This window comes from Piliocolobus tephrosceles, chromosome 1 (assembly GCF_002776525.5).
Source record: "Piliocolobus tephrosceles isolate RC106 chromosome 1, ASM277652v3, whole genome shotgun sequence".
Lineage (NCBI taxonomy): Eukaryota > Metazoa > Chordata > Mammalia > Primates > Cercopithecidae > Piliocolobus > Piliocolobus tephrosceles.
In genome coordinates, this window is record NC_045434.1 from 11,647,834 (window position 1) to 11,936,191 (window position 288,358).

Below are 288,358 nucleotides of genomic sequence, written 5' to 3' on the forward strand. Positions count from 1 at the left end.
GCCAAACAGGACTAAAAAACATTCATGGATGTGTCCACTTCCTTGTCACTCACCAATTTATTTTGGTTGGGGGGTAATATATCCACTGATTGATATTTGATCCCTAACTTTATTCAAGATTTATTTATTTATTTGAGACAGAGTTTCGCCATTGCTGCCCAGGCTGAAGTGCAATGGCACGGTCTTGGCTCACTGCAACCTTCTGCCTCAGCCTTCCGAGTAGCTGGGACAACAGGCATGCACCACCACGCCTGGCTAATTTTGTATTTTTAGTAGAGACGGAATTTCTCCATGTTGGTCAGGCTGGTCTCGAACTCCTGACTTCAGGTAATCCACCTGCCTCGGCCTCCCAAAGTGTTGGGATTACAGGCGTGAGCCACCGCGCCTGGCGTCAAGATTTAATTTGAAGGCCCACTGGAGAGAAATGGGATCCTGCAGACAGGAAGCAGTTCTGGCTCTCCTGGGGACCAAGCTATCACCTCTATTTGCTGTACTTCAGCATTCCCAATGGTTTTAAACTGGATGTTAGTACTTGCTCATAGCAATGTAAGGAAATATCTGATGGTGACTAGAAGGCTTTATATGAGCCACTGAAATATCTCTTGGAGCGAATTGCTACCTTTTCTGAAAAGAGCTGCATTATCTTAAAAATAACCAAGCACTTTAACACTAAAATGTTTTCCCCTGGAATCCTTCAAACTTTCTTGATAAACTCATCTCAACAGAATTTTTAAAAATTTTAAAAACCAACAATCTATCACATCAGGTTAAAATATTTGTAATTAATGAAATTAATTAAAAATTAATTATATATACACCATATACCAACTTGATTTTATGTATTTTTTTATTGAAAATATGAACAAAATAAATACCTCTTCTTTTCTACTACTAAGACGTCACGTGATTAAAGGTAAGCATTGAAATTCTTTCAGATAATCTGGAAGGAAATGTCCCTTTTCTCTTTGCCGAGTTTCTCTCTGGGAAATGAAGAAACAAGGTTGTGAGAGTTCAAAGTTCCTTCCTCACCTGCTGCCAAGTTCACACTCAGCAGGTTGCCATATGTATTATATTTACCTTATGGATGGCAGAGATTGTCTGTGACCAACAGCATTTATGACTCTGTCTAGTTCTTGTTTCTTCCATTTCATAGAATATACACTCTGACGGTTCTCAAAAACCATTTATTCCAAGATACTTTCCTAGGCGAGAGTTTAGGGACTGCTTGTTTTGTGAGTCTCCAAAAGGCTATAATAATACTTAAAAGCAAGGGATGAGGCAAAAGCCATCTTTGAAAATTACATTTGAAGAATGCAGTGTAAATGGAATTAGATATTCCAAGTGTTAAAAAAAAAAATGGGACGGGCTGAGTTTAGGGGTTACTTCATTTAAATCCTCACTTTTCACTCAGACTAGTCAAAATAGCACCCATTTCAGGCTAGACTTGTTGCCAAGCTAATCTTTTTAAAAGTACAATAACACACACTTGTAAAAATTTGAAACAGTGCAGAAAGAATGAGAAATAGCCAAACCATGAGTTCCCTCACCTCTGATCCCCTAATCCCCTTCCGTGGAGGTAACCACTTAAAAATTTCTGTGTATCCTCTTGGACTTTTTAAGAGATGAGGTCTCAGCATAGGCTGGAGTGCAGCGATGCAATCATAGCTCACTGCAGCCTCAAACTCCTGGCCTCAATCGATGCTCCCACCTCGGCCTCCTGAGTAGCTGGGTTTACAGGCATGTGACACTCTGCCCAGCTCTTCTTGATGTTTTAATGCATATACTAGCATATATTTCCTTAAACAGAAACACGCACACACCAAATCAGAGTATACTTTCAGTTCTACAATTTGACAATACACGTAGTTAATTTATAGCAAGTATGCCATGAATTGAGGGGTTTGTTTTGTTTTTGCAGGGCTGCCAATATGCTGTCTTCATGGGATGGTAAAGAAAATATCACTTGGGCCCCATCTAATATGAAATCCTGAGGTGGGTAGAGAGAAGGTGCTAGGGCTTTGATAGTGCGGTTTCTTTCTGAAAGAAAAACCATCATAGTGCACCCGCCCCCAACTCATTTAACAAGGCTTAATGGAGTGAACAGTTTCATGGCAGGCACTGAATTAGGCTCTGGGTATTCTGAGCTCAGGAAGAGGCAGGGCCCCTGCCCTCATGAGGCTTTACAGTCTGCTCTCCATCCAACTCCTGTCCCTAGAGGATCTGCTCAACTCATTCAAGACATCTACTGGGCACCTATCATAAAGCAAGCACTATTCTAGACACCATACAAAGACGAGTAAGGTTCCAAACCTGCCTTTAGGAAACGTTAAGTCTAACAGGGAACTGGGTTATGTGTCAGCAAGGACTGTATAATATGTGCATGGTGGTGTTACAGAGGCAAGAAGAGGGGTCACTTAGCTTTGGGGTGGTGGCAGGGAGGGGTTGGGAAGCTTTCCTGAATTGGGTAGAACTGGGGTGGGTTTATTCCAGACAGAGGGGCCAATGTGAACAGACACCTCCTTCAGGGTACAGCAGGGGTCTAGGGCTTCCAAGGCATAAGGCAGGGTCAGACATGGAAGGCTTTGCATGCCTCTAAGGGGCTGGGATATACCCTAGGTGACGGGGAGATGGTTATTCAGGCAGCAGGAGGATTGAGGCGGGGGTGTAAAGAATCAGAGAGCCCACTCTTCCAGCCCCAGGAGGTGGGAACCAACTCGGCAGCCTGTGTTGCAGACGAATTCAGAGGAGAAATGATGAGAACCTAAACCAGGGCAGGCGTAGAGATGAACTTAAGACCTATCTAGTGTGTAAAACCACCAGGGCTTGAGAACCAACTAGATGTGAAGGTTGCGAAAAAGAGAAGTGTTATGGTCTGACGTATCCCCCAAATCATGTTGAAATGGAATCCCCAGGATGACGGTATTTGGAGATGGCATCTTTGGGAGGTAATTAGGTCATGAAGGTGGAGCCCTCATGAATGGGATTAGTGCCCTTATAAGAGAAGGCAGAGAGCAAGCTTACCCTCCACCCACTGTGAGAACATGAGAAGCTGGCCGCTGCATCCCAGAAGAGGGCCCTCACCAGAACCCGGCCATGATGGCACCATGATCTTGGACTTCCAGCTTCCTGAACTGTAAGAAATAAATGTCTGTTCTTTATAAGCCACCCAGTTTGCGGTATTCTGTTACAGCTGCAGGAGCTAAGACTGGAGGGGTCAGGGGCAACTCCCAGGTTGATGGTGTTATTGACTGGCAGAAGAAATTCAGTCTCCCTGGAAGTTGGGTTAAAATAATTGTTTTTAAAGATTTCTGCAATATCTGCAACCCTCTGTACTTGTGCTTTACCCTCAGCATATAATCCCTTTTCTGTCTGAAACACTCTCAATCCTACCTTTTCCTCCAATCTTATTTAACTGAGCCAAAAAATCTTCCACACCTCCCATTGCCTTCAACTTAGCAAAGGCGGCTGAGTCTGCCAACAGTCCCCACGATCCGGACGTTGCTCTTGAAGGACTCAGTGTGAGAAGGGCCCTCAGCAATCCCATTCCCAGAGCTCTTCGCAGCACTGGGTTCTGCAGACATGCTTTGAAACACTCTTCCTTGCTTTCTTGGCATTGCACTCTCCCTCCTGGCTTCCTCCAACCCACAGCTGCTCCCTGTTGGCTCCCCTCCTCCTCCTCCAGATTCTTTTTTCCTCATATGCTCCACAGGTGATCCCACCGCACTGCAGCCTGACCTTCATCTCCACGATGATGTCTCTCAATTCTCACTCCAGATATTTTTTATAAATTCCAAAGTCTAGTATCCAACTGCCCATATTCAGTGTAGTCCCATTAAATCTTTCCAAAACTCATCCTTTCTCCCATCCCCTGGCGCCTGTCTTAGCAAATGGTCCTGCCATCCACTCATTCCCCAAAGCCTGATACCTGGGCACTGCTGGCAGCCACATGGATGCAGCACTCTCCCGCCCCTCACCTTTCCAGCTGCTGTTTACCCTAAGATGCTCTTCCTTTCCTTAAAAACTGTATTTGACAGCCGGGCGCAGTGGCTCAAGCCTGTAATCCCAGCACTTTGGGAGGCCGAGACAGGCGGATCACGAGGTCAGGAGATAGAGACCAACCTGACTAACACGGTGAAACCCTGTCTCTACTAAAAAAAAAAATACAAAAAGCTAGCCGGGCGTGGTGGCGGGCACCTGTAGTCCCAGCTACTTGGGAGGCTGAGGCCGGAGAGTGGCGTGGACCCGGGAGGCGGAGCTTGTGGTGAGCTGAGATTCGGCCACTGCACTCCAGCCTGGGCGACAGAGTGAGACTCCGTCTCAAAAAAAAAAACTGTATTTGACATGTACAAACATTAACCACAAAACCACCATACCAAATTTTAGCTTATCATTCCACTTTGCCTTTATATTTAATATTAAGAACATATTTAATACATACAAAACTCTTATCTGTTATAAAGCATAATATATTAATAGTATATAGTAAACACTCATAAGTCTACCAGGAGGAACCAGAACAGCCGCATAACCTGACATCTACCTATGTGCTCCTGTCCCTTCCACTTCCTCCTTCTGTGGGTAATTACCACGCTCAATTTTGGTTTATCATTGTTACCTTCTTTTTTAATGGCATAGTTTTATTGTATATGTATGCTTAGACTACATATTCTTTGGTTTTGCTTGTTTGTGAGCTCAATAAAAATAGTACACCACATGTGGTCTCTTTGAACTTGCTACTTTTCCTCAATATTTTCTGAGATTCATTCTTATTGTTAGCTATAGCTGTAGTTCACTCATTTCCACTACTGAATAATATCCTGTAGGATGAATATATATATATATATATATATATATATATAATTATTCACCTATTTTCCTGCAGACAGACATACATTTCACTTTCTCCAGTTATGAACTATTATAAATACGTTACATGAACATTCTTACCCATTCCTCCTAGGGGCCACATACAAGAGTTTGCTGGACGTACAGGTGGGAGTTGGAAGCAAGATCATAAGGTCTGCAAGTGTTCAAGTCTGTGAGGGAAAATTGTTTTTTAAAGCAGTGGTGCCTGTTTACACATCCACAATGTTGTACAAGTCCCTACAGATCTAACACCTGGTATTGTCAGACCCAACTTTTGCAAATCTTACGGATATAAAATGGAATCTCATTGTGGTCCTAATTCGTATTTCCCTGACCACCAATGCTACAGAACATCTATTTATTTAAAAGCCCTATTTATTTCCTCTTGTGTAGTCTTCTCTATTTTTCTATTTTTTTTTTAAACAGAAATTCTCTATATTTGTGATTATGAATCCCGTGTCAGTTATTTGTATTATAAATGTCTTCTCAAGTTGTGGCTCACATTCTCACTTCAAGTGTTTGCTTAATGTAAGTCTTTAGTTTTAACAGAATTCACTTAACCACCTTGTCATTTGTGATTACTACTTTATGTCTCAAGAGATTCTTTCCTGCCCTAAGGCTTTTTTCATCCAAACACTGACAATTTTTGCTTTCTGTATTAAAGCCCTTAACATATTTGGAACTTATCATTGGGTAAGGTGAGATAAATTAAAATTTCTTTTTTTCCCACATGAATAGCCATTGTTCTGGGACTACTTAGGGAATGATCCTTCCTATCCCCACTGACCTGCCATGTCACCAGGTCATTTTGCAAAGGTCAACATATGCCTAGGCAAGTTTCTAGGCCCTTATTTTGTTCCCCTGCTCATAATGCCTACCTCTGCACCATATGACACTGTCTTGACAATAAAACTTGGTATCACATAGGGTGCATCTCCTCAATCTTTCCTTCATATTTAGAAGCATTTGGTAATTTTAAGTCCTTTGCTAATCCATATAAATTTAAACACCTGCTTGTTTCATTCAATAAAATCTCTGCTGGAATTTCCAATGGAAATGGTATTAAATCCATAGATCAATTTGGGGAGATCTGATACTTTTGCAATCTTTAATATTCCTATTCATGAACAAAGACAGTTTTTCATTTGTTCCTTCCTTGCTTCGTCTTCATCCTTCAAATCTCAAATCAGGACTCCAACGCTACCTTCTCCTGAATATTTCCACCACCATCTTCAAGTAGGATGAGTGTGTATTTTGCATGCAAATTTTTGAGATAACTGCAATCATCCAAGAAAAAGATGACATGGGTGAGTTTGAGGCTTGTTGCTTGAGTGATGGCATCATTCTTCATTATTGAATACATTGAGAATTGGAGGGGAATAAGATGGTAAGAAATGAGTGATGTTATGCTGCCCACCTGTCCAACTATGCACAGGGTATCAGAGCCCAGCTGAGAACCTGCTCAATCCTGAAAACAATTAGAAGATGTTAACAATCCTTAACAGTAACTTTCTCTCCTCATTTCCTTTTTGTTTCCTCAGGGGCACGGAAATATGAAATTATGGGAGGATGAAAATGCCCAGAGAGCATGGCTGCCTGACCACACTGGGGCAAAGAGCTTCAGTGTTTCTGACAAGCAAGCAGTGAGAGCATGCCTTTTGCCAAAGGCAGTTCTGCAACCATTTAATCCAGCCTTTAGAAAATAGGTCTTCCGAAAAGAACAGAGCTACACCTTCCCCGTCAGAATCCACTGTTATAACCACTTAGATTAAAATGCCCCATTTCTCACAGTATCGTTTTGTTACAGGGTCACACTTCTCTATTCAACTCAGTTTCAGGCTTTTCTTCTAAGAGGAAAAAAAGAGGACTAAGTGGCCTCCTAGATTCCACTCTAAAAATAGAAAAAAGCAAGTTGACTTGCTTTGAAATGCAGAAGACCTGTCTTCAGTCTGTCCCCATCTCAGAGGGACCAGGGAAACTACAGGAGCCCTGTTCACTGCTCTTCCAGGCACTGTGGGAAGACCCTGCTCCTCTACAAGGTTCCACTAAATAGTCTTCGAAAACCAGAAGTAGGGAAGTGTCAGTCAGATGTACACAGGATTTTTGTTGTTGTTATTTTTAAGGCACTCCAGGTTGTGTTTCCTTGAGGATCATCAAGAACAAAAAAAGGCCAAAAAAAAAAAAAAAAAAAAAAGTTAGTCTGTATCATATCCCAAGATGGGTCCAAGCCATTTCTCAACCTCAGCCACAGACAGGTTCTTCCTCAATGCATAATCCTCAACCTGCAAAAGATGAGAAGCATTTTATTAAACCAACGTGATAAGACTTTTGGAATAGAAGTTTCCACAAGATTTGCCAAAAAACATTAAGTACCTTCCATTTCTTGTCTTAATAGCAATCTACAGAGTTAAATGTAGATAGACATTTATCTGCCAAGTTGCCTTATTCTCTGGGCAGAAACACAACATGTAGTAAACATCTGATGCTTAGAAGCTGTGTGTGTGTGTGTGTGTGTGTGTGTGTGTGTGGTTTGCATGTAGAAGTGAGGGCTACAATAGAGGTATTTTGCTGAAATCAAATTAAGACATTAACTGGAGTAAATTTCTTCATCCTTTCCCCTCACTTTATTCTCATTCACATTTAAAATGAAAGAGGTTCTAGAATTTCATTTGAACTAGGGAAGCCACATATAATGAAACAGCTAGCTTACCTGATCCTTGGAAATCTTCCCCACAGCAAAATATTTGGACTTCAAATTGGAGAAGTAGAGGCCTGAGACTGCTGAAGCAGGTGCCATTGCTAATGATTCTGTTAACCTAATGCCTAGAGAGAGCAACACGGGGAAAATGCTTATTGACTTAGTGTCTAGCACAGGGCCTGCAGCTGGCAGGCACTCAATGAACTCTTGTGGAACAAGTGAACCAAAGTGAACTCATGCCTTCTAGGTAAACACATGACACAGCATGAAAGCTGCGATAAGTCTAGCAAATTCCTGCCAGGTGAAGAAACAAATTCGGGACATACAGATCTCCTCTAACCCAGAGGGACAGGCCTAGGAACGACTCTATACTCCTACCTCCGGCCATCCCAGATCAGTTACAGGCACCCTGATTTGCTCCTAAGCCTAGACCTTCTCAGGCAGGAACTCTACCCTTGGAGATGAGAACACCAGCTGAAGGGCTCTCTACCGGCTCTGTGCGGCCACTGGTACTAGGGATGACTGACAGCGCCAGTGAACAAGGAGCCCACAACATTGTGAGAAAGAAGAGACAGTTTTCCTTGGGATCTGAGAGCTCTAACAGACCCTCAAGGATATCTATTCGAAGCCACTCGTTTTATGGACAAGGAAATAGAGCAACATGAAGGATGAGTGCTTTGCCAGGGTTGCCCAGCTAGCTTATGGCAGAAACAGGACTCAAACCCAGATCTCATGACTCCTAGAGTCAGTGTTGTTCCTGCTGAAGCAGATGCAGCACTGCTCATGGTTTCTCACTGAAATCTGGATGCCTTTATCAGCTTTGATGGCACGCTTTCTATTAATTCTGCTGAAAATTGTAAGCTTAGCCTGGGCCATCTCAACTACATCAACTCTGCAGTAATGACAGAACCAGCACATCAATGTGACAATGTGCAGCCACAGAACCACAAGCAATTCAGCTCTAGGCACAGGACGCTGAGGCTGTGTGTCGGCGTCTGGGCCTTTGTCTCAGAAGGGCACGTGCCAGCTTCTCGTTTCCAGCTATTAGAATCAATCCACAGGCAAAACATAACAGAGAATTATGATTACAGATGAGTATAAATGTTAGTATCAGGGTAAAAGTAAAGAGAAGAGAGGGCTGAAGGGAAGGCTGGGCGCTCCGCAAGACCAGCGCCCAGGGACACTATCCATAAGCAATGGGACTAGAGCGTGAAGCACGTGAGGTTACTGAGGGACAAAGGTCGGTCTCTAAGGGAAGGATTAAAGACATGACCATGCCTGTGACAGGAAACTGGTGCAGGAGAGACACGGGATGGTATATGTAAGCTAAATTCCCATCTGTTGTAGGCCAAGAGGAAATAATTCAAATTGAAATTTCTAAAACTGATGATGTAAGAATACTAATCAGTAATACTGAAATAAAATGCCAGAATAAATAGCTACAAGTGAAAAAGAACAGCATAAGGGACAATGTGATGAGAAGCCCTTCCATTTTAAAAACATGTTTAACCCTCAGTGCCATTATGTTGATAAGACTCTATCTACTGAAGAAGGACGACAGGAACCTGCGGCCTTCTGGCTCATACCCGTAGACTGCTCGATGTCCGCGAGTCTCCACATGGTGAGCTTCTCGGTGTGGTCGGGCTGGCTGGGGTAGCCGGGAGCCGGGCGGATGCCCTCGTACCGCAGCCTGCGCAGGTCTGCGACGTCCAGCTGCTCACTGCCACAGTAGGCCCACAGTTCTCGGCGGACTCTTTCATGGAGCTCTTCTGCAAAGGCCTTGGGACCCAGGGCACCAGGTGTGCTTAGGCAGTGGTGGGGGCTCACGGCACCAGTGCAGCCTCCACCCACTGAATCACAGCCATGAGGACAGCCTCCCTCATCTGGACCACAGCCAGCGGAAATTGGCAAGAGGGAACAGGCTGGATTCTCTATTGGTTTGTACTTTCATTAGCTGCTCTGCAGTTCAATTTTGGCCTCAACCTGAGCTCTGAAGGACCACCCTTAATGACCCGAGGATTTTCTACCTTAAAACTTAACAATTTCCCTAAAGGTCAATCCAAAGCTCCACTGGCCAGAAAGAGCAGCTGGGACCATACAGCTGCTAGTTCCTCCACTGTTCACTGCAGGAGAAGGGAGAGGCTCTCCCCAGGGCCAAAGCTACCCCCATTCCATGCATAGGAAGATGCCCAAGAATCTATAGATGACACCAGCATTACAATGAGGTGCTCTGAAATAAAAATTTGTTTTTAATTTTTTGGGGTACTGAGGAAAATGTCACATCAAAACAGGCAAAGAGAGATAACAGAGATAAGGCAGAAGTAGAGGCTCTAAGAGCAACAGCCAATTATGGCACCATTCAAGGTTTTTCTTTGCCCCAAAGATAACGTACACAAGCAATCTGGGGATACATAATATTAAAATATGTGTAATGTTAAAGTCAGCGGCATCCAACTCAAGAAAAAAAAAAAAGACACTGGTTCTAAGGGCTGATCAGTTTTCAGGCACCCACCCCAGGCTCCCTACCCCACCTGGCCTCTGTCCTCAGCCCCTTGGCACGATGCCCGTGCCTTACCTCTGCCAGCCGGTCCCCCAGCGCCTTGACCATGATGCTGCTGTAGTCGTCACCGTCATCCTCATAGGCCTTGCTCAGTTCTTCCACCCCAAAGCAGGCAACGGCAAACAGGCCCAGGTAGTCACGGATGCCAGAATGCAGAGGAGCAATGAAGTCCGAAAGGCAGTAGTATGGCTCCGTGCTGGCAGAGTCCTTCTCGGCCTTAAAACCAAGCAGTGTGCAGGGGCCCCATTAGCAGGAACGTGGCACCAGCATACCATGAGGAGCAATCAGGCAGCTTCAAATGAGAACAAGCTTCACAACACACAGATGGCAGCCTGTATTGTGCACTGTTATATCCCCAGTACTTGGAATGGTGTCTGACACATAGTATTCAATAAATATTTGTAAGATAAACAAATGAAATGAGATTTTAAAAAATGTATGACATGACGTAACATAAACAGTCAAGACAGCAGCTCATTCGCTCATTCCCGCACGGACCATTTACCGAATGCCTTCAGGCACTGTGCTGACGTCACGGTTTTTGGTTTTTTTTTTAAGTTTGTCCCCAAGTGTTTTCAATTAAGTCCAGCAACATGTTTGAAAGAGATCCAATAAATAGAAGCGCCTCTACTCTGCATCAACTGAAGCAGTTCAAACAACACACTGCTGGGGTCAGCAATGCCCAGGCCACGTGCTGGCTGACATGTGGGGTGGAGTCGGGGGTCATTCAGGAGCCGGCTGAGGACACCAGGGCCGGCCGGGCACCAAACCAAGAATTCAGCGGATTTGCTTCTGGATTCTTTCCACAGCCCTGGGGCCTATCCTCCCCCATTTTTCACCCCTCAGCTGATAAGCAACTCTTCCCTGCAACTAAGGTAACAAATAAGGTATTATACATATTTTAAAAATCAATAAATATTTGCTGAGAAGGTAAACAGCTTATAACTAATACTCATTCAGTGGTTATTCTATGCCTGTTCTTGGCACTTTATATGAATTACTATTTAACCCCTTCAGCCACCTTGTGACATAAGTGATACCATCAGCTCCATTTTACAGACCAGAAATCAGGGGCACAGGAAGCTTGATCAACTGGCCCAAGGCCAGACAGTGGGAGGGCCAGGGGGCTGGTACCACAACCCATGCTCCTGCATATATGGTACTGCTTAGGACTGAGCAATTAATGAGTGGCCAACCAGACACTTCACAGCTCGCTGCCCACCGTGGAAGCAAGTGCAGCTTCACTGACACAGGGCAGGAAATTGTTAAGTGCAGGCGAGGAGGTGTTTGGTAATGGCACACAGGAATGTCGCAGAGCTTAGGGAAAGCTGTGCATGGGGAAGCCGTTTTCCATGTACACTTGGCCCATCAATTATTCTTTGCTAACAAAGGCCAGAGGGGGACCCAACGCTTCCCTGCACCACAGGAGAGACAGATCACAGAGCCCCATGGTACCTTAGAAGAGACAGCAATCAGAGCCTACTCAGAAGAGCAGACTCCCAGAGTAACAAGGCACTGCCGCCAGAATGTTCCAGAGTGCACTGGAGGAAAGCCCCTCCTGAGAAATCACTACCTGGGTAGGTAATGTATGTGCCTGGCCCAGTTCCCCTCTCCAAAGGCTATTAAAAAGGTGAACTCTGAGAATTCATTCTATTAAATGCCCTAATATGTCACAGACTGCCTGGACATGAATGGTACTGGAAGTAAAAAGAGATCACAGAGGACACAGGACTTGAAAGATGAAAGACTGGGCTGGAGCAGAGGTTTCTGAACACAGTTATGTCTGTAAAAGAAAAGCCACAGATTCCCTCGTAAGGAGGGGCTGGAACTTAACATTAGAACCCCCATACCTTGTATTCTGTGGTGTCTGAGCCTGGATGCACACAGTAAGGATTTACTGAGCCTGAGTGCACATGGTAAGGACGTAGCTGTCCTTGTTTAACTCTTCATGGTACTGTTTAAGGCCCCAAATTTAAGAATCCTTTCAGCTCTTGTTATGGTCAAAATATCGATGATTATGAATTATATTGTGGTTGGGATTAAAATGCGCCACTATCTTTTTTGTTTGCTTGTTTTTTAGAGACAGGGTCTTGCTCTGTTGCCCAGGTTGGAGTACAGTGGCATGATCACTGGGCTCAAGTGATCCTCTCACCTCATCCTCCCGAGTAGCTGGCTGAAGGAATACAGGCATGCACTCCCCAATGCATGGCTCATTTTTAAATCTGTTTTGTAGAGGCAGGGTCTTGCCGTCTTGCCCAGGCTGGTCTCACACTTCTGGGCTCAAGCAATCCTCCCACCTCAGCCTCTCAAAGTGCTGGGATTACAGGTGTGAGCCACTGTGTCCAGCCAACACTGTTATTTCTGAATGACTGAAAATGGCAGTAAAACAGAAAGAATAACTTACTGCAAATTATTAAATTTGTTAATGACTGGTGAATTCTGGCTCCAATTCTTGATTAAGACACTCTTTTTCACAGCAGCTAAAGGGACATGCATATGATATCTGCCTTTTCAAAGGTGGTGGGGATGAGAGAGAAGTTGCTGGAAGAGTCTGTTCTCACCACTCAAAGAAAAGAAGTCAGCACAGTCAAAGAACAAGTGAGTGTTCTCTTTCTTCAGAGGCTAAGAAGACTGAGATCCTGACGTGTGACCACCTGAGACAGCAGCAATGGTCCTCGTCTATCCATGGAACACGACGTGAAATGCCTCACTCCTGCTGAGGGGCCCTGCCTCTGACACCCATGGTGGTGCCTTCGCTCCTCCATCCTTACAGATGGCTGGGGCTTGGGCATGTGACTGGTCATCTGGGAGCAGGTAAAGCAGACTCTCATTCATGCAAAGCTATTTTGTTTAGTGCTTAAACTCACAAGTGAAAGCAGCGTCCTGGCTGTCAGTACACCACCCATACCTGTTGCCTTAACCCATAGAAGGTGGCTATGGGCTCTGCAGCCTGGGGCACGGCACTCTCTGTGTACAGGTGAATGTCGTCTTGGATACTCTGTGCTGGCCAGAACCCAACCACACCCCGGGCTTGGAGTTTCTTTTGATTAATCAGTGTGTTCAGCATATTTTGGGCATCATCGTAGACCTTTTTGGCCTCTTCACCTATTAGAAAAACATAATTAGAATTCACTTAAAGATGCCGAAAATAACCATCAAACAATGCTTCTTTTAAAAGCCATTACCCCTCCTCAGACACCTTCCCTCTTCAGGCTTCTCCATTTTCCTCAAATGCTTTCTGGTGTTTGCCATTGACCCAGCTCAAAGTTGAACAGCCAGGGTTTTGTGGTTCCTGCTAAGTGCAGCTCCCACAGTCTGCTTCTCCCAGTTCAAGCCACTTAAGTTTTCCATCGGACAAAAAGCAGAGAACCAAAGCTGTGGCTCCCCAAAGCATTCTGTCAGAGGGGACGAGAAAAATTCCTCACTCACTGACGTTCCTCATGCATGTACAACTCCACTGACTTCTCAGTGACCTCTGGGAGACATGACCCGTGCCTCATATTCTGTGGTGCTTTTAATCCCAACCACAATATAATTCATAACAATTGATATTTTGAACATAACAACATCTGAAGGGATTCTTATATTTGGGGGCTTAAACAGTGCCATGAAGAGTTAAAAAAGGACAGCTACATCCTTACCATATGCACTCAGGCTCAGTAAATTGTTACTGTATGCATCCAGGCTCAGACACCACAGAATACAAGGCACAGTGCATACAAGGCACAGGCCATGTCCCCTAGAGGTCACTGTGAAGTCAGTGGAATTGTATATGAACAGGGAACGTCAGTGGGGGTGAAGTATGGCCCAAACCCTCACACGTGCCTTCAGTGCTCCACCTGGCTGGCCTGCTCCCGGACCTGCAGTGCGAGCGAGGCTCCCAGGACACCCTCTCGGTTTCTGTGTCTGTGAGACTGGGTCATCCTGCCCATAATGAGAAGCCTGCCCTACGGTCCCTGGACAGCTCACCTGTGATAATTCAGGGGCAGCACACTGAGAAGCCCCTTGCCCACCATCACGTTCCTGGCTACCTGAGAGCTCCTGAGTCTCAGCATCCTAACACGTACACCCAGGCCCACCCCCCATGGGAAACTTGGCAGTAATTTGGTTTCTAGGCTCCTCTCAGCCCTAATCCCATGCTTCTGTGAGCCTACCCCTCCCTGTTGCTCTGATCTGGCTACTACCTGATCCTTTGAATGGCTTTGCATTTGGATTCTGTGTCTCTGTTGGTGGATTTTGGGGTGAGGCTAGAAGTGAGAAGTGGGGGGTAGTAATTTATCACCTCACCTACTTCTCTAGTTTACACCCCAAATTCCCATTCCCTCCCCAATGCTCCAAGCACAATGGGCTCCCAACAATTCCCCAAACAGGCACATGTGCCTATGCCTTCTCACACTGTCTCCTCTGTCTCCTCTACCTGGAATGTCCTTTTCTTCAACACCGTATCACATCCACAGTTCCAGCCATGGCAACTCCCACCGAATCCTCAAAAACAGTTCAAACACCACCTCGTCCAGGAAGCCTGCCCTGACCACCCAGTCTGATCTCTGTCTCCTCTTGTGTCCATAGGAGCCCAGGCAGGGCCCATTACTATTGGCTGTGCCAGCTAGTCGGGTGCTAGACGGCAGGGATTTTGTTGTCTTCCATTTATCCCTAGTGCCCAACAAGTAACTGACGTCAATAAACATGTATTAAAAGAATAAAGTAGATACCAAATTTAGCTGATATAATAAGGACCAATCTAGCAGTTTGAAAACATTAAAAAGTTGGGCAGGTGAGCAATATGAAAGCAACTGTAATCTGCACAATCCAAATCCGCTGCTCCTCACCAATTCCGGTCTTCAAAGTCACAATCCTACATCTTGAATATCAGAGGCAGAAAGGAAGGATATACTGCACTAACCTACTGTTTTGTCGTTAAATATCTTGGGAAAGCCTCGATTCGGGTACTTGCCCCGGAGCTGCCAGACATCAAAGAAAGGCTTCCAGTCAATGTAGTCCACCAGCTTCTGCAGGTCATAGTCTTCAAAGACCTGGGTCCCAATAAACGTGGGCTTCACTACAGGAGAGAAGTATGGTTGTCAATGCTGATGCTGGCACCCTGCCTGATGGAGGCCTCCCTGCCAGCTCCTCACTGCTCTGCCAACTCCCACGCTCTGCCTCCCTCCTGTCACCCGTAGGAGTTGTTTTACAAAGAGGGGAACTTTAAATTATCGTGGAGAAGGAGTAATTCTGCACTGAGTCTTAAATAAAACTATTCTTCACATGCAGCTGACTACACCACCCTTGGAAACTGTTCCCTCAATCCTTCCATCCCCACCCCCCGTCCAAGAAGGAAAGACAAGACGGGTTAATCCTCACTTATACAAATGAAGACAAGGTGAACGTGAAGAACACTCCAGAAAGACATGGAGAGTAAGCCACTTATATAAAGTTTCAAAACCGGAAACAATTATATAGATTGCCTGATACATATGCCCGGTCAAAATATAGGCAAATGAAGTCCCAAATTCAGGACTGCTGTGCTTTCTGCAGGGGAGGAAGAGACACATGTGGGACTTCCAATACATATTCTTCAATACATAATCGTCCACTCTGCCGAGCACGTGTGTAGCACAGATGTATGAGCAAGGAAAAGCTCACTTATTACCTCGGAAATATGGATTCAATTAATATAACCTCTGTTCACTCTGTATTGTTTCATTTTTAAAAAATCAGATGGTAGGTTATGTCTTAAGCTGGCTAGTAGGTAAACATGGATGTCAATATGTTGTTCTTCATACCTCCTGGTGAGTCTAAAACATACCATAATTTAAATAATGGTGAAGACTTCAGAGACAGATGGTGCTGCTGGGCTTTCTGGGGCAGGTAGGGCAGCACTGCTACCTGCCCTCCAGCCCATAGTGTGGTCTGCAGCTCGGACTCCGGTCTGACATGGCAGGATCAGGCTGGAATCTCAGGTGTTGGCCCCACTGCCATTATCTGAGCCTTCCTGTCTCTCTACTTTCTGATTTGTAACATGGATCGGAGAACTTCCTACTCTACCCATCGCGGGGGCTCTGGGAGAACACAGAAGCTTCTATTTTTCTCTCATTTGACTTCTTAATTCTGCCTGGAAATCTCTACCCTTTCATACTTGTTCACAGTAGCCTTTTCCCATTTGTTCCCCATCATCCTTCTACTACACAGGACAATCCCTTCTTTGGAAATATCCTATTATGCTGGTTTGTTGGCAACAAAGTCTTTATGGTCCCCTTAGTAGAGAAACTAAAAGGAATCTACAGATAGACCCTTGATTCAAGCGTTCTCTCACGTGGGAAGGCAGAGCGAATGTGCTGCTGCAGAGCCACTGATGGACTCTCTCTTGACCAAGCTTGTCTTCCAGAGTTTAAGAAATGTTTGCGGTTTTACCATCAGGGCCTTAAAAGAAGACCCTCTTTTATCTCCTATCAACTTTCTGCAACTACCCTAAGACTGGCTGTCCTCAGATATATTTCAGAAGTCCAGGCCTCAAGGCCCCATGGCCCTCGGGCAGCAGGACGGGCCCTGCAGTAGCCCCATGCCAGAGGTTACAGCGGCCACTAAAAAAGCATCCCAACTGCTGCCAGGTGCTATGGCCTTGGGAGCGTATTTCCAGCAAAATATGTTTTGAATGTTTGACTTGATCCAAACAGACTTGCCATTGTGTTATCATTCCAATTTCACAGGGAAAGATACAGAGCAAATAATCGGAGCCTGAACTATATATAGCAATTTATAGTTTTTCAAAGGTTTTCACAGAGTACTTTACCCTCACAACATTTCCAAAAAGTAACTCCTTTTTTCACACGGTAGAAATTGTCAAACGTGAAAGCAAGCTGCTCAAGGTCATTCCGTGAGTCAGAGTCAGGAGCCACATGGGGATGAGAACCCTGGCCTCCCGGCTCCCAATATGGCATTCTTTCCACCAAACCACACTGAACTCAGCAGGGATGAAATTAGAACCAAGCACACCTACATTTCCAATTTAATCCGCTCAACTCTGCCAAGCATGTGTAGAACACAGATGTCGTGAGCAATGAAAGCTGATTTGAGGCATTACCTTGGAAATATGGATTCAATTAATATAACCCCTGCTCACTCTGTCTTGGTTTTGCATTTGTGTCTCACGCCTCTCTGTGCCTGTCAAAACATCTTACATGTTTTATTCCCTTGTGAACACCTATATGAGGCAAGAAAGGTGGCTAGATATTGAAAAAAGGAAGAAACCAAATAAAAGAAATAAAAAGAGAGGGAAACATCCAGAGAGAGGACAAGAGACAAAGCAAGAAACAGAGGATCCTGCTTTGCTGCAGTGTTTTAAAGATGTGTGAATGCAAAGGCGCTTCCCATTTTAGACACTTTACATCTGCCCTTGTGCCTGTGAAAGACCCAGGCCACCTCAGGTGACAGTACCACCAGGCAGGTTTCCACAGAACTTCCTTCAAAGAGACAGAGACCAACTCAAGCACAGCATAGAGGAAAGAGCATGGCTTTAGAACACAGACCAGAGCCAGGCGCGGTGGCTCAAGCCTGTAATCCCAGCACTTTGGGAGGCCGAGACGGGCAGATCACTAGGTCAGGAGATCGAGACCATCCTGGCAAACACGGTGAAACCCCGTCTCTACTAAAAAATACAAAAAAACTAGCCGGGCGAGGTGGCGGGCGCCTATAGTCCCAGCTACTCAGGAGGCTGAGGCAGGAGAATGGCGTAAACCTGGGAGGCAGAACTTGCAGTGAGCTGATTGATATCTGGCCACTGCACTCCAGCCTGGGCGACAGAGCGAGACTCTGTCTCAAAAAAAAAAAAAAGAAAAAGAAAAAAGAAGAGAAGACAAACCAGAGACAGATTCCTAGTAACCTTTCAAGTTTCCACCCAAATCTCAGTTTCTTCAAATTAAAACGTGGATAATTCCCATGTCCATTACAGAGTTGTCTGAAGGACTCAGAGAGCTGCTATGAGTCCATCTCAGGATGGTGTCTGGCACACAACACCTGCTCCATAAATGGCACCTATTCTCTTTCTTTCCGTTCTTCAGTCACTCATCAGCACTAGATACAGTTGAGAGTTGTTAGCTGCTGGTTTGATTTTGTAGCCAAGTAAATGCATATATCTCCTCAGCACATTGTCAGTTACCACACCCAGTCTTTCTCCAGTCCACAGCCAAACAGACCTGGGTGAGGTTCAGACAGCCAATCCATTTGGAAACCACTTTTTCTGGCTTGACTTAAGGGTAAGTATCTCCTCTCCTGTTAAAAAACAAAGAAAAATTAGTTAGAGACTGTTAGCTTTTCTACAGCTATTATGAAAACATGTCCAAGAAGGTCAGTATGTAAGCTTTGCAAAAAAGGCAAAAGCTCTTGTTCATGAGAATCCTTACCCTAAAAAGCTCTTCCTTTTCTATCCAGTTGGTTTCACATTGGCACCAGAATAACAGAGAGTAAAGATTCAATAAGCATCCATTAACTATTGATATGTAAATATGAGCCTGGCTCTGCGGCCTGAACCTGAGGTACTAGGGAGGTGTCCTACCTGTACTTTTAGAACACCTGAGGCCAGCTGTTAACTGGCTTCCATGGCCCACCCTGAGGACCAGAAGGTAGAATTAAAGAAACTGTCCACTGTGAGCAAACCTAAGGAGAGAAAAAAGCCAACCACAGCATCTTGGCCTAGCCAGCACCTCAGAAGCAAAACAGCATGTTTTCTTCACACTGTTGATCTCATTTCACTTGCCTAGCAACTCCCAAAATGCTCCCACCAAAGCCCATAAGGCAAATAACCAGAAATAAATATTTCAGTGACTTCTAAAGCATAATTATGCCTGTTCTCCATGGACTCCCTGAAGCTTATCAAGAGAGGGACAGTTCTTGAAACATCATTCTGTACAGTCAGTGTTGGGCAGTCAGGCAAAGAGGCTTATACTAGTCCTGCCTCATGTCTCCATTTTCTTCCATTAGCTCCTCAAGAATGGGGATCTGTGGGAGTCATTTCAGTAAACTGTTTCAGCGCCTGTTTCCCTGCTGAGTACGAACTCATGTTTTATTCATTACCAAAGCTCTGGTATCTAGCACAGCAGCCCCTAACACCTACTGGGTACCCAATAAATGTTTGGCTGAATAAATAAAATTCATTTTAATATAACCAAAAATTATTTGGGAACTCAGACACTGAAGACCTCTGATTTGAACTAGAAGACAGAAATTCTCTAAAATGATGCCAAGCCTTTTATTCTCCTCAAAACCATTTTAAGAAGTCACATTAAAAACTAGGATCATAAAAACTAGTCACATTAAACACAAGCGAAGATCTGTTTCTACTACTTACCTTGAGAGACTCATAATGGTCCTGTCTAATATCTTCATATTCTTCCATGATTTCCTCAAAGTATTCATCCTTTAGATTTTCATCTAACAGCTGAGAACACTGAAAATGTAAGATAACCATAGATGAGCAAAAGATGATAAAACTGGTGCAGTAATGGCCAACTCTGATAACACCTCCTTCAGGAAGGCTTCCTTAACTTCATTTCTTCTCCCTTCACTAACTGTGCTAACTCCTGCCTGGTATGCAGGAAAGGGTAAACTCAGTGGCCTTGGGATGTTCAAACCCTGCACAAGCCAAAGAAAGGACTGGCCCTTGACTGGTTTCTGGGAGACAAACTCTAAACCCTTGGGATAGCCTGTCTGATAAGAGAGTCACTGCGTGCCTGGCACCCTGGGCCACGTCAGATCATTTATGCTAACAGTCTGATTTGTGGTGAGGAACCGTAGCTCATGCTTATGTTTGACCTCTGCAGGGATTGAAGACTGAGCAATTAAGGCTACGCACATGGGCATTCTGGGCCTATGTGACTAAACCCCAACAAAAACGCGGGACATGAAGGTTCAGGTAAGCTTCTGGGTTGGCAAGGCTCCTTACATGTTGTCACACATCATTAGTGGAAGCAATAAGCACCATCCGGATTACTCTATGGGGAGACGACTCCTGCAAGTCTGTACCTGGTCTCTCCTGCATTCCATCCTATGTGCCTTTTGCCTTTCCTGATTTTACCTATATCCTTTCACAATAATAAACCATGGTCATAGCAGTGTTTCTGGGTTCTTTGTGTCCTTCTAGTGAAACTTTTAACCTGAAAGTGGTCTTGGGAACCCTCTGGGTTAAGTAACCCCCAACCCAATGTTTCAAAAATATTCTATTCATCTACTACTGCACTTTCCAAAGCCTTTTAGTATCAATTTATATATCCACTTCCCTTACGAGAAAGCCCTATGAGAGCTGCAATCACACATTCACTACCTTCATGCCCTTGGTGCCTAGCCCAGTGCCTGGAGGTGCATTCTCACTAAATGTTTGCTGAAGGAATGAGGTTAATCTTCATAGTCCACTGTGACTTTCTGCTAAAATTGGAAAGGAAACCAATCATCTGAGAAAATGTGAGTTTACTCATTAAATTGTAAAACCAGGATTGGCTAAATATCATTTGTGACTATGATTATCAAGCTGATAGAAGAATAGCTACCATCAAAGCACAAAATAAAATTACGTAGAAAGAAGAAATGGCAACTACTGATCACATCAGTTGAAAAATAAACATAGCACTACCCCATCCCTGCATTCTCCAGCATGATTATCTAATACACAAAAAGGCAAGAAATCTTCATCTGAACTTAAGGAAGTTAGACTGAATGATGGCTAAAGTGCCTATCAGCTTTAAAAGTCTATAACTTTACGTGGGTTTTCTAAGTATCTCTAATAACAATTCAATCACCTATGAGTTAGTATAAAACAAAATCACCTCATTCAGGAATACAATCAGAAAAGGCCATTGTGGCAGGCCAAAAATAGGTTCCCAAATAGTGTTCACACCACATAGTACTTCCCAGCCTTACATTGAACTCACCTCAATGGAGTCCTCGTTTAGGAAACCCAGCACAGCCCAATGAAACAAGAAGGGAACGCCTACTCTGAACTCCCTGAAGTATATGTAACCAATGTCTTAAAACCCTCTTGCATTTTGCTAGATTATACACTCTGAGAGAGCAAAACCAGATGTCCCTGACATCCAGAGAAATCTACGACCCCCTAATGCTGGTGCTACCAGGTAGACAGAACATACCACTGCAGTTTGCTGGCACCTTGCACAGCCCCATGGAGCCCACTGCTCCCAGAGCCACAGTGGCAGGCCCCTTCTGGCCTGGTCTGACTTACTTGATGGAAACAAGTTCATGGTCAATATGTGGGCTAACCTACATGATCCTTCCACCAAAAAATCAAATCCATCATGTGTTTTCATGCCAACCACTGGGACATATTGCAGTTTATATTTTCCTTCATTTTTAAAAATTGTATTTCATGGCAACAGCCACACGATAAGAGCAAATAAATTGAAAACATATTTTATAATTTAAAAAGAATAAAATATTGCACCTCATTTTTTATTAAAGAAGAAAAAAGAAAGCAAGGGGCAATCCTCAGGTCTAAATCTCCAACCATTAAGTATTTGCCACATCTTTTTGGAATCTTCCAAATACATGAGACAGCTGCTTAAATGTGATCCTGTTCCATGTTCATTTCAGTTAGATCAATGAGCCCACAACCAACTGAAACAAATTATACCACTGGCTCCTGAAGTGTCACTAGCAGTTACCCACATGATTTGTCATCTGACTTACGTTTGAGTAATTTCAAAACGTGGTCGTTTCTTTGTACATGGGAGGAGCTAACCACTGCTGGCTGCGTGGCTGGACCAAACTGTAAAGAGCACAAACACCCACTCCTCATTCCCTGCCTGGCTTTCAGCAAGGCCCCCACTGCTCTAGCTCTTCAAGATGGTGAAGGAGGGCGGGTGCAGTGGCTCATGCCTGTAATCCCAGCACTCTGGGAGGCCAAGGCAGGAGGATCACTTGAGGTCAGGAGTTCAAGACCAGCCTGGTTAACATGGTGAAACCCCGTCTCTACTAAAAATATAAAAAAATTAGCCAGGAGTGGTGGCGCACACCTGTAATCCCAGCAACTCGCAAGGCTGAGACAGAAGAATTGCTTGACTCTGGGAGGCGTAGGTTGCAGTGAGCCGAGATCGCGCCACTGCATTCTAGCCTGAGCAACAGAGCAACACTCCATCTCACAAAAAAAAAAAAAAAAAAAAAAAAAAAAAAGGTGAGGGAGCTTATCCTCCAAACATGGCGTCAAAGGGCTGATTCTTTCCCCTGCCTGTAGAGGAAAAGTTAGCAATGTGCAACTAAATGGATCCAAAAGTCTTGCCTCTGAATGGAAACTATTCAAGGCTATGCATCAGTGTTTGAAAATGATGACAAGTGTTAAAAAGAGGCCCGTGGACCTGACATAAGCTCCTATGGAGCACAATCCAAGAATAAGAAACAAACATTGTTTTAAAATGGAGTTGTAGAAATATAGCTTATTTGCATATTTGTCTACATCAATGGCAAATAAAAAATTGCAATTTTATGATCCCAGACTGAGTTACTTTTATCCTTTTTAATAAAGGCGAATTGTTAAGTATTAATGGGAAACAAGTTTAATTTAACATAGAGAAAGATAACCTGCATTCAAATCCCACACCTGCCACTTGGCAGATGTGTGGTCTCAGTAGAGTTCCTAATCTCTTTATTCTTCTGTCTCTTGATCTCTAAAATGGGGACAATAAAAATATCCACCTCGTGAGGTTAGCCTGAGGATTAAACAAAATCCATGTAAAGCACTTAGCTCAGTACCTGGCACACTACACGTTTTCAATAATGTTAGTGATTATTATATAACTTTCATGTAAATAAATTCACAGATCTGAAATAATTTCCTTGGAAGATAGCTCAGGAAATGTGGTCACCCTGGTCCAGGTCGCGTGGCATCACTGGAAGTCTCGCAGATCACCAGGCCACCTCAGTAACCTTCCTCGCCTGTAAAATGTGAAGGCTAGACTAGATTTGTGGTTCTCAAACTGTGCTCTTTTGATGAACACTAAGAGCGGGATGTGATGTACTTGGAAATTCTGCCACATTGAATTTCCAGGTAAGATATCACTTAACAGACAAATATTCTGTGGCTGAAATCGATTTGGAAACCACTGGACCACAAGGTCTCTTGGGTGCCCCCCCGTGGTTATAGCCCATTATTCAGTGAAAACAATGAAATCTGTAACAAGATAGAATATTAGGCTTCACCGAAAAAGAAAAGCAGGACGTAGGCTAATTGTTTATGATGTTCACTGAGAAGCAGAAACCACTGTTCTGAGTTTTAAATATCTAGAAGATGTTTTTCTATCTTTGGGTAGGGTCAACGAGGACACTTTCAAGTTTATTTTCCTATCTGGAAAAATGTCATTTAAAAATCCAACATTCCTTTTAGATAGTCAAGTAAGTATCTATTCATGTTTGTGAGTGGGTGAAATCTTTGGCTGGCTGGTGTCCAGGTCAAAGGTGTCTTGGTGCCAGGCCATCTACCTGTCTGCTGCTCAGTTCTGTAACTGTCTTTGAAAGTACAGGACATGGTCACCTGGACCTCCTTCCAGCAAGGCAGTCACTGCAGAGGCACACCATAAGCCTCAGGCTGCTCTTTGACCTTTATTTAGTAGAACTGAATAAAAATGAATAGATCTTAAGTTATACCCTTACTTGCAATGCACTCTTTCCAACACAACTGGAACAAAATGTAAGGTCACCCACTTACCACCACGACACTCTTGGATGCATCCAGGACGTGGATTACAGGCGCACTGTATCTTGGAGCTATTTTAACCGCTGTGTGGGTTCTAAAAAGAAGGGTCAGAAAGAAAATATATCCATCAGCACTGACAGTTCCTATACAACTCTTGTTCAGAGCCATTAGAGATAATGTATTTCTACAGTGCTTTCCAGAGAAACACTTCAAGGTGCTTACCTACAAATACTGAACTTCAAATTTCTCTTGTAAAACATGAATGACTTTTTCCCTACCCTAAGATGGGAAACCTAGCCCAGGCTCTGCAGAAGTCTGTGGCAAAAATGAGAAAGACCTTGTCTTCAGCTCCATTAACAAGGGACTGAGCCCGTGCATGACCTGATGCTCATTAGCAGCCTGTGTGACTTAAGGGAGGTAACCAGGCCCAGGAAATCACACTGCTGTCATCAAGGACAGGTTGAGTTCCCTCCTCCAAATGAGCTGGGATAGCAGCCAGGGCCCCTAAGGAACCAGGAACCAGGCAGAAGACACAGGACGTGGCTGTCTAGCAGCTGCTCCCCTGTTCATAGGAGACGTCAACACTCCTCGGCCCCAATCCCACCTTGTACTTGCAGAATGGAACCCCAAACCCGAAATTCTACACAGAATAATTCAGAGAGGCAAAAGCAAGAAAAATACTGTATTTTATTTTATTTTGTATTTATTTATTTTTTTTTTTTGAGACAGAGTCTCATTCTGTTGCCCAGGCTGGAGTGCAGGGGCACAATCTTGGCTCATTGCAAGCTCCGCCTCCCAGGTTCACACCATTCTCCTGCCTCAGCCTCCCGAGTAGCTGGGACTACAGGTGCCTGCCACCACACCTGGATAATTTTTTTCTATTTTTTTAGTAGAGACGGGGTTTCATTGTGCTAGCCAGGGTGGTCTCGATCGCCTGACCTCGTGATCCACCTGCCTCAGCTTCCCAAAGTGCTGGGATTACAGGCATAAGCCACTGCACCTGGCCAATATTTTACTTTTAATATTTAAGATTATTTCTGCCCCAAATCCCTATTACCAAACTTGAAAATGTTGGTATTAGGAAGAAACGCCCTTTCATTCTTAAAATTGCCTAATTAACGGAAGTGCAAAACAAACTGCCCTGTGATGAGTGGATGTTTACAGCAACAGGATAGGCTACAGATCTGCTACTTCTTGATAGAACATAACGAATTAAAGTGGAAACTGAAAACGTGTACAGCCTCCCTTACAGTGGTTAATCCAGAACCCCTGGAGAGGGAGGAAAAGTGTATTCTGGCCACATCCCACCTTCAGAAGGGCGGCCATCAGCAGTCCCCACGAGATGGGCAGTGCTTGCCGCCTTTTCTCCCCCTCCTCCTCCCCAGAAGTAGCACTACACTTCCTCAAGTGCTTTCATATTCTTTCCCCTCAACAAAAATGTATGTTTGGAATAGTATCTAGAATATGCTACTATATGAGAAAGAAACAAAGTAGCAGAACACTATGTTTAATGCAATTGTATTTTTAAAAAACAACACCCTCAAGCTTTTCCAAACAACCAACCAATCCTATATCTAAGTTTCTATATATTTAGAAAAAACACAGGGAGATACACATCGAAGTGTCCACACTGGTTATGGGGGCAGAGGTGAGGCTGAAAGTGGGAAGAGAGAGACTCACTTGTACTTTACATTCCTCTGAATTGTTTGACAAGGTCTAGTAAATGTGGATTATTGAGGTAATTTTTAAAAACCATGGGACGGTTATAGGTGTAATACATGCATGAGTGTGTTTTTAACAGGCTTCTCAAGGAAAGCTCTAAAAACTCATAAGACAGACAAAAACAGTAACACTTCATCTGTTCCATCTTCCTAACAGTATCTCCACTCGTAAACAGGAAGCAAAGGACCACAAAGCCTCAGGCTATGAGAATGGAGCTGGAAGATGGGCATTCATGCATAAGCCAGTGAGTCAAGAGCCATCTTTCGGACCGGGAAGGCTGGGGTACGGAGTGGCAGGGGGGCCAGACCATGGACCTGGGGCAGATGAAGGAACTCCATGGCCTTCTGAGCCCCTCCTGTTTTATGCCTAGTGTATGCTCAGGGACCAAAGATCCCAAATCTATTTAACTCTTTCAATCTCTCCAAATATCGATTCATCCACTAGACTAAGCTTGTCCAACATGCAGCCCAGGAAAGCTTTGAATGAGGCCCAACACAAATTCGTAAACTTTCTTAAAACATTATGAGATTTTTTGCAGTTTTTTTTTTTTTTTTTAGTTCATTAGTTATCGTTAGTGTTAGCGTATTTTATGTGTGGCCTGAAACAATTCTTCTTCCAATGTGGCGCGGGGAAACCAAAAGACTGGACACTCCTGCACTAGACAGCCTTAACCTTCATTTCGAGTGTCCTGGGGGTACAGTTTCAGTTCTACTCATGCTACTGCAAGTCACTGATGTCTGGAAAAGCCATAGGGTCATTTCCCCTCAGCAACGTTTCCATGAAAACGTGGAAGTCCTGAGCTAATGAGCTATGCTAAGTCCTCCACTGGTTTGTAGGAAATAACAAGGGCTCCTAGATGGGTTTCTGAGACATTTCAACTCCTGAATGCTTTCCGGCAAAGGTGGCTTTCCTAGGAGATGATTTACTTATTTGGATGCAAAAGGCATTAACCATATATGAAGAGACTGATAAATCAGACTTTGTAAAAATTAAGAACTTCTGTTATCCAAAGACAGCACTAAGACAGCAAAAGGCAAGCCAGATTAAAAAAAATCTATTTGCAACATACGTATTTCTGATAAAGGGCTTGTAACTACTATAAATTAAAGAATGTGTACAAACCAGTAAGAATAAAGCAGAATACCCAATTTTTAAAAATACTTAAAAAGCATATCCAAATGGTCAATATACAAATGAAAAGGTGTTCAACATCATTACTCAGCAGAGAAATGCAAACAAAACCCATAGCAAGGTATTACCATACCCATGACGAGGGTAACACTGAAAAGGATGTGGAATAACTGAAACTTTCACAATTGCTGGTGGGAGTGTAAACGGCTACAATTACTCTGGAGAACTATGTGGCAATAGCTAATGAAGATGATCATAGGCATATCCTATGATCTGGCATTTCTGCTTCTAGGCAGAAATACACATACATGTGCACCAAAATTGATAAGCATAAGTGTTCATAGTAGCATTGTTTGTGACAGCCCCAAAGTGGAAAACCCCAAATGTCCACCAATAGTAGCAAGAGTAAATAAGTCACAGCACATTATACAATGGAATACTACGTTGAAAAAAAACAACAACAAAACAAACAACTATTGTAACAAGGCTGGGACCTCAGAGACTCAGAGACACGATGTGGGGCAAAAGAAGCCGGACACAGGAGGACACATACAATATGACTCCACTTATATAAAAGCTGAAATGCAGGCAAAACCAACCTATGGTGACAGAAGGAAGAACAGTGGTTACTTTTGCTGGAAAGGATGACTGGGTGGAGGAACGTGGTGAGGTTCCTAGGGTGCCATTAGTGTTCTATTTCTTGATCTGGAGGTGGTTACATGGGTGGGTTCCCTTTTGTAAAAACTTGTCAAGTTGTACGTCTATATGATTTGTGTACTTTTCTGCATAACTGCTAAACTTCTGTAAAAGCACTTACTTAAATTAGAGAGCCTGATAAAGCAAGACTTCAGATCGCAGACCTTTTCCGCTGTCACTAGTAAGAATGGAGTCAGAACTGGGAAATTCTACACTGAAGGGCTTGGAGGTTGCATGGGACTCTGTTTTCCAAAGGCTGTTCCAGCACCGCAGTGTAGAAGGGAATGGTTCCCGGGAAGCAGTGCTACCTACTGGCTCTTATTTTCCAAGTAATTTCCCAGAAACTGCAACAGGCATGGAAGAGAAGAGAACCAGAAGAGGCAGGGCTCACAGAGAAACAAAGCACTGGAGAGTCGAAAGAAACCTTAGGCGGCCAGCGGTCCCAGCTTTCTACCTTCAGGCCAAACACATTTACAGTTTCCCAGACAATGAGAATAGATATTTCGCAGTAACTGAAGAGATGTTGGTGACTTCCTATCTCATTAATTCTAATTTGATCTATCAGGTTATAACTGTTAAGAATCATTAACAAGCTAATTTTGCCAATAATGTATCTTGAGAGGCTAGTCACGTTGCTTCTCAAAGTTTTTTTTCTTTAATCTGGTAGCTTTTACATGGTAAACAATAGAATGGACTATTTGGTAAAGTTCCAATTTGCACAAGAAGCAAATTTCTGAGTATAGTGTCCCACCATATAAAAAGATTCTTTTTTTGAAGCCAGCATCATATTTACATAACACATAACATATTTTAATTATATTCCTTTAAATACTTACGTATTCTACTTTACAGTTGATTAAAGTCTTTCATTCTGACAACAGTCCTTAGGTCCTCTTACCATTCTCTTCACTAAGCTTGTCGTCAATTACCCAAGCCCATGCTCATCAAAACCCATTATTAATGGGTGGCCATATCCCTTGAGACCAAGTCTGCCACATTTCCTGGTACATAAGTCCTTTGTGGAAAAACAAACCCTGTTTTCTAACGTTAGCAATGACAGTAAAACTATCGAATCCTTCAAGTATGAAGAACAGCTAATGGATAAAAGACACATCATACTATTCCGACTGATGAAGATGACTCATTCAAATTGTAAATTGTAAATGGTATGATGGTTAATTTCACGTATAAACTTGGCTAGGCCATGGTATACACTTTTTGGTTAACCACAACCTAAATGTTACTGTGAAAGTATTTTTTTTAGATGTGATTAACATTTATCAGTAAACTTACAGTAAAGCACATTATCCTCCACTTATGTAGGTGGGCCTCATCCAGTCAACTGAAGGCCTTTAAGAGACAAGACTAAGGTCCCTTGTTCACTCCCCAGCCCTGCAAGGAAGAAGAAATTCCACCTCCAGACTGTCTTTAGACTCAAAAAATCAACTTACCTGTGTCTCCAACCTGCAGATTTCAGACTTGCCGGCCTCCACAATCACAGGAGTTAATTCTTTAAAATAAATCTCTTTCTCTCTATATATATAAACATATCCTATTGATTCTGTTCCTCTGAACAACCCTATACAAATTGGTTGAATGTACAGTTGTTTCTAGTGCTAAAGTAACTCTGGCATACCTATAACCAGACCTTTATTATATTTCTGCATCAGAAAAATTAGAAACTAGATGTTATGGGACCATTGAGTTCAATGCTCCAGTATAATAATGCTCCCTGAGAAAGTGAACTGTATGTGGCATAAAAGGTCTAGTACCCACAGTTAACATAGCACTTACTACATATCACTATGATCATGATCCCAGGAAAAATCTGGTAAACTGAATAATTATCATGTGAACAAATTTGAACTTTCTCATCTTTACATGTTATACCTCTTTATGTTGTTAACCCAAAGGTTCCCAAAAAGCTCCCCTTTCAACTCCCCAAAGTGACCACTTAGTTCATTCTTGCTAGATGGGCTTTCTGTCTCCAAACTACTACAAGGTTAGAGTTCCTTCAAAGGAACCTATAATTATTCAATCAGACACCTGCTTCAAGACAGTGTGGGCAAAAGTTCAAGTAATGATTTTGTACCAAAAAACACAGCTTCTCCACTCAGTTTAATTTCACAAGAAGAGTTCACTATAATTCTCAGGAACTGAATCAGAAGTGAGAGCGTTAAGAAAAAGATTATTGCAAGCCAAAGAAATCCAAGAAAAAGCAAAGAATAGAAATCACAAAAAAGTTTTCTATAGCATGCTCTGAAAGTATTCTGGCTTTCACCCAAGTGAACACCAGAAAATTTTTGTGTTTATGTAACAAAAAGTCAATGTACTAAACATAAGAGAAAATCCAAAAACACAGGTTTTAAACACCGGCATTTAAGAGAATTTGAAGTGAGGACAAAGCTCATTAATATAACTTACCTTGAAGTGGTGGCTCCTCCAATCAACAATGGAATCTTTATAGCTAATCTCTCCATTTCCTTGGCAACAAAAATCATTTCATCCAGGGAAGGAGTGATGAGTCCTGACAGGCCAATTATATCTATTTAAAAAAAAAAAAAAAAAAAAAAAGGACAAAAAGGACAGTGAGGAGGATGACAGAAAAAGGAAAAGGATGAAGATGCACTTTAAAAACTTTGTAATGAAGACCAAAAGACCTAACACGAATTCCCAATTCCTTTTTTTTTTTTTTTTTGAGATGGAGTCTCATTCTGTTGCCCAGGTTGGAGTGTAGTGGTGTGATCTCGGCTCACTGCAACCTTTGCCTCCTGGGTTCAAGTGATTCTGCTGCCTCAGCCTCCTGAGTAGCTGGGATTACAGGTGCCCATCACCAACCTTGGCTAATTTTTGTATTTTTAGTAGAGACGGGGTTTCACCATGTTGGCCAGGCTGGTCTCAAACTTAGACCTCAAGTGATCTGCCAGCCTCAGCCTCCAAAATGCTAGGATTACAGGTGTGAGCCACCATGCCTGTCACCAGTTTCTAATTCTAACACATCTTTTCTGACTGGGGAATTTCAATTTACTATTTGCTTTTGGTAGTAAATAAGATTTATAACTTAAGGTTGCAATACTTGCCATAGTTTTAGGAAGTCATGCAATAGAAGGTATATTTAGCTCATGATTTCCCAGACTTGAATATATCACAGTGTGAGAAGAAATATAAAAATGACTACACACAGGAAAAAAACCTAACACAACTGTCCTCTTATAAGAAGTCTGTCCCCATTCCCCATCCCCAGCACTTGGTTCCATAGTTACTCACTCTCTTCTCTCAACCCCAAAGCAACCTTGTGCAGGAGCTGGCACTTGATTGTCTGCATGTCCCACAGATCCCTCACAGGCATCACTATTCACTGACAGACAACTAGGGAAATGACAGGTACCTGGGGATACGACATTTAGAGAAATGCCCAAAGTACAGTTGCACAGTACCTGCTTTGTGGTCAAGAGCAGCTTTCAGTATCTTATCACATGGAGTCATGACTCCTAAATCAATAACTCTGAGGCACAGAAATGAGATATGAGAAAATTAATGAGAGTCCATTAGAGACAAAACTGAAACAAACATTTTTATTTCAACCATTAAATACTGCTCTAATGCCTAGAATCAACTGCAAATGCTCACTAAATATGAAGGATTACCACCACTACTACCATTTATTCAGTACTTTTACCACCACTACTACCATTTATTCAGTACTTACTACATATATGCCAGGCACTATGCTAAGCTTGCTTTTAAACAATTTTACTGACTCATCATTCACAGACCATACAATTCACCCATTTCAAGTGTGTAATTCAATGGTTTCTGGTATGTTATTTTTTTTAATTGTGGTAAAACATATATAATATATACTTCTCCATTTTAATCATTTTTCAATGTACAATCCAGTAGCATGAATTTCAGTTACAATGTTGGGCAACCATCACCACTATTGATGTCCAAATCTATTTTATCACCCAAAGCAGAAACATTATAACCATTTAGCAATACCTACCCCTTCTTCTCTGGCACCCTCTCTACTCCATCCCCTGGTAACCTCTACTCTACTTTCTTTCTCTATGAATTTGCCTAATCTAGGAATTTCACGTAAGTAGAATAATACAGTATTCATCCTTTTCAGTTTGGCTAACTTTACTTAGCACAATGCCTTCAAAGTCCAACCATGTTTTGAGGCATGTCAGAAGTTCAGTCTTTTTTAAGGCCGAAAAATATTCCACTGTATGGAGATACCACGTTTGGCTTATCCATTCATCTGCTGAAAGACACTGTGCTAAGCTTTTTGCATAAGCAATCTCTTTTGTTGCTGCTGTTTTTGAGATAGGGTCTCACTCTGTCACCTAGGCTGGAATGCAGCAGTGTGATTATGGCTCACTGCAGCCTCAACCTCCTGCCTCAGCCTTCAGAGTAGCTGGGACCACAGGCATGCCCCACTAAACCCAGTTAATTTTTAAAGTTTTTGTAGATAGGGTTTCCCTATGTTGCCCAGACTGGTCTCAAACTCCTGGGCTCAAGCGATCCTCCCACATCGGCTTCCCAAAGTGCTAGGATTACAGGTTTGAGCCACAGTGCCCAGCCTGCATAAACGATCTCATTTAACCCTCACAGTAACTCTATAATGAAAGCACTACTATGGGTCTCATTTTAATGAGAAGGGGCCCAGAGAAATTAAGCAATCTGTCTAGTCACACAACTAATTAGAGGCAGAGTTGGGATCTGAATCAGTATCTCACTCCAAAATCCATTATCTTATCCATTTAGGCCAATAAAAAGGGCTAGGGAAGCTCCTCAATAAATATCTGTTGAACACGGAAGCCAATGGGGACGATCATGAAAAAGAGGTCAGGTCCTGCACATGAACAGCTGTAAGGGAACTCTGATTACTCAAGGCAAGAAAAAGAGGGAGAATGATTCAGGGTGCAGGTCACCGAGGGCAAGAGGGCAAGACTCAAAGGAAAGGCTGACTCTCGATGGGCACACAGGAGAGACAGAACAGGCCCTGGGGCAGAGGAAGCCTGGAGCACACTCTCAGAGAATAGAACAGGGCCAGACAAATTTCAGTTCACGAAGGAGACAGCTTCCTGGAACTCAGAGGAAACAGGAACGTCTGCCCCGGAAAATGTTCTAGGAATTACTTCTATTTTAGATTTACAGAGTACCCTTAATGTCATTTTGATAATTTAATCTTCTTCTATTTGTTAAAAGATACTGAAAAACTCATGGCATGCATTTTTACTCATTTCATTACATCAACAATTCTTAAAATTAAATAGGCAAAAACGTTTAAATAACAAGAACAAAAAAGAAGGCTTAAGACCTACGACGTGACATACTGGCTGGTAACAATGGGTGCTGAACGCTGGGGCAGGAAGGGGACTGGCTTCTTACTATATGCCCTTTCATACCACTGGTTTTTTAGCTTGTACTCCTATTACTTTTTTAAAAAGAGTTTAAAAAAAAAAAAAAAAAAAAAACTATGGCATATGGAATCTTCAATAAAAAGTAAGACATCTTCAAATCAATGATAAGTATATTCAGCTTTGTTGGCACTAACCCGATAGCAAATGCACGCTGGAGGTGTTAATGATGTATAACCACTGCAGGTTACAGCAGGAGGAGATGGTACCACACACTCTTTTTTTCTTTTTAACATATTGAAGAAAGTCTAGTACCTGGATCTTTTGTTAAACAATGACTAAGCATAGACTGTCACATACAAAACTAGGAAAAATAGCATATTGCTTTTAAATCAAGACAAAAAGGCATACATTTCAAAGCTGATTTTTTTTAACATTGTATGCTTTAAAATTCAACTAAAACTCATCAGTATGATGGCAAGAATCATCTTGCTCTCACTACTTTTTCTTGTTTCAGAGTGTTTCTCTCAGAACATCTTATATGCATGCTTGCCATGTTTAAGGAAGAGCAAGGAGACTGTTGTGGCTGGAACAGAAATGGAGAAGGAGAGAGTGGTCGGTGAGGAGTTCAGAGGAGGAGGAAAAGGCCAGAGCCTGCGTAGACTTTGCATCAGAATCACCAAGTGAGGCTTTTCAAAACCAAACAACCTGAAGCTTGGACTCCATTTTCCAGAGAGTGTGATTTAACTGGCCAGGGGTGGGGTCCAGGCAGCTTCCAGATTGTACCCACTACACAAGGGCCTTGCAGACCACTACAAGGGCTCTGAGTTTTACTGAGTGAGGAGAGAATTCACTGGAAGGTCTGAACAGTGGCGTAAGAAATCTGACTTGGATTTAACAGATTTACTTTGGACTGAAACAAGTCCAGGGTAGAGAAGCAGAGAGACTGATTAGGCTGCAATCCAGACAAGAAGCAGTATAGGTAGTGAGAAGCGGTCAGATCCTGGAAACACTGTGAGAGGAGAACTGATGGGTTACATGTGGGTCATCCGACGAGAGGATGACACAAGAGTTTCGGTTTGAGCAGCAAGAAAAATGAAGTTGCTATTTCTTGAAATAGGGGAGAGTTGGGGAGTTGGGGAGGTGTTCACAAAATGGTGGCAATTAGTTCTTCTTTCAAAATATTAAATTTAAGATTTCTTTAGATATCCAAATGCAGCTGTCAGGGAGTCAACTGGATATGTAAGTCTAAAGTTTGGGGGAGAGATCCACAGTGGAGATACAATTTGGGACTTGTCAGTACATCAGATGATACTGAAGTCGCAAAACGAATGCGACGACTTCAGCCCACCCCCCGCCTTCTTACTCCAGGTATGCTCCTGTACCAGCAGCACCAGCCCTACCTGAGAGCTTGTCGGAAATGCAGAACCTCCAGTGCAGACCTACCCTAATCAGAATCTGACTTTTAACACAATTCCCAGGTGACAAGAAGGCACATTACAGTTTGAGAAACACAAACCTAGATAGTGAAGACAGGGAAGAGGTCCAAGTGTTGAGCCCCAGGACATTTCTGTGTTTAAAGACCACTCCCAGAAGGAGAAATCAGCAGGAGAGAACCATAACCACTGATCAGTGAGGTAAGATGACAACTGAGAACACTGAGCCAGGGGGCCTGGGAGACAAGTTCAATTTCCAGCTTATTAGCCTGCCTTCAAAGTCGTCTTGCTGGGGAAATGGTCGAAGGTACTACTGATTAAGGAGCAATTCCCACTTTTTCCACACATAGAAAATGACACTTATGGTACTGGGATGCACAAAGGAAGTTGCTCATAGCCCTGGGCAATCAATCTAGGACGGAGGCCCAGCTCCACTCTCGAGCAGGAAAGAAAATGGGTTTCCAGGCACATCTGAGTTGAGAAACTGTTGGCAAGCTCTGAATTAGAATATGGTGCGGCAAGCACTACAATGAAAGCATTTACAGTGTCTTATGTATGGAAGGCCCAAAATGGGTGACACCTAGAAGCATCCTAGGGGGAAGTCTGAAATGAATTTTGAAAAATTAAGTGGGTATTAGCTGAAGGAAACAGGGAAGTCTAGGCAGAGACCAGCACTATAAGAGCCCAGAGTCCTGAACCAGCTAGGAATCCCAGGGTATGTGAAGTCAGAGAAAAGGGCACAGCTCTTGTGTCATCCTCTCGTCAGATCCAGCCCTGCCCTCTGTGCCTGCTACCATTCTTCCCACCATCCCTCCCTATTCCCTCTCACCTCTACCACAACCTCCTGTTTTACCCCTACACATAACCCCATCTTCCTCGACTCTCCCTCAGTTTTCCTTTGTCATTTTGAGCCACACCCTATGTCTGTCAGCCTCTCCCTATACACATTCTTGTATTTCGCCACATGGGAAGCTAAACAGAATAAAAATGAATGTTACGGAAGATGTTGATTTTACAGTATTTGTTTTAAAGTGCTTAGAACAGAAGTTGGGTATGGAGGCTAATGCCTGTAATGCCAGTGCTTTAAGAGGCCAAGGCAGGAGGACCACTTGAGGCCAGGGGTTTGAGTCCAGCCTGGGCAACTTTAGCGAGACCTTGTCTCCACAAAAACACTTGTTTTAAGTGCTTAGAATAGAGCTATGAGAGCAAACATTTAATTCGGCTACAAATACAGGAAAAAAAAAAAAAGTTGCTCTGAATGTTTTAGCAAAGTCATCTCATACTATTTAAGAATACATAGAATTTCAAAAATAAATACTGTAATACTATGAGACAAAAAGTCCTTTTCGTCTCCAGAAGAAATTTAAAAAGGAAAATAAAACTGCATCGGCATCCTTTTAAGGTACCTGATACCTACTGTCATTTTACCCTTTATTTCTCAGTTAACTAAGGTGGCAGCCTATCTGCTGCTCCTGCAATTCACACATGCCACCACAAGATGGCATGTGTTTCCATCCAGTCTACAGTCCCCAGCCATGGTTTTCCAACTTGTACTTAAGCAGTGCCAGTGGGGTCTGTTGCCATTTCTATTACTTTTTAAAAAAATAAACAAAACAAATTGTTGATCTCCCCTTCAAAAAATGGATCCAAAGCCTCTAAATAATTATCAGCATGTGCAGTGCTCAGGAGAGACTGGATTATTATATCCTTGACTTAGGTACAGTCATGTTCCTCACTCAGCTGAACATTCCAACATTATACAGTTTGGAATTATTTTCATGCTCAGTCACATACTGCTTTTTTACTTACACTAGACAGTTATATTAATAAACACTGGTTATTAGACCCATGTTTAAAAATATTAGATGTATAACTTTAAAATGTATCTTGAAATAGCGTATTTTTCTTACATAATTAATGTGCATTATCTGTAATAGAAAATGTCCTCTTTGCCTTTTCCTAGTTATTATTATGGAGTATATGTAAAATTAACCTCAATGGAATTAATCAAAAATGTTTCCAAATATTCTACATTATTTCTTGAGGGGAATTTAGAATACAGACATAACTCAGAGATGCTATAGGTTCAACTCGAAACCATTACAATAAAGTATCTCAATAAAGTGACTCGCATGAATTTTCTGGTTTCTCAATGCATATAAAATTTATGTTCACACTATATGTACTCTATTATGTGTGCGATAGTATTATGTCTAAAAGAACAATGTATATATACCTTAATTTAAAAATACTTATGGCTAAAAAAAATGCCAATGATCATCTGGGTCTTAAGTGAGTTGTAACCTTTTTGCTGGCAAAGGGTCTTGATGTTCGTGGCTGCTGACTGATTAGAGTGGTGGTTGCAGAAGTTTGGGGCGCCTGTGGCAATTTCTCAAAATAAGACAACAGTGAAGTCTTTTGCCACACCAACTGAATCTGACTTTCACAAAAGGTTTCTCTGTAGCACGTGATGCTGTTTGATAGCATTTTACTCACAGAACTTCCTTCAAAATTGTAGGCCAATCATCTCAAACCTTGCCATTGCTTTATCATCTAAGTTTATGTGCTATTTATTCTAAATCCTCTGTTGTTATTTCAACACTGTTCATAGCCATCTCAAGAAACTACTTTCTTTGCTCAGCCTTGGTCAGCCATAAGAAGCAATTCCTCATCGGCTGAAGCTGTATTATGAGATTGTAGCAATTCATTCCCATCTTCAGGCTCCACTTTTAATTCCGGTTTACTCTTGCTATTTCTACCACATCTGCAGTTACTTCCTCCACTGAAGTCTTGAATCCCTCAAAGTCATCTATGAGAGCTGGAATCAACTTCTTCCAAGCTCCTGTTAATGTTGATATTTTGACCTCCTCCCATGAATGACAAATGTTCTTAATGGCATCTAGAATGGTGAATCCTTTATGGAAGGTTTTTTGATTTACTTTGCCCAGATCCATCACTATCTATGGCAGCTACAGCCTTACAAAATGTAAGTCTTGAAAGTCAAAATTCCTCCTTGATCCACAGGCTGCAGAATGGATGTTGTGTTAGCAGGCATGAAAACAATATTCATCTCCTTGTATATCTCTATCAGAATTCTTGTGACCAGGTGCACTGTCAATGAGGAGTAATATTTTGAAAGGAATCTTTTTTACTGAGCAGTAGGTCTTAACGGTAGGCTTAAAATATTCAGTAAACCTATGCTGAAAACAGATGTGCTCTCATGCAGGCTTTGTTACTCCATTTATAGAGCACAGACAGAGTAGATTTAACGTAATTCTTAAAGCCCTAGAATTTTCAGAATGGCAAATGAGCATTGGCTTCAACTGATAGTCACTAACTGTGTTAGCCCCTCCACAAGAGAGTCAGCCTGTCCTTTGAAGTTCTGAAGCCAGGCATTCACTTCCCCCCTCTAGCTATGAAAGTCCTAGATGGCATCTACTTCCAACAGAAGGCTATCTCATCTACATTGAAAACCTACTGGTTAGCGCAGCCACCTTTCTCGGTGATGTCAGCTAGATCTGGAAAACTCGCTGCAGCTTCTCCATCAGCACTTGCACTTCACCTTGTACCATTATATTAGGAGACGTCTTCTTTCCTTAAACCTCATGAACCAACCTCTGCTAGCTTCAAACTTTTCTTCTGCAGCTTCTTCACCTCTCTCAGCCTCCACAAAATTGGAGACGGTTGGAGCTCTCTTCAATCTGTTATTGCTCCAACAACTGCTCTGGGTGAGACTCTGGCTTAAGGGAATATTGTGGCTGGTTTAATCTCCAACCAGACCACTCAAACTTTCCTCATACCAGCAATGAGGCTGTTTTGCTTTCCTATTAGTTGTGTATTCACTGGAGGGACATTTTAAATTTCCTTTAAGAACTTTTCTTTTGCATTAACTGGGCTATTTGGTGCAAGTGGCCTAGCTTTCAGCCTATTTCAGTTTTTGACATGCCTTCCTCACTAAACTTAATCGTGTCTAACTTTTGATTTAAAGTCGAGGTGTGTGACTCTTCTTTTCACTTAAACACTTAGAGGACTTCAAGGCCATTACAGAGTTATTAACTGGCCTAATTTCAATATTGTTGTGTCTCGGGGACTATGGAGGCCCAAGGAAAGGGGGAGAGATGGGGAATGGCTGGTTAGTGGAGCAGTCAAAACATATACATTGATGGATTAAGTTTGCCATCTTCCATGGGTGTGGTTCATGGTACCCCAAAACAATTAAAACAGTAACATTGATCACTGATCACAGATCCTAACGGATACGATAATAAGGTTTGGAATATTGTGAGAATTAGGAAAATGTGACACAGAGACGTGAAATGAGCACATGCTATTGGAAAAATGCCATCAAGACACATATTCTATGCAGGATTGCCACAAAACTCAAATTTTTACAAAACGCTGTATCTGCAAAGCTCAATAAAGTGAGGCACAATAAAACAAGGTATGCCTGTGTTAATATTAGACATTATACTTGTTTATAACTCAAGTCAAAAAAAAATATTGTAAAGTAAGGTGACATATTACAAAGTCTCAGCTTTTGGAACCAAAAGCCCTGAATGTGGCTTGACACTTGCTAGCCATGGGACTATGATGAAACCTCTCAAGTTCTCTAAGCCGAAGTTTTCTCATCTAGAAAAGGAGAAATACAGTAACAGGCAGGGTAGTAGGATCAAAACCATGAAAAGAAAGGATGAAAGAAAAGAAAGGAAAGGAACCAAAATAACAACAACAAAAAGATGACAAAGAAAACAAAATCAGTGATATAAAAGAACTGTATAAATTGGGACGTGGTTAAAAAAAAAAAAAAGGTAGGTAATAGTAGATTCTTGGTGAATACATCCTTAGTTCTATTCAAATCCTCAAATTTGCAATTCTATTGCATCATATCTTCCCCATTTAAAAAATACATTTTCTCTCTAAACACAACTGTCACTTTTAACTCTCTTTCTTTTATCCTCACAAAGAAAAAACACTGTTATCATTTTGTGAGGTTCACTGCAACAATGATAAAACACCAGGAAAGAGAAGGATTAGATACAGGATAGTTTGCTAGACTCACTCTGTAGGCTGGGTAATTCCTTCAAGCATACTGGCCTGGTACTGAAAGTAAAAGCGCACATTACTCCATAGACAATCTCCAGGGACACTTGTCTACTAGCTGACACCATAAAATTAAACTCACCAATGGAAGAGTCTATGTGTTATCACACACAAGCCAAAGGGGTGTTTAGACATGAAGTTTGCACATTCTCTTGTTTTTGTAAAATGAAAGTAACGTTTCATCAGAAGGTGTTTCTCCAGTTAGACTTATTAGCAAAGATAAGCAAACCCTCAATGCCAACATATAGCAACTGGGTTTGTTGCAGTAAAAGCCTCAGGCTTAATAAGCATCTTCACAACTGCTGACATTCAGTTCCAGCAGCACCCTGGAGAAATGCCACAATGTTCCCTGGCTTCTAAAATGTCTTTACTGGAGAAATCAACATTGCTAGTATAATACTCTCAGCTAAGTATTCATTGATCAAAATAAATAATGATAAAGCACATGACAATGATATCTCAAGAATCACTTTTAGGAAGTTTACCTACAAATCACTTTCTTCAGTGGCTCCTGTCCCATTATTAAGGCTGAACATGTATCTGGCTATTAAGGCTGAGAAACAGTAAACTTTTTCAAGGAGAAAAGTCAACTAAATCATTTTGGTGTCTCTAGCATAATGCCTGGTATGTTGAAGATGATCTATAAACATTTATTAACTGAAGTGAAATTTTAACTGATTGTGATGAATGCAAACAGGAACCAACAACCTCAGGTTTGCAAAGGTAAGCCAACAGCAGAAATGCTTTGTAGACTTTAGGAAGCGAACACCTTATCCAGATATTTATTACATAGGTAAAATTTCATTACAACTATCTCTCTTCAATAAAGTTATCTCTTTAAAAAATAATAAGTACATGGATAGAAATGGTATTCCTCGTTTCTAGGACTAGGAGAGAATGCTAAGTCTTTAGACAGTAAGTGAGCAGGTAAATAGAAGTGCTTGTGAAGACAGTCAGAGGTGGAAAAATGCCTTCCTGACACTGCTCCTCTGTCTCCAGCCTTCCTGAAAGGTTCTTCGCTGTATTTAATTAGCCTTGAAGGCAGAGATGGACACAAATGTTGACAGCAGGGAGAGAGCTTAGCAGGTAATTGTTACTTGACAGTGAAGAAGAGAACTGAGGAGTACAGGGACAGCTCCAGTCAAGTTTCTTCTCTATCTAGAGAAAACAGCACATTGGAAAGAAGTCCATGACTCAAAAGGACTGTTGGCTGGACACGGATATGAGAAAGCATTATTTCCATTAGGCTTTTCATTACAAAGAATAGTTCAAATCTAAGCGAAACATATACTTACTACAAGTCATCAGCTCTCACATGGAAATGACTTTGTTATGAATATTAATTATAATGAGATATATCAGAAAGGGGTTTTACTTGTATACAACATTCCAAAATCTAGCTTAATCATCACCAAGAACACAGGGTCCTGGCCCCTAAGCAAAGCCAACTGAGACTTGTACAGAGAAGGCCTTCCTGTAAAACTCCATTTAGCCAAGGTCTCATAAGATCGTGGTTCTAAAATCTGACTTTACTGAAACGAAAAAGAGGATATGATGAACACCACTGGCCACGGGAAGGAGCCTGACATTCCGGCCATCAGCGCCTCTGTCCCAACATCCAACCCCTGGAATCCTCTGGGTGGTTTCCACCCCACTTGAATAGCTTTTACTATTCTTTATGTCCTTATTGAACTCGGTTAATTATTAACTTATTTCATCTGAAATGCTGTGTTCGCTGAAGAAAAGTAAAAAACACAGTAAACAAAAAGAAATAAAAAATAACCTCTAACATCCACTGCCATGCCCTACTCTTCCCATCCATTAAAGAATTATTCTGTTTAAAAGCTTTCATTTTTAAATGGTAAAGGGGTTGAAAGAGGTGAGGTCCTAACTTACCGGAAATTATTGCAGCCAAGGACTACTCCAACTATGTTCTTGCCTATGTCGTGCACGTCGCCTTTAACAGTGGCCAGCACGATGGTGCCCTGGTAAGGGTCCTGGAAAGGAAGCCAAGCAGTTCAGCAAGGCAGGGTTGCTCAGGGCAGAGCACCTAGTTCTCCAGAGCAAGGCAGGGGCCAGCGCAGAAAGCAACTCAATACAACCAAGAACACCTCAAAGACAGACCTGGAAACCAAAGCTCAAGCAGTTCAAAGGAGGCCCACCTAACGGGCTACCCCAAGGGGCTTCAACCAAGATCAGGAGTCCCATCCTTTCAAAGAACAGCTGATGTTCACACACAAAACAGCCCCACAGCTGAAGACCACACCCTTAACTCTGGGTCGGGGGTTGGGGGGGAACCTATTTGACCAATGTTTACTGTTAGCAATTAAGGGAGAGGCAGGGGAGAGGGAAACAGGTTAACTGTATGTGTGTGTCCCATCCGAATCTGAAAAACCACAAAAGCCCAGGCAGAGGGCACATGAGTACCTTTCCTCAGCACTGCTGTTCTATGCACAGTCAGCATCCCCCACCACTCCCCCAAGTAAGAAAAAAAGCAAAACAAGAAGGTTTTTTATCAACTCTGTTTGTCTGAGCTACGCACAAACATAGATCAATTTAAAAATTCAGAATCCTAGGGGCCAAAGCTGCCCGAGCTTCACAAGGACCTAACAAGGTCAAAAAGCTTAATGATTTACTCTAGTGGTGCAGCCAACAAGAATTAAGTTGAATCCAGAAGTGGTGCCAAGGACATCACCAGCAGAGAGAGACTATTCAGTTAAGAGTTTTCTAAAAACAAGCATGACTCAGTTGCCTCAAGGGCAGCGACAGACCTTTGTAGTGAGTAGTGCCCGGCAGAGTACTCGGCACATCACAGGAGCTTTGTAAACGATCGGTTAATGAAGGAATACAGGAATGAAATGGCTTTGTCTTGAAAACATGGGTTTTGACTGAAAAATTGTATCTATATTAAAAATGTGATAAAGCTACATTCAAAAGAAAGTCCCAGAGTACTCTGATATTTGGTTAAAAAAGGGACAGATGTGGGATCATTTCTCTATTTTATCCTCAATAACGAACACAGCCAAGCCTGACTGCTTAGGCCCCTACCACCACCTCAGGTCTTCCAGGTCAACTCACTGAAGGCCCATAGGCCTGAACAAAACGACTTGCCTCTTCTTCTATTGTGCCGTTAAGCACTCTGGTTTCTTCTCTTTCTTTTTCCATGAAAGGGATAAGATGGCCAACAGCCTTCTTCATAACCCGGGCTGACTTTATAACCTGAGGAAAAAAGCATAGGATCAGGCATCTTTCCCAAACCACAGGAACAACTGCTGATGGCCACTTGTGAAATCTGGGCACACATTAAGAATGCATGCTTTGACTTCAGGACAGCCACACTGGAGTCTTTTGACAGTAGGCAGAATAAAGGATAAGCTCCCTGGAGGGAAAGCCAGTGAATAATAAGGTACAGCAGAAGGAAAACAAGACTAGAAATCAAATGTTGCGATTTCTGTCTTCTGAACTTTTGCTTGTTCCTTTTTCCTCTGTCTAGGAGGCCCTCTATCTTTTATCCAAGAGTTCTATGTATCCTTCAGGACCAAAGCTTCTCCACCATGAGCCCATTCCCAGCCTACTCTTCTCAATCCCCAGCTTTACAACTCACTTAAAATCCAGCCTTACATTTAGGCAAGATGAGGGCCTTTTAGTTTCTCAATTGCTGCAGTCACTAACCTACATGCTCAACAAGTATGTGTTAACTGATGTGGTTAGTAGCTGCTGTAAATCAGAATAAGAGTTCTGGTTTTACTTTAAACAAACCACCTAATGTACCGTTATTTAAAACAGAAACATTTGTCTCAAAATATGCATCCTTACAGATGAATAAATAGTGCCTGGTCAAATCAAGTCTTAATGTTAGTAACTCTACATTTATCTTGGGTTTTATTTTACTTTTGGAGGGGAGAGATAGGCATTGGGGGTAAGAGGTGATACAAAAATTAGAACGTAAGGCCGAGTGCGGTGGCTCATGCCTGTAATTCCAGCACTTTGGGAGGCTAAGGCGGGTGGATCATGAGGTCAGGAGTTCAAGACCAGCCTGGCCAAGATGGTGAAATCCTGTCTCTACTAAAAAAAATACAAAAAAAATTAGCTGGGCATGGTGGCATGCACCTGTAATCCCAGCTACTCTGGAGGCCGAGGCAGAGAACTGCTTAAACCTGGAGGGGCGGAGGTTGCAGTGAGCTGAGATTGTGCCACTGCACTCCAGCCTGGGTGACAGAGGGAGACTCCGTCTCAAAAAAAAAAAAAAATTAGAACATAAGGATTATGATAGATTATGATGCTACGAATTTTTGGATGATTTCTAATATCCATACCACTCCAAAGATGGATTTTTCCAGATATGACTCCTAAACACATTTAGAGAAGGAATGACTAGCCAACGCCACTGAACTCTTGTCCAAATTAAAACCTGAGAAATACATCCCAAATCAGCATGTATTAAATAACAAAGAAAAGATTCAATTGTGAAAATTTCTCCCCATCTTTTGCCAACCTGAGGTAGAAACATTTTTCCAGCTCCAAAAAGATCACCAACAATTTTCATTCCATTCATCAGGGGTCCTTCAATTATATTGAGAGGTCGGGGATATCTTTCTTGGTTTAACCTGGCTTCCTCAGTATCCTCAATAATATGTTTTTCAATGCCCTAAAAAAAGACAAAAAAAAAAAAAAGAAAGAAAAAAAAGATCACCTAAAAAACTGCATTACCTCCACAGAGCCATCATGAAAATGCTCAAGAGCACAGGTTCCAGAATCAAGAGTGCATGAGTTCAATCGGGCTTCCTATCACTAATTTAGGCAATTCAATAAGCCTCAGTTTCCTCAATTAGAGTAATACAATAGTATCTCATATGTTTATTTTGAGGATTGAGATAAAGTGGTTAGCTGGCTTTACTGATACAAAGTAAATACCTCATACACTTCCAAAACAGAATGCTGTATGCAGTAAATACATACAATTTTATATGCCGATTAAAAAAATGCTTTAAAATGTATCTCAGTAAAATAAGCTAATAGAGAAGGACTAATAAGTTCAAATGCATCATAAAATACATTTTGTATCTTAGTGTTTTACCAGATTATACATTAATAAATACCTGTGGAGAAATCAGTAAGTTTTCTCACTGTAATGTTGTAGGGCTGGGGAGAAACGACACTGGATGGAGCCCTTAAATGAAGTTCAAATCCATCCACTGACTTATCCACCCTTCAATGACAAGCCCCACTCCTCCAAGGTCCCCAGTTCAATGATCCTTGGATTGGCCGACTAGCTCCACAAATTGAAATATGTGAATCTCAAAAGGTGCAAGAGTTAACTAGGTTAAACTCCAGAGCCAAAGAGGAAAAAAAAAAAAAAAAAAAGAACTCTGAGATTCTCCAGACTCACACATGAGGAAACTGAAGCCAAGAGATTACTGATCTTGCCTAAAGCCTAAAATTCCAACAATGAAACTGACTTGCTGACCAACTGACAGCAACTTGGTCCAGGACAGGATTCGCAGCCTCAGCACTACTGACACCTGGGAGGGAATATTCTTTGTTGTTTGGGGCTGTCCTGGGCACTGTAGGATGTTTAGCAGCATCCCTGGCCATAGGATGCCAATAATACCTTCCACGCACAGTTATGACAATCAAAAATGTCTCTGAACACTGTCAAATGTGCTATGGTGGGGGGATTGGGGGACAGCAAGGGGGACCTCCCCAGGTTGAGAATCAGTGGTCTAGAGCATCTCCTTCTCCAGCTACTGTCAGCACCACACTGCCTGCAACAGCACCAGTCAGTCACGATGAGGCTCCAGCCCTCCAGTTCAGGCTCCTGTAACTCACCTTCACAAGTGCATACTCAAGACGTTCTTCGACAGGGCCATTTCTCCACTCATCAGTCTGAATGACTTTCTTCCCTCCTGTGCCTTGAGTCTGAATTGAAATTGAAACCAAGAAATGGATACAACTCGTCACTAAGAAAACTGTTTGATGGCAAAAAATAAATAAAAAATAAAAAATAAAAATCTGTATCTTATTCTTCTTTTACTATTCCAGCCCCTAGTAGATTCTCCAGCATAAAATAAGATCTCAATGAATGTTTGAGGGAAGGAGAGGGAAAAATGAGAAATCTTTTAGGGTTTGAACAGTTAGTGTAGAGACAGAGGAAAGTTCCATTCTTTCCTTTCCCTCTTTTCTAAAAATAACAACTCAAGACAAAATATTTCCAGGACAGTAAGAGAAGCTATACTCCAAACCCGATGAGCCTTCAAAGCTCTCAACAAGGATCACCAGTACCCACAAACAGATGCAGGGAGGCCATAATGAAGCTAAGTCAGACATCAAAGGTGGGCACACTAGGAGGTATGACACAGACTATGCTCTCAAGGACTCTGCCATTGTTATGGTTTGAAGGTGTCCCCCAAAAGTTGTGTTGGAAACCTAATCCCCCTGCCCCCATGAATAGATTAACGAATTAATGACGGATGGATTAATGTTGCTACCATGGAAGCAGGTTTGCTATCTCTCTGGCTCTCTTGCTCTTGCCCTCTTCACATGAGATGCCTTCTGCCATGTTACGACACAGCAAGAAGGCCCTCACCAGGGGCCAAGGCCATGCTCTTGGACTTCCCGGCTGCTAATTAAACTTCTTTATAAATTACCCAGTTTTTGGTATTCCGTTAGAGCAAACTCATGACTAAGACAGCCATATCATAAGAGAGGTAGAAAATATGTAAAGAAAGAAAGACAGTATATGTCAAGGGCTGAATGAGTACATAATATAGACTAGGTACGTATGAATTTTGAGGAAGGAATGGTTATCGTAAGCTATGGTGGCAAAGAAAGGTTTCAAAGAAGCTGAATGATGAGAGAGGACAGATTCAGCAAAGGAACAAAAGCGCAATGATCATGGCACACATGATAAATTGCATTACTTTATTGTTTTCTCCACCTCAACTGGTGGTACCAGCTGCCAAACTGGAAACCTAAGTATCACCCTTGAATTTCCATTCACTACTCAAGTTCAATCAATCACCTCATCCTAATGATTATACCTCAATATTTTTCTCTCTACCCTGCCTCCATTTTCACAGCCCAAGAACTAAGTGGTCTCCACAGTCCAGAATCATTCTGGTCTCTGATTCATCTTCTACACTGTAGCCAAAAAGATGCTTCTAAAATGCAAATCTGATCCAGCTGCTCCCTGTGAAAAAAAATCTCTGTGTAAGTTTCCTATTGCTTTCATGACATGGTACTGACTCCTTACCATGCCATCCAGTGCCCTGATGAGATGGTGTGGCTGTGACCCCACCCAAATCTCATCTTGACTTGTAGCTCCCACAACTCCCACATGTCGTGGGAAGGAAGCAGTGGGAGGTAACTCAATCCTGGGGACAGGTCCTTCCTGTGCTGTTCTTGTGACAGTGAATAAGTCTCACAAGATCTAATGGTTTTATAAAGGGGAGTTTCCCTGCACAAGTTCTCTCTCTTATGTGCTGTCATGTGAGACGTGCCTTTCGCCTTCCACTATGACTGTGAGGCCTCCCCAGCCACGTGTAACTGTGAGTCCATTAAACCTCAGTTTCTTCATAAATTACTCAGTCTCAGGTATGTCTTTATCAGCAGCATAAGAATGGACTAAGACACCTGACCTTGCTTTCTCCTACAGCTTCCTCTTCTGCCATTCCCAACAACCTTCAGCCATCCATAACACTTCTGTTCCTTATGCTCTCCATCATCTCTTCACCTCCAGGCCTTCACATTTGTTCATCTGACATACATTTATGCAGTACCTTTGACAATGCCAGACTCTGGCTAGATGCAAATATCTCTCCCCTGGCAGGGACCACGAGCACTGTACTCTACTCCCAAACCTTGGCCTGGCTACCTCCTTTATTTCTCTCAAGTCTCACCTGACCTATCACATCCCCTGGGAAGCTTTCCCTGACCACCTCTAGTTTGAGGTCAGAATCTCCCTCAGGCTTCTCCTAGTATCCTGCACTTCCCCTCTCACAGCACTTGCTGCACTGGGTGACAATCGCCTCTATACATTTTCACATGTGTCACTGAGCTGTAGGCTCTAAGACGGTAGGGGTACATCTCTCTTACTAGTGAGATCCTCTAAGTCCAATCAAATGAATGGCTCAAAGAGACACTTCCGTAAATATTAGCTGGATGAATTAATGCTACACAAAGACTGATTGTGCTGGAGTAATGTTTGTCCAGGGTGGTAGAGGCCAAGCCACGGAGGGCCAAAAATCCATGCTGTGGAGTTTAAATTTAACCTTCCAGGCAATTGCATGGGAAGAAAGGGGAGACATTATTCAAAGTTCTAAAGCTGCAGATTAACACTCAAAGTCACATGTTTAAGGGAATCACAAAATGGGGAGAATATTTGAATAGTCCCTGATGAAGGCCTGGACTCAGTAGTGGTAACAGGAGGAAAGGAAAGGACAAATATAAAGGTATTAATAGACAATAACTAAGAAGGAGAGGAGGGAGAAATGCAAATCAAAACCACAATGAGATACCATCTCATGCCAGTCAGAATGGCAATCATTAAAAAGTCAGGAAACAACAGATCCTGGAGAGGATGTGGAGAAATAGGAATGCTTTTACACTGCTGGTGGGAGTGTAAATTAGTTCAACCATTGTGGAAGATGGTGTGGTGATTCCTCAAGGATCTAGAACCAGAAATACCATTCGACCCAGTAATCTCCATTACTGGGTATATACCCAAAGGATTATAAATCATTCTACTATAAAGACACATGCACATGTATGTTTTTTGTGGCACTGTTCACAATAGCAAAGACTTGAAACCAACCCAAATGCCCATCAATGACAGACTGGATAAAGAAAATGTGGCACATATATACCATGGAATACTGTGCAGCCATAAAAAAGGGTGAGTTCATGTCCTCTGCAGGGACATGGATGAAGCTGGAAACCATCATACTCAACAAACTAACACAGGAACAGAAAACCAAACACCGCATGTTCTCACTCATAAGTGTGAACTGAACAATGAGAACACATGGACACAGGGAGGGGAACACCACACACCAGAGCCTGTAGGGGACTTGGGAGGCTAGGGAAGGGATAGCATTAGGAGAAATACCTAATGTAGATGATAGGTTGCTGGGTGCAGCAAACCACCATAGCATGTGTATACCTATGTAACAAACCTGCATGTTCTGCACATGTATCCCAGAACTTAAAGTATAATTTAAAAAAAAAAAAGAAGAATAAGAAGAAAGAGAGGAAGAAGGAATTGGGGAGAACTCCAAGATTTAGGGCCAAAGAGGTAACTGGAATAATAACAACACAAGGACTCTCATATGTTGAAAAACCTGAACGAGATAGTAATCAAAAAAGAAAAAGTCCCTCTAAAGTTCCCAGTTCCATCACTTGATACCTGTAAACACCATTTGTTCTATTAGCCACACAATCAGACAATTCCTACCTGGCGGATGGAGTTTTGCTGTGTAAAAACAGGGCAGTGTATTCCAAACACTCTTGAAAAAAGGATCTGGTGTGTGCACAGAAAAATATCACAATGTGCCAGACTTAGGGGGTGGGAAGGGGGCAAAAAATATGTGATTATGGACAGAGGCAAAAGAGGATACAAAGAGCAGTGAAGAATTCACTGAAGTGTTGGAGGTTGTGATGTCAAAAGACTATCCCACCGGATAGCTGTGTTCCAAACCTGATGAATTTGATTCAGGAAAGCAACACTTAAAATGAAACAGTACAGTTAAAAGCAGTTATTTCAGAAATACACAATGGCGGGCCGAGGCCCATCTTACTTTTCATGTAGTTATTCAATAGGGAGTTCTTCATGATATACATCCAAGGTGCTACACAGTTTCCACACACTAAGGAAGACCAGACCCAGGCACACTGTGGAAGCTTAGTAGATAGAAAGCCACAAAGCAAATTGACCAAGCAATTGTCATGTCCATCTGGCTACTCCTTGTATCTGTACGTGTACAAAGCTAATGAGAAAAACTACTTCTTCCCACTCCAGAGTTGCTTCTGCCTCACAGGGTCCTCATGGTTGTGTAGGTTATAAAAGGAAGTAAACTGCTGCAGAGAAAGCCAAAGAAGAATGTGAGCTCAAATGATGAAGGGAGGGATCAAGGCCAAATCAAAGAACAGAAAATTTTCCCAGAAAGTATCAAGAATATTCTCAAGCTCCAGGGTCATTCCACATCCATCCTATCCAGAGCAACAATCCTTCCACTCCATAGGAGGCCTGGCCTCCATTAGGGTACCATTTAATAAAGATCCTCCACGTAAATTACATGGCATCTGGAAATTTTTATTATCAAAAATAATTTACTTACCACAGATGAGTCTGAACTCAATCAGGAAAATTATTTTTCAGAAAAATCCCATTCCTCCCCAAATGTGAGATTAGAGAGCCTTGGAAGATCAGAGGCAGTACTCTTCCCACCAGTTTCAATAATATATCAGACAGGAATCTGGGTGCAGACTTCCTTATTTGCAATAACCGAAAGAGATCATTCTCTTATAAAAGAGAAAAAATCCCTTGACTCTTATTTGCCTCATAATATTCCTGCTCTTCATGCTCCATTTGCACTCAGCGCATCCTAAGGAATTGCTACAGAGCTCGCGACTCCCAGGAGTTATTAGAGGATACCTGTTTTGGTTATTAATTCTCTTAATGGCAATGGAAGTCACCTTGAAGGTAGACAGCCTCCCTGACAGAGAGGTCAGTGGCTTATGAGAAGCCCTCATGGTTACATTAAGAATGAGGAAATTCTTCTATGATGAATTGTTAAGCTCTTGCAATTGCTATTAAGATTTCCCTCACTTTGACAGTGCCTCCAGGGGCAAAACCTCTTGGCAGCTCAGCATGACATACAGAAATGAAAGCTTATAAACAATTGCTAAAAGAGTACAGACCAAAAGAATGTCTAGCACAAAATACAATGCTAAAAAAACCTGAAATGGGAATGGTCTTACAAATAAGGAGCCCCTTTCTTAAGTGAGAGGGCTGCCTCCTCTGGAAAGATCAGGGACAAGATAAAAACATATCATTTCATGGGTTAATTAAGAACTGTCTAGTATGACTTCATGATAATAGAGGCTATCACGCCCCTTTGGCCTTCAACAGAACTCTCTGACAGTTATTAATGAAGGGCCCCCTACGAGGTAGAAGATGGACCATGACTCAAAACTGAATAGTGTTTAACGCCCATGTCTCAGTGTTCAAAGAATAAGACAGGACTAAGCACTCTGTCTATGTGAACAAAAACGGTTAATAGGATAAAAAATTAAAATCTATGGAATGTTTCTTAAGTAATGTGCTGAGAAGTAGAACTTGATTGCATCTGCCACAACCAAATGAGACATTCTGTCCTGGGTCCACATGAAAAACCAGAAATGTTTTTAAGGAACTGAGAGGAGGGTCATGTGAGCTTTTGACACAGTGTCTGAACTCCTTTCAGCTTTGTTGAGCCTAAGGCTTCCATAAGCAATTTCAGAAATCTAAGTCTTACTACCAATAAGGCCGATAAAACAAGGATGTGGTTACTCTCAGAGTGTCATATCCTTCTTCCAGAGCATTTTATTACTCTTCTGTGGAAGAGGAAAAGTTGGCTGTTCTATCAGAGCTAAATTCAGATTCTAACATGGAAAATATTAACAAAGTTGGCAAGAGACACAAAAGCATCCTACCACTTTCTCAACATGCTTTGTCGGAAAAATGTCTTCCTTTGCCATCATTCTCTTAAACAGATTAAAATGCAAGTTCTTTTGAGGTAAAGATCTCAACTTTCCTTAAACTGAATTCTAGGAAGCAGCATCTATGATAGATACTTCATGTGCCTAGGACTGCGCCCAACATGTGAGAAACAAGCTGGTGTTTGAATTAGCTATAATTATACTCATTTTTTACAGATCAAATGTGCACAGACTTCAAGCCTTGAACTGCAGAACTTTGCCACAGATGGACTAGATCCTAACATAAACAGGTACACAAACCAAAACATGTACCAATGGGGACCACGTAATGTTAACACAGCCACACAAGAAAATCCAGAACAGCTATTTCAAATAACAAGGTAGAGAAATATCAAGTAAAATGGAAATATGTTCCCAGTACACTGCTAAGAAAAAAATACTACCATAAAAGCATCTATAGTTCTATTTTTGTAAAAAAATGTGTGTATGTGTACCTATGCATGCATATTCATTTTGCAAAAAGAAAAAAAAAAACTCCCATTACTTAAAGATTATAACAAAATCTCAGGTGTTTAATTTTCGGTGGTAGGATTACAAGTGATTTTTATTTTCTTCCTTTGCTTACCAGAATTTTGTAAATTTTCTAGAACTAATATGTTACTTGGTACAAGAAAAATACATTTTACATTTTAAAATAAATTTAAAGAAACCTAAGTCCAGAATACGGAGGCAGCCTAGGCATGGTCTGTTTATCCTTCCTTGCCCTAGCTACACCACCATCTCTGCAACTCTCTGTAGAAATCTTCAGTGATCTAAACATATGATTCGATATTTGCTTCTATTCCACAATGAAGGTCTACCAACTGCAGGTAATACATTCAAAGATAGGAAAAATCCATCCATTAGAACACTTGTCTGTCTACCTGGGCATAACGTAAGAGCTTCTCCGTGGCCTCAGGGTCTTTATTCCAGATGAGATCTTCACAGAGCTGCAGAAGTTCCTTATGGATATCATCATACACAGGGAGGTTTCCAGCATTCACTATCCCCATGTCCATGCCAGACTAAGGGCAATACAAATAAAAATGAGAATTTACAGTGATACCCTAAGTCAGCGATCAGCAAACTTTTCTCTGTAAAGGACCAGATAGAAACTATTTTAGGCCATAGCCTCTGTCACAGCTACTCAACTTTGCAGTTACAGCATAAAAGCAGCCACAGACAAGATACAAGTGAATGGGTGTGGCTCTACCCCAATAAAATCTTATTTACAGAAACTGGGAGCAGGCCAGACTTAGCCTAGATGCCACACTTTGAAAACCCCTATCCCAAGTAAAAGCTGGTTTCCACAGGACAAATAGTTCTTCTATCGTACCTTGATTGCATGGTAAAGGAAAACCCCATGCATTGCTTCTCGAATGGCTTCCATTCCTCGGAAGGAGAAGGACAAGTTGGAAAGACCTCCACTTATTCTGGCTCCAGGTAATGTTTCCTAGCAGAAAGTTTAAAACATGAAAAGATTCCCCTTTTTGCTAAAAACAGCAATCACATCTCTTAAGCTTTATATAGGAGTCGAAAGAAAAAAAACAAAAAACAAAACCATCCGAAGTTCCAAGTAATTCAGAGCTTCCTGTTACTAGACATAGAGCAAAGCTTGCTGTATTATGGTATCACAAAGGTGCTGCTTCATAAGTAGTTTTTCCTACTAGACTCCATTCTCCCTACAGAAAACACGTGAGTACACACATACACATACACACACACACAGAAAGACAAAGAGGAATTCCTTATTCATTGAACGTACAAATTACTAGAAGGCTTCCATAGCCTAAATGTAGAGACTCCCTAGTTCACCATAAACTTGACCAACTATAAAAGGACAAAAGGAAATTGAAGTTCCAACCATACCGATAACAGTAGCAAGCATCATCAGACACGTGGAATGACAGGAACTCTCACTTACTATTATTGGCTCAAGAATCTAGGGAGACAGTTTGTCATTATCTACCACTATGAGCCAACCATTCCACTTCTGGGTATATGCTACAGAGAAGCTCAGGCATGTATGTCTAAGATACATATATAAGAATACTCAGAGCAGCACTGTTCATAATGTCCAAAAGCTGGAAACAAACTAGATGTCCATCAACAATAGAACAGTTAATTGTGGTATAGTTATACCACAGAATATTATACATTAATAAAAATGAACAAACAGCTACAGACACACAGATAAATCTTTAGAATGAAGTTGAGCAAGAAAAAAAAGCACGTAAATATTATGATTCTTTTAATTAGGCTCAAAAGCAGGCAAAACCAAACTATATCATTCAGATATTCAGTCAATTCTTATTATTTTGTGGTAGTTATGTTCTTTGAGGTCACTGCAAACACTGAATTAGGGAATACCAGAGCATTGCTCCTAGGAGAAATACAGGGTTAGGTTCCTGTGAGCCCCTGATCACATTTTTTGTCAACCAATCAATACATAACCTTGTTCTGTGTGCTCATGTTAAGATACTTTATCTAATATTTACTGTTGATTAATTAACACTGAATTCACAGCCAATGGCACTATAAAGCATGTCTGAACAAAGCTTGTCTAACACACATATTTCCTCCATAAGGCACAGCACAGCCTTCTTGTACTTAGGAACACTAGACAGCACTAGTATGGGGCCATTTTAAAAAGTGACCTCACCAACAAAAAGCATAAAAATGTGAAAAATATGGCATTAGACTGCAAAAAGGACATCTGTGTACACGATGAGAGCTGAAATAAGAAAGTAGGTCACTGCCATGTTTGACCTTTTTGGGAACAATATGGGCTGGGCCACTCAAATCTTCCACCACTCTGCATATGGGTATGTCTAAATAACTGCAGAAGTGACGTGAGTATTGATTTTGGGGTCACGAATACATTTCAGTGAGTATATGAATTTGCAAATACAAAATCCATGGATGATGCAAATCAAATCTGCAGTATAAGCAGTAAATTTATGAAGAAAAGCAACAGAGTAACATCATAAAACTCAGGACGACAGCTACTTTATAAAATTGAGAATGAGGTGTAACTGCAAAAGGAGACACAGATGGGGGTGCTCGGGCTATGCCCTATTTTGGGACCTAAATGAAGGCTCTTATATGCTTCATAAGTAATTATTTATTAGGTTCTGTGGTTTTTTGTTTTGTTTTGTTTCGTTTTGTTCAAGACAGGGCCTCACTCTGTCGCCCAGGCTAGAGTACAGTGGTGTGATCCCAGCTCACCACAACCTCCACCCTCCTGGGTTCAAGTGAGTTCATCAGGCTCTGTTATATTCTCCAGTCTGTTGGTTACACAAGTTAAAAACTCCACTAAAGAAAAAAAAAATAAGACCTCCTACATTTCAGAAAAACAATTTACTAAGAACAAGAATGTTAACATTTCAGCCAATAAATATATGTCAGCTCTAACCATTCATTAGACCCATGGGATGAATTTGAGCCATGACTTGGAAGAGAAAATGTCTATACTTACTTTAATGACTTTTGTTGCATGGATAAAATTAATGGCATACAAGTTGTGTTCTTCCATTCCAGTCCCAATAGTTAGGATATTAGGGTCAAAAATGATGTCATTTGGATTAAAGCCCAGTTTTTTCACAAGAAGATGGTAGGCCCGGGTGCACACTCTGATTTTCGTGTCCGTTTCTGTTGCCTGGGGAAAAGAGCAAAAGATGTAGTTTGAAATAGAAAAATTAAGTATCTATTAAAATATTAATATTAAATACCTGTTATTTTATTTTAATAAAATATTAATATTAAAATATTAAGTGTGATCTATTAGAGCACGTTTCACTCATTGAAAACACTCAAGTGGCAATGCTTGGATTTCACAGAAATCTAAATGCCAAGCAGCTTCCGATCACTTATCAAATTATCTCAGAGGAGAGGTTGGTTTAAAGATCTCTTTGTGTGTTCACAAACACAGCAGCTATACTTTCTGCAAAAAATCAAATCTTATACATATACACACACACGGTATATTATGAAAAAGCTTCTAAAAAATACATGCATATGATAAAAAATCAAATATTACTAAAGAAGAGATTAACGTAAGTGCCCCTTCCTCTTGACCTGCCAGTAGTGTCACAACCTATCACCCAGGACACACTGCCACTGCTTTCTCAGATCTTTTTGCAAAAACACTCTAAGTATATTCAAGGATATGCATTTATTCCTCACCTCCACCCATTATAACACTGGCTTAACATGTGTCTTAAGTCATAAATACACATTAGTCTTTACCTTCAAAATAATGTCCCTAAAAGGCAAAATACTGACTCCAGCAAGACTCATCCTCCAGCTGCTTCCCATCAGCCTCAGAATCTTGGCCTACATCTCCAATCTCATCTCCTACCATGTGCCTTCTCCTCTACTCCGCACCCCTACATTGCTCCTTTGGTGTTTCTGAAACCCGCCAAGCTTATTCCTCCCACTGCAACTTTCATTTATTGCTGCCACTACCCAGAACATACTGTGACATGGCTTTGTGCTTCATAGGACTCAGGCTTCTGCCCAAGGGCCCCCTTTTCAGAGCCTACCTTAAATCACCCTCCCTAAACCAGCCACTTCCACCCTTCCCCACCTCCTCCATTCTTCTTCAGAGTATTTCTTTCCAGAAATTGTGTTATTTTAGCAACACCTTTAGTATTTTTGGCTGCTTCGTTACTTATTAATTGGTAAACTCCTCTCTCCTAGCTGGAATGCCAGTCCTGTATTCCCAGTGCCCAGAGCAGTGCCTGCCAACGTACATGCTCAACATTATGTATGAATGCTGCTTTTACTCAAAGCATTTCTGAACTTTGTCATGGCAACTGTCTTCAGATCAAATTTACAACCTCAACACAGGGTATTCACCAAATTATATCCTGAATGATTTCTGGTTGTATGAAAAATCAAATCTACTCTTAAAAAATGATTACTTGCTATCACTACAGTGATAAGAAAAAATAAGTCACAATTCTGAAGGTCAATTCTCAACGAATGTGAAAAACATTCTTGAAAAATGGCCAACCCTACTGCAATCTGCATTGCAGACTTCTGTGGAGATGAGGGGGTGGGGACACTGACATAGGTCAAATGCATCTAGTGAGGCCCGAGACAACAGAAACGAGGAGTAGGGGAATTATGAAAAGAACTCATTCTTACATCTAGTCTTTTGATCACTTACTACTTTGGTATTCTTTTTCAACTGTTTTCTTTGGTCTCTCTAATCATTCCGGGCAACTGCTGGGGTGAGATTTCACCTCTACTTGGGAGGGAAGTGTCTCTAGGAGTCAGCAGACAAAGCAGCCCAGGGAAAGGGAGACAGGAAGTAGTCTTTGTGGCCTCACTGCACCCAGGCTTTAGGGAAGATGGCGAGCTTTCGTCTTCCTTAATGGAATTTTCTCAATGCTTACTTCCTCTGCCTTCAGTTAGAGTGAAAAGGTTAAGGTTGAGACTGAGATGTGTGTCAGAAAAAACTGGTCAGAAACAGGTCATTTGCGGCTGCCTTTAGTCTTGAATTTTTAAAGCTCACCCTTCACCAGACAGCCCAATAGAGTTCTAGGCTCTAGGTTCACGGCCGAGCTAAAAGCTCACTATGAGAGAAGGCAGAGGGACGACCAGTGCCACTAGTATTACTGAGTAACCTAGTCTGGTTGGTAGATAAAGAAGTCAAGGTCCTTGTCATTTCTCTCCTAAGCCATGAATATTATCTGGCCAAGCAGGGCAGGCTGAAGTGAACAGTATGTTACCCATAGGAGAGAAGGGTGTAGGGCCCAGCTGTGTACCAAAGACAGCCTTGCTTGTGGGACAAGCAGGAGCATCCTCACAGGACAGGAATTCATTTCTAGAACCAAAACAGAGTCATCAACTCTAACCTCCATAAGTATGAAGCCCTTGTCAAATTTTTCTCATGGTGTCTAGCACAGTATCTGTGCCACAGGGTTGCACAACCCTGTGCAACAGTGGTTGAGTGCCACTCAACCTCTGTCACTTGATTAAATAATGACTCTCAGAGTGAACACAGCGTTGGTGTACAGGCCTTTGTCAGGAGCAGGTCATATCATGTTAGGTTCACCAGGCTTCTGTCTTACCCCTCACCAGGGCTGTGGGACAGACACACCAATAAAGCCTCAATCATGCTTGTGGATTTCACAGATCCAGAATAGAAGTTCAGTAAAACAACAGAACAGGAGCTTTACTCCATCAGGAAGGGCTTTCAACCCTGCTGCACATTACAATAACCTGGAGGGATTTCTGTTTGCTTGTTTTTTATAATAGTAACACCTCACCCTGAACCAGTAAAATCAGAATCTGGAGATGAGGCCTCAGCAAGTGTTTTGTAAAAGCCCCTTAGTGATGCTAATGTAAAGCCAGGTGAGAACCACTGACAGGTGAGATGTGGCACCTTCTCAGCTGGAGTAGAAGAAAAACTCAGTGAGACTCTAAGCAGCAAGAAGGAAGGAATAAATGCCATTTATAGCTTTATCAAATTCTTAAGCCATAGAGAAGTTAGACCGTGACCAGTGAGTACAAGGCTTTAGTTCTTAAGAAGCTCATGGCTCAGATTTTGCTAAAATACCAGATATTCAGGGAGTAATGCAATAAAACAATTTTTGATTTAGTCATCAAGGCAGATACTGTAAGGAAGAGAAGGACAATGTGTAGATTCTTCAATGTAGATTCTTTAAAGAACCTAGATTCTTTAATGTAGTCTGACAAGGAGCAGAGATGGAACAGGGCTAACTTCAGAGGTGAGTTAAAGTTTTAAAATCCAACTGAACTAGTTGAAGATGGGCAAGAGAACGAACCCTGGAGGAAGCAGAGGCCCATTCTGGGACTGTAGTTAAAAAAAGAAGTGGTCCGGCCCAGTGCAGTGGCTCACATCTGTAATCCCAGCACTCTGGCAGGCTGAGGCAGGGGGATCACCTGAGGTCAGGAGTTCGAGAACAGCTTGGCCAACAGGGTGAAAAACTATCTCTACTAAAAATACAAAAATTAGCCAGTTGCAGTGGCACATGCCTGTAGTCCTAGCTACTTGGGAGGCTGAGCCAGGAGAATTGCTTGAACCCAGGAAGCGGTGTTGCAGAGCTGAGGTCGTGCTACTGCACTTCAGCCTGGACGACAGAGTGAGACTTGCTCTCAAAAAAAAAAAAAAAAAAAACCAGAAGTGATAGAAATGGATATTTGTGACTTTCAAGAGAGAGAGTGACGACTAGGAAGGGAAACACTGAAGAAAAGGAAGTGTCCAAGGGAAAAAATCTAAAAATCACGACCAAAGGGAAAAAATTTACCAAAGAAAAAATATGCCAATTACAATAAAAACAACAAACAAAACACATAGGAATGATCTAGAGACTTCCTATTTAGGGATAATTACATAACTCCACTGAATGAGTAATTGGAAAGACATTCCACGTTCCTCAGAGACAAATCTAAACATTGGCAAGATACCAACTCCTTGTTATTTTCTAGGTTAGGATTATTTAGATATTAATCAAGATCCAATGGTTCTCATAATTAGAAATTTATTTTCAAATCATTTTAAAACAAGAAAATAAAAAAACAGGAAAATGTGTTGCATATATTGATTATTCTTTTATATAGTTTACCCATGTGCAAACAAAAACTAATATAGACTATTCTGCTATTACGTGATAATTATATTTCTAAGAAACTTCACATTATCAAAAATTGTCATACAAAAAAGTCATTTTTGTGAACCTATGGATTATATGAAAAAATTAAAAATCATTTCATTTAGAAAAAGAGAACTAAATCTAGAGTCAGTATACTTGTCCCATAGAAATTTCAATAATAAAAGTGTCCTGTATCTTGTTATGTAGAGCTAAGAATAACAGCTGGTCAAAACTATCAGCAACAATGAAAAATACAGAAATGCTTTCTCGTTGCCTTTCAATCCAGAAGCTCAGGCCCAGCCTCCTGTCATATCTGGTCTTGACCTTGCTTTTGTTTGCAACATGGATCACAGACATTAACCAAAGACTCCAACACAGCAGCCAGCTATTGAAACAAAGCTGGTGTGCCTTGCTTAGCCGCAACAGTAGTTTCCCATTTGAGGGAGTTGTTGTTTTTCCCCTATAATCAGTGGTGTCAATCCAAGCAAAGCAAACCTCGGTTCTTAACTGATTGCTACATCCAATAGCATTATGAGAACTCAATCAACAGAAAACATGCCTTCATATACAAAATAACTGTATTGCTGCCTTCTTAACTTTGAAAGTATACAGGATTTTTGCTTTCCTTCTTATAGTTTTCAATATTTATGACAATGTGACAGTGAGCATACATGTGGCTCCATAATCTGTATAATATTTAAATACTCTGGAGAACAGTCCAGTAAAACTATGTTACCTAAGTTATCTATTTCTCTTCAGTTGGGCACTTGGGCTGTTATATTTTCAATAATGTTGGTGTAAAATCTTGGCATATATAGTAGCCTTACGCTGCTGAATTATTTTGTTGGAATAATTGCCCAGAAATAAGATTATGAGCTCAAGGGGTATAAACAATTTTTTGTCTCTTGACAGGTATTACATTCTCTTTCTTTTCTTTTTTTTTTTTTTTTTGAGACGGAGTCTCACTCTGTCACCCAGGCTGGAGTGCTGTGGCCGGATCTCAGCTCACTGCAAGCTCCGCCTCCCGGGTTCAGGCCATTCTCCTGCCTCAGCCTCCCGAGTAGCTGGGACTACAGGCGCCGCCACCTCGCCCGGCTAGTTTTTTGTAGTTTTTAGTAGAGACGGTCTCGATCTCCTGACCTCGTGATCCGCCCGTCTCGGCCTCCCAAAGTGCTGGGATTACAGGCTTGAGCCACCGCGCCCGGCCTATATTCTCTTTCAAAAGGACTGTACCAGTTTATACTACACTCTGCAACAAATGAGGCATCAGTTTTATCACTGCTGCAGCTACAGAGACCTTGACCATTTTTAACTTTACTGATTTAGTAGGGATAAAACATTACCTTAAGGCTGCTCTAATTTGTATATCTTTCATAACTAGCAGGTTATTTTGTTTTCCTACATTTGCTTTTAATTTGTGGTCACAGTCAAGTCTAAATTGGGAAAACCTATCCTTAGACAAGACCAAGCACTAAGTAGTGCCAATAAACAAAGCACAGGGTAAACACAGGATTTAGAAACATACACCAGTCTTCAAATGAGGAAGACCAAGGGTAAAAACTTGGTTCCACCATGTCCTAGATATGACACTGGTCCACTGTAAAATGGGATGGCCGCCACCTCAGTGGTTACTCTGAAGACTAAATTAAATAACTTCTGCTGGTGGTTTTCAACCAAAAGATACATGAGAATCACCTCTAAGGCTTTAAAATGTGTAAAGCCAGGCCTCATCCCAGACCAAATGAGTCAAAACTCAAGGACTGAAGTCCAGGGGTGTGTATGTTTTTTCAAAAGCTCCAGCAGTGACTGCCCTTCCCTGTCAGGGTGAGTCTGCTTTGCACTCCTGGTTAAGCACCACAGATCCCTAAGGCGCAACATTCCATTCTCACTCTGAATTGACCTTGCTTCCAACTTCACCGAGAAAACAGAAGCAATTATAGACTCCCGCCAGCACATCAACCAGCATGCCTGCAGATCTGCACTCTTTACTCTGCCTTTTCTTTTGCACTTTGAGCAAACTGCCCAGCTACTGATCTAAAGCCACCCCTCCACTCACACAGTGACTGCCATCTCACTCAACTCACAAGGTCATGGCTCTGGCAAATGCCTCCTTTCTCTCCTGCATCAATTCTTCCCTCTCCCAGATCATTCTCATCAGCTTACAAAAACATGTTGTCACAGAATCTACACACACACACACACACACACACATCCTTTCTTAACTTCGTATTTCCCCCCCTGGTTTCCACCCTATTTCTTTGCTCCCCTTTATGGCAGAACTGTAAAAAGTTGCCTATACTGCTGCTTCTATTCTTCTCCTATTCTCTCTAAACCCACTCCAATAAAGCTTTCATCTCCTTGGAAACAGTACAGCAAGATCACAAATGACCCCATTTCTAATCCAACGGTAAACCCTTGGTCTCATCCCACTTGGTCTCATCCCACTTGGTCTATCCACAACTCTTCAAACAGCTGATCATGCCCTTTTCTTTGACGCTTGTGTTCACTTGGCTTCCAAGGGAACTCTCTCTTCTGACTCCCCTCCTAGCATGTAGGCTGCTCCTTCTCATATCCTTCTGATGGTGTTTCCTCTTCTCCCCAGTGCCCTAAGTACTGTGGCTCTAAGACTCACTTAGTCCTAGGACTTCTCTACAGTCATTCCTTTGGTGAGCTCAGCCAGTCTCACTGCTTTAAATAGCATGTATAAATAATTCCCAAATAAAGGAATCCTATCTTCAAGCCAGACTTTGCCCACGAAATCCACTCATTTACACAACTGCACACTCAACATACCCACCACACACTATGTCCAAACCCAAACTTCTCCTTACCCCAGCCCAAACCTGCTTCTCAAAGTCTTTCTTACCTCAGTAGCTCCTTCCTTTCAATTGCCCAAGCCAACAAACTCTAAAATTATCCCTGACTCCTCTTTCACAACCTATACTCAATGTGAATGCAAATCCTATTGGCTCTATGTTAAAAATATATGTAGAAACAGATGATTTTTAACGTCCTCTTTTGCTTTCACCATGGCCCTAACCATCACCATATCTCATCTGAATGATAGCAATAAACTCTAACATTTCTGCTTTGGCCCTAACAGACCATTCTCCACAAAGAACCAGAGGGTTTAAACATGAGTCAGATCATATTTACCCCTCTGCTCAAAACTTTTCCGTGGTGTCCCCACTCACACTGGGTAACAATGTTAACCAAAAGTGTGAAGAAAGGCCTCCAAGGCCCTATGTGATTTGACCTGCCACCTTTCCAACCTTGTATCTTCCCAATCTCCTCCTCTCCCCTCTGCTCCAGCTACTCTGGCTTCCCTGTTGGTTTTCAAACACGAAAAGCATCTATCTACCTCAAGATTCCCTCTGCAAAGAACACTCTTCCCCCACATTTTCACACGGCTCACCTAGGCTTCTGCTAAAATGTCACATCATCCATGAGGCCTTCCCAAACTATCCTACATAAAATAACATTCCCCCATCTCCACGCTGAGCGGGGGATCAAATCCTCTTCATTTCCCTTCACCGTATTCAGTACCATTCAATGTGTGTATACACACATACACGTTTACTATTATTATTATTATTATTATTATTTTTGGAGACAATCTCACTCTGTCACCCAGGCTGGAGTGCAGTGGTGCGATCTCACCTCACTGTAACCTCAGTCTCCTGGGTTCAAGCAATTCTCATGCCTCAGCCTCCCCAGTAGCTAAGATTACAGACATGCATTACCACATCTGGCTAATTTTTGTATTTAGTAGAGACGGGGTTTCACCACGTTGGCCAGGCTAGTCTCGAACTCCCGAATTCAGGTGATCCACCTGCCTCACCCTCCCAAAGTGTTGGGATTACAGGTGTGAGCCACTGCACCTGGCCAATCATTCATATATATATACATTTTTAAAAATTTTGTTATTCCCTTTGTCCCTAAGAATATAAATCGTACAAGAACAGGCACTAGGCTGTATTCTCTGCTGTCTCCTCAGAGATTAGAATAGGGTCTGGCACATACTAAGTGCTCAGGATATATTTGAAGATATCTGCCTCATTAAAAAGTAACAAGTTGCTATATATATATATATATATATTTTTTTTTTTTTTTTTTTTTGAGACAGAGTCTCCCTCTGTCGCCCAGGCTGGAGTGCAGTGGTGCCATCTTGGCTCGCTGCAAGCTCCGCCTCCCAGGTTCAAGCCATTCTCCTGCCTCAGCCTCCCAAGTAGCTGGGACCACAGGCGCCCACCACTACGACCGGCTAATTTTTTGTATTTTTAGTAGAGACGGGGTTTCACCGTGTTAGTCAGGATGGTTTCGATCTCCCGACCTCATGATTCGCCCGCCTCGGCCTCCCAAAGCGCTGAGATTACAGGCGTGAGCCACCGCGCCCAGCTCACTATATATATTGTTAAAAGGAACATTCAGATAACAAAAAAAGAGCTTCTGGAAAAAGAAGAAATAAAACTCTAAATAGAGGGTCTGGAGGATAAATGTAGATATGAAAATCTCACCCGATGCAGAGCAGAACACCAGAGTTGCAAAATAGGACAGAAATATAAGAAAATTAGGCAACCTGTCCAAAACATTCAATATCTCAATAATATATGTACCAAAAAAGAAAATAAAACAATCCAAGGACACTTCCTACCACTGCAGCTGTGACTTTCACAAACGAAAAGGCCTACTGAGTGCCAGCATAATGGATGGCTCATCATCGCAAGAATTCAGAACAGAGGACACAAAAGATTCCCAAAGCGTCCAGAGAACAGAAAAACAAGTTTCACAAAAATAATCAAAAGTTAGAACAGCACTGGACTTCTTACCAATACCAGTGGGAACCAGAAGACAAAGCAGCAGTACTTTGAAAACACAGAACAACTTCAAGATTGCACTCCTATGCCCATACAACTGCCAATTAAGTGTAAAAGTAGAATACGGCCATTTTCTGACACGTAAGGTTTCAAAAATATTTACTGCTGTTTTATTTCACAAGAAGCTACCAGAGAATGCACTCTACCAAATGACCAAAAAAAAAAAGTTAACCAACAATGAGGAAATTATGAGTTCTAAAAAACCTAAGAGAAAGGCAAATGGAACCCCAGGAGGAAGGTCACAGCTGTGCAGCTGGCCTACAGAGTAGCCGTTCCGGGTCATGTCAGAAGACTTGGAGGGAGAATTCTTCAAAAAAGTAGTATGACAGTCCTCTTAATGTGTCTGGCTACATTGGATACTGGAGGTTTACACAACTGGGGTACAATCTGAAGGCGAAATACACAGAAAACAATACAAACAAAAAGGTAAGTATTACCTTCATAGAAAACAAATAAAGAGTAAGAAAGGATAAGCAATCATAGTATACTATTGCATGGCTCAGCTTTTACACTGTTTAATAATGTAAGCACTGAAAACGATTATAGCTAAAATGAACTATATTGAGAAGGATAAAAGTAAAGCTGTACAGAGTCAGGGCAGAGGACGGTGAAAAGCTAAAAAATCTTTAATCATTGTAAGAAATCAATAAATAAAAACTAAAACTGGAGTTTGAAGATAAAGAGGTAGATGCTACAAGAATCAGCTTAAAAAGTTAAAAGTGGTTGCCTCACGATCTAGAAGGCTGAAGGCTTTTGTTTTCCTTTTTGTTTACAGAATTATTTGTCTATCTGCGGAAGACACAATTATCGAAAGGTCCCACACCACACTAAACTTGTAGTGGAAGATAACAACTTTTCAGATTGACAATTTTAACAATGTGCCTCAAAATAGTAAATGCGCACACTCTCTGACATAGCAATCCCACTTCAATGAACTGACTCTAAGAAAAATCATTTACAAGGGGAAATAGCTGCATGAATTAGGATATTCATTGGTCACTGAACTGTTCATGCTACTAAAAAATTAGAAACACAATTTCATTCAATAATAGATAGTAAGTAAAACATACTAGAATGCAATGCAACCAGAAACCATGGACTTTTAATCCCTATTCACTAAGATGGGAAAATGCCAACATTAGGTTGAGTAGGGGAAGAGTTACAGAATACCAGGTATAATCTCATCTTAGAAAATTTTTCATTTTGCTGAAACCTCTTTTGCTCTTTCCCCACATGGCCATGTGGCTTGCTCTCTCATTTTATTCCGGTTTTCAAATGTTCCCTCCTCAGACAGGTCTTACAAGACCACCTCTTCTAAACAGGCCAACTCTTCCCTGACAGCCTTTTCACTCGACCATTTAGTACAGGCCCTGATGAATGAAACCAGATCGCCTAGACCTGAATCCCAGCACTGCAAACTGTTAGCTGTGTGACAACTGCAAGTCCTGGGACATCTCTGTGCTTTAGTTTCCTCACATGACATTCAAAAATAACAAGAATACACACCCACGGTTTATATGCTTGGAGGAAGAACTGATTTAATGTGTGTTGTGTACTTGCTTGGTGTGAATTAAGGTTCAATATATGTTAATGATCAAAATTCTCTCTCTTTTGCATTCTTCTGGATGATTTGAATTTTTTCACAATGAAAGAAAATGTATCTTTCATACAAAAAAATACATTTAAAAACAATTTTATTTCAAAAATACAAAAGAAAGACAGAAAGGAAAGAAAAAGTACATATAATCCCACTACTTGTTCACTGTCCGTATGTCCCCATTTGAGACCATCTCCATCTCAGACCATCTCTACTACCCCAGTTGACAACCATCAAATTCTTTTCTCTGCTTATATAGACACACATATGTAAATGTAAGTACTTTTATATTAAGTAAAATTGGGATCATGTCACTCATTTTTTTCATTTTTCAATATATTGAAGACATGGTTCCATCTCCTGATTCTTTTTAACTGCTGCACAGTATTCTATGTAGTAAGGACCAAGGTTTAAGCATTCCCCTAGTAACTGACATTTAGTGTTCTTAGCTTATTGCTACCACAATGCTACAATAAATGTGAACATATATCCTTATATACTCAACCTTATTACTAGATTCCCAGGAAGGGCTTAATCATAAGAAATAGATTTTTTAGTGGTTTTAAACAGGTACCAAAATATTCATAAAAAGTTATGTGAAGTATAAAATGTAACAATAATCAGTGTATCACACAGTTGAACTATAATTATATCTGAAGCTTCCCATGTGCCCCACCCTGATTCTATGGCAGAGGTATTATGAAGGCTGCCATTTATCAATCTTCTAATTTTTTCTTCTATTTGGTAAAGGAAACTAATCTCATTATTTCTTTATTTTTTATTTCTTTAATGCTTACAAAAGTTAGTATCTTCTTGTAAGTTTATTGGCTATTTGTTATTTATTTTTATATAAATTGTTACTCATTTCCTTTGTCCATTTTCCTATTGGGTTGACTGGGGTGTTTTGCTTTCTGACTTACAGAAACTCTTTGCATATTAGGGATATTCACCCACTACTATTACTCATGTTGCAAATAGCTAACTTTATTTTAGTATATGGTTAGAAATGGGAATCTAACTTTATTTTCTTCCAAATGCATAGCCAGTAGTCCTGAATACAATAGCATTTCCTGAATACTTCAACCTTTCTTCATGAATACAAAGACTTTACTATGTATCAGATTTTCATATACCGTCATTGACCACATAATTAAATCAATGATGGATCATATAAACAACAATGGTTCCCTAAGCTTATAATACTATATTTTTACTGTAAATTTTCTATGTTTCGATACGTTTAGATACACAAATACGTATCACTTTGTTACAGTTGCCTACAGTATTCAGTACGGTAACATGCTACACTAGCTTATGACATAGGAATAATACACTATACCATCTAGCTTACGTGTGTAGTAGGCTATCCCATCTATGTTGGTGTAAATACACTCTAGGATGTTGGCACAATGACAAAATCACCTAATGACGTATTTCTCAGACCATATCTCCATTGTTAAGTAATGCATGATGTATGACTGTATACAGATATGTGTACACATATGTATATGAATGTATACAGAAAGATATATGTATATGTATACGTATATATGTAGCTGTTTCAGACTTGCATTCTAACCTGGGTAACACAATGGATTAGGCCAAAAGAAATCACTCACCTGTCCTTCTTCATCAAAAGCCATGACCACCATAGCAGCTCCAAACTTTTTAATCTTCCTGGCCTTCTCCAAGAAGTCATCCTCTCCTTCCTTCAGACTAACACTATTGACAATGCACTTCCCTTGGCAGCACTTTAACCCAGCTTCAATCACAGCAAAATTGGAGGAGTCAATGCACAAAGGTACCTGAGATCAGAAAGGCAAGAAAATCACAGAGGCCGTAAGTCACTACAAATTACTTTTCAAAGGCTCTAAAGTATTCCGTTTCTTCTTTAGCAAAACAATAAACAAATAATAGTAGTACGTCAGAGACAGAATTTTAATACACTTATTCTTTAAGCCCAAAATACTTGGAGTAATTTCAGTATTACAAGATACTCCATGCATGGGCCAGGGATTTATAGCTGAAAGATCATAGCTGAACATCAGAATGAAATCAGTGGGATCAGTTCACCAGCTTCAGTGCAGTACACTTTCAAGTGCCTAGGCCCCGAGGCAAACACCTCAGATAGGATTTAGACATCCCTGATCCGACTCAGGGATTCATGTTTAGCCTTGTGTCCTTTGGGAACAGCCCTCTAGCCAAGTTATTCAAATTCAACCTTCCCTTTAGAAAATCAAGTTCTTTACTGAAAAAAAAAAAAGAAAGACTTTTAATATTAGAAAGGAAAAACAGATCTAATTATCAACAAATGCATATAATTAAAATAAAGGACAAGACTGAAATGCACGGTTGAGAATAGGTTCCTCTTAATTCATACTTCTGTTCCAGGAAAGGTGAAAGGAAGGGCTTGAAGAATTAGATTGATAAAAAGAAATGAAATGAGGCAACTAATCTAGGCTGCATAATTTTTCATTTTTAGAGACAAGGTCTTACTATGTTGCCTTGGCTGGTCTTGAACTCCTGAGCTCCAGGCATCCTCCCCACTCAGCCTCCCGAGTAGCTGAAACTACAGGTGCACACCACAGCTCCCAGCATAGGCCACATTATTCAATTAAGCCATTCAATAAATAATTAAATGACTACCATATTAGGCCCATACAGGGAAAACAGTAAGAAAGCCAGGTCCCTGGCTCCACTGAGCTTAGAAAGATAAATAATTAAACAAGTAATGACATAAAGTGTGGTAAAAGCTAAAAGCATACCAGAAGCACAGACTGCCATGGAAGCATGCACCAAACCCAATCTAGGAAGCATGGAGAATGGGGCAGGAAAATCCAGGGAAAGGTTCCCAGGGCAGGAAACATTTCAACTGAGGACTGAAAAATGAGTAGTCAGCAATTTCCCAAGCCACACCATCAAACAAGAGCAAAAAAGAACAGGCATTCCACTAATTTTGCTTTTTCTTAGCATGCTAGTAATGACAGGTTTGCTAAGAAAAGGGTCAAATGCAATGACAATACCAGGCCAGTGTATCGGCTCGTATTTGCTTGCTGATAGTTTGGTGTCCCAACCCTACCGGTGAAAAGGTGCTGGTAAAATGTTTTTATGCTTTACCCCATGGGTCGAAATTTGGCCTCCAATAAATTGTGGTAGTAGGGCAAAACCAAGAAAGATAAGAAATTGTTGTGGCAATCAGAACACTAATAATTTATTGAGTTACATGGGGTCCTTCACAGTTGATAAAGCACTTGCATCTTTACAATTCACAAAGGGGGGCTGATGATCCCATTTTAGAGATGAGAAAATAAAGTAGGGTCAATAGTCCATTGACTTGATTGGGCCTTACAAGGCGAGTCTACCCTCTTCCCAATACTAAGCTGATAAACAATTGGCTATATCTCTGCTTCTAACTAACTTTGAACAAGTTGTCTTGCTTCTTTGTACCTAAATTCTCAAAATATTTATTCCCAGAGGAATGATGAGACTTTTTAGTAAAGAGTTTTAAGACACAAATGAAAGATGGGTAAATGTAATTCAGTACTTACCACAGACTTCTAACTTAAATCTGCTGAAGCCTAATAAAAAACCAACAGCTCAACCAGAAAAATGAAACTCTTAAAGCACTAGGAAGTTTCTTTAAAAAAGAATTTCAAAAATCACTTCCTGCCAGGCAGTGGCTCACAGCTGTAATCCTACCACTTTGGGAGGCCAAGGCAGGAAGACTGCTTGAGCCTATGAGTTCAAAATCAGACTGGGTAGCACAGCAAGACCCGCCCTCTCTACCAAAAATATTTTTTAAATGACGCGTGCCTGTGGTCCTAGCTACTCGGGAGACTGAAGTGGGAGGAGTCTGAGGTTGCAGTGAGCTATGATTGCACCACTGCACTCCAGCTTGGGCCACAGAGCAAAAACCCTGCCTCAGGAGGGGGAAAAAAAAAAATCACTCCTCATAACAAGCTTAATGGCAGAAAAATGAGGTAAGATTTTTAAAAATTTTAGAACTCATTTAAAAATGTTTGAAAGACTAACACAAAAATCAACTTTCACCTTTTAAAGAACAAATGTAAAAGCTGACATAACCTCTGGATTTAATCTTGTTTTGTATTTTTGTCTTAGTCTGATAAGCCTGAAAGTTCTCTCCTTTCTGTTATAAGAAAGAAATCACTGAGTTCCCTTGCCTATGGCAGAAATAGAGCCAATGATTTTCCTTTACAGACAGGGAAAGTGGGTTGTTATTCTGTCCAGACATCTGAGGAGACTCAGTTCTCATGAACAATCCCAGAAGCCTTGGAAACAGCCAGGCTGAAGCCACAGCTGTCTCCAAGATCTGCTTTATATGGAAAGGTTATCATTATCTGAGAAAGCTGACAATCAGAAACTACTGTGCTCAGAAAACCAGTTCTTGAGTTCACAGATTAATGGGACAGCTGGCACAGTTAAATGAGTGACAAAGTGAGACAAGTAAATCCCCCTGACAAATATAAACTTTGTATAACCTTTGCGATGTCTGGCTCGGAAGCAATTAAGTTGCAAAATCTGGTCATTGCACTTGGACCATCTAGCATGCCATCATCCATGTTGATATCCAGCACCTGGGCTCCCATTTCCACCTGCACTCTGGCAACACCCAAGGCTTCCTGAAGGAAGAATGAGAGAGGAAGCAGCGTTAGGAGACAGTACTTTGAGAAAAGGCTAACGAGGTCATTCCTTACTCTTCCCAGCAATCCTTTCAAATTACACAGACTACCTAGCCAGACTCCCTGACTCTGGGCCTGCTGTCCTCCCATCACTCATCACAAATTAACCTTTCTTACACATCTCTTCCATCACATCATCTCACTGCTTAGAATCCACCAAAGCTGTTTTCCTACCATAGATACTCAATTCCTCAGCATGGCAGTCAAGGCCCTCTGAGCTGGCCCCATCTTCTTACCCAACTGAACTTCCCATTCCACCCCCGCTGGAGCCTTCTTTTCATGTAACTCCTATTAACAGCCAGATCTGTTCCCACCTCTGTGCTGCAGATCATGTTGTCCCCTCTGCTTGGAACGCAATCCCTTTCCCTTCCACATTGTTTAAGACCCAGCTCAAGCCCCAACTCCTCCAAAAAAAGTCCTTAGAGAAACCATCCAAAACGATGTAACTCTTCAGCATTTGCCAAAAACTATATAACTCTTCAGTATCTGCTGAAAGTATTCACTACAGGCTGTTAATAGGAGTTACATGAAAAGAAATGTCAGTTAAATAAGTTTCAGCAGGTTTTATAACACTGGAAGGTTTTCAAATTCTTTAATGCACTATTGTACACTGCAACCTTCCCAAAACAGAATACAGCATTTCCCACTTATGACCATCTAAGGAATATTTTGTAGGATAAGTGTTCCAAAAAGAGTCTTATACACTTCCCACTCTGAACAACGTTGGGCAAAACATACATGTTCCATAATGCCTTCTAACTAACGTGACAGAGACTTTTTGTTTATTTAAATCTTTACTGTACACTTCATAGTGTAATAAAATAAGCAAGGATAAAATCAATAGTAGATGCTGATGTTGTCTTGATTTTTTTTAGCCCAAGCAAAATAGAAACTTTTAGCACTCATTGTGATAGAATAGGCACGAAACCCTATGGCATATGCCACAAGGAAACGCCATATGCACTGAGCCAAGGCTGCAGAGAGAAAAAGGATCACAATTCAATTCAGTAAATCTGGACCAGGCGCAGTGGCTCACGTCTGTAATCCCAGCACTCTGGGCGGCTGAGACAGGCAGATCACTTGAGGTCAAGAGTTCAAGACCAGGAGTTTGGCCAACAAGGCAAAACTCCATTTCTACTAAAAATACAAAAATTAGCTGGGTCTGGCAGTATGTGCCTGTAGTCCCAGCAACTCTGGAGGCTGGGGCAGGAGAATCGCTTGAACCTTGGAGGTGGAGGTTGCAATGAGCCAAGATCACGCCATTGCACTCCAGCCTGGGTGACAGAGCAAGACTCTGTCTCAAAATAAATAAATCAATTAATTAATTCAGTAAATCAAAAAATGTTTTCTAGTATCAGTACCAATTTAAATAAAATACAGAATAAAAAGAAGTGTAAATCACAATCCTGGTTCTTAAAGGGTTTATATCTAGTTGGGGGCACATGTCACAGTCACATAAAAGACTACTGGGCACTGCCATACAATGTGTGGGTCAAATGCCAAGATGATCTCAACATCCAGGAAAGGGAAATGTCGCCACAAACCAAAATGGAGAAAGCTAACTGAGAGGGAGCATCTTCAGCTGGCTAATGGGGAATGGATTGGAGCAAACAGACAGGAGATGAGACAGTAAGCAACAGGGTCAAAAGACCTGGAAAATGGAAATGCCAGTATCTGACCTATTTCTTAACAATCACGGAATAACGGCTTCAAGGTCTAACCTTCCCAAACAACCTCAGAGAGATGAAGCGGTTTGTTTAAAGACATTTGAGTTGAGTAAGAACACAGGACTGGAACTTCTTTCAGGTCAATGTTCTTTTCACTAAACCACAAAGGGATCACTAAGACATAAAAGCTAGACTCTAATGAAGAGTCACCTGTCCCTTCCTGTTTCTACTGCCCCCTCCTACTGTTTCCACTAGGCAGAGATAGCAGAGTGGTTAAGGGCACATGCTTGGTAGACTTGGGTTCTATCATTTACTTGCTGTAAAACAAAAGGCAAGTCATTTAACCTCCCCAAGCCTCCATTTCTACACTTGTAAAATGGGGATAACCACAGTATCTATCGCCACCAGGCTGTGATGATTAAGTGAGAAATGACATAAAGTGCTTAGCACAGTGATGGCACATAGAAAGACCTTATTAAATGATAGATGTTATTACTTTCATCTGTTTGCTTCTTCCTAAAATGCTCTCAGTGTCAAATCTATCAAATCCACCAAAGGGACACCATAGAATAGGCATAAGAATCAAAACATAATAGAAACACTGCCAACTGAAGAACACTATATGGCTAGGAAGAGTCACTGGCACTTCAGAAGGAAGCAAACAAGAACAAAGGCACAGAGTCAGAAGCGAGCCTCCTGGAATGTTCAGATGACAGATCAGGATGGGAGGGCAGTTTAACACCTAAGTGAAGAGGATGGAATGACAGACTAAGGAATTTCAGTTTTATTCCATATGCAAAAACAAGTCACCCTGTGGAACTTCCAAACTGGGAAGGCTCATGATGGATGCATACAGGAGCACTGGAAAGCAGCAAGAATGAGGGGAAGACAACTGACAGGGGAAGTGGTGAAACTGGGCAACCAGGCCCTGCTAATGTGCCAGCTGAGGGACTGGGAAGGAAGACACGCCTCCAGGGATGCCATCAGGTAGTAATGAACAGATCCATGAAGGGGGATACGTGGTCCTTTCCTTGTTACGAAAACTAAATCAGCTCTGGTACTGGTTTCTGGAAGATCTCCTAAAGGTTGCAAAAAAGTGAGGAAAGTTGGATGACAAAGTTAACTATCATCAAAGCCCCGGCCAAATTCCTCCAATTTTAAATTCATATTTTCATAGGAAAATCTATCCAGGAGTCTTGGGTATGCTCTGTATAGATTAAATTGTGCTCATCCACAGAGTGACCGAGCTTAAAAACACCATGGCTAAAACTATCACATAAACTTTCCAAGGCAAGGGTCTATTTCTTTCGTTTGTTTATTTTAGTCTACAGCTAACAAGATTCATAATACCCTCAACAGTGAGCGTTTGATGCGGTCATAAGGAACTGACAGGAATTTTCCTGTCTTTCCCTTTCCCTAGAAGGATTTGTGAGAAGACAAAATAAAGAGCCTTCTCAAATTTTTTAACTTATTTCATGATGAATAGAACCTGGATTTCATGAACCTTATTTCATGATCCAGCTAGAACCTGGATCCCTACCATCTCATCCTACTTCATACACCAAATGCAGTACTTTTTAACAAATATTGACAATAGCAGTTTCAATTTTTCAAAGCCTCGTCCTCCCACCAGCCCACCCTGCTGCAAACACACATTACCATCTTCTCACACTTTCTAGCGGCTCTGCTAATAACACTATCAAAGGCAGAGAGCTGTTTCATTTACATGCTGTCTAGCCAAAGACATGGGCAGATGCCTCAGGGGTCTTATTAAGATGCTCACTTCATAGTTTCCTGCCATGATGAGTTTAGCAAACTTCCTTGATCCTGCAACGTTACAGCGCTCTCCAATGTTAACAAAGTTGGTGTACTGTCCAATCCTGAAGGGCTCCAGACCTTAAAAGGAGAAATATTTTGAAAAATTTCTGCAAATGCATACGGATGACATAAGACAGACACAAATGTATTCAGTAAGAAAGAGAAGTTCCTGCACCACAGCCCATATGAGCAGACAGGAGATCCAATGTGGAAGCAGGGCCATAGTCGTCTCTAGGGAGATTCAAATGCAGCAAAGGCTATTTGTTACATCTACATAGACAATCAGACTCTCAAAAGAAGAAATATTTCAGAGTTTTATGCTGCAAATAACCTAAAGGACCAAATCATACCATCTCTGAGAAAAAAGAAAAACTAATCATCAACCCCTATTTAACCAAGAGGCTGGGGCAAAAACCATGGACAAAGTTAGAATTCAAAGAGAGGTGTTCCACAGCTGTCTGCTCAGGTATTAGCTTGAAGCTATAAGGAGTAAGCTTTTTCAGTCCCACCAATGGTGTGTTTGTTTACAACGTTACTTCATTTCTTTGATCCAGAGGCCTAGAACCCATAATCGACAAGGCTGAATCAGGGACCCAGGTTGAGACCTGAGAGACAGGAGTCACTGTGGCAGGTCTATCACTAATGAGCTAGTTCTAGGTAAGCCAGGTGGACTCCTGGTGCCTGTTTCCTTATCTACCAACATAATAACATCTCCCCTGCCACTGGCCAATTTAGGGGCAAATATCAGATAATACATGTGGATATATTACACTGAAGTAAAAACATACAGCGTGAAGTATCACTATAGAAAAGGCTCTGAACTGTTTTTGTTCTGTTCATTATGTTTAAAGTATTAGCAGAGGCAGTCTCAAACGTACAGTGTGAAGTATCACTATACAAAAGGCTCTGAACTGTTTTTGTTCTATTCATTACATTTAAAGTATTAGGAGAGGCAGTCTCACTAGGTGGTTATAGGCAGGTTCTGGGGACAGACGGCCTTGGGTTCAAATCACTTACCTGAATGAACAACCTTGGGCCAACTTCCCATATGCCTCTGAGTTCACAAAGACAGTAAAGTGTCTGCTTTATACTGTTATTGTAAAAATGAAACTGAATAACATTGATAAGCACAGAATTAGCACCCACAATCATTGCTTTCATTGCTAATAAGAGAAAATGGCTTTTGAGACCTTTGTCAAAGCATGGGCTGAGGAAGAAACAGCTATGAGGCAGAGAAAAATAATGACTATAAACTGGGTCATTATAAAAGCATTTCAGGCCGCTTGGTGCACTGAGATTATCGCTTTCCACGCCCAGTATTGGCTTATGGTTTCCCTTCCATCCGGCAATGATCCTCATGGCCCCAGCCTTCCATGCTAGTCCCAGGGTATGCCTGATCTTAGTCTGACCCTGAGGTTCCCAGGACAGGCAAGCAGGGAGCCAACATTTCAATGCTGACATTTCCATGTGACTCCCCCGCCAAAAGCATCTCACACGTAGTGCGAATGATCTATTATGAATGTGAAGTACTCGATACAAAGATCACACTTCTCTCAAGTTTGTGGTTTATAAAAGAACAATTTTAAATAGCACATCTGATGTCACTCTTTTAAAATCTGATGGAAGGTGACTGTTTAAAGCAATTTAGCAATAGCATATGACATTCAAATTGAAGAAAAAATTCTTTTATTCTTACATGTAAATTACTTTTTAAAATCTTACGTAAATGGCTCTCTTGTTTCAATTTTGGCAAAGGCTGAATGTTTTCCACTCTTGGTGCTTGGCTGAAGTAATGCACTAACATTAAGTTCTAGGGATGAAATAAATAAATTTTCCTGCCACACCTCTCTCTGATAAAAGCCACTATTTCCAGAGAGGGAGTATCAGAAACCATGAATCCTACTTTTCCTAATCTCATCCTCTACCTTCTGGAGTATTTAAAAAAAAAAAAAAAAAAAAAAAGGCTAGCCTGAACATAGTTGGTATGTTTACTAACCCAACTTCACACTCACTGATTGGGATTAATTCTGTGCTATGTACTGAGTGGGAAAAGTAGACACTACTTTTGCTGTCATTTGTAATTTATTTTACCTTTCATAGGACAACATATGAAACAAAAATATTTCAATTCAGAGAGATGTTAAATTCTAAGCTATTAGGGAACATAATTCCTCATATGTGTTATCTGCAGGTTCTCTAAAAAATCATACTTTTTCTGCTTGAGGTTACCATTTAATATATCATGAACATACCAAAGCAAAAATATGAAATTTAAAGTTATTTTTCTAACAGTTGGCCAGATGACCTAGTTTACTAACGTTCCTTGTTTGAACACAAAATTAATGCTGAAAAAGGTAGGCTACGTACCTCAAAGGATTGTTGGGAACCAAAGAAAGAATAAATACCACAAGTCTTTGTAAAGTCCTAAACATGTGGTAAATGTAAGATTACAACAAGAATATTTTAGAAACAAACAATTTTCCAGGATGATGCTGCTGCCATTACCAAACATTACACCTTGGCAGTTTGGAATTTTCAGTAACTAATTATCAACCTGAAAATTAAAATTGTTAGGCTGTGGCCAAGAGTATGTTTTCAAAACAGTGGACAATAAAGATAGGACCATCGAGCCACCACCAAGGACTCTACCTGGGCAAATCACCTGGGCCTTCCTTTACTTTTACCCTAAAGTTGATGTCATCCTGCTCCAGCCGTGGAAAAACAAAGGGTTCTTCACTAGAATTCATGTAAGTGCCAAGAATATACGGATTCTTCTTCAACCTAATAAACAAGCTGCCTAGCACAAATATCACTACCACTTAGAATAGTCACATTCTACAAATGGTTTCTGAAATCACGAATACCAGGTCTTTATGACTTACCAGACAGTAACATATGTCCTTCAAAAACAGTGGCAGGTGGAACTCTAGGCTTACAATTTTTCACAGCTTCAGCAATTTCCCTGAGTTGAAAGAGAAAACACTATTTCCATTAATTCAGAATAAAATATATTTAATGAAACTAATTTCAAAACTAATATTTAACTACAAAATTAAGTCTATTTAACATAACTATATATATAATTATATACTTAATTCCAGGTGTGCAGCAACAATTATGCCTTTTAGTTTTCTCAGCAATACAGAAAATTAATCTATAAACTGCACCTTTTGTGTGCCTGCCCATCGGCTATGCGCTGGCTGGGTTGTTTTTACTTTCTGAGACGTGAATCTGGAGCTACATGACAGTTTGCACAAATGCAAACTGCAAACTTCCTTCCATCTTCCCCACATCCACAGATGTCTTTCACTCTGTCAAATCTACACACACACAATCCTTGCTTCCTACTCAAAATTTGAGCAGAAAAATGATTTCACCTTTGACAAGAAGGAGCAGGCACAAGCAGAGGGGCTAGGAGAGGAGGGAATTAGGTCCAGCGGATCTGCTTTTACTACAGCACACACACAGTAGGGAGGGTACACAGCCATAAAGCACTAAAACTCCAAAATAATTACTCTTAAAGATTTGTTTTAGTAATTCACTCTCCATTGACCCTTATCAGTTTTAATGAATCATGTCTTTGATCAACCAGAAAAATCTGGCTACTCCACTAAATTTATCAGGACCAGTAAGAATTGCTCTACTCTACTGTCCCCAAATTAAAATGTGAATGTCTAAGCAAAAGAAGCAAACATATACACAGAGATATAAATATAGATATACACAAACATACACACAGACATTTAAAACAACAACTCTTTTTAAAGAAGAAACAAAAACAAAAAGAAATAGTTGCTGATCCAAAGATAAGCGATACTTACTGACAGCTTTCAGAAATTATTTACAAGATATTTTAAAAATTATTATCTAGGCCAGGCGCGGTGGCTCACACCTGTAATTCCAGCACTTTGGGAGGCCGAGGCGAGCAGATCACGAGGTCAGGAGACCAAGACCATCCTGGCTAACAAGGTGAAACCCCATCTCTACTAAAAATACAAAAAATTAGCCAGGCATGGTGGCGGGCGCCTGTTGTCCCAGCTACTCAGGAGGCTGAGGCAGGAGAATGGCATGAACCTGGGAGGCGGAGCTTGCAGTGAGCCGAGATCGCACCACTGCACTCCAGCCTGGAAGACGGATCAAGACTCAAACAACAACAACAACAACAACAAAAAATATATATATGTATATATATGTATTATTTACTAAGAGTCTATCATATCAGTCAACAAAAGCAGTGAACTACAAGGTAACTCGGTCGAGTGAACATATTACACACATGAAAACAGACTTGGAACAGTGAGATGACTGGCTGGAAATATGATCATCAGTCACTCCAGGGAAAAAAACAAATATAAACAGTCCTAAACGACATTCCAAATCACTGAATTCCAATCTTCCTATAAGCTATAAAACTCTTAAGGAATGAAACACATGGTCATCCTCGTTTCACTCCCTTCCTTCATACGCTCACTTGAAAACATGAATTAATGGGGAGGGGGGAGGGGGGAGGGATTGCATTGGGGAGTTATACCTGATATAAATGATGAATTGATGGGTGCTGACGAGTTGATGGGTGCAGCACACCAACATGGCACATGTATACATATGTAACCTGCACGTTATGCACATGTACCCTAGAACTTAAAGTATAATAAAAAATAAAAAATAAAAAATAAAAAAAAATAAAAAAAAAAAAAAAAGCAGAGAACTTTCTCCTGCAGGAGGCAGGAGAGATTTGACACTTGAGGAGTCAGTGAGCCATTGCTGGCTTTGAAGGTGAAGGGGCAATGTGACGAGGCACACAGGAAACCTCAAGAGGCTCGAGGCCAACAGAAAGGAAACGGGACCTCAGCCCTAGCACCACAAGGAGCTGAATTTGACCAACAGCCTGAATAAGCTTCCTTCCAGAGCCTCCAGGAAGTAACAAAGCCCTGCTGCCACCTTGATTTCAGCATTTAGAGACCCTAAGGACAGTACCTTGCCAAGCCCACCCACCAGACTTCTGACTACAGAAATGTGAGAGGCCAGGCACGGTGGCTCACGCCCGTAACCCCTGCATTTTCGGAGGACAAAGTAGGGGAATCATTTGAGGTCAGGACTTTGAAACCAGCTTGGACAACCTGTCTCTATTTATAAAAATCATTTTTGCGTGTAGAACTGTGAGATAATAAATGGGTGCTGTTTTAAGCTAAAAAAAAAAAAAAAAAAAAAAAAAACATGAATTAAGTAACCACTGTGAACCAGGCAAAGTGAAGACACTTCTCCTGACCTCAAGATACCTGCTGTCTTACTGTCTTTTCCTTCCATGAGGGAATCTAACGGAGGCCTGTATTTGCCCACAATAAATATGAGCTGTCCTCTTTGAGCATTCAAATATTACTCAGGTATTTAAGGATAGAATATCATAATAACTGGGATTTATTTTACATAATCCAGAGGGAAAAGTTGAGGGACAGATGAAGAAAGAATGGAAAAACATTGAAAATTATGGCAACTATGTGACAGGCATACAGAGGTCCATTTTATTATTTCTCTAAAATTTTTCATAATATAAAGATGTATGAGCTGTTAGGAAGTGCTGCCATAACAAAGGGCCAAAGATTGGGTAGCTTAAATAACAGAAATGTATTTTCTCATAATTTGGAGGACAGAAGTCTGAGTTGAAGGCGTCAGGCAAGGTTAGTTTCTTTTAAGGCCTGTCTCATGGCTTGTAGCTAGTTATTTCTTTCCTGTGTCTTTACATGGTCTTGCCTCTGTGTGTGCATTTGTGTCCCGCTCTTCAAAGGACATCAATCATATTGGATTAGGTACACCTGTACGACCTCATTTTACCTTAGTCACCTCTTTAAAGGCCTTATTTCCAAATACAGCCCACATTCTGAAACAGTAGGGGTTAGAACTTCAACATACAAATTTTGGAAGGACACAATTCAGCTCACAACAAAAGGTACATATTTAGAGTATTATCTGATTATCCACTTGGTTTTGGATATATTGTCTATAGGTGATTATTACCTGATATGATCTGGTGTTGAACCACAGCATCCTCCAACTATATTGATCAAGCCATCCATAGCAAAATCCTGCATTTAGGAAAAGACAAAGTTTCAGCAAGTTCATCTGAATTCTGAACTCATTCCCACCAATTCAACATAAAAGTCATCTATACTTCCTGAACAACTAAGACTATAATAAAAAGAGAGTCAAACGTACTTAACTCTAGCTATAAAAATGTCACATGCCCTAGACATAGGATAAAAGCAAAGAATAATTCAGATGCTGTGAAATCCTTTATACCATTTAAAATGCAGTGAGAGGCTGGGTATGGTGGCTCACACCTATAATCTCAGCACTATGGGAGGCCAAGGCAGGAGGATCACTTGAGGCCAGGCATTTGAGACCAGCCTGGGCAACACAGCAAGAACCCATCTCTACAAAAAATTTAAAAATTAGCTGGGCATGGTGGCATGTGTTTACAGTCCCAGCTACTCAGGAGTCTAGGTGGGAGGATCGCGTGAGCCCAGGAGTTCAAAGCTACAGTAAGCTATGATCACACCACTGAACTTGAGCCTGAGCAACAGAGCTGTCTCAAAAAAATAAACACAAAAAATAAAGTTCAGTGGGAGATTTGCCTATCTAATGATTTTTTTTACCCATATGCTGAGCTGAATGAATGTGAGTTGGATAACACATTTTCAAATAACACAAATAGAGTATAGATTTTTAAATTTACATTAATTTTTAAAATGTTTAAATAACAATTCAGTTCCTCTGTCACACTGGCCACAATTCAAGGGCTCCAAAAACCGTATGGTAGTGGCTAGATATGGGACAGCATGAGTCTAGAGTTTAACCACAGGCTACTGAATAAAGAACACCATAACTAAGAGACAAAGTCAAGGAGCTGAGAAGTCAAGAGCATGGAAAGATCGTCTACAAAGATAATGAAATCATAAGAAGTCAGTCAGAAATAGCTTAAGAGAGAATGTCAGTGAAAACAGAAGCTAAAAATTCAAGGAACAAGGGGAAAGAGACCCAGGGATTAGCAGCTAAGTGCAGTAAGAAGTGGCGGTGGACAATATGGTCTCATGACCTAGGATTAAACAATGGCCGGTGGATGACAGACAGGGAGAATGATGGGGGTGACAATGGGAGGCCAGGGGGACATCTACTCCACTCAGCAGTCTGAGGGGTGTGACGGCAGAAAGCTACAACTTGGGAAGGCTGCAGGGGAAGCAATATCTCAGAGGAGAGCCAAGTCTCAATTATTTGTTTGGAGTGGACCCCAGTGAGAATTTTCCAACAGCCACCAGTGCCAGTTGAGGATAAGGATGCTGACAGTTAGCCCTCCTCTGTGCCTCTAGTACCTTAATTTGGGGTAGCTAAACTTTTCTTTGTTATATGTACATTGGGATTTCTTCACGGAAAATTCTCCTTCTAAATACTCTAAATCTAAAATTCAATCTCTCTGTCTCTCTTAAAAAGCCATTGAAAGGAGGACCCCTGACCTTTAGGTGCTTGGCCATCATAGAAGGCGTTTCATCATAATCACCAAAGGTGTTGGGAAGACCTGAGAAAAGATAATTCAATCATTATTGCAAATTGCCTTAACAAATACACATTGTATTTTTAAAGACTTTATGTTAACAACTATATAATTTTATATTTATATTAAATGGTGATTAATTGCAAAAACAAACACATAATATTTACACAGTAAACAAAGAGATACCACACTTCCCAAAAAACTTAAAAAAACACACACACACACACACACACAAAAATATCGCAGAGGAAAATGAACTCCATTATTTCTTTTCCATCTGAAAGAAAAGATTCTATTCACTGTTAGGCAGAATAGAATGCCCCCAGCCCCACCCCTTCCCATAAGGGAAATTCATTCATTCTTGTTACATAGCCGCTTGGGGGTGGGGGTGGAAGGAATACTACATAACCTTTGAACTAATTAATGAGCAACTAACATGCCATTAAAAACAAACAAAAATCAACCAGTCTCCTTTCGAATAAACTTTGCCAAGTAAGACTTCAGCTTATAACAATCCAGTTTCTTGTTTTATTTATTATCTGCTTCCAGTTATCTTACTCCTGGTGGGAAATAAAATCTATTGTGCATTAAAATGATATATTTGGAGAAAGAAGGCTGAAAAACGACTTTTCGCTCTAAGTAGCTAAGCAGTGATCAAATACATTCACAGGGAAATCTGGTTAACCCTGAACAAATCACCAATATTGAATGGGAAGTTTGAGAACTGTCTACAAATATCTTCAAAAAATGTCCATATAATGAACTGCAAGTCCAAGCTTTCAGAGAAGAAAAAGGTAACACTAAACAGGATTCTTCTTTTGCTCTTCTACTAATAGAATGGACCAGAGAAAAGGGGTCTCTCTTCTCTTCTTTACACCCATCTTTCTGGTCACGTCCACAAGGCTTGCACTGTCACCAAAGGCAAAACTCCGGTCAGTTATGTGACTAAGCTCATTTCCGGAAGTTTTGTACTGTTCTGAAGCTTCAGGGTGAGCCGAACTTCCCTCAGGTCTACAGGGAAACACTGCACCCAGATACTCTTCATTTATTAAGTGTCAACTATACCAACACCTGCAAAACAAGATCTTTTATTCACCATCTCTTACCTCATCTACGCCATGTCTTACGTTACTTTTATCTCCCCATGTGTGACCCCCTTGAAACACTTACCTGCATTGGGATAACAGAGGACATAGGCTGTTGTACATTTTCCAATTATTTCAATAAAAGGTCTCATTTCAGCTGCACCCAAAGCACAATTTAATCCAATGCTAGAAAAACAGAAAAAACATATTAAAAGCATTATCTCTCATTCATATTTATGCATATAAGTTATATATAGAGACAATATATCTAAAACCAAGTGGGCAATAAATCTCCTCATTCAAAGCACTTTTATTCAACTACCTTCAAAGCCATCTCATTGAGGTCCCCTGCAGCACTAAATATTTTTGCCAATGTCTCCATCTTCAGATAATCTTACAGCTGAAAGACCCTGCCTACGGATGGACTCCTTAAATCAGTTCACATGGTATACTGTGGGGCAGAAATGTCAACAAGCTAACACTGCTTTAAAAAAAAAAAAAAAAAAGCTGACCTGAAAGCAACATTTAAAGGTGGGAAATCTTGGAGGCAAAAGGAACATGGAATGCTGGAAAGAAGCTACCCTTAAAGTCCAGGAGACCAGGACTTAGGCCCTACCCCACAGGCAGAGTGCCTGCTATCCTAAAAGGTTGTCAGTGGGTGGCGGGCCTGAGGTCTTCCAGAATTTATGAGCCAACTGCGAAGTTACTAGACTACGTGATCTCTAATGTTTTCACATTTTACTTTTTTCCTTTTACTGTGATTCCTAAGTGCAATGTGGCATCCTAGACTGGATCCTTGAATAGAAAACAGATTATCAGTGGAAAACCCTTGAAATCTGAATAAAGTATGGAGTTTAGTTAATATAGGTTTAATATCCCTAATCTGAAACGTGGAAATCCAAAATACTTCAAAATATGAAACTTCTTGAGAACTGACATGACACACAAAAGAAATGTTCATTGGACCATATCAGATTACAGATTAAGGACACTAAACTGTAAGTATAGTGCAAATATTCCAAAATTCGAAAAACTCTACAATCCAAAAACACTTCTGGTCCCAAGCATTTCGGATAAGAGATACTCAAACTATAGTAATATACTCTTAGTTTTTACAAAAGTACCATAGTCATGCATTATGTTAACATGAAAACTAGAAGAATATACAGAAATTCTCTGCACTATCTTTGCAACTTTCCTGTAAATCTGAAATGATTCCAAAATTAATTTTATTTAACAAACATCCAATACTCATCCATTAAAAAAATTCAGCAAACTAGGAATAGGGGGAAATTTCAACTTGATAAAGAGTATCTAGAAAAAACTTCCAGCTAATACCAAGCTTAATCATGTGAAACTAGATGCTTTCCTGCTAAGATAAGGAACAAGGCAAGGAGACCCACTCTCATCGCTTACTCAATATTGTATTTGAAGTCCCTATGCAATAAGAAAAGACAGAAAGTAAAAGGTACACATATGGATTGGAAAGGAAGAAATAAAACTGTCTTTGTTCACATATGACATGATTGTTTATGTACAGAATCCCAAAGAATCACTAAAAACTCCTTGAACTAACAAGCAATTATACCAAGGTTTCAAATACAAGGTTACTATACAAAACTCAATTGTTTACTTATATACCAGATATAAGCAATCAAAATTTGAAATTAAAAACACATGCCAGGTACAGTGGCTCATGCCTATAATCTCAGCATTTTGGGAGGCCAAGGCAGGTGGATCACCTGAGCCCAGGAGTTTGACACCAGCCTGGGCAACATAGCGAAACCCCAGCTTTGCAAAAAATAAAAAAATTAACCAGGCGTGGTGGCACACACCTGTAGTCCCAACTACTTAGGAGGCTGAGGCAGAAGGATCAATTAAGCCTGGGAGGTTGAGGCTGCAGTGAGCCATGATCATGCCACAGCACTCCAGCCTGAATGACACAGCAAGACCCTGTCTCAAAAAAAAAAAAACCACAAAACAATTTACACTAGCATCAAAACAAATGAAATACTTGGATCTATATGAAAAAAAAACAGACATTAAAGTGGATCTAAACAAATGAAAACATATTTCAAGTTTATAAAGAGGAAGAGGAAGACAATATTGTTAAGATATCAATTCTCACACTTGATCTATATTCAAAAGAATCCCAATGAAAATCCTAGCAGTAATTTTGTGAATATCAACAAACTGACTCTAAAGTTTGTATGGCGAGACAAAAGACCCAGAATAGCCAACACAATAATGAGAGAAAAAACAAAAGTTGAAGGACTGACCTATCCAACTCCAATACTTACTAAAGAGCTCAAGCAATCAAGACGATGTGGAATTGGTGAGAGACAAACATATTAATGGAACAGAATAGAGTCCAGAAATAGAACCACGCAAATATATTCAACTAATCTTTGACAGAAACGAAGGCAATCCAATGGAGAACGGATATTCTTTCCAACAAATGGTGCTAGAACTATTGGGCATCCGCATTTGAAAAAGTTAATTTAGACACATACATTACATCTTTCACAAAGACTAACTCGAAATGGAATACAGACCTATATATAAATTGCAAAACTATTAAAATTTTGTAAATAACACAGAAAAAAGTTACATGATCGTGGGTTTGGCAATGAGTTTTTAGGTAAAACACCAAAGGTAGGGTCCATGAAAAAAAAAAAACTGGTAACTAGAACTTCACTAAGATTTAAAACTGTTCAGCAAAAGAGAGTATTAAGAGCATGAGAAGACAAACCACAAGCTGGGAGAATATATTTGCGAAACACATTATCTGATAAAGGATTTGCTATAGTTTGGATGTGGTTTGTCCATGCCAAAATTCATGCTGAAATTGAATTGCCAATGAAACAGTGTTGGAAGGTGGGGCCTTTACAGATGATTAGATCATTAAGATGGATTACTGTCTTTCTCCAGAGACTGGGTTAGTTCCCTGGAGACTGAATTAGTGCTCAAGGAAATAAATTAGTTCTTTCAAGAACGGGTTGTTATAAAGCAAGCCGGCCTCTTGTCCCTTCTCTTTCACACATGCTAATGTGCCCTTTCACTTTTCTGCCATGCTAAGAAGCAGCACAAGGCCCTTGCCAGATGTGGCCACTCAATCTTGAAGTTCCCAGCCTTCAGAGTTGTGAGCTAAATAAACCTCTTTTCTTTATATATTACCATCTCCATCTCAGGTATTCTGTTATAGCAATAGAAAGTAGAATATGACAGACTTGTATCCAAAATATACAAAGAATTCTTAAAATTCAACAATAAATGCAATTTAAAAAACCGTCTAAAGAGCTGAACAGACCCCTCACCAAAGAAGATACATAGATGGCAAGTAAGCATATGCAAACACTCAAAATTATCATATGTTTTTAAGGAATTGCAAATAAAACAAGATACCACTAACACCTATTAGAATGGCTAAAATCCAAAACTGACGCCACCAAATAAATGCTGGGAAGGATGCGGAACAGCAGGAACTCTCCTTCACTGCTGGTGGGAATGCAAGATGGAATAGCAGCTTTGGAGGACAGTCTGGCAGTTTCTCACAACATACATAGTCTTACCATAAGATCCAGCAATCCTCTCCTTGTTATTTACTCAAATGAATTGAACACATGTCTACACAAAAACCTGCCATGAATGTTTATGGGAGCTTTTTTTTTTTAAGAAACTGATATTTATTTTCCATCAGCCTTATTTCCATGTTGCTTAACAGCCTGGCTAAGAACAGCTTAAGACCATTCAGTGGTTGCTGCTATTCATTCAGTGGCCTGAGCAGTGGGAGCTGCAGACCAGTCTTCTGTGGCAGGCTGAGCGCTCCACTCTCCAGTTGGGAACTGCTTAATAGGCACAGAGGGCACCTGCACATGTCAGACCAATCTGCAACCTCAGGCTGAGGAGCAGTGAACTCCAGAGCTGGAGCGTGCATTCACCCTGAAACTCCTCCTTGGTCACAGCCTTTTCAGTAGCAGCCTGCTCTTCATTTTCAATTTCTTCAGGATTTCTGTACAAGCAGGGATCAGGCATGACCTCCCGCAAGTGTCCACGGGAAATGGTGCCATGCATGTGCAGAACTTCCCAGGCCAGCATCCACCACATCAAACCCACCGAGTGAGCTCCCTTGTTGCATGCAATGGCGATGTCCACATAGTGCAGAGGGGAATCTGCGTTACACAGAGCAATAGTACGCAGGTTAACATAAAGATGCCTCCACAAGAGGCTGCTGGTCAGCCCTCAAGTCAGTAACCACAAGAAGCCGTGGTTCCCGGAAAGCTGCCTGGATCTGGTTAGTGAAGGTTCCAGAAGTGAAGCGGCCAGGAACTGGAGTGGCTCCAGTGGCAGCAGCAAACTTCAGCATGGCCCTCTGGTCAGTATTCCTGGAGGATATGACACTGACATCAGCAGGGTTTTTAATGGCAACAACGGCACAAGCTGCCAGCAGAAGCTTCTCCCAGGTCCTCTTCAGATTTATGATGTAGATCCCATCATTTTTCCTTTTATAGAGGTACTGTTTCATTTGGAAGTCAAGATTGGTGCCACCTAAATGGGTTCCTGCTGCAAGGAACTTAAGGACATCCCCTCTCTCATTTGCAGGGCATCCAGGGCTCCAGACATTATGAAAGTTTCCCTTTAAGTTACAATGGGAATCCAGAACAACGCCGGATGGACTCCTCTGTGAGTAGCGCGGAAAGGCCACGGGAGATTTGTTCATAGTTGCTCCAACTTGGAAGCAACCAAGATGGTCTTCAATACGTGAATGGAAAAAACCCGTAGTACGTCTTCGCAACGGAATATTATTTAGTGTTAAAAAGAAATAAGCTATCAAGCCTACAAAGACATGAATGAACCTGAAATGAAGATCACTCAGTGAAAGAAGCCAGTGTGAAAAGGCTACATACTATGTGGTCTCAACTATATTCCATTCTGGAAACAGCAAAATTATAGAGACAGTGAAAACATTCCTTGCCAGCGAGCTGGGAAAAAGAATAAATAAGTGGAGCACAGCGGATTTTGGGGGCAATGAAACTACTCTGTATGATACTGTAATGGATATATGTTACTCATGATATATTTGTCAAAACCCACAGAATATACAAAACCAAGAATGAACCCTAAGGTAAACTAGAGACTTCAGTTAATAATAATGTATTGATATTGGTTCATATTGTAATAGGTGTACCACACCAATGCAAGCTGTTGATAATAGGCGAATTTTGAGACTCCATCTCAAAAGAAAAAAAGAAAAGAAAACTGTCTCCTGTTTTCAAAACCTAGGTCAAATGTCACCTTCTTTACAAGCTGTCTCTAAATCCCACAAGAGCTCCACTACCCCATGTACTGCCAGATTTTTATTCATAGTTCTGTATAGCATTGTGTATTTTATATTTTAATTTACTTATGCATTTCTCCTAGTGTGGATTATTCCACATTGGCCTGTATTCCAGGACATATAGTAGTATTTCAATAAATATTTGATGAATTACCAGTAACATAAAGGCTCTATCCCACTGTTCTATAGTTCGTGATAATCGCAAGTCAGTAAGCAAAAGTTTCCTACATATATGTAAGAATATGTATCCTTTTCACATATTATTTGCTGCCTTCTATCTGCCCTTACAGTCTGTAAGATTCATAACGAAACAGAGTGCAAATACATTCTCTCTGTGAATGGACTGTAGTTGAAGTCACAGAAAGGATTATTTTAAAAAATTTTTAATTAAACACTGAGTGGATCAAAAGTCAGAATAAACTGAATGTTTCCTTAAGAAATAAAAACATAAATTATTTAGACCTCAATAAAACCTCTTGGGGCTCCTGGAGGTGAGGCAGTGGCAGGAAGAACGTCCTCTAAGGGGCCCTTGAGAACTCTCGGCAAACTAAAGACTCCAGTGACACCCAGCACAACACAGAGGTTTTACCTAATCGCTAGGAAAGACTACATCATTATTATTAAGATCTTGCATTGATGTGGTACACCTATCAGAATGTGAACCAATAGCAATACATGATTAGTAACTAAATTCTACAGTTTACATTAGCGTTTATTCTTGGTTTTGTATATTCTCTGGGTTTTGACAAATATATCATGAGTCACATATATCCATTACAGTGTCATTTACTTAACCACATAACAAATTCAGACTTAGCAAAGGGGCGGGAAAAGAGAAAGACAGTGAAGGGAGGAATGCTCCAAACACTCACGGATAGGCACAAAAACTTAAATAAACAAGATAAAATTTGTCTTCAGAGACCCCTACACTTCCTACCCTCAGTTTTTCTGTTAAACACTTATTACATCCCTACTATGTGCCAAGAATTCCACTAAACACTAGAGAAATAAAGATGAAGAGACTGCTCAGGAAAAACTCATAAGCTGTGAAGAAGGTCATCTACAACCAGTTCAAGACAATGATTTTCTTAATTGTCAGGCCCAATCAAATGTCTATTAATGCACTTTAAATTAATAGCACCTTTTAAGAAACCACAATATGACATTAAGTCAACTGTAAGATGTGCTCTGTAATTACAAACATTTAAGAGTGAAAAAAAAGAACATCACATAATTGATAAAATGCGATATAACAAAGTGGTTAAAACCATGCTCCTGTCCCCAGATTCTCTATTTACTTCACCTTGGGTGAGTTACAACCTCTGAGTCTCAGTACCCTTCTTGTTAAAATGGGGACATTAATACCAGTACCAACCCTCAAGGTGTTACTGCCAGAATTAAAGAAAGAACTCACATAAAGCACTTAGAACAGAGCCTGGCACACAGCAAACTCTCAACAAATGTCTACTACTCTTACTTTTTATGGCAAAGGCTAAAATAGAAGTAAACAAAGAACATCAATCTGGGCTAGTGAGAGAGGGAATGTTCTCTGGAGGGAAGATTCTTGAGATGAGTCTTAAAGGCTAAGAAGAAGTCAGCAGAGTGAAGAGGTATGGTGGATGGAAAAGGGGGAAAAGGGGAAGGGGACCAGCATAGCTTCCAGGCAGGAGGAATAGAAGAAAAAAGCCCAGGAATAAAAAAAAACTCCAGGCAAAAAACGGTATATATACTCAGATACTCTTCCATGTCACTCAAAGTACACGATTTAAAACATTTTGATATGAAAAATAAAATGTAAAAAGGGAGATATTTTTAAATAGATTGTAAAAGTCATGTTAATTTAATTCTTTAGAGACAGGGTCCTGCTATGTTGGCCAAGCTGAAATACAGTGGTTATTCACAGGAGCTACAGCTTCCAACACCTGGCCTTAAGAGATCCTCTCCTGCTTCCACCTCCCAAGTAGCTGGGACTACAGGCACACACCACCATGCCAACTGCCATATTCACTTTACAGATAAAAACCTGAGCTTTAGAATTCCCACCTTATTCCATGACTGACTGCTTCTGGTTGCCTCATAAATAAGGAGTGGCACTGCCCTAAAATTTGCAAAGCACTGCAAACTATAAAGGGCACACCTACAGACAAAAACAGGTAACCATAAGAGAACCTTTCCAGTCCCTCAAATTGACCCATTTAGGCAGCAATCTTCTGAATCCTTTTGGGAAAAGTCGGAGAGTACTTAAAGGAAACTCAATATAGAAGTGGTACAGTAAAAATATGTGGAAGCAATCCCCTCCCAGGTCATATTGCACAGCCATGAGAAAAGGTTCCCCTATAAAGAAAAGAAGTTAGAAAGATGGCTCACTCACCAGAGTGGTTCTGCATGAGACAAGCTGACGACAAATGCCTCTCCTGTCTGTCCAGAAAGAGTCCGTCCACTTTTATCAACAATCGTCCCTGAAATCTGAATTGACAAAGTAAACAAAGTCAGCAATACAGACTCAAGAATATAGCTATAAGGACAAAATCAAACGAAGAAGCTGACTTCCTTTGCTCTTTTACAAGGAAAAGAAATGTGGAACTCAAATTCAAAGGGAGCACTTTCTATAAGTCAGAACAGACATATGCCAAGAGATTAGGGGAAGAGGCAGGAAGCCACAGAAACAGAGATAAGGGAAAGTCACTGAGGCAAAAGCAATGACTGAAACAATTTTGGAATTCACACATCCAGTCTTATTAGAGGCAGTTTTCCCAGAGATAACATTAAGTTATCCTGACCTCCCGCTGTTATACATTGGACTTATCTAACACCCTTGTTTGGATTCAATTCGCTTCTCACTAAGCAATTTTAGGACTCAGCAGAGAGGTCTGCCTACTGAGTTAATAAAGTGGCAGTCTGGTGTCTTCGGTGTTGGCTATGTGGCCATCAGCATGCAAGTCCACCCCTCCTTGGGCCTTAATGAGACTGAGCCTTGAAGCCTTTGGCTTCAAGGACCAATACAGAGGGCTTCTTTTGAACAGTTTGCCTTTCATCAGCTACTTCTAGATTCATTTTCCTTGCCTCTCCAGATATAAGACTGTTATTGGTCTAGAAGTGGTGGGAGGGAAGTGAACAATGGAAGTTAACGTAGGTGAGTTCTAAAAGATACTATTAATAGTTCTACTATGCAAGGCAGGGAAAAACATGCTCAAAAGGACAATTATTAATAGAAGACAGAATGTATTGTGCAAACACTTTAAAACTTACAAAGATAGGCCGGGGAGCATATTTCTCCTCAAAAAGGTTTTGGAGTGCAAACACAGCTGCCTGTCAGGGAAAAAAGAAAGAACGTTTTTATTTCTGAGACTGTTTCCAAGATTAGTCTAACTTCCTGATTAGAAGGCACCCTTTTCTAAGACCTCTTCAGATAAGATATACATCAAGCTCTCTGGGAAGAAATGTCTTTCTTGTAAGGCACAACTCCAGCACCCCTTTCTCAAGTGTAATACTGTGCATATTAAAACAAAACAAAAGCTCACTGAAAGTTCACCTAGGAACTAGTATTTCCTCTGAGGAGGAGCTGAAGAGTATTCTTTCTTCCCTTCCTCAATAAAAATTAAAAACAAATATATAACACTCAGGAGGCTGAGACAGGACGACTGCCTGAGTTCAGGAGTTCAAGGTTGCAGTTGAGCTGTGATCATGCCACAGCACTTCAGCCTGGATGACAGAACAAGACTCTGACTCAAAAATTAATAAATAAGAATGTCCCTGCTTTTCACATCCTTTCATACACATGGTAGGTATATGAACCAACAGTATCCATCATTGCAAAAAACAGCATCAGCTTAGATTAGGTAGTAAAGGTACAAATCCTATGTTATTCTGTGCTGTTCAGTCCACATATTAAGTTCCAGGTAATGGATCTTCTCTTTTTATCATTTTATTTCTTGATTCTAAGATATGTATGTTTTCACAATTAATTCTCTGAAATCAGAATGCAACCTGTGATTAATGTGTACCTTTCCTGTGATGGTAGGTTTTTTCATGGAAAGTTACTAAATCAATAATACCAGAATTTCCTCTTTAGAAATAGACAAATTGATCCTAAAGATCTTATGGAAAACGAACATGTAAAACTAGCCATGAAAAGGGGTATCTGGAAAAGGGGATGGGACTCAATGAAAAAAAAAAAACTAAGCCTACCAGTTACTCAGACATATTCTAATGTTATGGTAAATGGTACAATAGCGTCATATTAGCAGACAGATTACTAGAAAACACAAGATTCAAATGCACTCCAGAATTCTGGATGATAAGGATAATGTTCCACATCATTCCTGTCACTGTGAAATAACAGGATGCTTAATAGATGGTGGTAGGAAAACTAAACTTTAAAGGAAAAAAGTTAGCTCCCAATTCTATTTCTCACTCCAAATTAAATACCAGATGCATCATGAGGGACATTAGTTCCATATAATCAGAATGTATGCCACACATTTGAAAACTTAGAAACTCAACAAAACATATCCTTAATGCTTTATTCTCTCATGTTAATCCCTCTTACTTCTAATCTAAACAATACCGTGACTCTTTGCAAATGTATATATGAATCTAATTTCAGATATATTCCTTATCTTGTTTGCTACTGCTCTCATTTTCAAAACGTATACCTGAATTCCTTTTCAAATTATAATTTGTTTACTGGAGATTCACAAAACAATCTCTAAAAAGATATATAAAAAAGAACCCAATGAAAGTCACGTGTTAAGAACAAGGTAGGGTGGTCATCCAGCTTCAGGCTGGTAGTGGCTCTCTACGTTCTTCCTGCTTGGAGGTATTTTAGAAAATGATTTTTTTGAAAAGTTCAAAAACTCTGGACCTGTGGTCTGATTCCCACAACAATTAAACATTGAATGAAACTGTAAAGTACTAGGGAGGAAAAGGCCATTTTTCCATTTTTTTCTTCTCTTCGACTGAGGAGTGCCTCTGTAACTATAGTCTCCCCCTCCACAACAAAAAAATAAAATCTGTAAATTCAACCATATAACATTTAAGAAAAATTCTCCTACACCATTAAAACGCACACACAAACAAACAACAACACAACACTACCACCATCACCACCATAAAGAAAGTCAAACGTCAAACAAACTGGAGGACAGTAGCTGCTGTTCATTATTGAGAAGGGCCTCATTTTCTCAGTAAAGGACTCAATTTAAAAAGCCAAAGTCCAACAGAAAAAAAGGACAGAAGACGTAAGTCATAGAAAATAAAATATAAATGGCTCCAAAACTGAAGAAAGATGCTCAATTATATTAGTAGTAAGAAAAATACAAATTAAAACTACAGTGAAGCACCACCTGTCAAACTGGAAAAGGTCAAATAGTTTAAGAATACACTGCGCTAGTGAGGGTGTTGTGAAACCAGCACTATTGTACACTTCTTGCTGAAGGGAGTATAATTGAGTCCAGTCTCAAACGAGGGTAACTTGACACTAAAGATAAAAATTAACAATGCACATATCCTTTGATTCAGCAATTTTACTTGTAGAAATGTATCCTACAGATACACTGTGTAAAAACATACGTATAAGGATATTTGCTTCTCTCTCCATAAACCTATGTGCCTTTGCATGTATGTAAGGAACACAAACACACACGTACACGCATGCTTATATCTGTACAGCATCTGCCAGGACCCCCAAACTGGTAATAGTAGCTGTCTCTGGAAAGGGAGCTGGATAACTAAAGACTAGGAAAGGAAAGGATATTCACTTTTCACTCTGTGTATTTATGTATCTTTCAAGTTTAGAAACAGCAGCATGTATTTATTACCTACGGATATACACATTTATACTAGCTATATATGAAAATAATCTATTTTCATAATTAGAAAAAAGTTATTTTAAAAGCTTCAAAAGCAGGTTTACATTTTTTCTTATTGTACTGGCCTCAGTTAAAAACACTCAAGAATAAAATGGAGCAAATGCAGGTAATTTATTTAACTTTGATAATGGCTAATACTATCTTCTCTGAACATCAGGGGACTCTCCCACAGCCCTCAGCCCAGCCCTGTCTGCTTTTTCTCCCTTAGCTCACCTTGGCATTGGCAGTATCAAAAATAGTTTCAATGAGTAAGATATCAACTCCGCCATCCAGAAGTCCTTTGGCCTGCTCTTGGTATGCTTCAACAAGCTCATCAAATGCTGCAAAAAATAAATCACACCCAGCACATCAGTCATCAATATCCTCTGAATGGCCGTAGGGTATCTCAAGTGTAGGTCTGGCACCTGTGAACTACTGCTGGTTTAGCATGCATAGTTTAAGAACATGATCTTTTTCTTTATTATTAATTTTTTTTTAATTACACTTTAAGTTATAGGGTACATGTGCACAACGCGCACATTTGCTACATATGTATGTATGTGCCATGTTGGTGTGCTGCACCCATTAACTCGTCATTTACATTAAGTATATCTCCTAATGCTATCCCTTCTCCCTCCCCTACCCCACAACAGGCCCCAGTGTGTGATGTTCCCCTTCCTGTGTCCAAGTGTTCTCATTGTTCAGTTCCCACTTATGAGTGAGAACACGCAGTGTTTGGTTTTTTTGTCCTTGCGATAGTTTGCTGAGAATGATGGTTTCCAGCTGCATCCATCCATATTCCTACAAAGGACATGAACTATTGTGGCTGCATAGTATTCCATGGTGTGTATGTGCCACATTTTCTTAATCCAGTCTATTATTGTTGGACATCTGGGTTGGTTCCAAGTCTTTGCTATTGTGAATAGTGCCGCAATAAACATACGTGTGCATGTGTCTTTATAGCAGCATGATTTATAATCCTTTGGATATATCCCAAATATAATGGGATGGCTGGGTCAAATGGTATTTCTAGTTCTAGATCCCTGAGGAATCACCACACTGTCTTTCACAATGGTTGAACTAGTTTACAGTCCCACCAACAGTGTAAAAGTGTTCCTGTTTCTCCACATCCTCTCCAGCACCTGTTGTTTCCTGACTTTTTAATAATCACCATTCTAACTGGCGTGAGATGGTATCTCACTGTGGTTTTTATTTGCATTTCTTTGATGGCCACTGATGATGAGCATTTTTTCATGTGTCTGTTGGCTGCATAAATGTCTTCTTTTGAGAAGTGTCTATTCATCTCCTTCGCCCACTTGTTGATGGGATTATTTCTTTCTTGTAAATTTGAATTCTTTGTAGATTCCGGATAATAGCCCTTTGTCAGATGAGTAGATTGCAAAAATTTTCTCCCATTCTGTAGGCTGCCTGTTCACTCTGATGGTAGTTTCTTTTGTTGTGCAGAAGCTCTTTAGTTTAATTAGATCCCCTTTGTCAATTTTGGCTTTTGTTGTCATTGCTTTTGGTGTTTTAGACATGAAGTCCTTGCCCATACCTATGTCCTGAATGGTATTGCCTAGGTTTTCTTCTAGGGTTTTTATGGTTTTAGGTCTAACATTTAAGTCTTTAATCCATCTTGAATTAATTTTTGTATAAGGTGTAAGGAAGGGATCCAGTTTCAGCTTTCTACATATGGCTAGCCAGTTTTCCCAGCACCATTTGTTAAATAGGGAATCCTTTCCCCATTTCTTGTTTTTGTCAGGTTTGTCAAAGATCAGATAGTTGTAGATGTGTGGTATTATTTCTGAGGGCTCTGTTCTGTTCCATTGGTCTATATCTCTGTTTTGGTACCAGTACCATAAGAACATGATCTTTTGTAAGAAACCAAATAAAGAAAGGTGGCAGGGACAGAAGGTAAACAAGTAAGCTGAAGGCAGCTGTTCCTAAACATCTGCCACATAACTTCCACTTCCCATGTACAAGCTGAGGAGTGAGAAGGAAGGTGTACGAATTTCTTGAACATGTACCCCTTATTCAATATCTCTGAAATATATCATTCCTTCCATGGCTCATTTCAATCAACCGGTTAAGAGATGGCTGTGAGAAACATGCCACAGTGATGTGGACAGGTCGCAGGGCTGAGTTGAAGTCACTCTGTGACAAAGGGCTGCAAGTCTGCAGATTTTGTCTCTGCTCTTACACCAACTCTGTTAGAGAAGAAACCTGTCTGGTGGGCAATTTCAGTCTCAAACAAAAAGTGTTCAATCACTCCTAGGTAAAATTTTTGTTAGAAATGTCTTGGACTGGCCCAGTGCAGTGGCTCACGCCAGCACTGTGGGGGCCTGAGGCGAGCAGATCACTTGAGCTCAGGAGTTCAAGACCAGCCTGGCCAACATGGTAAAACCCCAACTCTACTTTAAAAATACAAAAATTAGCCAGGCATGATGGCACACGCCTGTAGCCCTAGCTACTGGGGAGAGTGAGGCAGGATAATTGCTCAAACCCAGGAGGTGGAGGCTGCAGTAAGTCAAGATCGTGCCCCTGCACTCCATCCTAGGCAACAAAGTGAGACTCTGTCTCAAAAAAAAAAAAAAAAAAAAAAAGGAAAAGAAATGTATTTGATTATCTATTTCCACATGAGAGATCATCTCTCTCCCCATTTTCTCTCTCAACCAAAAAAGAAAAAAATGCTCAAATATCCAATAGAGAAGCCTATACAATAAAGTCCTCCTGTAACATCATTGACAGGTTCTCAATTGCAACTTTGACTAATATGTAACAAAACCTGTATTTTCTTTCTAATCAACATTATAATGAAATTCTGTTGAAGGAAATGACATTAATTGAGGGCCTACTATGCATCATTTTGCTTAAAGATGCAGTTTTCAAGAATCTGAATGACGTTAAGTAAAGACTTACTGTACTTCACCTTGTACAGCCCAGGAGCAAGGAGAAATTAGCTTCCCACTGGCATGTCTAGACCAAAGAGAGCATCAACAACACATAAGCCTGGTATGAGCAGCTCCTGGTGAAAAAGTGTGGTATCACAACACACAAAGTTCCATAAACCAAAAACCTACAAAGTATACTTGCTTGATCTTGTCATCTCCACAGACTGCACTACCAGACATGGTATCTTGACTATTCAACTCTGATATTTTAATGCATTTTGTTTTCTACAGTCTTGATGCTTAGAAATTGACCTAGATATTTGGATGTTTTGTCAGATCTCAATATAAGTACGTTTATATATGGTAGTTTATAACATGTATAGTGCCAACATGTTGATATGGTTTGGCTGTGTCCCCACCCAAATCTCATCTTGAATTCCCACGTGCTGTGAGAGGACCCGGTGGGAGGTAATTGAATCATGGGGGCAGGTCTTTCCCGTGCTGTTCTTGTGATAGTGAATAAGTCTCAAAGATCTGATGGTTCTATAAGGGGGAGTTTCCCCACACAAGCTTTCTCTTTGCCTGCTGTAATCCATGTAAGATGTGACTTGCTCCTCCTTGCCTTCTGCCATGATTATGAGGCTTCCCCAGCCACATGGAACTGTAAGTCCATTAAATCTCTCTTTCTTCTGTAAATTGCCCAGTCTTATATGTCTTTATCAGCAGTGTGAAAACGGACTAATACAGATGTCTAGATAGTACGGACTGCCTTCTGATAAACGAGGATATTGTGGGCTATTCTGTAATAGACCACAAACCTAGTATCCAAATTTGCTCAACTTCTGAGTTTACAGCTTTATTTTAGTTGGTTTCATTTCCACAGCTGACAAAGCAGCATTAACACAACACCATATACATTTGAAAGCAAGTTCAAATAATAATCATCATCATAGCTAACTTTCTATTTAGATGTCAACTATATTCCAGGCACTGTTGCACACCTTTTACAAGGATTAAATCACAGTAACTCTAAGGTAGATCCTGTTATTGGTTCCATTTTACAGATTTATAGTTACTGAAGCACAGAGGTACTTGCCCAAGATCAATGATTATATACGGTAAATACTCACTGATGTTTCTATAATCTGGTTTTTCCACAGACGGGGACACAGAGAGTGTCTTATTAGTCGGACCCAGAGCCCCTGCCACAAACCTCTTAATTCCTTTGGGAAAAGAAAAACAAGTGTGAAATCTCTAAGTGGCTGAACATTTTTTGCTGTGAATGAATAGCCAGTAAGATTTTTTTCTAGAACACAGATCTATAATCTTTTGTACACAACTCTGAAATCCAAAAAGCTCTAAAAGCCCAAACTTTTTTTTCAATTTGACAATAAAACTTGACCTCTCCTAAACTAGCAAGAGACTATTTATAGTCTTTATCCAACTTAGATGATTCATAGATTCTGCTTATATATATTTGATCATGGGGCTGCCCCAGAGCCTACTAAGGAAATCATGCCATATAGGAGATATGCACGTATCATCACAAAACCAGTCCCCAAAACTCTGAATTCTCACACAACTGACTAAAACATTTCAGTAAGTAATCCTTTTCTACCACTAGAGCTGTGTTTGGACAAATTCCCTCTTCTCCTATTTTTACAAAGCCCTAAAGGTTTTGAACTTAACGTAAGTTCTGCAAAATCACCTCACAGTAGCCTTTAACTTGAAATGCTTTCTAGTACCATATTGCAGGCCCTTCACTAGAAGGAAATACTAAATCAGGATTAACAATTATAAAGCCTGAAATTGAAGTATGAAGCAGAGCAAATCTTTCTTCAATAACTTCCTCTGCCCTGGAGTCCAGGTGCTTCTAAAAATGGCGTGGGAAGTTGTGTTCATTACACAGAAGCCAGGGTCGTACTGCTCACTACCTTTGATGACTTTAGCCACTCAATAACCTGGTTACTATGCTTTGTAATGTAACTGGAAAAGACTATCAGCTAATTGATAAACCAGCTTTTGAACAGGTTACAGGCCCAAATATTCTTTCGCATCCCCAAAGCTAACCAATAACGTGGGTATAAGAAAAATGTCCTTATCTCTCCCTGCTTTAGCTGGTTCAGTGTCCTCTGACCTGTGACTCTGTTGGAGTAACAGTCTATGCATTTCCATGAATTTAAACATTATCTCTTAGAAACAGAGTTCATGTAAACTGCTTTGGTCTTCATTAGTATGCTGTGTATAACTTCACAGTAATTTTGCTTTCCTGTTGGCAATAACTTCACATTTCCAAATCTTAAGGGGCTCCATATATTTCTTATATTCCTTTCCCTCCCTCAAAGCCTCCTACCAGCTGGTGCCCAAGTGTTCTGATGGCACCCAGCCAGGAAGCTAGTTATTTCAGGAGCCACTTTTCAAGTCCCAGCAAGACTGAATGTAATGCCACACTTTTTTGTGTGCTTCACAGAGCCTTCAAGGACATCAACAGTATAAAGGGAAAATGCTTGAAAGGCAATATCTCTACCTATATCAGCTAATCACAGGGATGAGGGTGGCTTTAAAAAAATGAGATCAAATATCTAATAATAGTCAAGATCATCAAAATAGCCAGCTGTTACTTTTAAGGACCCGATGATGTGCTTCCAAAGAGACATAAATTATTTCATCTCTAAATACACAAGGAAGTCAGGGGCCTCGCTACCAAGCCAGGCTAAACCAGGCTGAAAGAGCAATCCAAAGACCACAGGGTTGGCATGAATTCAAAGATGTTGAGTGCTTGATCATGAAACTGCAGAGAAGTAATCTACAAATACGTAAAATACAGCGTCTGCAGTGTTGCTCATAAGCCAAAGGCCATATAAGGAAAAACTGCAATAAGGATAGCAAGTTATAGCTGACTATATCAAAGGAACCACGTGTGCAAAAAAAGAGAAGATTCCTTACCTGTCTGGAGAGTTATCTCCTCGGCAGCTTTTCTGGCCACTCCTGCAGAGCACTTGTTCATCTGGTAGGCCTAATGTATCAAACCACAAACATTAGCTTGTCCTTCTTTTCCTCCACACAATAAATAATGGATTCATGACCATCCAATACCCAGTGTTCTTCAGTAACGAAATGTAGAGTGAATTAATCTGAGGTCTGAGTGAAATCTTACCCAAGCAGGCATATCAGCTAGAGACTTGAAAGGCAGCAAGGAAAGATAAGAATCCTTGAGAACTGCTTTTAGGTTCTCCTCCCAAACCATGAGCTAGCTGGTAAAAGGGCAATCCCTAGACATCTAGCATGTCAGAGAATAACCTATGTAGTTAAATATTCTGAGAATTAAGAAAAAAATAAAGCAATGGAAACAGCAATAGGCTTAAGAGGCAAAACACGCAGGTGCAAGGACTAGTCTGTCACTGCCTGACCAGGCAGTTCCCACTGCAACTTCTCCAGGCCTGATTCATGTACAATAGTTGGAATCAGTAATTCTGAACTTTTTGCATATTATTAACGACCTGACAATTTGATAAAGGGCTATGAACCCTCTCATCAGGGAATAAAAAGCAAATATGCACAAACACACACAGTGTTGCCTATGATTTAAGAAGGTTCACGGCCCTCCAGAAGCTCTTCCACAGACCAAGTCGGGATAACCTAGACTTGTGATTTTCAAGTTCCTTTGAATTCCTAAGATCCTATGTGTCTTGAATAACCACATCCAGGAATTTAATAACCAGAATATCCTAAAAAGGTGTTGGCAAACTGCAGCTCATAGGGCAAATTGGGTCCACTGCCTGCTTTTGTAGATAGTTTTATTGGGATAAAGTAAGTCCATTTATTTATATAATGTCTATAGCTGCTTCCACACTACATGATGGAGTTGAGTAGTTGCAAAAGACTTTGCTAACAAAGCCAAAATATGTACTATACTATCTGACCCGGGCTCAAAAAAAAAAAGGTACAGCCACTCTGAAAGCAGTATGGTAGTTCCTCAAAAAATTAAACATAGAATTACCATATTATCTAACAATTCGACTTCTGTGTATATATACAAAAAAACTGAATGTGGGGAATTGAATAGATGTTTGTATACACACGTACATAGCAACACTGCATATTCACAATAGCCGAAAGGTAGAAGCAACCCAAATTATCAACAGATGAATAAGCAAAACGCGGTATATACACACAATGATACTTTATTCAACCTTAAAGAGGAAGGAAATTCTGACACACACGACAACATGGATGAACCTTGAGGACATCACATTAAGTGAAATAAACTAGTCACAAAAGGCCAAATACTATATGATTCAACATAAGGTACCTAGAATAGTCAAATTCAGAGACAGAAAGTAGAATAGCGTATGCCGGGGCTGGAGTTGGGAGTAGAATGGGAAGGTACTGTTTAATGGGTACAGAGTTTCAGTTTCGGAAAGTGAGAAAGTTCTGGAAATGGACAGTGGTGATGATAGCACAACACTGTGAATGTACTTAATACCACTGAAGTGTATACTTAAAAATAAATATGATAAATTGTATGTTATGTGTATTTAATCACAATTTTTAAAAAAGAAACCAAGGCTGCCATCTAATACTCAAAAAGGCGTCACAATACTGTGTGCATACGGCCAATGATTACGCCTTTATCAACAGCTACTGCATAGTAAGTATCATTTATACTTGATTATTACTTGCCCATAAAAGCAGCCAGTTGGAAAATGAATGGGCCACTGTGTTCACAAGCAAGAAGGATTCACATCATTTTCCCCGTCTCATCATAAACAACAGATAGCTAGGCATTAGCTTGACTCTGCAGCTTCTAGTGCTTTACTCACTAGCAACTACCAATGCAGCAAACGCTTATAAGTATCTTAGACACATGGAACAATGGAATTCTTACCAAGTGTTCAAGGCCATAGTCAGCTTGGGCAATACTAGTGCTGCTGAAAGTATTTGTTTCAATGATATCTGCCCCAGCCAGCAAGTATTCCTGCAACAAGAGATTATAATGTCAATTATGAGCTTTAAAGTTTTTTGTCCCCCCAGAATAAACATGCCCTTTCATTACCACCATTATCACCAGCTATCTTTTGACCACTTACTAAGAGTAAGGCACTGCATTAGAAGGTAGAGATGCAAAAAGGTGTAAGGATTTCACAGAAAGGCATGTGGTATGAATAAATAAACACAGAACTTGACTTCAGACAATGTTAACATGCTAAGGTTATAAGAATTTAATCAAGTCCCTTAAACTCTCTGAGTCTCAGTCTCCTCATTCAAAAATATTATAACCCTACTTCACAGGGTAGCTATCTGCTAATATAAAGTAACACATCAGCCAGGCATGGTGGCTTATATAATCATAGCACTTTGGGAGGCCAAGGTGAGAGGATTGCGTGAGGCCAGTTCAAGACCAGTCTGCGCAACATAGAAAGACCCTGTCTCTAACCAAAACAATACAAAAAATTAGCCAGGCATGGTGGCACATGCCCGTAGTCCTAGCTACTTGGAAGGCTAAGGCAGGAGGACTGCTTGGGCCCAGAGGTTCAAGTGAGCCACAGTGGGCTAGAGTGAGCCACAGTGGGCTAGAGTGAGCCACAGTGGCACCACGGTACTCCAGCCTGGGTGACAGAGTGAGACCCCGTCTCAAAAAAACCAACATCAAGTGTCTGGCACATAATAGGCACTCGACAAACGGCAGTTCTGTTCCCTTATCTTCTTCCTGCTTTGGCAGAACCTGATGCCTATGGAGAAGTATACCATCTCAGAGATCTCAACATCTGACCACAATTTTTTCAGTCTACATCTCCTAGTCCCTCTGAACCAGCATCACATCCTTACTGAAACCCTGAAGATCTTGATGCTCCTTTGTGCTCTCTCTTCGAAACTCGTGTTCCTGGCTCCACTCTTTGGATCATCTCAACCTCAATCTGACTAGCACCCTGGAATCTCTTGACCCCCTTGATATTCCAACACTGAATAAATTCAACCCCTCTTAAGTCGATGGACAATGCTTGCAGAAGCACTGGGAGAAAAAACCAAGATATGCATATTTATAGTAACAATAACAAACATCCTAAATATCTACCAATATGGAAATAGCTAAACAAACTAAAATATATCCACTTTATTACATGCCATGTGACAGCTAAAACAAATTGTGTATCTACAAATACTGACATGGAAAGATTCTGCAAAGTATTGTTAAATAAAAAAAAATATAGAATGATATGTAAAGCATGACACCATTAAATTAAAACAGACACAGAGTACTATGAGTTTTCTACATATATATTCACTCACGTATACACACATATACATACATGAAAATGCATAACAAAAGAATCTGGGACGACACACACCAACTAACATCAGAAGTTATCTCTAGGGAAAAAATATCGATTTAGAGTGTGGTCAAATGGGAATATATTATCTACGAGATCTGTTTTATAAGAACTAATTTAAGTTTTTTTAAAAGAACAAGAAAAATTGAAAATAAACTTAATGCCTAGGAGTAAGAAGATTAGTTAAATAAATGATGATATATACAAAGAATAGATTATGAAGTTATTAAAACCATGTTTCAGAATATTTAATACGGTATACAAGTAATAAACGCAAATTATAAGACAGTACGAAGCAATGCAATCCCAATTTAATTTTTAAAAATCCAAATATAGAAAACTAGACTAAAATATGAAACACATGAGTGATAGTTGTATCTTAGAATTTTATAACGGGTGAGCGCCAGCTTTCTAGTTCATAGACAGCATCTTCTCACTGTATCTTCACATGGTGGAAGGGGTGAATAAGCGCCCTTGAGCCCTTTATAAGGGCACCTCCTAATACCATCACACTGGACATTAGGATTTCACATACGAATCTCACAGGGACACAAACATTGAGACCACAGCAGTGCCCTTATAAGAAGAAACATGAGAGTTTTTTGTCCTCTCTCTGCTCTCCGTCAAGTAAAGATACAAAAAGATAGCTATCTATAAACAAGAGGGCCCTCACCAGACGCAGGATCTGCTGGCACTTTGTGACTTCCAGCTTCTAGAACTGTGAGAAATAAATGTGTGCTTGTATAACCCAGTCTATGGTAACAGGTAATATAGCAGCCGAAGCTAAGACACCACCTTTAAGCATTTCTTCATCAGGGCTATTGCAGTGACTTGAATAAGATAGTTTTCTCACATTCACTAGTGTGAAAACCCTTATTTGTCCAGAATCTCATAGTTTTTCACTAGAGTTTACATGCCTCAAGGGCAGAAAACCTACCTATCTCATTCCCTCATCCTGAGTGCCCAACACAGTACATAACTTTTATTTGATGTCCAAAACTTGCTTTCTGAATAAACTGCCTCTTTCTTCTTTATTCTCCAGAGCACTCGGCATAGCAGTCTGCCCTGATACATGAAACAGCTTGCAGAATAACAGAATGATGCATTTGGGAACCTGGGAATACTTTACCTTATGGATTTGGTAAATGACATCCGGCTGAGTTATACTTAAAATGTCGTTGTTGCCTTTCAGCGGCCTAGCATGATCTTTAAATTCCTGACCTCGGAAGTGTTCTTCGTTTAGCTTCTGCCGCTGGATCATGGTCCCCATCCCTCCATCCAGCACCATAATCCTCTTCCGCAGAATGGCATCGATCTCATCCCGCGGGGTTTTCTTCAGACCTGCTTTAAAGAAAGCAGAAGTTTTACTTTAAAGAATGAAAGGTAAAAAAGATGTGTAAAGGAGTATCTTTAGAGAAATTTATAATAATCTGCAATAAGGAGTAAATGGAGTTCATAAAAGATGCACTCATAACTCTATATAGGAAAATGCTGCCCAAAAAGGCCATTAAGTCGTAACAAAACCTAATACAAGATTGCACACAACACAAAATCCCTGGTGAAGCACAAAACCAAGGTGAAGGTAGGCTATAACTACTCCTGTTTTACAGATGAGGAAAACAGGCAATAATGGGCCAGTGATACAAGACTTTGCTCTCCCTAAATAAAATGATTTAGGAGAGAAAATTGAAAACCATCAATAATTCCAAACTACTCTTTAAAATATTAGCTTTGACCTTCTCCCTCACCTATTGCCAGAACTAATAATGGCCTGCAAACAGAGTTTTACTCACCTCTGCCCAACTATGAAATAATAACTGGCTAACACCCTTGAACTTCTCAACTCTTCCCACACTCCTTGACTTCTAATTCCCAGTCCAGAAAAGGGCCCAATGCTTACTCCTTCTAATCCTGCTTTCTGGTTTCTATGACCAACTGGAAAGCCACAAAACTATGCTGACTAGAGTCACTGAAAATTTGTAATGTTAGCCTCTTCTTTGGTTCACCTTTTCTTGACCTCCCTCAATACTTCTAACATCTGCTGTCCCAATTTCTGCTTTTTTTTTTAGCCCCAAATCCTTTTTCTCCTCACTCCACAAGTGATTTCACCTAATCCTATACAAAGAAGTCTTCTGTTGGAAGCTCCTCAAATTCACACCCTCTCCACCTCAAAATCCTCTTGCAGTCTGGCCCCTCTATTTCCCTTCTTTCTGCACCCAAGGAAGAGCGCATGATCACCAACACCTCCCATTGCTTCCCCATCTAGCCCTTACCACTCCCACAGTTCCACCTCAGCAACCACCGATTTCTTATCTTTCTCCTGAAATTACTTTCTAAAGACGCCAATGACCTTCTAAATACCAAAAACACCTGGCCCCAATCTTAGACGCAGCTTGTAAACTATCCACTGGATATCACTACCTCAACTACCCACCTGCCCCTCAATCTAATATTCAAAACCAAACTTGCATATATTCTGTCTCATCTCCTGATTTCTGTAAATGGCAACACTCTTCCCAGAAAACTAATCATAAAATCTCAATATTATCTGACTCCTTGTTCTCCCTGATAACCAACATCTACTTAGATCCCAAGCCTTATAGATTTGGCCTCTAAAATGCCATGCACAATGGTCCCACCTTCCTCGCCCTATGACAACCCCTTTCTTGAAGCCCTTACTACACAGGCCAGCTATCACCAATCCTCTCTGAGCTCTAGTTTGAATCCATGCAAATGAGATCATACATCTATGGAAGTGCCTTGTAAACTATCAAGTGTTCCACAAAGGTAAGAGATCACCACCATACCCAGTCGCCCTGTGTTCCAATCCATCCTATACCACTACCAGATTAATCTTCCTATAGAACAATTTTTTAAACCAGTTGCTTCCTCTGCTTAAACACCTTCAACAACTCCCTATAGCATATCAGAGTGAATACATGATACTCAAAACAAACCTTAATGACACCAACCCATTCCTTCTGTGCTCCCTAAGAGGCAAGAAAAGCTGAAGTCAAATGGAGCTGGTTCTAAGCTATTTGAGCTCCTTGGAGCTCATGCCTAGCAACACCAAGGTCAGTACTTGGCAAATATTTCTCTAATTGAAATGACAAAAAAGTGAGGGTAGATGAGAAACAACAGCCAAAGATAATTTAAAACCCAAACCAGTAACTTAAGAATATTTGTAAGCTGGTATTGGGTGCAAACTTACAACCCTGCCTTGTCTAACTGTCCAGGGTCTCAAGTATACAATACAGGAGCTGGGGCTAAATGGTGGTCACAGAATTATTTTCAGTGACTTTCTCCAAGTGGGCTTCAGGAAGGTGGCTCTAGTAACCTGAAAGAAAAATTTGCAATATCCAGTATCTCATTTCTTTTCCAAAGCGCTATGTTTCTTTCAGGATGCACTATTCCTTTCCAAAGCCACCCCACCGGCTGTGTTTACTGAACTTGCAGGTGAGAGAAAACACTTCCTGATAAAGGAACGAAGTTAAGTTCCAATGACATGACCAAAGTACTTCAAGAACCAAAGAAAATCACTTCTCAGGAAATGTGGAGAAAAGGTAGGGCTTAATGAAGCATGTATAATAGAAAGACTGGTAGGCATCAGGCAGTGGGCATCATTTCAAGGATAGCAGACACGGTAAATTCACATGCAGCATTAATTTAGGCACTCCATGAGGTGACTACCCTATCAGCCAATAAGCACTCAGAATTTGATAGGCTTAAGCTAATAGTGGCAGGGTGTGAAAATCCAAGAAATCTGGGTTTTAGCCCCAGTTCCCCTTAGTAGCTCTGTGATTTTAGACAAGTCCTCTCCATGCTTCAGCAAGATGAGGAAACATCGGCCCTGCCCTCATCATTGGAATTGTGACACTAAAATGAGACCATATGTTAAGAACTGGACCTCTTAAGTCACACAAGTCATGAAATGAGACATTGGTGTTTGATGTGTAGTCAACATCTGATAAATATTAGCTACTCTTATTATGTTGGTATTACTGCAGAGCTGGGACTGAAGCTCTAACGATTGTGTTCTATATATTACAAAGTTCAGTGGGCTGTGAAAAATCATGTAAAGCCTGAAGCTCTCAGTTGTTCACGTTGGGGCAGGAATAGCATATTTGCAGGTTTGGAAATGTCTTCTTTCAGTCGGGTGAAAGAAGAAAATACCCAGTGGGCCGGGCGCAGTGGCTCAAGCCTGTAATCCCAGCACTTTGGGAGGCCGAGACGGGCGGATCACGAGGTCAGGAGATCGAGACCATCCTGGCTAACACGGTGAAACCCCGTCTCTACTAAAAAATACAAAAAACTAGCTGGGCAAGGTGGCGGGCGCCTGTAGTCCCAGCTACTCGGGAGGCTGAGGCAGGAGAATGGCATAAACCCGGGAGGCGGAGCTTGCAGTGAGCTGAGATCCGGCCACTGCACTCCAGCCTGGGCGACAGAGCGAGACTCCGTCTCAAAAAAAAAAAAAAAAAGAAAATACCCAGTGAAAGCTGTTAAATGTAGATAATTTCACATGAGGAATGAGAGGACAAAGAACTAAAGACTGTAACCTACATGCCCAAATGAATCGCTTTCTTCTCAAAAGGATGTAGCTGCAATTCTCCCTGAAACGACACCACGTGAACTTACATGGGTGACTGAATCACAAGCCTGGTGTGAGCGTGGGGTGTGGCAGTGGGGAAATAGGTCATACACGTGACATTTCATATTTAAAAGGTATTCAAACTTTCTAGGGAAAAAAAGGCAATCTTTTCCACAGACAGTGAAGTATATTCTTTGACATCAGCAAAATGATTAATCAATATCAATCAATATCCTATTATTTACATGCCCTTCTTCCCATCTTCTCCACTGAGCGAGTGCACACATGTTTAGCAAATCTAACCACTCAGAGAGCCTCCAACCCTCCTCTCATTTTCATAAAAAGTCTTAGTACTTTTCCATGGGGCCCTTACTGTATACCCTTTTCAATCCAGAAATAATAAGCTTTGTTTTTGGACTTTAAGACAGTTCAGTATTTACCATAAAACAACCCAGCCCCATACATGCAATTTCTGATATCTTGTTTGTTGAGTCACCATATAGGCAAGAGATCAGAAGTTTTTAAAAACATCTGCTTTGGCTTTTTAGAAACCTGACAAACTTACTGTATAATTTATGTGGAAGAACTTTATGACTTCAAATGAAGAAGAACTTCTTAAGATGCAAAAAGACCAACCTCTTAATGTTTTAAAAAAAGGTGACTTTGATTACATAAAAACCAAGGATTTCTGTTAAATGAAAGTCACCACAGACAAAAATAATAGATGATAGGTTGGGGGAAGATTCTTCAATGTCTAAAGCTAATTTGTTTTCTCATTGATTTGTGTTAGTTCCTTGTACATTCCAGAATGTAATGCACAATGTGAATTTTAAAATACCTATACAGTTTACAACAAAATGTACAAATATATGAATATATGTAAAAAAGGCAGTCTATGGGAACAAGAGAATTGTGAATGGAAAATACAGACAAAAAGGAATATATAATGAAACACATATGAGCAGGAATTTTGAGGACTGAATAAAAAACTCCTATGCAACTGAGGCCCTTAAAAATCCATTACTCAGGCTGGGTGTGGCAGTTCATGCCTGTAATCCCAACACTTTGTGAGACTGAAGTAGGTAGATCACTGAGTCCAGGAGTTCAAAAACAGCCTGGGCAACACAGTGACCTCGTCTCTACAAAAAAACAAAAATTAGCCAAGCATGGTGGTGTGCATCTGTAGTCCCAGCTACTAGGAAGGCTGAGGCAAGAGAACTGCTTGAGCCTGGGAAGTCCAGGCTGCAGTGAACCGTGATCATGCCACCGCACTCAGCTTGGGCAACAGAGTGAGACTGTCTTAAGGAAAAGAAAAAAAGAAAAACCATTGCTTCCTCATTATCTACTTGCTTATTTTTCCTTTAGAGGATAATGTAAGATTTCCCATTTAGAGAAACTAAGAAGTCTTCCTTCAGAAGATCTGTTGGTACGAAGTGTCCACTGTGTTAGCCTTCTGTATTCCTCCAGGTAGGAGGTCATTTTTCACTGGCTTTCATTACCATTCTAATTCACCGGTTTCTAATTACTATCAGAACTTGCTCAAAAGAATAAGCCACCTTGACAATTCTTTCCCTTGGCAGAGTGGGGATCTATTGAAATGTCACTCTTCTATGAAAAACAACAACAACAATATTGTATTTATCTGTATTCAGTTCATTAGGTCTAGAACGTTCTGTATATTAAAACTACTGACTAGTCAAGTTCTAAATAAAGCAGGTTCTTTCTGATTATCTTTCACAGTAAATATAAGAATATAGTTTTGCAGTTCCTTCATTTAGCTGACTAGTCATAACACTATTTCAGAAACATTTTTATGTTTAATGTATATATGTAAATAACTGCAGTGCAGAGGAGAATCCCAAGGAACATTCTTGGCTTGTAAGCCTGAGAGATCACACAGTATTTTCTCCAGTTTTGAGTGGATTAAGGGAATATACTTTGTGGGGTTTTTTCCCCTGCCATTAATATCTTATTTTCTAGCTAACAATATTCTGATTCACAGCAAGTGTCCCAAAGAATAAACATGGGAATAAATGGTTAAAGCCCTAGTCAGATTTGGAGGCGGGGTAAGTCAGCTAGCACCACCTTTAAGAACTAGCCTAAAGAATGACAAGATGAAGGCCTAAACAAATAAATTCCTAATATGTGCATGTAAGTTACAAATTGCAGTGTCAAGAACTCATCTCCCCTGAAGGCAAAATGACCCCAAGTAGGTCTGACTTACTTAGGACTGTGCTAAATGGGGAACACATACAGCAAAAGTACATTTTCATTTTCTGCATTATTATCAAATGATCCCAATGCTTTCTCACCAGTGTCCCGTCTTTGCTTTATTAAAAACAGTCTTACTACTGCCCTATAAGTCACGTGCAAGATACTTTTCTCTTTCATTTTTGGATCTCTAATTTCTAGTTTGCACACACTTGCTACACTTTGTTTTTTGGGTTTTGTTTTTTTTTTTGTTTGTTTTGGAGACTAAGTCTCACTCTGTCACCCAGGCTGGAGTCTCGGCTCACTGCAACCTCCGCCTCCACTGTTCAAGCAATTCTCCTGCCTCAGCCACCTGAGTAGCTGAGGTTACAGGCGCTCACCATAAACTCGGCTAATTTTTGTATTTTTAGTACAGATGAGGTTTCACCATGTTGGCCAGGCTGGTCTCGAATTCCTGACCTTAGTTGACCCGCCTGCCTCGGCCTCCCAAAGTGCTGGGATTACAGATGCGAGCCACCACGCCCAGCCTCTCTGTGGGCATCTCTTTGCTTGTGCAGTATTCCAATTTTAATATATATTATTTCCTACTTTGATTTTAATAACCTAGAGAAGAATTAGGCTGATAGCAATTAACTGGATCATTTATTCATTCCTTCATTAATCATTCATCAACTGAGTTCCAAGTAACACTCATAGTACTAAGCAAGGATGAAACGAAGAAACCTTTAGAAGCTGTAGTTAAAATTTTCTCCCAAGATGTATTTGCTAGCCCACCATCCACCTTCCTCAGGGCACACAAACATGGTCTGAAGTCGCATTTCGTTTTAAGGCCCAACCTTGAGAATCAGGAATTCTCAGCTCTCCATTAAAATTTCATTAAGATTGTACACCAGTAAACTACTAAGGGTTATTAGGAAGTTAAAATCTGATTCTAATCCCAGAAGAAGTTGCTCATATGGACAGATGCTGGACTATCTCTAAGGTCTTTTCTAGGCGCACTGGCCTGATTCAGAACTTCAGAGGCCCTAGACTTGGTTAAACTCCACTCAGTGCTCAACTCTAGAAGCCAGCCTTGGGGTGAGGGGATTAGGCTAGATTCAAACACTCAACAATTTTCATTTTCTGTTTAAAAAAAAAAAAAAAAATTCACTCACTATTCACAGTATTTTAAGTCTTCAGTGGCATTTTGCTTCTGATAATGACACCTAAATTCAGATGAAAGGGAAATAACTTTACTTGTTTAAATTAAATGGGAAGGGGGAGGCCAGAAATTATGAGTAAAAGATATTATCCAAATAAACATATGATCTCCCTATGACCATTTATTAAATAAGATGTAAACCTCTATGAGAGGTTTTTAAGATTTAAGGTGATCTTAAATCTTAAGAGGTTTACATCTTATTTAATAACAGCAGTGATGTCTTTCTCAGCCACAGTCCCACTAGTTTCAAGGACAATCCTATCAGTCCCGTTGTCAGAACCCAAGAATCAATAGAGTCACCAGTTAACCTCTGATAAATTTCCTTGCGCGTTACGAATTCAGTATTCCCCCTCTTCCTGAAGCTAAACATCCCCCACTATGTCATAGGATATTTACTGTTCCGTACTTATCACTAATTCTCGGTTCTACATCTCCTCGTACGTTTTTATGAGTGCATCTGCCCACAAATTATAATCAGGCATGACCTTAGAGATCCAGAGCTCATTACAAAGCTAACATTACGCTCAGTTCTTGTGCTAAACCAGCTTTCTCTCACTGTTGATGCCAGGGCCACCAATATCAGAACCGCTTGAAATTACTACGCCCCATCTCGGTATCTGGAGGTGGGGTCTGCTCATTTATTTTAACAGTGAGTCTGTGCATATTGCGGTTTTGCAGCAGTATGCGTAGACGCAGAAAATAAAAAGTTCCATGTAGTAATTTTAAATAGTTCTCTGAGTTTCCTCGTCTGTCTCTCTGCGCCTGAACTTTCTTTGGCAATAGGTGAGCAACAATATTTACGTCACACCACGTGAAACTTCAGAGGGCCCAGCTGGTTTATGCTGCGTCGAACTGGAAAGTTTAGTTACTGTGACGTTAAGAATGTGTTCCGGGGGCAAGGGGAATGAAACTTTTTGCAGGTTTTGATGGTTTGCCTGAGGAGGAAGAGGTGAAGGTCGCGGAAAGAGTGAAGCAAATCACGGGGCCCTCCGGGCTACTGCGCCGAGTTCTCAAGGTGCCGCCCACACGCCGGGAAACCCCGCCGGGCGTCTCCCGCAGCAGAAGGGAATCGCCCCAGGGATTAGGAGGCCACAGCACGAGTTAAGAAACACAACCGAACCACGGGGACGGGGTCGCAGCATTACCGGGTTGCGACAGGTCTTGGAGCGCGGGTGACATGCTGTCGAGTCTCCTCCTCGCGCAGAGGGCGCGGCGGGGAAGACGCGCTCTCCACAGGTGACGACGGCCAAGGGCCACGCCAGCCAGCGCCAGGCGAACCTGCCACAGAAAGCCCCGGTCTTTTGACGCCTCCCGTTGGCTCGCGTCGCGGGGGAACTGAGGACCCCGAAAGCCCGCTGCGCCCTAGGGCCTCTCGCGGGGCTGGGCGCGGGGCTGACTGGCAGACACGCGGCGCGGCAACTGCTGGAGCACGTGCTTTCTTCCCGGGCACCTGGCCAGTCCTTGGTGTCGGCCTAGCAGCCAGACACGCGCGGCCAGAGGCGGAGTCGCAGGAGGGCACAGAAAAGGACCCAAGAGAAAACCCGGAGAGGAGGACAACGTGGCATCCGGCTCTAAGTCCCGTAGACGTTTAGGGCTGTTCAGAGCGCCGTTAGTTCTGCGCTCAATCTGGCCTTGGTGTGGGAGGTCCCGCCCCCTCCGGCCTGTGATTGGGCTGCACGAGCTCCTCGCAGCCACATTGGCTATCAATGTCAACCACTCACCTGCAGGTTAGCCCCGGGGCTCTCTGGGAGATGTAGTCCCGCTCCCCAGTTGCCCGCCGGGGTTTTTAGCGTCTCAGTACCCAGGATCCGGAAGTGTAAGCCGAAGTGGCCCTTCTAAGGAAAAGTCACAGCGCCAAGTTCGTGCTGACTTCGACACGCTGTGTGGTGTCCACCCTGAAATTTTAGTTCCGTTTTGCTGTTGACTGGCGCTGGGCAAGACCGTTAACCTCTCAGTCTCCACACTCTAAACAAGAATGATAGGATGGTAGTAATTAGAATTTTTTAGCGTTGTAATAGGCATTAAATGAGATCGTGTGACCGCGCTGTGAAAACTCTGAATTTACCATATTGTCACTTATTGACAGTAAACATATTTTGAGCACCTACTATGTGTCAGGCATTGGGGTACACACTTGGAATGCAAAATCATACAAGCTACATCGCACCCCCACCTCCTTCTTGGAGGAGGAACTCAACCTAGTTCGATTAATAATTGAACAGAGAAAAAAGAACCACATACGTTTTAAAAGAGCTGCAGTATTCAAAGGGGCTAGGGAAAGGTTTCAAAGAAGAATCTGGGTCCTGAGGGAGGAGTGGTGCCCGGTGAGGTTGTTCCAGTCAGGAGAAGCTCCCTGTGTACAACACAGCACTTTAGAGAATTCTAAAATAAAGGGCAGCTGTGTACGGCTGAGCATGGTAGATGTGAGGAAAAGCAAATGCATCCAGAAAAATAAAAATTATTACCAAATTATGACGTTTACTAAGCTTTAAAAAAGGCACAAATCAGCTACCAAGGAAGCTGAGGCAGAAGAATCCCTTGAACCTGGGAACAGAGGTTGCAGTGAGCTGAGATCGTGCCACTGCCCTCCAGCCTGGGCAACAGAATGAGACTCTGTCTCAAAAAAAAAAAAAAAAAAAAAAAAAAAAAAAAAAAAAACCTTGGGACCCCAAAATTACTGAGCCAAAGGGAAGACTAAAGCTGGGAACTGCAGTGAGCAAGCCTACCTTCCATTCTATTCCTAAATAAGATAGCAACAAAGATTTTTTTTTTAAAGCTATATACCTCCCGGCCGGGCGCGGTGGCTCAAGCCTGTAATCCCAGCACTTTGGGAGGCCGAGACGGGCGGATCACAAGGTCAGGAGATCAAGACCATCCTGGCTTACACGGTGAAACCCCGTCTCTACTAAAAATACAAAAAACTAGCCGGGCGAGGTGGTGGGCGCCTGTAGTCCCAGTTACTCCGGAGGCTGAGGCAGGAGAATGGCGTAAACCGGGGAGGCGGAGCTTGCAGTGAGCTGAGATCTGGCCACAGCATTCCAGCCCGGGCGACAGAGCAAGACTCCGTCTCAAAAAAAAAAGCTATGTACCTCCCTCCCTCATATTTGCCCACAAGAAAATCTCCTGTGGACAAAGGAGAAACAGAACTCAAAGTCATCCCTCTGCTCGTGTGAGACAAATGCACATCTCATTGCTTGCTCTGCCCTATAGTTTCACTAAGCCAGACTAGGCATAAGTGACTATTCCTGTAAATTGTGTATTCAGTGAAAGGCTAATCAGAAACTCAAAAGCATACAACAGTTGTCTCTTACCTACCTAGGACCTGAAAGTCCCTCCCCACTTGGAGTTGTCCCACCTTTCCGGACTGAGCCAATGTACATCTTACATATACTGATTGATGTCTCATGTCTTCCTAAAATGTAGAAAACAAAGCTGTGCCCCTACCACCTTGGGCACATGTCTACAGGACCTCCTGAGGCTGTGCCATGGGTGTGTCCTTAATGTAGGCAAAATAAACGTTCTAAATTGACTGAGACTCTTCTCAGATATTTTGGGTTCACAATATAATTGCCCCTATTTTAGAGGGGCAGAAATTGAGGCTTAAAGAAGTTACAAGAAGAAAGCTGGGCACAGTGGCTCACGCCTGTAATCACAGCACTTTGGGAGGCTGAGGCAGGTGGATCATGAGGTCAGGAGTTCAAGACCAGCCTGGCCAAGATGGTGAAACTGTGTCTCTACTAAAAATAAAAATTAGCTGGGTGTGGTGGTGGGCACCTATAATCCCAGCTAGTTGGGAGGCCGAGGCAGGAGAATCGCTTGAACCTGGGAGGCCAAGATCATGCCACTGTACTCCAGCCTGGGCAACAGAGCAAGACTCCGTCTCCAAAAAAAAAAAAAAAAAGAAGAAGAAGAAAAGAAAAAAGAAACAAGAAACAACCAAGGCCTCATGTAACTAGGGAGCCTTGGAGTGGGGATTTGGGAGCCCTGTGCAAGAGCCCAACACCGTAAGTTAGGGGTTTAGTAAGCAAAATTTTATTTCCAAACACTGAAAATATCAGTATCCAAAAAATAAAGGTAGGGGGAGCACTTATAGGATTAACTGCAAGGACTTTTAAAAGATTTTTTCCAGAAAGTCCAAATACGGTGTCACTGAGTGACTGGTTTTGCTTTCTTTTTGTTTTGGTTTGGTTTGTGGATTTTGTTTGGTTTGTGAATTTTGCGGGGGGCGGGGGGGGGTGTTGGTTTGGTTTGGTTTTGCCTAAGAATACAGCCAAATGTTTTTGTTTAACAGGCAAGAATATGGTATTTAATCAGCTTAAAATGGTAACCTAGGCCGGGCGCGGTGGCTCAAGCCTGTAATGCCAGCACTTTGGGAGGCCGAGACGGGCGGATCACGAGGTCGGGAGATCGAGACCACCCTGGCTAACACAGTGAAACCCCGTCTCTACTAAAACATACAAAAATCTAGCCGGGCGAGGTGGCGGGCGCCTGTAGTCCCAGCTACTCGGGAGGCTGAGGCAGGAGAATGGCGTGAACCCGGGAGGTGGAGCTTGCAGTGAGCTGAGATCCGGCCACTGCACTCCAGCCTGGGTGACAGAACGAGACTCCGTCTCAAAAAAAAAAAAAGGTAACCTAAGAGCTAAACTTGATAACTGCTAAAATGTTTTACTTTGAAAAACAAGCTATAGGAGGGAACAGTACTCTTACAACCACTTTTAAAAGTGTTACCTTTGAATCCTGGAAATGTACATAATGAACATGGAGGAAAATCAGAACTAATGTTTTTATTATTATTTTTTAGAGACAAGGTCTCACTCTGTCATCCAGGCTGGAGTGCAGTGGCTCAACCATGACTCACTGCAGCCTCAAACTCCCGGGCACAAGTGATTCTCCCACCTCAGCCTCCCAAGTAACTGGAACTATAGGCACATACCATGACACCTGGCTAATTTTTTTTTTTTTTTTTTTTTTTTTGATAGCGACAGGGTCTCACTGTGTTGCCCAGGTTGGTCTCAAACTCCTGGTTTCAAGTGATCCTCCCACTTTAGCCTCCTAAAGTGGTGGGATTACAGGCATGAGTCACCACACCTGACCAGAAATAATTTTTAAATTGTAGAGAGTTCATTGAGAACAAATTATCTTCTCATAACTACAAAAAGAGATTGGTTAATGTTTAATGATTAAAATATTCAGTAATCTAATCGATGTTGGTAGCTTGCTTTTGTTTGCCTCTAGACGGCAACTTTAAAAGTAGAGGTGATTTGAAAAAATTAAGGGAACTAGCCAGTATTGTAGTGTTTTCTGGCCTTGCCTGAAAAGTGAGGTTCAATTAAGACAAACAAGTTGAAACTGAGAATATCTATCGTATTTGGAACATAATTCAAAGGTCAAACTATACTACAAGTCTACAGTACCAAAACAGGATGGCACTGGTATCAAAACAGAGATATAGACCAATGGAACAGAACAGAGCCCTCAGAAATAATACCACACATCTACAACTATCTGATCTTTGACAAACCTGACAAAAACAAGAAATGGGGAAAGGATTCCCTATTTAATAAATGGTATTGGGAAAACTGGCTAGCCATATGTAGAAAACTGAAACTGGATCCCTTCCTTACACCTTATACAAAGATTAATTCAAGATGGATTAAAGACTTAAATGTTAGACCTAAAACCATAAAAACCCTAGAAGAAAACCTAGGCAATACCATTCAGGACATAGGCATGGGCAAGGACTTCATGTCTAAAACACCAAAAGCAATGACAACAAAAGCCAAAATTGACAAATGGGATCTAATTAAACTAAAGAGCTTCTGCACAGCAAAAGAAGCTACCATCAGAGTGAACAGGCAGCCTACAGAATGGGAGAAAATTTTTGCAATCTACTCATCTGACAAAGGGCTAATAATCAGAATCTACAAAGAACTCAAACAAACTTACAAGAAATAAAACAAACAACCCCATCAAAAAGTGGATGAAGGATATGAACAGACACTTCTCAAAAGAAGACATTTATGCAGCCAACAGACATATGAAAAAATGCTCATCATCACTGGACATCAGAGAAATGCAAAAAAAAACCACAATGAGATATCATCTCACACCAGTTAGAATGGCGATCATTAAAAAGTCAGGAAACAACAGGTACTGGAGAGGATGTGGAGAAATAGGAACACTTTTACACCGTTGGTGGGGCTGTAAACTAGTTCAACCATTGTGGAAGACAGTGTGGTGATTCCTCAAGGATCTAGAACTAGAAATACCATTTGACCCAGCCATCCCATTACTGGGGATATACCCAAAGGATTATAAATCATGCTGCTATAAAGACACATGCACACGTATGTTTATTGTGGCACTATTCACAATAGCAAAGACTTGGAATCAACCCAAATGTGCATTATGACAGACTGAATTAAGAAAGTGTGGCACATATACACCATGGAATACTATGCAGCCATAAAAAAGGATGAGTTCATGTCCTTTGTAGGGACGTGGATGCAGCTGGAAACCATCATTCTCAGCAAACTATCACAAGGACAAAAAACCAAACACTGCATGTTCTCACTCATAGGTGGGAATTGAACAATGAGAACACTTGGATACAGGAAGGGACACTTGGACACAGGAAGGGAAACATCACACACTGGGGCCTGTCGTGGTGTGGGGGGAGGGGAGAGGGATAGCATTAGGAGATATACCTAATGTAATGACAAGTTAATGGGTGCAGCACACCAACATGGTACATGTATGCATATGTAACAAACCTGCACATTGTGCATATACCCTAGAACTTAAAGTATAACAATAATAAAGAAAGAAAGGTGTTCTTGGTATTCTTGTATTTATAGATCCAATAGTAGAAATTCTATAAATTTGGGGGGCTATGACTTATGTATATATGTATTTAACAAAATATTTATTGACACTGTGATGTCAGACACTGGGGCTAAAATGATGAGATTAAACAGACTCATCCTGCAACTTAGTAGGTAAGACAAACAGTAACCAAATATATCATTATGAACTAAGATGGGAGCCAGGTGCAGTGGCTCACACCTGTAATGTCAACACTTTGGGAGGTAGAGGGTGGTGGATCATCTGAGGTCAGGAGTTCGAGACCAGCCTGGCCAACATGGTGAAACCCTGTCTCTACTAAAAATACAAAAAGTAGACGAGCATGGTGGTGGGCACCTGTAATCCCAGCTACTTGGGAGGCTGAGGCACCAGAATCGCTTGAACCCAGGAGGCAGAGGTTGCAGTGACCAGAGATCATGCCATTGTACTCCAGTCTGGGCAACAGAGTGAGACTCCATCTCAAAAAAAAAATTTTAAATAAATTTAAAAAAAACCAAGATGGGTGTGATAGAGAAAGATCTCTATAAGCTAGGTGCTGTTATTATCCTTCTTTTACCAATGAGTAAACCAAGATAAAGAGAAGCTGAATGACTTGTCCAAGGTCACACTTCTAATAGATGGTGCAGCTGGACCTCAAACCCAGGAAAACTGTTCCCTGTGTTCATGCACTTAATCACTAATACTACTCTTTGGGAAGCTGATGAAAGCATTCTCTCCCCCAGAAAAATGGATGCACCAAAGTGCTTGTAATTTTAATTGTTATTCAGATTTACTGGTCTCAATTTACATTATGAAATCAGTTTATAAAATGTTGCTGCATCCTTATATTTAAACCAAATTCATCTTAACATCAAATCCTGGAATTTTAAGTAGGCTACATTTTCAATGGGAGATAGTCCTACTTGGCTTGTTTAAAAGAAGATCACCAAACATCATCCCCAGAATATTAGTACAAAACTTTTCTGAGCTCTAGTAGTGTTATGGGATCCTTGCAGTTGTTGCTTTTCTGGCCGGAAACCTCTGTGGTCAGTGGCACCTTTGCCCGAGTTTTGCTCAGGCCTGCTGGGCCCACTTGTCCTGGAAGGCTATACTCGGCTCACGCTACCAGCCTGGATCCCATGCTTCCAAGGGAGAGTGAGCCAGTCATGGAATGGCGAGGAGTATGTGAGCGAGCATGGGGTCCAGCCACTCTGCACAGTCAGACACGCCGGCTGCTGCCACAGAGTGGGCAGCTCCAGGTGCCAGCATGGGTGCCAGCTCTCTGTGAGGCTGTGGATAAACCAGCTGCACCTCAAGCAGCTTCCTCAGCTGGCACCAGGGAATGTGGTGGCACCCAGAAGCCTGAAGATGCCAGAACTGCAGGGCCCCAAAGAGGGAGTTACAACCCTGGCTTGGGGAGTTCCCAGGTCTGGGCTCCCAGAGGGGCCACAGCTCTTCTCTCCTCTCTTCACCTGCAATGTGGCAAGCTAGGAACATGTTTCAGCCCTGTTTGTATTACAGCTCTTTTAGCCTCGCTATTTGGCGAGTCCTGAGTTTTTGTCCTGCATCCAGGAAGAATGAGATGTGTAGACAAGTGGAGGATGAGCAGGATGAAGAGGAGCTTTATTGAGCAATAGAACAGCTCAGAGGAGACCCTCAGTGAGCAACTCCTCTCTGTAGCCAGGGTGCCCTAATGAGGGTTCAACTATCTAGTTTCTTTCTGCAGCTGGGCCCCCTGTCACCTCCTCAGCTCTCAGCAGAGAGGAGAACCTGGGGTGGGCAGCTCCCCTCTGCAGCTGGTCATCCTGTCATCTCCCTGTCATCTGTCCTCTGCTAGAGTCTGGTTGAGTCTGGGGTTTTTATGGGCCTCACAGGGGAGGAAGTGTGTGCTAATTGGTTCATGTGTGGGCCCAGGGTAAAGCACCACAAGTTCCCCCTCCAGTCTGTGGGACTGGGAGCCTGGCCCCCTAGACTTCAGGCCCTCCCCAGTTTGAAGGTGGGGCTTCCCTGGGCATCAGCCCCCTTCCACCCAGGAGTCTGTCTTCTGCTGTGGTTCATGGTGTCCAGGTTGTTCATGCCAAGGGGCACCTGCAGGCCAGCACCCAGATGTCCTCAGTGCCCCCTCAGCCTCCCTCCCATGCTTGTCGGTGCCCAAAGTCTGGAGGGGAACAAGGCAGCAGGGGGCTGGTGTGTCTGCACTGCCCAAGGTGTATGCTTACCTGGCCAGGCTGCAACAGCACCCAGGCATGGCCCTGACTCTGCTCTGAGATTGGAGTGGGCATCAACAGTGGAGAGAAGCCAGGCAGAGGGAGCAGACACTTCCAACCCTTCACAGGGGCAGGGGACCTTCACAGGCCCTAGACAGTGCAGAGATGCGGGGTCTGCAGCCATGGTGGGATGGCTGCAGCTGCACTCGGGGAGCTCCTGCCTCACCAATCAGAAGGGGCAGGGCTCCCACTTGTTCCTGGCTCCCACAGACTCTGTGGAGCATGCAGCCCTGGTCAGACAAGAGTGGGCAGCACAGTCAGCTGCCTGTGGGACACACGGCATGGGGGACACGGGGCACAGGAACCCATGGTCACCACTGCTGCCCCCACAGCTGCTCTTGCTGTCACCACTTGCGCCTACCTGCTGCAGCTGGAACCATGGCACCAGCGGCTCTGGACAGCCCACCACTGCCATCAGTAGGTAAGGTACCTTTGCGTGGTTCAATGTGTGGCCTTTTGCCTTGTGTGCTTTTATGTCTGTTATTTGATTTAAAAAGTCTTATTTGGCCAGACGTGGTGACTCACACCTATAATCCCAGCACTTTGGGAGGCCAAAGCAGGTGGATCACTTGAGGCCAGGAGATCAAGACCAGCCTGGCCAATATGACGGAACCCTGTCTACACCAAAAATACAAAAATTAGCCAGGTGTGATGGTGCATGCCTGAAGTTCCAGCTACTTGGGAGGTTTAGGTAGGAGGATCGCTTGAACCTGAGATGCTGAGGTTGCAGTGAGCCAAGGTTGTGTCACCGCATTCCAACCTGGGTGACAGAATGAGACCCTGTCTCAAATAAATGAAAAATAAATAAATAAAAAGTCTTATTTAAGTAATGCTGTGGTTGAATATGTCGCCCAAAGTTCATCTGTTGGAAACTTAATCCACCATATTCATATGTTGATGGTATTTGTAAGTGGAGCCTTTGGGAGGTAATTTGGGTTAGATGAGGTCTGCAGGGTGGGGCCCCCATTATGGGATTGGTGGCCTCATAAGAACAGAGAGAGGCCAGGTACTTCAGAAAATGAGCGGAGTGGAAAGGAGTACTGGTTAGGACAGAGGCACAGAGAAAGAAACTCAGCAATGTCCACCCAGCTGATAGGATCTTTAATCTTGTTCCTCAGATGAAGTGCAGCTGGTATCTATAATGGAGATTGGCTCCCTCAGGTTTCTGTGGCTTAACAATATTACCCTTCAAAGTCACCCAACAATTCCTAGGTGGTGAGCTAGTCCTTCTCTGGTGACAGTTGACCATATTGGGATTGCTCTTTCCATTTAAAATGGAACAAGAGTATACTTTGGTGTAGGATTAAGAATACATACATGTATCATATACTTCTTTTCTTTTCCTTACTTTTCTTTTTTTTTTTTTTTTGAGATGGAGTTTCATTCTTCTCTCCCAGGCTGGAGTGCAATGGCACAATCTCGGCTCACTGCAACCTCTGCCTCCCAAGTTCAAGCAATTCTCCTGCCTCACCCTCGCAAGTAGCTGGGATTACAGGCGTCCACCACACCCAGTTAATTTTTTGCATTTTTAGTAGAGACAGGGTTTTGCCATGTTGGCTAGGCTGGTCTCGAACTCCTGACCTCAGGTGATCTGCCCACCTCGGCCTCCCGAAGTGTTGGGATTACGGGCGTGAGCCACTGCTCCCGGACAACTTCTAAAAGTATGTAAGGTAACTTTTACACCTGGATGGCCAGTTGGTATTAAGGACCCTAATAGAAAGTTCTTATGAAAATTAAAACCATTCATTTGGATGTCGCACAAAAATGAAAAAGTGACTGAAACCATTAAAATTAAATAATGTACATATTGCTTCAAATAAATATTTAATCACCCATTATTCATTTATTCTGTTTGTCAATCATCATTCATTTACATTGCAAAGTTAGTTCTGTAGTGTGTTAAATCTTGGATTTTTTTAAAATTAAGAACTCAACTGGGAGCAGTGGCTCACACTTGTAATGCCAGCACTTTGGGAGGCCAAGGTTGGAGGATTGTTTGAGCCCAGGAGTTCAAGATGAGGCTGGACAACATAGGGAGACTTCATTTTTAGAAGCAATAAAAATAATTAGCCAGGTGTGGTGGCACATGCCTGTGGTCCTAGCTACTCAGGAGACTGAGGTGAGAGGATCACTTCAGTCTGGGAGGTCGAGAGCGCAGTGAGTCTTGATTGCACCACTGCACTCCAGCCTGGGTGACAGAGGAGACCCTGCCTCAAAAAAGAACTAACAAACAAACAGAAAAAAACTTAATTTCAAAGAAATTGAAATATGTGGCATTTTTCAGATTATCAAAATGTATAATAATGACAGCAGAGCTTCAGAAAATTCACTAAAACAAGGGTTTGTTGAGTGCCTAAAGTGAATAAGCACTATGTCAGGTGCTTTGGGGATAACATGGATGTTCGAAATAGGATTCCTTCCCCAAAGAGGCTGCAATATATAGACCAAGAGTGGATATAAATGAGTAACACAGAACAGATCATAATAAATGAAATAATGGAAATACAAATGAGAAGCTATTGACTAGAGAAAAGGAAGAAATTAATTCAAAATATGAAGTATTGAGAAGGATTCACGGAAGGAGATGGGTTTGAACTCTAATGCAAAAGGGAGGGAAGGAGAAGAGTATCCCTTAGTTGCAAGTGATTTTTGAAGAAGGGCACATGCATGACAGATGCTTTAAGCTGTACTACATATAAAAGGTCTTTCTACTGCTCATATACATGAACAACTAGTTGGCTGTCTATGAAATTCTTTTATTTTTAAATTATTTTTTGTAGAGATAGAGTCTGGCCGTGTCGAACTCCCAGCTTCAATCAATCCTACCTGCCTTAGCCTCTCAAAGTGCTGAGATTACAGGCGTGAGCCACCATGCCTGGCCCTTTTACATTCTTGAAGGACAATCTTTTGCCTCTCAAAACTGATTGCTGTGTTATGATCACAACTTATTCCCCTCAAAGCTTTTTTTAAAAACAGCTTTATGGAGATGTAATTAACATACTATGTAAAGTGTACAGTGCATTGGGTTTTGTTACATTACATTATTATTTTTATTGTGGTAAATTATATGTAACATAAAATTTATCTTTTAACTGTTGTCTAAATTTATTATTATTTTTTCAAGACAGAGACTCCCAGTGTTTCACAGGCTGGACTCAAACTCCTGGGCTTAAGTGATCCTCTTGCCTCAGTATCTTGAACAGCTGGGGTTACTATTTTTAAGTATGCAATTCAGTGACGTTAATTATATTTATTGTGCAACCATCGCTATTTAGTCCCCAGACTTTTTCACCACCCCAGACAGAAACTGTGTAAGAATAAAGCAATAACTCATTACCCCCAACCTCTGGTAAACTGCTATTCTACTTTCTGTCTTTATGAATTTGCCTGTTCTAGGTACCTCATGTAAGTGGAATCCCACGATATTTGTCCTTTGGTGTCTGGCTTATTTCACTTAGCACAGCATAATGTTTCCAAGGTTTATGCATGTTGTAGGATATATCAGAACTTTATTTCCTTTTATGGACTTACCTTCTGTGAGTCTATTTCTGTACTTCCCTTCTGTCTTCTAGTTCTATCAAATTAGTGAAAGTGAAGTATTGAAGTATCCAGCTATTATTGTAGAACTGTCTATTTTCCCCTCAATTCTGTTAATTTTTGCTTTATACATTTTAGGGCTCCTTTGTTAAGTATCTTTATGTTTATAACTGTCATATCTTGTTGCCATATTGACACTTCTATCAATATATAATGTCCTTCTTTGTCTCTTACAAGCTTTTTAAACATAAAGTACATTTTGTCTGACAATAATAGAGCTATCCCAGCTCTTTTTTGGCTACTATTTGCATGAAACATCTTTTTCCATCCTCTTACTTTGAACCTCTTTGCGTCCTTATATCTAAAGTGAGTCTCTTGTAGATAGTATATACACAGATATACTATCTGTTTTCTTACCCTATCCTTACTTACTTTCTTATTCTTTTCTTACTGTATCCTGTTTTCTTACTCAATCTACCAATCTGTCTTTTAATAGGAGAGCTTAATCCATTTATATTTAATACAATTACTGATAAGGAAGGAACAAATATTCCTGCCATTTAGCTATTTATTTTTTGTGTGTCTTGTATGTTTTTTGTTCTTCAATTCCTCCATTACTGTTTATTTTTGTATTTGGTTGCTTTTTGTGGTGTACCATTTTTATTCCCTTCTTTTCTTTTCTGTATATTTTTAGCTGCCTTTGTAGTGGTTACCTTGGTGTTTACAATTAACATCTCAAACTTATAACCATTTAGTTTGAACAATATCAACTTAGTTTCAATAGTATACACCCTGCTCCTGTACATCTTTGTCCCTTCTTTTTTATGTTGTTATTTTCAGAGATTACATCTTTATAGGTTGCGTGCCTACTAACATTTATAATTATTATTTGTATGTCACTTGCCTTTTCAATCACCTAGGAAAAAGAGAAGCTACAAACCAAACCAAAAGTACAAAAATACAGGCATTTTTACTTTATATATAATCTTTGAAGTTACCTGTCCTAGTGTTCTTTGATTTTTTCTCATATCTTCAAGTTACTGTGTACTGGTCTTTCATTTCAGCCTGAAGGACTCCATTTAGTATTTCTTGTAGGGCATATATACTGATATTTGTTTATCTGGAACAATTTTATTTCCAGATAAACTTTCATTCTTTTTAATTTTTATTTATTTATTTATTTGAGACACAGTCTTACTCTGTTGCCCAGGCTGGAGTGCAGTGGTGCAATCTCGGCTCACTGCAACCTCTTCCTCTTGGGTTCAAGTGATTCTCCTGCCTCAGCCTCCCAAGTAGCTGGGATTACAGGCATGCACCAGCACGTCTGGCTAATTTTTGTATTTTCAGTAGAGACGGGATTTCACCATGTTGGCCAGACTGATCTTGAACCAGGTGATCCACCTACCTTGGCCTCCCAAAGTGCTGGGATTATAGGTGTGAGCCACCTTGCCCAGCCTAAACTTGTATTCTTGAAGTATCATTTTGCCACATGTGGAATTCTTGGTTGACAGTTTTTTTCTTTCATGACTTTAACTTTGTCATCCAACTGCCTCTGGCTCATATGGTTCCTGATGAGAAATCATCTGTTAATCTTATTGAAGATTCTTTGTACTTGACTCTTAGTTTCTCTCTTGCTATTTGTGTTCAGGTTTCAACAATTTGACTGTAATGTGTCTCACTGTGAATCCCTTTGAGTTTATCTTGCTGAGAATTTGTTGAGCTCCTTGGATGTGTATATTCATGTCTTTCATCAGATTGTGACCGATTTTGGCCATTATTTCATAAAATATTTTTTTCTATCCTCTTTTCCCTTCTCCTTTAAAATTCCTATAATGTATATGTTGGCACACTTGATGCTGTCTGATGTGGTTAGGCTTTGTGTCCCTACCCAAAACTCATCTTGAATTGTAATCCCCAGGTGTCAAGGGAGGAACCTAGTGGGAGGTGATTGGATTATGGGGGCAGTTTCCCCCATGCTGTTCTCATGATAGTGAGTGAGTTCTCATGAGATCTGATGGTTTTATAAGTGTTTGGCAAGTTCCTCCTTCACTCACTCTTCTCTCTCCTGCCACCTTATGAAGAAGGTGACTGCTTCCTCTTCCACCATGATTGTAAGTTTCCTGAGGCCTCCCGAGCCATGCAAAACTGTGAGTCAATTAAACCTCTTTTCTTTATAAATTACCCAGTGTTGGGCAATTCTTTATAGCAGTGTGAGAACAAACTAATATGGTGTCCAACAGTCTCTCGGACGTGGTTCTTTTTTTGTTTATTTGTAACTTTGTGCTCCTCCAACAGGGTAATGTCAAATTTCTTAAGTTCCAGTTTGCTGACCCTTTCTTCTGCCTGCTCAAATCTGTTGAGTCCTTGTAGTAATCTTTTAATATCAGTTATTATAACTTTCAGCTCCAGAATTTCTGGTTGGTTCCTTTTAGTAATTTCTATCTCTTTATCAAAAAATTCTCATTTTATTGATATTTTCATTGTCCATATATCACTTTTCTGATGTATGGACATTTGCCCATGGTTTCCATTAGCTCATTGAACATATTTAAGACAATTGATTTAACATCATGGACTGATAATTCCAATGTTTAGATTTCTTCAGGGAAATGTTGACATTGGAATTATTCTTCAGGGGCACTGACCTCCCAAGCAGTTGAAAATCGACATGTAACTTTTGACTTCCCCAAAACTTAACTACTGATAGTCTACTGTTGACCAGAAGCCTTACTAATAACATAAGCATCCAATTAACACATACAACACATATGTATTCTTACAATAAACTAAGCTAGAGAAAAGAAAATGTTATTAAGGAAATCATAAGGAAGATAAAATATATTTCCTATTCATTAAATGAAAGTGGATCATCATAATGGTCTTCATACTTGTCATGTTCACGTTGAATAGGTTGAGGAGAAGAGAAAGAGGAGGGGCTGGTCTTAGTGTCTCAGGAGTGGCAAAAGTGGAAGAAAATCCCTGTATAAGTGGATCTACAGTTCAAATTTGTGTTGTTAAAGCATCAACTGTAGTTGCTTCAGACAGCCTCTGCCAGTTGACTTCTTGCTTTGGTGGAGGGATAGATGCCTGGACTTTCCCATTCCACCATCTCCCCTGACATATGTGTTGCCTTTTGGCATTTAATATGAAAAAAGAGAAGTATGAACCTAGGATGATTTGTATTCTTTCATAGATTATCTATTTTTCTCTTTCTCACTTTTTCTGCCTGGTTAATTGTAGATTTTTTCCTTCTTCACTTTTACAATTTTTTAAAAGGCAGCATGTATCTAGGTGTTTATTTTAATTCATTTTTTCTAGTTCATTGTGTGTCCTTTTGCCTTGCATACTTAAATATTTTATTCAGTTCAAGCAAGTCTTATTTAATAATATCTTCAATTACTGCTTCTGTTCCAACTATACTCTTACTTCCTCTAGAATAATTATTTTGGGTTTTTAAAAATTTAGGTTAGCTGTTTCTTATTTCTATTTTTGCAAAATAATTTTTGTCTTTTAGAAAACCATTTCCAAATGCATATTTCAGTTTTGCTATTGCAACATTAGTTTCCTTTCATACCTATCCTTTTTTTATGTCAGTGCTTTAAAAAAAACCTTTCATCTTAATTATTTTCAACTCTTTATGATTCTTCCAAATGGCTTTCTTCTCCTCTTCCATGTATTTTTGTAGCCTAGGATTACTTTTTCTGTGGTTCCTATATTATTTTATTTCATTGAATTTAAGGCCCTTTGGTTTGTACTTTAAAAAAAAAAAATTACTAACAGGGCACAATTCCAGCACTTTGGGAGGCCGAGGTGGGTGAATCACGAGGTCAGGAGTTCAAGACCAGCCTGGCCAGCATGGTGAAACCCCGTTTCTACTAAAAATACAAAAAAAATTAGCCGTGCATGGTGGCGAGCACCTGTAGTCCCAGCTACTCAGGAGGCTGAGGCAGGAGAATTGCTTGAACCGGGGAGTCTAAGGTTGCAGTGAGCCAAGATTGTGCCGCTGCACTCCAGCCTGGCAACAGAGCGAGACTTCGTCTCAAACAAAACAAAACAAAACTTACTGAAAGCTATCAACAGAAGATTTCACATAACTATGTTATGACTGACACCTGGCTAACAGCAATTTAAGACAGCATCAATTATAAGATGCATTCAAATTACAGAGATAGTAAAAATGGAAAAACCAAACAAATTAAAATTGGATCATAGAATAGAAACAGTGTGTCTAATTTATTAGTGAGGGACACCATAGCATCAAAAGACCTCCCCTTTTGGAAATGGGCTCATGTGGGTTCAAATGAGAGCTCCGCTTCTTACTGTGTGACTAGACTAGTTTGGGTATAGGCTAGGCTGTTATGCAAAGAAACCCCAAAATATTGGGGTTTAGGTAAATCAGGAATTTTTCTTTCTCATATAAGAGTCCAAAGGTGAGCAGTCCACTACTCATGGAGCAAGTCTGCCATCCTCAATGTCATAAGAATGTTTATATTGACGTCCTTAATCCTGCTGGCCATCCAAGTATAAAAGCTACCTCAAATACTTTTTAAAGTATTTATAGTAAAAATATAAATACTTAACAACAAAATTAAGCATATGTTTTAATAAAAGATACATTGTTATCTATTGGGTAGCACAATCTATTGAGAGTTAATTGAGATCAGCAGACAGAAAAATACATAACAGCATTACATGATGAGTGTCACCAAGTGATTTATTTTGGGGTATATCTACATACTCAAGAAATGAGTAATGTAATAATTATACTTTTCTGTAATATAAAGAATCTTCAGCACGTTCTGGCTGTCCCTCCAGGTCCCAAAGTACCCTTCAAGACAGGATGACTTTGAGTTCTCATTTACCAGCCATGCTGGCAACTACATGCAGGATGCTTGAGAGGGAGATTGAGGTTGAGAATCCAGTAGGTGGTGTTCTCAACAATTGGTACACAGTGACCTCAACAGGATTCCATCTGGGACAGCCTTCACTGTCCACGTCTCCTAATTCTTGACCCTCAGCAAGTGATAGTAGGCCCTAGTGAAAATGAGAAAGTTGCACTCAGAAATTTTTCAATTCAAGCTTAATATCAAAGTTCAGGGTGCCTTCTTTTTGTTTAATTCTGTTTCTCTGTGCAACTAAGGTATTCAGGAAAAGGCATGCTGAATGAAAAATACTGTTATTTCACAAATAGAGGTTTCAGCCAGGTTTATCAGAGTTCAGATAGGTATGAGGCACAAAAATTCTAATTGTGAAATGAAAAGGCTAACAAATAGCCTTTTTGTGTGTCAAGTGTGTCTCTTCTTATCAGAAGAGAATTTAAGCCAGGCACAGTGGTTCACACCTGTAATCCTAGCACTTTAGGAGGCTGAAGCGGGCAGATTGCCTGAGCTCAGGAGTTTGAGACCAGCCTGGGCAACAAGGTGAAACCCCGTCTCTACTAAAATACAAAAAATTAGCCGGGTGAGGCGGCGTGTGCCTGTAGTCTCAGCTACTCAGGAGGCTGAGGTAGGAGCATTTCCTGAACCTGGGAAGCAGAGGTTGCAGTGAGCCGAGATTGCACCACTGCACTCCAGCCTGGGTGACAGAGCGAGACTTCATCTCCATTAAATAAAAAAAGAGAGAGAGAGAGAGAATTTAAGCAGATAAGAGAGAGATCCAGTATTAGTTAATATCAACTTTCAAAAGGTGTCTATGTCAATCTAGTTCACTTTAGTCAAAGAAGATGAGACTAGTTAGGGACACTATATTTCCAATTAGGATTGGAAGAATAAACCAAGGTCTCTTCTCTGTTCACTGTGGGCCAGGCACTTATCTCGAATTTGGAATATTTCAGCAGCCTCCTCACTGAGTTGTCAGGAGATCTTTGGATAATTGTTCTCACCATGCATGAAAGAATTCTGTGTTAAAACAGCCTCAGCACTCTGTGGGGGCAGAACGTGGGTGCTGTTGGTGTTTCTCTGCCTCTCTCCTGGTCATTTCATCTGCCCACTGCTCACTGTCTAACCAGCCTTCCTATGACCCTTCTCATCAGGTACCTCCTTGATTCGCCAGTCAGCCCTCCTCCTTTCTGGCCACAATCTACCTTGAGGAAGTTGGCAGTGAGCTCAGAAGCATATATCGTGTCTGCTCCACCAGTGAGCTGACATAGAGATAACTCATGCCCAGGAGCCGTGGTCTTTGGGAAGTTACTGGAGGCCTAAGTTCTGGAACAAAAAAGGGCAAACAAGCTTTGGCTAGTGGTGGGCATTGGCATGAGGCAAGTGGAAGCACTAACTGAGGCCATGTGTCCTTTGCCAAAGAAAACATAAGTAGAGTAAGTTTAGATGTTATCATTCATTCAACAATGATTTATTGAGTACCTGCTGCTGTAAGCGTTGTGATAAGCAGTGAGGATTCATGGATGTATAATGCATGATCCCTGTCCTTAAAGAACTTGCCATCTATCAGGGGTAGGGGACAAAGGAAACCTTCGCTTTTGCACACTGAATGTTAGCTGAAAACTGAAAAAAAGATTAATAGGAGAAAAAACCTTTTAAATTTTACTTTAATGTGCATTGCACAGGGGAATCACAGAATTATTTCCCAGTAACCCAGTGGGCACTCCAGATGCTTCTTCAAAGGGGAGGGAAGCGGAGATAAGGGAAATGTGGCGATTTGGGGGTAGCGATTTTTAGGGGGAAATGAATGGGCCAGGAAAACATAGAATGGCCTGGGACAAAGTCTGTTGGACCCTCAGAGCAGACAATGGCTGGTAAATTATTCTTTTGGAAATGGGACCAAAATAGAAGGCTATGATTTGTGGCAAAAGTTTGTCCAGGTGTGTTGACAAGAGTTCAGTCTTTCTTCCTGCGATATAAGTTGATGAAAACTCAGGGAAGGAGCTAGACGTCATTGTTTTCTTCTTTGGCAGGTCCAGACATCAGGCAGACAAGGGAACTGCAGAGAACAGCTTCTTTCAGCCATCTGCTGGTCTCTAAGGGCCTTTCATTTAAAAGAATCAGCATACCTACCAGGGTTCCATATTTTGGGTATCAGTTTCTGAGGCCAAACACAGGGATAAAATAACTTCCAGGCCAGGTGTGGTGGCTCACGCCTTTAATCTCAGCACTTTGGGAGACAGAGGTGGGTGGATCACTTGAGGTCAGAAGTTCAAGACCAGCCTGGCCAACATGGCAAAACCCTGTCTCTACTAAAAATACAAAAACTAGCCCGGTGTGGTGGTGCATGCCTGTAATCCCAGCTACTTGGGAGGCTGAGGTGGGAGACTCTCTTGAACCGGGGAGGTGGAGGTTGTGGGGAGGTGGAGGTTGCAGTGAGCCGAGATTGTGCCACTGTCCTCCAGCCTGGGTGACAGAGTGAGACTCTGTCTCAACAAACAAAGAACTTCTTATTTAGTAATCTTGTGGGACACTAGACTTTTAAGGAAAAACTAGTGGGTTGGTGGGTTGCATTATCTGAAAGACTTGGTTAGTCTCTGATTAAGTAATCTGCTTCATTGTTAACTCTTATAATAACTCTCATAATAGTATTGAATGTGTACATGTGTCAGGACATAAATAGAATGTAAATTTAATGTTTAAATTTAAATCCAGAGAACCCAAAGGGCTTTCACACATCTGAAATAAACAAATAGTCTGCTTTTTATGTGTTTATTGCTTAAATGAATATTCCAACAGTCTAGAAATTCATTTGGTTTTGAAAATGTTATTTACATAGTATTTCCATTTACTTTTTTTTCATGAAGTGGTAATTTTTTCTATTTTTTTCTATGCCATTAAGTATGGAACATTCCATGCATAAAACAGAATTGGGTGATTTAGACACCAGGCCCTATGGGAAAAAAATGTGGATTTTGGATGTGTTGGAGGATGGCTCTCACAGTCTACACTTGGGAGGGGAGTGGATGTGGCTTGTGTTTAGTTTCAGAATAAGACTCAGAATCACTTACATTTAAAATTCATCTTGGGATAATGCATAAGAACAGTCTTAGCTGGGCATGGTGGCTCACACATGTAATCTTAGCACTTTGAGACTCTGAGGTAAGAAGGTCTCTTGAGCCCAGGAAGTCGAGGCTGCAGTGAGCCGTGTTCACACCACTGCACTCCAAGCCTGGGTGACAGAGTGAGAACTTGTCTCAAATAATTAAAAAAAAAAAAAAAAAAAAGAATAGTCTTAGATGTCAGAGATGCGCTTTCTTGTCCTGACTTTGTTGCCAACGAGCTGGGTGACCAGCACTTCCCCATGATTGTCTCAGTTTTCTAATGAATAAGGGTAATAATATTGAACAAGGGGACTGCAGTGAGGAGCAACTGTGATAATGTGTGTCTCTTGTCCTTTCTGAGCCTCAGTTTATCAAATGATGGAATTTGGATGAGAATATCTCTGGACCATAATTTCCTGAAATCTTGATAACACCTTTAAATAGGTATTTCCCCAAATGCGGTTCACAGAAGGATTTTAGATACATAGAAGATAATTTAATTATTAGTTATGGCAGACATGTGCTCAGGGTGTGTGTGCAAGGCCTGGAGTTGGATTTGCTTGGCCTCACACAAACCCCGGGCTGCCTGTGTACCATATCCCATAGCTTTGCAGAACTACCCAAAAGAAGCAGGGCAATGAACAATTTTATGATAACTATTTGGGGGCTGTCAGATTTAGGAAAAGGCAATAAAGGTTGAATTGCATGGCAACAACTTACAGCCCACACAGCTCCCCACTGGAATTCAGACATGAGACTCACTCAGCATACGAGCTTCCATGAGAATGCTAAAGTAGACCTCTTAATAGAAGAGAGCTGTGTTCTGGTACCACTGTGTACACCTCCTGCTCCCACTGTGACACCCACTGCAGTGCAAGGAAGGAAGAGACAGTAGCCTTAACCCTTGTGGTCAGTTTCTCAGGCTCAGGGGCTGTTCCTTGGCAGGCTAAAGCTATGCAGTCTGAGACCAAGAATATTATGCAGCAGCGAAGGCACTGCAGCAAACAACGGGGAAAGGATACCACACAGGTAGGAGATACCTATGCATTTATTTTTATTATAGTTACCTTCTATTTATGGAAAAGTAACTTTGCTTTCCAACTTACAACGATACATTTTCTTTTCTTCTTTTTTTGAGACAGAGTCTCACTCTGTTGCCTATGCTGGAATGCAGTGGCACCATCTTGGCCAGGCTGTTCTCGAACTCCTGGCCTCAAGTGATCCACCTGCCTCGGCCTCCCAATGTGCTGGGATTACAGGCATGAGTCACTGCACCTAGCCAGATTTTCTGTTTTGATATAAGAAGTTAATTTAAAATAAAAATATTAAGAATACTGGGTAAAAAATTGTGGTAGTGTACCAGAATGATTGGAGTTTGGGAAACACTGACACATTGTCTGATTGGATTGAATATTACTTGGCAAATCTATTGAAGAGGAAAGGATCTTCAGGCAAATTCTGGAGATGGGAGAACAGGCAAAAACAACAAACAAGGCAAGTAGTCTAGTTTATGGAACACAAAGCCAAGGAGGAGGAATGCAGGAGAAAACGAATCTGTGACCACAGAAAGAAGCAGAAGTGAGAGGTCAAAGGGAAAATCAAAGGCAACTTTTTCACACTGTGAAGAACCAAGTAACTCAGGAACCTGGGGCAGCAAGCCTTGAGGCTGCCCAGATACTGACATCCAGCAAGAGGAGGGCTGATTGAGCTAGGGGACCTGGGGGGAAGAGAGTCTGGGTGTTATCTGAGAATGACGAAACAGGCAAGAAAACAAGCTGTGAAATGTGAAGCCATATTGTGTGTGTGTGTGTAATTGAAAACAAAAAAAATATTACTATTGTTAAGCTGAGGAAAATTTACAAAACATGAGAAAATCCCCATTAGAACAGCCCTTAAGCCCCTAACACACTCCATACTCTAAAATGGCATTCTCTCTAATGCTCCCTTTAGTAGAAAGGAATTGACACATGTTCTTATATCTCCACCAAGCTATGAGAACAGGTCTCAGTCTTTGTAAGCTGCCAGTTTTACTTTTCCAGCCTAAGGTCCAGAGTGCAGGGTGCCTCCAAGGGCATTTTCCATGGAGGATAAGGATAGTTTGATTCACCAGGGCTCTGCAATCGCAATTCCTTAGGCTAACATGCAGGCGAGAGTTACCAGGCTGAAGTACATTTGTCACGACATGCCAGTATAACCAGCATCTCAGACACACTGGGTTCCTGGGAATCAAAAACTAAAATGACAAGATGCGAGGCAGTGCTGGCCAGGACCCTCCCCGTTGATGTTATCTGTAAATCTCATAAGAAACCATTGCAAGACGGGCACGGTGGCTCATGCCTGTAATCCCAGCACTTTGGGAGGCCAAGGCGGGCGGATTGCCTGAGGTCAGGAGTTCAAGACTAGCCTGGCCAACATGGTGAAACCCCCGTCTCTACTAAAAATACAAAAAGTAGTCAGGTGTGGTGGTGCATGCCTGTAATCCAGCTACTCGGGAGGCTGAGGCAGGAGAATCGCCTGAACCTGGGAAACGGAGGTTGCAGTGAGCTGAGATCACACCAGCCTGGGTGACAGAGTGAGACTCTATCTCAAAAAAAAAAAAAAAAAAAAAAAAAAGGGAGAAAGGAAAAAGAAAAGAAAGCATTGCAATGGAAGGTACAAGTAGGGGATAAGACATTTGGCATACTTGGTCTTTAAGACCCATACCACGTGTTGTCTCTTTCATTAAACAAAAAAAAGTTCATAAACTATGTTAAAGAGAACAAAAGGGTGTAGGTGGGGAAAGGGAAAGAATCTTTTCTGTCTATGACCCCAGAGACATAGACACTCTTCAACAGCAAAACCGCTCACTTTGCTTTGATGGAAGAGTCAGATGGGTACTGAAGGAAAACTGTCTAGAAGAGAGAGGAATAAAGCATGTGAAGAGAAAACAAAGAGTGTCTTAAAATTGTGTTTAAAATCTGCAGTGCATGTAAAATGAATGAATGAATGAGTTGAATTTAGTACAAAATGTCATTATCTTCCATGATGAAAATGCACATAAATATCCATTGAGACGGGAAAAAATGTGAAAATGTTAATAAAATCTAAAATATCATCAATGTAGCTAGACAGGCTATGCTAAGTACACAACCAGGTCAGGAAGCTGTTGAGGTTAATTCTGTATTATTTAGGGTACAGTTGAGCTACTGTGACAGAGACCCTGAGTAGAGTGGCTTAAAGAACATAAAAGTTGGTTTCTCTTTCCACATGGCAGTGTTGGGGTGAGCCGGCAGGGGCCAGCTACTCCTTGCAGATCAACAGGAACTTTTGTTTCTTCAGAGCTGTAGTGGTGCCATCTCCTCAGACCTATCAAGTGACCACTAATTACACCTGCTGTTTTTCTCTTAAGGACTCCTTGTTTAATCCAATATAATCAGGAAGAGTTGTAGGAAATTGTTTATTTCAATACATCTTTGCTGATACTTAAAAAAACAAAATAAAATGCTTTTATATTATCATGTGGTTTAATTATATTTTCATCAAAACACTGGAGCTGCAGATGTAGATAACTGAAAAAATGGAAAACGTCCCCCATGTAGCCTACTTAGCAGTCTGTCTAAACGATTACCTAGATTAGCCTTACTTTCTGTCAGTAAAAAAAAAAAAAAACAACTGACTTCATTTTATGGTTGAAATAAGCAGCTAACACATTTTGAGGAATAGTATTAAAACCACTGAAAAATAAATAATGCAACAACTTTTATAAAAGCAGTCAAGTCCAGATTAAAATGATGTTGTGCTAATATCATTAAACTTTTCATTATGTAAGTCTTTCTCATTTATTCATGAAATATATGTAGCTAATCCCAGCACTTTGGGAGGCCGAGGCAGGCAGATCATTTGAGGTCAGGAATTCAAGACCAGCCTGGCCAACAGGCTGAAACAGAGATGAAACCCCATCTCTACTGAAAATACAAAAATTAGCCACGTCGGGTGGTGCGTGCCTATAATCCCACCTCCTTGGGAGGCTGAGGCATGAGAATCACTTGAACCCAGGAGACGAAGGTTGCATTGAGACAAGATTGCACCACTGTACACCAACCTGGCCAACAGAGAGATTCCACTTTAACAACAACAACAACAACAGAAAACAAAAACAAAAAGGAAATATATGTAGCTACAATTTTAAGTTATCCACGAAGGAAGGAGGATGCTAAAAAGAATGGTATTCTTTTGGAAAACATGCACGTGTATGTGTACTGAATGCTGGCGTTTAGGAATAATTAAAAATCTTGTATCAAATTCAGAAATAATTCCATTAGTTTTGTTGGACATACTGACAAAAACTTTTTCCAGTGCATTTGAGTGTAGACTGCTAAAAATTAATTGGCCTGGTAGGTAGTAAAAGCTTCATTTTTGGCTAACATGAATTAGAAGATAGTACTTTAAAAGATGAAATAAATTCATGATTGTAATTGGAATATTTTATGTGCTTTGATAAATATGTTTTGAGAACTTTCTTGTATAAGATAATGCCAAATCTAAAATAAATCATGTAAAAAATTACCGCAGTTTTTTTTTTGTTTTTTGAGACAGGTTTTCACTCCGTCACCCAGTAGGCTGGAGTGCAGTGGCATGGTCACGGCTCACTGCCACCTTGATCTCCCTGGGCTCAAGCAATCCTCCCACCCCAGCCTCCCAAGTAGCTGGGACTACAGGCATACGCTACCATGCCCAGCTAATCTTTTTGCATTTTTTGTACAGACGAAGTTTCACCATGTTGCCCAGGTGGGTCTCGAACTCCTGAACCCAAGCAATCCACCCCACTTGGCCTCCCAAAGTACTGGGATTACAGGTGTGAGCCACTGCACCTGACCACTGCAGGTTTTATCCATAAAAACCTGAACACTATGGTGGTCTCAGAGGCACACTAGCCTGTGCTGTTTGGTTGTCCAATGGTGATCTTCTAATCGAATAGCTGAAAAGAACTGCCTATGTTTAAATACATTTTTTAAAAGCCATTTTGATGGTTAATTTTTCTTGCTGATGCTCTGGGATTTTCTGTTACTAATCTCCCCCATGAGCAATTCACGCTTGTGACAGTAACTGAGGGATAGAAAAGATGAAGCAAGCAAAACCTGGTATCACCGGCACTCCTAATCCTGTATAATACATATATCTGATTTCAGAACCATAATACCATTTTGTTGTTCATACTAGGTATGCATATAGTCTCCTTTTCCTTCCCTCTACAACTATTTACAGAATCTTTCTCCTCTGGTAGCTTGTCTTGCAAAGACTGTTAAATAAAGGTTAGCCTAAATCTGCCTCCTGACATATTTTAAGTTCAACCTAAAGGTTCCTCCATACACAGTGAACTGTAACCTCACTGGATATGTAAACAGACTGTAACCTACTTTTGTACCGATCACAAATGAAAGGCAGCCAACTGTTCAAACTCTGTTTACATAAGGCAAACACCAAGTAACCAATCCAGCAGTTTCTGCGCCTCACTTTTCTCCCTCAGTCCCCAAGTCCTCTCATGCAGCAGCAGAGCTGCTCTGTACCTGTTCTGATTCAGGGGCTGCCCAAGTCACAAACTGTTCTTTGTTCAACTCAACTCTGTTAAATGTGTCTGAAGTTTTTCTTTTAACAAGACCATGGCGATTGGTTTTCCTGTATCTGATATATATCCAAGATATAAATATAAGATATAAAAGATATATCTTAAAAGATATATGTAAGATATATAAGATATATTTTATAAGATACATATCTTATATAAGATACCTCATATTGGTTTTTTTATATCTGCCACTGTGGTTTCTTGTAAGTTTCCAGCCATGCAAAAAGATTTGCGAGTATGCCTTGGTGCACTCCCAGGCACTCCATCCATTTTACAACAAGAAAGTCTGCACTGCTGGGGAGCTAACTCCTAAAAGACTTCAATCCCACGGGGGAATTCTTGGCCAGGGGTCACTGACAAATCGCAACTCCTAGCACCTTAAAAAGAAAGAATAACGGTCTGTCAGTTGCTGAAGGATTGAGTTATTAATGAATGAATCTAAAAAGGAAAAACAATGCTGTCTTCTCTGCTGACTCCATCTGAAAGATGAAAACGCCTCAGAGCAGTATAATTATTGTGTAGGCTCCAGGGAACCTGAAAGAGCTCAAGGACACAGTGGGAACACTCTGTCTTCTTGTCAAATAATCCAGGGAAGCTGTGGGTGAATCTTTGCAACTTCTGAAAATACATGTTTCTGACTCCGTATCACTTAGGTTTGTTTCCTTTCATATGAAGGCTGTAAAGAGCTCATTTCCAGCTTATTTCCATGAACATAGATGAATCTGGTGTACAGCAGGAAAGAATACCAAGTCAAATGCTCTAATTTAAAACCCAGTTACGTCAAGCGTTTCTGTATTACCAACCAGATGGCACAAGGGTTAGCCTGGCCATTTGTATTGCTCAACTATTCACCTTGCCAGTAAGGTCTTCTCTAACCGTTTTAGACTTTTTTTCTTTTTCTTTTCTTTTTTTTTTTTTGAGATGGAGTCTCGCTCTGTCGCCCAGGCTGGAGTGCAGTGGCGTGATCTCGGCTCACCGCAAACCTCTGCCTCCCAGGTTCAAGCGATTCTCCTGCCTCAGCCTCCTGAGTAGCTGGGACTACAGGCGCCCGCCACCATGTAGGGCTAATTTTTGTATTTTTAGTAGAGACGGGGTTTCACCATGTTGGCCAGGATGTTCTCGATCTCTTGACCTCGTGATCCACCCGCCTTGGCCTCCCAATGTGCTGGGATTACAGGTGTGAGCCACTGCGCCCAGCCATTTTAGACTTCTTGATTCCTAATGACCTTTCCTTTGCCTCTAATCCACGGGTTCTCAGTGGGGGGTTATTAGAACTTCCATGGAGTTTTAAAAAACTACAGATGTCCAAGTCTTTACCTAGACCTTCACAGCTTGAGACTCTAGGATTAGGGCTGAGTATGCATACATTTTAGTAAATATTTACTGAGGATTCTGAAGTGATCTCTTGGTTAAAAATTCCTTTCTAATTCCTTTCTATTCATCACTGATTTTTTTTTTTTTTGAGATAGAGTTTCATGCTTTGTCGCCCGGGCTGGTAGTGCAATGGCTCCATCTCGGCTCACTGCAATCTCCACCTCTTGGGTTCAAGTGATTCTCCTGCCTCAGCTGCCAAGTAGCTGGGATTACGGGCACGTGACCAAACCCGGTTAATTTTTGTATTTTTAGTAGAGATGGGTTTTTGCCATGTTGGTCAGGCTGGTCTTGAACTCCTGACCTCAAGTGATCCACCCGCCTTGGCCTCCCAAAGTACTGGGATTACAGGCATGTGTCACCATGCCCGGGCCATCCATCATTCACTTCTAAATGGTTCATTGCTAATTCTCCATCTTATGTTCACCTTCTACCCAATAAGCCAGTCTCTAATTCTTTAAGGGAGGCAAATACTAATCCAATGACTGTTTTTAATTCTCATGGAACCTTTAAGTGAGGAAGTTTGTTTGTAGTTAACCAAAGTAATGGTTATTTTTTGAAATAACAAAAATAGGGATTCTTTTTTCTTTTATCAATTAGGTTTAATTTAGAAACTTATAAACTTTTTAATTTTTGAGCATCCAGCTTCAGAAATAAAAATAATAATGCCTAAAATGAGAGTATAAACATGTTTATTGTTTCTCAGAGTTTACTTCCTTTCTTCATTTATTAGCAGATAGAAAGTACTGATCCGCTCTCTTGCTGAAGGTTGTAAAGAAATTAAAAGTTTAGGTAGATGAGTTACCCACACCTATCCTAAAACACCACAGATCCCCCTAATAGCCTCAAAGGAAGCACAACTTTCTGGCTTTTCTATAGAGTTTATGGCTGGGATATAGCACCTGCTTGAAATAAAATAGAGTCAGAGTTCATCTAAACCACTCCGAAAGTGTTTGGCATTAAACTCAAGGATTCAAATATTTCAGAAATCTGGAAACTACCAACTACTTAATAATGAAGCAAATTAAGTGAAATTCACAAAGGTAGAAGGTTCTAAATGGCCCAGTGTAGGAAAAAGAGTCAAGCTGTCAGAGAGCTTGGAAAGGAAATATCACATTTCCAGCTGCTGGTGGAAATCTGTAAAAATCTGAGCAAACAGACTGTAGGTAACAGGCATGTTACTGCTTCTCTAGTAATGCTTTAATTGCTGTTTGCAACTGTTTTTGTTTGTTTGTAATCCATTTCCTGATCATTAAGGACTCAGATATAAAAATAATTCCTGCTTTATTCTCTACAAGCTGTCAACAAGATGGAAAAACAGAGGGGGGAATTATAGCCTACAGCAGTATGAGCAAAAAGGAAGAATGAACATTCAACGGATCAAGATGTGCTAGTGGGAGTACATGTAGCATCCTGTGTCATGGAGCAGGCCTTTAGACACAGAACCAGGCATGGGACTTGTTAGGATACAATCTTGAATCCCAGGGGTGAACACACACTGCACACTAGCTAAAACATCTAGTTATTCCTACTACACAAAACATACGTAAAGCTTCCGCAGAGAAAGAACTCACCTCCACTGCTGCTGAGAATTAGTCCTTTCCTACGATAACTCTGGCTTCTCCTTAACAGGTCATAAAACGAGAGGCCTAAGGAAGTCCTGATTGGAGCGCTAGAAGGATACTGGTTTCTGACTTGCCTTGTGATGAACCACTACTACAGAAACCTGCTTATTTAAAAACAGAGCACTTTCATATGGTCATCTCTTGAGAACCTGTACTAATAAGCTCTAACAAAAAGCATGGGAACCTGGAATCAATAAATTATCCTAAAAACCTCATTTAACCTAGTGACTGCCTCCTTCCCTCTGGCAACTAAACTGACTTCCATGTTTCCTTAGGTCTCTACTCTGGAGGATAAGAGAAGCATCAAAAATCACTGACTGAGTTGACCATCCAGCCCTAAATAATGAAGAGATGACCATAAACTCTATTTTAAAAATGGTAAGTGCCAAAAAATCTTTTTGATAGTCTTTTTAATCCCTGGCAGTTCCATCTCACAATTAAATTCATTTGAAGACACAATAGTAATCTTTGGATAAGCATGAAAATAAAACATTAGAATCCCAAATATACTCCCCTAGGGGCAATCACATAGGCATAATAGAGATAAATGAAATTTTTTACAAATAGCAAACCTTTATTTACCAATTTGTGGATTTCCCCCCCGGTCTTAAATCTTGGCTATTTTGTATTTTCACATTTTTCACTTTCCTTCTGTCCCTAGATCCTCCTAATTTCCTACTACTCAAGTAATTTGTTCCGTTTAATCAAAGAAATCAACCTGATATTTCATTACATTTAGCTAAAAACTCAGAAATAAACCTATTTATGAAGCGCACTATGTCATATACTGTAGAAACTTCATTTTAGCCGTGTTATATTGCTGGCAATTACTGAACTACAAAAGGCTTTTTCTTCCCCCCTCTCTCTCCCAACTTAACAAAGCCTATCAAAGTTTCCAGGAAACCAACTGTGACTTCTGCTTTTATTGCGTTCTGATGGGATCAGTGATTACAAAACCTCAGCGTCACAGATCGCTCTCTCCATAGAGTGCGGAGGAGAACGCAGTGTAATCCAGGGCGCCAGGCACACTGCCTGGGCCCGAGTAGGCGGGCATCCTCTTAATGCAATACTGGGCCTGATCCGGGGGCAGCTCCCGACGCAGCTCCTCTGCCAGGATGTATGGCTGGAAAAAAAATACGCACGTGTTTGCAGTCAGTTGTAGAAAACACCACAACATAAACAGTCTTAATACTTACATATTTCTTGCATCTGTTTAATTTTTCAAAAGGACTAAATAGGGAGTCTATTGGCATAGTAGTACCAGACAACTAGCAGAAAGCCAAGTTGTACTTGTAGGAGTGTATCTAGAAGCTGGCCTGGCCAGCAGGAAGGGTGACATGCTTCATAAAGGCAAATGGAGCATTACTAGTAGTTCTCAAACTGAGCCACAATGCAAGGATACATACTATGATCTGCATTTCATACCAGAAAAGACGAAGCTTTTCAAAAAAATGTTCAGTGGGAAATAGGACAATTCCAACCAAATAGACTGGTTGGTAAAAGTTAAAGTAAATCACAAATATCACATTAAAATTTATATAATTATAGTTTGTATATTATATAATTTATAGTAGAAGTTTCTTAGTGGGGTTGGAGGAGCCATGGTTTATTACCTTCTAAATCATCTGGGCTCTTTCCCATCCACCCTCACCCCATAGGTAAATGATTCATTTTAAAGAAAACATTATTTTAAAAATAGTTGGTCTTATCTGATTTTTAAGGTAGTAAATATGGCTCTGTTAATGTGTTTAACCTGCTAACCTCCTTGTGGTAACGTTCATTATCCTCTCAGCCAGAAAACAGGGTAAAATAATCCTGTCCCAAACTGAATTTATACATAGAGATGTTTTTATTGTTTGGGGGATAAAATACGAAAAGTCTGAGCTGGCAATTAAACTCCTCCTGAAGGTCTAGGCTATATGTAAGGAAAAGCTGGCCAATTTTTTACTGACTGAACAGCTATATTTAACTTTGCTCCATGCTTTTGCTGGGCACAAAGTCAGGGTTATTGATCCTTGGGAGAAGGTACCCAGTTTTATAACATCTAAAGTGCATGGTTTCTTCTTTCTGAGTCACAGTCACCAAACTAGAATGTAAAATGGGTGTTGAACCAGTAACACACACACACACATAAAAGTACAAACACACTACTGTCCCTTCTATAAAAATTAAGTGCAAGGCCAAGCACGAATGCCAGGAATGGCAAGTCTGTTTCCTCTGCGCTGAGCGCCCCATTGCTGTGTGTCCACCTGCTGCTTTCTGAAATCCGTGCCAATGCTGTACAAAATACACTGGTATAAAAATGGTTTTTATTTACAGCACTGTTGCCTTTTCTGTTAGAATGACATAGCGGACTCCTGCTAAAGCAGAAGCAAATCTGTGAATGCAGACCTTATCAGAAGCCAGGATCCGGAAGGAGGCGATGACCTGCTCGGCGGTATCCGTGTCGGCCGTCTCTCTAGTCATGAAGTCGATGAAGGATTGGAAGGTGACGGTACCTTGCCCATTGGGATCTACCAGGGTCATAATGCGGGCAAATTCGGCTTCACCCTGGGGCAAAGTACAAAGAAACATGTACTCGAACAGTACACAGCTCTCAACAGAGCCGTTCTCATTCTTTCCCTAGTGACACGCCAATTCCTTTATTTCTGAAAACTGAAGTTTGACCTGTGTTTCCCTTCAGTCTTCGGATGAGACTCCCCTTAAGGGTGACTTAGGTTTACTGCTATCAAATAATTTTAAAAGTTGCTGGAGCTTCAAACCAGAAGCTTGTAAATGTCAGAATTCTTTCCTCTCTGGGACCCACTGCTGGCCTTCATGGGTCACGGAACTTAATTATGGAAGAGTAGGTCAAAGCGAGAGATGAACCCTTTTCTCAGATTAGAACTAGGAAAGCAATGCTGCCAAATTGAAGGCAGCTCAGAACATGGCTGTCACGATTGTAGTTTACAGTCCCAAAGAGAATCACGGCAGGCCAGGTTAAAAATACTCATTAATGGGTAACAGAGCAGTACTGGATATTCTAGGACTATCCCAGCCCACAGTGAAATATAAGTTTATCTTGGCCGATTTATGACTAAACCTTTTTTACCTTTCAACATATTAGAGAAAAAGGCACTTGAAAAATCATCAGGATGCTACTAAAAGCCACTGAAGTGTATACTTTAAATGGGTAAACCGCAGTATGTGAGTTATATCTCAGTAAAGCTGTTTAAAAAAATCAAAAAGCCTATGTTCTCATCTCCTTCACTAGAAAAAATCATCTGACCAATTATTGAATAAAAATAAATGCTTTGGTTCCATGGCTTTTTTTTTTTTTTTTTTTTTTTTTGACAGAGTTTCACTCTTGTCGCCCAGGCTGGAGTGCAGTGGTGCAATCTCAGCTCACTGCAACCTCCGCCTCCCAGGTTTAAGCCATTCTCCTGCCTCAACCTCTTGAGTAGCTGGGACTACAGGCACCCAACACCACGGCTGGCTAATTTTTGTATTTTTAGTAGAGATGAGGTTTCACCATGTTGGTCAGGCTGGTCTCAAATCCCTGACCTCAGGTGATCCACCCGCCTCGGCCTCCCAAAGTGCTGGGATTATAAGCATAAGCCACTGTGCCAGGCCCCGTGACTTTATTTTTATATAGCAACAGTGAGACCTTCAGAAAATCTTATCCTATATAATGAAAATGAACCAATCCCAAATGCACTACCTTGGTTTGAGCTTGTCATCTTCTATAATAGAAATCCAAACTCAATAAAATCTCAAATCTTAGTATACAATTTCAACTTCTGTCTTACCAGGTCATAACCCATGGAAATCAGGCAGGCTCTGAAATCCTCATGATCCATCAGGCCATTCTTCCTCTGTTGGCAAAAACAAAGGACAGAGCAGGTGAGCACAGAGCAAGACGGGCAACTCTACTTGACCAACTGAACAAAGATCTGGTAAGAGAAGCACTTTGAGCTCTGCCAAGGTCGTAAATGTTACCACTGACTTGCAAGAAGGATGGAGCCAGCACAAGGATGTTACAAACTAGTTTCTTAAAAATCAAAAAGAGGGGAGAGGAGGCTATAGACCAGACAAAAATGAAAGGAGACCACACACTCAAGAAAATAGCAAAAGGAACCAGTTGGGAGCTCACTACTGCCACCTACTGATGACAAAACGTATCGTAAATGTTCTAAGAAATGACGATGCTCTCAATGATCCCAGGTTGTCATCGTTTGTAAAATTCCTGCAGAGATGAGCACATTCCTAGAGCTCCGACACCTAGAAAGCAACTACTCTTAGGCCCGTGGGCCAGGATGCAGTGGCCTCTATGTGTGGCAAGCTCAGCTGCTCCCAAAAATCCAATGAGAGTCTACACAGAGCAGTATGCAAGAAAGGATCCACAGGGACAAGTTTTCCCAGCTGAGAGAGGCCAGGTCAGGACAAACTGCAACCCAACTCTATAGAAACAGGGGTGTCAATGCAAAGCCCTGCATGTGACGTGAAGCGCACAGCTGCGCTGAAGATTCCCTTGAGGGTTTTGAAGGGATGGCTAATGTTTCAGCATCAGTACACACTTAAAGAGAAGAAAACACTGGTTATTGGCCATATGAATTATTAAATAGAAGGCTATTTTCTGTTGTTTGCACTTGCCCATGAAACAGCCAGTCCCAAAAGCTAATGTCAGAAGTTCTTTTTTTCTATGAATAAGAGACTTTATATGTCTGTCCTCACACCCGTGTACTCTGCCCTCAGTCACCGCCGGATTCCTCAGCAGCATTCTCTTAAGTGATGCTTCCCACCTTGACCCAGTCTCCTCCACTTTCTCTAATGCTCCTCCTCTGGCTCTTCTGCCTCCCATAAATGTAGTAGTTCCCTAAGATCTGGGCCTTCTCTCTTCTTACCCTCCAGACTCTTGCTGGACAGGGCCATTATACAGTGACTCCTGCAGGCTTCAGCCCCAAACTCTAGACCTGGACTCCTCCTGCTTTGGCAATAGCTGAGTCCCACTTCTCCCATGTCTTCACGGTTTGAACTTTCCATCTCACCCTCTCCCTTAGCCCCCAAATCCTGTTGTTCACCTCTGTCAGATTTGTCTCAATCTCAGATCTACCTCTTTTCTCTTCTTCATTCCCACCGCTCCTATCCCTCAGCCCTGCAGTTCATGTTCCTTCTCTCTCATTTTCCAAACAGACTCAGGTCTGACCCTCTACTAACTTTCTCATCTTTTCTCCTTCCCTTCTGTCTATCCTTCATCTTACATGTGCTGTCTGGCACACTTTTTTTTTTTTTTTTTTTTTTTTTTTTTGCAGCACAGCTCTGGTCGTGTTACACCTATGCTGTAAAACCTTCTCTAATTCTCTGATGTCCACGAAGAATCCCTCCATTCACAGCCTCTGTGCCCCCTGCCCTGCCTATCTTTACCATTTAATGAAAAGACGAAGCCAAGTGGATCCATATCCCTGACATGACACCCTTTCCCACTACACAGTAAGCGAACTGTTTTCCCCAGAAGACAAAGAATCATGTTTAATTTGAACAAACTTCTAAACATGGCAAGTTCTGCACTATACTCCTTAGACTTTCGTTGCAAAAGACTGTGATCACCTTGGATTCAAATCAATGTGCTTTCTTCCTCTAACGCAGCCCCAGTGAATGAGTGTCTGTCAATAAGAGATGGTTGTGTGCCGGGATGAAGAGCCATCATCTCCCTCCTTGGAAGAAAAATGACTTGGGCTTTACTGAATGCAGTTAGGTCAAATCAAAGCACGTTTCTGCACAATGAAGGTGTGCTGAAACTATAAGAACGTCAATATCCATCTCTGTGTATAATTTTTCACTAATGCCTAGCTCTGTGGTCTGAACCCTCTAACAGGCCCGAATCTGACTGGTCTGTCTAGCCCAGAGGCATTTTAGGAACCAGTGAAGAACATTTGCAAATCATAACAGGGCTCCATACAAAGTAATGGTACATCCCTTTTAGTGATCTTTAAGAATTGGAACGTAGCTAGGCGCGGTGGCTCACGCCTGTAATCCCAGCACTTGGGGAGGCTGAGGCAGGTGGATCACCTGAGGTCAGGAGTTCGAGACCAACCTTGTCAACATGGTAAAACCCTGTTTCTACTAAAAATACAAAAAATTAGCTTGGCATGGTGGTACATGCCTACTTGGGAGACTGAGGCAGGAGAATTGCTTGAACCCAGGAGGTGGAGGCTGCAGTGAGCTGAGATCACACCATTGCACTGCATCCTGGGCACCAAAGGCACAACTCTGTCTCAAAAAAAACAAAAAAAAACCAAAAAGGCCAAGTGCGGTGGCTCACACCTGTAATCCTAGCACTTTGGGAGGCCGAGGTGGGTGGATCATGAGGTCAGGAGATCGAGACCATCCTGCCTAACATGGTGAAACCCTGTCCTTACTAAAAAAAAAAATACAAAAATTAGCTGGCATAGTGGCGGGTGCCTGTAGTCCCAGCTACTCGGGAGGCTGAGGCAAGAGAATCGCTTGAACCTAGCGGGAGGAGGTTGCAGTGAGCCGAGATCGTGCCACTGCACTCCAGCCTGGTGACAGAGCGAGACTCCATCTCATTTAAAAAAAGAAAAAAAAAAAAGAATTAGAGTGTAGCCTTAATAGTCACTCCCTTTCAGCCACAGGATTAGTAAAAAGTATTTTCTCATAAAGAATTGGTTTTACTCAATATTATTCAAATCAAAATACAAGATAATATTTTAAAAGCAGCACTTATCTTTTTATATGCCTTTACTACGAAAATTATCACCATTTTGTTGGTGCATGTCCTTAAAAGAGATCATGTGTCAATTTTGTTCATTAAAAAAGAAAACTGAGTTGTAGATGTTGAAAGAACAGGTTAAATTATGACCAGATGCTTTTCCTAAACAGTTGCTTAGGAAAAGCGTATCAGAGTTTTGTATTTAAGTCTTTACAAAATGACCTTAAGCCAACAGTCAGATTTTGTGAAAAATACACTTTGACCTAGAACAAATGAGCTTTGATGTCAACTAGAAATGCATTATTATTAAGCGATCTGCATGAAACAGCACACAAACCTGGGCTTTGTGTCACCTTGAGCAACACCAGAGCTTAGGACACTTCGTTTTGGTGGCGATTTTCTTTTGTCATTAACGATCCTGTTTCCCTGTAAATGTTGGGGAGCCTTAAGACTTAACCCGAGAGCACGCATATTATTTCAGATACATTGTTTAATGTCCCCAGTATTGCCCTTCAAGTAAGTAGAGAGTAGTACCCTGTCAAAGTGGTTGAAGGAGGCTCTGAACTCATTCATCTGCTCCTGGGTGATGCCCTTCGCGTCTCTCGTCAGGATCTGAGTCTCCACCTCATTGATGGTTCTGGCGATGGTTGTCAGCAGCAGCTCCCATCCAACACGAATGTGCTATTGAGGGAAAAGGGGAAAGATCAGTTCCAGGTCTTTCCAGCATGTCAACACTGCCTCTTACTTTCATAACTGCACAGCCGACTCAAAGGGTTTACTAAGCAAGGCTCACAATCGCCTTCCCTGCGCTAGAAAAAAAATTCTACTTTGTCGTCTGTTGCAAGACTCTGCAGTGAGAAGTACTCACAAGTACTCACCAGCTTTCTAACGGTGGCAGCGGGCACTCTGTAGGATATACTCTTGTTTGTCACTAAAAATATTTTCCCATTTACCAAGTAGCAGGATGAGCCCTGAGTTATACCTCCGGGCTCCCAGAGAGTTAAGTTTGGGCCTAACTGGTGGAAATGCAACAGTCCAGCTTCTGGCACTCACCGTGAAGAAGTGTAGCGAATTGATGGTGCTGATAATAATAATGATAATGTCACTGGAGGGAATATCATATAGTTCTTGATATAGCTCACGAAGCATTTCCACAAATAGTGACTGGAAAGGCTTAAAGATCCCTAACTTTCACACTTGTAGGTCTTAGCAGGAACAAAGAGGGACAAGCGCATGAAGAAAGCACCCTGAGGAGGTGGCGTGGTCCCCGTGAGGAGCGAGCGGCGCACGCGTGCCTGGCTGCCGTACCTCCATCGTGTAGTTCGTGTGCTTGTTGTCAAAGACAAGGGCCTCCTGGATGAGCTGATGGTCTCCCTCCAGCTTGTCGATGTTGTTCTTGTAGTTGATGATGTTGTGCTCGTACTGCTTCAGCTGATTCATCTGGTCCTCCAGGGCTCCTGTGATCTGGATGGAGCTCCGGGCAATCTCCTAAGGGAGGCGAGTGAGCAAGCGGACAGAAACAAAGTGAAGTGCCCTCTAAGGGAGCTCGGCGCGAGGCGCCATTCCAGACCCTGCATCGGATGCTGGGCCAGCGTCAGGCAGCGGCCGGTGTCACGCGGCTCACTTTTCTCAGTGAGCATCACAGAACAAAACAAGGTCTAGTTCTAGTCTGTCTAGAGAATGGGAAAAAAGTCAACTAAGATCCAAAACAGAGAGGCAAGAGGGGTTAGAGATGAGTCCTGTCGGCTTCTTGCCACGGGAGGGAAAGGCTGTCGGGCAGAGCCGCCCTGCCCTGGAGGAGGCTGGGGGTGGGCTGCGTGGGTGGAGCTGCAGACAGATTTAAGACCCACAAGATGCTTCCTCCATCAGAATTTCTTGTATTTTTAGATGGTCTCCCCTTAAAGAAAAAAGTCAATATTTTAACACCAAAAGGGTGGTGGGGCAAGAAATACATGGGTCAATAAATGTCTCCTGGCTGTTCTTGATGATCAAAGGACAACAGTGTTATTCAAAGACCACTGTCCCTCAAATGTTCTGAAAATGCAAAGTATTTGTGGGCCTTCACGTGTCCTCCTTGTAGGGATACATGGTTTGAAGTCTAGGCCCTGCAGAGGCCAAAAACGGAGAAAAAGCCCTGTCACCATTTTTAGTGAGAAACTAAACAGAACCTAGCAAGACCCCACTCTCCTTCCTTGAGTGCCCCCTTCCTGCACTCTGTATTGTGCCCCGGTTTGCACACTGTCCCCAACAGCCAGGGGCTGAAAGATAAAGCTGGGGTGATAACAGAACGGTGCTCCCACCCGACTGAGTGGGTGACTGGAAACCACGGCATGTGCGGTGTCACTGCTGCGTGGCTAAGGGGCTTATTGCAGGGCTTGTGAACGGCGCCTGGGAGGGCACTGGCTTACCTCCATCTTGTTCTGGATCCAGGGCCCAATGGCATTGGCTTGTGCAGCAAACTGGCGCCTCAGACGCTCGTTAGCATGCTGGCGAGCCAGCTCCTCCTGCAGGGACTGATCGCGGATGGGCACGAGTTGCTTCACCTGTCAGGGCCCAAGGACAACAAGGGTTAGAGGCCAGCTGTGGTCTCACAGGAACGACCACAGAATGCAGGAATAGTTCAAGGGGTGGGGGTGGGGATGGAGAAGGAGAAAGGAATGGAGGAGGGTGTGGGGAGAAGGAAGAGGGAGGATAGGGAGCAGGAGTCCCTACTCTAGGGACTAGAGGATGCGCTTGATTTAGCTTTGACTGCCATCTAGTGCCACCAAGTGCCTGCTGAAAGACAGGATGAGGTGGAGGGTATTTAACAGCCTGCAGCAGGAGCAGCGACCATTCCCCTCCAGCCAGAGGCTCTCGGCCTGCTGCACAACCAAGTCAGGGCCAGGTCCAGGGTACAGAGGATTTGTGAACTTGGATGAAGGGAACACTGACATGTCTACATTCACCGTCTCAGATTAAAATTGAGCACTCCCTTTGTTTATGAACGATGTGGACAGCACATCTGCAGCAGTATTGAGCAGTCCCTGTGATCCTATCACAACAGAAATCACAGACATTCTATACTAACGTTCCAGTTATGCCTGCCTCTTGCAGTAAGTATCACGTACGCTCGGCACTACTCTAAAATTATTGGACCTGCTGTTAGATCTTGGTTTTAAATGTGTTCTTAAAGAAGCACATACATTACAATAACTTTAGAGATATCTGAATAACTACATTTCAATATAATTTGTTTCCTTTGTAATATTAAATATTTTTATAAATTTACAAACATTATTATCAGAGGAATCCACAGGCTTCCCCAGACTGCCAGAAGGGTTCATGAAACCAAAATGTGAAGAGCCCACGCTGGGTTCATGAGTTCGATTCTGGCCCACAGCAGAGTATACATCTGGTCTGCCTGCTTTCTGTTCCATTTGTGAGTTACATTTTAATGCTATGCCTCCATTCTCTTTCAATAAATGGAAAAGAAAAAAGCTACTTCAAAAATCTTTGTGTCATCTGCAAAACTGCTATTAAAAGCATTATTATTGTCTTTTTTTAAAAAACAAAAATCCATTTGCTTTATAACTTACTGATGGGAGAAAAGTTTGTCTCACTTTAAAAAATGATACATTTCTGCCCAGGCGTGGTGGCTCACACCTGTAATCCCAGCATTTTGGGAGGCCGAGGCGGGTGGATCACCTGAGATCAGGAGTTTGAGACCAGCCTGGCCAACACAGTGAAACCCCGTCTCTATCAAAAATATAAAAAATTAGCTAGGCGTGGTGGCGGGTGCCTGTAATCCCAGCTACTAGGGAGGCTGAGACAGGAAAATCGCTTGAACCCAGGAGGCAGAGGTTGCAATGAGCCGAGATTGTACCTCTGCATTCTAGCCTGGGTGACAGAGTGAGACTCTGTCTCAAAAAAATGAACATAATAAAAATGAAAAATAAAAAATGATATATTTCCTTTTTCTCCCCCCTACGAAAACTACTTAACTCAGTTTGTTTCCTTTCTGTTTTCGGGTGTTTGTTACGAAGATCAGAGCTAAATTTAAAGCTCAGATGCGCTAATTAGCCACTGTCTCTCAGATGAATACTCTCCTCTTCCTCATACCTGTTTTTGTCTTTTGCACTGTTTATAACTAACTTGCTGCACATGTGTTTTTATAGTAAAAGCCACTTCAGACCCATGTGGTGGACTTATTCCTCAAAGACTATGATTGGCATACTGAGATAACTAATTGTGCTATAATTTCAACATGAAAAGAAATGTCTCAATCTTAACAATGAGGCAAAAAGGCTCAAATTATTCCATTCGGACCATAATTACATTTGTTGATAGTTGCCCCAAATTTAAAAGGCAGCAAGTTAGTAAGAATACTTTCATTCCCAAGATGTAGTTTTCTAAGCAATTTTTCTGCATTTAAAATTGACACACATCTGGGACATGTCTATATCATATTCTAAAAATTCTTTTAAAAAGTACTATAAGTACTTGTAAGCACGTTTTTAACCAAATTTCCAGTTGGGGCTTTAAAAACCATTTCCTTTATGGCGTTAGGGTCATAACCTATAGCGGTTGTGTCAAGATTTGTAAGATTTTCCTTAAGTAAAATAATCTCTGCTTTCTTTCCCCACAAACTGCAGAAGCTGCTGCAGGGTCCTTAAGAGTTTATCACATTTTGCCTGTGAAATCTGGGATAAAGGACAATCCTGATCGTGACGCAAAATGAGGCTGTCACCCGAAGTCCCCGAGGCGCTAACTTCCTCCTTCGACTTCAGCTTCGAGAATGCCCCCTGGTCCCACACCCGGCCCTCAGCCACCCACCTTGTCCCACTTGGTCCGGAGCTCATCCATGGTGACAGTGCTGTACGGGTTGCTCGAGCTGATTCTGATGTTGTAGCTCTGAATCACCTTCTCCACCTCGTTCTGGATGGCCATGATGGACTGCCGCTCTCCGTCCGCCTCGGGCAGCGTGGCCTTGAACTGCTCATGCGCAGTGATCAAACTCTACACCCGAGACACAAGTGGAGAAAAACAGTGTGGCTTGAGTGTTAATTTCATAGGCTGTGATATTCCCTTCTGCACACAAGTAAATGCCTTGTTAATCGCAAGAACCTCTGGAGAAAAGCACATTCTGAATGTTTTAGAAAAAACTCTTTAGGTACACAGAAGTCAAGTTCCTGGAAAATGGAAAAAGGGTATCACGATGACTATTAATTTGATTGATGGCTACTCACCCAGTGTTTTTTAAAAATCTTTTTTTTTTTTTTTTTTTAATCCATTTTCCTTTCACTGTTTTCGATCACCAGCTATTGTTTAGGTCTTTCTTATTTTCTGCTGATGAGCAGAACTTAACTTAGCGGCACTTCCTTTTTTTCTTTTTTTTTTTTTTGAGACAGGGTCTCGCTAGGTCACTCAGGCTGGAGTGCAGTGGCGCAATCATGGCTCACTGTAGCCTTGAACACTTGGGCTCAAGTAATCCTCCTGCCTCAGTCTCCGGAGTAGCTGGGACTAGAGGGTATACATCACCATGCCTGGCTAATTTTTTTATTTTTATTTTTTGTGGAGACGGGGTCTCATTATGTTGCCCAGGTTGGTCTCAAACTCCTGGTCTCAAGTGATCCTCCCCGCCTGGGCCTCCCAAAGTGTTGGGATTACAGGTGTGAGCCACCACGCTCAGCCCTTAGATGCCCTTTCTAATGGCCAGTGTTACCTTTGTAGTCCTACAAAAGCGTCTGACATTTGCTACTGTTATCCCTAAAGAAAACCAGGAAGTACATCCCTACTCCTCAAAAAGAAAAGGCCACAGAAACTAACTCTTCCCAGAAGCCGCTCTAAAGAGCCATTTATCAAACCTATTCTTTGACCCGGACATGAGCAGCCCTGCAAATTCAGCTGCTCAAAGACCTCGCTGCCTTGTGGAGCACCTTTGAGTGTGAAGCTACTGTTCTCTTAGCTGCCAACAGAGTTTTGACAAAGAGTGTGACTTCCAAGTCATGCTTAGAGGTCTCACTTATTCCACAAATAAACGATTTTAGACTGTCGGCCTGTGCTTAAGAGTGCGTGCAGGAAACACCATCAAAGCCTCTTTCAAAAGGCAACTCCAATGTTCATGGAAGCACTTTCTTTCCCCTGACATGCAGGTGTAAACCCTTCTAGATGGCTCCTGGCAGGGAGGTGTGGTTTCAAATGCCAATCTTCAGGATTTCCTTTCTACTTGCATTCTTTTTGATGACATATCTATTTTACAGGAAAAAAAAAAGTAAAAAAGTATTTTCTCTTTTTATTCTATTATACATCAAATTCGCTAAATAATGTCCTGGCTAACTGAGATTAACTTTCCTCCCTAACATCACCACTTAGAAGCTTTGTTTATAGTTCTGAAGTTCCAGAAAAAACTATACGCAGAACATTTTGGACTGGTGGTAGGCAAAAGGTAGGTGCTGATTGGTGGCTTCTTACGGTTTACAATCTGCCACCCACTCTGTAGATTTAAATAAACAGTAATATGCACACATCTGCAAAGTAGTTAGCTCAGCAGCTAGTAAACTTAGAACGTTTTCATGAGTAACTCCAAGTGCACATGTTTATTTTGCTCAATGATTCGGCATTTGTTGTTGTTGTTGTTGTCACCCAGGCTGGAGTCTAGTGGCGCGATCTTGGCTCACTGCAACCTCTGCCTCCCAGGCTCAAGCGATCCTCCCACCTCAGCCTCCCTGGTAGCTGGGACTCCAGGCGTGCGCCACCACACCTGGCTAATTTTTTTGTACTTTTGTAGAGACGGGGTTTTGCCACATTGGCAAAGCTGGTCTCGAACTCCTGAGCTCAAGCAATCCACCCGCCTCGGCCTCCCCAAGTGCTGGAATTACAGGCATGAGCCATTGCACCCAGCTCGGCATTCTTTTTTAAAGAACAGAGCTTTTGAGACATATTCACCATTACTTGATTGATGTTAACGGGTTTGCAACACAGAGTAGTAAACACATTTTTAAGCTAAGGTTCAAGGGTAATTTGGGCTTTCTAGCCACGTTTATTAATTTTTTTTTTTTTTTAAGAAAGAAAATGAGAAACCAAATAACAGAACTCTAAGTTTAAATGACAACTCACTTCTAATGCACAGGCCATACAGAGTTGGGGTTCCATTACCTGGATCTCCTCAATGCTGTGGACAATGAACATATCTTGCAGATCCTCCATAGCGCCCTCCATCCAATTGTTGAAAGGAGCAGCCCTCTTGGCAAACTCCAGGTGAAGCTGATCAATGGTTTCTAGCAATTTCTCCATTCTCTGAAGAATAAAGAGAAGGAAGCATTATCATAGACTAATTAAAAAACTCACTGAAAGCGTAAGTATGCATTCCCTAACAACAGACTACTCTCTGACATTCTGTTAAGCATATTAGCATGTGTCTACAAAAGATTACCCGATGCTCAAACGATTAGGCTGAGCCCTGCAGGTCTCTGAGGTGCCTTCTGAATCAAAGAAGGATTTAGTAACATCCAGAGCAGGCTCATTTGTAAAGTGTCTAAAGTACTTCACTACATGCTACTTTTCTGAAAACTGAGACTCCGCATACGGCCTACTCTGACTTGCTTTCAGCTAAAAAAGGACTTTGTAAGAGGACCTGATTCCCTAACTGTGCCAGATTAACAGAAAATGCAGGGCATCTTCCACGTTTCAGAGTCAACACGTGCAGAGAAGTGTGCCTTTCCCAAAGTCACCTGCCTAGTGGAGAGAGAAGGGACTACAGGTTCATGTTCTCAAATCCTCAGTCAGGATTTAACACAGATCAGCTCTTGCCTTTCTGGGCATATGAAGGCACAAGGTCTCAAGTAACAGGATGATCCTGCGCTTGTTTCCCATGGCAGACAAGTGGGGGCAGAATGGGAACACATCTCCATAGCTTTCAGCCTTCCATAATGAGGTTCATTTTTCCCCTCCTGTTCTAAAACATTTTGCGCTGTCTCTATTACATGTCTGGTCTTTTCTCTCTCTCGACATCTCTTTCTTTAAGCAGATATGTCATAGCCATTGGGCATTTGGGAAGCTTAATATTGCGTTATCTCAAAAGTGTCATCACAGTCAAGGAGAAAAAGACTCAGGGAACTGGTAAACTGCTTATTTCCTTCACGTGGGAGATGTCTTCCATGGTTAAAGACAATGAGCGGTAGTTCAACACCAGCTACCCACTGTGTCTTACACTTAGTCTTACACTTAGATAAGGCCAAATTCATCCCAATTCTGTTTCCTATCAATTTACTCGCTTCAACATTCGGTTCCATCTTCCCTTTGCACATCTCTGATTTCCTGACTCACTCACAGCTCGATTTACTCAGGCAGAAGGACTTTTGGAAATGTACTGTCACTGCCCGATACAAAGTAGATTTATGCAGTAATCTCATCGCCCCTGGATTTTTTTAAATTGAAAAATATACTTCGCTGCTGCCTGGACAAATTACAGCACAAAGCTCCCAACTTCCCATTTCCCTCTTTCTTCCCTTTTCATGTTTTCTTTAGAGGTTCCTTTCACTAGACAACCTGTTTCATGCCACAGAGAAACAGACGATGAATACCAGTGATTTCATTAAAGAGCTTCTATTGAAAGATTTCATGTCAACAAATGGCTTCAAGACTTCACCTCCAGGGCTTCTCTCCTCTTCTGAGTAAGTGTTCCCAGTCGGTCCCACTGGTCACAAATTTTCTGGCACCGATCGTTGACATTGACAGCGTCGTGATAGTCCAGTTCACTATTAAAAGTGAAAATAAATAAAGATTAACTTTTCTAGATGATGAGAGAAAATGAACATGGGCTAAAACAGAAAAACAACAGGGAAGTTTAAAAACAAACAAAAACATCTGAAATGCATCCACATGGACATAGAGTGCAGGCTGATAGACAGTGGAGGCTCAGCAGGGTGAGGGGGTGGGAGGGTAGGTGGATGATGAAAAATTACTTAGTGTAATTTCATACGATGTATGTTATTTGGGTGATGACTAACCTAAAAACCCTGACTTGGCCACATGTAGCAAAACTGCACTTCTATCCCCGCCCCCAACATTTATACAGATAAAAAAATACTAAAATATAAAAATCTAGTAGAGAACTGGGATGCTACTTCAGGGTTCCGTTAACTGTCATGACTGTAAACATCACTCTTCTCAGATAAATTACAAGAAGAATTCGTAAAACTTTCGCTGGCCAACAGATTTCTAAACAGAGAGAACCGCTGTCTTTAATGCAACAGGCTCCATTTATTTCCCCTTCCTTTTCTTGGAGAGGCCCGCAGACAGCATTATTTCTAAGTGGCAATGTCCCTGTGGGTGAAGGTTAGAAGATGCCACTGTCTGACCTGGAAGAGGGTCCTGGAGGCCAGGATGCAGCCACAGTGACTGGGGAGGGCGGAGTCAGCCTGCGTCACATTGCGTCCTTGGCTTCCCTAGAAGGGCACTTGGCCTCACCACTGGGTAGAGTATCAGGTCCAGAACTGCGCCATGACTTTATCTAACATAGAGGGATTTCTGAAATGGGGCCGAACTGAGCCCTTCCACTTAGAGAGGTTCTGACTTACCTAATGCCACTAGTGTGACAAGCAAGAGCAAAATGATTTCTCACTAAATCGTTACTTTTCCTTGCCAGATCCATCTATGCATTCTACCTGGGATCTTTCTGTGCACACACTATTGAAGCCATTTTTTTTTTTTTTTTTTTTTTTTTTTTAAGAGACAGCGTCTTGCTTCGTCACCCAAGCTGGAGTGCAGCGGGATGATCACATATTACTACAGCCTCAGACTCTTAGGCTCAAGCGATCCTCCTGTCTCAGCCTCCCAAGTAGCTGGGACTACAGGCATGTACCACTACACCCGGCTCTTTAAAAAAAATTTTTAGAGATGGAGTCTTGCTGTGTTTCCAGGCTGGCCTCGAAGTCCTCGTCTCAAACTCCTGGCCTCAAGCAGTCCTTCCTCCTCAGCCTCCCAAAGTACAGGGATTACGGGTATGAGCCACTGCATCCAACCTAAAGCAAATTCTTAACTAGAAGCTTAACCCAGTACCTCCAGAGATAACAAGTTTGAATCCTGTATAAAACTTAATCATCTTTTTCACTCAGATATAAATCAAGAACTATGGAAGTTTAAAGACATCTTTGGGAAGCTTCTTCAAAAACAGTCCAGGATTAGACAACTTTTGAAAAGTCCCCCTCTACCCTACCAAATCCATTTCCTTAAAGCTTAAGTTCGTTTACTTCTTTTTTCAACCTTAAATTAAGGCAGTGGTTGGTTCGCTGCTTTTTTTCCTTTGAATAACACTAATTTGTGCTTACTGAATGTTCTTGTTTCTGTTACTGAATAAGGGGGATGCACATGGTTACTGCCTGAGTATTTTTCCCGTGGATAAGAAGCTCCCTATCACCTGATTAAAGCTTGTCCAGTTCTCAAGAGCAAACAGCAGCTTTCCACATACAAATACTCCTCACTAGACCAAGGTCGACTAAGATTCTTGTCTTACTTATTATAACCAAAAAAACAAAACCAACCAACACACACCAGCAGTTTGCACAGCCCTAAATATAAAATGAGAAGGCTGTGGATTTTCAGACATTAAAGAGAAAACATACTTCTCCAGAAACAAAAACCTAGGAATCCTTCTCTTGTTCCATAACGGAGACCACAATGCTCACCCATCCAGGGTTACCTTTAGGGCAGAGTCTCTCTCTCTTCCTCTAATTCATAAGCAATGGTTCTATACATACGTGCTTTCAAGGAGTTAGGGTTTGCATAACTATGCATAACTATTGTTTATGTACTTTGAGAACAGCACAAAACGTTTGATTTATTATTGAAGGACAGGTAAAAATGGAAAAGGATGTTAATAACAATAAGATGAGCACATCCTTAAGTTCTATGGGTGGTTAATCTCTAGCCTGTGTGAAGACACAGGCACTGGGGATGGCAGGAATAATAATAATATACAATTATGACTTAAATTTTATGGGCAACACTTAAAGCCATTCCAAATTGCTCATGGGAGCTATTATGGAGCACTAAAGAGCTTGAGTTTCTTTTCATCCCTTTATTTCACTTGTACCTGTTACTAAGCAATGAAAAAGCCAACGTTCAAGAAGCATGGGAAATAAGACCACCTACAGGCTATGAATACAGTGCACGAAGTGGATATAAAGATCACAAAAAAGCAAGAGTTTGTATGGGCAAGACTGAAACACAGGATCTCTTTTAAAAGGCCCCATCTGCTAATTTTCTCTAGTCAAAAGTGAGGAACCTGGCAGTTTTGAAACGTAATATACTGAAATACATTTTTATTATTTAATTTTTGAAGTTACCATTATGTGACAGGCTCTAAACACTCTACAGATGTATCAGTGATTCTAATGGTGGGGAAAGCAGTAGGGAATAAAATGTTGTCTTTATTACAAGGGAAAAGGACCTGAAGAAAGCTCGGAAACATGGCATGGAGGCTCCTCTCCCCGAGGGCGGCTGCGCCCCAAGCTTGGCTCACACTACACAGAGTGGGAACTGAGAACACTCACTTCGTGCTAAATCCAGCCTAGGCTCAGTTGTCGTGTTAGTTCTTCTCATAAAACTAAACCCATGAAAGTGAAACAGCACTTATGGGATGATAAAGCAAAGTGGGGCCCTGACGTCTCTTCTGCCCATGTACAGCAGTGCCCTCGGTTTTGCTTTTTTGTTTTTTGTTTTTTTTTTTGAGGCGGAGTCTCGCTCTGTCGCCCAGGCTGGAGTGCAGTGGTGCGATCTCGGCTCACTGCAAGCTCCGCCTCCCGGGTTCACGCCATTCTCCTGCCTCAGCCTCCAGAGTAGTTGGGACTACACGGGCCCACCATCACACTCGGCTAAGTTTTTGTATTTTTAGTAGAGACGGGGTTTCACCATGTTAGCCAGGATGGTTTTGATTTCCTGACCTCGTGACCCGCCCGCCTCGGCCTCCCAAAGTGCTGGGATTACAGGCGTGAGCCACGGCGCCCAACCAGTGCCCTCTGTTTTGTGTTCGTTTTATGTTGATTTCAGGACAGGCTGTATTCCGCCTCTTGCACCTGGCCTGGGTGAGGCCGCCTTCCCATAGCTTTCTGGGCCCGAATGTTCCAGACTTATTTCTCATCTTCCTGGAAACGGAGCTGCTTGTGCTGGGGGCAGCGGTGCCGCTGGATGGGAGGACATAGGGATTCTACCACAACCTAAGAACCAAAATGTGTTTCTACATTTAAACAAGGAGAATCCCTGCACAGAGTGCCTCCAGCCGGGTTCCCTCTGCGTTTAGTCAGGAAAGAAAAGGCAGGCCTTCCTCTCCCCTCTCTATGGAATCTCCGGGCTCCCGGGAGGACGGACGGCATCTGCACATACTTGAGCTCCTGCGCGATGGCTGCGATCTGCTCCACGCGGTCCTGGTGCGCTGCCAGGTCGCTCTCGAACGCCTCGTGCTTCCGCAGCAGAGCGCGAACCTCTGTCAGCGATGCCGACTCGTAATCCTTCTGCAGCAAGATCTGCTCTTTGCCTGCAAAGGTGGTAGCAAGAAAGTATGAATATGCTGAGGGCACAGCGGCTTCCTCGTGCCAGCCACGTTCTCAGGGAGCCTTGAGATTCCAAAGAACCAAGAGAAGGGGACAGACAGGGGGCAGGACTGAAGACGCAGGCCAGGGTTGTGATGGAATTCAGGCTGCTACCTGCTAAGGATGCCCCAGTCCTTCTCAGTTTTGAAAGCTAGTGTCTCCAAATAAAGGGGGAAGGAGAGCATGCTGAGTGCATTTTAAGAAAAAACAAAACAAATTTGTAGTCGTCATCATTCTAAGTCACAAGTATCTGATTTTCCTGCATGATCCTCAGTTAAGTTAGTCATTATTCACTCCCAAGAGCTACCGGGGATGCTTAGATAAAACCCCTGTGCTCAACTTGTCTGCCCATGAGTTCTACCCCACCCTAGTTCCTTTCATTTGAAAGCTATACTGTGTGTGCTTAAATGGAGTCTGTGCTTTCTTTTCCTGATAAATATTAGAAATTTTCCTCTCTGACCCTCCACTAATATTTTCCCATATAAATATTTCTCAAATCCAGCAACTGCTGTGATCACGACTGGATCCACATTTATCCCCTCGCTAACAACCTTAAAGAACTCTATGAAATCGGAAGTGGAAAGCAAATGTTCATATATTTAATGATGACGATGTACCACTTACTGTGTACTAGACGCTACTCTAAATGCTTTCTAAATATGAACTCATTAAATCTTCATAGAAACCCCATGAGGGAGGTATTACTGTGGTTCCCATTTCGAAGAGGACACTGAGGCCCTGCGAGATTGAGAATTCATCCGGGGCACACAGCTGCTATGTATCAGAGCCGTGCCTCCAACCTACCTGGCTCCAGCTTCCTTGCTTGTAACTACCTGTCTATGAAATATTAAAAATCAAGCAACAATAAAAGCAAAAACCATATAATGAGGAAAAATCTCCCAAATCTCAAAACAGATTATTATGTGATGGGGAAAATGCTTTATTCTTCTGCCTTGGCAAGGACTATTTAGTCCAGGAGACAGTAAAAAAAAAAAAAAAAAAAAAATGTTAGGGCCGTATTCTTATGGCTATGGAGACCGGCATGTGTGTAAGGCCTGAAAAAAGTAGATGAATGCAAGTGAAATAAGCAAGTTAGACTATAGACGGTATCTTGCATCCTTCCTCCCAGATTTTCTACATGGGATATTATGTTGCTCTATGGCATTTAATATACATTCTACTGGCAGAAGCTAGTGGTTGGCCCAGGGCTATCTGACCACCAGTTAGGGAATGAATGGATACTTGTGGAATCAAATAGAAAACATGGAAGGAGGCCAGGCCTTATGTAGGTAGATATGTAAAGAATACATTTTAGGTGCCATTTTGGAAAGAAATAGATTATCTGCTTGATTAGAAACTAAACTTTCATGCCTACCTCTTAAATTTGGCACTGAGACAGGAGCAGAGAAAGGTGATGACACCTACCTTTAGCGTCACAGACATTAGGCATAGTTAGTAAGGACACATCATGGCTCTGATGTGTTGAGCATGGCTCAACTCTGGTTTTTCAAAATCCAATCTGACTCCTGTCTACTTACCATAAGCCCAAGTCTCGTGGGTTGAGGCCTTTTGCCTAAACTTCTCAGCCAGGTGTTCCAAGCGCTCCAGTCTCCGAATCTCATTGAGTAACCACTCCTCGTAACCCTTCTCAGCCTGCTCCAGCCTCTGCCAGGCACCAGCAATATCCTGGGACGGTTGGAAGCCAAGGGAAGCGAATGTGTAACAAGCACCTTCGTTACATTCTGAACTCTAAGGCTTCTTCTCTCAATCTCCTCCACTACGTGATTGATGGTGTTTTCCTTCTGTTTTCTTTTCCTTCCTTACCCCTCAGCCCAATAACCATTCAATTATTTGGCTTCCAAATGTCTTAATTATAATTCACTGGGATCTTTTAAGATGAACATAGTTGTTATCAGTTATCTTCTCCAGATGTGGACAAAGACGCAGAGGGCTGACAATTTCTGGCTACAAGAAGATAAAGCCTCAGGATGGCTCAATTCAAAACTCTTTTCTTATGATTATTTTTATTTTTTAAGAGGTGGAGTCTCGCTATGTTGCTGTTCTTTTGAGTCTTAGGCTCTGGCAATCCTTCCACCTCGGCCTCCCCTGTAGCCAGGATTACAGGTATGTGCCACTACACCCGGCCTCCAAAACAACTCTTATTCAGTGACTGGGGTGAACTGTCCAGCCACCCAGCCATCAACCACTAATTTCTGGGCATCTAGCATGTAGCAGGCACTAGTGAGAAACTCTGAAAGGGTAAACAATACCTCTAAAGTTCCCCATTCCCATGCAGCTTCCATGGTGGGGTGGGGAGAGAGACAATCATTAAGTACTTAAGTAATTTCATTTCGGAAAGTGATAAACGAAATGCTGTAAGGGGAAAAAAAGCAGGGTCAAGGGATACTGCCAGCCCTGCTTGTCAGGGTGGTCCCTGTGGCAGGTTACTTAGAGAAGACCCCTCTGAGAAGGGGGCATCTGAACTGAGTCCTCAATGACAGAAAAAGTCAGTGATGTGACGAAGTACGAAATGAGGGCTCCTGGGCAAGGGAAAAAACTCGAATGCCCAAGAGGGCATGTGCTCTGCGTGCGGGAAGGATGGCAGGCAGGGTGGTGTGGCAGCGGTGCAGTGAGTCGGGGCAGAGTGAGAGATGCATTTGGCAATCATGCAGACCCTCATAGGCCAGGATAATGAACCTGGATTTTACTCTAAATACTTTGGGGAGTCACTGGAGGGTTTTGAGAAGAAAGGAGATGAGATCTGATTCATATTGTTAAAAGATGACAGAGGCTGATGTATGGGGGATCAATTTTAAGAGGCAAAAGGAAAAGAACCAGTCAGGAGTTACTTGCAGGGTCCAAGGAGAGAGAATGGTGGCTTAGCATAGGCCAGTGGCCGTGGAGGTAAAGAGAAGGGGATTAAGAGCGTTTACTTAAGATGTATTCTGGAAGAAGAGCCAATGGGACTGGCTGAAGAACTGGATGTAAGAAAGTGACAGAAAGGGAAGAATCAAGGATGAAACCTGGGTTTCGGGATTAGTAACTCAGAGGACAGTGATAGAATTTACTAGGATCGAGGAAACTGGGAGGAACTCTTTTGGATATGTTTGATTTAATATGCTATAATATATCCAGGTGGATATATTGGCCTGGAACTTGGGGAAAAGTCAGAGCTGGAAATGGAAAATTTGAGAGGTATTGGCATTTAGGTGGCAATGAAAACCATGGGCCTGCCCAGGCATGCTTGCTCATGCCTATAATCCCAGCACTTTGGGAGGCTGAGGTGGGAGGATCACTTGAGCCCAGGAGTTTGAGGCCAGCCCTGGCAACACAGCGAGACCCCATCTCTACAAAGAAATAATTAGCTAGGCCTGGTGGTATGCGCGTGTAGTCCCAGCTACTCAGGATGTTGGGGTGGGAGGATCGCTTGAGCCCAAGAGATTAAAGGTTGCAGTGAGCTGTGATTGTACCACTGCACTCCAATCTGGATGACGGAGCATGACCATGTTTTTAAAAAAAAAAAAGGAAAAAGAAAAAACAAGCCATGGGCCTGGATGAGATCACCTGGAGGGTATAAAGATGAAGACGGCTCAGCACGAAGCCTGAGAATCACTAGCATCTACAGGGAGAGGGAGGAGGCAAGGCCTTGAGCAGAGATGGAGAAGGCCTCGCTGGTGAAGGAGGAAGAAACAGAAGGATCAAAGTGGAAAGAACTTCAAGAAAGGGGAAATGGGCAGCTGGGTCAAAGAAACTGAGAATATAAAAATACAAATGATCCCAGCACTTTGGGAGGCTGAGGTGGGCGGATCACAAGGTCAAGAGTTCGAGACCAGCCTGGCCCATATGGTGAAACCCCATCTCTACTAAAAATACAAAAATTAGCCGGCCTTGGTAATCCCAGCTACTTGGGAGGCTGAGGCAGGAGAATGGCTTGAACTCGGGAGGCAGAGGTTGCAGTAAGCTGAGATCGTGCCACTGCACTCCAACCTGGGCAACAAAGTGAGACTCTGTCTCAAAAATATAAAAATAAAAACAACTTGCTTTGACAACATGAATGCCATTGACTTTGACAAGAACCTTCTTGGTGGAAGCAGGGACAGAAGCCAGCTGAGTGCAAGTCGAAGGGTAAAAGAAGTGAGTGAGTGAGGGCAGGGCGTGGTGGCTCACACCTGTCGCCCCAGCACTTTGGGAGGCTCGCTACTCACCGACACCATCTTGCCCTCGGAGGGCATGAAGGCAGGCCGGTTGCTGATCCGCAGCTTGGTCTGCAATGTGTTGAAATTGATCTCCAGCTGGCATTTCTCCTGCACCTTGGGCGGCTTGTGCTTCCGGCGGTAATCCCGGAAGTCCTCCAGCTTCTTCTGCATGGCCTGCATCGTCTTCTCAGGAGTCCGGTTCTCCAGCCAGGGGATCGTGCGACGAATCCATTCCAAAAGCTGCTCCCCAAACATAAAAACACTGCTGAAGATGCCAGCAAACCCCCTTCCCCAGTTAAAAAAAAAAAAATGAGGCATCCAGTAATTGTAATGGATGAATCTAATGTTCCTAAAATCACTGAAATGTGGTACCTCTATGCACAGAGGCATGAATGAAATGTTCAGTGTCCACCCACGGCCACTAGTGATCACCCCAACGATATCAAACACAGGTCGAAAACTTAAAGTGAGCACGTCAAGTCGTGTCTTACAAGAATGTGACGTTTACAAGAAACTCAGGGACCGGACATTAGCAGACAAATGCTGGATGGAGCTTTCAAATTAAAAAAAACAAACAAAACCAAACAACCCCAAAATACTGGACATGGCAGAACTGTAGTGTAATAAATTCAGCAAAGAACTGGATTTCACTTAAAATGTGTTTTCACAAAGTAAGCTGAAATCTAATTAGATTACTTACTACACAATGGTATTGTAAGGCTGCGTCTAACTCAATGCCAAAGTGTATTTTAACATCTAGCTTTTAAGTAAATCAGCATGATAGAAGTGAACGTGGTAGTGAGTTCCTAAGGACAAAATACGCACGCACCTCCTGAATTACTACCTAGGTCTTAGAAATGACTTGCTGAAAACCCCATTATTTACACCTATGCCTACTGAGCACTTGGAAAATGACAGCAGATTAGAATGAAACATAGTTTAAATGGTGATATACCTAGAGTCGAAGGGTTTTAGGAGGATAAATGAAGGACCCAATAAGAAAAGGGAAGACTGAATTCCTAAGGATCCTCTGGCCTTCAGTACTGGCCATGCTTCATGTCTGGCAACCTTGTCACTGCCATTCAACAATGCCATCAAGTTGAATTTTTCTACAGCAGCAGTATGAAAATATGAACTCAGTATCATTAACTTACACCACTATTTATTGGAAAATTTATTCCCTTACACCACTATTTATTGGAAAATTTATTCCAAGTGTCCTGATGCTTTTACCAATAAAGACCAAATATCAGCTAAATTAAAAAGCAGGCCAGGTACGGTGGCTCATGCCTATAATCCCAGCACTTTGGGAGGCTAAGGCGGGCAGATCACCTGAGGTCAGGAGTTCGAGACCAGCCTGGCTAACATGGTGAAACCCTGTCTCTACTAAAAATACAAAATTAGCTGGGTGTGGTGGTACACGCCTGTAATCCCAGCTACTCAGGAGGCTGAGGCAGGACAATTGCTTGAACCCGGGAAGGTGGAGTTTGCAGTGAGCCAGGATTGCCCCACTGCACTCCAGCCTGGGCCAGAAAGCAAGACCCTGTCTCAGAAAAAAACAAAAAACAAAAAACAAGGCAGGGCAAAAATTGTTTGGTCTCAAGTATGTGTCACTGTACTTGAGTCCAATTTAGAGAGGAGGTGGCTGGGGGCCTCATGCAGCCCATGTATTTGGGGAAAACAGTGCAGATGCAGAGAGGCCACTGTGTAGTTGCTACGTATACTATAACAAGAACACAAAGAAAAACAACCTGGAAAGTGCTGTCCTAACCAAGAGTCTAGCTGAAGAGTTCTGGAAAGGCACCACAGAAACTCATGCTCAAATATCCTGCAGGGAGAGTTCTGTCTTCCCCAGATTTCCTCTGGATATTTATACAGACACACAAGCCCGAGCCAGCTCCACACACCAAGCTGGGCCAGTTCCTTTGACGCTGGGTCTATGTGTGGAGTGAGGCTTTTGCATATGGAGTGCATCCTATGTGATGCTGGTAGCCAGTGAACAGGAAAAAAAAGGAAACAAAACAAGTAACGCAAGGTCGTCTAGGGGTGTCCAACCCCGGGGGTGCAGAGCTGAGCAGAGAATCGCATTCTCCTATCTTCAGACATGCAAACTACACCTTTCTGCTTTGGGATCGTTGGAAAGACCACTGGGGATTATGTTGTTGCCAAAAGTTAGGTTACTACAATAGGAACAACCTCGGCGATCAGGTGTATTTTCCTGCTTTCGTCCTATCTGAGATGAAAAATGCAAAAAAAAAAAATTATATATATTTATATATATATATATATACACACACCCCCCCACGGAGTATTTTTTTCCCCTTTTGTTTCACCCTCTGTGACTCAGCCCCTGCGTGAGGATGGACAAAACTGCAGGTCACCAGTTTCCTTTACCTCACTCGCTAGCCTCTCATATTCTTCCATCAGCCTCTCATTCTCTTGATTCACAGCAAGAACCTTACATATCCTGTTAGCCGCTGTCTCGGCCTGTAAAACACAATAGGTAAACAGGACGGCTCTGTCGACGGGAATGCGCACACACAGCATGGAACGAGGGGGGTGATGAGAGGGGACAAGGCGGGTGGCGTGCTGTAGATGGTGCAGAATCTAGGTTAGGGTGCGGTCAGACTGAAGGCATGGCTTTTGTGTACTATGAATCATTTCACACCTTTGTTACAGTTTTCACACAGACTTACACGGCAGGCTGATTAGACTGTAGGGAATAACAGGGAGAGAGCATTAGTCTAAAACACAAACTCGGTAAACATCCAGCAAGTTAGTCACAGAAATATTTGGGTCCAGGAAACCAAGATCTTGGGTCCCTGAATGTCCACCTGAACTCTCCACTGATCTCATGACGATGGGATGGAGACTCCCTGAATAACATTAGCCTTTGGAAATCAAGGCAAAAAAATAACTGGGTCAGGAAAATCCAGATATACCATTGCACTTGAATGCACTGAAGACCTCCTCATCTCCTGATACGAATATGTAGAACTTTCTGGGGGGGATCCTTCCACAGAGCTGAGTGTGCTTTAAGACTTTGTCTAACCTAGATGAGAAGTCATTGAGGTAATACACAATTCTCTATCATCTTTCGTGGAAAGGAACTAGAGGCAGGAGTGGCAAAGTGCCTTGAACCATAATTGTCTGATGGAACAAGAGAAACTTGCCTATCTGGCTTCTGGGTCCGCAGTCTGTCCCCAGGCCTTTCCTCTAAAGCCCTCATCAGCCTGTTAGCATCCTTTCCCAGTGATGGGCTTCACAAGCCGTCACTGAAATAATGCATGCTCCGCCCACTGCAGTCTCCAAGGAGAGGAACAGAAACAGAAACAGGTGAATATGCAGAAAGCTGAGGGCCATTCTTCCTCAAGGTCCCTTGGGCTATTTGTTTTGAGAAATGTAAAACTTTCTGAGGTTCCAACTCTGTTATCCCTTCCACTACTTCACTTCAAATAAGATTAGTCTTGAAGGATGTTAGACCAAATCATGGAACTGTGAAGGCAATTTCTAAGCAGAGAACAAGGCTGGGTTGGAAAGGCATTCATTTCTCCTTGTCACATTTCCCCTTTACCAACCAATGCATGTGGCTCAATTTTCATGGCATTTTTTTTTTTCTAAAGCACAAATACTTTCCACAACTTACTAATGAAATAAAAGAAATATATTAAAAGTAAAACACATAAAAACATTTCAGGAACTGTCTAAAGTTAAAGCTGTTAAAAAAAAGTTTTCACAGTTTAGAACTTGCCATATGAGGTTATTAGAAAACACTCAGAAAGATTCCAAGGTAAGATGTGAAGCGCACAAACACACACTCAAGTATGCACACACAACTAAAACCAACAGAGAGTAACACAACAGCCCGGACGGACAAGTGTTGAGTACCTGCTCCGCGCCCGCAAAAGCGTGGTAGAAGCAAGAGACGTACGTCATGATGGCTCTTTCATCGGGTTTAGGGGTGTTCACGATGTCTGAAGGGGGAGAAAATAACACAGGACGCGCGCACACACACACACACACACACACAGACGAAGGAGAGAAACCAGGGAGAACAGAGGGAAGAACAAATTGGTTTACACTGACCGATTTTCTGTGTTTCGCGGCCCGTGGTCCTGAACCTCAGGAAGGCCGTATTGTATCGAAATGATTCATGAACAGGATGGTTTGAGCCAGCAAGTTTTTTAAGGATCAAACTGAGGGCTTGTTTGCTCCCCCACCCCTTGATGGGCTTTTAAAGGTGGATTCAATGGTTTCACGTGGAAACCTGGTCTGTTGCAGATCAGAGCTTGTTACCGCTTCCTCATGACTCCGGTCCTCCGACCACATCAGGGCACCTGGCCCGTCTGCTCTGGGGAACGCAAGTCACTTTGCAAGATGCGGGGAATATTCACAGCGCTGCACTGGGCTGTCTTCCCACTTCCCCTTCCCCACCCAAACAACTGTTGGGGAGTTCTACTCTGTAAAGTGCCTTGGGTGAGGATGAAATTCACTAGAGAGGGCAGCTCTTTTAATAACTTCTATACGTACTTACCATATCGCTTATAGAAATCACCAAGAATAACAAAATATCTAAATCACCAAGAATAACAAAATATCTAAATAAGCACAAGCCATGTAGACCCAAAAGAAGGGTCTACATGGCTTGTGCTTATTATGACTCACTACTATTTCTACTAGTTGCTGAAATAGCCAAAAGGAAGACAGAAAACAGAACCATGAAATCCTACATCCTTTCTTCCTCCATCTTGGCAACACTATTTTTTGGTAAGCTGCTTTCTAAACTTGTTCATAAACTTGGGTCAGTCAATGGGTCAGAGTGAAGTTAAAAAGATACCTGACAATTCCCTATGGTGAAACCTAGCCATTGGGTTCGCAGAGACTATGAACAGAAAGGATGTGGGGTTGTGTAACTACGCAATCTTCCGGAAAACAAACATGAACGGCATACCACTGCATGAACAGAAAGTAAGTTTCAAAGAAAGCTAGACTAAAAAAGACAAACAACCGCCTCCTCAGAACCAGACAGTCTCCTTACTCTGAGGAGAGGGCGGGGAAAAAGAGGAAAACAATCGAAAAAAAATTAAGACACAGAAGGTGAAGGGTGAGCGGTGACTCATGGTTTACATCCTCACCTTCTGTGCACCAGCAAAAGCATGATAGTAACAGGAAACATAAGTCATTATGGCTCTTTCATCAGGTCTGGCAGTGTATACTAAATCTGTGTGGAGAAAAGAAGGTTAACTGTGTGGATGTTCTGATAGCAGCAGGCTTCTGTTAAGCGCTTCCTCAGAGGTGCTGGAATCAGGAATCTCCCTCCTCGCCCCCATACACTTATGTTGTTAAAATTTTGGCTCAAATCAAAGAAGTCACACCTGCAGAGTGATTACTCTCTGTGCACTTTTGAGAACAGTCAAGGGAAATAAAGGAATTGCCAAAGAGAACAGCAAAGGCTAACCCAGAAGAGCCCTAACCTAGCAAGAAAGGCACATCTATGGACAGAATTAGGCCCTCGGAACTGAACAGAACACACACACCAGCACACTCACCAGGACTTCCCTACTACACACGGAGGCCCCGGCGGCCACAAGATCCCTTCTGCAGGTTCTCACGGAACACATGTACCCAAGATCTAAACCTAGTCTGCACCTCAAACAAAGATTTGTGGAGGGAAATAAACAATTTTTACAACCTTTTAAAAGCACAGAAGATACGTTTAGGAAGAGTTTCACCAGTTTTTGCTACAAGTAACAGTTCATGGGTGAGTGGGCCAACGAGCCACTTTACAATCCCCACCTGGGTTCAGAGACCAATACGAATGACAGGAATTAAGGTCCACGGCAGCAGGCGGGAAGGCAAGGATTTACCAAAAGGCACTCATGATCTGAGGAGACCTGGACCTGACATTCCCATCAAAGAGCAGCAGAAATTTTAAACTGCTGATAGAATGCTGTGGTGATGGGAAGTCCAAATGCAGGCTGCAAACGTGCAACAGGGAATGCGTGGCTAAATCTGTTAGGCAGTGATGCCAACGCACGCTCTACACGCAAGGTGACCAAGTTTAGAACTGTTTGCTGGAAGATTCTTTAGAGCAATTATTCTGCAAAGATAATAAAACAGTGTGTGAGCATTCTTCTGAATCGTTAAAAGGGAAAGATGAAGAAACACACGGAAGATTAGGAGGAGGAAATAAACACAGTGCTCACACACCCCATCTGCCTGAAAGGATGAGCAGAATGGACATCTGCCCAGACCAGGATGGACATCTGCCCAGACCAGGACTCAGAGACTAAGGAAAAACCAAAGAACTGAGAAGAGAATATTAGCAGCGCCAGAGTAACATCGATGATGATCCTGCCAATAATTCTACAGGAGTGTTTGAATAGGAAACTCACCTTCGGCTTAGGATATTAGGGAGGCATGAATACACTGGAAAATTTACTAAGCATTGTCTGTTTTCTCCTCTCTTTAGTACCCTGGCTATTAACCCAAGTGGGAAAACTCAAGATAGTTATTTATCATATGAAAGGGTCAAAAGAAAGACGATACAAATATGAACTTAGCTTAGGACAGATGGAAAAAGAGGAAAGGAAATTTCCTACGTTTCTACTTCAGTGTTTTATAGACTTTGTCCCTCTAAAGACTTTTAGAGAAACCATACCCGATAATACAGATGTTTGATTAAAATGATTAATTAATGAGCAAAATTAGAGTTCTAATTGAAAGATTGCTGTTTTGGGTTGAACTGCATTTCCCAAAAAGATACACTGAAGTCTTAACTTGCAGCACCCCTGTGAATGTAAGCTTATTTGGAAGTTAGATCTTTGCAGATATAATCAAGTGAGGATGTGGTCATGCTGGAGTTGGATGGGCCCTTAATGCAATGTGACTGGTATCCTTGTAATAAAATATTCACAGGTCAGGCACGGTGGTTCATGCCTGTAATCTGTGCACTTTGGGAGGCTGAAGCAGGTGGATCACCTGAGGTCAGGAGTTTGAGACCAGCCTGGCCAACATGGTGAAACCCTGTCTCTACTAAAAAAACAAAAATTAGCTGGGCATGGTGGTGCATGCCTGTAATCCCAACTACTCAGGAGGCTGAGGCAGGAGAATCTCCTGAACCTGGGAGACAGAGGCTGCAGTGAGCTGAGATCCCACTACTGCACTCCAGCCTGGGTGAGAGTGAGACTCTGTCTCAAAAAAAAAAAAAAAAAGAAAAAAGAAAAAAGAAAAGAAAACATTCACAGAGGGTTGAAAAGGCTGTGTGAAGACAGAGGCAGGGATTGGACTGATGCTGCCACAATCCAAAGAATGTCTGGGGCTTCCAGAAGCTGGAAGAGGCAAGGAAGAATCCTCCCCTAGAGGCTTAGGGTGCTGCCTACTTCCTGATTTCAGACACCGCCTCCAGAGCTGTGAGAGAAATTTCTGCTGTTTTAGGCTGCCCACTTTGCAGTAATTTGTTACAAAGGCCATAATACAATTACCAAAGCAAAGAGGAATGGAAGATTGACAACTGACTGTAATCAATTTCCTTAGTTTTCCCCAACATCACTAATTAGTGGAAGTAATAGACCATTAGGGAATAATAATATTTACAATAACAAAGTAATATATGAATATAAGCTTCTTGAGGGCAGGGTATATATCTTATACATCTCATCAGCTCCTGCAGTACCCAGCCGAGGGTCCTGTTCATGGTAAGTACTCAGTAAATGTCTGTTGAGTGGTAAATGAATCGTGAATAAATAAAATGAATGAATGGTGTCCACATATCTGTGCTTTCAATGGTCTGCTGTCGGTACAGCTCACACAAATTCACCATATAAAAGGGGCAAAAAAGTATCTGAAGCAAGTCCCCAGAATGAGTGATACTGAAGTGCAAAATACATGGAAATTATTTCAGCTCTAAATAAATTAAATTTAGATGAATTAAAAACAATATGTGAACATTTGGATGGCACACTGATGGCTGAATGCTCCATATTCTATATTTCAATTCTCTAACTTCTGGCTGGAAGGAAGGAATTTTTTTCTCTTAAGTATGTCACAAAGGGATTTATTTGCTACACTTGTCTCTACGTGGTTAGGGAGAAAACGTTATGATGTTGAAAAAAAAAATACAGGAAATGTTTTTTTAAAATTATAAATAAAAGCATCTTGTTTCTTAGCCAAAGCTGAACTTTTTACCAAATCCTTTTGCTGTAATGTTGCTGGCTTGTTGGAGGATACAATTTTTAAAAAAAAAAAAATGTTATGAACAAGCTGCACATGAAAATCTCTACTACTCATGTGGCCAGTGACAGAAACTTATGAGGAATCCAGAGCACTTAGGATGTAACTTAGCTACGAAATTCTGTAAGGTCCCCATGTGTAGCCATAACAGTTGTAGTCTTCAAATTTTCTCTAACTCAGCAAACACAATTTTCATCTCACCTTCAGCATCCAGCATTTTAGGAATATCCAGGTGCTTCTCAGCGATTTCCATGGCCAGGTTAATATTTCCTATGGGGTCATCCTTCAGGAAAACCAAGACAATGAGATTTTTAAAATGTATTTTGAAACAGGACTTATGAAGAATGTTTTTTACATACCTCACTTTAGGACAGACACCTTCCCACCCACACACAATTGCAATAGTGTAACTTGCTTTTTCATCTTTTCCCAATTACTTCAAACATTTAGAGAAACATCAAAAATGACAGAAACCGCAAAATCCATGCACACTTCAATCATAAAGTGTAAACAAAGGGTTTAAGAGAACAAATGTCTTGACAAGAAAGGACACACTGAATCCATCAGCACTGATCTTGAGGCCTAGAAATAACATTTAAATCATTCTAAATCATGAAACATGCATTTTCCAGACTTGGAAGGGGATCTTGGAGAACCAATACCGTGATTTTAAATATTGGAAAGCTGAGGGGTAAAGAGATGAAAGAAAAACATTGCTAGCTAAAACTTTCAGCGGGCTAAAGAGTGTTACTAGTGTTACAAAGGGCAAAACTCATGTTAAAGCAAGAAGAAATGACAAAATCTTAAAATCATTAAGTGAATTCATGAAAAAATGTTGTTCTTAGGATGACATTTACCTTCCACCGTAAAAACTAGTTAAATATATGTAACATAGTAAAATAAATTTAACCAGAGTATATAACTAAAATAGTGAAAACAAAGAAGATGCAACATTTATTTTGATCCACTAGAGAAATTAACCATTAAGAATTTCAAAAGAGATGAAGGCAAGATAGAAAAATCAAAATGAAATGTAGTGTTAGTCTGGGGATGACTTTAATGAATTTTAATAACAAAGTCATTTCAATATTTTAGAAACCACAATGTTTTTCAATGAGCACCATTATTTTTATACAGTGAAACACTGAAAAAGTGCAGGTTTCAAACATATTCACAGTGCTCAATGAAGAAACCAAAGACAGCTTTCTGGCCTCACAGAGTATACAGCGAATTCAGTTAAAAAAAAAATAAAAGTTTTTAACTAAAGGTTATTTTAACAAAGCTTATCACCTGAGACTTTGTAAAAGCTATCTCATTTAGAGTGTAATTTAAATGATAAAATGTGACAATTAAGTATTTATTTCCTACCTCAGCTACTGGCCATGTGACCTCTGGTAGATTACTGACTTCCCACTTTCTTCATCTGCAAAACTAGGATAATGGTAGTACCTACTTTATAGGGTTACTGTGCATTGTAAAGATTAAATGTGTATGTGAGATTCCATATATATGCATATATGCATGTGTGAATATACATGTATGTTTATTTGTTTATAACAGTGCCTGCTCTGGTGCTATATAAGTGTTAGCTGCTATTGTATTATATAAGTATTTTTCTACTTTCTTAGATGACCAATTACTACAGATCTACTGACGTTTTGTCATACAAACTGACCATAATAAACTGCTAATGAAACTGGGTCTATGCAGTACAATCCCCTCATTTTGCAAATGAGATTAAGATTAATTGAAAAGAAATGTACACTGTCTACATGCTTGGATCATTTCAAAGTAATTCGGGGTAAGAAAATACATCCATTGAAAAGCTGAGAAAAAGTTCCATTTTCATGGGCTACCTTCAAATATTTCATTCTCAACCTTTAGGATGCCAGTAAACTGTTCACATGCTACCCTGTATGCCATGGAGGCAGGCTGGGGGCAGGAGGCAAGCAATGGATAACTAAAAAGGTGGTGGAAGCCAGGACACTCTTCTTACGACCATCCATGCCACACGAGTGAGGTCAGCATGCAACAGGGCTGGAGTCCACGCCCAAACACAGCAACAGCACGTGAACGGCGAGCTCAGCACACCAGCACCCAGCAGGAAATGTGTAGAGGCTACTGCAGAAATGTGTAGTAAGGGTGGGCCTTGCTTTTACCCTTAAGTCGTTACACATCATTCTTCTTTTCTTTTTTGTTTTTGAGACTGAGTCTCACTCTGTCGCCCAGACTGGAGGGCAGTGGTGCCATCTCAGCTCACGGCAACCTCCGTCTCGGGTTCAAGCCATTCTCCTGCCTCAGCCTCCTGAGTAGCTGGGATTACAGGTGCCTGCCATCTTGCCCAGCTAATTGTTGTATTTTTAGAAGAGACAGGGTTTCACCACCCACAATGGATAAAGAAATCAAGGTCCCTTCTGAATCTTGTGGCTTCTCTGTGCTGCCTTACACACCAAGATTCAGAAGCGACCTTGATTTCTTTTTCCATCATGGGTTACATTTGAAAACTAAGTTTTTGTTTGGGAGTCGGTGTGTCACTCTGGCCCAGGCTGGAGGGCGGTGGTGTGATCCCAGTCCACTGCAGCCTCAAACTCCTGGGCTCAAGTGAGCCTCCTGCCTCGACTTGCCAAAGTGCTGGAACTACAGGTGGGAGCCACCACACCCGGCCTTAAAACTACTTTTAAAGAAAGAATTTGAATACCAATCTGAGACTTAAACACACTAAACCTTTACCTTAAAGGGAGAATTGCAGTTTTCTAAGTTAAATTTTCTGAAAAAAAGCAAAACTCAAAAAAAAAAAAAAAAAAAAAAAAAGCCTGCCCCAAAAACTTCTTTTGCAAGGCTACAAATGATGATATTTTCTATCAATAACAAGATAGTTATGAAGTAGACCTTGTGTGACAGATGAGTTAATCAATTCTGAATAAATATGTCTACCACTAAATCCTCCAGAGAAAGTCAAGGGACTTTGACTTTAAAAAGGCTTAGACGGGCTGGGCACGGTGGCTCACACCTGTAATCCCAGCACCTTTGGGAGGTTGAGGCAGGCGGATCACAAGGTCAGGAGATAGAGACCATCCTGGTCAACATGGTAAAACCCTGTCTCTACTAAAAATAAAAATAAAAAAAATTAGCTGGGTATGGTGGCAGGCGCCTGTAAACCCAGCTACTCGGGAGGCTGAGGCAGGGGAATGGCATGAACCTGGGAGGCGGAGGTTGCAGTGAGCTCAGATCACACCACTGCACTCCAGCCTGGGCAACAAAGCGAGACTCCACCTCAAAAAAAAAAAAAAAAAAAAAAAATAGGCTTGGACTATTTGAGCCTTTCTTCCCCGCAAAAATATAGGCTTCACTTCTCATATTTAGAATCCAGGAATGTAAAATCTCTAAAGAACATATAGAAAGGCTTCATAGTAAATCAAACCAAATCAACAAACATATCTTGATATGGGCAAAAAGGGATGACTTAGCTTTGGGTCTTGTCTTCCCTGATTTTAAGAGGTAAGTGTTTTCCTGGCTACCCTTCATATTTAGATCATGGGAAAGGCTAGCTGGGAGAATGTACTTTTTCCTGGTGGCCATTTCTGCAGGTGGCCCTGGGGTTTGTGCTAGGCCAGTGCTGATGTGCTCATTTGCAGGACATGCTGAGATGCATGGCTGGGGACACTGCATGCTGTATTAACAAGAATAACCTTGTTAAGCTTTGAGTAGTCAATGAGGTCAGGCCGGTGTCGGTGGATGAGGGCACAGAGTCCAAGGCCATCTTTCCAGCTTCACAACCGTCGAGAAGAACAGGAACACGTGTTAGTGGAGAGAAAGAAGCAGCTAGCGTCCGCACTCAGTCACATGTTGGCCTTCCTTCTGTCTGACTTAATGCATGGAAAACCCCATGTAGCTTCCTCTTTACCCCACCCAGTGAGCTTGAACACTCAACCTCTTCCCAGGGTCCAGTGTACTCCTCTCCTTTCGACTTCCGCTCCTGAGACTTGCTGTGTCTCCTGCCCCGATCTGGTCTGTGAGTCCCAGGTTTCCTCTCTCTTCTCCAAGTATCCATTCTGGCCCTTACCCCTGAGTCTACCCAATAAATACACACAAGGACGTCTACCCTGCAAATGTCCAGAACATGCTTCCTCTAAAAGTTTTTAGGATGCTTCAAAAGCCTCCGTTAGCTCCCAGATACTCCTTTGTCTTTCTTTATAAAGTTCTTTTCTTTTTCTTTTAAGGCAAAGGCATGTAGGTGAGGGAGGACATGCAACTAGCAGGGCAGATGTTTATTTCTGGTCTTTTTCCCCCATAGACACCAGCTCTAAATGCCCCATAGACAAGGGCAGGCCAGAGCTTGCTGGTGACAGTGGGTTCAGTGACAGCAGAGTGTGGAAGTTCTGTTCCTCAAAGGGTCTGGGGTAGGAGACCTCCGTGAGAGTTATCAGTGCTACAATGCTGAAGTATTTGGGCCAACTGGGAGTCAGAAACAGAAAAGCAAGATGAGTGGACGCAGGTCTGGGTACTTCAACTTTGACACCTGCAGAAAGTCCCAGCCCTTGATAGCTTCTCTCATCTGCCAAACAGCACATTGTAAGGACAAAGAAGGATCCTCTTCCCCTTTATCCTCCCAAGGCCTGGCTCAGTGCCTGACGCCTGGTAGACATTCTGAGAATATTTGTTTAACTAGAAGAACTTCCCCAGTTTTTCACCATGGTTCGTTCTTATCTTTCTGATTAGCAGTGGCCAGTGGTGGGCCTTTTTGCACTCACGGGTAACCTAGCATCCGAAGGTGAAAATATAACCAACTCTTTCCCTTCAACACAATAATGACCAATCTACATGAGAAAGACTGAAGCAAGTGACAGAATCATGCTCTCCCCTTATGTCAAGATTTTATTCATCTCATTTCCTACAATTTTTCAAACATAATTTTTCTACCTCTTTTGAATTTCAGCAGAGCAAAACTGATGGATGAAGGATCATTCTATTTCCTACAGGGCTGAGGGCTGAAGAGTCGCTAGTCGCTATTAGGGGGTATGCAGACTCTGCCAGGGTCCCCCTCATCCCTGAGAAACAACAGCCATTCCTGCTGCCTTTTCCCAATACCAAGGTGAAGACTAAAGTGAGATGCATGCTTATACCCCCAAACTCAGTAGAATCCTGCTGGCACTGCAACACCATTCACTTACAAACACAGTGCTGTTTTACCAGCATGCTAAGGTTTAATCCAATGTTTTCCTTTGGGAGATTTTAAGCATCAAGAATTCTACAGCCTGAGTTCTCCTCCATACATAAAAGGTTTCTCAGGCAGGAGGAAAACACAGGTGCACACAAACACTGTTCCCCATGCTACCCACAGATTCCACTGACAATACAAGGACCACGGGCCCTCGGTGCTCACCTAGTATGGAAGTTCTGAATGTTTACATTTCTATAAGGAGCGGTTTTCCTCTGACACCAAAGCAGCAGACCTTCTTTGGCAGATGTTTCTGTAATGACAGCCAAGAAAAAGTGGCCCCAGGGAAATGTCACTTAGTTCACTTAGCTCCTAGTCACTTTCAAACAGATCTCCCAGGGGGTCGATCACCAAATACCTCATCTTTTCTTACAGCCTCTGCAAGGCATAGGAGCCAGAATGCCGATCTTGGTGAGTAACTTCTGATGACACTTAGGGACTTCAAAAGGACAATGCAGGAGCAATCACAAGCTCCAACATAAAAAGATACTAAAACCAGACTTCAGGGTGGTTGGTGACTTACCCCTTCTTAAATGAAAATAATTTTTCTTTTTTTTTTTGAGACACAGTCTCACTCTGTCACCCAGGCTGGCGTGCAGTGGTATAATCTCGGCTCACTGCAACCTTCGCCTCCCGGGTTCAAGAGATTCTCCTGCCTCAGCCTCCTGAGTACCTGGGACTACAGGTGCCACCACCACGCCCAGCTAATTTTTGTATTTTTAGTGGAGACAGGATTTCACCATGTTGGCCAGGCTGGTCCCAAACTCCTGACCTCAGGTGATCCACCCACCTTGGCCTCTCAAAGTGCTGGGATTACAGGCATGAACCACTGTGCCCGGCTGAAAATAAATGTGAGGTGACACTGGGGGCACCTATTATTCAGGATCAGAGACTAAGTGTCCAATTTGGAAAGGAGGCTGTGGATGCTGACAGACCTTTCCCTGCCTCTTGATTGCATCCTTAAAGAACTAGCAAAGCTTAATGCTGAGCACAATCTGTAATTGAAGTGAGTGTTACAGGACAATCGGATCCTTTGTATTGGCTTAATGCTTACTGTACACAATCCTGAAAAACATGCAAACATAAATAGTCTACAATGCAACTCACATGAAAAAATAAAATGTGTGTAGTTGATGACAACTAATCTGTCATTCGTCTGGTTTGTAATTCATACTCCTAGGTAAATGGAATTCACAGATGCTACCGCATCTCAAATGTATTCCTTTACCCACTGATTTTGTAACATTTAAAGGGTTTCATTGGTAAATTTCAAATTTGGCCAACTGACTTCTGACCAAAAGAAAAACCCAGTACCATCTGTGATAACCATAAAAATGTGCTGCTCAGACATCCCACGGCTGCAGCTGGGAGCACAGGGCAGACAACTGACGTGCCAGCTGCAGCCCCCTGAATGCACCACACCCCTGCATTCCCACTGAGGCCACATTCCCCAGGGCTGCTCCAGCCAAAGACTGGGGGGTGAACAGCAGAGCTGAGACACCCCTATGCGACGTGAGACTCCTCTCAGGGCAGTGTAGGATTAAAGACTCCATCAGCCTTGCAAAATTAACCTCAGAACTGCCCTGCAGTCCGAGACCTTCTTCTCCAAGCCTCCTCCCTTCCTCTTCTCAGCCCAGGTGTCAGCCAGGAGCTCTGGTCTGAAGGCTCCTCAGGAATCTCCTGCTCCCTCCCCTTCACCCTGCATAGGCATTTTCCCCAAAAAATCTCTTGCATTTCTGGTACGGCCTGAATGTTGGTGTCTTCCCACCCATCACCAAATTCGTATGTTGAAGCCCTAGATTCTAATGTGCCTATATTTGGAGATGGGGCCTTTGGGAGGTGCTTAGGATTAGATGAGGTCATGAGAGTAGGGGCCTCATGATCAGATTAGTGCCTTCATAAGAAGAGACACCAGGGAGCCTGCTCACTGGCAGGTTCTCCCCTACCCCCACCCACCATGTATGGCACTGAGGCATAGCACAGCAGCAGCCAACTGCTAGCCAACAAGAGGGTCCTCACAGAATCAGACCATGCTGGCACTCTGATTTTGGACTTCCAGCCTCAAGAACTGTGAGGAAACAAAGGTCTGCTATTTAAGCCACCCATGCTATGGTGTGTTTTCATAAAGGCCTGGAAAGACTACAACAATTTCTACTTAGTCTTGGCACTTGCTTCCTGGAGGAGCCAAACCAACACACATCTAAACAGCTCCTCAAAGCCACTTATATAACTTAGGATTCTGCCCATATTTAAATGCTAACAGTTTAGAAATTCCCTAAAGCATGTGGACTCATAACTAACATGGGGCCTCTTCTATCCCAGGAAGGGGTTGAAGTTGATTTTTTCAAATCAAAATAATTCTGTAATTATTTATCTAAAGTGTCCATTTTAGGCTGGGCACAGTGGCTCACACCTGTAATCCCAGCACTTTGGGAGGCTGAGGCCGGTGGATCACCTGAGGTCAGGAGTTCAAGACCAGCCTGGCCAACATGGTGAATCCCGTCTCTACTAAAAATACAGAAAGTAGTCGGGCATGGTGGTGGGCGCTTGTCATCCCAGCTACTTGGGAGGCTGAAGCAGGAGAATTGCTTGAGCCCAGGAGACGGAGGTTACAGTGAGCCGAGATTGTGCCACTACACTCCAGCCTGGGCGACAGAGTGAGACTCTGTCTCAAAAAAACAACAAACAAACAAACAAACAAAAAACTATCCACTTTAGTTCACATTTTCTTGGACCTATAACCCAGATAAAGCACACACACCCCAAAAGTTCCATGTGCTATAACTTGAATGACTCCTGTTCATGTCTCTTAACTAGCAAGTGCTAGTTAAGGGAAAATAAACTGAAACTGTTAAGACTTAATTAAAATGTGAATTGATATGGATGTTGAAATCTGGAACTCCACAGCCAGTTGTTCTGCCTGTCATTGCAGTCCTGACCAACATAATTAATAAGAAAAGGTACATCAGGAAGAAATAATGGGATGTATTTAATAGAGTTTAAATAAAACTTAACAGGTTAGAAAAGCAAACAAAGGTACATGTATCTACAACATCTTAATATTGTTACTGAAGTTTAGATTTACAAGTCACAGAGTTTCACTTAATTTCTGTCTGAATATGTGTGAACATTCTCGGGCCATGAAGGTTGAACAAGGCTTTTTCCTTATTTAATTGGTTACTACAATCAAAGCTGACCCTCCTCCAACCCCAAATCCATTTTCAGGCTTTCAGCAAAAGGTTAACAAGTTTGTGTGAATTATATACATTGCTGGAAAGCCCACTCCCGAAAGGTATATGGGAAAGTGGAAATGCGGCCATTTGGCACAAACAGGTCCACACACAAAACCCTCATCATGGGTGTAAAAAGCGTGTTACAGATTGGCAGTGCTATTTGTCATTGCATCACGAAACACTGATTGACACCCCGAGGAGCTCCATCATCCACTTACATCTGGACTGCTTTCATCAACACATGTATTCATCTCTCATTTTCTTTTCTTTTCTTTTTTTTTTTTTTTTTTTTTGCAGCAGAGTCTTGCTCTGTCACCCAGGCTGGAGTGCAGTGGCATGATTTCGGCTCACTGCAAGCTCCGCCTCCCAGGTTCTAGCAATTTTCCAGCTTCAGCCTCCTGAGGAGCTGAGATTACAGGTGCCTGCCACCATGCCCAGCTAATTTTTGTATTTTTAGTAGAGACAGGGTTTCACCATGTTGGCCAAGCTGGTCTCGAACTGCTGACCTCATGATCCACCTGCCTTGGCCTCCCAAAGTGCTGGGATTACAGACGTGAGCCACTGCGCCCGGCCTATTCTCTCATTTTCTTTCTTGGAAGAGGCCCATCGTTTTGTTGAAAGAAACTCACTCCTCAAAGAATTTGTTTCCAATAACAATGACTTTTTCAACATACTATATATCATTAAAACAAATAAAGATGATTTTTCTGTAGACTTACAGAAATTAAATGAGGTTATTAAAAAATTACTCGATGAAACTAACGCAAATAAAAGTATAAATTAACAAACTAATTATCTACTGTGTTGGACACTACAGAACCATCTGCTTGAAGAGATTTAGGTACTTTGCTAATAAAATTATAATTTTTTAATGCCTAATTTCTTAGTCTTGTGAAGAACAGATTAATATAGCCTCTTATTGCAAAATTTTACAAAATATTGTGATTTAGCTATCTTGCTTTGGGTGTGTTTATAACAATTTTGGGGAAAACTCTAATGGATAATACCATTCATACCTACACTTGAAATATAATTAAGTTTTAAATTCACATTATAACTAATTTAAAATTTGTAACCAATCAGAAACAACTTCTGGTGAACTTCACCTCTGCAATATTTGTGGAAAAAGGATTTGCTAGACCAGCAACAGTGTGAACAAGATTTCTAAAAGTAGTATTTATTTAAAGTGGGTTCAACAGTTTAAATACTTAAATTTAGAAGTATATAAAAACTGATCATTACAACTTACAATTTTTAAATAAAGCAGGACTGTTAGGAAGCCTCTTATTTCTTGCATTAGCATAAAGGAAGGTACTGTAATAGAACTACATTGTGCAAAAGTTTTCAAAGTCAAGACTATGTATTAATGCAAGCTGGCTGTCATTCCTGAGCCTGAATTGTTGAGGTGTTAATGCCATTAGATTTTAGTTTGATTTTTAGATGACATAAGTGGGTCTCCGGTGCCAGAAGGGAATAATTGAAGTGAATTTGAAGGTCCGTAAGGGCAAGTACTGCAGGCTTCATGTCAGCTGGTACAAGCAGGCAAAGTGTTGTTTCTTAATGCTTGTTGGTTGATGAGTATCTAAAATCACTTAAAAAGACCAGAGTCTCGCACCTGTAATCCCAGCACCTTGGGAGGCTGATCATGAGGCCTGGAGATCGAGACCATCCTGGCTAACACGGTGAAACTCTGTCTGTACTAAAAATATAAAAAATTAGCCGGCGTGGTGGTGGGTGCCTGTAGTCCCAACTACTCGGGAGGCTGAGGCAGGAGAATGGCGTGAACCCGGGAGGCGGAGCTTGCAGTGAGCTGAGATCACGCCACTGCACTCCAGCCTGGGCGACACAGCAAATCTCCGTCTCAAAAAACAAATAAACAAACAAAAAACCAGAGTCAGAGGCTACTCTGGCCTGGGCAGAACTATAAATAACGTCTCCACCCCTTACCACTCAGGTACTTGGTTACCTACTAGATTACCGAGTCGGGGGGGCCAAATAGTTGTACAACGCAGACAGCCCAGAAACACATTCTGCAGTTATACACTTTGTGATTTGAGGGCCAAACAGGCAAAGTTCTAATTTTAAGAATGCCAATTTCACACTTTTCAACAGTGCTGAATTCATCAAAATATTCGGGAGTATAGTTAGTGTAAAAGACTAAAGATTTTTATCTTCAGTGGCAGTGCCAAGGATTAAGACTCTATGATAATGATGGAACGGTAGTTAGGCCAAAAGATACAGTGACAATAGAGGTCTTGTTTAAAAAGAAAAAGAAGAGAAAAGAAAAAGGGAGAGAGGTAGGGAGAAAGAACGTAAAGGAAATAACAAATGAACGTGGATTGCAACAGATTCTGCTTTTATACCTGGGGTATAAAAAGTGTTTCAGTTGTAAGACTAAAGAACTCTGCCATAGCTGTAAATTTACTAGTATAATAAGCAATCAAGAAGCTCAATAAATGCTCATTTGAAAAAGCGACTTCTGTTCTGAACATGTGCTCATCTTTTGCAAACCGATTCCAGCCTCCCTGAATGAAACAGTGCTGCCGGGTCCTTTCCTATACACATGCCAAATGTGGAAGAACCCACTTCCACGTCTCTCATTCAATCATGTAAGTGACTGTTGGACTTTCAAATATCTTGTTCAAATTTTAATTCATAAGCTCAATTTACCGATTATACAATTAGACTTTTAACCATGTCTTTTACCTTCAACCGAAATATCCTGAATAGCAAAGCGAAGGATGATGGTCCAGATCATGCCCAGGGTCATCTTCACGTTGCCATCAACAATTTCTGCAGGGAAGAAAACAACAAATTAATGTAAAGATAACATAGTCAGTACATAACTTTTCTCGTACATATAAGATTTGACTTCAGAGCTATTGGAAAGTGTGCATATGGAAAGACCAGTTTATGGTTTTAAAAGTATCGCAGTATGTCTGGTTATAAATACGGTATTCATAACCAAATGTCTCTAGTTTAAATAAATTCTGAGTTAATAATAAGCACAAATCTTGCATATGTATTATCACTGAAAACCACCCAGGAGTCTCCAAAGTTTTAACATGCAATGAGTTAAGATGGGTTTTTTTGGGTTTTTTTTTGAGATGGAGTCTCACTCTGTCACCCAGGCTGGAGTGCAGTGACACAACCTTGGCTCACTGCAACCTCCGCCTCCGGGGATCAAGCAATTCTTCTGCCTCAGCCTCCTGAGTAGCTGGGACTACAAAGACTACAGGCATGTGCCACCACACCCAGCTAATTTTCTGTAAATTTAGTAGAGACAGGGGTTTCACCATGTTGGCCAGGCTGGTCTTGAACGCCTGACCTCAGGTGATCTACCCGCCTTGACCTCCCAAAGCGCTGGGATGAGCATGAGCCACTGTGCCCAGCCATGAACTAAGGTTTTAAATAATCAAATAAAGAGAACGCAGTCTCATCTTTACCCTGACCCTTCTTACGGCATTCCGTAGATGACAAGTAGCAGGACTCAGCTGTACACATGGAGATATGGGTGGTAATCTCAACTCCCGCTGACCTCGCCAAATTCCCAGTCTCCCATAGAGAACAGAGACACCACTTCCTTCCTATTAGTTCTTATTAAGAGTCAGTGGGACGTGTAAGTTCTTTCTCAGTCCTGTAAGTGTTCTGAAGATGACAGCATTATACTTAATTCTATGCTTTACAAAGAACCTAGAGCTTGGTCTCCCACTCAGGGTACCATTTGTTCTTATCTCTGTGCACTCAGCGCCCTAGGGGAGAGCCTGATACAAGGCAGGTACAGTAAATGGTGAAAGGGAGGGAAGAAGAGGAGAATTCAAGTTGCAGCCCACACCTGCGCTATGAGGTCAGTGTGGCAGAGCGGGCCGCCCCGTCACACCTCTCACCTTCAGCCCCGATGGACACCAGTTTCACCCCTTTGCTGGCTATGTAATCCAAAGCTTTGTTGACATTAGCAATTTTGTGGAACCGCATTTTTCCTCGGTCAGGTTTGGGCAGCCTTTCCCCTGTTGGATGAAAAGACAATCATGCAGACATGGAGACAGTGATCTCTTGATGCGGAATCAAGACGCCAAACCTCAGAATCCGTTTTTTCCTTAAAAACAAATGGTTACATGACTATTTCTGATGTGTGCCTGGTCTCTCTAAATCACAGCAATGAGGGAACGGTAACCAAAAGGTTTTCAGGATCAAGTGGACCAGCAGGGAGACATACTATGAAGGACATATGCTTTTCAGATCTGCAGGGAGAGTCTGGTTTGGCCCATGATCCAACTTACAAATGAGTAAAAAGAGAAGCTGGTTAGAGTCCCTGGAGTATTCAGAGTTGCTGGCTAACTGTTAGAGGAAGTCAGGATGGCCTAGTTAAAATCACAGAGGTGGCTGCCAGGGTTCGTTCGACACCTGATTATGAAGATATATGGATCAGGGCAGATCTGCCATAATCCTTCCCAGTCACACTTCTCCAAAGGTGATCCATTCTCTAGTCCAAAGTCTAAATCGCCCAATTGAAATTCAGGACAAATCAAAGCCCCCCTGGGATTTTAGCTTATATGTTCAGAGTTCTGCCAACATCTACAACATGGAGATTTTTGGATACAAGATGATTTCTGGAATACGCTCTAGCTGGACAAAGAGTAGAGAGGGCAGCATGGAGGGAGTCATGTGAAGTCATTTTTTTCTTCTCTTATTTTGTTTCAAGCTTGGTGGTGTAAACATTATTTTAATAAGTCACTTTTAAAAAGAATTCACTCTTTTTTAGAACATAAAAATAACTCCAGGCAGATTGTTCTTTGGAAAGGTTTTCTTTGGCAATAATACCATGTTCTTGCCCAGCCAAGTTCAAAGTGAACTTCTGATGTAATCATCTTTAAATAGTTGCTTACCTACTGATAACACATGAAAGCATAGGATTGGGATATATAACACCAACCTGAGATGACTTCCAAAAGCAGCATGAGCTTAAGGCCATTCCTGAAGTCTTCTTCGATGTTCTCAATTTGGGTGCCGGCTTTCCTTAGGTGGGAGTTACACCAGGCAGTGAAGGTCTACAAAGAAAACCAAACATGGTTTAGCACAAGCCCATCGGATTTCAGATCCCTTCCTCACAGATAACACTTCACACCTTACACGTTCTTGGGAATCTACAAGGCTGGGGCTGCTTGGGCTTCTAGAGGATGGGGAATTTGATGGAAAGAACTGGAAACCCAAAAGAACGATTTTAGTAAATTTTCCACTTTAGAGACAAAAACTCTTTTTTTTTCTTTTTTTTGAGACAGAGTCTCGCTTTGTCGCCCAGGCTGGAGTGTAGTGACCAGATTTCAGCTCACTGCAAGCTCCACCTCCCGGGTTCCCGCCATTCTCCTGCCTCAGCCTCCCGAGTAGCTGGGACTACAGGCACCCGCCACCTCACCCGGCTAGTTTTTTTGTATTTTTAGTAGAGACGGGGTTTCACCGTGTTAGCCAGGATGGTCTCGATCTCCTGTCCTTGTGATCCGCCCGTCTCGGGCTCCCAAAGTGCTGGGATTACAGGCTTGAGCCACCACGCCCGGCGACAAAAACTCTCTTAATGGATATTCCAACCTGAAGAATTTTTGCCTTCCATTTAAAAAGACACCACATTTATACCTGTATCTTCACCTTTCGAAAACTTTTACTTTGTAGAAAAGATATATTAAATTAAGATGTGCTTATTTCTTGCTCACAAACATGCAAAATACGCTTGCTTGCAGCAGAATAGATGAATAAATAACAGTGTTTTATTTTGGAGACAGGGTCATCCAGCTCTGTCATCCAGGCTGGAGTATAATGGTGTGATCACGGCTCACTGCAGCCTTGACCTCCCAGGCTCAATTGATCCTCCTGCCTCAGTCCCCTAAGTAGCTGGGACAATAGGCATGCACCACCACACCCAGCTAATTTTTTTTTTTAAGAGATGGGATCTTGCTATGTTGCCCAGGCTGGTCTCAAACTCCAAGACTCAAGCAATCCTCTTGCCTCAGCCTCCCAAAGTGCTGGGATTACAGGCATGAGCCACAGTGCCCAGTCTAAATAATGTTTAAAGAAAGTTCAAAGGCCAGGCGTGGTGACTCACACCTGTAATCCCAGCACTTTGGGAGGCTGAGACAGGCAGATCAGTTGAGGTCAGGAGTTTGAGACCAACCTGGCCAACATGGTAAAACCCCGTCTCTCCTAAAAATACAAAAATTAGCTGGGTATGGTAGCATGTGCCTGTAGTCCCAGCTACTCATGAGGCTGAGGCAGGAAAATAGCTTGAAACCAGGAGGCGGAGGTTGCAGTGAGCCAAGATCATACCACTGCACTCCAGCCTGGGTGACAGAGTGAAACTCTGTCTCAAAAAAAAAAAAATGTTCAAAACGTCTTGCTTTAAAGGAGACGATGGGTGATATTGTGTAGCAGAAAGAAGAGAGAAGGAACCCATAACCAATAATAGCCTACAACTAGTTTATCTTGGGTGAACAACAGTTTTAAGCTACTAATTAAACCAATTAAACAAATTTGTAGTGTAGTCAATCATTGAAAAAATTACAATAACCTCCTCCAAGCATGTTCCAAGCACTGGACTAGATCCTGGATCTCCAAGGTGACTATATTCAACCCTGCCTTTGGAAGGGATCACAGTCCAGTGATATTAGCAAATTACTGGGGCAAATCTTCAGCTGAAAATGGACCACATATGAAGTGACATCCAAAGTCATTCTGTTTATTTTTCCAGCTTCTTTTAACTTGGCTTACACTTGTGCCCTATTTCCTGCCAAAACCAGATTAGAAATGTTTCTGGCAGCTGCTGGCTAAGCATGCAAACCGTCCCCTCGTCCCACAACAGCTGCTGGGCTTGAGAACAAAGTGCCTGGCACAGCAAACTGGGGAGTAGGGGACACACAAACACGGTTTGTGTTCAAGATGAAAAAGTCAACCTATCAAAAACAGACTGCTTCCAAGCCAGATACAGAAAGACCAAGTGTCCATAAAAATGATTTTCCTGGGTAATAAAGAGGATTTTCAAATCTGACTAATAGTCCCTCCTTTCAAGAAGGAGGTGACAGCATTTAATTCAAGGACAAAAAAAAAAAAAAAGAAGGATTTTTTTGGATTTACAGTAATAAATTTTACCTTGAGAGCCTAAACTAACAATTCTTTCTAAGCTTTAGTCAGGTCTAAACAGAAAAGATACTCTAAGCCACACACTTTATTTTTATTTATGTATTTATTTAGATAGATAGAGTCTTGCTTATCTCCCAGGCTGGAGTGCAGTGGCATGATCTTGGCTCACTGCAACCTCTGCCTCCCAGGTTCAAGTGATTCTCCTGCCTCAACCACCCTAGTAGCTAGGAATACAGGTGTCTGCCACCACACCTAGCTAATTTTTGTATTTTTAGTAGAGATGGGGTTTTGCCATGTTGGCCAGACTGGTCTTGAACTCCTGACTTCAGGTGATCCGCCTGCCTCGGCCTCTCAAAGTGCTGGGATTACAGGCGTGAGCCACCACGCCCGGTCTTAAGTCATATACATTAGATCTATACCCAATCAATGTGGTAGCTCCTAGCCACAGGTAGCCCCTTAAACTTAGACTAATGAAAATCAAATTTAAAAATTAGCTCCTCAGTTACACAAGTCATCTTTTAAGTGATCAGAAGCCACATGTGTCTAGTAGTATTGGATGGTGCAAATATACAACATTCCTATCAGAAAATTCTATTGGACAACACTATAGATAATTTTCGTTTTTTGAAGGTAAGATTATGATAAAAATTCATGACTTATTTTTTAACATATTAATTTTATGTATTTACTTTTGAATGAGTAATACATTTCCTTGGTTCAAAAGTCAAGTGGTACAACAGGTTTTAAAACAAAAATCCATTCTCTCACCTTTGTTCCCTGGCCACCCAATGCCCTACCCCATGAGGAATGGAGCTATCAGTCTCTTGTATATTCCTTCAGTGGTATCTGTGGTTATAGAAACACACAGACATACATGTTTTGTTTTTCCTTTGGTCCCTTTAACACACATCATAGGACATACATTGTTCTATACTTTGCTTGGCACAATGGCTCACGCCTGTAATCCCAGCACTTTGGGAGGCCAAAGTGGGTGAATCACTTGAGATCAGGACTGCGAGACCAGCCTGACCAACATGGTGAAACCCTGTCTCTACTAAAAATACAAAATTAGCTGGACATGGTGTCGCACACCTGTAATCTCAGCTACTTGGGAGGTTGAGGCAGGAGAACTGCTTGAACCCGGGAGGTGGAGGTTGCAGTGAGCCGAGATCGCACCACTGCACTCCAGCCAGGGAAACAAGAGTGAAGCTCCATTTCAAAAGAAAAAAAAAAAACAAAAAAAAAACACAAGCAAACAAACAATATATATATAACCCAGAGATCATTCCATATCAGTATAAGTTACTTGTTTTTATGGCTGTATAGTATTCCACTGTAGTGTATAAACCATATTTTATGTAACTAGCTCCCCATGAATGAACATTTGGGTTGTTTCCAGATAATTAAGTTCTTACAGTAAAATACACCCCAGGCCCTATCTTCAGCAAGTACAATTACTTTAAAACAATTTTTAAAACTGATAATATTAAGACTAATCACATACCAGAGTTTTTGGGAAAGGCACAAAAGAATAGTAGGTTGTTTAAAAAAAAAAAAGCAACTGATGGAGAGAACATATAATGATATAAACATTTATAAAGTTTTTAAAATTTAAATTTTACTTAAAAGTGGGCAAATATTGCTGGTGCACGTCATCATACCTTGTCTGTTATTTAAGTCTCTTTATAATACAGGCATCAGAAGCACTTCTGGATATATCCCCAAAAGCTGCGCACAAAATCCCAAGCTTCCTGACCCCACAGCGCAGAAAGTCTGTTTGAAACTACCTGCTTTGTTTGTTTGATTGATTGTTTGTTTGTTTCTGTAAAGAGATAAGAAGGTCTCGCTCTGTCACCCAGGCTGGAGTGCAGTGGTGCAATCAGCTTTGAACTCCTGGGCTCAGCGATCCTCCCACCTCAGCCTCCCGAGGTGATACCATCTTTTTATAGCTATATATACAATGAAGGTAATTTACCATAGGTAATTATCCACTTGTACAAATCCAGAGAAGGTCCATTTATTTAGTTGAGTTAAGCCTAATGAAGTTTCCCTTAGCCAATGTCTCCCCAACTTGTAACTCAATCCCAAAGCTGCCCTGGCACAGGCGGAATCCTCCAACCTCCTTTCTTGTTTTCAACTCAAACCCTCCTCTATTTCTCTCCTGAACCAACAGCTTATTCCCTGTTTCTCTGCACCTAGCCATAAATATAAACACTTTCAGCATCCCAAAAGTAGGCACATAAAAAGTTTTAGAGCCACAAAAAGAAGACCGAGATGGGAAACCATAAAACCATCTATCCCCAGAAAGAAAAGACAGATGTTTCTAGTCCTGGCCGGGAACGGTGGCTCACACCTGTAATCCCAGCATTTTGGGAGGCCGAGGCAGGGTGGATCATTGAGGCCAGGAGTTCAAGACCAGCCTGACCAACATGGTGAAACCCCATCTCTACTAAAAATATAAAAACTTAGCCTGGCATAGTGGTGCATGCCTGTAATCTCAGCTACTCAGGAGACTGAGGCAAGAATCTCTTGAACCCAGGAGGCAGAGGCTGCAGTGAGCCAAGATGGTGCCACTGCACTCCAACTTAGGCAACAGAGCGAGCCTCTGTCTCAAAAAAATAAAAAGACATGTTTCTAGTCCTTACCACCCACCATAGAAGTTAAGACAAAGCTAAGGGAAACAGTGTTCAACAGTGTTCTATAGATGGAAATGCGGTGGAAGACAGTCTCACTATGTACATTCCTTAGACAGCTGGAACAAATATTAGGATCTCTTTCCTAAACATAAAGAATTGCAACCAGTGAGTCCCTGGCCAGGGTGGGCAGTCTGTGGGTGCAGATGCTCTCCACTGGCTATACAGGCCTTCCCTGGATGCAGATGGAAACTCTCCTGTACACCGCGTTCCTGTGCCTTGGAGTCGTACAGAAGCTTTCATGTGTAAGGACTGAAGGATTCTCAAATGATCAGCAGTCTCTGCGGTCCCCAACCTTTTTTGGCACCAGGGACTAGTTTCGTGGAAGACAATTTTTCCACGGATGTGGGGGTAGGGAAGGGGGATGGTTTCAGGCTGAAACTGTTCCACCTCAGATCATCAGGCATTCGATTCTCATAAAGAGTGCACAACCTAGATTTCTGGCACGCACAGTTCACAGTAGGGTTTGCACTCCTATGAGACTCTGATGCCGCCGCTGATCTGACAGGAGGCAGAGCTCAGATGGTAATCTGGGCCATGGGGAGCTGCTGTAAATACCGATGAAGCTTCTGCTCACTTGCTCGTCCGTTGCTCAACTCCTGCTGTGCAGCCCAGTTCCTAATAGGTCACGAACCAATGCCAGTCCACAGTCTGGAGGTTGGGAGCCCCTGATCTGGAGACCCAGAGGATGTTCCTCAACCTCCAAAACATGGTGGTTGAGTAAAGATCAGTTGAAGGGGTTTTCTGGGAGCATTTGCTAGCTACAATTGTCACTCCCATTCAGTGGCGGAAGACGCTATTGCATCTTTCTTGGAGGGCTTGCTAGCAAAGTCCCTAATCCATGGGAACTACAAGAGTATTGCCTTTCTCAAAGCTAAATTATATAACAGGACAATCAGCACAATGTGCTTAACGGCAAAAAGAAAATGTGCATGTCCTTACTGAATTGTTGAGACAGACCAGTGTTATTCAATCGCTATGCATTTGTATTTGATTTCTTTTTAAGTTGACAAAGCCTACAGTCACATCAACCTACATTCCCTAGGGTAAAGGCAGGAAAAGTCTTTTAATCAAAATGAGTGAAATATGTGACTGTTTATATCATCCTCTTTGACTATGCATGTGCACAATTTTACCTAGAAGAGATTATTACCCAGGTACACAGACGGGGACCTGAAAAATCAATCATGAGTCTGACATGGTTCCCCGAATATCAGTCCATTTCACTTTTCAGTGAATTATTAATTCTTTTAGCAATACGGTTGTAAGCCTGGGCTGGCTTCTGTACAACTACCTGTTCAATCTTCATCATTCCATTTTCTCCAAACAAAAATTTTGGCAACATGTCTATCCATTTCCTTTATACTTCTTTAACCACCTTTTTCTTTAATAATAATTACAAAAAATAATCATTTCAGATCACATTTCCTAAAACGGAAACTCATCCCAGATGTAGAGCTTCTCTGAATGAAATGAATGAGAATCTGCTGAGGACTGGGATATCCAGGCACAGCAAAAAACTCAGGGGTGAGCAGGTCTAAAGAACATGTAGCTTTTAAACCTACCAATTATAAGACAGCATTGTCTGTCAGGTGAAAAATGGTCTGGGGTGCTGCTGAGTGTTGTATGTTGAAGTTGCATATCATTTACTCTCCTCAGGGAGCTGAGACATCAAGAGATCTGCTCGGTCAATTCCAAGCCTCCCCCAACACTCATCACGACCTGCATCCTGTGGGGTAGGACAACCAAGCCACAGCCACAGCGGCAGAGGTCCCCGAGACAGGGCACGGAGGACAGGCCGAGTCCGTTCCAGCCTGCAGTCATGGCTCAGAACTCGAATTGTATTTCTGACTCTGAAACCATGCAATTATTTGTCCTTCACATCCTGATCCTTTCCCAGCTGTATATATATATGGACAGTCATTGTCATGATCAGCTTTATGAAATAGTTCAAAAGAATACTGCAAGGAGAAGAAAGAGGCCGGCCAACACTGCTTGTGTCACGATGGTTCGGAACACCCTCTCCTGTGAAACTACTGGAAACCACTGGAAGCCACAGCTCCATTAAACTGCTGTTCTAAAAAATGGTCCATTCATTTTCCTATTTACAGCAATCACTTTACTAGTGTTCTTTTCTACTTCGCAAATTCCCAATTTGCCAAGATTACCTCTAATTGGTTTCCCAGTTCTTTTTAAATATTAGAAAAGTAAGGAGGCTCTAGAAAGCTGCATATGTTGTAAAAATCACTGACTAAAGTGGAAGAGGAAGGTCAAAATCGTCTCTCCGAAGTAAATGCAATTTCAGCTTTACCCTTAAGAAAGGAGGCTCTGCCCTCATAGAGAGTAGGTGGCCTAACCGTCTGTGACGGCAAAAAGTCCTGCAATCTGCGCGGAGCAGAACATACCAGCTCACTACAGAGCGTCTCAATCCGCCGGCCAGCAAGGCCCAAAAGGTCTACAAATCACACAAACCGCACTGGATGCAGTAACATCCCAACCAATGAGCTGTCCCAGAGTCACCAGTGGCAACCTTACATTTAAATGTTCAGACACTCAACCGTCTTGAAAAACATTTAGAGAGTGTTGGCATCTACACTCAAATCAAGAAAGTCTATGCTAACATCAAGGAAGCTCTCTAGATCCAGAAGCCACTCACCGTGGAGACCAGCCATTCCGCAAAGCGAAAACTGAATAATCATGACTTTGAAAATATCCCTCCAAATCTCCAATGTTGCCAAGTACTCAGATAAATCTTTCAACTATCTACACGAAATTTTAAAAATTTAATCAAAGTAAGGATTATGTAAATGATGTGTTAATCCCAAGGATTTTGTTTGTGCTACAATGAATTATCAGGATGTCCTAGAAGTCCATTTGGGGCCTTAATGTTCTCATGACTTATATAACCAGGCATCTAACTACACAGCAGCCCATTTATTCTCTGCCCACGAGTCTCTGCTTGGTCTCCAAGGTCCTGTTAGATAACATAGTATGCAACAGCTCAGTTCAGCAATCCCTAAAAAACACAGCCCTTAAATCTGAACACTGGCTTCGTGACCAGATTACTGTCTAGTGTGGGCAAGTCAGCTCATCTCTCTGTGGCTAGTTCCCTCCTCCAAGAAATGCACTATGATGGCCGGGCGTGGTGGCTCATGCCTGTAATCCCAGTACTTTGGGAGGCTGAAGCAGGCGGATCACGAGGTCTAGGAGTTTGAGACCAGCCTGGCTAACACAGTGACACCGTGTCTCTACTAAAAATACAAAAATTAGCCGGGCGTGGTGGTTCCTACCTGTAGTCCCAGCTACTTGGGAGGCTGAGGCAGAAGAACTGCTTGAACCCAGGAAGCAGAGGTTGCAGTGAGCCGAGATGGCGCCACTGCACTCCAGCCTGGGTGACAGAGCAAGACTCTGTCTCAAAAAGAAAAGAAAAGAAAAGCACTATGAATCTAACTCAACTAGTTTGCTGTGAGGTATGATGGATTATAAGACACTAGGAAATATAAAAGAGACTAGAAATACAAAAGAAGAGCAATCAGTGATGGCAATTCCAAGAAACTTGGGCGGTGCTGAGGGGTTTAAACGGAAAGAGAATTAAATCATTCTAAAATCTTACTCAGGTAGGGCGAGATTGCTCAGAAAAATAAAGACTGCCTATAGTCACGATTTATTCCTACTTGAACACAGGAGATATTCCGCCTCCAACAGCTAAGGAGAATCATGCTGTTGCTTGGCACAATTCATAGAATGTTGCTGCAGACAGAAAAGGGGTGCAAGAAGGTCTGTGATCTAAGAATCCAGAATCCTGCCAATTCTTCATCTTTTCCAGATTCATCACAAGTATTCATACTCCTGCTGGAGAACAAAGAGCATCATTAACATATCTTCATTTCCTCTGGTTAGAAAGTGTTTAGAACATCCGTTTTTACCTATAGGGGGCAAAAATATTGCCCATGTAATTGAAATAAACTTATTATTAAGGGACAATTAAAATATTGGGTGACATTTGAATCACAACTTGGTTCATAATACACCAGGTCCAAAGAGCCTTAAAATTAACTCTTGTAAAAAGGCAAATTCCATTTCTTTCCACTGCAAAAGGAAGACCCACAGCTGGTTTCCCAGGCTGTTACATGTCTGTATGCATACATATTACTAATCAAAAAACTCAACGAAAGGTAGTCCCTAATCCTGCCTTATTCACGTCTGCCATCACTCAGAAAACCCAGCACCCAGCAGGTGCACCTGCATTTGCGCACACAGAGCTTGTACCTGTTAAAGTTTCAATACTTCCAAGTTTAAACTGTGATGATCTCAGTTATAAATAAAGTGGAACTTCAACAGTATCAAAAGGCTGCTTTTATTAGGTTGGTGCAAAAGTAATTGCAGTTTTTACCATCAAAAGTGGTGAGTACAATAATAGCTTGAGTTCCAGGTACACTGATATAGACACCGACATACACCCAAAGACAAGGTAAGAGAAAGAAAGAGAGGCAGCCTTTTGTTCTGTTGATTCTCCCCGACAAACTCTGCCTGTATGCAGGATTCAGAGTCTCTTTCTACCCAATGCCATTGTATATCTAATGATCTCAAATTAAAGGGTAGGAAAGCTCACAAACAACTCCAGCATTTTCCAAGGCACCGTGACCACCACCATTTGAACAGTCTAAGAAATGCTGGTGAAAGTGACACACAGAGAAGCAGGGATCTTTGTTCTGTGCTCCAGACAGCGCCTAGAACACAGTGGCATTCAATAACTATTGGTTGAATAAGATCTCATTTGTCAGACTTTCTGGAATCAATCAAAGAGGATAGAAGTCAATTTCTTTTTAATAAAAAGAAACCTGAGAAGCTAGAAATGTGTATCTGCTTCCAGGTTTTTAACATTTGTTATTATCACGTCAAACTTAACTACAGAATCCTTAAATGTTAAGAAAGATTCCATAACCTTGCCAAGAAAAAAAAAGAAAAAGAAAATACCTTGCAAAAATAACAGGCAACCTCACAGCTGAGGGTATCTAAAAATAGAACCAGGCTAATGGATGACACTTTAAGTGGAGAGGTTAAAAGATGGTTCTCCCAGCACTTGAAAAGACTGTCTTATCCAGGTCTGGTTTTAATCAAATTCTGCACTGCAAATTTCAGGCTTCCACTGCCAGGCTCACAAGACTGATTTCTATTTAGTCCATGGGCTGTTCAAAATACAGAAAGAAAGGCACTAAGCTCTGAGACTGTGTAACAGGTAACACTCTTTTCAGGGTTTTCAACAAAGCCAAATCTAGCCCCGACTAATACTGGTTTGAAGAATGACCTCTCTAATATATAGAATCACCCCTATAATTTCCAGAAAGGATGGAAACTACGGAATTTGGAGAGGTGAAATGCCTGATAAGGCTGCTTTATACAGGGAAAAATCTACGCTCCAATGGGAAACTTGTGCATTGTGCATAAGCAGCCCTTCTAGGCTTTTCTACAAATCTATAGGTCACAGACAACTGAGAGCAATGCAAAATAATTCTGTCTACAGACATTCAAATAAATCAAAGTAGAGGGGCACTCCTCCTCCTCCCACAGAAAATAGAGCCCCTCCATGTGCACATTCATTTCATTCCCGCTCCACAAATGTGTCTTACTCTTTGGATGCTCTTTTGGACTGGCTGTAATGGCTGACTAGTTTTCTCACTAATGAGTCAAAGAACATCTTTAAATATTCATCTTTATATCTGTATGAGAGTCATGACTCTACTTTTATTTGAGAATTGTATTTTAATACCTTTTGGGTCTTTCTTCGAAGAAGAGTCCAACATTCCAATAAGCTAAAATATTCATTTTTCTGATATAAATTTTATTGGTTTCTGTGATATATATATATATATATATTTATACACACAGGTGTATATATATATGGTGTGTGTGTATATATATGGTGTATATAATACACATATACCATAAATATATATATATATGTTTTGTCTATTGTTTCTGGCTCATAACTCTCATAGTTACAGTCTTTGCTGTCATGTTAGGGTGGCTCAGGCCTCAGCAGCAGGCTTTCCCTGGAGGGACTCCAATTTTCCCTTGCCTTTCTGGCTTGGAGCTGGCCGTAAAGAAATGATCTGACCTACCTTATCTAACTGTAGGTCATAAGACCCTCATTTCAGAAGGAGTCCTGCAACAAACCTGAGAGAAAGGAAGTCTGCACAGAGAGGCTAAGAAGAGTCTAAACAGACAGGTTTTGCTGGGTTTTCCCACTCAGCCTATTAGTATTAGATCACAGCCTTTTTGTCCAATCACATTTCCCCATGGTTGTCCAAGCTTCAATTATGCCTTTCCAATGAGGTCTCCTTCAAAAGCCCAAGAGGATGGAGTTTGGAGAGCTTCCAGGTAGAGGTTCCTGGAGGGAACAGGTAGAGGTTCCTGGAGGGTGACCTGCTGGGGAGGGCATAAAAGCTCTGCACTCCTTCCCCCATACCTCACCCTATGCTTCTCCTCATCAGTATCCTTTTAAATCTCCTTTATCATAAGCCAGTAAATATAAGTACCTGTTTCCTTGAGTTCTGTGAGCTGCTCTAGCAAACTGATCAAACCCAAAGAGGCATGAGAACCCCAATTTTAAGTTGACTGGTCATTATTCTAGAGGCTTGGACTTGAGATGGTGTCTGAAGGGGGGCAGTCTTGTGGGACAGAGCCCTCAACCTGTGGGAACTGATGCTATCACCAAACGGACAGCATCAGAATCAAATACACTGGAGGACACCCAACTGGTGAACGGACTGCCTGCTTGGTGCACAGGGTGGCGGAAAGCGGGAGAAGACCACACACGTTTGGTCACAGAAGTCTTCTGGGTTGACTGTTGTGGTGTGAGAAGAGAAAAAAACGTTGAGTTTTTTCCACACTCAACTTCCATGAAGACAAAGAGTGATTAATACACAAGAATGATGCACAGAACTGAAGTCCATCATATGCTGATCTCAAATTACAGTATGCTTCCCTTGGCCTGTGAAACTAACGACTGTCTTAAGTTGAAGCTTATACGTTCCCTTTCCACATCAAATTCTACATTTAAAACTCCGTATGTGTCCTCATGTTCCCTCTTATCCTGATCACCATAAATAATACTAAATTTGAGTTGAATTATTTAGCATTTTTCCTATTTCATAAAGATCTTACATTTACCAAGAAGGTAAAGTACTTCCATCTGCTAATTTCCTTCCTGCTTAAGAAAATTTCCTACATTTTATTACCATTTGCAGGAGTCCTTAATACTCAGTCTCCTAATTCTGATTTTTTAGCTGCAATTACTTATCTCTACCTCTCTTTAATCCTCAAATCAGAGTGAAGCAACCTAACAAGGTCACCAAACATTTGGAGTTGTGGATTCCCAAAGCTAGTCTGCAATTCAATCTAGCTCTACGTTAATTCCAAGGCGTCTTCTAAAATTCTTGAAACAAGATTTTAATTATTGAAAAAAAAAAGATAGAGCATCCTCTCTCCTAAATGAGGGTTAGCAAATGATCCTGATGAAACCCTTCCCCCACCTTTTAACTGTTAAATTAATTCAAGAGTTAAGACCAGAAATATGAAGATTCTTCCCAAACTATTTTAGGGCTGGAAGCATATGTTAAACTAACCAAATCAAATTATCTTTAGAATCAAAGTATAAGTCATGTTTGCTCTAAAAGGCAAAAAAAAAAAAAAAAGGTAGTAGGCCCAAAGGACCACATGAAAGCTATTGGTGCCTGGTCATCTGAGCTTCCAGATTTTCTAAGCCAGGAGCCTGACTTAGCCACTAGCTCAATGTTGTGTGGGGTCACACCTGCCTCCCCCAGGCTGGCACAAACTACGTGGAGAATTCCTTTGAGGACTTTCTGGTAAGTAATCATATTAAGGCTCCCAACAAACAGCCTTACATCTGATTGATCCTGAGCTATGCTTCTCAAAATAACTTGTTCCCTTGGAGCCTGGGTAATTACGTGCAAGATGTGGCTCTGTGACAGGGCAGACCCAACTGTTGCTCAGTTTTAGGCAGCAGCAGCAGCATTTATTGTACTTTTCTCATTCTCTTCTTAAGGATGAATTCAAGCCAAAAGAAAAGCACACTGATGATTCTGCCCTCAACCCATCCGGCAACTGGGGAAGCAGCTTGTACTACACAGACAGCAAAATAAATATTCTTTAATTTAAGTTCACCATACTGCTACTATTTTCAGGGACCCAAATAAATGGCTGCCTACACACAGAGATGCAAGCATTCATTTAGAATGAAACAGCTCTCTGTAATACACCCTATTCTCTGCATCGCTGTCCCAGACCAGAGAACAATTCTAAGTAAGGAACAGCCCACAGTCAGGTACATCTATAGCTTTCCCCTACATATGGGGAAAACTCTGATTAACATAAGCAATAAAAACAGAGAAGCTGGGCATTTCCAACGTTCCTGCCAACTCCACACCGGAGGGAACCAAGCTGGGATTTCCTCCACCAAGAGTTCTCCCCCAGGGCTCCTGCTGACTGGCATTCAGGAAAATGGGTAATAAAGACTGGACATCCGGAGCCATTTCAGACCATGGCATATTAAAGTATAAAATACATAAATAGATGCTTCTAGACTACAGCATAAAGTGAGCTAGTAGGCACTTGGCAAAATGTACATACTTGTTTTCTCCTGGTTGTGACTTTTTTAATATTTAAAAATTTCTAATTTAAAAATGTAATATTTCCTAAATATGCTACAATAAACAGGTATTTCTTACGTATGCGATTATTTAAATCTATATCTTTAAACAATAGTTTAGGAGAGCATAAACATTCGTTAGCCTAGATGTGTAAGTTATTTTCTTTGCCTTTCCCTAGTTGTCTGTAATGATGCTGGCTTGCTTTACTTCACTAATCCTCCATATTCCTAACGGAGGGGGACGAAAACTACGTAACTGCATCCAATCCAGCAATCCTAGAGTTCTGATGTTAATTGCTCAATGAAGTGCTACTTCAAGACTTTTTTACAGCTTCACATTCAAATCCCCATTTTGACATCATATTTTAAAATCCTACTGGAAAGGGTACACACTGCCCAATTGTAGGACTGCAGAATAGAAATCCTTTAAAGTCCTTAATATCCAGTTACCCAGATAGCAGTTACAGCAATAGAACTCACCGTCACACATCAGGCATTTCTGACACGATTTTTCCTGCTTCCCTACCAAGTCCTTAAAGGCCTCTCATGGTGATAGCCCTACCTGTGTCTCAATTATAGACATGAGGTAACAAGTTCTATTCAACATGATTTGTCACACAGTAAATACATTTGTCACCATTTCATGGCTAGATTTTCTTTTCTTTTTTTTTTTTGAGACGGAGTCTTGCTCTGTCGCCCGGGCTGGAGTGCAGTGGCCGGATCTCAGCTCACTGCAAGCTCCGCCTCCCGGGTTTACGCCATTCTCCTGCCTCAGCCTCCCGAGTAGCTGGGATTACAGGCGCCAGCCACCTCGCCCGTCTAGCTTTTTTTTTTTTTTGTATTTAGTAGAGACGGGGTTTCACCGTGTTAGCCAGGATGGTCTCGAACTCCTGACCTCGTGATCCGCCCGTCTCGGCCTCCCAAAGGGCTGGGATTACAGGCTTGAGCCACCGCGCCCGGCCTTCATGGCTAGATTTTCAAGTGCGTAAACATGGAAATAAATTCTTACAATTTTTAGAAAAGACATACTGTCAGAAGAACAAATCTACAGACAGGATTTTAGTAACTGGTTCAGATCTTTAAATAAGGTTTAACTCTTAGTTTTGCAGATGTGTAAAATAAAAGTCATTAATGCCTGGCCCATATTAATATCAAATTGTCTAAAGTGTAAGTATATATGATATTTATAAGACCATATACATAGCATAGAATACAAAACCAAAAGTATAACAGCAAGCCCCGTTTCAGAGGCAACCTGGCCCGCAGAAGGACTCAGCGGAGCGGTGGCCCCACAGCCCTCCAGTCACAGGGCTCGCTCTCACGGTGTTCTACAAAGCTTGGTCTTCTACAAGATTTGTGAATTAAAAGATTCAGAATTACTAGATTATGTATGAGATATATATACATATATCTCAAAGTACTAAAAATCTCACTTCAACAATGTTTACATTTCTAAAGTTCCAGAAATAGGCCAGCACTTTCAGAAAAGGCATTACTACCTGATGTATAAATTACTTGGGGAAAAAAAAATCACTTGGGTGTCAACATGATTTTAACCTTCCATGAGGCTGCCTGTGTATATCCTCAGAACAGGGTGACCCAAGTTTGTAGTCTAAACTGGGCCACTTCTGAGAGGCAAAGGAGGTGCTATTTATAATTCCGCTGGGACAAAAGCCACAAACTGGGATTGTCCTGGACAAACCTGGAGGTAGGGTCACCCTACCTCTGAAATTACTCCAACCACCATGGTCTGTTCATTTCATAAGGAACAAAGGTCCTCAGAGATGAAGTGACTTGCCCAAGGTCACTGGCTACCGTGCTGCTCCTCATACCATCTCTCATCTTTCAGGGTTAAAATGAAATCCCCCCAGCACTTTTCTGGGGCTACCCAGAACATTCCCAGGTATGTGGGAATTCACATCTCTAACAGGGCAGGGGCCTGCTGTGTCTAAATAAATTCCCCGGAAGCAATCTTGGCAAGACGGCCCCTAAAAATAACCTTTGCCAGTCTTGGCAAGACGGCCCCTAAAAATAACCTTTCCCAAAGAACCTTTGCAATGTCTGTTCTGCTCCTTCCTCTGGCTGTCCTCCGGGGGAGGTGGAGGAAATGCAGATGCAGAAGTATCAAATTCAGCATGCTCAGACATCGTTCCCACCTCCTGTCTCAAAGTCAGGCTTATCACTCGAAGCGGTAACAGCAATGGTCAGTGGAGCGAAGAGAGGACTCGTCTCAATAAACCTGATGCGGATGAGGGTCAGTTCATAAGATCAGGTGCAGTACGAGCAGAGGGGCATGCCTCACACACAGTAAATGCCCTACCAGTACTGACTTCACCCCTGGGCACTGCGGTAAGCCACCCACATATACAGGCCTCCCCATCTTCCACTAAGCCTGAAATTCACTGGAATTAAGACAACAGGGTTATTTTCTCAGAAAAGTCACCTTTAAAAATATCAGTGACAATTAGCCAGGTGTGGTGGTGCACGCCTGTAATCCCAGCGACTCGGGAGGCTGAGGCAGGAGAATGGCTTGAATCTGGGAGGTGGAAGTTGCAGTGAGCCAAGATGATGCCACTGCACTTCAGTCTGGGCTATAGAGAGAGACTCCATCTCAAAAATAAAATAAATAAAATAATATAATAAAAATATCAGTGATCCCTAAAAAGGCAGGTCTTAGGAATCTTTCAGTTTTAGGCATAGACAATGATGACAGTAAGTGCATGAAAAATCACAAGGAGAATGTGGGGTCTGCGGGTGGTGTGCAGGTGAAGCAGGCCTAGGTGGCCAGAGGCAGCGGCAGGAAGTAGAGGGCCTCGGGAAACAGGATTTTGAAACATGGTAAGGCAACAAGCAGGTACTCATCAGCCTGCTTCACAGTTTTACTTCGTGCCAGTTTCTTTCATAGTAGAGTATTTATTAACCATTCAAACTTATTTTCCTTTTAATCATCACCTATTCATGAAGCTTGGTTTTTCCTTGGCCTATTGGATACAGAGAGATTCATTATATTCTCTCTGCTTTGGGGTGTGTTTAAAATTTCCCATAATAAAACATTAAATAAATGAACAGGATTTTTTTGTTTGTTTGTTTGTTTTTTGAGATGGAGTCTTGCTCATCACCTAGGCTGAGTGCAGTGGCACGATCTCGGCTCACTGCAAGCTCCGCCTCCCAGGTTCCCACCATTCTCCTGTCTCAGCCTCCCGAGTAGCTGGGACTACAGGCGCCTGCCAAGGCGCCCGGCTAATTTTTTGTATTTTTAGCAGAGACGGGGTTTCACCGTCTTAGCCAGGATGGTCTCCATCTCCTGACCTTGTGATCCGCCCGCCTCGGCCTCCCAAAGTGCTGGGATTACAGGCGTGAGCCACCGCGCCCGGCCAGGAGTTTTAAAAATGTAAAGTGAGTTCTCAGTACTGCCATTTCAAAACGTGCTAGGCTCAGTCCCTGTGGAGCTCTGATCTGAGAGGGCATTCCTGCAGATAAAGACACGGCACCCACAGGAGGATAATTCTAATCTATGCTCCTACCTCTGAAAGTCTCATTTTCTAGTTCCAAAAGGGAGTTGACTCATTATCTCAGTCATCCTGAACTCTGGCTTCTTTTGGAAGTGCGTCAGACATACCAGCATTCACTCTGATAATGTGCCCTTCGTGGCATGGCCCCCAAAACTCTTGAGAGGTTTAGCTGATTCTCCTGCGGCCCCTTCTCTCCTATTTTGGTATTTCTGTTGGACAATGCAACACCTAAAGATTGACTTGGGGAAAATCTTGGAATGACAATATGGACCATGCCTCAAAATTCCGTTTTCTCACTGTTATCAGACAGTCCCAGTTGTACCAGTTTAGAAATTTAAAAAATCACACACACATGCCCGTCCACAAAGACAGGAGGTTTGTAAGTGGAAAATCAGAAATATTGAATCCCAGGCTTCTGCTCGGATTTGGTTACAAATCCGAGCAGAAAGCAACAAAAACAGATAAAGTTTACTGATAAAAATCAAGACCCTTACAGTTAAGCAGCCTGGATCTGAAATCCAGCTCTACCACTTGCAGACCAAAAATATGCAATAAAATAATTAGTGTCTCCATATTTATAAAATTTCAATTACAAGAGAGAACTATTTCTACATAAATTAGACAAAATTCTGTGTGCATTTTCCAGCTACCACTTCCCCACCCTCAGTCACTGCTGGGCAACTCACTTAACTTGCTTAGCTAAAATAATGAAGATAATATTCATCTTTCAAGATCGTTGTGAAGATCCAGTAAAATCATGTATAAGGTTACAACAGTGCCTAGAATTTCTCAATAATAGTTGTTTCTCTGTCTTATTCAGCAAATCATTTGGGATACTAGGAATAATATGTGAAAATCTCTCATTTTTTAATTCACTGGTAAAAATCCGTATATTATCACTTTTTCTGTCTGATTGCAGTATTTTTTGGTTTTAACGTTAGACTGAAAAAAATTACAACATCCTCTGCTCCAAATTCTAACATGAAAGACCAATGTATGCAACGAAATAATCAGCCACTTCATATTACATAAAATTACAATAACAGAATAGAAATACTACAGTCTATAAAACACAAAACACATGGTTTGTATTTTTCTAATCTGATCACCTGAATACCTGCCTCCCCTCAAAAATGCGTTTGTTTCAAAACAGAAAAATATCACCCTCTATGCATAATCTCTAAGTGGATTACAGTTTCCTATATGTCTTTTACTATTTTCATGACTGTTCTTCTCTGATACCCAAAACATCTATAATATGTTTTAAAACCTTAAAACAAAACATCTAAATGAGAACAATAATTCATTTCCCTAATTCTATAAATGATGCAACTGAAAAAGGAAGTCCCATCTTGGAGTTAAATTCTACATTATGTTATTTTTTTTTTCAGGCATCTTACAACTGTTCAATAAAGCCTTCTTTAGCAAAGCCTATCACTGACCATTCTGAGTGCAGAAGAATTTTATGTCACAGACTTGAGCATACCACCATAAGTACATTCATACAGTTTTTTGCTTCCTTTGAAAATATAACTTGTCTGGGCTGGGTGTGGTGGCTCACGCCTATAATCCCAGCACTTTGGGAGGCCACGGCGGGTGGATCACCTGAGGTCAGGAGCTCAAGACCGGCCCGACCAACATGGTGAAACCCCGTCTCTACTTAAAAAAAAAAACAAAAAACAAAAATTAGCCGGGCATGGCGTCCCAGCTACTCGGAAAGCTGAGGCAGGAGAATCACTTGAACCTGGGTGGTGAAAGAAGCACTAAGCCAAGATTGTGCCATTGCACTCCAGCCTGGGTGACAGAGCAAGACTCTGTCTCAAAAAAAAAAAAAAAAAAAGAATGAACTTGTTTCACGAGCTAAAAGATATTGCATTCCACAGCACCAAAGTGCTGGTTTCTGTTCCAGTAACTAAACAAACTTAAATGCCAGATTTAGGGCTGACTGGCAAAGTTCCAATAGAATACCAAGGTGAGATTTCTCCAGAAAGAAAATCAAAGACATCTTGACAGCTGAAGTGGTTCCAAGTTGTCTAATACACGATGTTTTTATCCAGAAAAGCAAGACTTCCACGTTCAGTTCCCATCACCACTTCCTCTAGGAGTCCTCTATTCTTAACTTACTTTAGTGCCGTTCGGGTAGATCCCCTTCCACTTACCCCCTCAGAGTTACACCCATTGCTATATGTAGATAACTTCCACACCTACATCTCCAGCCTTTTCTCCTTTTATTTATTGGATATCAAGCCCTCAATCCAAATTCCCCATTTCTTTTTTCTCAAGATAGGGGTCTTGCTCTGTTGCCCAGGCTGGAGTACAATGATGTAATCCATGGCTCACTGCAGCCTCAACCCCCCCGGCTCAAGCCATCCTCCTGCCTCAGCCTCCTGAGTAGCTGGGCATACAGGCACACACCAACACACCTGGCTGACTTTTGTATTTTTGTAGAGACAGAGTTTCACCAGGTTGCTGTACCTGGCTTCAAATCCCACATTTTTAACTTCTACACAACTCAAGAGCCCCTTTACTTTTACAAATGAATACCAAAGACATTGGAGATAAGGCTAGAAATGATTAGAATTCAGTTTTACAGCCTGGCTATCTTGTGGTATTGGTCAAGGGCCTCAAATATAGTGGGACAACAATGGCCGGGTGTGGTGGCTCACGCCTGTAATCCCAGCACTTTGGGAGGCCGAGGCAGGGGGATCACAGGGTCAAGATCGAGACCATCCTGGCCAACACAGTGAAACCCCATCTCTACTAAAAATACAAAAATCAGCTGGGCATGGTGGTGCACGCCTGTAGTCCCAGCTACTCAGGAGGCTGAGGCAGGAGAATCACTCAAACCCAGGAGGTGGAGGTCACAATGAGCTGAGACCATACCACTGCACTCCAGCCTGGCGACAGAGCAAGACTCCGTCTCAAAAAAAAATAAAAATAGTGGGACAATAGCAGTAAAGTTGTTAGAGTTGAAACAAAAGGACTGTACTTTTTGGAGGTAAAAATGGTCAGCATCAAGTATTTCATATGGTTCTATCTTACATATAAATTATCTTAAAATCCTCATAAACAGCAATGAGATTACCTACCTTCTAAAAGTAATTGTCACCTTCACATCTTGTTTGACCATAACAAAATAACTTAAAGACTCTACATGACTTTAGAAGATAGGATTTCTTGATTTGTCTTTGCAATCTCAATTATAACTACCTGTGCAAAACGCAATCATAGCTTCATATTAAATACTGCTCCCATTCCCCCAAAATAATCTTTTTTTTTTTTTTTTTGAGACAGAGTCTTGCTCTGTCACTCAAGCTGGAGTGCAGTGGCGTGATCTCATTGCACTCCAGCTGTTAGTGCAGCTCACTCACTCCAGTTCCAGTGAGTCTCCTGCCTCAGCCTCCCGAGTAGCTGGGATTACAGGCACACACCACCACACCCTGCTAATTTTTGTATTTTCAGTAGAGACGAGGTTTTACACATTGATCAGGCTGGTCTCGAATTCCTGACCTCAGGTGATCCGCCTGCCTCGGCCTCCCAAAGCACTGGGATTACAGGCTTAAGCCACTGTGCCCAGCCCCAAAATAATCTCATATTCACCTATTTGTACATTTGGTTCTCACAATCACTAATAAAATATAGGTCTTTTCTAAGATAGCATGGCTTTTTATGAGAAGGTTGTAATGGATACTAATAAGAATCTATTTTCAGTGTATAGTAATTTCTAAAGACTATGACCAACACATTTACCCCCTAGCAAAAACAAATAAGACAGATCAAAGTTATGCCAACTTCTTGGACTAGGACTTGGCATGTACGAAGACTGCATATGCCAGTTCTTTCCCAGGACCGCAGAATCACTTGCAATCTTGTCTCCATTTTCCAATTCCACCACTGTGAAACACACTGCACCTTCAAAACAATTTTCCCCCATGTTTTCTATACAAAAACAAATTTAAATTTATACTTCTCCGAATCATAAATGAACTTGGAATTTTCTTTATTAAGTGGGTAAAGGTTTTCAATCTGGGGGGGGGGAAAAAACTCATTTCAAGTCAAATTCAGGTTACCAGAACTTTTTCTCATAAGTATGGTGACAAATTTTATTATGACATACATAAATCTGCATAATTATCTTTTCAATTCCAAAAGCTCTAAATTCCAATTATTTACATGCTTTTTTTTTTTTTTTTTCCCAGGCTGGGGTACAGTGGCATCATCTTGGCTCACTGCAGCCTCCGCCTCCCAGATTCAAGTGATTCTCATGCCTCAGCCACCCAAGTACCTGGGATTATGGGTGAGCATCACCACACCCAGCCAATTTTTTTTTTTTTTTTTGTATTTTTAGTATAGACTGGGTTTTGCCATGTTGGCCAGGCTGGTCTCAAACTCCTGGCCTCATGTGATCCACCTGCCTCGGCCTCCCAAAGAGCTGGGATTACAGGCATGAGCCACTGTGCCCGGCCTGAACATTTTTTAGCGAAAAGCTTATTCCTCACTCTGTCACCCAGAGCTGAGTGCAGTGGTGCCATGATAGCTCACCACAGCCTCCACCTTCTGAGCTCAAGCGATCCTCTCACTTCAGCCTCCCAAGCAGCTAGAACTACAAGCACACGCCACCACACTCTGCTAATTTTTAAATTTTTTATAGAGACAAGGTCTTTCTATGTTGCCCAGGCCAGTCTCTAACTCCTAGCCTCAAGAGACAGCCTTGCCTCAGCCTCCCAAAGTGCTGGGAATACAGACATGAGCCACCACGCCGGGCCTCGACAGCTCAGACTTACAACAAAAATCAAGTCAGGGAACTCTTTTTGGAGACTTGAGGAAATACTTCAAGAGAACATTTTTTAAAAGCATTAAATGAGTATGAGTTGGGAGTTAACATATTTAGAGCTCAAAAAATCATAAAGGCTGTCAAAAAGCTTTTAATTGTTAAAATGAAAGATTTTTAATTAAAAAAAGTAATTGTACTAAACGTTTTTTAGAAATGATTCATAATTTCTTCATTTAATAAATGCCAGTGTGGGCCAGGCATAGTGGCTCACACCTGTAATGCCAGCACTTTGTGAGGTCAAGGCGGGCGGATCACTTGAGGTCTGGAGTTCGAGACCAGCCTGGCCAACATGGTGAAACCCCATCTCTAATGAAAGTATAGAAAATTAGCCAGGCATGGTGGCGTATGCTTGCAATCCCAGCTACTCGGGAGGCTGAGAATGGAGAATCACTTGAACCCAGAAGGCGGAGGTTGCAGTGAGCCAAGATCGTGCCATTTCACTCCAGCCTAGGAAACAGAGCAAGACTTTGTCTCAAAAAAAAGAAAAGAAAAGAAAAGAAAAGGCCAGGCAGAGTGGCTCACACCTGTAATCCCAGGACTCTGGGATGCCAAAGCAGGTGGATGACCAGAGGTCACGAGTTCAAGACCAGCCTGACCAACATGGAGAAATCCCATTTCTACTGAAAATATAAAAAATTAGCCGGGCATGGTGGCACATGCCTGTAATCCCAGCTACTCAGGAGGCTGAGGCAAGAGAATCACTTGAAACCAGCAGGCGGAGATTGCGGTGAGCCGAGATTGTGCCATTGTACTCCAGCCTGGGCAACAAGAGTGAAATCCCGTTTCAAAAAAAAGAAGAAAAAAAGAAAAAAAAAATCGAAGTGCAGACTCTGTGTGAGCCCAATGAGGCACAGGCACCTACAGAGAAGAGCTACTGCTCACAGCCCTTGTTGGGGAGACAAAGAGAGTATCACGTGACCCCTGCTCTAGCAGGCAGGCCTTCTAGTGAAGCAGCTGCAGAAGGAGGTACTACCAAGATAGGTGGAGGAGGGACGGTCTCTGGAAGAGACAAGGGCTCAAGTCAGACACTGTGACAAGCAATCAGGGACATGAGATGTTGAAAAACCCACAGCAGGGATGCTGGGGTGGTGAACGAACAGACGACGGGGCTAGTTCAGGCCTAGCCTCACAAACCACCGTAAGAGGCTTGAACTCTCTCCTGAAGGCAACGAAGAACCACAGAGACACCTGAATCTGGAAAATATCACAACCAGGCTTGTGTCTTATTAAGATCATTCTTGGCAGCATCTTGGAGAAAAGCCAGCAGACGAGCATGACCCTTGGAAGGGTGACAAAAAGGGAGGCCACCACCCTCATCTCCGCAGGGAAGGCGGAAAGCCTGAAGGCCTTGGAGCACACAGGGAAAGGAAAAGGCAGGGTCCAGAGGACTCCATGGGAGGTGGTGACCCCACGGCTGTGGTGTGGGAGAGAAGGAGGCGGCAAGGGTAACACCCAGGTTTCTGGCTTGGGCACCTGGGAGAAAGACGTTTCCATTCACCATGAAGGAGAACCAAGCAGGAGGGTTTTGAAACACCTTTGGCTTTGAAAACACCTTCCTTACACCAGCCTGGCTGAAGCAGATGCCCCTCCTCTGTGCTTCTCACAGACCACTCCTGTCTCTTGAACCAGGCTGTAAGCTCCTTAAGGGCCATGGTGGTGTCATCAGCTCTCTCTGCTGGTCCCTAGAAGGACCACAAAAATGTTTGCCAAATGAATGAAAGAATGAACAATCACGCTTGTGTTCCATTTATATTTTGCTCCTCACTAGGGTTGCAGGTAAAAACACCTTCTAGTTTCCAAACTAGAAAGCTGTGGAGATGGGAAGTGGTGTGTGTGTGTGTGTGTGTGTGTATGTTCAGATATGTTTGTACCAAAAATTGTCCTCAGTCTTCTTCAGAAAGGCCAAATTCTTGCCCTTAAGATTTTCCTTCCTTTGAAATGTGTCTAGCATAGTAGTTTGCAAGCTTCTCCCCCAATCTTTGCTTTCTGTTCTTTCTGGAAGACTTAGTGCCGTTCCCAGGGAAACGGCGGTAGGATTCTGACTGTCCTCCAACGCGTTCCGTGTGAGCTCCTCTGCTCGGCATGGTAGCGCCCTCACCCACTCCAGAACTGCGCCTTTTCTGTAGGTGTCTCCCAGCTGCAGTAACCGACTGCGGTGCTTTCTGACAGTTTTCTGAGGCTGCGTTAATTAAGTTTTCCCCGCTAAGAGTTATATTCCCCCTCCCACACTCCCGGAAAATCTTATTATGGGCTTAAGTTTCGTACCTGGTGAACGTGGCTGAAGGCCTAGGGCAACCCCAGGACACATCATGGTGTCCCAAATAGGATGTAAAGACAAAGAGTGTTTTTTGTGCCTCAGAACTCCTGCACCTGTGATTCTCTGTAGCAAACCACATGTATATTTATTACAGTCCCTCTGGGTACAGAGTTTTCTTAGTGCCCACACAAGACTCTGCCTTTAACCTCTTCCTTGACACTTCTGCCCATTAAGAACTTCCTCTGGCTCTCAAAGACTATCTACAACTCCACCTCTCCCTCCCAGCAATGGCCACATGTACACCGGACTTGCCACCTCAGCACAGTGGCTCCTTTCCCTGCATGGAATAATGACGCATCCCGTAAATACTTAACTTCTTATCCAGACACAATCTCCCAGTGGATAAACAGACTCTCCTCATTAGTTTGGCTGTTACTTGTCAATACCACTGTCTTGACATTAAAATCCAGGCGCTGTAATGGTGAGGATCATATCTACTTAATTGGATTTATACCACAGCCTACTGTGGAACAACAGGTGGTTATTTAATACTTCATATAATCCCTTCTGATCACTCTCAAATTGATGCCTTCCTCACCATTGCTTCTAACAGCCCCCTTGTTCTAATCCTCACCACTTTATCTGTATGGTCCCATAACAGGCTTCTGCCTGGGTCCTCCAGCCTCAGGTCCTTGTCCACTCAGATTTATCCTGCCAACAACGCTAGTTCTGTAAGCATGGGTCTCCCCAGCTCAAAAGACCTCTGGAGCTCTGCATGGTTTGGAGAATAAAGTCTGCACTCACCTTAGCATCCCAGGCCCTCTGTAACCTGGCCCTTTTTCATGGATCCAACTTTCCAAGTTTGAATATGCATCTTTAGCATCAGGTATTATCTCCTTATCACACGTACACAAACACAGACATATCCAATACAGAGCTAAGCCACAGACATATCCAATACACAGACATATCCAATACAGAGCTAGGCTTTGGGAGACCTGAGTTCTGGTCTGGCCACCTTGGTTACTTTCTCCTTCTATACTCTTACCTTCGAACTTCTCCCATTTCTCAATGAGAGGGTGAATGCAGGGATGCCAGGGTGCTCTGATAGTGCCAACGGTAAACACTTATTGTATTACACTTACTATTTTCTATTTTTTGAGATGGGGACTTGCTCTGTTGCCCAGGCTGGAGTGTAGTGGCATGATCACAGCTCACTGCAACCTCAAACTCCTGGGCTCAAATGATCCTCTGGCCTCACCCTCCCAAGTAGGTAGGATTACAGCTGTGCACCACCACACCTGGCTAAACTTTTTATTTTTTTGCAGAGATGGGGTCTTGCTGTGTTGCCCAGGCTGGTCTCAAACTCCTGGGCTCAAGTAATCTTCCTATCTTGGCCTCTCAAAGTGCTGGGATTACAGGCATGAGCCACTGCACCCAGCTAACTTTTATTCTTGCACTTACTATTAAGCAATTTCTTGTTTAATATGCACTTATTATTAATTTCTTACTTCCAAGTGTTTCAGTGTATAAATCCTATCTTTAAAAATACACCAGGCTGGGTGCAGTGACTCACACCTGTAATCCCAGCACTTTGGGAGGCCGAGGCGGGCAGATCACAAGGTCTGGAGATTGAGACCATCCTGGCTAACACAGTGAAACCCCGCCTCTACTAAAAATAAAAGAAAATTAGCCAGGCATGGTGACACACACCTGTAATCCCAGCTACCCAGCGTCTGTAATCCCAGCTACTATAAGGCTGAGGCAGGAAAATTGCTTGAACCCAGGAGGCGGAGGTTGCAGTGAGCTGAGATTGCACACTGCACTCCAGCCTGGGCAACACAGAGCAAGACTGTCTCAAAACAAAACAAAACAAAACAAAAAAAGTACACCAGAGGAGGGGGGAATGGGAAGCTAGTTTTTAATGGGTACAGAGTTTGAGCGTGGGATGATGGAAAAGTTCTGGAGGCACAGAGTGGTGACGGTTGCACAATAATGTGAATAGACGTAACGCCACTGAATTGTACACTTACAATGACAATAGTAAATTTTCTGTGATGTGTACTTCCCCATAATTTTCAAAGTATATCAAGGTCACCAAGGGCCAAATCTCATGCTCCGTTATCCCTCACAAGTCTAAGCACAGTGCTGATTAACAAATATTCGGTGCACAAGGATAATGATACCTGAACATTTACAGATCGCTTTACAATGTGTAAAGCCCCTTCACCATAAAATAGTTTAACCGTTTGATCCAGACAAAAAACCCTGTGAGTTAAGAAAGACAGGTATTTATCTTCATTTTCTAGGTGAAGAAATTGAGACTTGAAACATTTAGTGATTCAACTGCAGTCGGGTACTAGGCAGAGCTTCCACTGATCTGGGTCTCATGAATCTGAGAAATGTCACAAGCTTTTTGTTGATCGTTGGAACAATTAGTGCCTTTTCTCCTAGGAAAAGTTCATGCAAGAGTATGTGTCATTAGGCAGGAAGAGCCTTCACCTTGTGCTCTAAATCAGCAGCTGCTGCCCACAGAACAAGGGTAGGGGCAACTCGAAGGCTCCCAGGCTCCCTATTTAATCCGGACCCCGTGGGCGGCTGCCTCTGCACACGCATCCTGCCAGGCTGCCTGACCCGACATGGCAACACGTTCGCCTAAATGCCAGACTGACAGGAGGTGCTCCAAGGTGAATCCAGCCATCTCAACTGTGAAGAGTGCAAAAGAATCTGAATTTCTTTAGGGACTATTGAAAACAATCAGAACACTTAGAAAAGTTTATCGATTATCAAGCCGTGTACTGATTATGGACATAAGGATCCTTTACGTATCGAAACATATTTCGTTTCCTTAAAAGGTCTGCTCTAGCCTCCCAGTACAGTTAAGGACAGCGCCCTGAGCTTGTGAAGATAGCAAACATATTCAGCATTGCTGCTCTGACAAGTCACCTCCCAAATAGGCTTCAGTTGAGGTACAAGCTCAATGTGTTCCTTGGTTCCAGGAGACGTTTACTTCTAGACGCCAACACTCTGAAAGTTTCAACAGTCCACTGAAGAGGTCCCAATTTACTTAGAAATTGATATCCCTAAACTGTGTTCTATATGGTAAAACATTCTCACTCCAAGAGTGTGCCTCAGCATTTCGGTGTCTTAAAATATTGTATCTGGGGCTGAGCATGGTGGCTCATATCCTTAGTATTAGCGCTTTAGGAGGCCAAGGTGGGAGAATGGCCAGGAATTCAAGACCTGCCTGAGCAACACAGTGAGACCCTGTCTCTACAAAAAAGTTTTTAAAATAAAAAAATCAGCCATGTGTGGTGGTGGTGCATGCCTCGACGTCATGGAGGTCACTTGACCCCAGCAGGTCGAGGCTGCAGTGAGCTATTATCATGCCACTGCACTCCAGCCTGTGCAACAGAGCAAAATCCTAACTCTAAACATTGTATATTATATATACAACATACGTGTGTGTGTGTGTATATATATATAAAATATCTGTAAGACTGCAGGCATTTTTCTTCTACCCATGAGTTGTATGAAGTAAAATATTTCTTTATAGAAAATATAAATATTCCTAACCCTATTAACACACTCTTGTGTGTAACACACTCTTCCTAACACACTCTTGAAAGAGAAGGTAGACACATTGAAATACCTATTCGCACTCATGCTAAACCCACTATCTTCTGGATTCCCTTCTCTTATAAAACACATTACACTTTATAAAGTCCTTCTACAACAAGGCTTTCATTCCACACCACAGAGCAAGGATTACCATAGCCCATGAGACTCTCTGAACTGTAGATATAATTAGGCATCACATCCATTATGACACCACGGACGTCATCATGTGCTACCAGCATCTGTTGACAGATCTCATACCCAGTATATCAACGAAATGGCAAGTGTGGAGAAGGTAGCCCACAATAGAAACAATGGCATTTTACCCTCGTCCGGTTCCAGCAGTCTGTCTCATAGGACATAAATAGAGGCCACTGCTCTGGCTGCACTGAGCTCACAGTTCAATATTATTTTACTGACTTGAGCAGAGTCTATACCAAAAGTAGAAATAGAGAATTGAGAGTAGAAATAGAGAATCTTCTAGATCTGTCCTAATGTAGTTTTTACCCCCCATGCAACAACATTCAAACTATCTGAAGAAAAAAAAATTATCATGTTAAACGTTTTAACATTATTTTGGACTGGGATCTGGAAGTATGTCATTTTTACTTCAACTTTACTTAAGTAAATTTACTTGAAGTAAATCAACTTTACTTCAAGTGCTATGCAATTATAATAATACAGTCAACATGGGAATCCCAAACCTAAAATAATTAAAAGCCATATATCAAAAAAATACTGCAAATATATTAAAAGATTAAATATGGTGGAAGGGATGTCAATGTGGCCTCCGGAAATTGTCATTACCTCTATCCTGCTATCTTACTGTACTTAAAAAAAAAAAAAAAAAAAAAAAGGCAACAGAAAGCATTGTGATCAGACTATCACTTTCAAAAATGATGGGCAGACTACCTGTCCAACTCCTTAGCTATTTTACAGTTCCTCATACGAAAGCAATTTTTTAAAACAAAGACCGGGAGTTAGGGAGTTACCTTTTTTTTAATCCACGAAAAGTGCAGTAATCAAAATTTGAGGAAATTGTTTTAAAAAAACACTCACTGCTAAAAATTAAGGTCACTTTTTAACTTCGTGCTGATGGATGATGCATCAGCTGGTCCAGATGACACATTAGGAATCCTCAAGCCATGTGCTTCCTTCACAATCAGTACTTTAAACAACGGTAGACGGCTTGAAGTTTTGTTGTTTCTATTTATTACTCCCATTTTCTAAAAAAGGTAGGGATGGTAAAAGCCTTAAGAAACTCGGGGAGAGACTGAAATGTAGCTAAATTGGAGCTTTAAAATAATAATAGTAAATGGTATTTTAGGAGAGAGGGTAGACAAGAGACATCCTGATATAAAAATAGTGCTTGGTTATTTGATAATTATCTCTCCTTCCAGCTAACGCTGTTTGCTGTGAGAGAAGTTTGGGATGTGTGTTCACCATCACACTCCTATTCACCAAATACTATCGCACGATCAACTACAGAGCCAATTATACAGAGACTCCCATGCACGCTGTGTTCACCACAGGCTATCTATCCACTTAAAGCAGGCCCTTAGAAGGGAAATCTATCTTGCCCCACGCCCAGAAAAATAGGGGGGTAAAAGCTCAGAGCGTTTGGCTTTTACCATAACCCTCTTATCTTAAGGTTGGGTTAGCAGGTCTCTGTTGTCATGCCTGACCCAAGCAGGCTCCTTGCCTAGTCAAGTAAGAGGCGGGATTAAGCCTCCTGGTGAGCATTCCCTATTTATTCTAGCCAAGAGGATCAAGAGGAAATCTTGAAATAGTGGAATGTTCCACTGGGCCCCCAGAGAGCGCCAATCAAAACGGGGAGGGAGCTTTCAGAAGCTGGCTGACTCCTTCGTCCCTGTGTGCTTACCTCAATGAACTATAAATAGAGTGTGAAATAATTGTGACTATCGGTAAATGTCTATAGTGTTCATACAACATCCCTCTCCAAGGAACCCAAAAGATTGAATAAATGACTTTGCATGACTCTAGGGGCTGCCCGGTGGAAACTGCAATGAAGCTGATGTTCTTTTGCTTCTTTCAATGGGGAAGAGAGAGGCTGGGGTAAAAGGACACAAACGGGCCAGGAGAGTATAACTCGGGGGCCAAGGTCACAGATTCAAGGGGTCAGGAGCAGACCAGAGACCCCTTCAGATCCTGGTCTAACGCGGGTTGGTGTGAGGAACAGAACCACATCTGTGACTCCGATGCTGCTAACACACACACGACGCCCAGTGTCCTGCCTGTCCCCGGACATGTCCTCTTTCCTAAGGGGTCCCCGGGGCTGCGAGGGCACAGGACAGCACAGCATCTCCACAAAACGCCCTCTCGCCAGTCGCCAGGCCACGCGGCCAAGCGCACGGGAGCCCCGCGGGGGACCTGGCCCCACCACGCGCGGGCGGCCCGCGGGCCCCTGCTGACCTTTCTCTGCTGCTTCTCCCAGGCCGGGTCCAGGAGCAGGTCGCGGTCCCACTCCTCCTCCTGGATCATGTACTCATCCTCGTCGTACACGTAGTTGTACTGCACACCGGGCTCTATCTGGTTCATGGCGCTCGGTTGGCCGGGGCTGCGTCGGGGCGCGAGGAGCTCGGACGCACGGGCTGACGGGCAAATGGACCCACGGAGGTAGCGGGTGGCGGGCGGCGGGCGCGGGGTGACCTTCGCGCGACTCCTCTCGGGGCGGCACGCCTGGGCGCAGAGTCTCGGGCGAAGCACCAGCTCCGGCTGCGAGCAGCTGCCGCGCGGCTTAATAGCCGCGCCGCCCGTCACGTGGCCGCCCGGCCGCGCCCCCGCCGCCACCGCCCCCCAGCCCCGCCCGTAGAGGCCCAGCCAGCCCCGCCCCGAGCACGTGCGGGCGGACCCGGGCGCCGGGCCCCTCCACGGTTTCGCCTGCAGCCGCCGCCCTGAGGCCGCCTGCACGCCTTGCGCGGAGGCCTCCGGGAACGCGTGGGGTGCGGCCGGGCCCGAGCAGAGCCACGCCTGCCACCCACGCTCTGAGAGCGGCTGGTTCGCTGCGCGGGGTCCGTCGGTGTCCCGGGTGGGTGATCGCGGGCCAGGGGAGGGCCACCCAAGAGGCTGGGTCCCTGACACCCCCCAACACAGCCAAATTTTCCAAATGTCATTCGGAATTCGCGTTTTCCATATATTCCCACATATTCATTGGAGATCTCTCTTCTCTCTCTCTCATCTCTCTCTCGTGCCTCTCTCTCCGCTCATCTGTCGCTCTCTCCCGTGTCTCTCTCCCGTGTCTCTCTCTCATCTCTGTCCCTCTTTCTCCCGTGTCTCTCTCATATATCTCTCTCATATCTCTCTCATCTCTGTCTCTCTTTCCCGTGTCTCTCTCTCTCGTGTGTCTCTCTCTCCTCTCATCTCTGTCTCTTGTGTCTCACTGTCTCTTGTCTGCCTCTTGTGTCTCTCTCCTCTGTCTCTCTCGTCTCTCTCTCTCGTCTCTCTCTCTCTCGTGTCTCTCATTCTCTCATCTGTGTCTGTCTCCTGTGTCTCTCATCCCTCTCTCATCTCTCTCCCCCCCCCCCGCCACCGTTTCTCTTCCTCTCGCTCTCTCACACATATATATACATACAGCCCCCCTATGGAGTACAGTTTAAAAGCTACAGAATCCCCTCTTCCTTCTCTCCTCCCCACCCTCACCTGGGGAAATCAAGGCACGATTTGGATCCATCCTATTAAAATGTCAGGAACCAAACCAAAGGCAGGAAGTGTCAGCTCTCACCTGCCGGGCATAAATTTAAGAGAGCTGACAATGAAGGGCAAGCGGCCAGCTTCCTGTTGTATTTCCATGTCGCCCTGTGGGTTGCACTTAACGCCTTTTCATCCCACTAGTGCTGGCTAGCTGTTCCCTATCAGTTATGCCGCCACAGGAAGCAAAATGAGGACCCTTGGGATCAGTAGGCTGAAATTTTTTAATCAAAAATGTATTGAGCAACTACTGTAAACCAGAGGTTGCCTTAGGCACCAAATGAGCTGATAGGATGCCTACCTCTAATTCAGTTTATATCTCAATTGAATAAATGTTGCCCACAGATGCTACAGAATTTTTTGTGATTCAGGGCTACTAATTTGTGGGCATGTTTCAAGTTTGGTTTGTCTGGATTTATCATTGTTCCTTAGAATTTTGACATCACTCTCCGTTACTGTTTGGGGCTTAGCAGAAAGACTAACAATTAGCAAATAGATTGCATTCACTTTTTTTTTTTTTTTCCAGTGAGGGAGCTTCGCTCTTGTTGCCCAGCCTGGAGTGCAAGGGCACGGTCTCAGCTCACTGCAACCTCCACCTCTCGGGTTCAAGTGATTCTCCTGCCTCAGCCTCCCGAGTAGCTGGGACTACAGGCAGGCGCCACCACGCCCGCCTAATTTTGTATTTTTAGTAGAGACGGGGTTTCTCCATGTGGGTCAGGCTGGTCTTGAACTCCCAACCTCAGGTGATCCGCCCACCTCGGCCTTCAAAAGTGGGGATTACAGGTGTGAGCCACCGCACCCGGCCATATTAACATTTTCAAAAACCTTCTCACTGGGATGTAAATTCCTCGAACACAGGGATTTTGTCTGGTCCACAGTTGTAGACCTCAGTAACTACAGGCGTGTCCACCACATAGTGGTGCTCAAATATTTGTTTAAAGAAGTAATATCCCTAGAAATAGTGACTGAGCTAATTTACTTGGATTTAAATGTAAAATTTAGAGTTTATATATTGGATTAAAATCATACTCTTGAAACAAGTTGATCAATAAATTTTAACTATTAGAAACTGGGGCTGGGCGCAGTGGCTCATGCCTGTTATCCCAGCACTTTGGGAGGCCGAGGTGGGCGGATTACCTGAGGTCAGGAGTTCAAGACCAGCCTGGCTAACATGATGAAACTTAAAAAAAAAACAAAACAAAAGCTGGCTGTAGTGGCATGCATCTGTAATCCCAGCTACTTGGGAGGCTGAGGCAGGAGAATCGCTTGAACCTGGGAGGCAGAGGTTGCAGTGAGCAGAAATCGCACCACTGCACTCCAGCCTGGGCGACAAGAGCAAAATTCCATCTCAAAAAAAAAAAAAGAAAAGAAAAGAAAAAAAGAAAGAAAAGAAAAGAAACTGGATCTACAATTACAAAAAGTGCTACGTTGTTCAACTTAGTTTTCAAAAATTAACTGTGGGGACTTAAAGTTCTAGACGAGATGGAAAAACAGCACCAGATTTACCATCCTGCCTGAAACAACTAAAGCCTGGGGGAAAAAAAACACATAAAACAACGGTTTTCAAGACATTAGTCATCAGGCAAAGAGGGACAATGAACCCTCAGAGGCAGAAAATAAATGTGAGTACTGCAATTGCCCCAGCTTACAGCCTGGAGAAAAATTTCCAGATGCAATGCAATAGAGGGGTACCCAGGCACAGCTTACTGGTCTCCGTAAAATGAGAGTTCAGAGAGACCAAGCATTAGAATTTGCAAAGCCAATTACAGGAGAAAATAGAGCTGCAAAGAGAGAAAATCCTGGAGATTTGCTGTCCCCTGGAATCTGATCAGTGAATACATGAGAGGAAACTGCCTGAGGCCAAGGAAAGAAGGTACCGAAAGGAATAGAAGGAATGATTCTTTAATTCATAAAGGGCCAGGAATAGTTCCTGTTTCCATCAGCCAGGGTGGAAAACCTTATAATCCACAAAGCATCAGAGTACTCCGACCTGGAGGGAAATTAGCTCTTGATTAAATGTTATACTGGTCCTGCCTGCAAAACCTGAAAAACATGACCTGAAAATAATAGTTTCCAAGTAACTTAACCATGTCCCACATCAAAGCTCAAAAATTTTATCTATAAGAATATGAAAACGTTCAACAATCAAATTTTACCCAAACGTAAAATTTGCAATTTCTGCCACCTGTGAAATATTACCAAATTTTTCACAGGTGTGCAAAGAAACTGACACATATCATCCATAATGAGAACAATCCATCAATCAAAACTGATCTAGAATTGACACAGATTATAGAATTAGTAGAAAGGAACATTAGAAGAGTGATTATTGCTATATTCCATATATTTAAGAAGCTAGAGGAGACATTGAACATGACAAGAAGAGACAGAGGAGATATAAAAAATTTAATATCTGGAGATGAAAACTACATCTGAAATTTTAAAATACACTAAACACATTTGCCTATAGACACTGCATTAGAAAAGATGAACGAACTTGAAGGCATAGCAATAGAAAAAAAATCCAATATGAAACATACAGAAAGAAAACAGGCTTAAGAAATGAGCACAGCCAGGCGCAGTGGCTCACGCCTGTAATTCCAGCACTTTGAGAGGCCAAGGTGGGCGGATCACCTGAAGGCAGGAGTTCAAGACCAGCCTGGCCAACAAAGTGAAACCCTGTTTCTACTAAAAATACAAAAATAGCCGGGCATGGTGGTGGCACCTGTAATCCCAGCTACTCGGGAGACTGAGGCAGAAGAATCGCTTGAACTGGGAGGTGGAAGTTGCAGTGAGCCGAGATCGCACCACTGCACTCCGATCTGGGCGACAAAGTGAGACTCTGCCTCAAGAAAAAGGAAGGAAGGAAGGGAGGGAGGGAGGGAGGATCTCTGAGTTGTGAGAAGTCTTCAAGCGGTTTAGTATCCAAGTAACTGGAGTATCTGAAGTGGGAGAACAGGAAAAAACAAAAGGACTTGAAGAAGTAACAGACAAAGTCAAGAAATTAGTAAGGGGACTTCCACTTCTGGCCAAGGTGGAGTATGGTGAACTGAGATAATTCTCCCTAAAACAACCACTGCCTCCCACCAGCGGGACTGGAAAAAATGGATCATTCACAGAGCACCAAGTAGAATACTTAGGAAGGTCTTGCCTCAGCAGGGCAGAATGATTACTCCTAAATAGAGCATTGCTCTAAGCTGGTTAATCAAATCATAAAAACAAGACCCAAAAGATTAAAACCATTTCCAAGTTTCTGCATCACAGAACATAGCTCAAGAATATTTATAGCATACAAAAATATCCAGCACCCAACAAGGTAAAACATCATAATACCTGACATTCAATACAAGATTACCAGGTATGGCGAGGCGTGGTAGCTCACACCTGTAATCCCAGCACTGTAGGGGGCCGAGGTGGGTGGATCACCTGAGATCAGGAGTTCGAGACCAGCCTGACCAACATAGTGAAACCCCGTCTCTACTAAAAACACAAAAATTAGCTGGGTGTGGTGGTGGGTGCCTGTAATCCCAGCTACTTGGGAGGATGAGGCAGGAGAATCACTTGAACCCAGGAAGCGGAGGCTGCAGCGAGCCAAGAGCGCGCCACTGCACTCCAGCCTCGTGATACAATAAGACTCCGTCTCAAAAAATAAAAAAAATTAAAATTAAAAAGATTACCAGACATACCAAGAGACAGGAAAACACACCCATAATAATGAGAATATAAATCAATTGAAACCGACTTAGGACTGACAGATGTTAAAGTTAGCAGATAAGGACATTAAAACAGTTTCTATGACTGTATTCCATATGTTCAAAAACTTAAATACAGATATGAAAGATACGTTTTAAAAGACTCAAAACTTCCAGAGATGAAAACGAAAATGTCTGAGAAGAAGAATACACTGAATGCCATTAAGGGAAGATTAGACACTGGAGAAGAGATTAGTGAACTTCGAAAGCATAGCAGTATAAACAACCCAAAATGAAACACAGAAAGAAAAAATAATCCAAAAGAATGAAAAGAGCTTCAGTGAGTTTGCTGAAAGAACAGTTCACCATCTCTCCTGAATATGCCTACACATTCTTCCTGGTCTGCCAGAAATGATAGGACCCTGACAGCTCTTTACCCCGCCCATTTCTCAGGGTTGTGTTTGCAATGTACAGCCTTGACAAAGGCAGTGGTACCTACTCCCAAGCAAAAAGTCTTGCTTTTGGTTGCATAAAAGTCCTGCGGCGCAAGGTCCTCTTCTATAATGAGACTTACTGTGTGTGCAGGCTTTCATTATGAGCCCTTTGGGGTCACCTCAATGGGACTTGGAGGTTATGGGGAACCTGCATGAAAATCAAGACAGGTCATTTTCAGGGCTGTAAAACAACTCTCAGTAAATGTAAAAGAATTCAATCTTAAAATGAGTGTTCTCAGATTACAATGGAATTAAGTTAGTAATCAGTAACAGAAAGATCTCTGAAAATTCTTTGGATATTTGAAATTCAATAATACATTTTTAGTTAAGCCATGGATCGAAGAAAAAAATTTAAAAGAATTTTAGAAAGTGATTTTTAACTGCATGAAAAGTAAAGAATTTGCAGGATACCACTAAAGCAGGACTTAGGAGGAAATTTATAGCACTAAATGCCTATATTAGAAAAGAAGGATTTTACATCAATGACCTCAGCTTCCACCTTAAGAAACTAGAAAAAAGGGGCAAAGTAAAGTATGCAAAAGAAAAGGCATAATAAAGATCAAAGTAGAAATCATTGAAATTCATAAACCCAAGAGAGAAAACCAATAAGCTCAAAGCTAGTTCTTTGAGGAAACCAATAAAATTGATATGCTTCAAGTCACACTGAAAAAGGAAAGAAGACACCAATTATACATATCAGAAATGAAAGAGGTGACATTACTGCAGTTTTTATAGATATTAAAATAATAATATGTGAATATTACTATTAAGAACATTCTTAGTATGTGAATATTTTAATATTCACATATTATTCTTTTATATCTGTACTATACTTTCATATCTATACTGTATGACAATAAATTCAACAACTTAGATGAAATAGACAGCTCTCTTTAACAACACAAACTATAGATCAATATCCTTCATGAAAATATTTGCAAAAATTCTTAACAAAATTTTGGTAAATTGGTTTCATCATGATCAAATGGGTTTATTCCAGAAATGCAGGATTGGTTTAATATCCAAAAATCAATTAATTTAATCATATTAGTGGACTAAAAGAGAAATACCATATGATCATCTCAATAGATACAAAAAAGCATTTAACAAAATCCAACATCCATTACAGATAAAATTCTCAGCGAACTAGAATAGAAGGGAGCCTGATAAAGGGTATCTATGAAAAAACCTTCAACCAACACCGTTCTTAATGTTGAAAATCTGAATGCTTTTCCCTACAATCAGGAACAAAACCATATGTCTGCTCTCACAACTTCTATTCAACATTGTACTGGTATTGAAAAATAAATTGAAAGAAGCAGGCAAGGCAAAGAAATAGCCAGATTGAAAAAGAAGAAGTAAAAACGTGTTTATTTATAGACATAATCATCTATGTAGAAAATATGATGGAAACTTCAAAAAAGCTACTAGAACTAATAAGTTGGCTTATCAAAGCTGTAGGTTGAATATAAGATAGATGTACAAAATTCAGTTGTACTAAGAAATCTCCAGGTTCAGATGGCTTTAGTGGCAAAATCTACCAAACATTGAAAGAAATAACTCTAGTCCTGCACAATCTCTTCCAGAAAACAGAAATAGAAGGAACACTTCCCAACTCATTTCAGGAGGCCAGCATTACATTGGCACCAAAACCAGACAAAGATAATGCAAAAAAAAAAAAAAAAAAAAAAGAAAAAGAAAACTACAGACCAATTTTCTTCATTAACACAGATGCAAAAACCCACAACAAAATATTAGCAAATTACTTTGGGAGGCCGAGACGGGCGGATCACGAGGTCAGGAGATCGAGACCATCCTGGCTAAAACGGTGAAACCCCGTCTCTACTAAAAAAATACAAAAACTAGCCGGGCGTGGTGGCGGGCGCCTGTAGTCCCAGCTACTCGGGAGGCTGAGGCAGGAGAATGGCGTAAACCTGGGAGGCGGAGCTTGCAGTGAGCTGAGATCCGGCCACTGCACTCCAGCCCGGGCAACAGAGCGAGACTCCAGTCTCAAAAAAAAAAAAAAAACAAAATATTAGCAAATTGAACACAGTAATGTGTAAAAATAATAAAAATATTTTCAAATCACATGTCCAACAATGGACTTACATCCAAAATACATAACGAACTCTCTAAATGCAACAGTAAGAAAATAATCAATCTGAATAAAAGGTTGGCAAAAGACTTTAAAAGATAGATCAGAGCACACACTAATGGAAAATAAGCATATGAAAAGATGGTCAACATTATTAGTCGTTAGAAAAATGCAAATTAAAACCACGATGAGCTACAACTACCCACCAGTAAAAATATCTATACTCTAAAAGTCTGAACATATCAAGTATTGGGAAGGTTATGCAGAAACTGGAATTCCCATACATTGTCAGTGGGAATGTAAAATGGTAGAACTACTTAGGAAAACAGTTTGAAAGTTTTTTAAACAGTTAGACATATGCTATATGATTTAGCCATTCCACTCGAGGTGTTTATCCAGGAGAAAAGTATGTGTCCGTACCAACATTTGGACATCAATGTTCATAACAGCTTTATTTGCAATAACCAAAAACTGGAAACAGCCTGAATCTTCATCAGTGGAAAAATGGAAGAACAATTGTAAATTCATGAATAGAGTACTATTCAACAATAAAAAGAAATGAACTCTCTCAACATCATTATGTGGAGTGTAATAAGGCACACATAAAAAAGTTCGTACCTTATGATTACACTTACATAAAATTCCAGAAAATGCAAGCAAATTTACACTGACAGAACAGATTGGTCGTTGCCTGGAAATTGGGAAGGCCTGGGTGTGGGTGGGAAGGAAGGATTTCAAAGTGGCATAAGAAAACTTTTGGGTGATATGTTCATTATCTTGATTGCAGTTATGGTTTTGCAGGGATATATGTACATATCAAATTGTACATTTTAAATATGCACAGTTCATTTTATGCCAACTATATCTCAACAAAGCTGTTTAAAAATGAACTGTGCGTTTCTCTGTTGCCCTAACAATTTGGACTGGATCGTGATTCTTTCCGTATATCTCACAAATTTTAATTTTTAAAATTCTGCCTGTCTTTGGAGGCCCATCTGAAATGCCTTCTCTAAAACACCTCCTGATAATTTTAGCCCGAAGTGACTCACCTCTGTATTTCAAAAACCTTTCGAATGCCAGTTATGTGTAACTAACAAATACTGCCTTGAATCATAATTACATGTTATTTGTTATTTCCCTTAGAAGATTATACACTCCTGGAAAGCAAGGACCTTCCTTTGTACAGTGTGAATTTTCATTACTCCTGATACCAAAAAACAAAAAAACAGTGCATATAGATGTCCATACTTTATTTAAAAAAAAAACAAAACTGACAAATACAGCTAACATGTATTGGACACTTTCTGTAAGGCACTTTGGGAATGCTTTGAATGCTAGCTAATTAAATCTCACAGCAAGTTTATGTCTGAAGCAAGTATAATCACTCCCCATTACACATGAGGAAACTGTGGCTTACAGAGATTAAATAACTTGCCCAAACTCATGTAACTCATAGATGGTAAAACCTAGAACTTGACCCCAGGGATGTTGCTAACCACTGCTAAGGGATTACGGGACTTAGTTGAGATCCACTAGTTAGTGACAGAGCCACAGTTAGGGGTCACAATTCCATTTCCACAGGCTCCTCTTCAGGCCTTTGTTTCGGGTCAACTGCCCAAACTCGCACCCAGCCATTTCTTCACCTCAAGGTTATGAAAAATTTCAGGAGACCCAGGAATCAGAATCAGAATCTCTGAAATGTCCTTGACTTGCATAAGAATCCCACTCCCTGCCAGGGATACTCACACCTAGCTTGTCTGCTTCCCCGCTGCCTCCTTCCTTCCATGGTATTAATCTTCAAACCCCCCTCTCATCTTGCCTGAGACCGTATCAGTCTTCTTTCCAGTTCTCCACTGTACCACATTATCGTGCAGTCCTTGTTCCTAAAAGAAACTTTAATTTTAGGTACTATTAATCATTTAAGGAAGAATAACTTATGTAAATTACCTGTTCTTTCTTCTCCTTCATGATACATAGATTTAGGGTATTTTGATGTATACCAACAACTTTCAGATTCACGAGATGGAGACATTTAAGAGCTGGTAAATGTTATCTAGTCTGAACTCTCACCCAGTATAGGAGTCAACTAAAGAACACTATTAAAGACAAAAAAACAAAAACAAAAAACACACACAAAAAATAAAATACCTTGCTTACTTGCATAATTTCTAGACCTCTGGCATAGCTGCTGTGACCCAGAATGTAATTTTTCAGTCCTAGGAAGTTCACTGTCTCACAATGACTCATCTGAAGGTGGATTTACTGAAGCTTAAACTTTAGAGACCCTCCCTTGCATGGCTCCTTCATGACTCGGTATCAAGTTTAGGAGTCATAATCCGGTATCCTTTGTTTTTAAAGTTCACCAGATTGAACAATCTATGGTCTCCCAAATTCATCTTAGTTTTGGAAAAAGTGATGTAACTTCTACTCATTAGTAGCTCCACCTTTCTTCTGGAGATCCAGAGAAGATGTCTAATCTGATTCAAACATTTTAAGACAATCAACAGTACACACAAGTTCTTTGGTATTACCTCACAATACTTGTTCTCCAGATTCTTCACCGTAATAGCATCTATTAAGAGCTCTTGGCAGGCTGCAGTGGCTCACGCCTATAATCCCAGCACTTTGGGAGGCCGAGGTGGGTGGATCATGAGGTCAGGAGATCGAGACCATTCTGGCTAACACGATGAAATCCCGTCTCTACTAAAAAGACAAAAAATTAGCCGGGTGTGGTGGCGGGCACCTGTAGTCCCAGCTACTGGGGAGGCTGAGGCAGGAGAATGGCGTGAACCCGGGAGGCGGAGCTTGCAGTGAGCTGAGATCCGGCCACTGCACTCCAGCCTGGGGGACAGAGCGAGACTCCATCTCAAAATAAATAAATAAATAAATAAATTAATTAATTAATTTAAAAAGAGCTCTCTGTGTGGTAAACATTGTGGTCATCATAAATTATCTCAATAATCTGCACAGCTGCCTAGGAAGGAGGAACTAGGATTCCCATTTTACAAATGAAGAGGCCTGATGCCATGGCCCACGCCTGTAATCCTAGTGTATTCAGAGGCTGAAGCGGGAGAATTACTTGAGGCCAGGAGTTCAAGACCAGGTTTGGCAACTAGTGAGACCCCATCACTACAAAAAGAATATTCTTTTTTTTTTTTTTTTTTTTGAGACGGAGTCTCGCTCTGTTGCCCAGGCTGGAGTGCAGTGGCCGGATCTCAGCTCACTGCAAGCTCCGCCTCCCGGGTTCATGCCATTCTCCTGCCTCAGCCTCCCGAGTAGCTGGGACTACAGGCGCCCGCCACCACGCCCGACTAGTTTTTTTTTTTTTTGTATTTTTTAGTAGAGACGGAGTTTCACTGGGTTAGCCAGGATGGTCTCGATTTCCTGACCTCGTGATCCACCCGTCTTGGCCTCCCAAAGTGCTGGGATTACAGGCTTGAGCCACCGCGCCCAGTCAGAATTTTTTTTTTTTTTTTAATTAGCCGGGCATAGCTGCACGCACCTGTGGTCCTACTGACTCAGGAGCTGAGGCGGAAGGATTGCTTGAGCCCGTAAAGTCGAGGCCACAATGATGCCACTGCACTCCAGCCTGGGTAACAGTGTGAGACTGTCTCCAAAAACAAGGAAACAAATTAGGGAATTGAGGGTGGGAGGTGTCATAATATGTGTCCAAGGTCAAATAGCGGGTAATTTAGGAGTCATAATTTTGTATCCTTTGTTCTTAAAGTTCACCAGATTGAACAATCTATGGTCCCCCGAACTCATCTTAGTTTTGGAAGAAGTGATGTAACTTCTACCCATTAGTAGCTCCGCCTTTCTTCTGGAACTCCAGAGAAGATGTCTAAGCACCTGTGGTCCTACTGACTCAGGGGCCGAGGTGGGAGGGTTCTTCACCATAATAGCGTCTATTAAGAATTATTAATTATTACAAAACCTACACATTCAACAGCTATGTCATATTGCCTTCTTAATTTTTTTCTGGACAAACTTCTGCATGTATACATACTGTTTCTTTAAAAGGTGATTTTGATGCAACCTATTTGAAAAGGATTTGTTACTACTTATCAAAGATTGTAATTGTACCCTTTGACTCAGAAATTCTGGTTTTTGAATCTACTGTACAGATCCAGACAAATGTCTGTGTGTAGGGGACTGATTAATGATTATCGAACACCTCTCAATTTTGACGTTTGTGATTTAGAAATGAAAAGCAAATTGCAAGAATGATCGCAAGATGTAAGAAAATGATATGTCTATGAAATGTTTGCATCTGGAAGAAAACATCCCAAACTGTTCCTATCAGAGAACTGTGGGGAATAGGAGGGGTGGAAAGATGGGGGAACTAAGTTGTGTTTATTTCATACAATTTTGTACTATTTGTTTTTCTTTGTACAATGAGTACATGTTACATTTATAATAAATGGTAGCCTTTATTACTAGCTGCGTTCTCACCAGCTCAAAGAATACTACATTATCAACAACTGAACATCACATCTATTAATGCAATTTAACTTTGCATTTGATTTTTTTGTCCGCCTACAGAAGCTTCTATTGAACTTGCCATCAGTTAAGACACCTAGGTCTTTTCCACAGAGCCCGAAGGCAGTGTAGGTAAAATTCAATCCGATAATTGTTACTTATTGTTAAGAACAGACTTAACACAACAAGACATCCTTGGCATTTTCAGCACTGATTCCTGCACCAACCCACATTCTCTTTCCTGTTGACGATGTTTACTGTTCTCTTGCGTTGCCATGAAGTGCAGAGCCCCTTTAAAAAGTGAAGAAAATGCAGGTGGGTGGTGTGCAAATGCGGCTTTTCAATAGTGCTTGATCTAATGCAAATGCGGCTGTTCAATAGTGCTTAATCATTTGTTTTTTGTAAGTGTGCATTTATAAATGTAATGCTTTTTCCTAGCCATACAACCAATGTGAACAAATTCTTGTGATTCTTTCAGAATTTTTCTATGCATATTCACTCATAACTATTATTTTTTTAAAACTTAAATAGGATTAAACTATACAAACTATGGTACAACTTCCTTTTTTAATGTAATGCTGCATCTTGGATATCTTTCTGTATCACTGCATGGAGATCCTCATTCCTAAATGCGGTGTTGTCTCAGTAATGTTGATTGACCTTTTTTTTTTTTTTTTGAGACAGAGTCTCGCTCTGTTGCCCAGGCTGGAGTGCAGTGGCACAATCTTGGCTCACTGCAACCTCCCCCTCCCAGGTTCAAGCAATTCTTTGGCCTCAGCCTCCCAAGTAGCTGGGATTACAGGTGCACACCACCATGCTCAGCTAATTTTTTGTATTTTTAGTAGAGATGGGGTTTCACCCTGTTGGCCAGGCTAGTCTTGGACTCCTGACCTCAAGTGATCCACCCACCTCCGCCTCCCAAAGTGCTGGGATTACAGATGTGAGCCACCACGCCCGGCCTGAACTTTTTTTATCATCCACCTTTGCATGTATTTTAGAGAGATCGGGGTGAAGGGGCAGCAAGGAGGGAAAGAGAGAGGGAAGGAGATAGGTCCTTTTGAAATTTCGGAATGCAAGGAGTATCAGAAGTTTATCAGCTCAAAAACTGTGTTCCAAACATTCCACTAGCTGGAGAGCTGTTTAGATGGCTAAGTTATTCATTTAGAGTGTAGATGATTCTACAGGTTACCTGCGTATCACAGTCCAGTAAACACTTAGACAGCAGCAACCTTGAATGCCTGGGAACCCCAGGCATTCCCAGAAGTCTCCTCCCATTTGCTCAGTCCACCCAGGGTCCAGTCCCATTTCCCTGGTTCCTGCATTCCTTGGTTTTTTACTCTATCTCCTAATGTCAACCTCAGTTATCCTCTCATTTTCTAGCAATGTCTCCCACCTGACTTTGCTTCCGTTCCATTTTGATAAATTTGAATCTCTAGGGAAGCAGCCAGACATGCCCTTCAGGATCCACTCAAGCTAAGATAGCCCCAGGAGCACACTCTCACATTCCAGTGGGGATTGGGAGGCTGGAGGGCATGTAGGGTTAAGTTCACCCATTCATGAATACTCATTTGTGCCAATTGTTTGATTCAGGCAATGTCTGAGATAGACTTGATGAATCTGAGTTCGGGTTCTGAGTAGGGAGATGAAATTCAGACTTTTGAAAAATGGAAAGGTTTGAGTGGTTAGGATGTAGGATATTAGACAATGAAGACCAGGACACAGTGCTAGAAGAGAATGAGGAAGTGAGAGAAGTAAAGACTTTAATTTTGACTGGGGCTCGGGTGGTAGCTCAAATAATTCCTTAAGAACATCTTTGCCGGGCGCGGTGGCTCAAGCCTGTAATCCCAGCACTTTGGGAGGCCGAGACGGGTGGATCATGAGGTCAGGAGTTCGAGACCATCCTGGCTAACACAGTGAAACCCCGTCTCTACTAAAAAAATACAAAAAGCTAGCCGGGCGAGGTGGTGGGCGCCTGTAGTCCCAGCTACTGGGGAGGCTGAAGCAGGAGAATGGCGTAAACCCAGGAGGCGGAGCTTGCAGTGAGCTGAGATCCGGCCACTGCACTCCAGCCCAGGCGACAGAGCGAGACTCCGTCTCAAAAAAAAAAAAAAAAAAAAGGAACATCTTTAATGCCACTGGTATATTTATGATTTCTTGGAGCATCACTGTCTGAATTTTGGATGTCTGTATTGGTATGGATTTAGTAATAATAATATCTACCACATGTTAAGAGCATGATATTTGCCAAGTGTGTGCTAAATGCTTCACTAATGTTAGCTTTCACTGTCCCCAGAATCTGGAACTATGCCTGGCACATAGTAGGCCATTAAAAAAAATCACTGTGGCATCAATAAGTAGATCAGCCTACAACTGGTAAATGTTGCAATCAGGATTCAAATATAGATCTATCTGATTTCAGACTTCTGAGTCACTATAATACTGTTTCTTAAAGCAGTATTCTCAGTCTATCTCATTTTAGCTAGTTGATTCTGATCCAAGGTATTCAAATCTCCTCTGATGCAACTCTTGTATTTAGTCTAATGATTCTCTCCAAGAGACCGTAAGGAAACACAAAGCAAAATAATTTTCCAAACACGTGCTTGGGGAAAAGTAGTTTCAACTTTTGTTTTCAAATGACCCACCTCCTTGGGCCACTCCAATTTAGAAATATTCCCATGTAACAAAGGTGGAATTTTTAGAATTTTCTCCTAATCAGTTCTGGCTCAGCCAAGCAATTTGGATAAGGCAGGTCATAAAGGAGTGATGAGTGATATATATCAATATTATTCTTTCATATCTCTATTCAGCAAATATTTTTATGCCTATTCTAAGTACCAAGCACCATGGTAGGTGCTGGTGATACCAAGAAGAAAGTAAAGTGTTCTCACCTTCAAGGAGCTTATGAGCTAATGAGGAGAGAATCACACACATGAAGAGTTCTAGTGCAATAATTTAAGAGCATTAATGGGAGTGTGTGCAAATGTGAGGTTGTATAGGAAGATTGGAATCAGGTCTGACTCGATGGGACAAGACAGGCTTTGCAGAGGAAGTGGGGTTTAAGCTGAGATGTGAAAGACAAGCAGGAGTTTCCCACGTTGGTAAACCGGGGTTGGTATTTAGAAAGAAAGAACAACACGTGCAAAGGCATGGAGCCCCTTTACAACCCTGAGCCTGAATGGTGGCACAATGGGGCATGGCAGGAAATAAAACTGGACACATGGGCACGTGGGCTGGTGCAAACCATAAGAAGGGGCCTTATATGCCACACTGTCCTGTAAAAATTGGTTCTATATGTCAGGGGGAACTACTGGAGAAATGGCTCAGGTACACACGGTTGGATTACTGTGTTAGAAAGATCATTCCAGTGGCAGAGGATAAGAGGGAGCTGGAACAATGGCAATGGGGATGGAGTCAAGGAAATGGGCATGAGAGACATCTGGAAGGTGAAAGAAGGGGATGTTTTATTGTATTTTTTTTTGTTTTATTATTATTATTATTATTATTATTAAGATGGAGTCTCACCCTGTCGCCAGGCTGGAGTGCAGGGGTATGATCATAGCTCACTGCAGGCCCGAACTCCTGGGCTGATGCTGTCCTCCCACCTCAGTCTCCCAAGTAGCTGGGACCACAGGTGTGCACCACCACACTTGGTTAATTTTTTTACTTTGTTGTAAAGACGGGGTTTCATCATGTTGCCCAGGCTGGTCCCCAACTCCTGGACTCAAGTGATGCTTCTGCTTTGGCTTCCCAAAGTACTGGAATTACAAAAGTGAGCCACTATCCCCAGCCAGAAGAGAATATTTTAATTGATTTGATGGAGGCAGAGGAAGGTAGAAAAAGGAATCTAGGTTTCTTCTTAGGTTCCTGACTTGGCCAGTGGGTGGATGTACCACTCCTTGAGACAATAGAGAGAAAGGAACAGATATAGGCGTATGCAGAAGTCATAGGGAAGATGGTGAATTCAGTTTGGGGACAGGTTCAATAGTCAGACTCAACTTGTGGATCTAGGGCAGGGAGAGTGATCTGATTGGAGGAGAGATTTGGAGAGCATCAGCCCTGGCATAGATGAGATTGCCTTTTGAGAATCTGCTACTCAGGTATGTTATATAGGTATATTATATATATATATGGTTATATAGGTATAAAGATATGTTATATAGATAAGGTTCTATGCTTGGGGCAAAGCCTATTGGTAGAACAAACCTTCATCCTTCATCAGGATTTAAATGGAGATTTAAAATGGTTATTATTGCCGGGTTTGAGTCCAGCCTGGTCAACTTAGCAAGATCCCACTTCTAGAAAGAAGAAATAGTCCTTGTTTATTCAAATTGTAATCAGGATGTATGGATCTACCGAATGTACCAAAAGGCTAGTTTGTTTTATTTTGGCAGAAAGCCTGAAATTTTGCCTTTCTATTTTAATCTTCTTTTTCTTAATTTTGTCCATTCTATTGAGTCATGTGCTTTCATTATCTTTGTCTGAACATTCATACAAATATACTTGCTATCTGAAAAATCATAAAATTGTTAAAAACTTTCATTTTCTTTATCCAAGAGAAATCTCCAAGCACATCTTTCAAAGGTCAATTACACTATGAGCATCTCTTTTCTAGTACTTCATAATGGACCCTGAAGATCTAAACAGAAAATAGTCAGGTGGTGGAGGAAGTATAGGAAACCCACCACTGAAGAGTTATTAAAGGTTCCTTCGGCAAGACTTGGCAATGATAAAGGGATTTGATGATGAGTTTTGTTGTGTCTCAGTCACAGAAAGTAAGCCAAGTTCCAAGTCTTCCCTGGTAATTTAGTCCTTAAGGCAACTTACCTGAAAATAATACAAGTGTTATGAGGCAAAAGGCAATGCAATTTTCTCACTTGATGAGAGTATGAGAACCAGAGGACTCTCTTCTAACTATGGACAGGGTATATTTTGCACTTGACATTTTATTTTAAACACTACTTTGTGCTTGGGTTAATTGTCTTTGGTCTAAAGTTCTACAGCAGCAGAGAGACTCATTTTGTCTCCCTCTACTCTTCTCCAATGTGAGAAATAAGGGAGATTAACTACTAGCGAGTATTAGCGATAGGGGAATCTTAGTGTTCATGTCCAGGCCTCTCATTTTAAAGATAAGGATATTGAAGCTAAGAGATTAAGGAGTCTGCCCCAGCTCTAATTATCACGACTGTCTGGAGAGGCGGTGTGCTTCATGAAAAAGAGCTGATATTAGAGACAGGTTGACCCAGGTTCTAGTTCCCTAGTTATGTGACCCCAGGCAACTTTCCTTATCACTCTGAGCTTGATTTCCTCTTTTTTTTTTTTTTTTTTTGAGATGGAATTTCACTCATGTTGCCCAGGTTGGAGTGCAATGGCACGATCTTGGCTCACTACAACCTCTGCCTCCCAGGTTCAAGCGATTCTCCTGTCTCAGCCTCCCGAGCAGCTAGGATTACAGGTGCCTGCCACCATGCCCAGCTAAGCTTTTGTATTTTTAGTGGAGACAGGGATTTTGCCATGTTGGCCAGGATGGTCTCGAACTGAACTCAGGTGATCCACCCACCTCAGCCTCCCAAAGTGCTGGGATTACTGGCGTGAGCCACGACGTCCGACCAAGCTTGATTTCTATACATGCAGAAAATGAAAAACTTGGGTTAGAAAACTGCTAATGTCACTCCAAGTTCTAGCATCTGCAAGTATTTTCTTAAGATTAGAGCCAACATAACCTGATCCCTAGTCCAAGACATTTTAAATCACACTTTACTCCCCCTCACATTATAAGTCATTGTTTGTTTGGCAAAAATCTGCTAAGTCCTTGCAGTTTCAAATGCTTCTGTATGCAGACCTGCAGCCTCGCCTGGGAGCTTTACACAGCAGAGCCTTGAGACCTCACAAATCAGAACCTGCATTTTAACAAGATCATCACTGGCTTGTATGTACATTAAAGTTTGAGAAGCACTGTGTTTAAACAGTCTGTGCTATAGTATTGATCATAACACTTTTAACTAGATTAAACAGCTAATGTGTTTAAGCTTAAAAATATACATTGGAGGCATATATAAGCAAACTATTTACTGTAAGGATCAAACTCACAACTCACATTGGCAGGACTTCAGAATTTATATTCAAGATCCAGCATTATCACTTATTACCAGTGTGATGCTGGACAAATTATTCTTCAAGCTTCAGTTTCCCCAGCTGTAAAATGTGAATAATTCTTGCTTTGCACACTTCACCAGAGGTGTTATGAAGAATGAATAAACTAATGATGCAAAATAACATTGTAAATGCTTAATACCATAGAGAAGCAACTTTTTTTTTTTTTTTTTTTTTTTTTTTGAGACAGAGTCTTGCTCGGTCCCCAGGCTGGAGTGCAGTGGCCGGATCTCAGCTCACTGCAAACTCCGCCTCCCGGGTTCACCCCATTCTCCTGCCTCAGCCTCTGGAGTAGCTGGGACTACAGGTGCCCGCCACCACGCCCGGCTAAATTTTTTTGTTTTTTTTTTTTAGTAGAGATGGGGTTTCACCGTGTTAGCCAGGATGGTCTCGATCTCTTGACCTCGTGATCCGCCCGCCTTGGCCTCCCAAAGTGCTGGGATTACAGGCGTGAGCCACCGTGCCAGGCCGAGAAGCAACTTTTAAGAAAGAGAATAGTCCTGACTCTACTGATAATAGAACAAAATGCCTTTGAGAAGTTGATAGGATGGATTTTGTTTATGGAGAGAGGTAATTGCCTGCATAGTGAGGTCTATGAAATAATGGAAGGCATCTTCCATCCTCCTTCATTCATTCTGTCACCTGAGTAATGTTAAAACTTTTCTAGTGGGAGCTGAGATTTTTTAAAGTTCAATAAAATAAATAAATAAAAAGACTCAGCTAGGTGTGGTGGCTCACACCTGTAATCCCAGCACTTTGGGAGACCGAGGCGGGTGGATCACCTGAGGTCAGGAGTTTGAGACCAGCCTGGCCAATATGGTGAAACCCCGTCTCTACTAAAAATACAAAAATTTATCGGGCATAGTGGCGTGTTCCTGTAATCCCAGCTACTCAGGAGGCTGAGGCAGGAGAATTGCTTGAACCCGGGAGGCGGAGATTGCAGTGAGCTGAGATCGCACCACTGCACTCCAGCCTGGGTGACGGAGCAAGGCTCTGTCTCAGAAAAAAAAGAAAGAAAGAAAGAAAGAAAAAGCCTCCATCTTAAATCATGATACTGAGTGAAAGGGAAAAAAAATCCTCCTCTAAGAGTTTGTAAATGTAAGCTGGCCCTCATGTTTGTTTGGACTTACAGTCCAAAATCATACTTCCAAAAATCTCAAGCCAACAGTTTAACTTTAAATAATCATCAGAAAGATTAGTGAATTTGAATACTTAGCAAGAGAAATTATTACACATTTTTAAAAGAGAGAAAAGAGAATTAAAAACCAAAAGCAGAACACTGGTGAATGGTGGAATGGTAAGCAGCCTAATAACCCAAGTAACTGGAATCTCTGAGAAAGAAGAGTCAGAGGAGAGCACAGAAAAAACATTTGAAGAAATAGTGGCCGAAATTTCCCCCAATTTTTTGAAGACCCATAGAGTGAATATATTCTGTAAAGATGAAGCAGAAGAAACATGAAGAAAACAACATTAAATTGCTCAAAATTTGGGACAAAGGAAAAAAACCTTAAAAATAGCCAGGGCGTGCCGAGCGTGGTGGCTCACGCCTGTAACACCAGCACTTTGGAAGGCCGAGGCAGGCAGATCACTTGAGGTCAGGAGTTCGAGGCCAGCCTGGGCAACATGGTGAAACCCCATCTCTATTAAAAACACAAAAATCAGCTGGAGGGTGGGGTGCGGTGACTCACGCCTATAATCCCAGCTACTCGGGAGGATGAGGCAGGAGAATCACTTGAGCTTGGGAGGCAGAGATTGCAGTGAGCTGAGATCGCGCCATTGCACTCCAGCCTAGGTGGCAAAGTGAGACTCTGTCTCAAAAAAAAAAAAAAAAAAAAAAAAGGTAGCCAGGGGAAAAATATGTGTCATACACAGAGAAGAAAGGCAGGTTATGAACAGATAAGAATTATAACAGAGTTCTCATCAGAAACAGTGCAAGCCAAAAGGCAGTGAAATAACATCTTAAAGTACTAAAAGAACATTGCAAACCGGGAATCATATACTGAGTGAAAGTGTCTTTCAAAATAAGGTAAATACTTTTTCAGACATACAAAAGCTGAAAGAACTCATCGCTAGAAAGAAATATTAACGTCCTTCAAGTTGAAGGAAGATGATACGCCATCGAAATAGGGATCTCTCCAAAAGAAAGAAGAGCGTTAGAAAGAGTAATAACATGAGTGAACATAAGTTTTTTTATTGTTGAAATATCTCTTAAAATGGATGAACAGTTTAGAAAATTAATAACAATGTAGTATGAGATTTATAACATATAAAAGTAACGTGAATGGCAGCACTAGCATAGAGTTCAGAAAAAGAGAAATTAAAGTATATTATTGTAAGTCTTGTATATTGCATGTGAAATAATAAAAGATAATTTCAACATAGACCTCTGATAAGTGAAAGATATATATTACAAGCCCTAAAACAATTATTAAGATAACAAACCAAAGAGTTAGAGCTAAAACACCAACAAAGGAGGTAAAATCATTAAAAATACTCAATTGATCCAAAAGAAGGCAGAAAAAAATAGGAAAAAGAATAGATGAAACAAAGAGGGAGCATTTGGAAGATGATTGACTTAAACCTAACCGTGTTAATAATCACATTAGATGTAAATGGTCTAAACTCCCCATTTACAAAACAGATTATCAGACTGGACAGAGAAGTAAGACCCAACTGTATGCTGCCTATGCAAATACACTTTATATATAAAGTTTAAAAAAGTTCAAAGTAAAGTACATCAAGAACTAAAGTACATAAGATTTTTACCCCACTTGCAAGTTAATAATCTACACTGCTCCAGTTTCATGGATGCTGGTAAAAGACATGAGACTCCTGGGTCAGAGGCAAAGGACTTTATTATTCACACCAATAGCAGTAGCCTGAGTATCAACATTTTTGCACTGCTTTCCTGAGTTTCAAATGCGAGATTCTATGAATATTAGAATTATAATCAAGGAATATGTTTAAAAAACTGTATGTCAAAAATTTTGAACAACTTAGATAAAACGGGCAAATTCCTTGAAAGACATAAATTACTGGATTTTACTCAAGAACAGACACTCTAAATAGCCTGATTGAGGAAATCGAAAGTGCAGTTTAAAACCTTACCACAAAGAAAACTCTAGACTCAGATGGCTTAACTGATGAATTATACCAGAGACATCATTTCTTTTTTCTTTTCTTTTCTTTTTTTTTTTTTTTTTTTGAGACAGCGTTTCACTCTTGTTGCCTAGGCTAGAGTGCAATGGCGTGATCTCGGCTCACTGCAACCTCTGCCTCCTGGGTTCAAGTGATTTTCCTGCCTCAGCCTCCCAAGTAGCTGGGATTACAGGCATGTGCCACCACATCCAGATAATTTTATATTTTTAGTAGAGATGGGGTTTCTCCATGTTGGTCAGGCTGGTCTCGAACTCCCAACCTCAGGTTATCCACTGCCTTGGCCTCCCAAAGTTTTGGAATTACAGGCGTGAGCCACCATGCCCGTCTGACATCATTTCTACATAAACTTCCAGAAGTTGTACAAGAAAGAATGCTTCTTAATTCATCTAGTAGGGCCAGCATAACTCATACCAAAATCAGACAAAGTCATTACAAGAACAAAAACTATAAGAAATTATCTTTTATGAACTTAGTGCAAAATATTCTAAAATAAATTGTATAAATCAAATACAGTAATATATAAAAAGAAGAATACATCATGACCAAGTGGGGTTTATTCAAGTATACAAGGCTGACTTGATGTTCTAAAACAATCGCATAATTCACCACATCAAAAAGCTAATAAAGAACAACCATAGGCCGGGAGTGGTGGCTCACGCCAGTAATCCCAGCACTTTGGGAGGCTGAGGCGGGCAGATGACTTAAGGTCAGGAGTTCGAGACCAGCCTGACCAATATGGTGAAACCTTATCTCTACTAAAAATACAAAAATTAGCCAAGCGTGGTCGCGGGTGCCTGTAATCCCAGTTGCTCAGGAGGCTAAGGCAAGAGAATTGCTTGAATCCAGGAGGCGGAGGTTGAAGTGAATGGAGATCGTGCCACTACACTCCAGCCTAAGTGACAACAGTAAGACTCCATCTCAAAAAAAAAAAAAAAAAAAAAAGGAGAACAATATATTTATCTCGATAGTTGTAGAAAAGACAATCCAAAATCCATTCCTTATTTAAAAAAAAAAAATCTTTGTGAGCTAGGAATATAGAGGAACTTCTTCAACCTGCTAGAGAATAAAACAGAAAACATCATACTCAATGGTGACATATTGAATCCTTCTGTTAACTAAGATCAGGGAAAAGACAAGGATTTCATGGTTATCGATTCTATTCAGCATTGTACTGGAGGATGTATCCAGTGTAAAAAGACAAGAAAAATAAGTAAAAAGTCATCCACATTGGAAAGGAAGATGTAAAAGTGTCCTTGTATAAAAATGACTTGATTGTGTAGAGAATCTGATGGAACCAACAAAAAAGCAGCTAAAACTAATAAATGATTTTTATAAAGTTTCAAGATGCAAGATAGATGTACAGAAATCTAGGCCAGGTATGGTGGCTCATAGCTGCAATCCTGAAACTGGGAGACCAAGAAAGGAGGACTGCTTGAGGCCAGGAGTTTAAGACTGGCCTGTGTAACATAGTGAGACTCCATCTGTACAAAATTTTTTTAGAAATCGGCCAGGTTTGGTGGCATGTACCTGTAGTCCTAGGTACTTAGGAGGCTGAGCGAAGAGGATCACTTGAGCCCAGAAGTTCAAAGCTGCAGTGGGCTATGATCATGCCACTGCATTCCAACCTGGGTGGCAGAATAAGACTGTGTCTCAAAAAAAAAAAAAAAAAAAAAAAAGTACCATCAATGAACAATCCGAAAATCCATGACAATAATAGCGTAAGTCAGGAGCAGGTGCTCAGTGTTGCAGTGGTCTTCAGGTCCTTGTATTGTCCTGGAGGAGGATAAAGATGTCTATGACTTTAGAAGTTGATACCTTACATGTCATGTTAAAATCCCCACGTTAACTACCAAAAGAATAGAAGTAGAATTTATAGCTTTCAAAGTAGAAGTGGGGAAAAAATTGGATTGAGGAAAAAAAATACTTCCTTCATCTATAAAAAGACAAGAAAGAAATAAGGAAGACAGAAAATTGGAGCATATTAGAGCAAATGTGAATGTTGAGGGAAAGAATCCAGAAAAGAGGGAGGAAGTGATGATCCGAGGGAGAAACGGGAGATACGTATCAAGGTCTCTATGAAAGGAAGAAAGGAATGGGATCAGAGAGCACGAGAAAGGGGCAGACAGGGGCTCACTGAGGGAGGAAGGAAGATGGAGCTGTGTGCAAGGAGGCTTGGGAGTTTGGTCTCAGGTAGATGAGACGCTCATGTTTGATGGCTTTTAGAGCCACCAGGGAGGAAAGGGCATCTGCTGAGGGTACCAGAGAAAGAGGGTGGGGAAGTATGAGGAGCTGAGAAGTTCTGCCTGCTCAGGAAGCATGGAAAATACCTGGTTTCCTAGAAGCCTCTTTCCAGATGGTAGGCCCATGCAGAAATATAGCTGAGACTGATGTGAAACGACAGAATGGAAACTGAAACCTTTCCTTTCATTTTTGCTTCATGAGCCATCCAACCTCTCCATTTTGCAAATATCCCTGTGAAATAAAGTCACAGAATTATGGAAGCTTAATATCTTCGAGCTTGGAGATTATTTTTACAGATGGGAAAGTCCCAGAAATATTAATCCAGTTTTTCTTCTCCAGACCCCTGCTTTATTACTTTTATTTGAAAAGAACACTGTGGTAGCACTAGGTGATTAGCAGTTAGCATTTCTGCAGGATTTCAATCATTTCACTTATTTATTCTTTGAGACAGGGTCTTGCTTTGTTGCCCAGGCTGGAGTGCAGTGGCGTGATCAGCCTCAACCTCCCAGGCTCAAGCAATCCTCCCACCTCAGCCTCCCAAGTAGCTGCAACTACAGGCGTGCGCCATTATGCCCAGCTAATGTTTGTATTTTTTGTAGAGACAGGGTTTCACCATGTTGCTCAAACTAATCTGGAACTTTTGGGCTCAAACTATCCTCCTGCCTTGGCCTCCCAAAGTGCTGGGATTGCAGGCATGAGCCACTGTGCCGGGCCCTTTTTAAAAAAAATTGTTGTGGCAAATACACCTAACATAAAGTTGATCATTTTAGCCATTTTTAGGTGTGCACAGTTCTGTGGCATTAAGTACGTTTACATTGTTGTATAACCATTGTCACTATCCATCTCTGGAAGTTTTCATTTTCCCAAACTGAAAGTCCACACCCATTAAACAGGATTTCATTCTTAACCTAACATTGACTGGCTCAGAAGGCCTCATATGCATAATAGCAGGGTCTCGGACCCCCTCAAAGTATCCTACGGTTATTTTTGGAGAACTTAGAGAAATGCACACACATAAATATATTGTATGTAAAAATTTTGAAAGTACAATTTTAGGCCATGGTGGTGACTCACGCCTATAATCCTAGCATTTTGGGAAGCCGAGGCAGGTGGATCACCTGAGATCAGGAGTTTGACACCAACCTGGCCAACATGGTGAAATCCCGTCTCTACTAAAAATACAACAACAAAAAAAGTTAGCGGAGTGTGGTGGCGTGTGCCTGTTAATTCCAGCTACTCAGGAGGCTGAGGCAAGAGAATCGCTTGAAACTGGGAGGCGGAGGTTGCAGTGAGCCGACATTGTGCCACTGCACTCCAGCCTGAGTGATAGAGCGAGACTCTGTGTCAAAAAAGAAGTATAATTTTACATAATTTCTAAATTTCATGCTTATTTTTGAGCAATTTTAGATTTACAGAAAAATTGAACAGAAAGTACAGAGAGCTCCTATACACACTTTCACCTACATCCTCCCCAACAGTTTCCTCTATTATCGACATCCCCTACCCAAGTAGGACATTTATTACAATTGATGAGCCATTCTTGACATATTATTGCTAACTAAAGTCCATAATTTACATTAGAGTTCACTCTTCATGTTTTATGGTTTCTTTTTTTTTTTTTTTTTCCGGAGACAGAGTCTCCCTCTGTCCCCCAGGCTGGAGTGCAACAGCACAGTCTCAGCTCACTGCAACCTCCACCTCCCAGATTCAAGCAATTCTCCTGCCTCAGCCTCTGGAGCAGTTGGGATTACAGGTGCATGCTACCACGCTGGACTAATTTTTGTATTTTTAGTGGAGACGAGGTTTCACCATGTTGGCCAGGCTGGTCTCAAACTCCTGACCTCAAGTGATCCACACGCCTCGGCCTCCCAAAGTGCTGAGATTACAAGTGTGAGCCACTGTGCCCAGCTGGTTTTGGAAAATGCATAGTGACATGTATTCTCCATTACAGTATCATACTGAATAGTTTCAATGTTCTAAAATTCCCTGTGCACTCCCTATCATTTCTCCCTTCCCACAACCCCCTGGCAACCATGGATCTTTTTACTGACTCCATGGTTTTACCTTTTCTAGAAACTTGTATAATCAGAATTACATAGTATGCAGCCTTTTCAGATTGGCTTCTTTCGCTTAGTAATATACATTCTGGTTTCCGCCATGTCTTTTCATGGCTTGATGACTCGTTCCTTTTTTGTGCTAAATAATAATGTATTTCATTTTCCAGATGTACCACAATTTGTTTATTCATTCAGTTACTTCAGTAAGCGACATCTTAATTGACCCCAAGTTTTGGCAACGATGAATAAAGTTGTTATAAATATTCATGGGCCGGTTTTTGTAAGTACGTAAGTTTTAAGCTCATTTGGGTAAATACCAAGGATCGCTATTGCTGAATCATGTGGAAGATGATGTGTAGTTTTTTAAAAACTGCCAAACTGTCTTCCAAAGTGGCTGGATCATTTTGCATTCCCACCAGCAATAAACAAGAGTTCCTGTTGCTCCTCATCCTCACCAGCATTCGGTGCTGTCAGTGTCTTGGATTTTAGCCACTCTAGTAACTGGGCAGTGCAGTGGTATGTCGTTTTTTAAGTGTTCAATCTTGAATGACATATAATGAGCCTCTTTTCATATGCATATTTACTACCAATTATCTTCTTTCTTGAGGTGTCTGTTCAGCTCTTTTGCTCATTTTTTAATTGAGTTGTGTTCTCACTGTTGAAGAATTCTTTGTATATTTTGGATGCCGATCCTTGATGAGATATACCTTTTGCAAATATTCTGTTTGAGTCTATGGGTTCATCTTTTCATTCTCTTAACAGTGTCTTTCGAAGAACAAACGTTTTAAATTTTAATGAGGTCCAAAATTATTTTTTTCTTTCATGGATTGTACTTTTGGTGTTGTATTTAGGAAGTGAACACCAATCCCAAGGTCATCTAGCTTTTTTTCCATGTTATCGTCTACGAGTTATATAGTTTTGGGTTTTACATTAGGCCTATGATACATTTCATTTTCTTTTTTGGCTAATACTCTCCATAATTCCCCAATTTAACTATTGAATTAAAAGATCACAGCATTGTGATATTTCCTATTTTGCATTATAAATTACACTCTGAAAATTAGGCTATCCTCTTCTTTTCTTTTCTTTCTTTTTTTTTTTTTTTTTTTTTTTGAGATGGAGTCTCGCTTTGCTGCCCGGGCTGGAGTGCAGTGGCACAATCTTGGCTCACTGCGACCTCCGCCTCCCAGGTTCAAGGGATTCTCCTGCCTCAGCCTCCCAAGTAGCTGGGATTACAGGTGTGCACCACCATGCCTAGTTAAATTTTGTATTTTTAGAAAAAATGGAGTTTCACCATGTTGGCCAGGCTGGTCTTGAACTCCTGACCTCAGGTGATCCACCTGCCTCGGCCTCCCAAAGTGCTGGGATTAGAGCGTGAGCCACTGAACCCGGCCAATCATCTTGTTTTCTATCCCACTATGTTTTCCTGTTTCTTTTCCATAGGTATTTCTTCTATAGCAGTCCATTTATAACATCTGTATTGCTTGGACACATGCAGAAACTTCTTTAATCATGAGCATATTATGAAATTAGTAAGTTATTAAAAATTCCTTCTTTATGAATGGCAATAACTCAGGCCTGAAAAGGAACTCATTCACTGAATAGCTAACTCAATATGTATTACCCAACCCAAGTGAAATCTCATAGCTAAAAAGCTGTGAAGACTCATAAAGGGACCCGAAAATGGAGCATTCAAAGAAAGCACAGTGTTCTAAATAAGCTTGAGCTTGTATTATGCTATTAATGAAACTGCACTCGGCCTTTGCAGCCTAACACATAGGGTGACAGGTGGAGAAACTACAAATAGCCTTGGCCTAAGAATGGAAAAAATGATAAGCCGGGGCCAAGGCTTTCAAAGTGACTTAATGGCAGGAATGCAAGGGGCAGACCTGAGAATACAGAATAGTGAATTACAGGCCTCCCAAAGAACCTGCGAGTGCAGAGGGTTTGGGCTACATGCCACCCTCATACTGGCCCCGCTCAGACGTAAAATAGTAAACTCCATGACGTCAGTTTGTGGGGGTGCTGAGATCCACGTGTCCATATGGTGTGTCTGATGAATACTAACTTCTCAAAAGCAACAGAACACCCCTGAAGTCCTCGTCATTGTACCACATGGTGGAGGCACTTTGAACTGCACTTTTCCTGGGTTGATCGGGCTGTGCTGGTTCCTCTTGGGTTCTAATGCTATTGCAGAGGGGAAAGTGGCTTAGCCCACCTGCTGGCTGTATCATATTACCTGCAGGCTGGGGAGAGGGCCACAGACAGGGGATTTAGGAGCTCTGGGTTTTATCCTCAGCTCCACTTGTCGAGTCATTGAACACTTATGGCATTTTGATTTCCTCATCTTTAAAATTGGGATATGAGCTGTCTTCACCGGAAAGCTGACTCTGAGTAATTAACTAGTGAAATAGATCATTTGACGCTATCTGTTCAGTGGAGGAATAGGGAACTAAACATAAATTGTAGACCTCACTCTGTCTCACCCTGCCCTAATTTCCTCATAATAAGGAAATCCTCATGTGGGTAGCCCACATGATCGCAAAGATCGCTTCTATTCCAAAATCTATCATTCTAGTCATCGCCTGTGTTAGTGGCTCTCAAACTTGGGCATGAGACAGAATCACCTGGAGGTGATCTCGTTAAAACACAGATTGGGGCTCAAGGTTTGGCATTTCTAATAAGTTCTCAGACCATCTCAGTGCTGATGGTCCTCTCCAGGGGACCACAGCCTAAGAACCACTAATTTATGGCAGGTAAGAAAACTCTTGCCATGGCCAGGTGTGTTGGCTCATGCCTATAATCCCAGCACTTGGGAGGCCAAGGTGGAGCTCGGGAGTTCGAGAGAGCCTAGGCAACCTGGTGAAACCCAGTCTCTACAAAAACAGAAAAAAATTAGCCTGGTGTGGTGGTGCACAGATGTAGTCCTAGCTACTCGGGAGGCTGAGGTGGGAGGATGGCTTGAGCCCAGGAGGTGGAGGTTGAAGTGAGCTGAGATCATACCACTGCACTCCAGTTTGGGCAATATATCTTTATTTTTTATTTTTTTTGGAGACGGAGTCTCACTCTGTCGCCCGGGCTGGAGTGCAGTGGCCAGATCTCGGCTCACTGCAAGCTCCACCTCCCAGGTTTATGCCATTCTCCTGCCTCAGCCTCCCAAGTAGCTGGGACTACAGGCGCCCGCCACCACACCCAGCTAATTTTTTGTATTTTTTAGTAGAGACGGGGTTTCACTGTGTTAGCCAGGATGGTCTCGATCTCCTGACCTCGTGATCCGCCCGCCTCGGCCTCCCAAAGTGCTGGGATTACAGGCTTGAGCCACCGCGCCCGGCCAATATATCAAAAAAGAAAAGAAAAGAAAAGAAAAACTCTGGCCAAAAGAGAGAGTGAACAAACCCTATTCACGGCTGTTTAATGGGTGCATAACCTGTGTAGTCCCACAGTCTCAGACCTCACCCTCCAGGGTCACGTGCTTGATTTAGTGCTCGGCTGTTACCAACAAGCTGAAATTCTTAATGTTTGAACAAGATACCCCACATTTTCATTTTGCGCTGGGCCCCCTAAATTATGTAGCGGATTCCATTCATGGTTTTGGTTTTTCAAATGCACAAAGGTCATTTTAGAAAGGCACCTGAAAAACTCCTAAAAATCTTCAAGCTACTTCTACATCCAAAGAAACAGATTTATGTAGAAATCGTTCTTTTGGTTACCGGCATCTTGCCAGTCTGCTAATCTACCCAGAAGAGGCTGGGGTGCCCATGTGGCCAAACCCTAGGCCGACACAGGGCAGAGTGAGATCTGGTCTCATCTGTCCTCTCTGAGAACCTCTCCTCCATCTTTTGCCTTCTTTCAAAGTTCCAAAGCCACTTTCACATTTCTAGGAATTGGTACAGGGCACCCCTCTTCTTGATAGCAAATACTGTCTTAGTCAGCTTTAACAAATCACCATAGTCTGGATGGCTTAAACAACAGAAATGTATTTCTCACAGTTGTAGAGACTGGGAAGTCCCAGATCAAGGTGCCGGCTGATTTTGTGTCTGACATTGCCCAGGCTGGAGTGTGAGTGGTGTGTGGGGAAAAGAAAGAGATCAGCCTGTTACTGTGTCTATATAGAAGGAAGTAGACATAAGAGACTCCATTTGGCTCTGTATTTGAGATGCTGTTAATCTGTGACCCTACCCCCAACTTTGTCCTTGCAAGAGACATGTGGTGTGGTGACGTAAGGTTAAAAGGATTTTGGGCTGTGCAGGATGTGTCTTTGTTAAACAAGTACCTGAAAGAAGCTTGATGGTTAAAAATCCTGCCTCTCCCTGGGATTGGAACATCTCCGGGTAATACCCATTGTGTGCCTTGCTTACTGAGTAAGGAGAAAACGCCTTTAGGAATAAGGTGGGACTTGCTGGAATAAGGTGGGACTTGCTGGAGCAATACTGCTAAAAGGTTTATGGAGATGTCGCATATGCATCTCAAGGCACAGCATTTTCCTTTAATCTTATTCATGTTACAAGGATTTTCTCATATGTCTTACTGCCGATTTCCTCCCTACAATAATACTATTGTCCAGCCGCTCCCTTATCCTTTTAATGGTAAAGATAATTCTCAATAAATACTAAGGGAACTCAGAGGCCGGGGCCGGCGTGGGTCCTCTGTAAGCTGAGCGCCGGTCCCCTGGGCCCTGCTTTTCTTTCTCTATACCTTGTCTTTGTGTCTTATTCCTTTTCTCAAGTCTCTCGTCCCACCTAACGAGAAGCACCCACAGGTGTGGAGGGGCAGGCCACCCCTTCAGTGGTGCAATCAGAGCTCACTATAACCTCGAACTCCTGGGCTCAACCAATCCTCCCACCTCAGCCTTTCTAGTAGGCAGGGCTGTAAAGTGTGCACCACTATGCCTGACTAATTTTTAAATTTTTTTGTTGAGACAGGATCTTGCTACATTGCCCAGCCTGGTCTTGAACTCCTACCCTCAAGCGATCCTCCCATCCTGGCTTCCCAAAGTGCTGGGATCACAGGCATGAGCCTCTCCAGGATGGCTAGCAGGAACATCTGCATTTCAAAAGGAGAATACCTCCAGGGAGAACGCAATCTTGTCGTATAAATATACATGATTTTTTGAGGATGGAGGACTTCACCGTTTGAATTATACTGTGCATGGAATTGTCTGCCTGGCCTGTCTCTCAGACTGGGCTGCTACGTAATCTTACCCTTAAGAGGAGAGGCTGCTCACGCCTGTAATCCCAGTACTTTTGGAGGCTGAGACGGGCAGATCACTGAAGGTCATGAGTTTGAGACCAGCCTGGTCAACATGGTGAAACCCTGTCTCTACTGAAAATACAAAAATCACCTGGGTGTGGTGGCAGGCACCTATAATCCCAGCTACTTGGGAGGCTAAGGCAGGAGAATTGCTTGAATCCGAAAGGCAGAGGTTGCAGTGTGCCAAGATCGCACCACTGCACTCCAGCCTGGGCAACCAAGGAAGGCTCCATCAAAAAAAAAAAAAAAAAATTAGGAGAGATCTTTTAGGAGCCTAACCTGAAAGCACACCCAAGCAAGACTCCAACTACACGGCCAAGCTTACTGCACACAGTCAAGGCTAAGGCTACTCACCGGCAAAATGAAGACACCCATATCTTTTTTTAGGATGGGAATTCCTACCCTGGCATACCTCTTGGACTTGTTTTCCTTTTGGTCAGAGCTGATAATAGCACTTGGGTTTTATATAGCCCTGTAGTTGTCAGTGTCAACAGCATGGAGAATTACAAAGCTAAAATCCATTTCTTTTGCTTCCCTGGGATTGACAAGCTTTGCCAAGAGGACATGAGGAATGAGAGATTGAAAGAGCCATTGCCAAAATTAAGATTTTATTGTATTGATGAAGAAAGATTCTCTTGGTCTGGAAATGGTAACTAGGGCTCACAAGAATGTACTTAATAAGGATGGCATGATTCCACTAGTGTTTAGGATGCCAGTCTTGTAAGGATTGCGTGGAATGATGCAACGTTAGCAGACTGTAGATGGAGGGAACTAGTTAGCTAATACTACCCTAAAAACACCAGGAAATGTAACCCTCTTTCCTCTCGAGGGTCATATCCCCCCAGCCTCACTGTTTGCATAAAAGAAGACTTTGTGCAAATTACAAAGGAGATCCCCTTCCTCAGGACACTTTGAAGCCATAAACCAGAAAATTGTCATCATCTCCATATAAATTTCTTTTTGTTCTTGGCTTTTTTTTTTTTTTTAATAGAGAAGAAGTCTCACTATGTCACCCTGGCTGGTCTCAAGCTCCTGGGCTCAAGAGATCCTCCTGCCTCAGCCTCCCAAAGTGCTGGGATTACAAGCATGAGCCACCATCCCCAGCCTCCATATACATTTCTGATGCCCCTGAAGTGAGTGGTGTTCCCTGGAGTCGTGCCAGCACAATTTACCCTGCCTGTTGGGTCCAAGGTGAGAGAGATGTTAGGCACATCTGTCTATTGGCTACTACCTCTTTGGGGGGTAGCAGCTACAAATCAGTGTCAAGAACTAATACTGACTGCTTGTTTACCGTGGTGTGTCTGTGGAGTAAGGACTCAAAAGAGTGAAGAATTGCTGCTGCATCTCTGGATGGTTGTGGGATCCTACCTGCTTCCAATGGGGATCGAATTCATCCTGTACAGACTGTACTTTCCCAAGGAGCAGCTCCAGCCACATCATTTGCATTCAATTCCCTCATGAAAACCAAGACAGTTTGACTAAAAGGATAACTCTATTTAACAGATGCTATATAAAATGACAACTATAAATAGAAACAAAAAAAGCAAACAGAAAACCTGTCAAAACATGAATTTCTTGGGTTTTGTTTTTTGTGTTTTAGACGGAGTTTCGCTCTTGTTACCCAGGATGGAGTGCAACGGCACAACCTTAGCTCTCTGCAACCTCCACCTCCCAGGTTCAAGTGATTCTCCTGCCTCAGCCTCCCAAGTAGCTGGGATTACAGGCATCCACCACCACTACCTGGCTCATTTTTGTATTTTTAGTAGAGACAGGGTTTCACTATGTTGGCCAGGCTGGTCTTGAACTCCTGATCTCAGGCGATTCAACGCCTGGGCCTCCCAAAGTACTGGGATTACAGGCGTGAGCCACCGATCCTGGCCGAGTTTCTTGTTTTTATTATTTACTTATTTTGAAGAGATGGGTCTCACTATGTTGGCCAGGGTGGTCTTGAACTCCTGGCCCCAAGTAATCATCCTGCCTCAGCCTCCCAAAGTGATGAGATTACAGTCATGAGCCACCACGCAAGGCCTCTTGTTTTTATTGATTTGCTAAACTTTTACTCATTTTGTCTAAGGCCAGCTCAAGTTTGCAAATGCATAAAGAAAATTATGGAAAAAAATAGTTAAAAGTTGAGTAAACCCCCACCCATTAAATGATTACTTCCTGACTATTAAGAAACAATCTTTTTTCTTTGAATTTATGAGCAGAACACCTATAGTTAACCACGCGGAGCTACAGAGTTTATGTAAAAGCATAGCATGGAAACCACTTCAGAATGTGGATCCTGCCTGATATTTGTGGTGCATATGAGACACTTTCCAGAAGAAGGTGACCAAAAATAGAAAGCAGAATCAAGATTCAGTCAAATCACAAGAGGATTAAAATATAGGATATGTTAAAATATATATTTTAAATATGCTGATATGTATGCCTGAACTTGGGGTGATATTTAGCATCCAAACCAACAAGGTATTACTTAGGCTCCACCAGGATGTTAACATTTATCCTACAGCACAGGGATAACTGAACACTCCACTCATCTCTGAAACTTTTTGCCTTCCGCAACATCCCTCAGCATACTGAACCCTAACGCAGCATCACTTGTACCAAAGTTGTCTGTCCTCTAGGTGGGGAAATCCAGCCATAAGTGTCACTTTTGAACATTCCTGTCCTGTATGTTTTGTCTCCTCCAACTTAGAATTTACTGCATGTCTCACACTAAGGGCGCTGGGATATTGTGATTTATAACAAGAAATGTAAGACCAGCTGGGCAACATGGCAAAACGCCATCTCTATAAAAAATAGAAAAAATAGCCAAGCATGGTGGCATGCAGTTGTAGTCCCAACTACTCGGGAGGCTGGGGTGGAAGGATCACTTGAGCCCAGGAGTTCTAGGCTGCAGTGAGCTATGATCACGTCTCTGCACTCCAGCCCGAGCAACACAGCAAGACCCTGTCTCAAACAGCAAAAAGAAGAAAGAAAAGGAAGGCAGGAAGACAGGAAAGAAGGAAGGCAGGAAGGCAGGAAGGGAGGGAGGGAGGGAGAAAGGGAGGGAGGGAGAAAAGGAGGGAGGGAGGACGGGAGGGAGGGAGAAAGGGAGGGAGGGAAGGATATATATTTTAATATTTTTTCCCTGGTTCCTGTCACAGAGCTGCAAAAACTCTTCTAATTTCCTGAGCAATAGGGGTGCTAGGAGAATCTTTTGTTTTAATATTTGATCTTTGACTCTGTTTCATGACACAGAGCTCCTAATCCCTTGGAATGTTCCGGGTAACAGAAGCATCTTTTGCTTTAATTAAGTGACTCTTGGTGGGTTCCTGGATGGGGGCTGGTCACCAGAAAGACAAGCCATGATTCATTAGAAGATTTGAACTTTCAGCCCCAATCACGCCTATGTGATGAAGCCTCTGTGAAAATCCCTGAACTATGGGGGTGAGTGAACACGGAGGAGCTGGGGGTTGGCACACCTGGAGAGGCCATGGACCTTGTACCTTGCCTGTGCATCTTTTTCATCTGACTGTACCTGATCCGTATCCTTTGTAATAAACTGGTACTTTAGTTAAGTAAACTGTTTTCCTGAGTTCTGTGAGCCACGCTAGCAAGTGATCCAACCCAGGAAGGGATCATGGAAACCCTTAATTTATAGTCAATAGGTTAGAAACGCGTGTCATGATTTGAGACTGGTGATTGGCATCTGAAGTGGAGAGTCAGGGAGTCTTGTGGGACTGAACTCTTAATCTATGGGATCCCTCCTAACTCCAGTTAGTGTCTGAACAGAACTAAATTGTAGGACACCCAGTTGATGTGTGCAGAGAACTGGAAAATTGCTTGGTGTGGGGAACCCCCTCCACCACGTATGGTCACAAACGTGTTCTGTGTGCGAGGAGAGTCACAGTGTCTTCCCCGAAGGTGCTCATGCTCAAAGGTGCCAAACTCAAGGTCAGGCCTCTGCACCCAGAGGACGAGATGTCTTGTGTCGCTGCCACCATGAGAATTCTCACAAACTCTACCTACGGCCACGATGTCCATGCCAGATTCAAATAAAGGCGATAGCTGCTATTTTCAAAATAATTGAAAGAAGAATCTAAACCCTGAAATCACATTGCTTTGGTGGGTCATGTCTTCACTGGCTGTTTGGGGATTAAATACAAATTTAATTTTTTAATCTCTTTGACAGTAATGATAATTGATATCTGATAACACCTTTCTTCCTATGTAGCTTGTTATAATGATGTTTTAAAATACCAGGGAACCAAATTGTAATCTCATGTCTCACCTGCTGATTTTATGCTGCTCTTACAGACCCAGAGGGTTAGTCCAGGCTACTTGGAGAATGTCAAGTCCATTCCACCGTGTCATCTCTGTACCAGCCAGCTTCTGCCCTTGTCTCTATCAGCTAAGCCAAAAACAGAAGAGCAATATTTTGCATACAGCTTTTCAGGAGATGATTATTTCATCCTAACATATGGCCGTACTTGAAATGAAAATTACAATTCTATATTTCCATGTGAAAGAACAGCTAATGAATGGTTTTGTTTTCAAAAACAAACATCCAAAATCTGGCTGTAGCATCAAGAAAGGAAGAGAGTGAAAAAAAAGAAGGCGGAGAAAACACTGCATGAAGCATGCTTCTTTACCATCATTCTTATCCACAGTCGTTTATTTATTTATTCAGTATTATTATTTTTTAGAGACAGAGTCTTCTTCTGTGGCCCAGGCTGGAGTTTCATGGCGGGATCATGGCTCACTGTAACCTTGAACTTTTGAGCTCAGGTGATCCTCCAGCCTCAGCCTCCTGAATAGCTAGGACACAGTCATTTATTAATAGGGTGACCAGAGAACTTATTGTCCTAATTGGGATACGTCATCTGTAAGTAAAAAGGGAAGCTGTTAATGGTGACGTTGAGGACGACTTCCCTATTGATCACGTGCTACTTACATCCAGGGACTGTGTTACGGACTGAAAATACAAAGAGGCCAGAAGCATCATTTCCTCCGTACAATGCTAAAATTTAGTTGGGGAGAGAAGATATTCAGAAAGAAGGGATATATCACGAAGATATTCCTGTATAATTGCATTTTTACTAATTCCATAAATACAGGAAAACTCTTACTAATTTAATACGTGTAATTGGCTGGGCGTGGTGGCTCACGCTTGTAATCCCAGCACTTTGGGAGGCCAAGGCAGGTGGATCACCTGAGGTCAGGAGTTTAAGAAAGCCTGGCCAAAATGGCAAAACCGTATCTCTACTAAAAATACAAAAATTAGCCGGGCATGGTGGCGGGTGACTGTAATCCTAGCTACTTAGGAGGATGAGGCAAAAGAATCACTTGAATCGGGAGGTGGAAGTTGCAGTGAGCCGAGATCACGCCACTGCACTCCAGCCTGGGCAACAGAGCAAGGCTTCGTCTCAAAAAAGAAACAAAACACAAAAAACAAAAAACAAAACAAAGCCATGTAATTATATGCCTATAATAATTTAAGTATTTGCTAGTTAGACATAGATACCTAATGATCTAGTAAATTACATTTCTAATTACATACTAATTGTGAATGCATATTTATAACATGCCACCATATATTACTAATTACATATATTACTAAATGAGGTACATGGACAATAACAAGGTGATTAGGAAAGGCTGAGAAAGGTCTTGTTGAAGAGGTCCAATCTAGTCTGCATTTTTATTAGTTATTAAATCTTATTGTTATTACACTTCTCTAAGTCATTAAATCTTAGAGTTGTATTGTTATTACACTTCTCTAAGTTATTAAATCTTAGAGTTGTATTGTTATTTACACTCCTCTATTGAGACGTAGTGCATTTGCTCCTCATAGCAACCTGGAGAGGTTGAGAAGGTGGACAGCATTTTGTGTATCTCACAGGTGAAGCAGCAGAGGACAAGGAGATGGATTCATTGGTCAACATCCCTGCCAGTGAAGTGAGGAGTGGAGAACAGAAGCCAGACGCCCCAATTTTGGGTCTAATACCTTCCACTCCAGCACTCAACATGGAGGAGGGGATGGGGATCATCAGAATTCCAGGAGCAAGATCAGAGTGATGGGAAGAAAACCTACAAGTTTGTGAAGACATAACTCACGTAGATAATAGGAGATAATATTAAAACTCCGGTTTAGGTAAGGGTGAAATTGTGAAACCTCTTGATGCTAGGCTAGAACTACTGAATGCAGGCTCCTGCTAAATGTGAGCCAAAGGCATGATATATGTAAACTCACATCTTAGGATGACTTACCATGGAGCAGTAGAGCTGGAAAAAACTAGACACAGACAAGGTTGTAGAACTTCAACACGTGGCACTGTAGGTTAAAATTAAGATAGCAGATCTTGAAGTGGAAAGTACTTGATATTATTTTTTATATTTTGAGATGGAGCTTTACTTTGTCTCCCAGGCTGGAGTGCAGTGGCACAATCTCCGCTCACTACAACCTCCACCTCCTAGGTTCAAGTGATTCTCCTGCCTCAGCCTCCCTAGTGGCTGGGATTATAGGTACGTTCCTCCAGGCCAGCCTAATTTTTTTTTTTTAATTTTTAGTAAAGACGGGGTTTTACCATGTTGGCCAGGCTGGTTTCGAGCTACTGACCTCAAGTGATCCACCCATCTCGGTATCCCAAAATGCTGGGATTACAGTCGTGAGCCGCTGTGCCCGGCCTTGACATGAAAAGGACTTTATGACTCCTTCAGCTTGAGAAGAGATGAGGGATAGGCCTGTGTTACTAGAAGAATGAAACTATATTAACAAAACTAGGCAAGCTTAGAAGGACAGTTGCTTAACAGCGTGTCTTACAGGTCTTTCTACCACAGAATATAGACATACACTGTATATGTACAATATTTTAATTGCTGTGTAGTTCCATAGTATAGTTGTACCAAAGTTTATTTAACTTAATTCAATCTTGGTCTCACTTACCTTTTTGTCAATCTTTACACTTCCAATTACAAATGAAAATATCTGGGGCCGGGCAAGGTGGCTTGCACCTGTAATCCCAGCACTTTGGGAGGCTGAGGCAGGCACATCACTTCAGGTCAGGAATTTGAGACCAGCCTGACCAATATGGTGAAACCCCATCTCTACTAAAAAAATACAAAATTAGCTGGGCATGGTGCCGCACGCCTATAATCCCAGCTACTTGGAGGCTGAGGCAGGAGAATTGCTTGAACCCGGGAGGCAGAGGTTGCAGTGAGCCGAGATCGTGCCATTGCACTCCAGCCAGGACAACAAGAGTGAAACTCCACGTCAAAAAATAAATAAATAAACAAATAAATAATTAAATAAAAATCTGGCTGGGTACAGTGGCTCATGCCTATAATCCCAGCACTTTGGGAGGCTGAGGCAGGTGGATCAGCTGAGGTTAGAAGTTCGAGACCAACCTGGTCAACAGGTGAAACCCCATCTCTACAAAAAATAAAAAAATTAGCCAGGCATGATGGTGGATGCTTGTAATTCCAGCTACTCGGGAGGCTGAGGCAGGAGAATCACTTGAACCCAGGAGGCAGAGGTTGCAGTGAGCCAAGATTGTGCCATTGCACTTCAGCCTGGGCAACAGGGTGAGACTCTGTCTCAAAAAACAAACAAACAAAAATTATAAATAAAAATCTTGTACTTGTGCATCCTTGGCTTATACATAAATTTCAGAGGAAACCATGTAATCTGGTAATTATATTCTTCTAGGTTACAGTACATTTGGCGTGAAAACAGCATATCATTAGACATTTACAGAGTTTGACTCAGTAAATCAAAATGTTCCACTCAAAGAACATAATTTCTATGTCCAAATCTCAGGTAATGGTGCTGTAGGCTTGACCTCAAGGAATTTTGAGTCAAGAAGAGGAAAAACACATACAACAAAACAGAAAAAATAAAGATAAAAACCTACACTAGAGATATATACAAAATGCTAAAGGATGAAGGAATCAATTCCAAATGCAGTAAGTAGATTGTAAACAACCTAGCACTTTGGGAGGCTGAGGCGGGTGGATCATGAGGTCAAGAGATCGAGATCATCCTAGCCAACATGGTGAAACCCTGTCTCTACTAAAAATACGAAAATTAGCTGGGCGTGGTGGCACGCATCTGTAGTCCCAACTACTTTGGAGGCTAAGGCAGGAGAATTGCTTGAACCCGGGAGGCAGAGGTTGCAGTGAGCTGAGATCATGCCACTGCACTCCAGCCTGGTAACAGAGCGAGACTCTGTCTCAAAAAAAAAAAAAAAAAAAAAAAAATAGTTTTTTTTTTTCCCTCCAGTCTGAACTGTACATAGTAGTTGAGCCATTCAGGAAATATATATTGATTGATTAATTCCAGGAATAATGAGCATTGTTTATGAGCAAATGCTATGTGCTGGCACAGTGCAGAGTGCTCTGCTTACATGACTTCATTTAATCAAATAATGGAAAGCAGATTGGAAAGAGAAAATATTCAACATGCTTACTGACTCATTCTAATAGTACACTAAAAGGATATCTCTGCATAATTGCATTTTACTGATTCCATAAATACAGGAAAACTGTTGCTAATTTAATACATGTAATTATATGTCTATAATAATTTATTTGCTCAACAAAGATGCCTAATAATCTAGTAAATTACATTTATTACATACTAATTGTGAATGCATATTTATAACACATCACCATATATTACTAATTACCTTTAAAATATAACTTTACTGCACATTGGATGCATCATTTCTGGTGTTGCTCTTGCTTCATCTTACTCTTTTTCTTCTTGTTCTTGTTCTTTTTGCTCTTATTCTTCTTATTCTTGTCTCCTCCCTTCTTCTCTTCCCACTTTGTCTTTCTGTTGTGCATTGCTTTCTTTAACAAAAATAAATTAATTATTCAAGTTCCACGATTCCCATTACTTATGGTAGTCCTTGCAGATAAAAGAATACTTTCTTGGTTTGGAAATTCATTTTTAGTCTGTCTCTTTTACATTAACCTAAAAGAAAGCCTTTAATTCATTCTTTGTCGAGTGATTTTTTTTCTCTCTCTATAATGTTGCCTTTTACCAACAGCAAGTCACATGTAAAACACGGTTCTACCCAGTGTCCAGCTAAATCTCAGATGTGAATTTGGGAGGGCACTGAAGGACATTGAAAGCTGCTTCTGTAGTGGCCTGAAATTCAGGAGATTCCCACCAACCCTTTCTCATTACCAATTTCTTTCTTTCTTTCTTTCTTTTTTTTTTTTTTTTTTTGAGTCAAGGGTCTCACTTTGTTCCCCAGGCTGGAGTGCAGTGGTTCAATCATGGTTCACTGCATCCCTGACCTCCAGGGCTCAGAGGTTCCCCCCACCTCAGCCTTCCGGGTAGCTGGGACTACAGATGCGCATCACCACGCCCAGCTAATTTTTTGCAGAAGCGGGGTTTTACCATGTTGACCAGATTGGTCTTGAATTCCTGGGCTCAGGCAATCTGTCTGCGTTGGCCTCCCAAAGCGCTGGGATTACAGACGTGAGCTACTACGCCTGGCCTCATCACCAGTTGCTTTATGGGTTGGGACATGGAGGTGGTAAGAGTATCCTACCTTAGACTCCCATGTAAGTCAATCAGCTTCATTAACTCCTGTGCCCTAATCCTGACCCGCCTTCTCCCCAGCACGCATATAGAGGAAAGCAAGAGCGAGAGCTGAGGGGATCAGCCCACTAAATGAAGGCAGGTGTTTCAAGACGGTGTTGGAAGGACAAGCCGAGCACTGTAGTAGCGAGGAGGGGAAAACTAAAACTTTATTAGTGGAAGCAAATATCACAGCAAATCAGCCTTAAGTAGGTATAAAAGAACCCACAAAAGAAGACAAAACGTAACCAAAGCTCACCAGACCACAGAAGAGTCATCACTGGAGTTAGAAGACGGACGCCCTGGATCCTGCAGTCGGAGTCGGGGCGTTCCCCAGCATAGGACAGCAGCAACCTTCAATCCTCCTTCGTGTAAGCTCCTTTTATTAAGTCCAGTTGTTACTTTGGACATCCTCTGTTGTTTGCTGGGGAGGACCCTTCCCGAGCTAACAACACTGAAGCAATGGTTCTGGGAGCAGCGTCCCAGGACGCGTTCCAGGACCCGAGTTAATTTCTGGGCTTTTCACCAAATTTTACACAAGGTGTTTACCTTTTCACCTCAGGTGTCTTTGCCTCCCTTACAGATGGAGGCATATTTTATTTTGTTTATTATTATTATTTTTAGACAGAGTTTCGCTCTTGTTGCCCAGGCTGGAGTGTGGTGGTGTGGTCTCAGCTCACTGCAACCTCTGCCTCCTGGGTTCAAGCGATTCTCCTGCCTCAACCTCCCAAGTAGGTGTGATTACAGGTGTGCACCACCACGCCCGGCTAATTTCTGTATTTTTAGTAGAGACAGAGTTTCACCATGTTGGCCAGGTTGGTCTCGAACTCCTGACCTCAGGTGATCTGCCTGCCTCGACCACCCAAAGTGCTGGAATTACAGGTGTGAGCCACCGCGCCCGGCCAGATGGAGGTACATTTTAAAATGGAGTTAGTATGGCCAATTTTTCTCTTCCTACAGCAGGGTAGAGGCAGCGGAGCACAGCTCTCTTCACTCAGATGCCTCGCTGGAGTTGGCAATGATAAGGTCTTTGAGACCGGGTACCTAGACCGGCTCTGTAGACCTCTATGCCCCTCCTTGGCTATGCTGCTGCAGTACAAGAGAAGCTCCTGAGAAGCAAAGAGAGAGAGAGGGTAGGGGGTGGGGAGCAGGAGGTCTTAATTACAGTGTGTTTGTGACTTCATTATCTAAATTCCCCTGGTCTGGGAAGGGAATCCTAGGTGTGGCTGCCCAGCCTGGCTGCTCACCATGCAGATATGTTTAGGAATAAAAGCCAGAACTAAAGTTTTTAGAAAATAAATGGAAGATCATGATTGGCTGTTACATAGATTACATATGAAGGAAAGGACCAGCTAATTAAAAGTTGTTTGAAGGAAGATTCAGAAAGATCCCATGCAATCTGTCACCCCCTCTTCCCCATGCAATGTTTCTGTCCTGGGTCTTAAAGGAGGTCTCTAACCACCAGGAGAATGGGGTGTGGGGAAAGTCACACTGTGCATGCCAGATGCCCACCCCATCCCTCATATAAATACCCACCTTCTCCTTCACATTCACACACACACACTTTACACTGGTGAAACAAGGGTAGTCATAAGGGAAAAATAAGGCACCAGGGAAGTGTGCAGTGTGAGAGTGGGATGTGAAAGGGGCTAGGTGGGGCGGTGGCTGGGCACAGTGGCTCCCGCCTGTAATCCCAGCACTTTGGGAGCCCAAGGCGGGCAAATCATGAGCTCAGGAGATTTGAGACCATCCTGGCTAACACGGTGAAACCCAGGCTCTACTAAAAATACACAAAATTAGCCAGGTGTGGTGGTGGACGCCTGTAGACCCGGCTACTCAGGAGGCTGAGGCAGGAGAATGGCGTGAACCCGGGAGGCAGAGCTTGCAGTGAGCCGAGATCACGCCACTGCACTCCAGCCTGGCGACAGAGTGAGACTCTGTCTCAAAAAAAAAAAAAAAAAAAGAAAAGGGGTGGGGCATGAAGGCATGAAGAATCACCAGCCACCTGCTGCACCCCAAGCCACACACTGAAGGTCAGAACTTGCAACTTCAGTAATAATGACTGATGACTGGATGGGATGCCTCTGGGTTTGGGGGTTTTGTTTTGTTTTGTTTTTGTGAGACAGCGTGTCACTCTATCACCCAGGCTGGAGTGGGGTGGTGAGATCATAGTTCACTGCATCCTTGAACGCCTGGACTCAAGCAATCCTTTTGCCTCAGCCTCCCTAGTAGCTGGGACTACAGGTGCACGCCACTATACCCAGCTAATTTTTAAAATTTTTATAGAGACGGGAGGTCTCACTATGTTGCCCAGGCTGGTGTCAAACTGTGGGCCTCAAGTAATCCTCCTGCCTTGGCCTTTCAAAGCACTAGGATTACAGGCATGAACCACTGCACCTGGTCTGCTCTTGAATATTATCTTTACACACATTATTTCATCAGAATGATTGCCTCACTTCAGAAGAGGCCATAGTCCCTCCTCTTCCTGTTGCCAGGTAAGCCAGGGCTGGCTTGATCAGACAACCTTGGGGATCGTATGTTACGTTTATGTTCATCTGTAATAACTTGTTATTTTTCAATGAATTAATATAATTTTTTTAACATTTAGTTTAAGTTCAGGGGTACATTATTAGGTTTGTTAGTAGGTTGATGCAAAAGTAATTGTGGTTTTGGTTTACACAGGTAAACTTGTGTCGTGTGGGGGTTGTTGTACAGATTAGTTCATCACCCAGGTATTAAGCCTAGTATGAATTAACTCATTAGTTATTTTTCCTGATCCTTTCTCTCCTCCCACCCTTCATTCTCCAACAGGCCCCAGTGTGCGTTGTTCCCCTCCATGTGTCCATGTGTTCTCATATACACTGTTGGTGGGAGTGTAAATTAGTTCAACCATTGGGAAAGATAGTGTGACGATTCCTGAAAGACTTCAAGACAGAAATACCATCTGACCTGCAATCCCATTACTGAGTACGTCCCTGAAGGAATAGAAATCATTCTACTCTAAAGACCTACACACGTGCATGATCATTGCAGCACTATTCACCATAGCAAAGACATGGAATCAACCCAAATGCCCATCAATGGCATACTGGATAAAGAAAATGTGGCGCATATACACCATGGAATACTGTGCGGCCATAAGAAAGAATGAGATCATGTCTTTCGCAGGGACATGGATGGAGCTAGAGGCCATTATCCTTAGCAAACCAACACAGGAACAGAAAACCAAACACCACATGTCCTCACTTAATAAGTGAGAAGTAACATCATATTCTAAGTGTCTTAGTTTTTATTTGTAATATGGCAAATATTGACAGATAAAAGGACCAGGAGCAAGCACAAGAGTTTCATCTCAGTTGGTGGGAGCTGCAGTGAACGGAGAGGGCAAAGGACTTTTGAATGCCACACACTGAGGCAAACATCAAACTATAGAGACCAGAATCAGAGATCAGAGACCAGAGTCAGAGTCATGAGTTCCAGCAAAAGTAACTGGGGCTCAAACAGAGGAGAGGCTGACTTGCATGACCACCTCCACTTGCTTGTCTTGGAGGTTTGGCTCTATGGGTGGCACTGCATGGGATGGTCACATTCCCAGGAGCTAGGTGTGAAATTTGGCTGGGTGTGTGGGGAAGGATGTAGCCCCTTTCCCTCCTCCCTTCCACAGTCTGCCTCTGGTGCCCAAACAGTGCTGCTCTTGCCAGAGCCTTGGACACCTTGGACACCTCCTTCAACTTTCAGCCTTGGACACCTCCTTCAACTTTCAGCCCAGCAACAGCTTTCAGCAACTTTCAGGCAAAATGTAAGCACATTCCGTAAGCACACATTTTAGGGGATATGTTGTTTTTTGTTGCTGTTGTTTGAGATGGAGTCTCTGTCACTCAGACTGGAGTGCAGTGGCACAATCACAGCTCAAGGCAACCACTGTAACTCCTCTGAGGGCTGGGATTACAGGCGTGAGCCCCTGTGCTAGGCCATGTTGTTTGTTTTTTTAAGCACAGAGCAGCCTCTCAGTACACTTAAGACAAAATGCACAATAAAGCATTTTTTCTCAAGGCAACCTAAATCTGCACTGCACTCCACCAGCCACAGAGACAATTCTTCACTGCGCTGCACAGAACAGGTTAGCATCCTGGCACCACAACTCTGTAGATTAACTGTATCCCTGAGCCATGTTTTTAGATGCTAAACACAGAAAATTGAACTAGAGTAGCTTACGCGAATGGGGTTTACTTTTCCGATATGACAAAAAGAGCATGGAGGCTGCACCCTGGCGCTGTCTAAGTCAGTTTTCCCATTCCACCATCCCAAAGGCCGTGTGCTTGGCCCCTCACAGTTGCAGCATGGCTGCCTCAGCTCCAGGCATTTAAGGCAAGAGAGAGGGGAAGTGCCGGCACGTTCTTTTCTCTCACCTGTAGCTTTTGTGAGAAAGCACAATCTTTCTCAGAAACTGCCAGGCACAGTGGCTCACACCTGTAATCCCAGCCCTTCGGGAGGCTGAGGCAGGTGGATCACCTGAGGTCAGGAGTTCGAGACCAGCCTGGCCAACATGGCAAAGCTCCATCTCTACCAAAAATACAAAAATTAGCCAGGCACAGCTAGCAATTCTAGCTACATGGGAGGCTGAGGCAGGACAATCACTTGAACCCAGGAGGCGGAGGTTGCAGTGAGCTGAGATAGCACCACTGCACTCCAGCCTGGGTGACAGAGTGAGACTCCATCTCAAACAAAACAAAAAGAAAAAAAAGAAAGAAAGAAGGAAACAATCCCCATCTACTTCTCTTTATGTCTCCTCGGTGAGGATGGAGACACTTGGCTGCTGCAGACTGCAAAGTAGGCCAGGAAAACAATTATTTGTTAATTTATTTTGTTTTCCCCAGGTTCTTTGGTGGGAGGCAGGCAAAGAAAAAGGCGATTGGGAATGGCTGCTGGGTTCTATGACTTCCCTCTGGGGTGCCAAGGCACAGGTTACTGCACAGAAATAGTGACCCCTCTGGGCCACTGAGTGGAGCCTCTGGCTGGTAACTCCCGCCTCGAGCCTATCTTCTGTTTACCTCAATCTGCCTCAGACATTCACCATAGCAGCTATGCTCAAAATTTGTTCTTGGGACCCCTTTATACTCTTAAAAGTTGCAGAACCATAAAGAGCTTTTCTTTTTTCTTAATTTTTTTTTTCCCTTCTTTTTTAAGACAGAGTTTCACTCTTGTTGCCCAGGCTGGAGTGCAATGGCGTGATCTTGGTTCACCGTAACCTCCACCTCCCAGGTTCAAGTGATTCTCGTGCTTCAACCTCCTGAGTAGCTGGGATTACAGGCGCCCACCACCATGCCCAGCTAATTTTTGGTTTTTTGTTTTGTTTTGTTTTGCGATAGAGTCCCACTCTGTCTGGAATGCAGTGGTGCGATCTCAGCTCACTGCAACCTCCACCTCCCGTGTTCAAGCGATTCTTCTGCCTCAGCCTCCCAAGCAGCTGGGACTACAGGCGCCCTCCACCAAGCCCAGTTAATTTAGTAGACATGGGGTTTCACCATGTTGGCCAGGCTGGTCTCAAACTCTTGATCTCAGGTGATCTGCCCACCTTGGCCTCCCAAAGTGCTGGGATTACAGGCATGAGCCACCATACCTGGCCTAATTTTTGTATTTTTAGCAGAGACAGGGTTTCACCATGTTGGCCAGGCTGGTCTTGAACCCCTGACCTAAGGTTATCCACCCATCTTAGCCTCCCAAAGTGCTGGGATTACAGGCATGAGTCACCATGCTCAGATATAAAAAGCTTTTTTTTTTTTTAAATGTGCATTATATCTATCAATATTTACCATATTAGAAATTAAAACTGGAGCATTTAAAAGCTAGTATACTAATTTGAAATGAACAGCAAACCCATGACATGTGAACATACATTTCATATAAAGAATGCGTTTTTATGAAACATAACTCTATTTTCCAAAGACATTAGCAGTACCGTAGCATTGTTTTACATTTTTGCACATCTGTTCATTGTCTGTCTTAATGGAAGACACCTGGATTCTCCCATCTGCTCCTGCAATCTGTTTTATTACTGAATGTCACGTAGCGTGAGGAACACTTCACTGTCGACTCAGGACAGGCTGAGAGGGTTAAAGGCTTAGTATTATTAGAAAAGTGGTTCTGACCTTGGAGACCGTCTAAAAGGCCTCAGGACCACTTTGAGACCTCCTGGAATATAATCAAACCATTTGTTGGGAAGCCATCCAAGAATGTCTGCCACACAGGTCCCCGTTTCCCATTTTGGGATTTCCCTTTTAATTTCATAACTAAATGTCCAATTCAAGAGTTAGTTTCAGAACTAGGAAACTGTCTTCCCCACAGTTACGCATGTGCAATTCTTTATGGCTTACCAAACAGAAAATTACCAGCAATTTTTAAAACACTGGCTTGTTTTTGGTTTCCTTATACACTTTTTTTTTTTTTTTTTTTTTTGAGACAGAGTCTTGCTCTTTTGTCCAGGCTGGAGTGCAGTGGCATGATCACGGCTCACTGCAGCCTTGACTTCCCTGGCTCAAGCTAAGCTCCTACCTCAACCTCCTGAATATCTGGGACTACAGGTGTGCACCACCACACCCAGCAAATTTTATTTTATTTTATTTTTTGTGGAGACAGGGTCTCACTATGTTGCCCAAGCTGGTCTTGAGATCCTGGGCTCAAGAAATCCTCCTGCCTTAGCCTCCCACAGTGCTGGGATTACAGGCATGAGCCACCACGCCCAGCCCTTGTACACATTTTGGTTTCAAAGGTCAAAGGGTCTTTTCAGTCATGGCTCAAACAAATGACATCTGTGCTTTCCCACTTTTGCAAGAAGAAAGCCTCCCTCCCAAGCTGATAACATGAAAGCAGGGGATTCTGTGGAAGGACGTGTCTACTTCCATCTTCAGCCTTTGTTGCCATACTTCATTGCTGTTTGTCTGTGCAGCCATCCCTGTTCTTCAGGGATTTGATTTGATTTGATTTTGAGACAAAGTCTTGCTCTGTCTCCTAGGCTGAAGTGCAATGACACAATCTAGGCTTACTGCAACCTCCGCCTTCCAGGTTCAAGCAATTCTCCTACCTCAGCCTCCCAAACTGCTGGGATTACAGGCACCTACCACCACACCCGGCTAATTTTTTGTGTTTTGAGGAGAGACGAGGTTTTGCCATGTTGGCCAGGCTGGTCTCGAACTCCTGAACGCAGGTGATCCACCCGCCTTGGCCTCCCAAACTGCTGCAATTACAGGCGTGACCTACCAGGGCCAACCTCTTCAGGGACTGTAGAAGACATGGTTGATGACATTCAAATTCCCACACTAAATCTCCCACAGCTCCGTGGATCAAACTAAAGACTCTCTGTCAACTGTTGTCAACATTTAATTATACCCACCTCATCCTCATTAGACTCTTCTGTCCCTTTAGCTACCCCCTGATAGCTGTGAGAAAGGTCACAGGGCAACATCAGGGAGGGTAGCCGAGGACTTTCAATGTCTCCTCTGTGTGATCTTCCCCGAGTGCTCCCTTTTGGAAACGTCAGGAGCACTGTGGGCAAATTGCAGAAAAAGCTGGAGGGACCTCCATCGGCCTCCCAGCACTGTGCCAGCGATTCTATGATGAGACATCGGAATTTGGAGGTGGGATACAGAATCACTTGGGGACTTTTTTTGAATTCCACATGCTGGTTCCTTCCCCAAACTCCCTGGAGACAGATCTCTGCTCATCCCTACCCTGGTTGAAAATCACTGATCTCGATGATTAGGAAAGAGCGTTATTAAATTTAAATTTAGCATGTGAGGTTGTGGATCGCCCTATCTCTGTTTCTGAGAAACAACTGTTTACTATTCTAACACTACAGAAGCCTGGCAACCGACTCACGGAGGACTAGCAAATGCCAGCTTATGTGCAGCTGCTCTGCAAGGGACCCCGGTCCTAAGCACTCCTACCCGTCAGCCTGGTGTCTATGTTAGAAGGGGTACAAGACCTAGAACTTTTGCAGAACCAAAAAAGGCAGTCAGGACCTCTTTTTAATGATCCTGAGGATTATATAAAAAGGAAATTCCATTAAGTCCATGTAGCTCTTAAAAAGTATTTTGTTCCACTCTTTTCTTCCCCTGCCCTTCCGATTCTATTTCTGTATTTCCCTCTTTATGTTTATGGGTCCGGAACTGAATAGCAATGAAATAAAGATGATTGTCCTAAAGTGATGTTCCCGGGTAGAAAAATGGGTTCCTAAAATCCCCGTTTCCACCGCTGGGATGGCAATCTGGATAAAATTGCAGGGGGATTTGCAGGATCACTGAAGCTCTTGATCAGAGTGGGGATTTTTATTCTATTTTCACTCACTCTCGGGAAAACGTGATATGCGTTCTAGCGACATGGGTATTATGGCCAAATTTGTCAGTGAATTCAGAGCCTTGTTCACATCTTCTGTGTGAAACATTTACTGCAGGCAAAGCCCTCTGCTTGGATCCTCCTATTCTAAACCACGTGATGCTTGCTTTCGGAGTGGGGTCACTGGACAGTAGGGGCAAACCAGTAACGGTATCTCTACAAGTGACATTATAGACATGCCATGCCGCATGATCCCCACGGCTAAAATGAGACTCCTGGAGCTAGAGGGAATGGAAAGTGATGATGTGAGACGCCTGAACGATATTGTAACCTCAGTTGATGTTGGTGGCCAGTACTATATAAGCTAAATGAACTGGGGCTAAGTGCTTGTGACGACATCACGGGCAGAGAATGTTATGAAGTCGTATGTCATTCTTGGCCTGAAGTGTCCCATCTAATGAGCCTATTTGTCATGGAAAAAATAAAATTAAGTGTGTAGACGTCTTCAATATTTGATGTTGGAAATGTGCTCTGGAAGAGAGTACAGTTTATGCATTTAAAGAATGAATACGTTTTAGCAAAACTTGTCCAACCCCATTACCTCTGCGTGCATCTTGAACATTTGTGACCCTAGCAGACCAGACATCAGCTAACATTCATTTAATACTTACCATGATCAAGGCACTGAGCTACAACCAGACAGATAAATAAAGATAAAATCAACATTGAAACTGCCCTAAAATAATTACACACTAGTAGGCAAGGACATATATGTGATAAGTCATTTTATGTATACGCATATAAATATATGTTTATACACCTGCCTGTCTCAGAGTAGCTGCCATGGTTCCATTCATTACGTAGGTGATGCATAGATGAACAAGCTACATATGTGTGAGCACAGCTATTTTTATGGAGGTTGTACAGGAATACCCTTCTAGAACATTTTTCCCCCAGAATTCTGAAAGCCGGGGCAGGATTCCAGAACTTTCTTTTTCTTTTTTCTTTTCTTTTCTTTTTCTTCTTCTTCTTCTTCTTCTTTTTGCTTACTTTTTAATTTCTACTTATTTATTTATTGAGACAGAATTTCACTCTTATCACCCAGGCTGGAGAGCAGTGGCGTGATCTTGACTCATTACAACCTCCACCTCCCGGGTTCAAGCTATTCTCTGGCCTCAGCCTCCCAAGTAGCTGAGATTACAGGCATGCACCACCATGCCCAGCTAATTTTGTAGTTTTAGTAGAGACAGGGTTTCACCATGTTGGCCAGGCTGGTCTTGAACTCCTGACCTCAGGTGATCTGCCCGCCTCGGCTTCCCAAATCTAGCCTGGGTGACAGAGCAAGACTCTGTCCAAAAAAAAAAAAAAAACTGTTGCTTTAGAGTCAGGGTCTGTCACCAGGCTGGACTGTGGTGGTGTGATCACAGCTCACTGTAGCCTTGAACTCCTAGGCTCAAGTGATCCTCCCACCTCAGCCTCTGGAGTAGCTGGGACTTCAGGCACATGCCACCACACCCTGCTAACTTTTTTATTTTAATTTTTTTGTAGAGACAGGGTCTCACTATGTTGCCCAGGCTGGTCACAAACTCCTGGCCTCAAGTGATCCTACTGCCTTGGCCTCCCAAAGCAGTGGAATTACAGGGATGAGCCACTGCACCTAGCCTCAAAAATTAATAAACTCTATTTTCAAGCTTATCTTATGGCTCCTTATATAATTGAATGAATGGTATTTTTATCGGATGCTTTTTTAAAGTCAGTACACAATTCCATCTATTTCACAGTAAATTCTACGGAAATAGCAGCTAGAGAGCAGGGAGCTGTGGCTCACTGGTTAGTGACTTGTGATTGTAATTAAATGATTAGTGTTCCACTCCATTCCTTCCAACTTGTCTGGAGTCTGGGGAGGCAGGGAGGACAAACACAAAATCCATTGAGTCATTGAGGAGTTTACTTTGCCATTGACTCTGACAATCAATTGTCAGTGAGACGTGTGGATTGTGACAAGAATATGACTGAGGACAAGGTTCCTCCAAGGTAGTACTCTTACGTTTTCATTCGATGGAAAACTGTTGGTGTTGTATAACCCAATGAATCATTTGTATATTTTGAATCTTTAAAATTATATACAAGTGCTATTTTGCTTGAAGTGCTGTTTATTTATAAGATTTTGACCATTAAACTGACTCATTTAAAAATTTAATTAATTAATTAATTTTATTTATTTATTTATTTTTGAAACGGAGTCTCACTCTTGTCACCCAGGCTGGAGTTCAGTGGTGTGATCTCAGCTCACTGCAACCTCCACCTCCCAGGTTCAAGCGATTCTCCTGTCTCAGCCTCCCAAGCAGCTGGGACTTCAGGCACCCACCACCACGCCCGGCTAATTTTTGTATTTTCAGTAGAGATGGGATTTCACCATGTTGGTCTGTCTGGTCTCGAATTCCTGACCTCAGGTGACCCATCCGCCTTGGCCTCCTAAACTCCTGGGATTACAAGCGTGAGACACTGCGCCCTGCCAAAAATTGAATTTAAACAGTTACTTCTAATAATGATGGAATGGAGCTTTGGTGAAGAAGGCAAATGTGCCATTCAAAACCTTTGTGGTTTGTGCTGTTTTAGAAAAGCCATGCATAGAAGTAGAACTTTTCTAGAAGTTCAGCAAAAGGCTTAAAGACAAATTTGAAATATTTTCTCAAAGATTCTTGATTTAAAAAAAGATTTTTTTTAAAGGCTGGGCACTGTGGCTCACACCTGTAGTCCCAGCACTCTGGGAGGCCAAGGCGGGCAGATGGCTTGAGCTCAGGAGTTCGCGGCCAGCCTGGGCAACATGGCAAAACCCTGTCTCTACTAAAAATACAAAAAATTAGCTGGGTATGGTGGTGTATGCCTGTAGTCTCAAGTACTTGGGTGGCTGAAATGGGAGGATCATGTGAGCCTAGAAAGCAGAGGTTGCAGTGAGCTGAGATCATGCCACTACACTCCAGCCTGGGTGACAGAGTGAGACCCCATCTCAAAAAAAAATAATACTTAAAAAGGCAAGCTTACCAGCAAATGACTAGCCTGCTTTTCTCCAACTGACACTCTCTTGGCCTTGCCTTGTGGTAGCTATTCTTTCCACCAAAGGCCAATAGCACTCCTGTGGGGTTCTTTGGCACTTGGCACCGAGCCCAGGGAGTCACCTTGGTAGATAGAACAATACTATCTGCCAGGCCACCTGCCTTGCTGTGTGCCATGCCTCCCTCCATGGGCGAGAAGGTTTCTGTCACGTACTGACTGCAGTATGTTTATTTATGCTGGGCACTTACCTTGTCCGCAGCCGGTGATTCCAGGATTCCCTTTGCCTCACTCTATAACACTGGAGGTGTACACACACACGCGCGCACACACACACACGCACACGCATGCGCATTCATGTTTTCCCCTCCCTTCCCTGTTCCTTGGCTGTTGCAGAAGCATCACCGCATGATACCGTGTCCGAGTCTAGCCGGGGCTGTCTACCATGTTACCACCCCACCACCCCCCCCAGTTCTAGTGTCAGTATCTGATGGAAATAGGACCTTCAGTGGAAGAAGGGAGGAGAAAGAGACTAAGACAGAGAGAGCAACTAAGAGAGAGAGAGACTTTCCATCTCCTCCTCCTCATTCCATCCCCACTGCGCCTCTCACCCCAACACTAGTCCATAGCATTGAGTACGGAGGAAAGAGAAGGATGGAAAGACACTCGTTTTGGTCTCTGCCAATGCATCTCCCTCCGGTTCCTACCACCTCACTCCCCCAGCATGTCTGTGGTGAGGAGAGTAGGAGGGAGATGGGAAAATGACTGATCTGAAGAGAGTGAAGCCCAGAGCCGCCCTCACTGCTCCCAACCCTCTGAGCTACATGAAGGGGTCAACATACTCTTCGCCCTGCGCCATGGGTTCCCATACCCTCTCCACTCCAACAGCTCCTCCCCTAATCCTTTCCTCTTCAGGATCCCCAGTCCTTGCTTCCCACCTCTTCTAGCCTCCAAGGCTCAATAACCTCTGCCCCTGGCCATACGATCCTTACTGGTGGTATAGACCTGGGAAGTTTGTAATCTTGGTTGTAGGATGGCAGCTGTGGAGACATAGGTCTTCCACGTCCAGAGTTGGGACTCTGTCAAAGTGGGTTTTGCTCCCATTTCCACAATAGCTATTGAATAAATTGCAAATTTCATGATGATACATAGGCTCATTACAACCTGGCCCCATTCTTCCCGCCAGCCACATCTCCTGCTCTCCCTCCTTCTTGCGCCCTCCCTGTATCCAAGCTACTACAACATTTATATTTTTGTTCATGCTAGTTCTGTTATTTTTCAACTTTTTAATTGTGGCAAAATACACATAACATAAAAGTTACCATCGTAACCATTTTTTTTTTTTTTTTTTTGAGACGGAGTCTCACTCTGTCGCCCAGGCTGGAACCTCCACCTCCTAGGTTCAAGTAATTCTCCTGCCTCAGCCTCCCGAGTAGCTGGAACTACAGGCATGTGCTACCACACCCGGCTAATTTTTGTATTTTCAGTAGAGACAGGGTTTCACGATGTTGGCCAGGCTGGTCTCGAACCCCTGACCTCTGGTGATCCACCCACCTTGGCCTCCCAAAGTGCTGAGATTACAGGCATGTGCCACGGCACGTGGCCTGCAAATACTACACCACTTTGTATAAAGGACTTGAGCATCTGTGGATTTCAGTATCCATGTGGGTCTTGGAGCCATTTCTCTGCAGATACCTAGGGACGATTGTGCCGTATTTTATCCGTCCATTCACCTGTCCGTGGGTACTTAGGTTTCTTCCACCATACTATTTCCTTTGTGTGGAATGCTTGCCCTTCACCTCCTTACCCATTTGCTAGCAACTCATTCTTCAAGGAGCAGCTAAAATGTCTTTTGTGGCTCTCCAGGATCTGCTTCTCCTCCGTCCAGGTAGAATTTGCTGCACCCAAGCCCATGTTTCCATACTTCTCATGTACACTCCTATTAGTACATTTATCCACAGTAGGAAAGTTTTTGTTTATGCTCTTTCCTCCTCTATGCACAATATACATCCACAGGGAGTTATTGGAAAGTCAAAGGATATGTCTGCTCCATTTTTAATTCCTAGTGAACTAGTGTTTGGTAAAATAAGTGTTTGATGAATAGAGGTAAGTATACGACATCATTTATCAGTTCCACGATGTAGACATGTTGTAGATTATTCATTAAATGAAAGAAAAAGTGTGCCCACCATGTGCTGGGTACTATTCTAGATACTACAGATACAGCCGTAAGAGTGACAGATAAGGTACTCACAGTCATGGACATTGCATGGTTGGGGATGGGCAAACAAGCAAGCAAGCAAATAACTGAATAAGATTATTTCAGGGAGTCTTAAATTATGTGATCGAAGTACTACAGGGCGATGTGATAGAGTGTTTAGGTGGCATACTTCCCATTGAGTGGTGACAGAAAGCCATTCCAAGGAAATATTAGCAGCATTTACTCTGAGGCTAGATAATCAGAAGGAGCCAGTGAATATCTGGGAGGCACCATATTCTAGAGGGGGAACAGCCATTGCACAGCCCAAGGTATGAACAAGATTGTCATGTTTGAGAAACAGAAGAGTCAATGTTACTGGACAAAAGTAAGAAAGGGAATGTTCTGGAGAGAATTTTATCCAACTGTTGGATAAAATTCATATGAAGTCTTAACCTCCAATTTGATGGTATTTAGAGATGGGAGTTTTGGCAGGGATGTGTTTAGGCTTAGATGAAGTCATGGGGTGGGGCTCTTGTTTTTTTGCTTGTTTGTTTGTTTTTTGAGACAGAGTCTTGCTCTGTTGCCCAGGCTGGAGTGCAGATCTTGGCTCACTGCAACCTCCGCCTTCCGGGTTCAAGTGATTCTTCTGCCTCAGCCTCCCAAGTAGCTGGGACTACAAGCATGTGCCACCATACCTGGCTAATTTTTCTATTTTTAGTAGAGACGGGGTGTCACCATATTGGCCACGCTTGTCTTGAACTCCTGACCTTGTGATCCCCCCGCCTTGGCCTCCCAAAATGCTGAGATTACAGGTGTGAGCCACTGTGCCTGGCCTGAGGGTAGGGCTCTCATGATGCAATTAGTGCCTTTATAAGAAAAGACATCAGGGCTGGGCATGGTGGCTCACACTTGTAATCCCAGCACTTTGGGAGGCCAAGGTGGGCAGATCACCTGAGGCCAGGAGTTCAAGAGCAGCCTGGCCAACATGGGGAAACCATGTCTCTACTAATACAGAAATTAGCCAGATATGGTGGTGGGCACCTGTAATCCCAGCTACTTGGGAGGCTGAAGCAGGAGAATAGCTTGAACCCAGGAGGCAGAGGTTGCAATGAGCTGAGATTGCACCACTGCACTCCAGCCTGGGCGACGGAGTGAGACTCCGTCTCAAAAAAAAAAAGAAAGGACAACAGGGAGCTGCCAGCAGGAAGAAACCAAACATTGCTGGAAACTTAATATTGGACTTTCCAGCCTCCAGAACTGTGAGAAAGTAAAATTCTGTTGCTTATGATATTTTGTTATGAAATCCCAAGCTGATGCAGGGAACACCAGATGAGGTAAACACAGCAGGCAGGAGAGCAGATCTTTTAGGATTGTGAATTGTAATGTGGAACATGAAAACTTCATCATCTTCTGTGTGCTGGCTAGTGTCATTATCCCTTGCTGTATAAAAATCACCCCTAAAATTAGTGACTTGAAACAACTGTCCCCATTTATTTGCTCATGATTTTGCAGTTGCTCAGGACTTGGTCGGGATACCTTGACTCTGCTTCTCGCCGTGTTGGCTGAGGTCATACTTGCATCTACATTCAGCTGGCAGCTTCACGGGGGCTGGAACAACAAGACAGCTTCCCTAACACACCTGGCACCTCAGCCAAGGTGGCTGCAATGGCTGGAGGCTCGCTGGGCCTATCACTTCTGTGTGGTTTCTCGTGATTTCGTAGTCTATCCTGAACTCCTTTTTCACGGCAACTGGAATGCAAAAAGTTGAAAACAGAAGCCACAATGCCTGGGAATAGAAGTTCTAGAATGTCACTTCTACTACACCTATTACTCACTATTAGTCAAAATAAAGTCCTCTCCCAATACTCCTCAAAGACTCATCCAATTACAGCGCCTGAGTTGAAGTCCAGTTTCTTGTGTTCTGCATCAGGTCCAAATGCAGAACAGTCTCCTCAAAGATGAGTCCTCTGGCTCTGGATACCTGCGAATTACTTTAGTATCTACCTCTCCTCCACCCAATATCTAAGGGTGAGACGGGGTAGCTGCTATCTCTGGTCCATAGCAGTGACTGATTCATAGCAGTTAGGAAATCAACAAAACATGTATCATGAGTTCCCTTGACTCCAGAGTCAGGAGCAGGCACACACAGAAAGCACCTCGCTCAGGGTCCTCGTTTACAGGTTACTGCTCTCTGGCTTTGGTTTCCTGATCCAGTATTCTCCATTGCTCTTGGTTCTACCATCTGAGCTCTTGAATCTGCCCTGTGTTGTCCGCCCCTTTCCATAGTGATTGAGCAATGCTTGCACCTGGTTCTGCTTTTGACCAAAGGGAGCGGGAGTCTCGAAGTCTCTTTGCATTTTGAACTCTTTCTGCTTCCCTTGAGTCCAACTTGGTACAACTCCTTTAAAGTCTTTTATCAAATTCCAATCCATTTCCTTAAACAAAAGCCACATTCACAATTATCTTCAAGATATGCTCCTTTCCACTTAGGGCTACAAGTCAGGGTGCTGTGGAACAATGTTCCTAAGGTTCTCAGAAACAGAAAGGATCTGTGAAGTCCTTTAAATTTTTATGTGACCTTGACAAAGGGCCTTATAGGGACACTTTGTTTTAATCTTGCCCCAAGGCTCTGTTATACTAGTCACATCCTGGATTTGATCTTTTCCCCGAAAGTATTTCTTACTTCAAGAATTTTTTTTCAGGGCCCGGTGCGGTGGCTCAAGCCTGCAATCCCAGCACTTTGGGAGGCCGAGGCAGGCGGATCACATGAGGTCAGGAGTTCGAGACCAGCCTGGCCAATATGGCGAAACCCCGTATCTACTAAAAATACAAACATTCGCAGGGCCTGGTGGCAAGTGCCTGTAATCCCAGCTACTCGGGAGGCTGAGGCACAAAAATCGCTTGAACCTGGGATGTGGAGGTTGTAGTGAGCCAAAATCACGCCACTGCACTCCAGCCTGGATGTCAGAGCAAGACTCTGTCTCAAAAAAAAAAAAATTCCAGCTGAAGATGCTGAGAATGAGAAAGTGATTTTATTTTCCAAACCAACAAATCCTGGGTTGGAAATACATCCTCTGACATTTGCTTGAAAATTGCACAGTTCCTTCGTTAGCTCATCTCTCTCTTCCCTTACCTTATCACAGGCAGTGAGTTAAGATAAGTGAATCGGCACTTTTCATAATTTGCTGGAAAATCTCCTTGGCAAACCCCACAAGTTAACTTAGCATATTAACTTAGTGCCACCTATAGCACTTGTGGCCCTTTTTCCAGCTTCCCATGGAGTTTCTTCATTGTTCTTCCAGCCTCCACTTCTGTATTCCTATCACTCCTCTGGCCTCTAACTCCCTGATCCTACAGCCAATGACACACATATTAGGTTTTTGTTATATAACAGCACCCAACTTTAGGGTACCCATTTTGGTAGCAGCTACCTTTTTTTTTTCTTCTTTTGAGAGATAGTGTCTCGCTCTATCACCCAGGCTGGAGTGCAGAGGCATGATCATAGCTCACTGTAAACTCAAACTCCTGGGCTCAAATGATCTTCCCACCTCAGTCTCCCAAGTACAGGTGTGCACCACCAGGCCAAGCTAATTTATTTTTTATTTTTACTTTTTATTATACTTTAAGTTCAAGGGTACGTGTGCACAACGTGCAGGTTTGTTACATATGTGTACTTGTGCCATGTTGGTGTGTTGCACCCATCAACTCGTCAGCACCCATCAACTTGTCATTTACATCAGGTATAATTCCCAATGCCATCCCTCCCCCTTCCCCCCTCCCCATAATAGGCCCCAGTGTGTGATGTTCCCCTTCCCGAGTCCAAGTGATCTCATTGTTCAGTTCCCACCTATGAGTGAGAACATGTGGTGTTCGGTTTTCTGTTCTTGTGGTAGTTTGCCAAGAATGATGGTTTCCAGCTGCATCCATGTCCCTACAAAGGACACAAACTCATCCTTTTTTATGGCTGCATAGTATTCCATGGTGTATATGTGCCACATTTTCTTAATCCAGTCTGTCACTGATGGACATTTGGGTTGATTCCAAGTCTTTGCTATTGTGAATAGAGCTGCAATGAACATATGTGTGCATGTGTCTTTACAGCAGCATGATTTATAATCCTCTGGGTATATACCCAGTAATGGGATGACTGGGTCATATGGTATTTCTAGTTCTAGATCCTTGAGGAATTGCCATACTGTTTTCCACAATGGTTGAACTAGTTTACAATCCCACCAACAGTGTAAAAGTGTTCCTATTTCTCCATATCCTCTCCAGCACCTGTTGTTTCCTGACTTTTGAATGATTGCCATTCTAACTGGCGTGAGATGGTATCTCATTGTGGTTTTGATTTGCATTTCTCTGATGGCCAGTGATGACGAGCATTTTTTCATGTGTCTATTGGCTGCATGCGTGTCTTCTTTTGAGAAATGTCTGTTCATATCCTTTGCCCACTTTTTGATGGGGTTGTTTGTTTCTTTTCTTGTAAATTTGAGTTCTTTATAGGTTCTGGATATTAGCCCTTTGTCAGATGAGTAGATTGCAAAAATTTTCTCCCATTCTGTAAGCTGCCTGTTCACTCTGATGGTAGTTTCTTTTGCTGTGCAGAAGCTCTTTGGTTTAATTAGATCCCATTTGTCAATTTTGGCTTTTGTTGCCGTTGCTTTTGGTGTTTTAGACATGAAGTCCTTCCCCATGCCTATGTCCTGAATGGTATTACCTAGATTTTCTTCTGGGTTTTTATGGTATTAGGTCTAACATTTAAGTCTCTAATCCATCTTGAATTAATTTTCGTATAAGGAGTGAGGAAAGGATCCAGTTTCAGTTTTCTACTTATGGCTAGCCAATTTTCCCAGCACCATTTATTAAATAGGGAATCCTTTCCCCATTTCTTGTTTTTGTCAGGTTTGTCAAAGATCAGATGGCTGTAGATGTGTGGTATTATTTCTGAGGGCTCTGTTCTGTTCCATTGGTCTATATCTCTGTTTTGGTACCAGTACCATGCTGTTTTGGTTACTGTAGCCTTGTAGTATAGTTTGAAGTCAGGTAGCATGATGCCTCCAGCTTTGTTCTTTTGACTTAGGATTGTCTTGGCAATGCGGGCTCTCTTTTGGTTCCATAAGAACTTTAAAGTAGTTTTTTCCAATTCTGAGAAGAAAGTCATTGGTAGCTTGAGGGGGATGGCATTGAATCTATAAATTACCTTGGGCAGTATGGCCATTTTCACGATATTGATTCTTCCTATCCACGAGCATGGTATGTTCTTCCATTTGTTTGTGTCCTCTTTTATTTCACTGAGCAGTGGTTTGTAGTTCTCCTTGAAGAGGTCCTTTACATCCCTTGTAAGTTGGATTCCTAGGTATTTTATTCTCTTTGAAGCAATTGTGAATGGAAGTTCATTCATGATTTGGCTCTCTGCTTGTCTGTTACTGGTGTATAAGAATGCTTATGATTTTTGCACATTAATTTTGTATCCTGAGACTTTGCTGAAGTTGCTTATCAGCTTAAGGAGATTTTGGGCTGAGATGATGAGGTTTTCTAAATATACAATCATGTCATCTGCAAACAGGGACAATTTGACTTCTTCTTTTCCTAACTGAATACCCTTTCTTTCTTTCTCTTGCCTGATTGCTCTAACTGCTAATTTATTTATTGTTGTTCCCCAGTCTGATCTTGAACTTCTGGGCTCAAGTGATTCTTCCTGCCTCAGTCTCCCAAAGCAGGTATCAGTTATCTATTGATGTGTAACAAACCAATCCAGAACTTTAAACAAAAATCGCTTATTATTTCTCACAGTTCTGTGGGATTGAGTGGGCAACTCTTCTGCTCTACAAGTTGTTGGCCAAGGCTCACCCTTGTGGCTGAATTCAGCAGGTACCTGGGCTTTTCTGGAAGGAAAGTCTCTCTCATACATCTGGGGCCTTGGTTCAATCTTCAGCTGGGATGCTTTGGTTCTCCTCCGCATGGACTCTCTCTCCATGTGGTATTACATTCTCCATGTCCTCTCCACGTGGACTCTCTTTCCAGCAGAATAGCCTGGACTTCCTTACAGTATGGCCACCAGGTTCCAAGGAAGCAAAGCAAAAACTGCCTGGTATAGGTAGCATCATTGCTGTTTTGACTCTATTGTTCAAAGCACCTCCCAGGGCCAACATTGATACAAGGAGAGGAAAACTAGACTCCATCTCCTGGCATATGCACAGACGGGAGAAATTGTCGGCAGTCATATTTGTGAGACAAACTACTCCATTGGGTCCCACCCACTCTCTGCATCTCTTCTCACGTGATGCAGATTTTTGAGCATTTCTACAGAATTTTGAGCATTTCTAGCCCAGGACTCAGGAACTCACTTGAGTGCCTTTTAATATGTGTTCAGCTCTGACTTTGACCCCTGGTTCACATTAGTGGGTTTCTACATCATTCCTAAGACCCAAAGCTTGAACTCTATACTGCAGCTGCAGTAACTAAATCTCCTTCTTGCACCTGCTGAGGTAAAATGACTATTCTTATTAATAGCAAATGTTTGTTAAACTTGTTCTCTGTACCAAGCAAACCTGGAGAGTTTCATATTATCTTCATTTTGCAAATGAGAAAACTGAGATTCAGAGAGGTTGGTTAGGTGGCTCACGGTAGTAAGTGGCAGACTGAGCCCGATCAGCTCAGATGGTCTGGGCTAAAACCTGTCTGTGTAACTCCCAAACTCTTCCTGGGCTGTGGTACTGCCTAACTCTTGTCAGCCTCCCTTACCTGAAGTAGCTTCTAACTCCTGACCCCTGCTTGAATTTTGGGTCGTGCTACATGCCAAGATGCTTCCTACTGCTGATTCCACGACTTCTTTCCTTTTTTAAAAAATTAAATGCATATTCTACTATAGTACACCATATATACAGAAAAGTATAGTTTATAGCCTGATGGTTTTCACAAAATGAACATGCCTGTGTATTTACTGCCCAAATCAAGAAACAGAACATTACCATGACCCCAGAAACCCTCATGCCTCTTCCCAGCAACTACTTATCTCTGCTGCACAAATTCTTTCCTTCGTTATAGATTAATTCTTACTGGGTTTGAACTTTATATAGATAGAATCGTGCTATTTGTATTCCTTTACTTGACATCTATTGTTTGATATTAGGCTTGTAAGAGTCCGTCACAGGCCGGGCACAGTGACTCAAGCCTGTAATCCCAGCACTTTGGGCGGCCGAGGCGGGTGGATCACAAGGTCAGGAGATCGAGACCATCCTGGCTAACCCGGTGAAACCCCGTCTCTACTAAAATTACAAAAAACTAGCCGGGTGAGGTGGCGGGCGCCTGTAGTCCCAGCTACTCGGGAGGCTGAGGCAGGAGAATGGTGTAAACCTGAAAGGCGGAGCTTGCAGTGAGCTGAGATCCAGCCACTGCACTCCAACCTGGGCGACAGAGTGAGACTCCCTCTCAAAAAAAAAAAAAAAAAAAAGAGTCCGTCACATTGCTGCGCGTTGCAATGGTTTGTTTGTTCTCATTGCTGAATAATATTCCACTGTATGACAGTTTCACGATGTATATGTTTATTCTTCTGTTGATAAACATCTGCATCGGAAGCAGATTATGCTATTACAAAATATGCTGCTATGAACATCCTTGAACACACCTTTTGGTGTTCATACGCACACATTTCTGTTCGGTATAGTATACTTGAGAGTTTCAGTAATGATAAAACAATAATTTTACAAAATATTTGTACCAATTTGTACTTCCACCAGTAGTATACAAAATTTCAATTGTTCCACATCTTTACCAACATTTAGTATTGCCTGTCTTTTTAATATTAGTCATTCTGGTGGGTGTGTAATGAAATCTCACTGTGGCTTCATTTGACTGGTTACACATGTGGAGAATATACTTCTATGTTTATTAGACACATTCAGATATTGTGTCTTTAAAAGTGCTTGTTCAAGTCTTTCGTTAGTTTTTTCCTATTAAATGTCTATTTTTTCTTTTTGATTTGAAGCAGTTCCTTAAACATTCTGCGTATGAGTCATTTGTCAGATACATATGAATTACAAATATTTTCTCTGTTTTGCAACTTACTATTGCACTATCTTAATGATGTTTTTGGTAAACAGCCTATCACTACTCCTAGATTGCCAGTTGCTAGACTCTGCTTCCCAGCAGAGTCACCCCATTTCCTCTGGGCCCTCTCTAGTGCTGACTGCTGCCTGTAATCTTGCCTTCAGGACAATGTCCCCTGCTGGCTGCACTGAACGCCCTCAGAATCCAGTGCACCTGCTCCTGTCCTTCTAGGGCCAGTCCTGTCCTAGTGGGCAGATCTGGTTCCAGGTTCTGGCACCTTCCAGTCTTCTCAGGCTTCCCTGCAGTTAACTAGCTGTGCCCAACCACGTTCTGAAAATAAGTTCAGGATGTGCAAAAAATTGACTTATAAATGAACTTTTGGAACCCATGACTTTGTACACCAGGAGAGTCCTACATATTCTATTTATTTCTGCCTTAGTCACCTAGGATCAAGTACCTCCTGTAGCCAAAGGGAACTGGGACATTAAAACCATGATTGTGAATCACCAAGACACCCCTGTAAATTAGCACTAGCCCATCAATCCACGGAAGAAAATATACCATGGGAAAATGAAACCCTTATACCAAGTTGAGACATAGAGAAATTCAGCAAATAATTATTGAGTGCCTGATATGTGTCAGTAACTGTTCTAAATATTGCAGAAGTAACAAAAAGGAAAAAAAACAGACACCAATCTATGCACACATGGCACTCATATTTTAGATGGAGAAACAGGCAGGAAACAAGCTAAATAAATAACACACTTAGCATGTTAGGTAATGAGTGCTGAGGGAAGGGATATAGGAGTGTCAGGATGGTGGTAATGGGTAGTTAGTAGTTTTAGAGGGACTTCCAGGTAAGAGTTCACCAAAAAGGTGATATTTGAGCCAAGACTTGAAAAAAGGAGATAACTATGATGTTATCTCGGGGAAGAGCATCACAGGCAGAAGGAACAGTGAACTCAAAGGTACTGAGGTGAAAACATGTCTAGTGTTCAGAAAAACAGCAAGCAGGATCAGGCACCGTGGCTAATGCCTGTAATCCCAGAACTTTGAGAGGCCGAGGCAGGTGGATCACTTGAGGTCAGGAGTTTGAGACGAGCCTGACCAACATGGTGAAACTCCGTCTCTACTAAAAATATGAAAAAAATTTGCTGGATATGGTGGCACACACCTGTAGTCCCAGCTACTCAGGTGGCTGAGGTATGAGAATCACTTGAATAATCTGGGAGGCAGAGGTTGCAGTGAACCGAGACTGTGCTACTGCACTCTAGCCTAGGCAACAGAGTGAGACTCCATCTCAAAAAAAAAAAAAAAAAAAAAGGAAAAAAAGAAAGAAAAAGAAAATCAGCAAGCATCCAGAGATGTAGATGGAGTTATAGTTAGAGCTGTTGTAAGAAGAGCAGAGAGCAATAGGGAAAAAGGTCAAAGAAGTATAAAAGAGATAAGGTCTTGTAGGTCATTAACCTTCAATATGATGCAGACAACATACTTACATGTTTATTACACACATTCAGATATTGTCTTTTTAAAAGTGCTTGTTCAAGTCTTTTGCCCATTTTTTTCTATTGAATGTCTATCTTTTCTTTTTGATTTGAAGTAGTTCCTTATATATTCTGCATATCAGTCATTTGTCAGATATATATGTCAACTGTACTAATTTGAGATAGTGATACTCAGAGGCCAAGTTGCCGTATGTGTAGAAAAGAAAGATGACTGTCATTTGAGTTGTTAAGAATAACATGGTACAATACCAAAACATCAAGCTGTATATCTCAAATATGTATGATTTTCATATGTGAATCATATCTCAATACAGCTATTAGAAAAATAAAATTACCATTAAGTTAAAAAACAAACAAACAAACAGAAAAAAACAACCACAGTTGGGGCAAGGGCCGTATAACTAGGGCCAGAGATTTGGCCAATGAAGCAGGAACATGGAGATCCTAGGTCCATAAGGAAAAGAAGATTCAAGGAAAGGCCAGGACATGGGAGGCAATGAACAAACTCCAGTCCTAGAGGTTTAGCAGAGACTAGTTGGCTTCTTGGAGTGAATTGATAAATGAGAAAAAAAGCTGAGAATACATTAAAAGATCTTTACTGGTGCAAGGGTCACTTCTCACCGCTGTTTGCCTGCTTTGGATCATTCTTTAGTACTTTAAGTTTTTTATATTTTGTGAAGATTTTACAATTTTAATCTGCAAGACAGTAACTTTGATCAAGTTATTACACCATTACTAAAAGTGAGGCTTCTTTGACTGTTATTTTTAGAGTTAGGGCTCACTCACTCACCCAGGCTGGAGTGCGGTAGTGTGATTATAGCTCATTGCAGCCTCGAACTCTTGGGCTTCAGGGATCCTCCTGCCTTAGCCTCCTGAGTAGCTAGAACCACAGGCATGCTCCACCAGGTCTGGCTAATTTTTAAAAATTTTTGAAGAGACTGGGTCTGTCTATGTTGTCCACGCTGGTCTTGAACTCCTGGCCTCTAGTGATCCTCCCCCATCAGCCCCCAAGTAGCTGATTACAGGCATGAGCCTAGCTCACTTTTACTATCTTTTAAAATTCAAGATGTTGTATATCTTTTTCAGCTACTCTATCCTGCTTGATAAATGTTCTGTTAGTTTTGACTTATATTCTTCTTTTTGGCTGGTAGTTCTCCTAAATAAGATGTATTTTTCTTTGTTGGCTCCCTGAAGGCTCTGGTCTTACATGGAATTACCCAAGTTGGTAGTACTTTTCATGTAATGAAAACTAAAGCTGTCTCTACTCCTGTGGTTGGCAGTGTAGAAGCAGGCAAGTTAACAATTCCAGTAAGAATCATGGACAAAGTCTTTCTGTTCTGTTTCTTCTTACTTTCCTTGTCACAGGATCAGTAAACACTCGAGGCATTGTTAAGCTTTATATTAGTTTTCTTTTGCTGTGTAACAATATTATCACAAACTTGCAGGCTTAAAACAACATAAACTTACTATTTCACAGTTTCTGAGGTTCAGGATTCCAGACACAACTAGACTGAGTCCTCTGTTTTAGGGCCTCACAAAATTGTGATCAAGATGTCATCTGGGCTGCAGGCTCTTCTGAGACTCGACTGGGGAAGGATCTGCTTCCAAGCTCATGTGGTTGTTAGCAGCATTTGTTTCTTTGTGGACTGTTGGACTAAAGGCCTCTGTTTCTTGCTGGATATTAGCTGAAGGAGTTCCTTAATTCCTTGCCATATTGATCTTTTCAAGAACCATTTGTTTTCTCAAAGCCAGCAAAATAGAGTCTCCTGGAAAGACTGAAGTTACAATCATATGTAATGTAATCATGTACATGTGATCACACATATTCCGTCACCCTGGCTGTATTCTGTGGATTAGAATCAAGTCACAGGTCCCACCTACACTCAAGGGAAGGGATTACATCCAGGAGGCAGGGATTATGGAGGTCATTTTTAGAATCAATCTGCCACAGTCTGCCCTCTGATTCCCAGTGATTCATGCCTCTCTCACATGAAAATATATTCACCCCTGTTAAGCTTCCTAAGAGTCTCATCCCATTGCAATGTGTGCTTGAATTCAGAATTTCATAATCTAAATAAGATCCAGGCACAGGTGAGGCTCTTTGGGTCTAGTTCCTCTCCATCTGTGAATCTATACAACTAGAGGTTGGGGGAAAAAGAAATCAAGATCCACAAAAGCATGCCAGTTCATAAACACAGAATTAGCTAAATTTATTATCAAGCAAAAACACATGCACCCAGAAAAAAACATCCGAAATGCACGCATGCAGGCAGTCATGAAAGGCTATAAATTTCTAGTGAATTTTCAGCTCTAGTTATCTAGAATTAAAGCTACAATTGTTATACCTCATCTCTACTTTTGTAAATACTCATCAGTTATTCAACAAGCATCAGTAGTTACATGAAGCTTACTTTAATGTTCTATTTTCTTTTTTGGAGACAGGGTCTCACTCTGTCATCCAGGCTGGAGTGCAGTGGCATGATCATGGCTCATTGCAGCCTCAACCTCCGGGGTTCAAGCAATCCTCCCACCTCAGTCTCTCTAGTAGCTGGGACTACAGAAACACATCACCAAACCCAGATAATTTTTGTTTTTTAGTTTTTATTTTGGTAGAGATGGGGTTTTGCTGTGTTGCCCAGGCTGGTCTCAACTCCTGGGCTCAAGCAATCTGCCCACCTCAGCCTCTCAAAGTGCTGGGATTATAGGCATGAGTCACCATGCTTGGCCTGATGTCCTGTTTTCATAATTCTCTATCAGTACTGCTTAGGGTTATCTTGAGCACTGTGTCTACTTGACAGTACATATGGTTAGTCATATCCATCAACATTCCTCAGAAGATTAGATTAAGTTCAGTTTCCCGGGAGAGGCAAGTTATCTGGTCCCCACTCCCTACACCCAACATAGAATGGTGGTATAGACCTATTATAACAGCTATAAACATTTCCATTCAAAAACAGCAAAAATAGAAGATATAAATAAGTGACTTGTCCATAGAAATTCTGAAATTCAATCAAGCAGATATTGGGAGTTTCCTTTTTAGATTTCAAGACTTAAGAATAATTCTTTGTAGCTCTTGGCTCCACCCTTCGAATTATTGGTTCTGCCCTCTGAGTCATCCTTTTTTCATGAAAAGTAGTATATGTTTGCAACTGAAGAGTTTTATTGGTCTGCCTCCTGCCAGTAGGATTTGGAGGGATTGATGTCCTCCTCTCATTTTGTACCTTTTGTCCCATCAAAGCTGGCAGTGTCTAGCTGAAATACTCTTTTCTCAAATACTTAGTGGGTTTCCTGTGAATTTTCCTGGTTTTCACTCTATCAGGCAAAGGTCATATCCACAGACCTTGTTGAGACCTCAACCTTAGGTCCCTGATGAGAGGGCTGAAGGAAAACACTCTTAAGCTGCCTAGAGGCTCTCAGTTTTGATGGAAAGTTTCTGTGAGGCACATGCTTAATCTCTTGAAAGTCCTTTGTGTGACTGAATGCTTCTCTGATCCTCTGATCTTTCTGAGGTCTTAACAAAAGATGATACATTAACATCCTCAGCTTTATCTTCATACCTTACAGTCCTAACTGTCCTCAGAAGACATTTATTTATCTTAACATCTTTGCCATCTGGAAATACTGAGAGTCTCCAAAATCATGAAGTCCTGATTCCATTTTGTTTAATCATTCTTTCCTCAGTTTGTCTCTCTCCTCTCACATTTTGCTATAAGCAGCAAGAATAAGCCAAGAGACACCTTCAACATTTTGCTTGGAAATCTCATCAGCTAAATAACCAAGTTCATCACTTGCAAGCTCTGCTTTTCACATAATTACTGGCAAAAATTGTCTGCCACTTTGTAACATACATCTCCCCTTCCTCCAGTTTCCAGTACTATACTTACTTATCACCTCCTTACTTCCTTTTGAGTCCTTACTAGCAGCATCCTTTGTGTCTAGACGTCTACTTACAAGGCAGATTTTCCTTAGCGTTCTCTTCAAAATACTTCCGGCCTCCGTCCACTGCTTGTTTGCAAAGCAAACAAGTGCAAGCATCCGTTTCCATTGTTAGTTTTTTGTTGTGGAAGCACCCCACTTCTGGTACTGAAATCTGTTCTAGTTGTTCACTGCTGTGTAACAATATTACCACAAGTTTCATGGCTTAACACAACATGTATTTATTGTTTAACAGTTTCTGTTGGTCAGGAATCCAGGCACAGCTTAGCTGGGTCGTCAGCTTCAGGGTCTCATAAAGCTGCAGTACGCATCAGCTAGAACTACAGGTTCAACTGAGAAAGGATCTGCTTCCAAGTTCTTGTGGTTGTTAGCAGCATTCAGTTCTTTGTGGGCTGTTGGACTGAGGGTCACAGTATCTTGCTAGCTGGAGGCTGAAGAATGCTTCCAAACAGTAGCTTATTTTCTTGAAGCCAGCAAAAGAGAAAGACTCTGTGCAAGATGGACATTAAATGCTTATGTAATATAATCCCATATATACAATCCCATACATCCTGTCACCTTTGCCATAATCTATTGGTTAGAAGTAAGTCACAGGTCCCACATACACTCAAGAGGAGTAGAAATCAGCACAGAGGTTATGGGGTCCACCTTACAGTCCATCTGTCACAGTTTCTTCTTAGCATCTTGAGGTCGGGGAAACCAGACCCACTCATGCATTCAAAGTCAACTTACATAGGAGGATGCGTAAATTTTAGCAATGCATGTTCCACCCTGGTTCCTCTGCCTTATGGTCTCAAAAAAGAGTACCATGATGTTATTGGCCTCCATGCTCCTCCTTGGCACACAGAGACAACCAAAACTTACAGAGAGCAAAGGCTTAACCTGTGGCTGCCTAGAGCAGGTGAAGCACAGAAAATGAAGTTAAAAATGAGTCTTACTTGGATGCCACAATCCCACAATCCTCGTGTGTGTGTGTGTGTGTGTGTGTGTGTATTTGGTCATTTTCCACAGCCTAAATGTTTGGAAATAAGCATATTTGATAAATTATGATACCCATAAATTATAGTACCAATTTGGTAGATAGTCACAGAAATTTTAGCATAGAAAAATGTTCCTGGGGCAAAAAAAGCAGTTTACAAAATAGTAGATATTTCAAATATCATTCCTTTTAAATATATGCATATATAATGCTAAAAATATTAAAAATGGTTATTTCTAGGTGATAAAGATAATGGAAGATTTTATACTTCCTTCTTTAACTTAGCATTATCAAAAAATATAATGAAATGTATCATTTTAGTATTAAAAAAAACAAGTTTTTGCTTATTTTTATTTTATAGGGGGTACTATTTGAGATTGCAGACTATGTTATTTATCTTTGTGTTTCTAGCCCCTAGCATAACTCCTCTGGACATATTAAGCTCTTAATAAATGTTTTTGAGCAAACACATACATTTCAGAAGTTTTAAAACTAATATAGATATTCTCTGGGAATATGCAGATGGTACTACTTCATTTGCATTGTTATAAACAGCAACAAAAAAATCCCCCAAACCTAGCCTCTACTTCTTTGAAGAGATCAAATCTACTCCCCTACCCTCATACTGCAGTTAACTATTATACCACAAGGGACCAGGAGGTAAGGATGGCCAATGGTAGAGTTGTCGGTTAAGTATGGTGAAATTCACAGGTAATTTAATATTTCTTTTTTTTAGTCTATAGTTTCAACTGTCTTTCCCAATATGGTTTTTGAAACAGGTACTAGTAAGGATGAAAACTAACAGAGTTATCATCACACTTCTTGCTTTATTCCACCACTATAGGAGTTGGTAATGAGCATTTAATTCATTTTGAGTTTTATAGATTGGAGGAGGAGGAAAAATAAGGGGCCAATTAAGCGACCCTTTTAGTACCGGGGATTTACTATATGTAAATCTTTGCTGCTTTTTACTTCACCCAAAATAAATTGTTACTCACCACAGGTGAGTGAGTAAGAGATTTTTTCCCAAGAATACTAAGCAGGAATATGTCATGGTATGTTTATGTTATTATTTCAGCATTGCACCTTAATGCTCACATTATTTTTAAGGATAATGGGGGCAAGTGTAATTTGAATTTTCTTTTACAGAGGTGAATTTTGAAGCACAGGAAGAGGCTAAAGAAATTTTACAAAATCATTTGGAAAGTCAGTGACCCATTAGATAATATGTATCAATGTTTCTGATTGATCTCCCTCTGTAAATTTAGCCAAGACTCTTCTACTTCCTACTCCTCAGTTTCTTGATCCCTAAGAAAATAAAATTACAAATAACTAAATTAGAGCATTGTGGGGTTTTCTTTTTTCTATAATTCTAATTTTTTTTTTTTTTTTTTTTTTTTTTTTTTTTTTTTTGAGACAGGGTCTTACTCGGTTGCCCAGGCTGGAGCGCAGTGGCACAGTTACAGCTCACTGCAGCCTCGACCTCCTAGGCTCAAGTGATTCTCCCATGTCAGCCTCCTGAGTAGACGGGACTACAGGTGTCTGCCCCCACACCCAGTGAATTTTGTTATTTTTTATAGAAACAGGGTTTTGCCATGTTGTCCAGGCTGGTCTTGAACTCCTGGGCTCAAGCAATCTACCCGCTTCAGCCTCCCAAAGTGCTGGGATTATGGGCGTGAACCACTGTGCCTGGCCCTGTTTCTTTACTTCCTGTAGATTTTTTAACTCATGTGATTCTAATATTTTATGACGATTAGATCGGTATCCCTTTTTTAACCTACTATTTGCACAAGAAATGTGTCAAGACCCAAGACAATGCTTTCAATTACAGAATCTTCTGGACTCGGCTGAGTAACAAAGCTCTCCACCAAGGTCATGATGCCAGCAAGACTTCACTGGTATATGTCAGCTTGTTCAGTTTCCCCTGTAACTGTGGCCTCGGTCTCAGTCTCTGAGATGCCACACCTTCCTGCATTTACCTTCCTGAAAAATGGAGAGGCTGACATGTGCTGAAAACTGTGCCAAGCCCTGGCTGAACGTTAGGGGTGAGTAGAGGCAGTCCAGCTACGCTGTTCCTTTCCTGTGCCCAGAGGACTGTTTTAATTTCCCTCCCATTTGATAACACACGTCCCTTTCTCCACTTTTGACCAAGTCCTCTCTTGGAGGCCACCCTGGCTTGGTACATTCCATATCTGAAATCTGAGCTCCTTCCAAGCAAATCAGTAGTCAGTCCCAGCACCTCCTTCCTCTCTCCACTTGCCCTCGGTCTCCTTCATTTCGCTCCTGATTACTGCAGTCCAGCTTTTCTTTCACAAAGTCAAACTTCAGCTCCCTTCTCCACCAGCAACTGTATATACAAATCAAGATGAGGTTGTTCCATTCTCTTTTAGGAGTATCTATAGCTGACTGTCATTCCCAGAAAAACACCTTTGGGAAGTATTATTTTAGATTATATTAGTTTGTACACCATCTTTTAACAGTTTTTTTTGATTTCAAAAGTAAAGATTTTTTGACAACTTTCGAGAAAACAGGGAAGTAGAGAGAAGAAAACAGAAACTAGTCTCCTCACCCAGAGTTCTCATTAATATCCACATCTATTTCTTTCAAGACCTTAATCTATGGTGTATGATTATATAAAAATATATATACGTTTGCTGAAGAAGGATAATTTTGGATACACATTTTTCTGTGTCTCTCTTTATTTAGCATGGTTGTGACATATCCCCACATAATTAAATAGTCTTTTAAACACATTATTTTTTAAGGCTGCCTTTGAATTGCTTTCAGATGTTTCCCCTCATTTATTAATTGGGAAAAAATAAACCCCACAATTATGGTCATTCCTAAGATTTGAAAAATCTAACTCTACACTTGAATTTTGGGATCTGCAAAATTAAACTTAAAAAACAAACATATGGGAAAAGCTAATATTGCCGTAGATTTTAAGGTAAACCAAAAGTTCATATATTTAATTTAATTTAATGGAGAGCAGTGGTGCTATCCATCATGAATACCAAAATGCAGCTAAAAATAACGACTGTAGTTGAGTAAGCCTGCAGAAGATAGTCTAAGAACAGATGAGGAAACATGATAGCAAATTCCTCCGTAGTTTGCAAATAGACATCCATGCTCTGTTGGGAAAGTCTAGGTCTTCTGTTCAGCTACAGAATATTATCCAATGTGTGATTTCTTTCTTTTTTCTTTTGTTTTTGTTTTTGAGATGGAGTCTTGCTCTGTCTCCCAGGCTGGAGTGCAATGATCTCGGCTCACTGAAACCTCCACCTCCTGGGTTCAAATGATTCTCCTGCCTCAGCCTCCTGAGTAGCTGGGATTACAGGTGCCCACCACCACACCTGGCTGTTTTGTATTTTTTAGTAGAGATGGGGTTTGGCCATGCTGGCCAGGCTGGTCTTGAACTCCTGACCTCAGGTGATTTGCCCGCCTCGGCCTCCCAAAGCGCTGGGATCACAGGTATGAGCCACCACGCCTGGCCCCAGCCTGTGATTTTAATCCTGTGTTTGTGGGTTAATGGTTAGGGAAGTGGTCAGAATTGGTCATTCTAGTAACCATAGAATAATCAAAAATATAGAGGAAAAATCTAAAGAGGAATACACTGTTGGTTTAGAGGTTCAGAAATTTATTTGTCTCAATAAAAGCAGTAAATTATCTATTTTATTTACTTTATTAAGAAATACAAAATCTGACTAGATCGACAGAAAGCCAGAGGTTCAGGTAAAGGTCTCTTCAGATCTTGGTTTGCTGGAAAAAGCACTAGACTGGGATTCAAAACCTGGGGGCTAGTCCAATCTTTGTCATAACCATCTGAGTGATTTGAACAAGTTATTTCATTTATCTGAGGCTCAGATTTTTTTTCCTTAAAAAAAGGACAAAAGTAATACATGCTTATTACAAAAATTTTAAGCAATATTTAAGTATATAAAGTAAAAATGCACTTTGCCTCAGTCTCTGAGTCTACCTCATGATGTAATCTCTGTTAAAAATGTGGTATATATTACTCTGTATATTTCTCTATAAGCATTTAAATATTTTTTATAAAAATGGAATCAGACTCTATTTATTGTCCTCTAACTTGCTTTTTCCACTTAACAGTGTATCATGGACATTCTTTCCTGCTGCAGTCTTATATTTCATGCCTCAGCATATCTTCATTTATTTAACAATTCCCATCACTGATGGACATTTAGACTGACCCTAAATTTTTACCATCTAAAAATTTTTCAATAAGCACATCTATACATATATCCTCATGCATATGTATTAGGATTCTTTAAGATAGCTTTCTGAAAATGGAATTGCTGGCTCATGCCTGTAATCCCAGCACTTTGGCAGGTTGAGATGGGCAGATCGCTTGAACTCAGGAGTTCAAGACCAGCCTGGGCAACATGGCAAAACCCCATCTCCATATAATATTAAAAAATTAGCCGGGTGTTGTGGCACACACCTGTACTCCCAGCTCCTTGGGAGGCTAAGGTGGGAGGATCACTTGATGAAAGGATCACCTGAGCCTGGGAGATTGAGGATGCAATGAGCCATGATCATGCCACTGCACTTCAGCTTGGGTGACAGAGTGAAACCCTGTCTCAACATCAAATAAAGTAAATAAATAATTTCTTTTTTGTTGAGATGAAGTCTTGTACTGTTGCCCAGGCTGGAGTGCAGTGGCACGATCTTGGCTCACTGCAGGCTCCGCCTCTCAGCTTCACGCCATTCTCCTACCTCAGCCTCCCGAGTAGCTGGGACTACAGGCACCCGCCACCATGCCCAGCTAATTTTTTGTACTTAAATAAATTTTTAAAAATTTGAACTGCTAAGTCAAAGTCTATATGTATTTTAAATTTTTGGCTGTGCACGGTGGCTCACACCTGTAATCTCAGCACTTTGGGAGGCTGAGGCAGGGGAATTGCTTGAGTCCAGGAGTTTCAGACCAGTCTCGGCAACAGAGCAAGATCCCATCTCTAAAAA

The 288,358-nt window shown here is 41.9% G+C and overlaps 2 protein-coding genes and 1 pseudogene across 7 annotated transcripts; all 3 read right to left on the reverse strand.

Moving 5' to 3' along the window:
• Positions 1-822: 822 nt before the first annotated feature.
• On the reverse strand, positions 823-111,922 carry MTR (5-methyltetrahydrofolate-homocysteine methyltransferase). 4 transcript variants are annotated; one of them, XR_002732376.2, is made up of 35 exons: positions 111,472-111,562; positions 103,456-103,670; positions 100,883-100,972; positions 98,941-99,010; positions 97,125-97,217; positions 93,338-93,444; positions 90,504-90,563; positions 89,626-89,720; positions 82,002-82,102; positions 80,794-80,855; positions 79,301-79,368; positions 76,168-76,247; positions 73,251-73,363; positions 69,600-69,740; positions 66,720-66,905; positions 54,480-54,659; positions 52,338-52,454; positions 51,886-52,026; positions 45,095-45,184; positions 43,761-43,913; positions 42,377-42,484; positions 41,162-41,262; positions 30,801-30,868; positions 29,788-29,908; positions 23,827-23,908; positions 19,468-19,566; positions 18,317-18,392; positions 15,028-15,183; positions 13,033-13,229; positions 10,140-10,340; positions 9,151-9,343; positions 7,577-7,689; positions 5,745-7,148; positions 4,948-5,036; positions 823-3,131 (listed from the first exon to the last, which is right to left on the reverse strand). XR_002732376.2 is itself a non-coding variant. In XM_023216192.2 (33 exons), the coding sequence occupies exons 1-33, from the start codon at positions 111,503-111,505 to the stop codon at positions 7,062-7,064; spliced, it is 3,795 nt and encodes a 1,264-aa protein (XP_023071960.2). In that variant the 5' UTR covers positions 111,506-111,922; the 3' UTR covers positions 5,402-7,061. The 4 variants fall into 4 exon arrangements, 2 of the variants coding, with proteins under 2 accessions (XP_023071960.2, XP_023071959.2); XR_002732375.2 differs by having other exon boundaries at positions 4,948-7,148; XM_023216192.2 differs by lacking the exons at positions 823-3,131; positions 4,948-5,036 and having other exon boundaries at positions 5,402-7,148; positions 103,456-103,667; positions 111,472-111,922.
• LOC111545233 lies at positions 85,657-86,539 on the reverse strand (annotated as a pseudogene).
• Positions 111,923-140,108: 28,186 nt separating the features above from the next.
• On the reverse strand, positions 140,109-215,198 carry ACTN2 (actinin alpha 2). Of its 3 annotated transcripts, XM_023216196.2 has the most exons (23): positions 214,853-215,198; positions 184,643-184,757; positions 183,597-183,716; positions 182,416-182,502; positions 176,642-176,729; positions 174,948-175,026; positions 171,460-171,541; positions 168,162-168,247; positions 166,915-167,000; positions 165,969-166,078; positions 165,421-165,513; positions 163,036-163,266; positions 160,369-160,516; positions 158,625-158,775; positions 154,891-154,999; positions 153,399-153,539; positions 151,077-151,259; positions 148,673-148,807; positions 147,573-147,752; positions 146,799-146,945; positions 143,344-143,409; positions 141,947-142,105; positions 140,109-140,678 (listed from the first exon to the last, which is right to left on the reverse strand). In XM_023216196.2, the coding sequence occupies exons 10-23, from the start codon at positions 165,999-166,001 to the stop codon at positions 140,520-140,522; spliced, it is 1,935 nt and encodes a 644-aa protein (XP_023071964.2). In that variant the 5' UTR covers positions 166,002-166,078; positions 166,915-167,000; positions 168,162-168,247; positions 171,460-171,541; positions 174,948-175,026; positions 176,642-176,729; positions 182,416-182,502; positions 183,597-183,716; positions 184,643-184,757; positions 214,853-215,198; the 3' UTR covers positions 140,109-140,519. The 3 variants fall into 3 exon arrangements, with proteins under 3 accessions (XP_023071964.2, XP_023071962.2, XP_023071963.2); XM_023216194.2 differs by lacking the exons at positions 165,969-166,078; positions 168,162-168,247 and having other exon boundaries at positions 214,853-215,192; XM_023216195.2 differs by lacking the exons at positions 165,969-166,078; positions 166,915-167,000 and having other exon boundaries at positions 214,853-215,192.
• Between the last annotated feature and the right edge of the window lie 73,160 nt (positions 215,199-288,358).

Coding starts and splice junctions, on each gene's coding strand:
- MTR (XM_023216191.2), bottom strand. CDS start 111,505: ATGTCACCCGCGCTCCAAGACCTGTCGCAACCCG. Junction 15,184..18,316: donor GCTGTCTGAACCTCACCCAG/GTCTGTTTGGCT, acceptor TCTCTCCTGTAG/TGAAGCCCACGTTTATTGGG. Junction 13,230..15,027: donor ATTTAACGACAAAACAGTAG/GTTAGTGCAGTA, acceptor TTTTTCTAATAG/GTGAAGAGGCCAAAAAGGTC.
- ACTN2 (XM_023216194.2), bottom strand. CDS start 214,978: ATGAACCAGATAGAGCCCGGTGTGCAGTACAACTACGTGTACGACGAG. Junction 171,542..174,947: donor ACTACTCAAAGCTTAACAAG/GTTATTCTTGTT, acceptor GTTTTCCTGAAG/GATGACCCCATAGGAAATAT. Junction 160,517..163,035: donor CCGAGGGCAAGATGGTGTCG/GTGAGTAGCGAG, acceptor CAACCGTCCCAG/GATATTGCTGGTGCCTGGCA.